At 35.5% G+C, this 288,358-nt stretch overlaps 15 protein-coding genes, 9 long non-coding RNA genes and 3 pseudogenes across 41 annotated transcripts in view; 7 read left to right on the top strand and 20 right to left on the bottom strand.

Moving 5' to 3' along the window:
* LOC147484251 (pentatricopeptide repeat-containing protein At4g20740-like) overlaps window positions 1-930 on the bottom strand; it is a 2,495-nt gene extending 1,565 nt beyond the window's left edge. Inside the window, exons 1-2 of the mRNA XM_086580460.1 lie at window positions 433-930; window positions 1-333 (exon numbers count right to left, since the gene is read on the bottom strand). The exon at window positions 1-333 is cut by the window's left edge and continues 1,565 nt beyond it. Coding sequence (XP_086436586.1) covers window positions 1-333; window positions 433-859 — 760 coding nt within the window. The 5' untranslated portion in view covers window positions 860-930. The remainder of the gene's footprint in view (window positions 334-432) is intronic.
* Window positions 931-3,776: 2,846 nt separating this feature from the next.
* LOC147484250 (glutathione transferase GST 23-like) lies at window positions 3,777-4,937 on the top strand. The gene is made up of 2 exons (XM_086575671.1): window positions 3,777-4,290; window positions 4,433-4,937. The coding sequence occupies exons 1-2, from the start codon at window positions 4,105-4,107 to the stop codon at window positions 4,784-4,786; spliced, it is 540 nt and encodes a 179-aa protein (XP_086431797.1). The 5' UTR covers window positions 3,777-4,104; the 3' UTR covers window positions 4,787-4,937.
* Window positions 4,938-7,384: 2,447 nt separating this feature from the next.
* On the bottom strand, window positions 7,385-15,700 carry LOC147484248 (pentatricopeptide repeat-containing protein At4g18975, chloroplastic-like). Of its 3 annotated transcripts, XM_086575669.1 has the most exons (8): window positions 15,444-15,638; window positions 14,914-14,995; window positions 12,630-12,721; window positions 12,388-12,501; window positions 10,152-10,295; window positions 9,570-9,782; window positions 8,742-8,943; window positions 7,385-7,803 (listed from the first exon to the last, which is right to left on the bottom strand). In XM_086575669.1, the coding sequence occupies exons 3-8, from the start codon at window positions 12,705-12,707 to the stop codon at window positions 7,670-7,672; spliced, it is 885 nt and encodes a 294-aa protein (XP_086431795.1). In that variant the 5' UTR covers window positions 12,708-12,721; window positions 14,914-14,995; window positions 15,444-15,638; the 3' UTR covers window positions 7,385-7,669. The 3 variants fall into 3 exon arrangements, with proteins under 3 accessions (XP_086431795.1, XP_086431794.1, XP_086431796.1); XM_086575668.1 differs by lacking the exon at window positions 14,914-14,995 and having other exon boundaries at window positions 15,444-15,686; XM_086575670.1 differs by lacking the exons at window positions 12,630-12,721; window positions 14,914-14,995 and having other exon boundaries at window positions 15,444-15,700.
* On the top strand, window positions 13,873-14,715 carry LOC147484249 (ABC transporter B family member 18 pseudogene; annotated as a pseudogene). Its single transcript, XR_015203649.1, has 2 exons — window positions 13,873-14,005; window positions 14,176-14,715. The product of XR_015203649.1 is annotated as an ABC transporter B family member 18 pseudogene (transcript).
* Window positions 15,701-16,277: 577 nt separating the features above from the next.
* Window positions 16,278-22,461, bottom strand: LOC147484247 (autophagy-related protein 16 pseudogene; annotated as a pseudogene).
* Window positions 22,462-26,467: 4,006 nt separating this feature from the next.
* Window positions 26,468-27,472, top strand: LOC147484246 (uncharacterized). The gene is made up of 3 exons (XR_015206335.1): window positions 26,468-26,563; window positions 26,922-27,038; window positions 27,131-27,472. It is a non-coding gene; the product is annotated as an uncharacterized LOC147484246 (long non-coding RNA).
* A 2,404-nt stretch (window positions 27,473-29,876) lies between these two features.
* Window positions 29,877-48,621, bottom strand: LOC147484245 (uncharacterized). Its single transcript, XM_086579727.1, has 7 exons — window positions 48,506-48,621; window positions 47,186-47,356; window positions 47,006-47,128; window positions 33,993-34,096; window positions 31,138-31,430; window positions 30,488-31,043; window positions 29,877-30,330 (listed from the first exon to the last, which is right to left on the bottom strand). Exons 1-6 carry the CDS (start codon window positions 48,619-48,621, stop codon window positions 30,495-30,497), a joined length of 1,356 nt encoding a protein of 451 aa, XP_086435853.1. The 3' UTR covers window positions 29,877-30,330; window positions 30,488-30,494.
* Window positions 48,622-51,368: 2,747 nt separating this feature from the next.
* LOC147484244 (peptide chain release factor PrfB3, chloroplastic-like) lies at window positions 51,369-55,474 on the bottom strand. Of its 2 annotated transcripts, XM_086580713.1 has the most exons (6): window positions 55,416-55,474; window positions 55,152-55,339; window positions 53,617-54,352; window positions 52,617-52,829; window positions 52,289-52,469; window positions 51,369-51,796 (listed from the first exon to the last, which is right to left on the bottom strand). In XM_086580713.1, exons 4-6 carry the CDS (start codon window positions 52,803-52,805, stop codon window positions 51,507-51,509), a joined length of 660 nt encoding a protein of 219 aa, XP_086436839.1. In that variant the 5' UTR covers window positions 52,806-52,829; window positions 53,617-54,352; window positions 55,152-55,339; window positions 55,416-55,474; the 3' UTR covers window positions 51,369-51,506. The 2 variants fall into 2 exon arrangements, with proteins under 2 accessions (XP_086436839.1, XP_086436838.1); XM_086580712.1 differs by lacking the exons at window positions 53,617-54,352; window positions 55,152-55,339; window positions 55,416-55,474 and adding an exon at window positions 53,538-53,577.
* Window positions 55,475-81,751: 26,277 nt separating this feature from the next.
* Window positions 81,752-83,853, bottom strand: LOC147484243 (uncharacterized). Its single transcript, XR_015206996.1, has 3 exons — window positions 83,707-83,853; window positions 83,518-83,620; window positions 81,752-82,038 (listed from the first exon to the last, which is right to left on the bottom strand). It is a non-coding gene; the product is annotated as an uncharacterized LOC147484243 (long non-coding RNA).
* A 2,242-nt stretch (window positions 83,854-86,095) lies between these two features.
* On the top strand, window positions 86,096-87,658 carry LOC147484242 (nudix hydrolase 18, mitochondrial-like). Its single transcript, XM_086576539.1, has 5 exons — window positions 86,096-86,473; window positions 86,563-86,665; window positions 86,751-86,834; window positions 86,938-87,066; window positions 87,184-87,658. The coding sequence occupies exons 1-5, from the start codon at window positions 86,403-86,405 to the stop codon at window positions 87,310-87,312; spliced, it is 516 nt and encodes a 171-aa protein (XP_086432665.1). The 5' UTR covers window positions 86,096-86,402; the 3' UTR covers window positions 87,313-87,658.
* Window positions 87,659-89,128: 1,470 nt separating this feature from the next.
* Window positions 89,129-91,448, bottom strand: LOC147484241 (uncharacterized). The gene is made up of 2 exons (XR_015204452.1): window positions 90,015-91,448; window positions 89,129-89,709 (listed from the first exon to the last, which is right to left on the bottom strand). It is a non-coding gene; the product is annotated as an uncharacterized LOC147484241 (long non-coding RNA).
* Window positions 91,449-94,040: 2,592 nt separating this feature from the next.
* On the bottom strand, window positions 94,041-96,270 carry LOC147484240 (FK506-binding-like protein). Its single transcript, XM_086577184.1, has 2 exons — window positions 95,939-96,270; window positions 94,041-95,481 (listed from the first exon to the last, which is right to left on the bottom strand). The coding sequence occupies exons 1-2, from the start codon at window positions 96,048-96,050 to the stop codon at window positions 94,445-94,447; spliced, it is 1,149 nt and encodes a 382-aa protein (XP_086433310.1). The 5' UTR covers window positions 96,051-96,270; the 3' UTR covers window positions 94,041-94,444.
* A 3,594-nt stretch (window positions 96,271-99,864) lies between these two features.
* Window positions 99,865-104,523, bottom strand: LOC147484239 (uncharacterized). 2 transcript variants are annotated; one of them, XR_015206769.1, is made up of 6 exons: window positions 104,386-104,523; window positions 103,959-104,034; window positions 101,910-102,141; window positions 101,743-101,785; window positions 101,224-101,614; window positions 99,865-101,147 (listed from the first exon to the last, which is right to left on the bottom strand). It is a non-coding gene; the product is annotated as an uncharacterized LOC147484239 (long non-coding RNA). The 2 variants fall into 2 exon arrangements; XR_015206770.1 differs by having other exon boundaries at window positions 101,910-102,029.
* A 5,505-nt stretch (window positions 104,524-110,028) lies between these two features.
* Window positions 110,029-112,728, bottom strand: PAP16 (purple acid phosphatase 16). Of its 2 annotated transcripts, none has more exons than XM_086581303.1 (6): window positions 112,443-112,728; window positions 111,616-111,843; window positions 111,230-111,506; window positions 110,978-111,146; window positions 110,452-110,703; window positions 110,029-110,388 (listed from the first exon to the last, which is right to left on the bottom strand). In XM_086581303.1, exons 1-5 carry the CDS (start codon window positions 112,726-112,728, stop codon window positions 110,491-110,493), a joined length of 1,173 nt encoding a protein of 390 aa, XP_086437429.1. In that variant the 3' UTR covers window positions 110,029-110,388; window positions 110,452-110,490. The 2 variants fall into 2 exon arrangements, with proteins under 2 accessions (XP_086437429.1, XP_086437428.1); XM_086581302.1 differs by having other exon boundaries at window positions 110,029-110,371.
* LOC147484237 (uncharacterized) lies at window positions 112,666-114,677 on the top strand. The gene is made up of 2 exons (XR_015206824.1): window positions 112,666-112,804; window positions 113,054-114,677. It is a non-coding gene; the product is annotated as an uncharacterized LOC147484237 (long non-coding RNA).
* LOC147484236 (lichenase-like) lies at window positions 113,215-114,724 on the bottom strand. The gene is made up of 2 exons (XM_086581304.1): window positions 114,590-114,724; window positions 113,215-114,350 (listed from the first exon to the last, which is right to left on the bottom strand). The coding sequence occupies exons 1-2, from the start codon at window positions 114,642-114,644 to the stop codon at window positions 113,371-113,373; spliced, it is 1,035 nt and encodes a 344-aa protein (XP_086437430.1). The 5' UTR covers window positions 114,645-114,724; the 3' UTR covers window positions 113,215-113,370.
* A 1,346-nt stretch (window positions 114,725-116,070) lies between these two features.
* Window positions 116,071-117,879, bottom strand: LOC147484235 (lichenase-like). Its single transcript, XM_086579931.1, has 2 exons — window positions 117,722-117,879; window positions 116,071-117,181 (listed from the first exon to the last, which is right to left on the bottom strand). Exons 1-2 carry the CDS (start codon window positions 117,810-117,812, stop codon window positions 116,226-116,228), a joined length of 1,047 nt encoding a protein of 348 aa, XP_086436057.1. The 5' UTR covers window positions 117,813-117,879; the 3' UTR covers window positions 116,071-116,225.
* Window positions 117,880-124,878: 6,999 nt separating this feature from the next.
* On the bottom strand, window positions 124,879-267,785 carry LEW1 (Undecaprenyl pyrophosphate synthetase family protein). 2 transcript variants are annotated; one of them, XM_086581301.1, is made up of 8 exons: window positions 267,597-267,785; window positions 221,810-221,967; window positions 221,296-221,569; window positions 221,069-221,133; window positions 126,819-126,999; window positions 126,630-126,726; window positions 125,426-125,508; window positions 124,879-125,274 (listed from the first exon to the last, which is right to left on the bottom strand). In XM_086581301.1, exons 2-8 carry the CDS (start codon window positions 221,855-221,857, stop codon window positions 125,267-125,269), a joined length of 756 nt encoding a protein of 251 aa, XP_086437427.1. In that variant the 5' UTR covers window positions 221,858-221,967; window positions 267,597-267,785; the 3' UTR covers window positions 124,879-125,266. The 2 variants fall into 2 exon arrangements, with proteins under 2 accessions (XP_086437427.1, XP_086437426.1); XM_086581300.1 differs by lacking the exons at window positions 221,296-221,569; window positions 221,810-221,967 and adding exons at window positions 266,334-266,607; window positions 266,848-267,004 and having other exon boundaries at window positions 267,597-267,774.
* Window positions 130,711-138,222, bottom strand: LOC147484234 (uncharacterized). 6 transcript variants are annotated; one of them, XR_015206821.1, is made up of 17 exons: window positions 137,945-138,222; window positions 137,567-137,830; window positions 137,404-137,490; window positions 137,259-137,324; window positions 136,514-136,756; window positions 136,363-136,420; window positions 136,181-136,269; window positions 135,983-136,062; window positions 135,531-135,604; window positions 135,195-135,228; window positions 134,859-135,022; window positions 134,703-134,780; window positions 134,443-134,584; window positions 133,719-133,812; window positions 133,486-133,590; window positions 133,256-133,360; window positions 132,585-132,824 (listed from the first exon to the last, which is right to left on the bottom strand). It is a non-coding gene; the product is annotated as an uncharacterized LOC147484234 (long non-coding RNA). The 6 variants fall into 6 exon arrangements; XR_015206819.1 differs by lacking the exon at window positions 135,983-136,062 and having other exon boundaries at window positions 132,656-132,670; window positions 132,752-132,824; XR_015206817.1 differs by lacking the exons at window positions 132,585-132,824; window positions 135,983-136,062 and adding an exon at window positions 130,711-131,270 and having other exon boundaries at window positions 137,255-137,324.
* Window positions 154,038-155,967, bottom strand: LOC147484233 (lichenase-like). 2 transcript variants are annotated; one of them, XR_015206815.1, is made up of 3 exons: window positions 155,808-155,967; window positions 154,386-155,568; window positions 154,038-154,297 (listed from the first exon to the last, which is right to left on the bottom strand). XR_015206815.1 is itself a non-coding variant. In XM_086581299.1 (2 exons), the coding sequence occupies exons 1-2, from the start codon at window positions 155,860-155,862 to the stop codon at window positions 154,589-154,591; spliced, it is 1,035 nt and encodes a 344-aa protein (XP_086437425.1). In that variant the 5' UTR covers window positions 155,863-155,967; the 3' UTR covers window positions 154,350-154,588. The 2 variants fall into 2 exon arrangements, 1 of the variants encoding a protein (XP_086437425.1); XM_086581299.1 differs by lacking the exon at window positions 154,038-154,297 and having other exon boundaries at window positions 154,350-155,568.
* Window positions 166,773-174,305, bottom strand: LOC147484232 (lichenase-like; annotated as a pseudogene). Its single transcript, XR_015203933.1, has 4 exons — window positions 174,081-174,305; window positions 173,121-173,468; window positions 167,059-167,421; window positions 166,773-166,977 (listed from the first exon to the last, which is right to left on the bottom strand). The product of XR_015203933.1 is annotated as a lichenase-like (transcript).
* LOC147484231 (uncharacterized) lies at window positions 188,649-189,420 on the bottom strand. Its single transcript, XR_015206823.1, has 2 exons — window positions 189,186-189,420; window positions 188,649-189,034 (listed from the first exon to the last, which is right to left on the bottom strand). It is a non-coding gene; the product is annotated as an uncharacterized LOC147484231 (long non-coding RNA).
* Window positions 204,313-209,791, top strand: LOC147484230 (uncharacterized). Its single transcript, XR_015206822.1, has 3 exons — window positions 204,313-205,160; window positions 209,311-209,412; window positions 209,561-209,791. It is a non-coding gene; the product is annotated as an uncharacterized LOC147484230 (long non-coding RNA).
* Window positions 222,249-224,414, bottom strand: LOC147484229 (lichenase-like). Its single transcript, XM_086581298.1, has 3 exons — window positions 224,255-224,414; window positions 223,460-224,015; window positions 222,249-222,783 (listed from the first exon to the last, which is right to left on the bottom strand). Exons 1-3 carry the CDS (start codon window positions 224,307-224,309, stop codon window positions 222,357-222,359), a joined length of 1,038 nt encoding a protein of 345 aa, XP_086437424.1. The 5' UTR covers window positions 224,310-224,414; the 3' UTR covers window positions 222,249-222,356.
* On the top strand, window positions 230,123-232,072 carry LOC147484228 (uncharacterized). Its single transcript, XR_015204126.1, has 3 exons — window positions 230,123-230,233; window positions 230,368-230,656; window positions 231,984-232,072. It is a non-coding gene; the product is annotated as an uncharacterized LOC147484228 (long non-coding RNA).
* LOC147484227 (glucan endo-1,3-beta-glucosidase, acidic-like) lies at window positions 239,143-241,024 on the bottom strand. Its single transcript, XM_086580337.1, has 2 exons — window positions 240,848-241,024; window positions 239,143-240,236 (listed from the first exon to the last, which is right to left on the bottom strand). Exons 1-2 carry the CDS (start codon window positions 240,936-240,938, stop codon window positions 239,281-239,283), a joined length of 1,047 nt encoding a protein of 348 aa, XP_086436463.1. The 5' UTR covers window positions 240,939-241,024; the 3' UTR covers window positions 239,143-239,280.
* Window positions 267,786-270,528: 2,743 nt separating the features above from the next.
* Window positions 270,529-278,341, bottom strand: ACA11 (autoinhibited Ca2+-ATPase 11). 4 transcript variants are annotated; one of them, XM_086581294.1, is made up of 7 exons: window positions 277,938-278,341; window positions 275,907-275,961; window positions 273,878-275,817; window positions 273,631-273,789; window positions 273,093-273,264; window positions 272,692-272,990; window positions 270,529-271,453 (listed from the first exon to the last, which is right to left on the bottom strand). In XM_086581294.1, exons 1-7 carry the CDS (start codon window positions 278,109-278,111, stop codon window positions 271,139-271,141), a joined length of 3,114 nt encoding a protein of 1,037 aa, XP_086437420.1. In that variant the 5' UTR covers window positions 278,112-278,341; the 3' UTR covers window positions 270,529-271,138. The 4 variants fall into 4 exon arrangements, with proteins under 4 accessions (XP_086437420.1, XP_086437423.1, XP_086437421.1 ...); XM_086581297.1 differs by lacking the exon at window positions 277,938-278,341 and adding an exon at window positions 277,615-277,714; XM_086581295.1 differs by lacking the exon at window positions 277,938-278,341 and adding an exon at window positions 277,034-277,093.
* Between the last annotated feature and the right edge of the window lie 10,017 nt (window positions 278,342-288,358).

Here is a 288,358-nt window from a genome sequence, read left to right as displayed (position 1 = left end):
CCAACCCATCCTCTTTAAAATCTTCATAAACCGCCATTGCCAAATCCAAATGATCCGTTTTCACAAGTGCATCCATAACTCTATTGTACAAAAATACTCTAGGCTTAATCCCAAACTTCTGCATCTTCTCATAGACATAGTAAACTCTAAGCCCCCTACCAGCATCTGAATGCATTCTAATCAAAATCTCAAATTGTTTCTCAGTAGGTGGTTTTCCTTGCATGTTCATAAGTTCAGGCACTTGATCCGCAGCTCTAAAATAATTCGTCCGATTCAAACAATACGCAAACGCATTATACGAAGCAAAATCATGTCGGAAACCCTTCTGCTTACCTGCCCAATACAGTATAAGTAAATACATTACAGAAAACAGATAATGTACTAGTCCAATTCAATGCATTATACGAAACGAAATAATTTATAAACAGTTACCAGCCCAATGGAAAAACTTGGAAGAGAGTCTAGGATCAGTTTGAACTTTAAGAACTTCAGTAACAAGTTTAGGAGTGACACGTCTAAGCTTATCTAAATCAGTTATAATAGCAGGACACCAGTGTTTATGCTTTCGAAACGAATCACAAATGTATCTTGCGAGTGGGGAGAGAGATTGGGCAATGGAGAAGTATTTCTCTGATTGGGTTTTTGTTGGAATTGAGGATTGAACTGAATTTGGGTCCCATTTGGTGAATTCAAAAGGTTTAGGAAATTTTTGTTTATGGGTAGATGATGGGTTAGGGTTTAGGGTTTTGCGGTTTGAGAATAAACCGCCTTGAACCGTGGGACGGTTTTGTGAGGGTTTACGATGACCGTAGTAGAAGTAGAGCTTGTTAGTGGTGGAGGTTTCAGGCTTAGGTGGCATTTAGTGATTGGTTTGTTTGTTTGTCTGTGTTTCTCAACTTTCATAATCAGTTGTTCACTTGTTCTTCCGCAACACCTGGTATCTGCTTCGTCCGTTACAAATGGGCCCAAGCCCAAAGTTGATCTTAACATTCTGTACTAAGAGCATTTTAGGAGTGATATCAACCTAGCATCAAATACCAAATTTCCAATAATTTGATCCCTTAGTTTCTAAGTACTTATACATCATAATCTCGGCTCATTAATGTATTTCAGTTTATTTTCAATAAAAATATATTATGATTCGAAAATTTGCCGCTTATATCACCATAAATCTAATAAAGTTATTATACAAACTAGATCGAGTTTAAGATAATTTCATTTGAAAATTACGGATTAATATCCTAAACCACAAAGTGAAGAGGCTATCTCAATTTGATCCCTTAGTTTCCAAGTATTTATGCACCATAATCGCTGCTCATTAACGTATTTCGGTTAATTTTCAATAATAATATATTCTGATTCGAAAATTTGTGTGAGATATTTTGTAAAGTCTTTTTAGCACACAAAATATTAAATAGATTCCGGGCATATGCCCGGGTCCAAAATCTAGTTTGAGTCTAAATTGAACATGCAAAAAGCGAGAGGGATTCTAATTCCTTGCATAAATGACTTGGTTTCGAGTCTCCCGAGTTCTTGCCTGCTAAATCATTTATGGTGGATCCTACTTGTTATCTTTGTGCCACACAAGATGAAAATCAAGTTCATTTATTTGTTGATTGTCCTTTTGTTAAGGCTGTGTGGTTTGAACTCAATTTATCACAAGCGACTCATGCTGCGAGGGCCGCGTGAGTCAGATAATTTTATGAATTGGTTGGCTGATATTTTTGGTTTTTTGGGTAGAACAAATGATGTTGATCGACTCCGAACTCTTTTCCCTGTTACTCTATGGTTACTTTGGTTAGAAAGAAATAAGTTCGGCTTCCAGCAAACTTCATCACTGCCACGTCCTTTGGCGCAAATTCAATAAGCATTGAAATTGTCAAATGATTTGTTGACTACACATTCAACGGCTAAACTCATTGCGCTTGTCCATTGGTATATGTTGGTTGCCACCGCCTGGACGGTTTTTCGAACGGCAATCCAGGTACCCCGTGGTGGTGTACGTGATGCTTTTGGAAAATTTATATTAGGATTTAGTTCTCCTATTCGGAGGGCTTATTCTCTTTATGCCGAGACATTGGCATTGCGAAGGAGCTTGCAAATGGCTATCAAATTATAACTGGATTATGTCATCTTTGAAACTGATTTGCAGCATTTCTATAGTTGCATCAAGAACAATTTGCAACTTTTGCCTTGGGGAATCTTGTCAATTATAGTGGATATCAAGCACATGTTATTAAACTTCATTGGACGTACAGGGAAGGTAACTTTGTTACTGATCATTTTGCTAAGCTTGGGTCTAACCAGTCTAGTGATCCTACTCGGTGGTCACATCCGATAGTCGAGAGACAAAATCTACCTTCTAGCTTAGTGGATTTGGCCAGTGTAGTACTACTTCTCTATGGTGTATTAGACCTCCATTGTGTTAATAGTTTACTTTTTAATGACTTAGCTGTTGTTGGTACATTTCGTAATATCACCGTAAATAAAATTGCAGTTACCAAAAAAAAAAGGGATTAAGGATGAAAGTCACCCCTGAACTTGTTTTTGATTGTCATTTACGCCCCTAAACTTTTTTCTAAGTGAAAAAAACCCTGAAGTTGCAAGTACCAAACACAATAGTTAGTTTCATAGATGGTGTTAGATATATATGATGTCATTTGATTTCTTACGTACATGACGTCATCGATCATTTTATTTACCTTGTAATTTATTTCTTAATGGGGCAAGAAATAAATGGATGGTGTGGAAATCAATCACTGAGTCAACTCCAACAGTCACCTGTAATTGTATAAATTGACCATCTAGCTTCTTCAGCAATTCCAATGGTCATAGCCATAAGAAAAAAACTCTAGGGCTATCAAATTGTTTGATTTCTATTCAATTCTACAAATAATTCAGGTATATATAATAGGTATTGTTATTAATTTTTCCTTCATTGTTCGCAAATTCTAATCAATTTTTTTTTGGAATCCATCTCTTTTTTGGCAGAAATGTCACTTGCATCATATCAGTGAATTACATGGTAAATAAAATGATTGATGATGTCATGTAAAAAAGAAAATGACATCATATATATATAATGTTATCTATGAAACTAACTGTTGTGTTTGGTATTTGCAATAATTTCATGATTTTTTTCGCTTTGGAAAAAAGTTTAGGGGTGTAAGTGACAATCGGGGTCAAGATCAAGGGTGACTTTTGTCCTTAATTAAAAAAAAAAAAATCCTGAGAGATCATTATGCACTTCCTTGTCTATAAGGGTGGAATTTGAGCCGAGGGCTCGGAGCTTGGCTTGGGCTTGGCTCGTTTAAGTTCAACTCGAGCTCGCTCGTTTAACTATATGAGCCAAGCTTGAGCTCAAATTAAAGCTCGTGTAACAAATGAGCTTAATGAAGCTCAGCTCGTTTAGCTCAAATAGCATATTTTATAGTGTAAAATAACCAAGCGGCTCATGCTCGGCTTGGGCTTGGCTCGTTTAAGCTCGGCTCGAGCTCGCTCGTTTAACTATATAAGCTGAGCTCGAGCTCAATTTAAAGCTCGTGTAATTAGCGAGCCGAGTTTGAGCATGGTAAAACTTTGTTTAGCTCGAATTCCACCCTTACTTGTCTAACAAGTCAAAACTGTGATATCACTTTAATGTAATTAATCTTGGATTGACTGCAATTAGTTGACGCAGAAAGTTCTGAATAATAATCAGCTTGAAGCGCGTGACCCAAGTTCCATGTGTCATCAGCTAATTGCTTCAACTACACTCATTTGGAAAAGATAATTTTGCGTATTATTCATTTGCTAGGATAATATGTTGTCATTCAGCAACATTTATGTTCATGGAACTTTACATTTTTTTTGTTTTTTTATAGAAAAAAGTCAGCCAAATGACGCTTGCGACCACATCAATCTTTTGAGAGGCTGGGTATAAATATAGGAGACGAATGCTTCACTAAAAATAACAAGAGAGATAGGTTAATAGCTACAGATGAAGTGAAATTAATTGGGTTCCGAGGGGGACATTTTTCTCTTATAGTTGAATGGGCTCTGAAACTGAAGGGGGTAGAATACGAGTACTTAGATGAAGACCTCGACAACAACAACAAGAGCCCCATGCTACTGCAATACAATCCAGTTCATAAGAAGGTACCTGTACTGGTTCACAATGGCAAACCAGTGGCTGAATCGCTTGTGATTGTCGAATATATTGACGAGACATGGAAGCAGTACCCACTCCTCCCAGAGGATCCTTATGATAGAGCTGTGGCTCGTTTCTGGGCTAAGCATATGGAAGATACGGTAAAGTTTCTAACAGATGTATAATATAGCTACGGAGCTATACAACTTCACCAAACATTTGAAGAAAAATGTGATGTTGTTTTTTGCTAGAGTGGATGTTGTGATCTTTCATCTTTGATGGTCTTTCTTTTAATCTTTGCAGTGTAAGACAGCAGCATTCAGTGTATTCTCTACGGTAGGCGAGGCCCAAGAGAATGCTACCAAAGAAGCTAGAGAGATTCTAAAAACTTTTGAAAAGGGTCTCAAGGGTAAATTCTTTGGTGGTGAGACAATCGGGTTTGTCGATGTTGTTACTGGTTGGATTGCTTACTGGATAGGAATGATTGAAGAAATTACTGGGATAAACATCGTGGACAAAGAAACCATGCCTTTGCTCAGTGAATGGTTCCAAAACTTTCTTGATGTTGAAATTGTGAAAGAGAGGTTGCCACCACGAGAAAAATTACTGGAGAAAGGCAAGATCTTCCGAGAGCAACTCGTAGCTGCATCAACTTAAAAGTATTCGTCATTGTTACTCATACAATATAATGTCTCTTTCTCCATCCAAAACCAACACTATCAGTCTGTATTAATCTAGTATATATTTGACAAGAATGTGTAATTTGATCTGTAATCTGTTAGTGATGAATAAGAGTAAGCTTTATATATGGGATTCTTCAGTAACCAATATCTTACAGTTACTTAAAAAAACTCATCTCTTGCCCCAGGTAGAGTATATGTTACATACAACCTAGTGGCCTAACTGCTAGCTGGTTGTTCCGAAAATCAACTCAATTAGACTGTCCAACCTAAGAAGATGATATTTACTTTTGGGGCCTTTGATTGAGGGATTAGCGCAACTATCATACTGTGGAAAGTTATTTTCAACATCTTTTTCAACATCTAATCAATTGCAGTAATCTACAAAGAAATTAAGGTTGAGAGCAGCAGCAGCAACTTACTACTCTGAGTCCTGGTGTCCACCTCGATCAGCTTGTTCTTGATATCCAGAGGTTCATTTGAAGATGAACTCATGCTCTGACTCACAGTTCTATGAATATGTTCTTCCTCCCCGCACGCTGTTGAGTTCCATAAAGGCCTCACTTTTTACCTAAGCAATTTATTCTCAAGTCTTAACTGACGTTTACTACTCTCAGTCTGCTCAGTTTCAGTCTCATAAAGGAGCGAGCAGTCGTTAATGGCTTACAAAATGTTAAACTTCTATCCGTCTTCAAAACTACAATAAACTCCTATCAGTTTTCAACAGCATTTATCTGATTCAAACTCTTCACAAGTACACAAACCTCCTCATCTATCTCAATATTATCTTTCTCCATCATCTTAAGGATGTCAGGAGCTGGTTTCTGCACTTGAACAAACACTCTGAGCAAGGACTTATACAGAGGTAAACTAGCAATGCCCAAACGTCGGAGAACCATAACATACTTATGTGCCTCCTCAGTCCTCATATCGCCCACACTACTCAAAGTACTCTGCAATCGCCATAACAGTTGTAGATGATGGATGCCAATCACAATGATTCAACATAGAAAACCCTTTCTTCATTGCGGAGATAGCTTTATCCATCTCCTTATTTTTCACCCATCCTTCCATAAGAATCTCCCATGTCTTATTTGGCAACTTTATACGATAATGCCTATCCAACTTTAGTCAGAAAAATTCATATAAAGTTGGGTGACTAGCATAGTCAGAAAAACTTGTGCTACTATATATAATGCCTATGCTAGTTGTTGATAATGCCTATCCAACTTTATCGTATAATGCCTATGCTAGTTGTTGATAATGCCTATCCAACTATATCGTATAATGCCTGTGCTACTATAATGCCTATGCTAGTCACCCATCTCGTATGAATTTAGTCAGATTTCGTCAATAAATACAAAGAAACTGTACACAATTTTATCAACAACTAGCATAGGCATTATAGTAGCACAAGTTTTTCCTCTCTAGTAGCTCGTAAATAACTTTTTCATGCGGTGACTAAGTTTGGCAAATTATACATCATACCTTGCCAAGAGGATTTTAAAGCAAGTGTACTTTCGCACTAAAGTCAATCAAACGGAAACATCCCATTATAGCACCAAAAATAGGTACTATAATTCATGAGAGATGAGCTTGGCAGTGGTATCCATAATTCGAGATACCAGTAAAAGGAGGTCAAGGGAGTTGGGTATCACCAAGAAACATGGGTAGCTGCACCTCAGCCATGAGTGGATGTTTGTCCAATTTATCTCACCAAATGAAGGATACATCTGATTAACATTAGCAAATTTTCCGAGTCATCCAATCATTCCAATAAGTATAAAATTTCAAAAGTACAGCTCTTTTAGCTTCTTAAAAGTACTGTGAGTCTTCAGCAAATATGACCACCTTGAAGTAGTGTAAAGAAAGAAGAATCGTGAACACTACCTAAAGCACTGAACCACTGCACACTAAAAGTCAAAAATATTTGTCCTTAAAACTAGAAGTTCAATATGAAATCCTAACACTCAATCACCTTTAACAATTAACATAATGAGAGGCTAATGAGAACATGTGTTGAAGACTTGAACAGTTGGACCTAGCCTAAAAGGGTTGTTTGAGATCTGAATCTATCCTTCTACGTTCCCCTGAAGATACTTAAAGTGATCTCTCTGAATTTCAAGCTTCACATTAAATAATGTAAGAACCTGCTAACCAGCATAGTAGCATTATATGGCATGGAAACATGGATGCGGACTCGCTGTTCTGTGATACGTTCTCACACTAAATAAAACTTAGAGTTTGGATAACCATACGTTACACATGAAGCAAGGATTTGAAAACTTTTGTATGGTTTGACTCTGGGGATTCATAGAAAAAGTCCTTGACCTATAGGGTAAAGCAAACCGCATGCTTGCATTTTAAAGAGAAGTGAAGACCCTTTGCTGAGAAGCAATCACTTTTTCTTAAAAGCAATAAGCATAATCACTTATAAGGCAGTTATCGTGGCCACTGTATGTCAAGCATTAAAAGCTTACCTGTAATACAAATCTGAGGACTTGACCCAACCAAGTTGTTCATCAAACGTTTTGACAAGTTGACAGCAAGGTTTCAAGACTTGGCAAAGCCCATAAACATGCAAACCATATACGAGCAGTCCTTTTTATACCCGCTTCAGCAGTCAACTACTCGTCATGCTTGAAGAAGAATCAAAATGAAACCAGACAGATACCATTTATATAGAACTATCATTTGAGACTACACATATACACGGGCTTCATACTCATGCAAATGACAGCAAAATTTGGTAAATGAAAACTTTCTGAAAACAAAGGGCCACTTTTGATGGTAGACTAGCAATGAAGTTCCTTGGATAACATCCTCACCTGTCATGCTGCCAGCATTATCCTCTTGCTTGTCACACAACTGATTGTATTTGTTGTGGTTTATCAATTAGAGCCTTTCTATTGCTTTCTTGATTGTACGAAAAGAATTCTGCATCATCCTTGGTACTTTGTTGATTGTCGGAATTTCCTGTCTGAATTCTTTCAACTGTAGATGCCACAAATTATTCAAGTTAAAAGCAGCTTCATATAGCTCTCCTCTGCCAGCTCAAACAATTAAGCAAAATGTATACAACAATAACAATAACAACATAATTTCAAAATATCAATCGCGAACTCAAGTTAAAAAATTTCTCTTCAAATAACTTTTCAGATGACAAATTGATTACTCTTTTGCCTTTTTTAATTCTCTTCGAAAATATATTGATACACTGCTTGCAGACTGCACCTCAACTTTCAATCTTTCATGATGCCGTGCCATAATGAGTAGCAATACTAATAAGAGCAATAGTGGCAGTAGCAGTTGACAGAAGTTGTGATGTGGTGGTGAATGGCGATGGCAACAATAACATGCGAGTGGTGGTCTGAAGAGAGAAAAACATACTGAAGGAAGAGGAAGAAGATTTGGGAAAGAACAACAAGTGGAAAGACGATAGCAGTCTAAGCTGGTGCCAAGAGCGTGCTTGTTATCACCTTTTTAAGCATTGCTTCCTATAAATATAACAAAGACAAGGAAACATGCCTCGGTGTCAAACATCGTCTTAACTCTGAAGTGTCTGACAGATTGACCTAAACAAGCCTAGAACATGAACTATGCTAGTGTCCAAAACATGAAGCCACAATCTCTATTATAGGAACGGAGTGCCCTTAATACATAGTTTGAAGTTTCCTAGCATCTCTTTAGAAATTTTGAGTTTATGAATAGGAATTACTACTAAGTTATCGTCCAGTTGGCCAAAAAAAAAATTGGCGATTTGTGATTCAGAATTGATTCGTTACTAAAATCTTCTTGTTTCCATCTTCTTTCATGTAATATGATTCTTTAGAATTATTTCATTTCTATGATTCACAAAATTAGTCACCTTTATCCACCATAGATTTTGAGTAAGTTTATTGGGGGTTAAAACATGAAGATAGAGAAGTCACCTGGTTTCTCCAGCTTCTTCCCTGAGGTTTTCTTAGATTTCTTTGGATGCCCCCTCCATGTATCAGTGAATAAATCGTTGAACTTATCCAGCACCCTATTCTTTTCTTCGAGCAAACCCAACATCTCATATGCATTTGCCACTTTTTGCACTATTGATTTTTCTGGAGGCTTCCGGTCAAAAGCTTCAAGCCCCTTAAAATGCTTCAAAAATCGATCAAAAAGACAAGATGCCTAATGATCAGTATTTTAAACAATGGAACAGTGGAAAAAGATATAACAACAAAATCAAGAGTCAGAGACCAAATTTAATGCTTTCCAACTCTCACAAATCAAGACTTGAACACCTAAGAGTAGAAAACAGCTATCTGTCTAATTCTAATAGACGCCGAGGTTTATCGTCATAACTATATATCCTAGTCGAGAAGTTCTTGAGGTACAATAATTAATTTACTTCATGTGCAATGCCTATGACAGTTCCCGTGATGACCTGACACTAACCCATTCACACAATCACTCTTATGTGTATTCAATACTGGATTCAACGTGCCTTTCCAGCCGCTAGATGTGCAGGCAAATTTAGTGCTATATGATAATCACTTGCAGCAAAACAAATTCCTAGTCCATATTATAAAAAATAGCCATGAATGATAGCCCATTTTCAATGAATTTTTTGGTGCATGAAAACTTTTAAAGTTAAACAAATATGCATTATAGGACTCAGTGGACTGCATGTTTCAACTCCACATCAAGAATAGACATACATGGCTATGTCTCGATGATATGTGATTTACATGAACATACCTAACCCAAAAGGTATAAGGGCATACCTTTACAAGCCTCTCCATCATGTTGTTTCGATAATAAATAGATATCATAAGAGTGCATAGCGTCCAAGGCACTGAATGTAGATCGTTACCAATTTTTTTAATCCAAAAATTGTGTGCTTCTTCTGTTCTGTGATCCATGTCTAATGCATTTATCAGCTGCCTATACATTCCCATCGTATTCCCTTGCCCCTTGCTCAGTATCCACTTTATCACCTGCAATTACTTCAGATGTAAGCATCAAGAAAAGACATTAGCAATTGACCACTAGACCTTTTTCTGAAGAAACTGAAACTCATTTGGATAGCATTATAGTTCACTCCCATCCCCCAAACCCACCCGGGAACCGACAAGATAGGGGAGGGGGAAGATTGTCATTTGACTCATTTCCAACTCCAGCTAAGTTACCTCAAAAGTTGGTCAAAAATTCCCCACAGGTAAGACTTTTATTTTTGGGTTTTGGACAGGAAACCAAGAACGCATACGTCAAACAAAGCTCAAATGTGTTTTGCTTGTACAGAATTTGTGTGGCTTTGTGCATGTCTATAAGAAATAAAAATAGAGAGGATCAGACAGAATTCATGCCTGAATAACTCTATGCCACTCTTGCTCCTTCTCAAGAGTTCCCATGGCTATCCTCAGAGACGCTAGAGGAAATGTCTTCTCCCATGCAACCCAGGCATCAAGTGCACCATAAACAGCTTCTTTAGATTCTTTGAGGCCCAAGAGCTGCAATTTTCTATCGACAAAGCTTTATAAACTCATCCTGACAACTCAACTTTAAAAAATGAACCAAAAACAAAAAACTGAATAAATTTTTACTTAATTTTCATCAGAGAAACTAAAACAATGATATCAGTAACAATTTGCAGTCTTATTATTATCATAAAACTTATTCCGTATCAACCGCTAACTTTACAATTTAGACAACTTAACTAAAACTAGCACTGCCCCACATTCAGTATCTGTTTGTGGCATAAAAACAAATGTCCCCATGTTATTACATAGTTCCAAAATTTTCTACAATATTTTTATAGGGAGTGACTCTCAAGGACAAAACGCTATGTTGCATGGGTACGGGTACGAGTGTCGGGTTTTGACATGGGTACGGTAATTTGGACATGGCGAGGTCTGAAAATCAAGACACGGGGACACGGCTAATATTCTAATTTAATATTATATTTTATTAAAACATAAATTATTTTAAATATATATATATATATATATATCCAGTCCTTTAAAAAATAGCTTCTTAAGTTAACTTTAAAATAAGTACGTAAATAAAACTTCACCTACAAAATGATTTCAAACTTATTTTTTTGTGGACATGATATACTCAATATTAAGATCATCTCTACAAAATTTCAGCTCATTTGGAAACCTCTAACATTGGCAAAAAACGATTACAAAAACTCAACAATTCTGGACTGTTAGATTTCTTTTTAAAGATGACAACAATTTTTATCTATGTTAGAGGTTTCTAAATGAGCTAAAATTTTAGGAAGATAATTATTATGGTGAGTGCTTCATAACCACCAAATATTAGATTTTAATTCATTTTGTAGGTGAAGTTTTACGTACGTACTTATTTTAAGTTAACTTAAGTAACTACTTTTTAGAGAATTATTATATATCAGTCATTCTCTAAAAAGTAGCTACTTAAGTTAACTTTAAAATAAATACTCAAGTAAAACTTCACCTACAAAATGAATTCAAACTTATTTTTTTGTTGATATGATATACTCAATATTAATATCATCTCTACAAAATTTCAGCTCATTTGGAAACCTCTAACATGGCAAAAAACGATTACAAAAACTCAACAATTCTGGACCGTTAGATTTCTTTTTAAAAATGACAACAATTTTTATCTATGTTAGAAGTTTCCAAATGAGCTGAAATTTTAGGAAAATAATTATTATGGTGAGTATTTCATAACCACAAAATATTAGGTTTGAATTCATTTTGTAGGTGAAGTTTTACGTACATATTTATTTAAAGTTAACTTAAGTAGCTACTTTTTAGAAAATTACTATATATATATATATAGATTTTGATAAAGCTCATTAGCCATTTAAAACAATTTTTGCTAAGTTTAGACCTTGAATATAACCATTCCAAAAAAGCCCAAGTCCACGTTGCTTATTAAAAGCCCCATTTAATCCTATATTCCTATCTATGGACGAAAGAAACAAAAGAGCCCAAGCCCACATCACTTATTAAAAGCCCACTTCTTAATTGTCTTAAACAAACCCTAGATCTAGGTTGTAACCGTCGCCAAGGAAGAAGATGGTGCATAGCTGATAACATCAATCCACCACCACTCGACGAATTCTCGGGTCAGTCTACTCCATTTCTCACTTTCTTCCTTCTTTCTTAAACTTTTTTTTTTTTTAAAACTGAGAATAGATTCGAATGGAAAATCTATGTCGCGTCGGTGTTGACACGACACTAGACACACCGGAATAATAGGCGTACCCATGCACCACATACAAAACGGCCGAAAAAATAACTCTCAACACCACTTTTTTTTTAATCACTCACAAAGACCGAATAGATGAAAGGTCAAGTATACTCTTGAAGCGATAAAAACAGCTCGGGTAGATGAAAGGTCAAGTATACTCCTAACGCGAAATAATAAATAATAAATGGCCTTAAGTGGTAGTATTGCCTTTTTCTTGATATTTTTACTAACCAATATATTCCACAAAAACTATTCATTTCAAACCCGACCAAATACCCTCTCAAATACTAAAAACTTCGATTTATTCCAACCTCTAAAAACAAAAAAAAAAAAATAGTATTAAACATTTAAACTTACAGTATCTACTAGAAATTTAATCTTATCCTTCTTCGACACATTCCTCCCCGGAGGCTCCTTTAAAGAATCACTAGTATCTCTCCTTGATTCCATCAAATCATCTACATATTGACCCTGTCAAAAAAAATTGTTAGGCTCAGTACTAACCATGCTGCTACTTTAGTTATGAAGTTACAAAAACAGTTATTTCCAGGTCGAACTTCCGAGTATCTGGTGGAGTAGTTGTTACATAACTGTTTTACCTTAATGGAATGGTGGGGTGTAGGAAATAGTTTTTCTGCTATCACGTGGTTTAAAGGAGAAACCAACCGCCTCGCCATTTTAGAGATTTATTCTGAAAACGAACATAGAAACAACATAACAAAGAATTTAGACATTATATTGGATACCCGATTATGATCAATAACGTCACCGATAACAACGATGCGTCCATAATCCTTCCCGTAACTCGCAAGATTAGAGAGGTGGGAGAGAGTACTAGTGAGAAAGAGAGAGAGAGAGAGAGAGATGGGAGAGAGTATTGGCCAGAGAAAAAGAGAAAAAGAATGAAAAGGTATAAACGTAACAAACCATTTGCTTTTTGTGGGGGCCACGTCCTCAGTTGGAATAAAACTTCTCTTATATTTTCAACAGGTTACTCTGTCCTAATTTTAAATTCAACGTCCCCAAAATATCAAATTAGGTGAATATTTACGTTTACCGATGAAAAAAATATATATCAAAGACTCAAAGAGGTTGGGGTGCCTTCAAGAATATTTGGTCAAAATCAACAACCAAATGTCCAAATGGAATGAACCCTGACCACGCCTGTCTCCTAAAGCGAGCACAAGTGACTACTAAGAGTCTGAGACCTCGTTCAAAGTGTGAAGTGTAGGCCCAAAATATCAAATTCGGTGAATATTTCGATGTATCAAAAAACCGATATATATCGGATATATCATAAATATCTATTTTTTTGTTAACCAGTCAAAATTTTGTTTTGTATATCGATATATCGGAAATATTGTCAATTATATCGGAAATATCGTCAATATATCGGTCAAAGTCAATAATATTTGGTCAAAATCAACAATATAGATCAAAGTCAATAATTTATATCGGATATATCATATATATCGGTATATGTATGGTATATTTCATTTATATCAATACATTAATTTTTTAATATATATACAACCTTCTTACATTTCAAAAAAGATCAATATTCGGAATGAAATATAAATCAAAATATATCTATATCGTTATAGCGTACCAAAAATGATATATATCGATACAATATATCATGGTTTTGGGCTCCAAGAAACTCTTCAAATGAAGATTTTGAGCCTTGATTGAAACCCCAAAACCATCAAAGCCATAAAGGTCATGGGTTCCTTAAAAAAACTTCTTAGCTTGTTCCTTTCCTCACAAAATATAGGATACTTTGGTATGAAATAGATGGAATCAACATCAAGTCCTACAATTTAAGATCACTTAGGTCCCATATTGCACTGGTAAGTCAGGAACCCGCTCTATTTGCAGGTACAATTCGTGAAAACATTGTCTATGGGAGAGAAAGTGCAACTGAAGCAGAGCTAATTAAATCTGCAACTCTTGCAAATTCCCATGAATTCATAAGGTATGCACTAAAAAGCACCATTAAGTGGTATGTTCCATTCTACCAGCAGTTTCACTAGCAACAGCTGATGTCACTCAATCTCTTTTTGTGAAAGAAATCCCAAATATCCAAAAGATTACTGATGTGTTTTCCCTGTTTGTCACTTTGGTCTACTGGTTTAATGGAAACAGTTCTATGAAGGATGGATATGAAACTCTCTGCGGTGAAAGAGGAGTTCAATTGTCAGGAGGACAAAAGCAAAGGATAGCTCTAGCCCGAGCAATCCTAAAGAGTTCAGCAATACTGCTACTGGACGAGGCAACTAGTGCACTGGACAGTAGATCTGAGAACCTTGTTCAAGATGCACTAGAGAAGATGGTTGGTAGAACATGTATAGTTGTGGCTCATAGGCTGTCATCAATTCAGAAATCAGATACAGTTGCTGTGATTGACAATAAGAGGATTGTAGAAGAGGGGACTCATGCTGACCTACTAGCTATAGGAGAAAAGGGTGCATACTACTCCCTCATCAGACTACAACAGTTTGATAATATGGCCAAGGAATGGGGGCTGAGTGAATGAAAGATAGTAACCTCTGTAACTCTTGTACTTATTGTCTCCAAATCCTACACAGATCAGGAATGACATCTACAAGTAGCCATTTGTATATGATGAAGTTTACAATCATATGATTCAACTCAGCACAAAGACCCTAGGGATTGTAACCAAATAAAATCACCAACTTCGAGTGATCCATATGATGATTTCTCAATTGCTAAGACCATATACATGGGAAACAAAAAGTTGAATCAATGTACTGAGAGAAATATAGCAAATATTTGACTCCGGATTTCTGAAATTCAACGTAACTACAGATGATAAATGACTAGAGAACCAAACTGGATCAGAAGGGTGAAAACCAACCATACCTCTAGAAGGGACGGATGCAATATCACCAAGTTATAAACAGAAACCAACCATATCACTAACGGCACAACATTTTCTTTTTTCCTATTGATCAGTGAATAAATATTTTACTGATATAATAATATAGAAACATAGAAAAAGTAGGATGAGAAACAACAAAAAGCAGGTACAAGTAGACAAGTAAATTATGAACCACTAATGTCTGAAAATGAGAAAAAGTTAGAAAAGGAAAATGCTGTGAGCTATTAAACATGGCAATTTCTATTCACAATAATTTCTCTCTATTGTTAAACGTATACCGAGAAGGAAATTATATATCAGATTTCAATTACTACATTTATCAAAATCTTCTTTTGCTGCAACAGATGTGATCTTTCAGATAAAAAAAAATCTCATTTTAACACATTTCTATTAACAGGTTACATGGACACGGCAATATCTAAAATAAATATGTGTCGACACCGTGGAAATTCGGCAGAGCACGAGTAAAGAACACACAAACGACTATAAAAAGTAGTAAATGATGAATAACCTGTTTTCAACGATCTGGTTTTCTTTGATGACGATCTGTTTTCGATGATGAAGAAGAACCTGGTTTTCTTCTTTCTTTGGTAGGTGTTTGTATGTTGGGTGAGAAGTTTACTGGGCTTGGGCCTTGTTTAATTGAGGTTTCACTTTTCTGTTTTTCAGGTAACGAAACATCTACACGTAGAAGGAGTTTTGTGAAGACAGAAGAAGGACCCGTGATATCTAATTTATCTTGATTTTGTACAACAAAATAAAATAAATAAAGAAATGGCAACTTATTGATGTCATATTGCATTTTTCAGTTACTTACTTCCATCTCAATTACAATTAAGTGGCATTTATAGTAATTTTGGTTTAATACCGTACTAAATTTTAGTAATTTATAAATTTTATATCTATTAAAAAATTAATTAATTATTCCTAGCCGTGTTCCCATGTCGAACTCCCACAGCTCGCCGTATCCGACACTCCGTATCCGTGTCGGACACCGACACATGTGCCCGTGTCAATGTAACCTAGCATATTAAGTATTAACCATATCAATGAGCAGTAAATTAACCTCAAACAAAAAGACTAGGACGGTTAGTTGCATTGACACCATCACGACTGCAAGTGTTCACCTAATTAAAAGCATTTAGAGTGTGTCCTTTAAAATCAGACAACAATTTTTAGGTTATTATATATGAGCATGAATTATATGGACAGATCTATAACAAATGATGATACTGAACTAACTGAAGAATGAAACTAACATATGCTGATCATGCACAAAATGGCAACTTAATTTAAGAGATCATAAAGCACTTTATCATATGTAGTGATAACTTACGACATAAAGTAACTGTTAATTTACCTGGCGAAAAGTACATTTATAAGCCCATCACTTCATTTTCACTAACACCAGAAATCCACAAGTGTGTAACTACAAGCAAACTGGCACAAATTCTACACCGACGGAGCATAAATGTCGGGTAAAGAAACATGATGCTCCTCATTACTGGTTCAATATTCTTAACTGACGCTTGTAAGTAAAAAGAAATCGTCAGATAACCAGTTGTTTATATACACATCCAATAATAACCCAGGTACCAAATAGAGAAGCCTGAATGGAATTCATCATGTCCATACACAGAGTTCCATTCTTACTAGCAGAAGCCAGGCGCTTTCCCAGACAGCTCCATGAGCAAGAAAGAATTGGATCACTGTCTTCCCTTAGAGTGCTTACTATTTCCTGTCTTGATCTTGACCAAATGTGAAGAGAACCATCAGAAGATCCTGCAGCGACATAGTTTTCATCTGCACTGATACATGAACGGCTCCAAGCAGATGCCACTCTGTTTCCATTTGCCCTCAATGAACCACAAACTTCCAAAAAACGCATGTCAAATAGATTATGCAAATTGTCCTTCCCACTTGTTAGTAAAACATTGCCACTTTTAGATAGAGAAGTTGATGTGATGGCATGTGAATGTGCTGCAACTTCACTAAGTAGCCTCCCAGATTGAATATCCCATAAACGAAGGTTTCCATCGACATGACCTGAGCAAATGGTTTCCCCATCCATGGAAAAGCAAAGAGCATTGCAGTTGATGTGTGATATTATTGTGTTAATGCAATAGCCTTTCTGCAGATCCCAGACTTTTTTATTGTTCGATCATATAACAACCCCAATTTTTAAACAACATAAATTAAATTATTTGATTGAAAATAACTATTATATTATGAAGTCTAGCTTATTCTATAATTTGCTTAGCTATTGTTGATTTTTTTTTAAAAAAAAAAGTTCATGTTTTTACTTGAATTGTTTGTTAGAACTTATGTGGGTATTTTATAATCATTTTGGGCTTGAAAACATTGTTAAAATGTACCCATTCATATAGGTATGGACCTTGGGTATTTTTAGACCCATTGGAGGCACATAGGTTAACTTAAACAGACTTAAAACATGGAATAAATAAGAGCTGCGAATTTTCTCTGTAAAAATATGATTATTCAAAATCAAAACCCTAGCCTCCAATAAAAAGAAGGGGAAGAGGAAGAAAAGAGAAAAAGGGGATGCAAAATATTGGGCTCACCGCACTATTGATATTCATAGTTGTTTACATCTTGTAGACTTAATAAGGTGAGTTATATTTATTTCTTTTATTGTTTCCATAGAAATAGGATATGTTGTTTGTTATGTGTGATCATATGGATTGTATATTGGGAGGATAAAGCCATTAATAAATTGTATAGAGTTTTGTGAAGAAGATGAACAGTTAACAGTAAACACCATTCTAGAAAAGTTGTCTGCGCAGTCTTTTAATTCTGCTCAGATGGAGATCTTTCCGCACACGGATGTCCCTCAAATTTAATCCATAGTTTCCTGACACATTGTAGTCTGACATATTAAAATTTTAGACAGATCCAACGGTTGGATTTCTGTCGAGGCGCGCATAAGCGTGACACGTCGTAGTGTTTCTACACCAGAAAAACTGCAGTGTGCAGTCTTTTGTTTCTTCTTAGATGGTGACCTTTCCATACTCGGATTTGTATGAAATTTAATCCATAGTTTCCTGACACATTGTAGTCTGACATATTAAAATTTTAGACAGATCCAACGGTTGGATTTCTGTCGAGGTGCGCATAAGCGTGACAGGTCCTAGTGTTTCTACACCAGAAAAACTGCAGTGTGCAGTCTTTTGTTTCTTCTTAGATGGTGACCTTTCCGTACTCGGATTTGTATGAAATTTAATCTATAGTTTCCTGACACATTTTAGTCTTCCATATTAGATTTTTAGATTTATCCAATGGCTTGATATCTGTCGAGGCTTCCATTAGTGGGACTAGTCGTAGTAGAAACTACACCAGAAAACTGATGGGTGCAGTCTTTTGTTTCTGTTTAGATGGAGGTCAACCTATTATCGGATTGACCTCAAATTTAATCCATAGATTCTTGATATCCAGTTAAATGACATATACAAATTTTAGGCAGATCCAATGGTGGGTTGTCTGTCAAGGCACGGATTAACAAGGTTGTTAGAATTAGCTCAAGTTTAAAATAGATATAGTTGGGTGGTTACATGATGGCATTAGATGGTCAATGGTTATTATACTTTCGATATATTCTTACTATCGTGAAAATATTGGTGTGGAATGAAAATATATCTATATGTTTTATTTTATCGCGGATTATTAAAATATTTGGAGAATTGGTTAAGAGCTACGTAAGGCTTGATTCTAATCTTAAAAGATTGGATAATAAAGAAGTGACCTTTATGTACAGTCTGCGATCACTATATCTATAATATATATATTAGTTTGTGTGATAACTATGTGATTGTGTTAGAAAGTACTGTTGTTTTGATACTACATAAATATATATGTGTGAGATAGAAGTTGTATATGAATATAGACTTTAGTATATGTAGATCTGTTTTGGACATTAGTGTGTGTGGACTTGAATTTGGGTTAATGAACTATTTGTTTACAATATTGTATATATGAGTGTGGTTATGTAAATTGTATTTGTTTGATTATAAGTCTGTTTATATTCAATGATGCTTAAGTGCTTGATTTGCCTTGACACGCGAAAATGACTCTCTACATGTGTGGTCTGTTTTGACATGAGTAATGCTAGTATAATTATAAGTGATAATAATGTTTTAATGTGTCGCCCACATCTTTAGAACTCTCCATGCCTCAGGATTTGGTAATGAGATATTATGACTTGTGATGTCATGTGATAGATGGGTATTCATTGAATGTGTCATGAATGACCCGGGTATTCATTGAATGTGTCATGAATGACCCAATAGTTTGGACTGCCCTAGAGAGGAACTAAGGTATTAACTATTGGTTGGTCGTATTCCTTGAATGTACGAGAATGTAGGTTTGGGTATTCCTTGAATGTGGCGGGGAATGACTTCGGGGCATTCATTGAATGTGTCATGAATGGCCCGTTAGTGTTATGATGGGTATTCCTTGAATGTGGCAGGAATGACCCAAGGTATTCATTGAATGTGCCATGAATGACCTGATATTTTGTTATGCCCAAAGGAGGCTTTGTGATTATGTGTATGGAAAGCCCGAGATGATGGTGTGACTCACAAAAAGTTACGAGTTTACAAGATGAAAATATGTTTCCTGGAGGCGATATCCCGCTTGGGACATATGTCTTGTAGTGGTACTCGGTGTGAGTGAGGCACATGGATATGTGTGATTTGGCAAATGTGTGTAGTGCAAATCGTGGAGTAGGATCTAAAGGTTGGGCCGTGTCTTTGAAAAAAATGAGTCAACAAGATAATTAATAAGCAAAGTAAAAATATTGATTTTTAGGTGTGATGGAGTTATTGCATATGATGTATATGTTTTCTTATGAGAAATATATCGTGGTTTGTATGAGTTGATACCCACCACGGATGAATGTACTCCTTGGGTGTGATATTTTCCCGTTCTCATAAGTAGACGAGTGGTTTTAAGTAAAAAATATATGAAGTGTGTGATATTATGGATGTGAAGTGGTGACTTGTGAATAATATTAGTAAATGATTGTGATTTCTATGTGACTGCAAAATGACTATAACGATGATATATTATTCGAAAATATTAATGAATTGTGATAGTCCGAGATCTATGGTTATGCATTAGAAACTTTATGATGTAATGATGTCATATGAATGACTACCCTTGATATAGGTATTATGATAAGTGGTATTCCTCGAATATCTTGGGACGAACTAGGTTATATCAATTAGACTTAAATGTCTTAAATGAGATTTGGTTATGAATGGAAATTTGGTTGGTTGAGATAAAACATTTTATTGTGATGTCTAACTCTGTTTTGTAGGAGGGTAGGATCGATTAATCTTTTACGTAGGGACGAAATATCCTACCCTAAGACAGCGTGTTGGCTTAAAGGTAAGGTATACCAAACTCATATTTAATTAGGTTATCATATGTGCATTTAATAAGTGGAATGTAAATGGTATTTATGTTGTGAGTTATTTTGGAAAGTGGGAATGATGAGTACTGTTATATGAGATTCTTGGAATTTGTATATTGGGGTGAAATCTTACTTGGGAAGAAACTACACGCCGTTTTGGAAAACGGAACTATATTGTCTTCCAAGTTGAAATGGTTGGTAATGTTATATTTATTAATTTAAAAGACTTTTATATATATTTTGTTGTTAGTTACTCATACCAAAAATTCAAATTTGTTGACCCATGTTTGCTTTGTTTTGCAACGTGGGTGTGTTCTTGGGAACATAGATGGTGGAGTGCAGTGGATAAGGACACGTGGTTTGGAGTTGCTCTTGGAATCTTCTAGTTTAAGATTTTCTGAAGGGTACGGTTTTGTTTTGAGACAGATGTAATAGAGTTGGTTAGTTTCTTTGTAGGTTAATAATGTGATTTAAAGATTGTTCCTTTTAGGTTTCTTTTGATTTCAGTTTTGTATATATATATGGTTTGATATAATCGGTTTTTGGGTTTTGTTTCACCCCGGGTTTCCAGATAATTGAATATAATTGTTTTAAATATTGTCTGGAAATTTGGGGTGTGACAGATCATGAGCTGCACTCACCACAAGGAAGCATGAAATTTGGCTCGCGTCGATAGCACAAACTTTATCTGTATGGCCTGTGAGAGTATGGCGAATACAGCCAGTACTCACATCCCACACATATAAATTGTTTGAGCTGCTTGCTGCAATAATAAATTTGTTGTCGTGAGAAACAGCGAGATCAAGAACAGAGCCTACACAACCATAGTAAGCATGGTTCAATGTTCCAGTGTTTGTGTCCCATATTTTGATTGTATGATCCTGTCCACCACTGATCAACTTATCAGAGTTGTACTGGAACTGTATTGAACCACAGCCACCCTCATGAGCATGAATCTTGTGCTTGCAAGAAGCAGGAATGGTTGATTCTGCAAAGTTCTCAGCACCTGCTTCAGATTGACGAACTACACCATCAACTTGTTTCCGTGCAAGCTGCTAGCTTTGAGTCGATCCATCATGTCTTCATATATTGTGTTGTCCTAAGAAACAAAAACAAACAAAAGTTTTAGCTAAGAAAAGTCCAAACCAGTAACATTTTGATAGGCTGATATCAGAAAACATCTCAGAAGAACAAACAACATTAGTTTCTACAGGAGCTCAACAAAGAAAAAAGATATTAAAGAAACAAGAAACACAAAATCAATTGGAGAAATATAAGAAAAAATAAAATGCCCATTTGCCAATAATAATAGAGAACAATATCAAGCACCGCAGTGAATGACAATCTTCGTATGTCCTGCTCTATGTTGCATGGACACTGACGCTGACCTTGACCCGCATCTGGCGACTTCAACTATATCTCAAAAATAGGGCCGGCGGACATTTAATTAATATGATAATTAAATAATATATATAATACTATTTTTTTAAAATAATAGAACATCTCTACACTATATGATAGCCGGGTCTTTAGGTAGCGTTCTTATCAACCGAACAATGTATTTTTAAGGGTTATTTAGCTTTTGGCCCCACTTTATATATAGATACTAGCGTTTGACTCTCCTAAGTTGCTAAATTCGTTTTTGGCCCCAGTTCTGTTAGTTGAATCAGTCAACTTTAACTCCACCGTGTGTTTTCCTACTCACATTTTTGTAATGCCATAAATACCCCTCACACTTAACACATGTACTGATTTTATTGAAAACAAATAAAATTTACACGTGTCGAAATCTTGTGGTTTCCATCCAACGGTCACCTGATCGGCAACTACCATCACTATCTCCGTTTCTTGGTAATTCCAAACTCCACCATTTGCATTTGGATCAAACTCCGCCCTTAAAGTTTGACACCCTAAGCATTGGCATCCGAATGGCTGCCACAGCACCCAATTCATCAGCACCACCACTGCTTGCAGCTCCAAGAGCGGAATCCGTACTTAGTGTTTTCACTCCCTCACTTTTTTTTATTTTCAATACATCTGGGTCATCATATGGGATTGAAACACGACTCCTGCCTTTCAATTCATGGATAAGATTCATCTCTCTCCTATCCTCATTTGGCATCCAAATTGCACAATTCTGAAGATCCAAAGTATTGGTACAATAGAGAATGTTGGGTGTAATGATGAGTCAGAGAAGCCTCTTCCAGTGCTGCCCCCACATATGCGTTCATTTAGTGTTTGTGGCTCTTGTAATGGGTTGCTTTGTTTACGGGATTCCGGTTTGCGTCATCCTTTAATGGATCCAATAAAGATGGGTGAACTCTATGTTTGGAATCCATTTACTGGAGAAATCTTACAACTACCAACTTCTAATACGATTGGAGTCAATACTTTTTCTTTTGGTCAGAATCCTATTCTTAATGAGTACGTGGTTTTGGCAATCACAAAGGTATTCTTGGACGATTTTGGAGATTTCTATGATAATAGCGAAGATTACGAGTGTGAACTAAAAATTGAGATGTGCACACTCGGATCGACTTCGTGGATAAGAATAAGAAATGTCCCATTCATCCCGATAACTTCACACTTATCGACTTTTTCTTAGATCAAAGACTTCACCGGCCGGGTGCGAGAAAAGAAATCAATCGATATAGTGTTGGGATCAGTTCTTTGGATTTGGGGAATCAGACGTTTACAGTTTACTCCATTACCTCCAGAGATCGCAGATAAAATAAGAACATATGGATAATATCAGTAACCGTTGGATGGAAATCACAAGATTTCGACATGTGTAAATTTTATTTGTTTTCAATAAAATCAGCACATGTGTTAAGTGTGAGGGGTATTTATGCCATTACAAAAATGTGAGTATGAAAACACACGGTGGAGTTAAAGTTGACTGATTCAACTAACAGAACTGGGGCCAAAAACGAATTTAGCAATTTAGGACAGCCAAACGCTAATATCCATATATAAAGTGGGGCCAAAAACTAAATAACCCTATTTTTAATCTCTCTATTTTAAGATTTTAGAACTACCTCATTTAATTATTCTAATCAACTCCCTCTTTTTTAAACAATTTACAAAAAGCTCTCTCACCTTAGTGAAATTAGAATTAGCTTCACATTATTTAAAATAATTTACAAAACCTCCTTCAACTCCTCCTAATGTTTTTATATTATTTTTTATATTAGAACTAAAATTCAAAAAATCATATTATCCGAGAGATGTTAAAGTGACAGGTTTAAAGACTTGAAAAAACATCGATGCCTAGCACGGTTTGCATACTTGTTATAAACTAATTCATGGGTATTTTCAGTGAAAAAAAGGCTTCAACACAATTTATGATTGGTCAATTTTATAAATAGAATGGGCCAAGATATAACAACCCAACTAACTAAAATAATGGGCCCAAATTACAATATACAACAAGACCAAGCCCATATTGGTAACGTTAAAGAACAGCTTGGTATTCCTCAGAATCAATAAGAACATTATTAGGAGGAACCTCATTAGAAGAAGGAAGGGGTGATGGCTGAGCTGGAACAGGAACAGAAACAGGTAAAAGTTGGTTTTTTATTTACAAGAAATAAGCCAAAACGCCCTAATTCCAGTTTTTATCACTGATAAAACCAGCCGGATTTACAAATCATTGGTTAGGACAAATTAGACGTCATAATCACTAATAAAACTGGTTTTTGGTTTTTAATCATTCAAAAGGACAAGTCCATGTTGACTTGACTTTTTTTTTTTTTTTAAATATCCAATTATACCCTTCTATGTTTCGTAGTATATAAGTCATCATTCATTTGAACTAGAAACAAAAAAATTGGAAAACCCATCGAGCGAAGCAAAAAGGAAACACAAGATCAATCGTTTTCGATTGAAGATTAAAGCTGAATCTAGAGATTCTACATTTCATTTGATTCGATTTGAAGGTTTGTCTCAACTTTATTATTCAAATTGAAATTGATTCGATTCGATGTTTGTTTTGATTTATTTTATTTGTTTGTTGAATTAGAAGGGTTTTTTACTGTTTGTTTTTGTTAACTATTTTATTAATATATGTTTATTTTGATTTGATTCGATGTTTTTTTTGTTCGATTCATTATGGATCTAACTTTTGAGTATGCACTAACAAGCGTGCATACCACATTTTAATGATGATGGGTTGGTTGATTTTTTGCGATGCTATGGATTTTAGTGTGCTACCACCAAATGTCAAGAGGGGTCCCGGTAGACCATGTTTTAAGAGAATTGAGAATCTGGGGTGCAATGCGCAACAAACGTCATAAGTGCGAAAATGTCATTCGACGGACCACCACAATCGCAAGACTTGCCTTGGGAAAAAGAATCACGGACCAAAAGAATGAGGGGCAAATGGAATGAGGGAGAAAGGAGTGAGGCATTCGATGTTGCAATTATTTTTTTCCAATGTCAGTAAACATAGAGGAAGTTGCACATACATTCAAGTAAACATACATGATTCTCTATTGGATATTCTGTCAGAATTCAATAAAAGTTTATTTTAGTTTGTTGGTTCCATTTTTTTGTTTACGTATCTATCCTGGAATTTCATCTCCTGTCAGTCCACATTATTTTTGTATGTGAGAGGGTATGCGTAGTTTTCAGTGCACACTTGAAGGGGTATGCACGGACTTTGGTGCATACCCTCTTTTGGTGTCTGCGGCAGTTTTGCCTTTTGGTGGTGGTAGTTCATCAACAAAAACTAATTGTCAACTACCACAATACATACACACAACCATCTCAAGCTACATTGAAGCAAATCCATAAGGAGAGACAAGTAGTGTGGTTGAAACATTACCAGTTAATTCAGAAACAATGTATCCTACACTGACATGGTATGCACCAGAGATTTTTGTTTGTTTGTTTTGTACAAAACCACAGCATGTAAACTTGGTTAATGCACAATTAATACTTATACTATATTCAATTGCATGAATTAAATTCATTAAAAGAAAAATATATAATGTAAACCAAAGATTGTAACATTCATTAAAAAAGTACTTGTTTTCAACTTAAATTCATTATCCAACAAAAACATACATCAGTGGCACTTGAAAGTTGCAACTAACAATTTCATCCATTTGGCCAACATACATTTCCACAATCAAATTCCTGTGCGAGATTTGGTTTGCACTGATGTTTGTGCATATCTCACATACCAAGAAGTAGTATGCACTGACACTTGTGCATACCATTTTCTTTGTGATGTTTGGTATGCACTGATGTCTGTGCATATCTCGCATACCAAGAAGTAGTATGCACTGACACTTGTGCATACCATTTTCTTTGTGATGTTTGGTATTCACTGACGTTTGTGCATACCTCGCATTCCAAGAGGTAGTATGCAATCACACTTGCATAACATTTTCTTTGTGATGTTTGGTATGCATTGATGTTTATGCATACTAAGATAGCATACTAAGGTGGTATGCACCGACACCTGTGCATATCAGGGTACTATTGTCTTTTTCGGACAAAAGTCAACTATTGTCCTTAAGAGTGTTTTTGAAATGCGGGTGGGTTTTTTGGTTCATTATTTCGGAATTTTGTCCTTTTTAGTTTTGTCCCCTTTTATTTATTTATCAACAATGGGAATCCATTATTTGAGTTTGACGGTTCAGGTAAGGGTCAACTTCTTGTAAGAATCTTTGAAAAGCCCATTTAGATGAACTTCTATTCATTTTCAGATCTTCTTCTCCGCCTTCTTCAATTGGTTTCCAAAGGGAATTGCTATATATAGACCCCATATCTCTCAAGGCAGACCCCATTTTAAAAAAAATTAATACCAGATATGTCCCCAAATAATCTCTTAGGGCGGACTCCACTTAAAAAGTGAAAACACATAAATTTCAATTTTTGTCTTTTTACTCAAGTTTTGTCTTTTTACTCTCTCTCAAGAAACCTTCCTTAAACCCACACTTTTTTTTCCACTCCTCTCATTTTCCAATCCAAATAAACTTAACCCACACATCTCTTCTTTCTCTACACATATTCATCTTCTTTTTCAAATTCTTTTGTTTTATTTCTATTTACAACCCATCTTTTTGTTTTTCATTTTTTTTTTGATGACATTGAGTGAAATGGAATGGGCATATGATGTTTTTAATGTGGAAAATGAACTATTTAATGAAGAGAAATTTCAATCAAGTGACCAAGACGGCGACCAAGACGAGGTAACTCCATATACAACTATTGTTCATAATGATTCCAATATCAATTTATTATGAAATTATTATGAGGACGACTTGTACAAAATGTGATTACAAAGTATTTATGCAAACTCAATCTATAAGGACAATCTCTTCCGTTTAATGGTTGATTTAAATAGTGAGTGTTGGAAAATGGGAATAGTCTTACGTTCGAGATGTCCCAGGCCAACTAACTTTCTAAAACTCTGGCGCCCCAACTGGAACGACTTATGAAGCATTAGACAGTCTAATTTGGCCGTCTCTTAGTTACTTTGATAGATATCCCATATTTTTCTTGTGACAAATTTTTAGCTAACATTATAATTAAATGTAAATGTTATAGGATCCTCTATACAGTCACAATGAGGTACCAATTGATGCACTTCGGACTTCACAAAATTCAAATGCATCTTCGGAGGAGCACTATATAGATCAAACCGAACATTTTAACACCAACATGGTATGCATGGATGAATATATGTTTTGAAACTTAGTTTTTTTATTTAATACCTTCTGACCCATGGATTAATGAATACTTAAATTCATTTATAGGTATTTGATAGTCGTCAAGATTTGATTGATTGGACATGACATAAAGGAAGTGAAGTGGGAGCTATTATTGTCACTGGGAAATCTCAAAATGCAATTGGTGGGAAGGCTCCTAGACTTATTTTGATATGTGAGCGTGGTGGTAAATTTCGATCTCATAAAAAGGTAGAAGCAAACGAGAAGACAGTGAGAAAGACTGGAACAAAAAAGATGAATTGTCCTTTTAAATTAAAAGCGTGTTTTGAACGTGGTAGTTTAGATAGATGGACACTAAGAGTTGATTGTGGTCGTCATAATCATGGGATGACAAAAACTATGGAAGGTCACTCTTATATGGGAATGTTTAATAAGATGGAAATGATTCTTGTATCTGAGATGAGTATTAAGAACGGTTCATTGGAACCAACTTTAAAATAAAAGACGTTCATATTAGGCTAACTCCGTTTGCATTGGATGGTTGGACTGGACCGTCTTAGAAAGATAGGAGATTGTGTTGGACCTATCTTAAGAACGGTTTATTGGAACCAACTTTAAAATAAAAGACGTTTCGATTGGGCTAACTCCGTTTGCATTGGATGATTGGACTGGACCGTCTTAGAAAGATAGGAGATTGTGTTGGACCTGTCTTAAGAACGGTTTATTGGAACCAACTTTAAAATAAAAGACGCGTTCGATTAGGGCTAACTCCGTTTGGATTGGATGGTTGGACTGACCATCTTAGAAAGATAGGATTGATTGTGTTGGACTTATTGTCTTAAGAATAAAAGGTTCATTGGAACCATCTTTAAAATAAAAGACGCGTTCTTAAGATTAGGCTAACTCCGTCTGCATTGGATGGTTGGACTGGACCATCTTAGAAAGATAGGAGATTGTGTTGGACCTATCTTAAGAACGGTTCATTGGAACCATCTTTAAAATAAAAGACGTTCATATTAGGCTAACTCCGTCTGCATTGGATGGTTGGACTGGACTAATCTATCTTGTTTTGGATAGCTGATCTAAACTATTTAATTGGTCAATTTTTAGTAATTCACTCAAATTTGGTTCACAGTGGCTGACAAATTTTTTATTTTAAGACAATAATTAAAAAAACATTACTAATCATTGTTTATACACCTAAATGTTACATATTCATTTTATGGTCTTCCCCACTACACTATATGAGCTAAGTTCAAGGTTTAAGGTTTATGGGTAATGTTTTGTACTTTACAGAGATGTGAATAAAATTAAATTTGAACAATATTTTTTTTTCTTTAATTCAAAATTTATTATTGAATTTTGGCTCACAAAATTATTTTTGAAATTTAAATACACGACTCAGTTTTGGGTTTTGGGTTTATAAACCGTTTAGTTGGTCAAAATTGGTCAATTTTTAATAATTCACTCAAATTTGGTTCCACGATTGGGTGACAAATTTTTTTATTTTAAGACAATAATTAAAAAAACATTACTAACCATTGTTTTTACACCTAAATGTTACATATTCATTTTATGGTCTTCCCCACTACACTATATGAGCTGAGTTCAGGGTTTAAGGTTTATGGGCAAGGTTTTGTACTTTACAGAGATATGAATGAAATTAAATTTGAACAATATATTTTTTTTCTTTAATTCAAAATTTATTATTGAATTTTGTCTCACAAAATTATTTTTGGAATTTAAATACACGACTCAATTTAGGATTTTGGGTTTTGGGTTCAGAGCATATATATAGTGAAGGAAAACTTTGATTCAAAATTTTTGGTCAATTGATTTGTAGTTTGTTTGTTTTTTTTTTTTTTTTTTTATGAAGTCTTGAAGATGAAATTTAAATTGAAATTTCCTTAAAATTTTAAAATTTGAATTTGAATTTGAATTTTAAATTTTAGTAAAATTTCGAACACAATATTTTGGTAATTTGGTTTGTATTCTTTCTTTCATGTTCAATACAATATGAAAACATGAATTGAATTGAAATTGGAGTTAGTGATAACACAAAACCAACTTGAAATTTAAAACACAAAATTTAAATTTAAATTTTTTGCCCAAAATTTCAAATTGGATTTTAAATTTCGGTGAAATCTCGAAACCCGCCCAAAATTTGAATTTGAAATTTGAAATCCGACCTTACAGTAAGTTGTACCAAAATATTTTGTCAAAATTTCAAATTTCAAATGAAGAGAGATGTGTTGGTCAGAATGGTTCAATTTAACTAACTTAAAAAGAGTAGATGTTCACATTGGGCTACTCTATGCCCCCTTTTGTTAGTTGGAATGGACCGTCTTATACATACACGAAAATGTGTGTAGGTCCCCATTAGGAATGGTTTAATTGAACTAACTTATATAAACAAAGATGTTGAAGTTAGACTATCCCTTTATGCCTCTGTTGGTTGACCGGTTGTCTTACACTTAGATTAGATTTTCTTTGGCTAGCTTTGTTTGATTTAGTTGGTTGGACCGACTGGGTCTTTATACTTAGATTAGATTTTGCTAGTCCTACATTAAGATCGGTTTAAATAAACTACCTTAAAGCGAAAAGACGTTCGCACCAGGCTAGCTTTTCTGCTTTAGTTGGTTGGAATGGACTCTCTTACACTTAGATTAGATTTTGTTCCCACAATAATTTGACTTTACACGTACATATGCCAAGAATTCTTCGTGACAAGGTCGTGGCTCATATGTTCCATACTGCAAACTTCACAAGACTACAAAACTCGTGAAGTTACAGATTCCCAAGGACAGGTTAAAATGCCGAGACAACAGTCTTACCATCAACTTAATTTTATTGAGTGAGCTAAAATCTAAATGTCTGCCTTAATATACAATTTGCACTTAATTAGTTACTGCTAAGATCAGTATTATTTATTATTTTCCCACATGCACTATATGTCTATATAACAGTATCGGAAATGATATTCCGTTCATTCTATTCTACAACCAACATGACCTTAATGGAATCACTTAGTAACAACTTCACCACTTTGCCCACTGCTATAGCTGCATTGATTGTTCTGATAACAGTCACATTTGTAGTAAGAAAACTATCCAATAAGAAGAGGTACTTGCCCGATTCTTTGGTACCGTCTTCCACCTAATTTTCAACTTCCATAGAGCGCATGATTACATGACTGATCTCGCTCGCAAAAACAAGACTTTCAGGATTCTCTACCCTTTCCGCAGTGAAGTATTCACTTAAGATCCTGCAACTGTGTTGAATACATCCTGAAAACAAATTTCTCAAACTTAATCACAACCGTGTTGTCTCTAAAAACTACAAAATGTGGATTTAAACTAGCCTCTAACCACGATTTTGAAATGTAACAGGACTATGCCCAATATTTCACATATGACATAACCATTCCAAATCTTCTCTACAAACCTTTGCTTTATTCCAGCAACACCTGCAAGTAGGCAACGTGTACACCAACTCCCGACTTGTCATTGAAGATTGTACACCCCAAAAGAAACAACAAATAAGCTCGAACATGACATTCAACAATTTCAGCCGTAGCATCTTCGGGCATGTTAGAGAATGTCTTCCTTAACCACTCTAGAGTCACATGCCCTTTTTTCACTTTGGGTACATTTTCGGCCGTCAAACCAAGCTCTTGTATAAGCAATTCTTCTGCTTTTCCTTTATCTAACAAATAGATTCCCTCCACTGGAAGACCTTTGATTGGAATCCCCAAAATTTGGCTGACATCATCGAGAGTAATGGTCATCTCGCCAAATGGGAGATGGAAAGTAGTTGTTTCTTGATGCCATCTCTCACAAAATGTTGAAATCACTACTGCATTGAAGTTCTTCCATGAATACAAGGCTAAGTTTAACAACCCGGTAGCTTCTAGCTTCTTTTGGAAAAGAGGTGGTTCTTCACTTATGTCCCATTGCTCTAGTTTGACGGTATGGTGGTGCAGTTTTAGAATACCCTTTTCCTACAAAATTAAACAAGATTTTAATTTAATAAATAAATAAATAAAAAACACGACTATAAAATGAATTAAACATAGATGTAAAAAAAAAAAAAACCTTTCCAGCCCAAATCTTGCGAGCAATATGGTCCTCATAATCGACCAAAACTTTGTTATCTATAGGACCTCCGGAATATATTCCCAATTTAGACTCTCCATCGCTCTCGTTCTCATCAACTTGATGCAAATTTTCTTCTTGCCCATTAGAAACCGCTATCTCCTCATCATGTTCTCCTTCCAACTCAACATTATCTACTTGCTGCAAATTTTCTTCTTGCCCATTAGAAACCTCTATCTCCTCATCATGTTCTTCTTCCAACTCAACATTCTCATCTTTTTCAATATGGTCTTCTACAACTATTGCTTTTTTGGTTTTTCATATTCGATGAGATGCCGTTTGGGGCACCCTAACTGAAGGCTGGCGACTAGAGATGGACAACTTTCCCTTTCTTTTTCGTATGCATGACTATCCCTGTAATACGTCAATAGCTAACAATAGTCAAATTTCAATTACAACCCAAACTTTATGATGCAAGACAGAAAATGCAAGCTTTTAACTATGCTATGAAAAACCGATGATTTTTTTGTAAACTATATATTAATTATAAGCACTCGAAGTCTCTCAATCAAAGACTGTTTTTAAATGACAAGTGATACAACAATCCCAACATCCTCATAATCTTATCCAAAATAATATTCTATTTGTCAAACGGATGTCAGAAAACATCTCACACAAAATTTTCATGAACTAGCTGTGCTATAAATCTCTCTGGCTCAGATGATATTATCACCAATCGGGTTTTCTCTCAGGTTTTACCAAGATAAGTGATCAAACAAAGCCGTTTGGAATTTATGAATAAGTAGTGACCAAACACAAAACGCAGCAATCCAACACCATTTTCAAACGAATCAAGCTCATAAAGAGACTAAAAAGATACCCACACAACGATAAGGTCCATAAGACTATGACCCTTTGAAGATATTAAATATAAAATCTTAGAGTATGTGAAAATCCCTGCGCTATATACTTGCAACTTCCACAAGACGTGCGATAAAAATCAACTACAACTAAAGAATCAATTTCGTTGGCCTTCTCAAGGATTTTGGAAAATTCTGCATCTGTATTAAATTCTATGACACATTCACCTAAACACAATTAACGTTGATAAAACCCTAATCCATAGGAATAACAGGGAAAAACCCTCACACCCTCAATCTCAATTCACCTAACCCTCCCTTAATTATGAGGCACAAAGCCTTATTCCTCTTAACCTTATGGCTCCCAAATCCAATTAAGAAGAACATCAATCCTAAGCCAAAATGGATTACTAAATAAAAAGGACATAATAAAATATCGTTTGCAAAAATAAATTGGAAACTAACTAACTTACTATAACCCTAAATAAAAAAAATCTAAAACCAGAATTTCACTACAAATAGTACAAACAGAAGTTTACTACAAACAGAAAAATGGAATTGGCCATAACATCAGATTCAGTTGTAGGTTTTAGGGAAATTAGCAACATTGGCCTTTCAATATGATATATCATAAGAGAAGGCAATCTCCCATTTATTAGAAGCGCTATAATAGCAAAATTATGGGACGATAAATGTAAATATCCTGATCCAAATGACACAGATGACCAGCTATGTCAGCATCAACCATCTCCCCCCCCCCATCTCTTTCGCGTATCACCCAAAGAAGATTTGTGCAATAGTCTGAGGATATGAGGAAAATAGGGAGGACATTGTACGTTTTGTGCTTCATTCCTTGAGGGAGGACATTGTAAGTTTTGTGCTTCATTCCTTGTATATGGACTATGGAGATACATTTTCTACTGTCCTTTTCTTTCATTCCCATCAGAGTATGCCATGTCATCTGTGCATCCTCTTCTGAGATTGTCATAATAGGTTCCATCCTCTATTAAGCCCTAACTGTTCACTCATAATGCCAAAATCACCTGGTTTTTGAAAATTACACTAGGTAGATTTCCAGTAGTCAGAATCTGGGCTTTGATCGCAACGAGGTCAGGTCCCAAACCAGAAAAAACTAAGCAGTCTGAAACTCTTTCTTTTGCTTTCGTAATGTAATAATATCAGTAGATAAGGGCCGATAGTCTGATACACACGGAGTTCCTTCAACAACTCTTTCAGCAAGCTGCACTACTCACTCACTGATTTATCCCCTCTAGTGGAGAACAAGTTCTCAAGTAAAACATAACATGGGAGACATTTGGCTCTTTCCCTTACAACTCCTTCACAACCAAGTCAGACGACTCAATACTATTCCACAACAAAGACAGACTGGTTGTTTGAGAGCTACATCCGAGTAGAACTTAGACAAACATATACAAAAAAGAAGATCATATAAATATATAATAGGGAAGAAGACAAAGAGAGCAGTAACCGTTCTGGATTATGGTGGCTGCAGGGTGGTGGTGCTCAAACCAAACCCGAGGCCTGATCTAACACCAAGTCCAGAGATTGGTTCTTTCTTTTTCATTAGAAACCAACTATCTTTGTTTAATAATAATACAAGGAGTACATATGCCTCTAGGCTCTAGCATATAAATATACAAAAGGAGGACTACGCCAACAAATAGATGAAAAAAAGGGTAGGAAATTCAGGTCGAGAAATGGACAGGTTGAGTTTTTGCTGTATGATTGTTCCTGCATGAATTACTCGCAACTAGACTGGCAGAGGTCGCTAAAGAATCTGCACGTGCATTTCTTTTTCTATAGCACCATGATTCTTTATTAACCTTCTAATCTCTGAAGATGCATGATAACCTTTCGTGCAATCTTTTCAAGAATCAGTGAGATCCCATAGAGCAGTTAGTGATTGTTTGAAACAGAAGCTGAGAATCTGTTTTATTTCCACCTTCCTCGCATCCAACTGTAAGACCAACATACCTGGAAATTCAGCTATAATATTTGCATCTTGAAAGATCAGTATGGCAGCCGCCATAAGAAATTCCCCATTCTCATTCCTAAGCTTACATCCAGCTCCAGCATAACTAAAATTTCCAATTGAGGCTCCATTTGTATTCAGTTTAGTCCATTCTGCACATGGTGGATACCAGTTCGCACATAAGGCGATTCTATCATTGATGCTTCGTGTTTCTAGAATTTCCTTCAGAACTTGCATCAACTTGAAAGTCTTCTGAACATAATGATAGGATTTCAAGTTGTCCTATTGTAAATCTTGAACCATTACTGGAAACCAAATGCTCCACAACCCAGCTCCAAACGAAAACAAAATCAGTTTTTGAAAACCTAACTTTTCCAAAACCAAGAAAGAGTGAGTGATTACAAGAGAACAATTCTTTGTGAGTTGAGTGTTCATTCTTTGTGAGTGAATTGAGATTGAACTTTTCTATTAAAGCTTGGAACTCGCGCGGTGTGGATGTAGGCAAATTGCGAACCACGATATATCTCGCCTTGTGGTTTGTTCTTCTTTTACATTGATTGTTTTATTTCATATGCTTGTTATTTGATATTGAGAAGTGTTGGGATATTGCTTGGAATGTTGAAGTCTTGTCTATTGAAAAGATCAATCTTTGTGTAGGATTGATCCGTTTGGTTGGGTAACGTTGTTTCCGCGATTATTTATTCACAACAAATGGTATCGAAAGAGGTATACGACCTAGGATTTTGAGTTTAGTACTAAAAATTTGTGTAGACAAGGTGTTCGATTAAATTCGAGGTTTTGTTTCTTTTGGGTTATTGTGTGTAACTTGAAAGATGGCTCCCAAGATGTCAAACTTTGAAGTAGAAGTTTAATGGGAAGAATAACTTTGGGATTTGGCAAGTCATAAAACATCCTTATCCAAAAGGTTTGCCCTTGAAGGGGATTAAAAAAATGAGCAATGATGATTGGGAAGAGTTCGATCTTGAGGGCTTGTTCATCAATCCGGTTATGTCTTGCTAATGAGGTCATGTATAGTGTGATGGGAAAAATACCGCCCGGTTTTGGCTCAAACTAGAGTCTATGTATATGACAAAGAGCATGATTTAACAAGATGTACCTTAAAAGCGTCTTTATCGGTACATGATGGTCGATGGTTCAACGATGCAAAAGGCACGTTAGTGAGTTCCGTCGGCGTCTAGCCGGATTATTTGAATGTTGGTATGAAGATGGATGATGAGGATCAAAGCGGCATGTTTGATATTCTCCTTGCGATTATGAGCATCTAATGACTACATTCATGAAGTTAGTCGTCCGATCTTGATGAAGTTGAGTGCACTTCTTTCTTATGAGTTGATGAAGAAGACACGTGTAGAGAATAGCATTGATGCAAGTCGCTAGTGGCAAAGGAAATTCGTCCTTATTCAAGTAATGATAATTCTAGGTCCAATCAAAGAAGCCTTTAAAACTTCATCCAATTGCAAAGAAAAGGACATTACGCAAGTAATTGTCCTCACCGAAAAAGAGAACAAGAGATGATGGTCGGAAGAAAAAGGCAAAATTTGAGGCAAATTATGCTTGAGGCTCTGAAGAGGATGAGTTCAATGTGTCCACCAAGACTATATGACCCAGAGGTGGATTCTTGATTCGGATGTTCCTATCATATGTGCCCGAATAGAAAGTGGTTTACTTCTTATGAGAGCATTGATGGCGTTACAAATGGGTAATGGCGTTGCTTGTAAGGCGGTAGGAATTGGAACTATCACGGGTCAAGATGTATGATGGTGTAGTGAGGACTCTAACCGATGTGAGACATGTTCCAAATTAAAGAAAAGTCTTATTTCTCTTGGTACCTTGGATTCCAAAGGCCACAAGTTTGTGGGCGAAGGTGGAGTCCTAAATATTGTTCATGGCTCTTGGTTGTTATGAAGGGTCAAAAATATGGAACCTTGTATACTCATTGGTAGTACGGTGATAAGCGATGTAGCGATGGAATGTAGGATTTACTAAGATGTGGCATATCGCGTTTAGGGCATATGAGTGAAAAGGGTTTGTCCAGTTATGCAAGCGAGGGTTCTTGAAGAACTTGAAGAAGCCAAGTATGGGGTTCCGCGGAGCATTGCGTCTATGGGAAGCGATCTGAGTCAAGTTCAAGTCAAGCAAGCACCACGACAACAGGCATCCTTGATTATGTGCATCTGAGATGTTTGGGGACCCTCGAGGTAACGCTATTATGTCTCATTCATTGATGATCATACTTTCGCTATGTGTGGGTGTATATGATGAAATCGAAAGATGAAGTGTTTGAGACATTTAAAAGTGGAAGGCAAGGGTTGAGAATCGCGCCGAGATAGGAAGGTAAAGACATTACGGTCGACAACAATGGTGCTTGAGTATACCTATGGACCTTTCCAAGAGTTAAATGCTTGCCAACGGGAATTGCCGGAAGACAATCGGGGCACGCCCTTGAAATGGAATGGCGAGAGAGGATGAATAGAACTTTGCTTGAAAAGAGCAAGATGTTTATTGTCTAATGCGGTCTAGGCAAAAGAGTATTGGGCGGAATCAAAGTGTCCATGGCATGTTACATACAATAGGTCACCGATACCGACTATAGATTGCGGGACACCTTATGAGGTGTGGTCGGTAAACCAAACTGATTATAGTATCTTGCGAGTGTTTGGATCGACAGACTTACTACCATGTGAGGGACAACAAGCTAGATCCTAGAGCTAAGAAGGCCATATTCTTAGAACCGCAAATGGGGTAAAGGGATCTGATTGTGGTGTCTAGAAGCCCACAAGTTCCCCGTCGTGAGAGATGTTACTTTTGATGAGACTTCGTGTTATCTTCGATGGCGGAAGTAGGTAGGAAGAGAATGGTGAAGTCCCATAGAAGTTCAAACTCTTGAGCTTGAGTTATGCGATCAAACCAGGATGGTTGGTTAGATCATGATGAGGTACCAAATCATGGAACCACACAAAGAACAGGAAGAAGAGCAAGAGCATCCGCTGACTTGTAGTGGCTGACCACCACCACTAAGTGCACAAGTATGGGCACGAAGCCCGTGGAACTCTTATGGTCGGTGGATTTAGTGGCATATGCAATGAATATCTCGAAGATGATGAGCGGATAGCTTCAAGGGAAGGCTGTTAGAGATGCTCATTCTGAGAGATTGGTTGGTAGCTATGCAAGCGAGAGATGGAATCTCTTGATAAAAATCACATGGGACCTAGTTTTATTATTAAAGGGCAAAAGGACTATCGGCGATAAATGGGTGTTGAAAAGAAAGAGGTCCTTCCCGAGTCCGGCGATCTTGGGTACAAGGCAAGAGTGGTAGCAAAGGGTTTTCCAAAGGAAGGAGTTGACTACAATGAGGTATTTTCCCGGTGGTCAAACATCACGTCCATTATGTGTTTATTAAGTTTAGTTGCTCACTTCAACCGGGAGTTAGAGCAACTTGATGTAGAAAACTTGCTTTCTTGCATGGGGACTTGGAAGAAAGATCTATATGAGACAACTGAAGGGGTTTGTCGTTCTTTGAAAAAAGATTATGTATGCAAATTGAATCGGTCAATGCGGGTTAAAAGCAATCGCCCGGTGGCAATGGTACAAAGCTTTGACACATTCATGATGCAACATGAGTACACCCGAAGTAAGTATGACTCTGGCTGTCTACTTTAGAAGGCTTAAGTGGTAATGACTTCATCTATCTCTGCTTTATGTGGATGACATGCTTATTGCTTCCAAAAGCATGGTGGAGATAGACAAGTTGAAATCTCAACTTAGCTCACGAGTTTGAGATGAAAGACTTAGGTGGAGCCAAGAAGATCTTGGGCATGGAGATTGGCGAGAGATAGGAAGAAGCGGCGGATAGTTGTATCTCTACATTAAAAGTAATTTCTCGATTTGGTATGGAGAATGCAAAGTCGGTTTCTACTCCTTTTAGTTGGGCATTTTAGGCTTTCAAAAGTTCTCTCCTAGTTGATTGGAGGAACAAAAGCATATGGCTAATGTTCCTTATGCAAGTGCCGGGGTAGTTTGATGTATGCTATGGTGTAGCGCCCGGACATTTCCCGGTTAGTGTTGTTGTGGCGGTATATGGCAAATCACAGGGAAGCGGCATTGGGAGGCAATGAAATAGGTACTTAAACTTGAAGGGTACTTTGGATGTGGGATTAGCTTATGGTGGAGGCACTTGTTATGTCGGTGGGTTTGTGGATTCTGATTATGCGGTGATCTAGATAGGCGACGATCGACTACTTGGTTATGTGTTTATGATGCATGGTGCACGGTTAGTTGGAGGTCTATCTTCTGAGACTCTGATTGCTCTATCTACTCTTGAAGAGTATAGTATATGGCGATGGCGAGGCGATGAAAAGAGGCACTATGGCCGAGGTCTTCTAGATGATTTGGGTATTGAAAGCGGAAACGGTGTTCTTTGTGTATTGTGATAGTCGAGTGCTATTCATTTGGCGAAGAACCAAGTTCATCATGGTGGACCAAGCATATTGATGTCCCATATCACTTTATCACCATGTCGTTGAGGATGGTGATGTAGCACTTGAGAAAGTAGACACCCATGACAACCCCTGCTGATATCTTGGCGAAAGTTGTCACGGAGTTAAGTTCCAACACCGTTTGGACTTGCTCCAAATCCTACATGTTTGAAAAAGCCCTGTGTGGGCATAGCCGCCGCGCGGATTCTGAAGTCTTCCTTGGCGGAGGTGTTCCCTCTTTGGATGTGATCTTCTTTGGATGTGTTGGCTTGGTTTTATGTGTTAAAACCTCACCGAGGTGGAGAATGTAGAAAATTCTGTTTCTCACGGTCGAGGCCCCAGCGGCTTTCGAGTGAAAGCGCTTTCACCGCTCACTACTCCAGATGTTTTAAGCGCCCACCAAAAAGAAGCGCCAGCTCATGGCTTTAACACAGAGCTAGCCTACCGGAGTAATCGAATCTTTTTATGGGCCTCGCTCCAAGAACCAGCGATTTTTGGTTTTTGGTATATAAAACAAAATCAGTTTTTGGAAAACCTAACTTTTCCAAAACCAAGAAAGAGTGATTACAAAGAGAACAATTCTTTGTGAGTTGAGTGTTCATTCTTTGTGAGTGAATTGAGAGAGACTTGTAATCTGTTACTCGGACATCTATTAAAGCTTGGAACTTCGCGGTGTGGATGTAGGCAAATTGCGAACCACGATATATCTCGTCTTGTGGTTTTGTTCTTCTTTTACATTGATTGTTTTATTTCATATGCTTGTTATTTGATATTGAGAAGTGTTGGGATATTGCTTGGACTATTGAGAAAGATCAATCTTTGTGTAGGATTGATCCGTTTGGTGTGGGTAACGTTGTTTCCGCAGTTATTTATTCACAACAATTAAATCTTGAACCATTACTGGAAACCAAATGCTCCACAACCCAGCTCCAAACGAAATGATTTTCATCATCGTGCATGTTCCTAATTTCTTGCATCACGAACTTTTCCTTAAAAGTGGATGCTTCTAACAGTTCTCCTCTTCCAACAATGGAGAAGAGATTAATCCCATACCTTACAGTTTTTTTTGAAAAACACAGTCAAAAGAAGATATGAGATTGAGTCTCAGCAGAACTTTCAGACAAGGTTCATTTCTTATAACTTTCAGAATGATGAGATATCAACAAAAACATTGCCACATTAAAAAAAAAAAGATTCGAAAAGGTATAATTAACTTCCGAATTTCCTTGTTCAGAGACTCAAGATTATAAGCTGTGTTCAGGTCACTAATTAGGCGCACACATTCTGATATTCATAAGCAGATTTTCCTTGGAGTTGTGTCATTTCCCAATTGATCATCTTCATGGTTAGCAACAAGAGGATTTGAAGTTATTCTTTCCACAGCCAGCAATCAAAAAGTCCTTGAAAGAAAATAATATCCCTTCATCCACAAAGCAAAAATCGCTATATATAGAGAGGAAAAAAAAATAAAAAAATGAAAGAAAATAAAGAACCCGCAAATCTAACTATCCGAAATTGCTCCCTCGGATCTTCCAACGACTTACGAGTTGAATTTCAATATCAATCTGCAAACAGTCGGTTCACACTGCTTAAAGGTTTACTAATCTGCAGACCATGAGTTGAGATTGATTTGAAAAGAACTTTTGGTTTCTCCATAGGAAAGAGAAGAAAGAACAAGGGAGGACGAAAGAGATGAGAATATAAACTGCTAGAAGGAATCAACTGTTAGAATAGTTGTATGAACACAGCAGCTAAAGTAGAACAGAAGGAACAGTAGACAGCAGTAGCAATGAAGAGACAATGACAGCAGTAACTGAGAATAACCAAGGCGCGGATTAGGCTGTCTTTAAGGAAAGATTTTGCCCCTTCCAATGGTGCAGAAAGCCAACTGTGGGGTCTTCTTCACAGGATTCAATGGTTAACAATGACCACTTTGCACTAGAACGGACTACCCTCTAGAACAACAATATAACTCTCTACGGTGAATGGTAAGAAGAGAAAAAGAAAAGAACTGGTTTGAGTTTTACGTTTCTGGGTTGAGTTTATGATCCATGCTTCTCTATGGACTCACAAATCCTATTTATAGAGGTTAGGAGGAAGAGAGATCAACTCCTAATAAAACACCTGAAACTTGTTTGCCAAGAAAAAGGCAAAACAAGTTTAGGCTATTAGTCAAACCACTACCCACCACAACAAGTAAGCCCAAGCCCCAACCCTCCCACGATGTGGTGGATAACCAATGTGGGACTATCTACTATGCACTAAAGTGGAGAGAACACCATTTGTTCATCTCCTCCACTTTGCACACACACACACACTAGTATTTAGAAATAGACAAAGAGATTCCAACAATCCCCACTATTTCAAAATGCTAATAGTCCCCACTATTTTGGAATAGGATATTACAAAAGAAATGGGTTAACGAAAATGCTAGAGAGAATCGAAAAAACAATGCATAAGATCTTCGGGTGCTTTTACGGGCTTGAACCGGGTCATAGGGTAACATATCTTATAATACGCGAAAGTGGTGGATTAAAAATCTTTGAACCAACATTCCCTTGTAGTAAAATAGAGGACATGCACCCACATTGCTCTTTCATTATATGCCTGTTCTGCGGTGTTGCGCTTTTTGGCCCTTGCGCTACCTATGTTCCATGAATGCTCTAGAGTACTTGCCTAAATACTCATAAGAACCGACCCAGTTCTACATTCACGTAGGTGGATATCCATCAAGTGTACATTGCAGTTAAAATACACTATCTCATTATAAAAAAAATGAACTATGGATTCCAATAAGAGTAAAATAACTCATCCTTTCTCATTGCAATTCAAGTTATACAAAGTATACAAAAAATGCTATCTAGTCATAGGGTGGGACGTCTCAAAGAAAGACAATAGCATACCAGAGCGATGAGGTGACTTGTTTTTTCCTTTGAACCTAATTCATGGGATCTCCAATCACATAGGTGGGGTTGCCGTCAGTGTCACCCTCTATCTAAGGCAAAAGTCCCATCCCCCTCGACGTATAACCACTTGCCTCCAAAGAAGTGGTGCGGTTAGACATGTGGCCAAACTAAGTCCAACCTAACATAATCTCTAGCAGGTGCTTGATTAAGTTATATCTCAACTTACATGTATTCTTTTCCCATTGCACATAAGATAACATGTCTTAGCTATTCTTAACAGACGGTTACAAAGTATATACACATCGAGGTTTTTTTAGAGCCAATGGGAAGATTTGCCAAGAGGTTGCTAACCCACTCGGCATCATCACATGCCTTTTCTAAAGGCGATTAGCTTGGATGATATTCAAGACACTCAATTTCCACCAAAGGTAAACACATAAACATTCTTGGATCCAGTTTATAACATATTACCCTTCTAACAATTATGGAAATCTACTAAATATCGATCCATAATCAATGGCTCTGCTATAGTACTTGGATAATCTGACAATATACATCAAAGTTCCTTATAAGGACACAATGGGTTATCAGCTCAGTATGCCATTAATGTAGGCAATGTCATGTCTCACATACATTATCCATCAAGTACAATTGGCTACCAATGATATTGACATATTTAGTATGAGAAAACACAAGGAGATTATTTTTCATAAGATGGATATTTGCCACAAAAGGTGTTAACACATGCTTACTATCATAATATCCATACTTTTCAATGAAAAATATTTCTACTAAGTGCTATAACAATATAATGAGACCAACATGAGTTTTAATTCCTATATTCACCAGTCATTCAATTCTGTAGTGCCCGAAATTCCCCTATACCATCCGGCCGGTCTGGTTTAAGGTACGTTGTGGGCTTCAACCATATTCAAACGTCAACATCTTGACAACTGAATATAGCAGTTATAGATATGAGTTTAACAACATAATGAACTATCGTTTTCAATGACGGTCTATTATGTGTTTCAAATAGGAATTTTTCTGTCTCATACACATTCTCAATGGTAGCACTCATGATATTAAATCATCTAAACAAAGAGAGATTAACACATATGTCTTGCTTTACTCTAAAGAAAGTACACATTTTTTTATCAACAACGGTACTTTGACATCCATAAGACACTAATATGTTGTTGAATTGCTCATGCCATTTATAGGCGCTTGAATCAACTCATACAAAGATTTAACTAAATTGTATATCTTAAGCTCATCACCTGGTACTACTTGGTATTGTAGTTCCGCACAACTACTCAACTAGAGTCTTTAAAATTCTGTAGAAGAAATTCTAGTTATATGAGCAAGGTTTCAAAATAGTATAAATCTTGTCTCTGATTGAAACCCCTTGGCTATTATTATTAGCATTGTATTTTGCAATACAACTATCACGTTTTAGTTTTCTCTTGAAGATCCAATTCAACCTATAGATCCCCCAATAAATCAAGAGTCCAGTTTAGAGGAGTTGTATCCTTCAAAAAGGACATTTCTCATGAGCGCACAACTTCCTTATAGGTTAATGAATCTTCCTCAAGAAACATATAAACATCATCACCGTTAATGGTGGAAATACTCATTGATAGTCTTCCAAATTTCTTGTGCAGAAATAATGGGATTATTTTATGTAGTTCATTATGAACATTCAACCACTCTATGCCAATTTCTCAGAAAGCACAACCTCAAATAAAATTAGCATATAAGACATTCAATAATAGTGTGGTATCTACAAAATTGTTATCACTCATGACAACTTAAAACAAACATCACTATTATGAGTTTCACCAATGAACATCTACTAGATAATTCTAGGTCTCAAAAAAATATTTATTTTAGATTCATTCACAATAGCCTTGGCAAGACACCCCCTACATTTTGAAACATTTTTGGATAGGCCCAAGACCTTTCCATACTTTGTAGTTCAGTGTCTTTCCAATTATCTTGTGAGATGAACTATGGTAAAAAACAATTAATCATGCATATGGGTCACCACCCCCCACAGTTCAATGGTTACTCAACCTAATCAAACTTACATGCAAAACACATTATACCGCTACAAACACTAAAAGAAACAACAACAATAAAATGCACTCTTATGACAAGAATATACTTTACTAAAGTCTATGATTCTGGATCATATTAAACATAGTCATATTATGTTCATGCTATCTATATGAAAGGAAATCCACAAGTGATTCAAATGAATTTTAAAGAATAGAAGAATTAGATGAAAAAGGTTTGACCCGAGATAATATCATTATCATCATTCTTTTCATCATTCAACATTCTAACTGTCATAGGGAGACAATCCACGCACTTGTACATCACCTTGGCTATTTATCCATAGTCATAGGAGGATAATGCCTAATAAGACAATCTACAAGCGTTACATCTCCTTGTCTAAAATAGTCACTGGAGGATATTGTCTAAGAAGACAATCCACAAGCGTTACATCTCTTTGTCTAAAATAGTCACTGGAGGATATTGTCTAAGAAGACAATCCATAACCTTACATCTCCTTGACTAAATTAGGTTTAGGAGGATATGATTGTTTCTCATATTGTTTCCTCTCATAGACAACGATGCTCATTACTTAATAATATATGACATGGTTAAACTTCATGCCTATGTTAAATAATGCATTCATGCCAAACATGGTTAATATCATATTATAGGTTCAGAAAAAGTAAACTTTAACTGTACCCCTCACAACAAAAAGTATACGATATTTAAGCAAATCTAGCCACTGAATATGCAAAACAACTGAGGACTCTACCTCCTCTTTTTACATGAGCTCAAGTAAGATAGAATACCCTATCAACAAGACCTCAAGTACTACCACAACATCTAATGGCTCAATCCATTAATGTCTTCAACTAGAAAAATTTATCAATAAACTATTATCAAGTTTAAAGTAAATCCACGATGATTAATATCCAAAACTAGCATGCTACACAACTTTAACATATGCTATATTGGATATAAGCTACAAGTTACTTCATCTAACATGTATTTTCACAACAGTACAATTATAACCATCGTCTAACAACACGTTCACTCAATAAAGGTAAGCAATTATGTATTGAATACATTATAATTACTATCTAAGATTTGAGTGTGGTTGATATTAACTATCTTAAGGTCTCTCTTAGACCATCTACATACATCTACATATGTACAAAGAAAATTAATATCAAACTACTTCTAGTCAAACCAATTAATATCTTAGTGAGAAACACGTATAATTTGTTGACTAAGTTATTAAAGAAGTTTAGGCTTAGGGATTTTCCTCCTAAGAGAAAACTAGCATGGAACTCAAGACAAGAATATCACTATATAATCAAACCAAAAGAATTGCAAATAGTGAAAGAATACGATACCTAATCGATTGAAAAACCGGATTACCATATTTTCTTCCTTCCAGAAAAACAGTTCAAAAGAACTGTAACTCTGAACCAGCTCAGGACGAATTGGGTATCAAGCCTTATACCACTGGAAAGCTCTTTGAATCAGCTTTTCAACCCAAAAAGCGGATTGCAAAACCGAGTTCTGAGCTGAAAGTTATAGCAGTTTCCGTAACGAGTGACGCAGCAGTCAAAAAGACGAACTTTGACGTTTTTCTTGATAGAAATCTCATATTTTACTCCCACAAACGTAGGAGAAAGGTCTACAACCATATAGGATTTGATAAACCACAAAAGATCAATAAATATTGAATCTTTAATTGGTTTCCCTAACAAAAACGAAATTATTAGAAAATTTCTAAAGTCATAACACAATAACACAAAAATAACTCAAAGTAAAAGACTTATCTTTTGATTGCTGTATTAAAGCACTCTCCTTTGTTCTACTACGAAAAAATCTTTCCTTAAGATTGTTAGAATAGTTGTATGAATACAACAACTAAAGTAGAACAGAAGGAATAGTAGACAGCAGTAGCAATGAAGAGACAATGACAAAGATGGCGGGAATAACCAAGGCGGATTAGGTCATCCTTAAGGAAATATTTAAGCCCCTTCCAATGGTGCGAAAGGCAACGATGGCGCCTAGCTTCCTCACGGGATTCAATGGTTAACAATGACTGACTTTGCACTAGAAACGTACTACCCTCTGAAATGACAATATAATTCTCTCTCGGCCGACAGAAGAAGAAGAAGAAAAAAGGACTGGTTTTAGTTTTACGTTTCTCTCGAGTTGAGTTTCGATCAAGTCTCTCTCTCTATGGACTCACAAATCCCTATTTATAGAGGTTAGGAGGAAGAGAGACCAACTCCTAATAAAACACTGAAACTTGCTGCTCAAGAAAAAGGCAAAACAAGTTTAGGCTATTGGTCAAACCACTACCCACAACAGTAAGCCCAAGCCCAAGCTCGAACCCTACTCGATGTGGTGGATAACCAATGTGGGACTATCTACTATGCACTAAAGTGGAGAGAACACATATGGTTCATCTCCTCCACTTTGCACACACTCACAAGTATTTCGAAATACACTTAGAGATTCCAACACTTTCCGCAACTACTAACTGAATGAAATTGTACAGTGTGATGAATTGATCGAGTGCGACTGGTTTTGTCACTGGAACTACGTACTAAAACTGCATTCAAGTGGTCTCTTAGAGCGAGTCCAAGAAAAACATAATGCGAAGTCATGAACACTTACACTGTGGATGGCCATCTTCAGTTGAGCAATTTTTTGGTGGGTCAAGATTTACTAGTTTTGTTCCAGAACTATTCTGACATGGGCTATCACAGAGTTTCTGCACCTGTTTCTTACCCAAACCTGTTCTATATCCCAAGTGCATTTGTTCGCATTATCTAAAACTAGTTTTATGGCTCACATTTTGAGTTATACATGCTACAAGCATGCATTTTCAGCTGTGATTGGCTTAGTACTCATGACTCATCGGACAACTGATGCGATTGACCTTTATAGCCGGTGAGGAATGGAATCAATAGTTGTAATGTGAACTTACTTGGAAAAGGTAACTTAGGTAAGTTTAGCATTGTGCATAACTAACTAGATTTGGATAATTTACAACATACATTTTACTTGGAATATACGTACATATCCCGAAAAACTGAGCACTTCAGAAATTAAACTGCCAACACCCTGCTATCCTAAACATATCATTTCTTTTCGAGAGTAGCCTGCCTCCATGAAAAGATGTTAATAAAGTCTCGACATTACAAGGATTGATTGTCACGAACAAGCTTAATCAAGTTCTCTCCAATCGAACTCCGTGTTTTTAAGTTTTTTAGTCTCGATCTCTTGCTATCTGTAGGTTCAGCAATCACTACTGAAGGACTCAAATATTGATTATGTCCACTATTAAAAGGGCATTTTCATTCAATCCAACTCTACAATTCATCCTGTATTGACCTAAAGGATCTACATCGAATATATAGAGAACGATATCTATATATTTTACCAGAAACAAAATAAATCTATTCCTTACATTTGACGCAATCAGTTTACAAAAATCAATAAAAACAAACGAAATCCTAACAAGCATTATGGACTCATACTGAGCACCACAAGGGACGAGGAGACACATACCTGGCGTCGATTGGACAGATTTCGTCAAAAGTGCATGTATCTAAGCTGAAAATACCTTTATCCTGACCCGTGAAGAAGCGATACGGATCCAAATTGTCATCGGAAAAGTAAATGCAGTTCCTTCTACATCCAGGAAAATCAGATGCAACAACAGAGACAGAATTAAACGGGTGAAAATACCTTAGTACTTTCAGTAAGTCATTGGAAGGCTCCACCAAATAATACTTCACAGAAAAGAGGTTACAAACGTCAGTTGTTGATATAACTAAAGAGGCAGTAGGCGCAGGAAGACCATCAGCATCAGAATCATCATCAAGTCCCTTGACTACATCAACCCCTTCTTCACATTTCCTTACACGAATAAGACTCCGATCAACACAATATCAAAAGTTCTTTCTAATTCAACGTTTCTTGATTCAATTCAAGAAAGAATACGCCCAATGAAGACTATCAAAGACTTCCAGCTCAATCCTGAAACGTTTGACCAAACCAACGCAGGTAACTTCTTTCTCTCTCATTCTTGCTTTTTTTTTTATAATCTGCATTCGTATATGCTTTTTAGAATGGTGACCTAAATTAGGCTTTTTATCTTCTTAGGTTTTAGGAATTTTTGGTTATGGGTTTATGGTGATCAAATGTGTCACAGAGGAGAGTTATTCAAATTTGAGTTACTGGGTGGGATTAGATACTGATTAGATAGGTTCACATGTGGTTTATGGTATATGATTAGTTGTCTTTACTAAATTCATGTAGTATTACTGGCATGATCAAACGGGTGATGTTGGCACTGATCATCACTATTTCCATTCGGATACGGATTGCTGTTACTTTAATTAAAAAATGTAGAATTTTTTTTTATAATTGTCTTGTGCTCGTAATGCTCTGGCTCTGACTGCTCGACCTGACACTAGGCTCGTTGACTCGTTGCCCCAAATAAGTAAACCTGCTCCCACTCTGTTGCTATCGCTGCGGCCAAGCTTTAGCTGCGGCCAAGCTTTAACGAAGTCATAGTAAAGAACTCGTCTCCCCAAGATCTAAGTGCATCCATGGTGGAATCAGGATAACACAAATCTGGTCTGAAAGCCAGGGGACCAAGTTGGTTGCTTAGAGGAACACACTAAGCTATTGTCCAATGAGCTGCAATTCCAGATAGTTCTTTTATCATTGCCAATTAGGGCTGGGTTGAAAATTCACTTTAATGTTGTCTGTTTTTTCTCAATTTACTTTCCATTTCTTGTTGTTTACTGCTTGCTTTTTCTTACAGGATGATGCTGTGCATCCACTATTACGAGGACCAAATGACATTCTCATATCTATTGTTGTCTGCCTCTAAAGGACTTTCTAAGATTTGGGTCTGTTTCCAAACCAGTTAATTCTCTCTTTATTGATCCCGTGTTTCCATACGTGTCCTTGCAAAGTCTTCCGTGGGTTTTATTCCCACTTTCTCAAAGCTACTCAAGGATAGTAAACTTTCAAAGTTTTTCAAACAGCAAGATGTACCATCTGAACTTGCCTACACTTACGGATGGCTTTTGTGGTGGTTCGCCATATGGAATTGCGATTTTGTTCCACGACAAATCATGCGAGTTGGTGGATCTTTCAGGAGAATCTGTCATTTTCTCCACCGCTGGAAACACTTGTGGAAGTTACAGAAGTGGACATTTTGATTACGATAAGCTGAGGAAGGTTATCTTACTCAGTATTGAAGATGTGGATCGTGTGTAGGGAAGGAGTCAGGATTCTAAGCAAGAGGGTGCGAGATTATGTGGACACCCCACCCCACCCAAAATATATATATATATATATATATATATATATATATACCGGCTCTTAAAATGACCTTAAATAAGGACCAAATCTAAACAACCACAATTTCACTTACAAAATAATTTAAAACCTAGTCTTTTATGCACATAATCTACTAACCATAAAGAACTTTAAATCTTTTCTTTTATATACAGTCATTTAAAACCATTTAAAACCTTAAATCTTTTGTGCATATGATCTACTAACCATTTAAAACCTAATATTTTGTTTTATATATAGCCCGGCTCCTAAAAGGACCTTAAATAAGAACCAAATCTAAAACAACCACAACTTGACCTACAAAATGATTTAAAATCTAATCTTTTGTACATATGATCTACTAACCATAAAGAACATCTTTACAAAAATTTAACATTCAATACTTTTTTGTTAAAATGTTTAAACAATAAAGATCAACAAAATTATGTATTTATTTCAATTCACAAAACTATAATGCGTTGACTACTAAGAATTGAATATGGACTAACGAAGTTAACTACTTTTACTTAAACTATTAATTGATACTACTATGTCTATATATATTTACATAATTTAGTCCACAAATCTACAACAATTCAACAAATTGTTAACTTTCTATAATCCTATAACTCTATATAACTCTATACTACTATCATGTGGAGAAAAATATAAAAGATTAACATTGAAAGTAAAAAAATTACCTCGTTTTTGTTTTTTTTTTTTTTTTTTTTTTTATGTGGAAATTTTATTGATAATGATAATGAGTTTTACAAATAATTAGGACAAGCGTACAACAAGATACACCTCAAGTCCTTTCTAAATTTGTTTTTTGTTTTTTGTTTTTTATTTTTGGTTTTTTGTTTTTGGATTGAGGTCTGACGCTTGTTTAAGAATTGAGAGTGAAAAAAATGAGAGGTGATTAGAATTATACAAACTGACTTATTGGGCTTTGGGACTTTGGCTATTTGTTTTAGTCTCATTAGCCTATCAAACATTCAAAGACACATTTGTCCATCTTTAATGGTTTTGGACTCAAAATAAATGATAAATGATAATTTTGTAAGAACAAAAAAAGAAGTAAAAAAAACGTTAGTTTATTGGAATGTTTTTTATTAGTTTTGTTTTAATACTATTTTTTGTGTTAATTATATTCTTACTATAGTTGTGAAAAAAAAAATTTTATAGTTTGAAAAAAAAAATTAGGCAATTAATTATGGGATGCTAATTGCTTTAAGTAATATCCGATGATAAGATGGTTTGCTAAAAAAAAAAAGCCCGCACACTAAGTGGGACGATGTGATCTTGTGAACGATTAACAAACTATCTATGAAGCCTCCAGAAGAAGATGAAATTACCACCAAAATGTGAAAACAAATAGAATACAACTATTAATAATTACTTGCCTTCCTAAAGCAGATAGAAAAAAGTATAATACTAGTAAAAGGTACCACGGGGGTCCGTGAGAAAAATTAACAAAGCTATGACAAACATGTAACTATTAATAATTACTTACCTTCCTAAACGGATAGAAAAGCAACGTGGGATCCAAAAGCGGTGTACGAACAAATCAAATCCCCCTGTCATATGAATAGTATTAATACAATCCAAATGAAACACACTCAAAAAACAAAAAATAAAAAGTACTTTGGAAGGAGTGGATAGTGTACTAGTTATAAAGTTCCAAAGACATATAGTATACAACTAAAGCCGCACTTGGAACCATAAGAGCTTTCATTCACAACTCCTGAATGTATACTCACATTTTAACAACAACCACCTCGCCCCCTCCCCCCCACACAACATGTAAAAGAAAACAATGACATTACATAGTGATAGAGCGCATGGATTTATATCAACTTTGATGGCACATCTAGGAGAGACATTAGCTCTAGAGTAACTTCATAACAACTCATGAGTAAGTTGTCTTGATTATCTCTGCCCGCTTATTCATGGTATCTTTAGCAATGAATAAAGAATAATAAACTTCAATAGATTTATTTAACAAAAAATTGCGAATATAGAGAGAGAGAATGCAGAATAATTCTACACCAAATAAAACAAATATTGAGAGAGAGAGAGAGAGAGAGAGAGAGAGAGAGGTGGCATTAGTTAGCACTTGGCACTGACTTGTGTATATGAATGGTTGGATACATTTGATGAGCTTTCAAATTTCCCGAAGATGGTTTCTATACAACCTTTACGGATTGCTTATTTCGTATAAGCAGCGTTTGTTTGTTTTTTAAAATTTTTTTTTACCCGCTTAATTAATTTAATTTTCTTATTCAAAATTTGACAAGACAATTATTAATCACTTCCTAGATTTCCCCATGTTAGGCAGGTTCTTCAATAAAAGTTTATAATCTGAGTGATGGACAACTGCAACATAATTTCATTAAAAAGTTATAGTACACAAATTAATGTTAGCAGACTCACTCTACTTTTTCTAATATGGAGTAGCTTAACTCTCCTTTTGATAACTATGTTCACATTCTCTTCGATAAGTTTTGTGTATCGTTCATGTGCAGAGCACATGCATTTTGCTAGTGATTATAATGTAACTTACAAAATAAACCTGGGAGGATCACTAATAATATGAGTTTCAAATAGCTAATGGAGTACTGTCCCATGGGTGGTGATCTGACATTTTAAACACATTCACAACGAGAGCCGAAATCAATGTTTATAAATCTGGAATTAAAAAGTACCAGCTGGCTTCTCAGACTCTGCCAGTTGCCAGTCTAGAACTGATATGAGCTCCAATAAGAGGCTCAATGTTACCATCCATAACAGAATTCAAGTCAGGTAGCTGGATGCCAGTTTTTACATCTTGAACTAACTTGTGAGGGTGAAAAATGTACTTCCGGGACTCCTGCCGTGAAACATCAACAATAGCATTTATCTTGATGTTCTTTACATGAGACACACCTTGCTCCTTTGCAATCACAAGCAGTTTGGCTTTCAAACGGTTAAGGGCTTTGGTCTTATTTGCAAAGCGGCTCCTTTCACCTGCACACAAAGTATGTTACATGTATTCTTATTTTTTTCATGGTGAGGAAAAAAGATTACTGAAATGAGGAAAAAGTTGTCAGCAGGCCAGAGATGCCTCTTGAAACAATCAAGAAAGGGCACTCCCCATAGTCATATGTGCAGTACTTAAGATAAAGTATTTGAACATGTCATTGCAGAAAAAATAATTTTCAGTCAAATAACCACACTGATGGATGTACAGTAGTTGAAGTGGTCCAAGAAGCAAAGATTGAGAAGATTTCAAGGTTCAGATTGTAACATAGTTGAGAAAACACAGTGGGAGTATTTTCTCCACATTACCACTGATTTTCATAATTTTATGCTCAATGCCTCAATCTTCTCTTACTTGTATTGGTCTCCCCAATCTTCTTAGTAGAGTCCACAAGTTTTAACTTGCATTACGCCTTAAAAAGTTTAAATGTGAAATCAACAGTCATTCTAGATTATAAGTTCAACAAGGCTGTCTAATACCTGAGGATTCGACACTGATGCCAGTAGGAATATGTCGAATGCTGATTGCAGGTTCACTTTGGCAAACAGATTGATCATCATCTTGCAAAGAGGATGAAATCACCAAATCCTCCTCATCTATTTGCAGATCAGAATCTTTTTGAAGGAACAGAGGAATAACGTCCACAAATGCCACTCTATCCTGCAAGGTTCTATCACTCTCAGCAAGAATTATCTTGATCTTAAAAACAAAATATTAACTATTTCAGGTGCAAATTCAACATTACAAGTTCAATATTATCAATTGTGATCACTTTGTTGTGAGAATGACAAGAACTGCCATACGCACCTCAAGGAGAATGGATTCATCACTTGATCTTTTGATCTTGCGGTGTGCACCCCTTTCTCCAGAGAGATAACCATAAGCATATTCCAATTCAAAATCAAGAGTTGCTGACTTGACACCACCATTTTCAGAAGGATATGTCTCAACAAGCCTTCCTTTGTAACCTTGCTTTTCAGCCCATTTAAGGTACATGCTTAAAATTCTTTCAGCCCATACCTGGAATCGGCAGCATATCAGAATAGTACGTATAAGGGAGTGTACGACACTGTCGACTTAACAAATGAAAATTTTGTGAATGGAACAATATCAAACTCCAACTAGGTTAATGATACAGTTCATACAATATGGGCTGGCTTCAGATGATAAAAATTCAAGTGGATTTTTCTGCAGTAAAGAGTAGTATTTGTTTGTTCTCAAGAAACCATGAACTAAATTACGGAGCAAAGACAAGCTTGAAATATTTCCTCCAAATGAAATGAACAGTTCTTGAACCAGACTTAGTTAACCAAATAAATTGAATTTCCCGAGTCTTAGTGTTTCCAAAATCGGTATTTATGAGGATTCCTACAAGCATGAACACACATTAAGGAGCAATTTTAAAGTTCAAAAGCATAAACTTGAAGGTCGGAAAATGCTGGTCATAACAGATTATGCATGTAAAGGTTATGCATTTAAAGGAGAGGGATGCAGCTGCGTATTACTTTGATCTCTACTGGCATGTGACATTCAATAGGCGGTAAGAATTTCAAAGAATTTAGTGTGTGTTTCACCAAAGAAGTACTAACTAACTAACTAACAGGACTGAGGAGGCAAAATAGATGAATCAAATATAGAATATAGGAACAGTATAGGAGGGTATCCATATAAATCAAATCTCGGATCAGGTTCAGCAAAGCTTTTCATCTGGAATCAAAGTCTACGAACCTTGAAGTACATTCTTAGCAATAAGAAACCAAATCTTCCTAAAAAATATGAGTGATAGAGTAAGACATAGTTCTCTAACCTCTGAGCAGATGCCTTCAGATCCAGCCCTAATAGTAATGCAAGCACCATCTGCATCATATGGCCCACTAAGAAGCTTGGACAGCTCATAATGGTCGAGTAACTTGCTTACATCTACAGATGCAGTATACGCTTGCTGACATGTACTCGTATAGTGCTAGAAATCATGAAACGCTGGGGATCACATAGAGAACACAAACAGGTTTATTATAACGTTGTGTATAATCACACAAAGTTATCGAAAATAATAATAATCGGACAAATATGTTTATAACGTTTGTTAACTGCACATTGTGACGCCACGTAAGTTGCTTCTGTTCAGTGAACTTCTGTTCCATTTTCTTCATCATTTACAAAAGTATATTAGCTTTCATAATCCATACAAATTTACAATGATAACATCCAAAGGAAAGCATCGGTTACAAGGCTTGAAAACAAACTACTGCCTAACCATGAGATTCAACTGGCAAAAAGATGATAAATAGAAGCCTTGTAATAGTGGCTAGCCAAAAGAATAGTTCTTCACTTATTAAATAAAGATGAATGGCCTAGAGGGACTCTGTGAACTGAGGAGCCTGCATATCAAGCTCTTGTCTCATGATACAGCTCATAAACCAATCACTACTAAAAGTCCATATCCCTTTTTTTGCTGCTAACATTGCCTCCTCCATGTCCTCTTCACATGCAACAAAGATTGTTCTCAATGGTTCACGCATTTTGCCTAGTGTTCGGATAACCTACAAACAAGCAGCAGTTAAGCTACATTAATCGCTGCTCTGTGCAGAGAAATATAAACAGTAACCATTCTTTCAGTGATTATGTTTCACTAGAGCTAATCAAATTGATAATTTTGACAAGAGTGAAATTGAGGAGTGACAGTGAATATTTTGGTAATAACATTTTCTATTATATTTTGGCACCTTGGAACTTCCCATTTTCCCAAACAGGGGAGACTCAGTACTTGAGTGGCATACATGCATATGAAGTCAATAAACACTCCTCACTTCCTTTCGTATTAAAAAAAAAATAAAAACAAAAATGAAAAAAACAAAAAATGATGGATATCTGACATCATATCATGGGAAGATGGTCTGTCCTAGCAAGGTAATTTAAAATGTCTACAACACCAAAATTTAAGGATATAATGTCATAAACAATCACTGATGTATAAACTCCAAAAAGAATCAGGCGTTAAAGATTAGAAACCAAGAATGGCACCACAATAACACGTTATGACAAATTGACAATTCGAAAGGCGAGATATAAGGTCATATATATCCTTAAATCTAGCACTTCCTTGCACTGGGCATGCATGCACATACTATATGGGGCATCCATACATACGGGCAAATGTAAATTACTCACTAATTCTTTCTTAAATGGTGTGAAAAAAAGGTAATCACATGCAAACATTTGACTTTCTGATTTTATATATAAAAGTTTTCGATGGGGAAAATATGCTTGACAAAACCCAAATGCCCTATACCCGAAGGACTCAACAAACTTTCAGAACATAAAGGAAATCTTTTAACTTACATTTCCACCAGCAGCCTTGACAATATCAGAAAGGGTGTTGACTGACGGTTGGACATGCTTAGCAAGGCGAATGTCATAACCTTTTAGCAAAGCTCGGGGACAGGCTTTTGCTCTAAGAACAGCATCTTTCAGTTCTAATCTGTATTTCGATACATAATCTTCATCTTGCAAAATAAAAGGTAATTCATCTGCAACCAGAGGAAAGATCAGAAATATTCACAAGAAACTTGTTAAACATTGTGTAATATAGTTGCCTTCACTCACCAAGAAATATTCTTTCCCTGGAACTCTCTTTTAACCAGTTAGTTGAGACTACCCAAGCTCTGGGTGAAAAATTCAAATGAAAGTGTGTTAGTCCCTGCCACTGGTGAAAACAGCCATATTCCGCATATTAAGGACGCGTTCTGTACATTCTCATAATGCGTTCTTCATTACATGATTGCATTCTAATTATAGTGACTAGAAATGCAGAATATTATTCTATAGCACACCTCCCATACAAGATGTCCTACTTTTAACACAGATAGAAGATATTTTGTCCGATTGTGGTGAATCATGTTTAACGGTGATAAACTTTCAACAATGTCTTTTTTCTTAAAAAAAAAAAGGATTAGCAAGGACGTCAGGAAGACCAAGCACCTTCTCACAAACCAAAAGTACAGATGTATGTAGTTGAAAATAAGTTATAATTGGGTTAAGACGTGATTATATTAAGCCTCAATTTCTGTGTTTGGGCTTGGGGCTTGGGCCTAAAACTTTGTTTGGTTGGGCCAAAACTCTATTTTTATGTTGGACCGGTTCTGATTTCCATTTTTGGGCCTAAACACTAATTAGTGGTTAGGCCGGATTAATCTTGAGTTTTGGCCCAGTTTAGTTTAAGTTTAGGACCGGAACTAACTAGTGTTTTCTTTGGGCCAGTTTCTATTTTGTTTAGGATATGTCTGACCATATAATTAAAATAGATCTAATTGGGTCTTTAAATGCTTAGACTTTTGGGGCCGGGTTCTAAGGTTTGGGTTTGGGCTCGGCTAGTTGGATTCGAACCATTTTCTTAGTCATGAGCCCATGAGCCACGACCTTGCCCTTAAATTTTATTAACCGCGGCTATGACCCTGAACTCATTGAATGGAAAACGACAGTTTGACTTTGACATTGACCGTTGACTGTGGAATGTTGACTTTTTCCAGATTTTCACATATTTAAGAATATGGACAAATGTAGTAATAAAATGTTATCGAAATTTGGGGTGTGACAGTTTGGTATCAGAGCATTTGGTTAGCTTAGACTTGGGTGAGTCTAAATGATTCTCGGATCGTGGTTTATGGGTAGTGTTTAGGAAATATTATTTTCAAAACTATTTCCGCTAGTCGTTGTATTTATTTACAAAGAAAATAAAAAGAGATACAAAAATAAAGAGAGTCAATATTTTTCTGGATTTGTTTATATGTGTAATGTGTATATTTATATTAGTTACTCTTGTGGAGTGCATATATAATGCGTAATATGTTAATTATTAACGGAATTGATCAAAATGATGTGTACTGCTATAATATTGTTTTATTGTTGGTGTTTATTATCACATGGATTATGGATTAAGTGCGATAACATGTCTGTGAACTTTGTACTTGAGTGTTATGTTATTATTCAAAAAACAATGAGATATTTTAATCTATATTGAATGAGCTGTATTAACTGATGACTTTGTGACGTACTAAGTAAGGAACTAATTGCCTCTGTGTTTGAGGAACTATCTCGCCTCACTCGTACACTTTAATAGATGAATAATGTTTTAAAGTATAAGAGATTAATTTGTTAGATGTGATTAGTTAGAAATAGAAAGAAAAATAAATAAAATATACGTGTATTCCTTTGAGATGTGTATACTTGCATATACACGCTTTCTTATATTATTGTATATAGATGAACTATTACCGTGTGTATATGATGACAATATTGTTCTGCCAACATGACATGTGTACAATTGTTTTTCTAAGGTCACGTTACTAATGATTAATTAAAATAGTTTCGGTGGTCATAAACCATATTGGAAGTTCTGTGGAGGATGTCTTAATATAATGTGGATCTTATTTCAACAACAAACAGATTTTTATTTTGTCTTATAAGTGTGTTTCGTGCCTATAAATTATGACATAATTAATTAATATGGTTTCACATTTATTTGGCATATTCGAGTATTTATTTTTAATTGTTTTGTTTCAGTCTATATGATTTTGATAGATGAATATGAAAAATTATTTTTTTGAATACGTGTTATATTTGATCAAGTTGCATTCCTGAATTAGGATTCGATGGTTGTTTACATGTTCATGATTTATATAGTTTCAAATGATTCATTTTTGCTTGCTTAAATGAGAGTATTATATGTTTGATTGTTTATCTTCCTTTCATATGGATGAATTATAGTTGTATGAAGTTGAGTTAGAGTTCCTTAATATTTTGTTTGATAATGCAAAGAAATAACATTTGTAGATACAATAAAATAATAGAATAAAAGGGTTTATGATAGAATAACTAAAGTAAATATAAAGTTTTATTGTTTGAGGTGGTTATTATCCTGTGGCATGTGGCATTTCAATAGATTTCACATGCATAATAATTAGTGCAATTCATCCGTTCTCTATAACTTTTGCCGACTAATTAATTTTATTCTGGTGTGATTAAAATGTGTTAGTGTGTTGAAGTTTTCTTACACTTTTAGATCCATGGTTCATCATAGTGAGAAATCATAAAATAAACTACAAATTATATGCATTTTGTTGTTCCAATTTTTTTCTTATGAAATACGTAGTAGGTCAATTGCTTAGAGGGTCATCCATAATAATAAGAGAACTTGATCTGTTTGTTTAGTAAGAAAAAAAAAATAGTCTACTAGTAAAATAAAATAAATTTTGATATATGCATGAGAAGAAATTGATGTAAAATTTGATAAGAGTGTTTTAATGCGTTATTGATGATGATACATGGGTGTTTAGAGTAGTGAACATTATTGATTCATATTATTGTTTGTATTTTTAATTAGAGGGTTCCCTTTCGAATTGACTCATATGAAACGGGAGTACACTTAATTAAAATATTTGAGATTTTTATTGTAGTTTCAATGACATGAGTGATTTTTGTTTTAAGTGTATTAGGACACTAATATTCTTTTGTGCATGATAATGAAAAAAAAAAAAAAAAAAAAAAAAAAAAAAAAAAAAAAAAAAAAAAAAAAAAAAAAAAAAAAAAAAAAAAAAAAAAAAAAACAAAAAAAAAACAAAAAAACTCCATAATATTTTATGCAGGGATGAACTTATCTCATATTATTGATTAATTTAATTAGAATATTATTTTTCGTAGAGGTTGCTATATGTCCAGAAACTACATGCTAATGAGAAATAATATATTTATCTGGTATTTAGGTGTCAGTAATAATTTGTTTTAATATAGACAGTTAAATTGTAATAGATTTTGTAATGGCATGAGGACATATATTATGGAATTATTTAAAAATAATTAATATCAACATTATCTTGCTTAAGTTTAGTCTCTGTACATTCTTGTGTAGGTTCTAAGTTAATAACCAACGTTGTTTGTTCGTATAGATTTACTTCGAATCTCGGGACGAGATTCTTTTGAGATGTGTATAGCTGTAACGCCCGTATTTAAAATACGTATTTATTTATTTATTTAAAATTTGTTGGACTGGATTTAGGATACGTGGGCCTGATTTTTGGGCTCGAGTCTGTGTTGGGCTTAGGTTTCAAACCCAGGTATATATACATATTTTTCTAGAGAATAAGGTTTGGAGATAAAAATAAAATAAAAATGGAGGCGGCTCGTTTGCTAGAGGGTTGGAGCGCGACGATTCGGACTATGATGAATTCGTTGAGCTTTTGATTAAGTGAGTAGATTAGTTTTATATTTCATGATCTAATTTTATTGTCCAAAGTTTCCGTTCATGATTTCTGTGCATTTTTTGTCGTTATTATTATTGTTAATGTCGTGGTTAAAACTTGTTAAATGGCAGCATTATTAAACTCTGGAAGTTGAGTTGTTAAACTGTTGGAACTGAGGTCGGTAATGGTAATGGTGGTGCAAGCCAAAGAAGAAATCGCCCAATATTTTTATTTGAACTTTGATTATTATGTTTACTGTGCTGTTGTGTTGGTTTATGATTGTGGAGTTGGGTAAAACTGTTGGGGGTATGGGAAGATTGTGAGTTGATGTTTGGGGGATGTAGGGTGCTATCGGAAGACTCGAAGAAGTCGTTAATGGAGGCGCGAACCTCCTCCTCTGTCCTGTAAATGTTTGAATTGAAATACTACGATACTGTGGGGGTGTCCATACATTTTGTTGAAGCTGTTATTGTGTATTGTGGGTTGGTTGTTGTATGATTGGGTTGTGTAGTGTATTGTATATGGTTTTCTTACAGGTCACACCTAGTGCCCTTTTCCAGAATGACCTCGGACTTGACAGCCTCGACACTGTAGAGATTGGGTTTGAAATCCCCGATAATGAAGAAGACAAGATAACTCCATCAGTCTTGCTGTTGATGTGATTGCTTCACACCCTCAGGCAAAGTAGAGCAAATGGAGCTCCATTTGGTTTCTCGTTATTAAGTTTCTCCTATATTCCTGTCAGAACTCAGCCGGCAACTCAAGTTTTTTGGTGTCACCATCCTTTGGATGTGCAAGATGTTTCTTCTTGAATTTTTAAATTTAGGTCTACTTAGGAATGTAGATTTGGAATTTGTTTCACTAGAAGAAACTGCATGTTAGTTATCTGCTACAAAGATTTCTTTTTCTGTCTGATCGTGGTATATGTATGATTAACCGTCAAATTGATGAAATTAGTATGAATGTATGTAATTGCCTAATTAGTCGGGTTGTGTAGGATGGTCAATCTGTAATACACAGTTCCCAATTTCTCCTCCCTTACAATATACATTTAATCTATGCACAACAATATATAGGATGCCGATCTTTCTACAATTCTACATGTGGATAGTTAGGTGCTGGAACTCATTACAAATGCTGTCACATAATGTTCTAAGCCAAAGAATGATTAGAAAATAGTTTTTTGGACATGAAGAATCCGTAAAAACACATATATACCCCACACAAGCTAGGAAACTAGATCAAGTGATCAACATAATTAAGCAGAGACGGACAGGAAAAAATAATGTCTGCCAAACCCCCACCCTCCTCTTGGGTGATTTCTTAAAAAAACAAAGAAACGAGAAGGACGTCTTCATACTTATGTCGCATGAAAGTCAAAAATATTCTACGACAAATGAGCACTAAGCCGCTATTGTATAGTTTTCTCCACAAGACAGGAAGCAGGACAATTGTTGAATTAGTGTTGCGTTTTCTTGTTTTCATTCTTGTGTTACTTCTGCGTGCTTGTTTTCATTTATTTTGTACAAAGACTCGAGTTGAACTTTCTGTCTTATGGCCTGGAGAGGTTAAACAGTCCTCGGTGGTGTTGGAGAGGTAAAACTGGTCTTTTCGAAAGCTTATGAAATTCCAAGACCTGTTTTTATATAATACGGGTGTTAGTAAAGTTGCATCCTCGAGTTCAAAATGTTACCCTTTGAAAAAACTAATTGAGTTTCTCAGCCAGGTTGAGTTTACAGTTTACGAATAGTCATTAGTGCACGATATTACTCAAAAGTTGATGAATTAGCTTATGTTGGGAATTGTACGTCCAACCACTCGTAAGAGATGTATCTCTTTATCTTGTTCATTCAGTGTCCATTGTCCAATCCAGTTCTGATAGCTATCTCTTTCTCGCTAGCCATTCATTGAATCGAGTTAGGCATAGCTGAACTTTCTGTTAGAATAGTTGTATGAACACAGCAACTAAAGTAGAACAGAAGGAACAGTAGACAGCAGTAGCAATGAAGAGACAATGACAGCAGTAATTGGGAATAACCAAGGCGCGGATTAGGCTGTCCTTAAAGAAAGATTTCGCCCCTTCCAATGGTGCATAAAGGCAACAGTGGCGTCTTCCTCACAGGATTCAATGGTTAACAAAGACTGACTTTGCACTAGAACAGACTACCCTCTAGAACAGCAATATAACTCTCTCTGGCGGCTGACAGGAAGAAGAGAAGAAGACAAGGACTGGTTTTAGTTTTCTGTTTCTCTGAGTTGAGTTTCTGATCAAGTCTGCTCTCTCTATGGACTCACAGTCCTATTTATAGAGGTTAGGAGGAAGAGAGACCAACTCCTAATAAAACACTGAAACTTGTTGCTCAAGAAAAAGGCAAAACAAGTTTAGGCTATTGGTCAAACTACTACCCACAACAGTAAGCCCAAGCCCAAGCTCGAACCCTATTCGATGTGGTGGATAACCAATGTGGGACTATCTACTATGCACTAAAGTGGAGAGAACACATATGGTTCATCTCCTCCACTTTGCACACACTCACAAGTATTTCGAAATACACTTAGAGATTCCAACAATCCCCCACTATTTCAAAATACTAATAGTCCCCCACTATTTTGGAATAGGATATTACAAAAGAAAAGGGTTAACGAAATGCCAGAGAGAATCAAAAAAACAATGCATAAGATACTGGTACTTTTCGGGCTTGAACCAGTCATAGGATAACATGTCTTATAATACGTGAAAGTGGTGGATTAAAAAATCTTTGAACCAACATTCCCTTGTAGTAAAATAGAGGACATGCACCCACATTGCTCTTTCATTATATGCCCGTTTCAAGGTTGTTGGCTTTTTTTTGCCCTTCATACGCCTGTTTCCATGAATGCTCTAGAGTACTTGCCGAATACTCATAAGAACCGACCCAGTTCTACATTCATGTAGGTGGATATCCATCAAGTGTACATTGCAGTTAAAATACACTATCTCGTTATAAAAAAATGGACTATGGATTCCAATAAGAGTAAAATAACTCATCATTTCTCATTGCAATTCAAGTTATACTAAGTATACAAAAAATGCTATCTAGTCATAGGGTGGGGCGTCTCAAAAAAAGACAATAGCATACCGGGCGATGAGGTGACTTGTTTTCCCTTTGAACCTAATTCATGGGATCTCCAATCACATAGGTGGGGTTGCCGTCGATTAATAAGCCCTCTATCTAAGGCAAAAGTCTCATCCCCTCGACGATATAACCACTTGCCTCCAAAGAAGTGGTGCGGTTAGACATGTGGCCAAACTAAGTCCAACCTAACATAATCTCTAGCAAATTGCTTGATTAAGTTATATCTCAACTTACATGTATTCTTTTCCCATTGCACATAAGATAACATGTCTTAGCTATTGCAATGAGACAGTTACAAAGCATATACACATCGAGGTTTTTTAGAGCCAATGGGAAGATTTGCCAAGAGGTTGCTAACCCACTCAAAGATCATCACATGCCTTTTCTAAAGGCGATTAGCTTGGATGATATCCAAGACACTCAATTTCCACCAAAGGTAAACACATAAACATTCTTTGGATCCAGTTTATAACATATTACCCTTCTAACAATTATGGAAATCTACTAAATATCACCATAATCAATGGCTCTGCTATAGTACTTGGATAATCGACAATATACATCAAAGTTCCTTATAAGGACACAATGGGTTATCATTTCAAGATGCCATTAATGTAGGCAATGTCATGTCTCACATACATTATCCATCAAGTACAATTGGCTACCAATGATATTGACATATTTAGTATGAGAAAACACAAGGAGATTATTTTTCATAAGATGGATATTTGCCACAAAAGGTGTTAACACATGCTTACTATCATAATATCCATACTTTTCAATGAAAAATATTTCTACTAAGTGCTATAACAATATAATGAGACCAACATGAGTTTTAATTCCTATATTCACAAGTCATTCAATTCTGTAGTGCTCGAAATTCCCCTATACCATCCGGCCGGTCTGGTTTAAGGTACGTTGTGGGCTTCAACCATATTCAAACGTCAACATCTTGACAACTGAATATAGCAGTTATAGATATGAGTTTAACAACATAATGAACTATCGTTTTCAATGACGGTCTATTATGTGTTTCAAATAGGAATTTCTCTGTCTCATACACATTCTCAATGCTAGCACTCATGATATTAAATCATCTAAACAAAGAGAGATTAACACATATGTCTTGCTTTACTCTAAAGAAAGTACACATTTTTTATCAACAACGGTACTTTGACATCCATAAGACATCAATATGTTGTTGAATTGCTCATGCCATTTATAGGCGCTTGAATCAACTCATACAAAGATTTAACTAAATTGTATACCTTCAGCTCATCACCTGGTATTATAGTTTCGCACAACTACTCAACTAAAGTCTTTAGAATTCTGTAGAAGAAATTCTAGTTACATGAGCAAGGTTTCAAAGTAGTATAAATCTTGTCTCTGATTGAAACCCCTTGGCTATTATTATTAGCCTTGTATTTTGCAATACAACTATCACATTTTAGTTTTCTCTTGAAGATCCAATCCAACCTATAGATCCCCCAATAAATCAAGAGTCCAGTTTAGAGGAGTTGTATCCTTCAAAAAAGACATTTCTCATACAACTTCCTTATAGGTTAATGAATCTTCCTCAAGAAACATATAAACATCATCACCGTGAATGGTGGATATACTCACTGATAGTCTTCCAAATTTCTTATTCAAAAATTATGGGATCCTCTTATGTAGGTCATTATGAATATCCAACTACTCTATGCCAATTTCACATAGAAAGCACATCCTCAAATAAAATTAGCATATAAGACATTCAATAATAGTGTGGTATCTACAAGATTGTTATCACTCATGACAACTGAAAACAAACATCACTATTATGAGTTTCACCAATAAACATCTACTAGATAATTATTCTAGATCTCAAAAAGATTTCTTTTAGATTCATTCACAATAGCCTTGGCAAGACACCCCCCACATTTTGAAGCATTTTTGGATAGGCCCAAGACCTTTCCATACTTTGTAGTTCAATGTCTTTCCAATTATCTTGTGAGATGAACTATGGTAAAACAGTGTTATGCATATGGGTCACCACCTCCCACAGTTCAATAGTTACTCAACCTAATCAAACTTACATGCAAAACACATTATACCGCTACAAACACTAAAAGAAACAACAACAATAAAATGCACTCTTATGACAAGAATATACTTTACTCAAGTCTATGATTCTGGATCATATTAAACATAGTCATATTATGTTCATGTTATCTATATGAAAGGAAATCCACAAAAGATTCTAATGAATCTTAAAGAATAGAAGAATTAGATGAAAAGGGTTTTACCTGAGATAATATCATTATCATCATTCTTTTCATCATTCAACATTCCAACTGTCATAGGGAGACAATCCACGCACTTGTACATCACCTTGGCTATTTATCCATAGTCATAGGAGGATAATGCCTAATAAGACAATCTACAAGCGTTACATCTCCTTGTCTAAAATAGTCACTAGAGGATATTGTCTAAGAAGACAAACCATTACCTTATATCTCCTTGACTAAATTAGGTTTAAGAGGATATTGATTGTTTCCCATATTGTTTCCTCTCGTAGACAACGATGCTCATTACTTAATAATATATGACATGGTTAAACTTCATGTCAATGTTAAATAATGCATTCATGCCAAACATGGTAAATATCATATCATAGGTTCAGGAAAAGTAAGCTTTAACTGTATCCCCTCACAACAAAAAGTATACGATATTTAAGCAAATCTAGCCACTAAATATGCAAAACAACTGAGGACTCCACCTCCTCTTTTTACATGAGCTCAAGTAAGATAGAATGCCCTATCAACAAGACCTCAAGTACTACCACAACATCTAATGGCTCAACCCATTAATGTCTTCAACTAGAAAAATTTACTAATAAACTATTATCAAGTGTAAAGTAAATCCACAATGATTAATATCCAAAACTAGCATGCTATACAACTTTAACATATGCTATATTGGATATAAGCTACAAGTTACTTCATCTAACATGTATTTTCACAATAGTACAATTATAATCATCGTTTAACAACGCATACACTCAATAGAGGTAAGCAATTATGCATTGAATACATTATAATTACTATCCATAATTTGAGTGTGATTGATATTAAATATCTTAAGGTCTCTCTTAGACCATCTACATACATCTACATATGTACAAAGAAAATAATATCAAACTACTTCTAGTCAAACCAATTAATATCTTAGTGATAAACACGAATAATTTGTTGACTAGGTTATTAAAGAAGTTTAAGCTTAGGGATTTCCCTCCTAAAAAAAACTAGCATGCAACTCAAGGCAAGAATATCACCATATAATCAAACCAAAAGAATTGCAAAGAGTGAAAGAATATGATACCTAACCAATTGAAAAATCGGATTACCATATTTTCCTCCTTCTAGAAAAAACAGTTCAAAATAACTGTAATTCTGAACCAGCTCAGGACGAATTGGGTATCAAGTCTTATACCACTGGAAAGCTCTTTGAATCAGCTATCCAACACAAGAAGCGGATTGCAAAACCGAGCTCTGAGCTGAAAGTTATAGCAGTTTCCGTAACGAGTGACGCAGCTGTCAAAAAGACGAACTTTGACATTTTTCTTGATAGAAATCTCATATTTGACTCCGACAAACGTAGGAGAAAGGTCTACAACCATATAGGGTTTGATAAACCACCAAAGATCAATAAATATTCAATCTTTAATTGGTTTCCCTACCAAAAAACGAAATTACTAGAAAATTTCTAAAATCATAACCCAATAACACAAACAATAACTCAAAGTAAAAGACTTATATTTTGATTGTCGTATTAAAGCACTCTCCTTTGTTCTACTACAAAAATCTTTCCTTAAGATTGTTAGAATAGTTGTATGAACACAGCAACTAAAGTAAACGAACGTATGAACAAGAGACATGAAAGAGAGCAATGAAGAGACAATGATGCCAAAGAATCGAGAATAACCAAGGCTGGATTAAATGTCGTCCTTAAGGAAAAGATTTCGCCCCTTCCAATGGTGCGAAAAGGCAACGTGGCGTTTTCCTCACAGGATTCAATGGTTAACAAAGCATGACTTTTGCACTAGAAACGCACTACCCTCTAGAACAGCAATATAACTCTCTCTGGCGGCTGACAGTAAGAAGAGAAGAAGAAAAGAACTGGTTTGAGTTTCTGTTTCTCTGGGTTGAGTTTATGATCCAGTCTGCTCTATCTATGGACTCACAGTCCTATTTATAGAGGTTAGGAGGAAGAGAGACCAACTCCTAATAGAACACTGAAACTTGCTGCTCAAGAAAAAGGCAAAACAAGTTTATGCTATTGGTCAAACCACTACCCACAACAGTAAACCCAAGCCCAAGCCCGAACCCTCCTGATGTGGTGGATAACCAATGTGGGACTATCTACTATGCACTAAAGTGGAGAGAACACCATTTGTTCATCTCCTCCACTTTGCACATACGCACACACTAGTATTTAGAAATACACAAGAGATTCCAACATCAACTTCTATGGAAAGAATAAACAGACGATTTTTCTGTTTCTCCCCCTCCTATAACAAGAGCACTCGTTTGGATCAACAGAAAAGCGAGTATCAATCCCCAATTCCAATTTTATGGATTAAATAGGATCTCTGAGTGGAACATAACAATTTTTGTTCCCTAATTTTTAAACAACTTAAAAAGACTAAAACATGCTTAGCCTTTTGGACAAAAACAAAAAACGAGGGAAATCAGTTACAGTCCCGTTCCTATAGAAATCAATATTAGAAGCCATAAATCCTTCCGACCACCATCAATCTCATTAAAAGCCACCAGAAAAACTACCATTTAGTTCTTATTGAAGATAGTTTAAGTATATAAACTCAAATGGCGGAAGGTAGAAAAACAAGATGTAGACCAATGACGGAGAATCAACAACATGCAACAAGTTATGTAACTGAATCATGCCAAAACAAAATTTTGAGATGCAAACAACTAACTGGAAAGAAGAAGATCAAGTGTAGTATGAAGATTATGAAAAATTGGAATTTCAGCGAAAATGATAAAGAAGAACAAAACTAACTGGATTCGGCACCAACTAAGATCTCCATATAAAATTAAGTTGTCAAAATATAACTAGTTGGCGAAGGTTAAGAAAGCACTGCCCATGTTTCAAAACTACTGTCGGAGAAATAGTATATTATAATATGGGTTTTAGTCCCACATTGAGTAGGTAGCCACTAGTAGTATGTCTACTCTCCTTACATTACGAGAATATACATACTATTGCTATTATCAATATATTCTAGACTTCTACGTGGTATCAGAGCCAAAGGGTTCAAACCTAGGCTCATGATAAGAGCCCAAAACTGTAGTTTTAACCCCTTAATAATCATACTGTTAGACCAATTATGTGAATAATAAGTAAGAGTTAATACCGACACGTGTTTTATGCATTTCGGGCTTCAAAGTCCATTAATGCGAGAAATGTGCCACTTTAGCGAGATAAAGGAGCAAAAGTTAGCGAGAACTTCCGAATGCCATATCTTTGGACTCGGACCTCGAATGAGGAGGCCTACCTTATGTCAAAACGACCGGCTCGGAAAGAGCTTTGCAATGGTCCAAGCCTTGACTCAATCAGAGTAGCAGAAGTGGACGAAAAGTCTGTTGAAGCAAACTGCAGTGAAGAGGCCTTTTTGATCGAAGACTGGGTTTTGGGCACGATTCTCCGCCCAAAAACGTGGCTCCAAGCCCATGCACGAATTTTGGATCTGATGTATAAAACAAAAGCTTAGCTCTTTGTTAATGGTAGATAGTTAGGTTAGAAAATAAATTAGATTAGTTAGCCTCCATTAAACCTTAGTTCTAGATCTAGTTTTCATTAGATTAATTAAGTTTAATTTCATTTCAATTCGGTTTTAGATTAAACTCTCAAATTATTGTTCTTGATTGATTAGATAATAAAAATAGTATTTTGTCAATTTCGATTTATAGATCTAAATTCCATTATTGTTTGTTATCATTTCATAGTTATTAATTAGATTTCGATTATTGTTTAGTGAAATCGCATAAAGTTAGAATCTTTTCATTATGTTTAGTATAGATTCAATGGGAAATGTTAGTTTGATGAATCAAGGCTAAAACCTCCTGTTAGAGGGTTGATGAAGCCTTGATGAAAACTTAGTTGTTAGTGTAGAATTGTTTGTAGATTCTATTCCACTCTAGAAAGTCGTGTTTAAGCCATGAGAATGGGTGGGCGACTTCACATGCTAGTTAGTACTTTCGGTAGAAATGCCATGAACACTAGGGATTAGAACTTCGAATTTCTTGCCGTAAGAACGTGAGAATCGAGATACAAGAATCTATACTAGGTTATTAAGTTGGATTCGAGGTGGATTCAATTCCCCTAATCCTTTTATCTAGGTTCAAAACAATCATATTTCCATAGTATTCGTAGTTAAATTCAACGTAGACTCATTTTAGTTTCATCGTGAGTATAACACCCTTCAAAAAGCTCTCATTGACTTAAAAAATCGACTAGTTAGACTTAGAAAACAATCCATGCTAAGGAACTAGGAGTGGAACGAACTTCATTACTCCACTTAGTGCAATTCGCACAGAGAGTAGAAGCTTTGATAATTGAGAGTAAAAGATCAGTTTTAGTTTACTTACGTTTTGAATTCATCGTTCCTTTCGTAGGTAAACTATTCATTTTACATTTATCAAATGGCGCCGCTGCCATCTTAGGTTCACTTTAGCATTGTTTTCTTTGTAGAAATAGTCATTTTTAAGTCCCATTAAACCCACCCACCCTTGTTTGATTCATACTGTGGTTGCCGTTTCAGTTTTGGAAAAATTCCGCGAGAAAATACAATCGAAGCGCCACAAAGAAAGAGAGCGACCCGCTATCTTATCGAATTTTCGTTTATAACCGAAGCGCCAATTCGGGAGAGAGCGACCACCACCAAGTTATCGAACAATCGAAGCCTACCTTCAAGGAGAGCGCCGACCAGCTAAGTTATCGAACACCGAAACGCCAGCGACCTTAAAGCAGCGCCACCGCCTAGCCGCAATTTTGGATTTCCACGGGTTTGATTCGAACTTCGAAGTTGTCAAGTTTTTCGTGTTCTAATCTCTTATATACACCGAACACGCCAGCATACAAGACGCTATTCATAAGCGTAGCAAGGAGGCATTCGCAGTACTCCTTCTTCCACTCCTCGCATCTTACGTCGTGAGGAGTTTTAATTCTAGTATTATCGCTTGTTTTTCGAGAAATAAATACAACACGCCTATCTAGAATTTCACACACTACACCGATATTATGGTGAAGAAAGAGAGACTCCTCTCTGACTTTTATAAAAGCCTTGAAATATATAGCCCTAAATCTTGCATCGCTTCTAGCAATCCAACGGGGATTTTCGAATTCCCCAAACATATTTAATTGTTACCCGCTTTCCATGGTCTAGACCATGAAAACCTTACCAACACACGCGTAGGATTGAACAAGTCCTTACAACATTCCATCATCCTACCGCTGGTAACGCGAAATGCATTAAACCGGGGTATTTCCTTTCACCTTAGCCGATAAGGCGTCTTTGGTTAATCGCCCAAAGCTAATTAATTGGACTCGTGGGCCAAACTTGTTCAAATTGTTTATATGAACATTTTTACCCACCCCTAAAGACGGATGAAATGCTTTCCAAGATTCATTTTTTCCGACAAAATACTCATGAATCATTTTCGAGGCTTGGAATCGTTTCACCGATCCAACCTTATAGAGTGTCCACACCATAACCTAGCAAAAGACACGTTAGTTCGTGCCTTTTTCAAAGGACTTCAACATCACCATAAAGAAGTCCTTGACATAATGAATGGGGTAGTTTCCTAAGTAAAGGAGCCTCGAGAGGCTTACAAATTTTTAGAAGATCAAACTAAACGTAATAACAATTGGGGGTAGTGATGATATCCCCGGCCTGTTAGTTCTTCTTCAACAGCTTAAGGTCACGGTATATGTTTGAGATAAAACCCGATCTAGAACTTAAAAATTTGATCGAATCTTTAACTAAAAAGGTTGAGGCCATTTCGCACAACAAAAGCCTATCCCCGCCATGAATGTAAATTCAAATCCATGTAGTTTCGGTTGAGTCCCGAGCATCCCGACTTAATCGTCCTATAGCCTATGAACATTCTTGTTCAATTAATAGTGAACCTAACCCTTGGAGACAAAATCCCAACTTCGGTTGGAGAAATAACCAACAAGTCACACCTCCGTGGTACAATAATCAATATGTTAGGCCACCACACGCTACAAACCAAGCTACACCAGACAAGGATTGGTCGGGGTAATTATAATAATTATAACAACCAAGCACAACCTCGACAAGGTCAAGCACAAGGTCAATATAGTTATAATAATTATAATGCTAATAGAGGTATCGTTCCTAAGAATAATAACTATCACAATCCGCCTATAAATAATCAACGCGAGATAGTTCCAAATTCACACCACCCGCGACTATTACACCCACACAACCGGATCGCCTTGACACCTTCATACAAGCCCAACAACTTTTCCAAACCATGGCTCAATCTAACCAACACATTCTACAACTGCTAATAATTTAAACCAACAGTTAGCCCAAGAGAAAGCTCCAACCAAAAGGCGTGTTTCCGTGCCAAGCGATCCCCAACCCTAGAACAACAAACACACCTTTTGAGGTAAACGGTAATACTAGTACGAAACTACAACCGTAGGTGAAGCTAAATGCCATCACCACTCTCTTACTCGAAGAGTGGTTGATAACAAAGTAACTATGCCTATAGTTACCCCATCAAGATTCCCTACACCGGATATTGAACTAGATACCGAAAATAGAAACCCGAAGAACCTACCACCGTAGAGGTACCGGTTAAACCACAACCTAAGAAACGAAAAAGCCAAGGTTACACATCAAGTCGAGCCATACGCTAAGTATAGAGCTTAAACCACCATTCCTCTAAATTAGCCATGCTAACCGGGGATACTAACTTTAAGGAGATTAGGAACGTTTTAAAAATCTAACGATAAACCTTCCTTTTCTCGAAGCTATAAAAAGCTACCTAACCATGCTAAGTTTCTTAAGGAGTTGTGCACTACTAGGCGTAAGACCAACATACCTAAAGACGCCTTTCTAACCGAACGAAACCCAACTTTTATCCGAAAATAATGGAATTGTTAAGTACAAGGACCCCGGTCGCCCTATCAGATAATGCACCTTAGAGATTCTCACACGACGACCAATCGCTTACTAGACACGGGGGCTAGTGTTAACTTACTCCGCTTTATTTGTATAAACAAATAGGTCTAGAGGAGATGCAACCTACTAAAATGACATTGCAATTAGCTCGATCGGTCTATTAAGTATCCTAAGGGTGTGGTTGAAAACGTGCTAGTTAAAGTCCAAAATTTTTACTACCCAAACTTCGTTGTCCTAGACAAAAAGTCACTAACGACTCTGTACCTATCATTTTAGTATGCCCCTTCTTGGCATGGCCAACGCCACCATAAACCGCCAGCGATGGTTCGATGTCCTTGTCCTTTTGGCCATCTTTCTCGTTGAGGTAAATGTTTTCAAAACTAGGACACGATTATCGATTCATCTACAAATGGAGAGGTTAGCATGATCGAGAGCTTAGCTCAAGATTACTTCAAAAACATGTTTCCAGAGAAACAGATTAACAAATTCCTTTCCTTCGAAATTCGACTTTAACAATGACTCCCCGGTAGTAGGCGAAATAGAAGAAGAAGAATTCCTCGCAACTCTTTTGTATCGCTTCTTTACCACTTCACGAGTCCCTCTTTTGCCAACAACCATACATCCTTTGATGCTATGACGGAAGATGAATTTTTCAATCTCTATCCCAAAGTGATCCTTTTGACCCAACTATTGAGGAATGTCTTGCACATATCAAGATTTCTCGATGATATGGACTTGAGAGCTCTAGCCGAGAATCATTCACCTTCCCTCACCAATATTCCCCACCTCCACCTTTTCAAAGGAACCTCGAGTTTGCACTCGATCCTTTAGTTTCTCCCTGTGGCTTCATGATTTTTAAATCCACCTAGTAAACAAATACTTCCCAAGGATAAACCACTTGACACCTTCATTTTTTAGACTTGAGACAAATTCCCTAACTACACCATGAATGAGTTTTTGTGCTAAACCCACATCCTCATTTTTTCCATGCTTTCCCTTTAAAACTTATCCCAATCCACCATATCTTCCACAACCATTCACTTTTCCACACTTATTCACTAGGACACCCTCTCATTCAAAGATGAAACATAAGGTGCCTACTCGGTTATGTTATAGGTCTATCCGACTTCGCTTTCATTCCACTAGGTGCACGCGTCGTAGGAAATCTTGGTGCTTGATTGTGTTTGGATATGTTTTCTTTGATATTTATTTATGGAACGATCCACAACTATTTCGGTTGTTGATATATGATAAACTACATATTCATACATATGTTTAGATAAAGTCTCGAGTATCCACTATATAAACGACTCAATTCTTGTGTTTTGGTGCATTTTCTTTCATTTCCATATATTGGTGAATGCACCATTCAGTAACCGGACCTCCCTATGGAGTGTGTGGTCTGTAAGTACCGGATCCTAAGTCCACTTTTCACATAATTCACGTTTTCCACTCTTGCATGTTTTCTCGGTTTTGAGTCATGTTTCTCTATGGTGTGAATTATGTCTTTATCGCTTATTGTTTTCCCTGTATATTAAACCTAATTCATAAAAAGTAAAAAGTTTAAAAATATAAAAATTGTAATCTAGCAAGTCTAGGGAATCGACTTTAAAAGACCCAAGTTTTCGTGACAATACCAACTTTCTAGAGTTTAGGCCAAACAAAATTTTCAAACTTAAAAAGAGTTTTCCAATTTTGTTTGGGGGTGGCATGATTTTGGGTATTCATTTCAAATCATGTTGCCACCCTAAGCCTGTCATGTTTACTCCAAGAGAGTTTGTGTTATTTAGCACGCATATAGAACGGGTTGTGCTTCATATTATCATATCATCGTTACAATATTTCTTACATTCAATCGCCAATTTTTGCCACGCTTCTATGGTAAATTCTTTCCTTATCTCTTTACACTTTGAGGACAAAGCGCCTCGATTGTTTGGGGGTGGGATAGAAACATTTGCAAAAATTAGACACTTTTAGGATGTAAATTACGACTTTTTATAAAATGTTAAAAATTATAAAAATTAGTTAGTTACATAATTTAATTGTGCTATTGAATTGTTTCATGAACCCCTTCTCAAATTGTTTGGGGGGGTATAGAAACACGATGTAAATGTTAAGCACATATTAGGTTGTACATTACGATTATTTGTCTTAAAAATAAAAATAAAAAGTTTATGCTATACACTTAGGAATATTGGTATTGTTTTCTTTCTATGCTCTTAATAATCTAGAAGTCTCACGTGAGCTTTGTTGATCGTAATAATTGTTAGAAACTTAGGTTAATAATGTAGGTAATAATCTTTGCATCTATCTATAAATATATTACATGAGTATCTATGATTGTTAGCAAGAAGTTTCAAATCTAGGCTAGAGTACTTATTCTACAAATCCCGTGAGAATATAGCCTAAAGCCTTATATGAGCTAAACATTTGAGAAATGACACAAGGGAGAAGTAAAATCCGGATAGAGAAATCACACGCCCACTTGCTTGATCACTAAACCATATCCTAAAGTGAGAATTTAGGCATTTCTTTGGATCGATATAGCCGAAATTCAAACCTATGAATTATTTTTCGCTAGTCACCACTCGAGCCTTTTCTTTAGCCTTCCATACACCACAATTCCTTTACCCCTTACAAAAACAAAAACAAAATAAAAAAAAAAAAAAAGAATAAATCAACCTACCCAATTTAGAATAAGTCCGAGAATAGAATGAATGAAGAAAGAAGAAGAGAAAACCTATGTAAACAAAAATTAGTTAGTTGCTTCCAAAATAAAGAAAAAGAAGTTTCCATCCAAAGAAAAGAAAAATAAAAATAGAAATAAAATAAAAAACTCCAAAAAATAGAATAAAAGGAGTCAAAAGCCAAAGAAAAAAAAAAAAAAAATGGCTAAGGATGGAAACAAAGTGTAGAAGCAAAAAGAAAATAACAAGGTTTTCTAAGTTACATAATATGAAGACTCTATTATCTCGACTTGTCCTTTTGAATATCCATTTCCTTCCTTCTTAAACCATCTCCTAATCTCCGTAACACCTAATAAAGACCTCTAGCTCAATTAGGAATAGGTTAGTGTGATAGTAAGTGGCAGATGTGTTTGATCGACCCCGACTTCCTTGTTGTCATTGAGATTGTAAGGTAAAGTGTGCCCACGCATTAATCGGAGTAGCTAAACTTGAGTGGAAAAATCGAGTGTTGTTTCTTGACTATTATTGTGAGAACCTACTTAAGGACGCTTATTCCAAGTTCTCGAAACAAACCCGCTAAACATTTGATAAGACTACTATCAGATATATGTTTATTGTAGATGATTGATTATTATACATATATTAGCTTAGGGTTTGACTGGTTATTCTTATGTATTTGCTAGTGAGATGTATAGATAGTTGAGCATGAATAAGGAAACAATAGTTTTATTTTCTTAGTCGTTGTAGTATAGATGAAGTTTGTGAGTACCTTCACCGAAAACTCTCACGAGGTTATAACTCGTCCACTAGGGAATTCCTAGTGGTTTAAGGCCTTGTTGCATATGGTCAATGCAATCGCGACTCAAATAAACGAGTAGTTAGAACTCCATTTTTGGTCACTTATTCTAATTTTCATCTTTGCTTGAGGACAAGCAAAATAAATCGTTTGGGGTGGGTTTGATAAGAGCCCAAAACTGTAGTTTTAACCCTTAATAATCATACTGTTAGACCAATTATGTGAATAATAAGTAAGAGTTAATACCGATTACGTGTTTTATGCATTTCGTGCTTCAAAGTCCATTATGTGCGAAAATGTGCCACTTTAGCGAGATAAAGGAGCAAAAAGTCGCCAGAAACTTCCGAATGCCATATCTTTGGACTCAGACCTCGGAATGAGGCCTACCTTATGTCAAAACGACCGGCTCGGAAAGAGCTTTGCAATGGTCTAAGCCTTGACCCAATCAGAGTAGCAGAAGTGGACGAAAAGTCTGTTGAAGCGAACTGCAGCTGAAGAGGCCTTTTTGAATGAAAGAATTGGGTTTTGGGCCTGATTCTCTGGCCCAAAACGTGGCTCCAAGCCCATGCACGAATTTTGGATCTGGATGTATAAAAACAAAAGCTTAGCTCTTTGTTAATGGTAGATAGTTAGGTTAGAAAATAAATTAGATTAGTTAGCCTCCATTAAACCTTAGTTCTAGATCTAGTTTTCATTAGATTAATTAAGTTTAATTTCATTTCAATTCTGGTTTTAGATTAAACTCTCAAATTATTGTTCTTGATTGATTAGATAATAAAAATAGTATTTTGTCAATTTCGATTTATAGATCTAAATTCCATTATTGTTTGTTATCATTTCATAGTTATTAATTAGATTTCGATTATTGTTTAGTGAAATCGCATAAAGTTAGAATCTTTTCATTATGTTTAGTATAGATTCAATGGGAAATGTTAGTTTGATGAATCAAGGCTAAAACCTCTGTTAGAGGGGTTGATGAAGCCTTGATGAAAACTTAGTTGTTAGTGTAGAATTGTTTGTAGATTCTATTCCACTCTAGAAAGTCGTGTTTCGCCATGAGAATGGGTGGACGACTTCACATGCTAGTTAGTACTCGGTAGAAATGCCATGAACACTAGGGATTAGAACTCGAATTTCTTGCCGTAAGAACGTGAGAATCGAGATACAAGAATCTATACTAGGTTATTAAGTTGGATTCGAGGTGGATTCAATTCCCCTCTAATCCTTTATCTAGGTTCAAAAACAATCATATTTCCATAGTATTCGTAGTTAAATTCAACGTAGACTCATTTTAGTTTCATCGTAGTATAACACCCTTCGTAAAGCTCTCATTGACTTAAAAACGACTAGTTAGACTTAGAAAACAATCCATGCTAAGGAACTAGGAGTGGAACGAACTTCATTACTCCACTTAGTGCAATTCGCACAGAGAGTAGAAGCTTTGATAATTGAGAGTAAAAGATCAGTTTTAGTTTACTTACGTTTTGAATTCATCGTTCCTTTCGTAGGTAAACTATTCATTTTACATTTATCAGCTCACGTTTTCCAGTCACCAGTAACCAGAAGACCGACCTACAACAATAAATTTTCTAGTAAGTTTACTAGTCTTTTTTTCTCCCCTGGTGGTATTGTTTATGTGAGCTGGAGATTTTTCTTGGAGAGCAAATATGGCGGCATACTCATCTATTCTGTTCTTCAAGCTCTTGGTTTAATGGTGATCTCTCAATCTTGGCTGATATGGTTGTTCATATCTGCGATATTTATGAACTTTTTTTTATCTTCTAGTTATGGGTTATGGTATGTTGTTCATTCATCAATGGTTATAGATTTTTGAGGACTTGGTGTTGTGGGTTCTCTCGGTTTGGTGTCATTGTTTGATTAGTCAATGTTGGGTTGTCTCAAACCACTCACTCGAGTTATGAGCACATATGACTTGTGGTGTGCATTGAGAATTTATTTATTTTTGTTGTCAATGATGGTTCAACTTTGAAGGTTTAATTCCTTTTTATGCCGGAGTGGTACCAAGTATTTAGGTGTTTCAGTGACTTTTACTACATTTTTTTTATTGGCAAGCCTGTTTTAAATGAGATCAGTAACTCTTTGATGCTGGCGGGCTTCGAGCCCCGGACCTCTGGTATCATCACCCAAAGGTTTTACCGACTTTGCTAGTCGGCACCTGCAACTTTTACTACCTATTGTTAAGGTAACCATTGTTTTTTATGATATCATTATCTGTTTGCGAAAAGATGTTGCTTATCAAGGAATTAATTTTAGTATATGGATTTGGATTTGACAGGGAGTGTTGGAAGTATTTTCTAATGCATTATTAATCCAGTGATATTATAAGCTATTTTGGTATAAGGCACTCATGGATGCAAGTTGTTATGTGAGTTGGACCCAACTCAGTCTGTGTTCTTGTTGATCAAGCTCTTCCATTTTCGTTGCGTCCAGTTCTCAAACTACATCTAGATGAGGAGCATTTGTTCTTGGAGTTGCCATGGCATATGTGCCTGGAGGCTGGAGCTACCGACACCTATAAGTATGGAGCCTTTCTTTTTGTTTGTTAATGTTGTTGCGGGCGCTTGTTTGAGGATGATGCTTGCGGCTGGAGGTTCGAATTAATATTATCTTACCATATGTTATTCGGCGTAAAGGAGACGATGTGTATGCATTTTGTTGGTTTACTCATTGTAGTTTCAAGCCTGAAATATACATAATATGTATATTTCGGATTGAGGGGGAATATTGGAGAAATTATTAGAATATGGGTTTTATCCCCACATCGAGTAGGTAGCACTAGTAGATGTCTACTCTCCTTAAATTAGGAGAGCCAACCATCCCTATGTAAAAAATAATTTTGCTATTATCATTTTTCAATATATTCTAGACTTCTACATACTATTTTCTTATATCTAGAGTGGTTAAAAAGTTGCATGTTTGTAGGTCTTTAGATTTTGGGATGCAACATGCACAAGTCATCAATATACTTAAAATGGATAAAAAATCGATGTTGCGTCCTTTTTCTAAAGAGAAACATTTTTTTTTATCAGCAAAATAATATCAACCTGCCCACAAACAAAATCAACTATACAAGCTGTGGTGAAAAGAAGATTTAACAGCACTGAAGAAATCCAATCCGACGCAACCAGTGATAATCATAAGAAGAGTCATTAAGCCATGCGGTGAGCTTTTGAATATTATTTCAGAGTCGCATACTTTCCCTTGTTTTCAGTGTTTTTGTATATACCGTTTCTTTCTTTGTACAAGAATGTGTTGCTTGGAGATTACACAGGCGTAAGGAAATTGGAGTCCGAAACAATGAACTGGCAAAAAGGTTATGGAACAGTACGATCCATTCCTGAAGTGTGACAAAACTACGGAAAAGCTTGGGAATTATGACAAACAGTGTCAAGGAATTTCAATAATATGAAACATGTATGTTAACAATGAATTTAATAGTTATTTTAAAATTTTGGTTAAGTCTGAAAGACTCTGACGAAAAATTTTATTGCTGTTTTTGCCGCAGGTAGAAACGACTGCATTATACGGGGGAAAAATATTGACGAAAAAGTCTACAAAGAAAAGCTTCAAGCGGAAAGATCTCAATGCCTTATAAAAAAGAAAGAAGTTGGAGACCAAAGCAATATTCTCCTTGTCAACCACTACGGCTTCCTCATATAAGCCCGATCTCACAAAGATGCAGTAGTGACTCTTGCTCCATCTAGAAGCAGCTGCTACAGCTTCTGAAATTGAATGAAATACACTAGTACCGTTGAGTGCAACCACAGCATCGGGTTTGCACTCAAACATACTTATGTGGTGTTTGTCGTGTTTCACCCTAAATTGTGTAAAAAAAATGATTACACCAATGAGCAAAAGACCAATACAATTATCTTCAAAAATCCTATCCAGTTTGGGGGTAATTGGTCTGGAGGTTGGGGGGCATTTGGTTTTGTTCTTGTGGAGGTTCTGGGGGTATTTGGTTTCCATGTTAAGGGTGTGGAGGTTGATGGAATTATTCGTTAAGTTGAATCCCATCCATCTTTAAGCAATTGCAAGAAGAGCAAGTACCTGAAAAAAAAGAGAATAGTTTAACGGGGGCATAGAAACTTGTTTGTTAAACTAGCTCATATTGCACTCTCGAATATTTTGTTGCTTTTTAGTTAGTAAAGATATATGGTAGCTAAAAATATTAGTTATTTAATTAAGTTGTCCCCAAATATTCATAAAAGAGAACATTAACTATCAAAAGTGAAAGTAACGAACAAAACGCTCCCGTGTCCTCATAGTCCAACGATCGACTTAAGTTAACACCAAAGTTAACCTCGACTAGCACATATAAATATTTAATAAAACACCCAGGCGCATTAGACTTCTAAATCCATTGGGAATCTCAAACTTTGATGTCAATCATAACTAAACAAAATTGCCCATGAACACATATAAAAAAACATTAAACTTTTCCCTTCAGTAGTTTAGGGTTGCAACTAGAAAGTGGTACGACTTAGGTAATGGTTTCTTTTAGTTGTTGTTTTTTTTTTTTTTTTTTTTTTTTTTTTTTTACTTCTTCTCTACTTAATTTTATATGGTTTTATATTTTATTTTATTTTTGGTTATGAGAGAAATAATTGTCAAGTGTATATATCAATATAGGTGCATTCAGTCAATAAAAGAATGAAGTACATATGTATGCGAGAATTATGGACCTGATTTTTATTTCTTATATGATCATCATTAACTTCTACAAAATAGTACATGTGCTATTTAAACATGGGAAAATTTGTAATATAGCCACTTATAAGTGCTTGAAAAAACTAACACACGTACCACTTATAAGTAGCAAAAAACAAATTAAACATGTTTTAAGACCTACTTAATTATAAGTGCCACTTATGAGTACCAAAAATTTATATATATGAAAAACAATCATCCCTGTGGGAGAAAGGGGCAAAATGGGGAGAGAAATGTCAAAAATATGTAGTAGACGCCACTTGCGACTGGCAACCAACAATTTTGGCTAATTTTTGTTTGTGGATTTTGCAAACAGGCCAGACCCAATGGCGGGCAGTTAAAAACCAATGGGTCGACAAATGCCAACCCTATTGTGATTTAATGTTTGGAGCACCAAACCATTGAACTCAGCCTAAGTAGGGCTTTATGAAGCTATTGAACTGCCTTAATAAGTGTAGAGCACTAGAGCATGAGTGCATGACCTTTGTTCGGTCTTTCGTGTGTATACGATGTTTAACTCATATACTTGCTCAAGCACGACTCATTCAAATATACCTTACTCACATGCATGTTGGAATACACTTCGAGCAAGGGTTTCGTTACACTCCTAAAGACTAGAATATTTGTTCGCAATTCACTGGAAGTTACCACACTAGGGAACCCGTGAGAAGGATTGATTGGTGGTTATTTTAACTACTATTCTATGTTGTTTGGAATTCAAGTTACTACAACTACAAAAACCGATTTCTTACACTACACCATAACAGCTTTTTTGTGACAGAGGCTTTTCCCAATTTGTAACGCCAAATAGGCGTCATAGTCAGTATTGTTGTTTGGCATCACAATAAATCAACAATGTGTTGTTGTTGTTTTTTTTTTTTTTTTTAGTCTCACCACTAAAGATGATTTTACCAAAATTTCAAGAATTTAGTGTTTGGTATTCAAGAGGTCTCACCATTAAAAGGTGTAGGTCCTCTCTGGCCATAGTGAAAACTGCTATCAAATTAGTTCATAGAAATGACTAAATGAGATTGTATTTTCAAGGGTCTTGTATTTACATTGAGTGATTTTTTTGCTCCCAATGATATTTCCTCTAAGGGCTCCAAGCCCAATCAAAAACCAACATATCCTACCTACATTAATATCCATTCTCCCAGGATGCTCATAGTGAGCCACATCAACAAAGTTTTTAAAATAGTCCCTATTTGAAAAATAATTACTTGCCTTCTTACCAAACTAACCTTGAATTTGGTCTGCTCTCTAATTTAATATAAGTCAAAATTGTCTTTTTATGTGTTATGTTAAAACAAAAAACAAAGCTACGCCATTATTTCATTATTTCAAATGTACGCATGGGATGAAAAAAAAAACAAATTCTATTGGATATGGATTAGTTAATAGATATGGATATGGATTAGTTAATACTTAATAGATATGGATATGGAATTAATGGATCATGATATGTATTAGTTATTGGATATGGTTTAGTTAATAGATATGGATATGGAGTTAATGGATCATGATATGTACATTAATGTCTATTCTCCCAGGATGCTCATAGTGAGCCACATCAGCAAAATTTTTAAAATAGTCCCTATTTGAAAAATAATTACTTGCCTTCTTACCAAACTAACCCTGAATTTGGCCTGCTCTCTAATTTAATATAAGTCAAAATTGTCTTTTCATGTGTTATGTTAAAGCAAAAAACAAAGCTACGCCGTTATTTCATTATTTCAAATGTACGCATGGGATGAAAAAAAAAACAAATTCTATTGGATATGGATATGGATTAGGTAATAGATATGGATATGGAGTTAATGGATCATGATATGTATTAGTTATTGGATATGGATTACTTAATAGATATGGATATGGAGTTAATGGATCATGATATGTATTAGTTATTGGATATGGATTACTTAATAGATATGGATATGGAGTTAATGGATCAACAACAGAATTCTTATGCTACACAACCGCCTCATCATATTAAAAATCTAAACCCTTTCCTTCTCTATTTCTCACACTCCAATCAAAATCTCCTCTAACAATCGAAATGGTAAGCCAAATTTCATAATCGAGATTCCACCGCTTCACTTATAACCTTATGTAGTTCTATGGCAGATTTTGGGGCATTCTTGGGGGACAAGCTACCTCATCTTTAACGATCACACCACCCAAAGACACATAGATTATTCAATGTTGTTCACTCATAACCTTCTGTAGTTATGTGGCAGATTTTGGAGCATTGCGGGCACAAGCTACCTCATCTTTAACGATCACACCACCCAGCAGACAGATTATTTAATGCTGTTTCACAAATGTAATCATACGCTACCTCATCTTTAATGATCACACCACCCAATAGACATAGATTATTCAATGTTGTTCACTCATAACCTTCTGTAGTTCTATGGCAGATTCTCCAAACAGTTGTGAATAGCCTATAAGAGATAAGTTGAAACAGGTGAAAAGGCCAAGCTATGGAAAATATGGACACATGTATCTCACTAAATTTGCAATTCTGCAACAATGTGAATATCAGTGGTCGCGCTCGGATGCTACAGGAAAAACATCACTCCAAACACATGTGAATTACCTATTGAAAAGGTCCAATCTAAGGTAAATATACATCCATGGATATTACTAAACCTCGGGCAAGAGCAAGAGTCGATTCTTCCCATGCATGGTTATGTTATCAAGAAAAAGGAAGCTTTAGTTCTTCTTTAGGCTCAAATGGCTGAAAATGGGGCTGCTATAAGTAAGGATGAAGAAACTGAACTGGAATTAAGAGAGTACCTTGCTTCTTTGAATTCCAAACTTGAGAAGGAAAATTTAAGAAAATAGTCGGAGAAGGTTTTATTTACGATTGAAAATTTGGATAAAACAAGCATTTTAACACAAAAAAACTGGCACTTTGATTGTAAAGCTACTGAATTGCTCAAAGCTGAAGAGGAGAGAACCAGTCAGATTCGGAGATGAAGCAAAGACAAAGAAAAGCTTAGTTTCATGTTAAAGGAAATCGAAAATCGTAAGAGGAAATCAAAGAAGTTTGAGGATGATGTTGAAGCAAATTGAAGGTGTTATATTGATCGGGTACACACCGCGTGGAGATGGAACTCACATATCAGACTGTTATTTGTTATCGAAGAGAGAGAAGTTATGAAAGAAATTCCAGAGAGTGGGATAGATGAAGTGCAAAAGCTAATTGTTGAATATCATAAGTGTGTCTTCGAATCAGATTTGAAGGACCGTGAAATACAGATACTGGAACGTACAGGAAGTGCAGAGTGAGAGTAACAACCTTGAGGAACTTAAGCCAAACACGGTTACTGCAAACCAAAATAAGGCTAAAGTATTGGATAACACAAGGAGCTTTTTTAAGGTTGCTAATGACGAAAACGAGTCGTGGTCTATATCTGAGAAACTTGAAGAAGTTCTTCAAGAGGCTCGGATGTCCGTTTTGGAAGCGGAGTCAACTAACCCCTATATTAGGATTATTAAGAATGGGGTTTACAGGATGAAAAATGAAGAGTCAACTCCCTAATTTTGTCTCTTTTAGTTTTCTTAACAAACTAAATTATTTTGCATGACAACAAAAGTGTATATTGAAGCATAATAATTAGAAGGTATCCTACATAAGAACTTGGCACAACTGCACAATGGCACAATACTACCGTTTAAATGAAATTTTCACAGATTGTGCTGAATAATAATATGTTTCTGACTTTTTAATGACACATTTAAATAGTACTTCCAACTAAAATATAACTCTAATTTGTAAAGATAGTGGGGGTTATTTGGTGCTTTAAGCATTAAAAATAAAACAGAAAAAAAAGAGGTTGTTGTCTTGTTGATGACTATCTTATGCTTAGTGACACTATTTGTATATAAACAAAAACAGCGTCACACAAACACCTTACCTTGGGATTTGAAATTGAAGAGTGGAGGAAGAGGTCGACAATTAGGGAGGCGGGTATTTGGGCCTCTCAACTCATCAAAGAAAGGGTGGATGCAAGCTTCCAACTGCCACCATAAATTACAAAAATGATAGATAGTCAACTTTGTGAATCAACAACATCATGGCACGTGTCTCATAGAAATAAACTTACAGCAGTGCAACGGAGATTAGGAGAGTACTGGAGGAATCTAGAGACCAAGTCTACAGCTTCTGGAGGTAGACGCTTTTGGAAAACCTGGTCAAACAAGAAAGAATTTGCAGTTAATCTTTAATTCAAGAGGTGAACCCTTTTCTTCCAGTATATTCTAGCCATAGAATAAAATGTTGTGTTTTGACGACCTAACACTGACCAAAATATTGGATGTGTCCAAAACCGGGATAGATTGAAGATGCAGTAAATAAAAAGATAAAAAATGGGTGATAAGATAGCCGAAGGTTTTTTACTCAAAACATTGTCAATCACATTTCAATGTGTACACGTGCTATCTTCTCTTACATATGTAAAAACAAGTGGTGATAAAAAACGACCAGCCCGTTAAAATTAAATATAAATTGAATAACATAAAAAGCCCAATTAAAAGTAACATAACCCCATAATAGTTTAAAAAATAGTAGCAGGCCCGACCACTGGTCGGGCTGCATGGCTAGTGTCTATAATATTTTGAAATCCAACTACCAATAACTGCTTTTTTCTTAGACTTACCAATTTCCCCTAATCAAAATTTAAAGAGAAAATCTCAGGAAATGATATTTCAAATGTGTTTTTTTCATTTTTTGTGTCGACTCATAAATAGGACCATTAAAAATAAAGAGAGTGATTCTCTACAAATCTCTTTCTTATTAGGGCTCAAATAATAATTATTAAATTTTTTAATTAAATAAAAGAACTAAAAACAGAATTGTTGACCAATTTTATAAGAGTAAAATCGGAAGTGCAAATCTAAAATGGTATATTGCCCTACTCTGGATTTCCAATATAGTTTATTGGTGTTGCTTTTTGATTTGGCATAGAGTCCTTGGAGGGAATATCGCCCCTGGAACCAAAAAATCACTCTACGTACATGGTAACTCTAAAGATGCCAATGAGATGATAACTGATAAGGACACACCGTCGGTCACTGTCCCAGTCGAAACAGCATTTACTTATAACTCTAGAAAGTCGACCATGATTAGCGGAAAAAGAAGAAAAAAACAAAGGTGGGCAGTATGAAGTATGAAGTATGAAATTATGAGTAGAGCGAATTCCTTGTCGATCTCCCATGCTGCACTGCGGCCATGCTTTTTCACACAATTTGTTTCAACAATCTCACTATCTCACTGCCGGATTTCCTACGGTGGGAGGATAATTTAATAAGACGTGTATATATAATGTATTGATGTATGATTTCTCCAAAAACGGTTTTATATATAAAAACGCTTTTGTATGTTAATTTTACTGATTAATTGGCACTTCGGTCATGTAAAAAAAACACATAACCATTGGAGCTTCATGTAGATTATAGACCGAGCACTTTAGAATCATTCAATCCAATTTTTTTAACAACCACCAAACCATGAGGCACCTCAATTTGAATTTTAAGGAGGTCATTCCACTTTAACAACGAACTGACATAATCCAATCTCTCATCATATTTGAGGTGTTTTACAACGAAGTAGCAAACACATAGGAATTATGTCACCTCGTCAAGGCTCTTCTCTGTGTAGTTTATCATATGAAAAGCAAGTTCGATTTTGTTGCACAAGTTGCTTGTTCTTGACCAAGCACCAATAATAAATAACAAATCCATCTAGAAATTTTTTATTTTCCAGTTTGAATTAAAAATTAGCACGTCTAATATAGATATTAGCACATGTACATATAGATCCTTTGACCAATTCAAAAGGTACTAGAACTTTTCTATTAATTACACAAAAAATACTAACGGCAAGCAGCTGCCGGATCGCACAATTCACCTGCATGGGGTTGCTGAGAGATCCCATATCCCACGGAAGGTGGTTTTCGTGAGTTTTTTTTTTTTTTTTTAATAGCCACCGTAAAAAAGTTAGTTGCCGCGAGATGATTTTGTTTACTAAAATGGAGTCTTTGTTTGTGTTAATTATCAAAACTCTTCATTAATTTGATTACAAAATTTTTTATATAGCATATAAAAATATTTGCCGAAAATATCAAAATTATGGCTCGATTGTACATTTTTTTTGTCATGGTTTTGGTGTTGTTCTTGGAGTGTATAAATAAATTTTAAAGAAGAAAATAAGGTATCCATATACACACAAAAAATATGTCGCGCCAACTGTTTACAATGGGATATGAGATCTTGTAGCAATCCGATGCCGTGGATTGTACAATATCGCAACAACTGCCTAGTGTAGAACTATAAACATATGAGGTGTAAAATGTCATATAAAAAATAACCATTATTGTTTTACTTTTTTTGTCAAAAATTACTAGTCCCATTATTGGGTGCCAATACTGCGCCACTGTTGATATAGATAGGTGTGTGTATATATATTTCTTAGTAGACTTGCATCTTTCAATAATTGTCTGTCAACAGCGATTTACCCAGTGGGAATCCATTTTTGAGTGCTGCTTGAGAGATGGACGTGACGCGTCGAAAACACGTACACGCACACTACACACAGACCACAGAGGCACAGACACGCTTTTTGTCTATTCTAACAGAACAAAAGTCCACTCCCTCCATCTCCCCAATCCACAATCTCTTTTCTCTATCTCTTATATAAACCACAACCTTGTACTTACTCTTATCAAACCAACACATAATCATTACCTTATCCAACATATCTAAGTTAAGCTTCATCTTATAATAATAACTTAGCAATACCAACATGGTTTCTATGATTTCTCGTACTGGAAGGCAGTTGCAAAGGTACAACCAAGGATGTCGCCAAGTTGTAGGGTGGGTACCTTATTCATAACAACTGAATTCGATGCTCATGCACATAAGATTTTGTGAGCTAATAATATATATGGTTTTTGATGACACAGGTGCATACCCTATAGATATAAAAGTGGTACTAGTAACGACAAAGAATTGGAGGTTCTTTTGATCAGTTCACAAAAAGGCCAATCGAAAATGATGTTCCCAAAGGTACTACTAGTTATCTCATGCAATAGTACATATTTGTTGGTCGCAAATCTACAATTATATGAAACTAATTATAATGTTTCTTTAGGGAGGATGGGAGATTGATGAATCCATAGAAGAAGCTGCGGCAAGGGAAACATTTGAAGAAGCTGGAGTTCAAGGAGATGTTGAGGTGAGTCATGAGTGCAAGTTGATCACATTATTCACAACAGTTCATTGTTGGTGTTTATGGTTATGTTGGATTTTGATTTTTTATATTGATGTGTGTAATGCAGTTTGAATTGGGAAATTGGATGTTTAAAAGCAAAAGATATGGAACATTCTATGAGGGATTCATGTTCTCATTGCTTGTAACAGAGCAGTTAGCCTGTTGGCCTGAAAGAGACGTCCGAACTAGAAGATGGGTGAGTAGAAATACTGCATTACTTTTGTGCTATTGTTAGTTTAATTTGCAGAAATGAATTACGTTTGCTTAGCGTAGCGTGTTGTTCTAATTATATATATCGCCTGAAATGGTTCAGATGACAGTTGGGGAAGCTAGAGATGTTTGCCAACATGTGTGGATGAAGGAAGCCTTGGATGAACTGGTTTGCCGTCTCACATCCTCGAAACAACCTGAGGAAGATGTATCACATTGTTCGCTAAGTTAAGAGATTGAGTCGACCTGTACATATGTGGGCTGTTTATGGATGTACTGATGCACAAACCCTTTTAGCTAAATTCACCACTCGGAGCTGATGCTGATCACCTAGAATGCGGAAACTGTTTGTTGGATTGGAAGAGAAAGAAGAGCAACTGTACATTTTGTATCTGTAATGTGGTTCATTTGTACGCATTTAGGAACTCTAACAGCTAACCGATACAGTTTTGGTGGCAAACTAAATATTAGTTCAGAGTTGGAAATCCGAACATCGTCATGTACATTTTCATATGATTATATACATGTAATAATTTTGAGGCAAAATCAACTCTCTCGCTACCATTTTGTAGTCCCAATATTTTTCTTCAGTTCTTCACTGAGCAAAACTCTTTTAAGTTTAGTAAGGCAATGGGCAAGTGCACTCTTTATTTGACCTTCATCCAAAGGTTTTATCCATATAATGTTTCTAGAAATTGGGCTCTAGACACTTTCTTTAGTGTGTTTTTTGTCTAGAGAAAGACCAATATTATCTTTTGATTCTACTCCAATTTAAAAAACACGTCACTTTTTGGGTGTATTAACTATTTTTAAAACTTCTTATCTCTCATTTTTATCCTTTTATTTGTAACTGCCAATTTCTTCCACAAATAAATAATACAAAAATTTTATGTGCGCAAACTGTAGATGTGTGTGTCAATCGAGGCCACTCATCAGACAAGGGTGTGTGTGTATTGCTCTAAGATGTACTGCAATCAAATAATACAATTGTCTTATAAAAAAAAACCATTTGTCCTTTCACAATTTTACAATTTGAATTACATCAAGCTTAAACATGCTATTCAAAATTATCAAAGATGCATTTTAAATTGTTAAAGTTGTATTGAATTTAGTTGTAATCAACATTTTTTCCGTTTTTGAAGTTGTTTTCCACATTGTTTTGGTCTCTCCATAAATTCATATCATTTTAAATTGGAATTTTGTAGATTTCGGATGAATTTTAATTATTTTGATTAACCCACTATTCTTTTGGTAACTAATTTAGTTTGTAGTTTTTTTTTTTGTTGATAGTTGGCTTATTTAGTTGGGACTAATAAAAGAGATCAAAATTGTAAAAGTCCGTCTAAAATTTGAGACAGATATCAAATTTCAGTTTTTATAGAGGAAAAACAAAAAAAAAAAATTTGCTATTTCTTCTAAACTTAAAAATTTTGCCTGTGTACCTATACCCAATTTCCTGTATAATGTTTTAGTTTAGATGATCTGTACAATTTCAAGGTTGGTGAGAAGGACGGCCAGAGTTCTTCAGCATAGTTAGATTCCACAGAAATAGTCAAGAAGAGCGCCTGACTTTCACACGGAGCCTTTCGAGGTATAAAGTGGACTTTTTCTGCGGCTTCACTTCGATTGATACGTTGTTTTATACAGAGAGAGATATCAAACCGAAAACGTGATAAGAAGGGAGTTTAACTGGAATTCCCAATGTTAAGACCACATCCTTCATTTGAACTAGTTAAACAACAATGTCAGGCTAGTGGAAGGTTCTTGGGTTATACTCGGCCCAAGCCTGATGACTAAACCATTTTTTTTTTTTTTTTTTTTGTAGTTAATGACTAAACCAACAATCTGCCTAAAACATATATTGTTCTTCTGGGAAAACTTGGCAAAAGGTGCAGTTGGTGGTGAAAAGAAATGTCCTGGAAACACATTTTTCTTGGATGGCAGGAATTGACCAAACTTTGTCTTGGATTATTCTGCACTGCCAATAGGTTCTGCTGGTAGGTTATCTGCATCCGTACAATAAATCTATAATTTTGCAGGCGTTGATATTTCATACAAACAATCATTCAAGTGTCTGATATGGGTATCTTAGTATAAATGATTGACAGAAGTAGTACCAACAAGGCAACAATACATTTGGGTAAGTCAAAAAAAACCTTCCATTTTCACAAACCCTTAGTTCTTCTATTGGGGAATGTACAGTTTGTATAGTCTCTTCCATAATAAACAAGATTTTCGATGGCAAACTTCCGCTGCTATGACAACTTGTCCATCTTGAGCCTATTGTGAATTCGGACCACAAGAGAAACCGGTAACCACATTTTGAACTTTATTCATGGTAATGCTTCATAAAGCGTTATCCCGTTTCGTTTGAATAAAATGTCATATGCATCTGACTGCAGCTTCAAAGATAAATTATTGTGGAATAGGACAATCTTATTGCATTCTATTTATATTCTGAAATACTATCTGCGATTCTGAGTACTCCTCTCCCATTCCCAATCAGTAACTTGATACTCGGCCTCTCATAATCATGATGCCCTCCTCCTCCTCCTCCAATTAGCCTCAAACGAGCTAGACTTTGAGCTGTACCCCAGTTAATGATTGCATACAACATTTGACATCATTTCTGCATGCAAGAAAACCATAAGAATCAATAGGCCCACCAAAAGTAAGCTTCACAACCCAGAATGAAATTCAAGACAAGGATAACCATCAATAAATCATATATCCATTAGTGAATTCAAATAAATTCATGACAAGGACAAAGATCAATGGGTCCTGTATGGGTCCATGCTAAGTCGGTTTCCCCTTCACCCAGCAGTCCAGGTTTCTAGAATACAACTCACTATGGTACATAGTACACTAGTACAGCCACCATATTGCTAAAAAGAATTACAAAGAAATAATAGTTTGAGACTTTTTAGCTTTTACCTGCTTGGATCCTTCTCTACTTTGTGCCTTCCCAGGTAATCAGGTCCACCTCCAAGCACATGGAATCACCTTTATCCGGCTCGCTGTTACGCTAAACACTAATTAATGAAGTTCTGACTGGCGGAAGCTTCAGTTTAATAGAATCTACACTTTAATTGAAACACAATTTAAATAAGACCTAAAATTACTCTTTTATTGAATCTCTCAATCACATAAATTTCAACACTGAGGAACCCTAATTACAAGCCCTTATTTAAACTAAACCTAAAAAGCATAAACCAATAGTAACACGACATGTGTCACAACTAACTAATGGACTCGAACCATGGGCTTGGACTCAACTAAGGGGCGCACGCCCATAAAATGTAGAGGGAACATAGGCGCATGCCTATGACACTGACAGACTCGACTAATGTTCTACATCACTAATATCGTGCTAATTCATTAAATCCGTGTACTTTAAATTTAACAACTCCTATCATGCTTGGACTAATAGGACTGCATGCTGAATCATATCTAATAATAGAAAACAAACAGAGCAAGAGTTTTCTGCTTGCTTTTCAAAGTGAAGATACAGAACATCTGAACTGTTATCAAGTTATACCATTTCATAAGCATGTAAGAGCACATACTGTCACATTAAAATCAAATGGCATGCTGTTTATAAGAAATTAAGAATATAGGAAGATGACCACTTTTAACAATTCCCGAATCCCTCTAGAAGATGCAACCCAACTGGTAAAAAGACACTAGTTTTGAAAGAGATCCATGTGGAAAGGTCTTTAAAAGAAAGAATCCACTCAGCTCTTCCTCAAAGTAGGTGAACAGGATTCAACCAACCCCCGCCCACAAGTTTTAGAAGAGTATGCAAAATTTCCACTTGGGATTGGACTTTAATTTAAAAATTGCATACCAAGAATAGCCATCGTCCAATTCTGAGAAGAGCCCAAATGCCTCTTGCTATTTTCTCCAAAGACCATAATAATTGATAGACCTACTACAAAAGTAGGATTTACATTTCCCACCAAGATTACCAAGACATGGACAGCATTGATGAGATCAACAACAGAAAAGCTAAAGTGGACCCATGAAGCACCCATAAAAAAACAGAAACATTAGTTCAGTGCATCGAATAGGTACATGAACTCCCAGACAAAAATTATGTCCAACCCGACAGCTGCTCCCTCAACCAGCAGTCCTAATATACATGGACAGAATAGGTCTCCAGAGTACAACTAACAACGATACTTGGTACGACCATCACATTACTAAAAGAAGAAAGAATGAAAAATGAATATTGTACCTAAATTAATAACAAGTAACTAAAAACTGACAGGACTAAGTGCAAGAAATGAAAGATAACAAATACAATCCCACATGCTTTTAGAAGTAAAATAAGAATAGGCAAGACTAAAAAGACAAGTAAAAGGATCACTCTTACCAATTTGGTCCTTCTCTGAGTGTGTATGCCATTAGCTTTCTCAGAACGCAATAGGGGTCCTAATTCAAGCATGTGGCATTGACTATATTTGATTTTCTCGCACATGCATTTTCCTGCATACTCGAGAGGAAAAAAAAGGAGCCACCCAGAGAATATCATAATGGTTGGACTAACATAACTTCATAGTGAATCAGTTCTCAAATAGAAAACCGAAGTGCCACAGTTATATATTTGCTTGCAGTACAGAACATATGAATCATTACAATGCAGTCTGTCCTAAAATATAGGTGAATGCATGCTATAATTGTAGCTCAAATAGAATGTTGCAAAACAAAAGACCAACTTGGTGGAAATGCACATGAGACGCCATGAAGTCATGAACACATTCCTAAGAAGTAAATGCGCTTGATCAAAAACCATTATTGGGAAATTGAAGAGCTACTAAAAGTCTTAGGACTGAAAGAACCATACATCATAAGAGTTGCTGAGATGGCAACAAGAAATCTTTACCGTGGTATCTATTGTAAAACTAAGAGCAACCCAGACAGAAGTACACTTTTACCCACCTAACTTAACTAAAAACTGAAGGCAATTAAAATGTCAGACAAACAAATTCAGAAAGGGATGATAATAATCTACATTTAAGTCGGTATAAAATGATCCAGATACGTTGACACTCAAGGAGCAGGGCATTACAAAAACATGCAAATATATCATATGATTGCAAGTATTAATGTATTAGTAAGTAGCCTACTATAGGTTTCAGGTGTACTGCATTAATTTTAACTGAAACTAATCAGGAAAGTATTAAAAGGGTTGAAAAAGCATGTTAAAAACCACATCTGGTTCCGTCAACATAGGTCATGGCATAGCAAGAGTTCATGACTTTTCAGGATGTTCTATGCGTAAATAAACTAATAAGGAGAAAATGATAATACAAAAGACACATAGAACAAACAATAAAGTTGTAACTACGAATGAATAAAGTTGTTAATATCAAACCATATAAAAAATCAGAGGTATAAAAAACACGTACAAAGGCTAACTTTGCTCCAGTAAAAAAAACCAAGGATTTTCTGCAGCCAAGTTTTAATTATTATCAGAAACGAATCAAGACAGTATAAAAAGCTTAATCCAGAGAAAAATCAAATGAACAGGATTACAGAAAAGCATGAAGGGCAATATGGTTGGCTCCAAGAGAGTTGGTAGACCAAATTGGAACATCTGTGCACTTTAAGATTTTTCTACACACAAGTCAAAGATACTACTACAATACCATCCAAACCTAATAATAGCATTGTTCGGACAGATGTCAGTTTATCATGGATCAGACTTTGAGCATATAACAGATACGACAATACAATTGGCTCCAATTATCTATCCATATAACATCCGTATGAATACAGTTTCACAGTTATGAGTAGGTATATTCAATTATATCCAATCAAGACAGCATTTGAAAACCATCAGCCAAATACAACATCAGACAGAGTAAAAGATGACAAAGGTTATGTCTAATTGTAAAACATGTAACATACTAATATGTTCAGTAATTACATTGAATAAGAAGAAAAAAAGAATGAAAGCAAGATACATTTGGCTCCAGTAAATAACCAACAACATTTTCAAGATTTAGACAGATTCAGGCTATTCCACATATTTGATTAAAATGTCAACCATCAAGACAGTCTAAAATATGAAAACCAACTTCTTTATAGGATAGTAGTATAGTACAGTCCGATTGTAAAACATCCCCAAGTTCTTTCCATCATTCAAAGCTGAAATTCCAATCAAAGGAAACTCAAACAAAACTTGACCTTCACTACAATCGTCCTGCATATATAAAAGCTTAAAACTTAAGATATTAGTTGATAGGATAAAAATCTGCTTATTCCAAGTACAACAATTTCCAGTTTTACCAGGCCTAACATGACTAATATGTCCTCAAGTATACTGGACTTCCATTTTCATGAAGCTAAATGTTTATGTACTAATGAACATAGCTGCCCTCTTTTTATTCCTCCATCCATGATCACTTGGATATTAAACAACATGATGACCTGTGTTCTCATACTGACTAGGTCTATTCCCCCACCTCTAATGACCAAAACAGCAAAAGCAATATGGTAAATCAACATGCATTATACAAAGCTAGGTTACATGGACACGCCATATTTTGAAAAAAATCCGTGTCGGATACGTATCCATGTGTCCATGTCGGACACATATTGCATGTAATTTACCTCAAATTTTGATATTTTGCGTGTCCGACAATTCGTATCCGTGTCCGATACGGCATGTCAATGTAACCTAGATACAAAGAAACAAGGAACTTTAGGAAAGAACGACAAATATAAAATCCCGAGTTCATTAATTTCTTTTGCAGAATCACAATTGCTCATAAAAACAATCAAAGAGTAAAATCATGCTTTGTGGCACATAGCGCCTGATGGAAACATACCTTTTCCAAACTGCACATACAATGCCTCAGTTCAGATATTACAAAACTCACAAGGCTCACAGCTAATTTTCAGCCTGGGAATATAAACTTAAAATTTAACATTAGATCATAGTATATTAAGAAAGAATACTGAAACACAATTATTTTATTGCTAAATGAGAACCTACACATTTGATTCATTCTTTTGTTGATTCAAAGCTGCTCACTGAAATTAAACAACCATAGAACTGGTACATTTATGATTCCTTGGAGGTAACTTACAAACCCAGCAGAAAATATTACCACCAAAACCAATTCTCTAGAAGGAATCCACTTATACACCAAAAAATAAAAAAATAGATTGATCTATATATTACTTGATATCCAACTAAGAAACCAACAAAACTGAGCCTTCACTCAATGGTTCCACTTACAACACACAAATGTAATGAGATCATCTTAGAGGATATAACAAGAAACCTTGTTCTTCCAACCTTCCAACTCCATGCAGTTCCTGCTTCACAAGGCCAGTGACAACCAATAAGGCCCTCAAGTATGTATTGAGTTCCACTGTTGTGGAGCCCAAGGCTCCATTGGAGACTGCTCATGCGTAAAAGTCACCCTCTTTTTCCCTCTGTTACTCCTCCACCCATTACTTGTTTGATAGTAATCACCCTGGAACCTTGTCGTCTTATACCTTGACATGTGCTGACCATCGCTTTCTCTCTTCCTCCAATTGTCATTCTCTCTTCTCTGGTTTCCACTGCCCCAAGAATTAGTTAGGTTCTCAAACTGATTACAAGCTTTATTCGTAAGGGTGTTCGAACCCCATGGTACGGCTTTCCAGCCTCCACAGCTGCTCTCCCAAGGATTATCTTTATTAATGCCCTTCTTATTACCACCTTGCAGATTTGGCTCATCCCCACCCCATCCTGAGGGTACAATAGGTTGATCTAGAGGAGGAGATAACTTGTTAGAAGTCCTACTTGGATAATCATCGCCATCACCCCCTTCAGAGGTGATGATAGGCTTCATCAGACTGTTCAAACCCCATGGTACATCATCCCAAGTATTTGTATTTGTTTTCCCATATTGGACTGTCCAAGGATTATTCTTATTACTGGCATTTTTATCACCATCTGGCACATCAGCGTCATCATCACCCCATCCAGTGGGGACAATAGGTTGATCCTGATAATTATTAGTATTAACAACCTTATCAGCATTTACATCCTTGGTCTCCACGCCAGAAAATTCTGGCACTTTCTCCAAATCCAAGTAAAGCTGATGATCAACTTCAGCATTCCAATCGATCTCATCAATGTACATGTATGGATTAGGGATAGAGATTTCACAAGGAAGGCGATTAATCATCGCCCAGTAACGGGCTTTTGCATTGTGAAATGCCTCCTCACCAGCTGAGTCGTCCCACTGTAATACATCCTTATAAAGGTACAAATCCTTGTGTGCATGCACAAGCCGACCCCATGGGATTCTACCAACAGTAGTGACAAACCTCCTCTCCCATGAAGGCACATTAGGCTGCGCGGGCTCCCATGAAGGTCCACTAGGTTGCTGCCAACTTCCTGCCAAACATAAAAAGTTTCCAAATCAATATTTTACTCTTAACAAATCAACTTTATTTAATCCAAATATAGAAAATAAAAATCACAACAACCAAATATCATAAATATGAACATCTTCCATAAACAACAAATAAACCTAAACAACAACACTCAAAAGTTAAAATTACAAAACTTCTAAACTAGACTAAGGGCCTTTTTAAACTAAACCATATATGACAAAAATTCCAAAACCCCACAACATAATGAAAAACTCAACCTCATTATCCATAATAACAAATAAAATAAAATAAAAAAACCCTAGAACATCCAAATAAACACTGTAATCCTCACATCTAAAACAAGCCCACCAAATTTTAACAAAAACCCATAAAAAATAACTTAACTTTATTCAATTCTACCTACTTAACTAACTAAATAACTTTTAAAAAAAATGATCAGTAGCAGAAAAATAACATACCAGCTTGCTGTGGGGGTTGTTTTCTGTAATCTGATCCTTTGAAATTCCTTGAAACAGGTTGATAATTATAATTATTATAATTCTCACTTCTGTTTCTTCTCCAATCATCCATCTCTCACTTCACCAACAACACCACTTTGCTAAAAAAAAAACGAAGCCCAAGCTAGTTTTTTTTTTTTTTTCAAAAAACTTTCTTCCTTCAAATTTATAATCAGAAAAAGATTTGGTCTCAAAACTTAAATCAAAATAGAAACTTTTTGTTGAAAAAAAACAGAAGAGAATTTCGAGAGGAAGTCTCAAAAGTAGAAAAAAAACAATTCTTTGTTTGACAAAAAAACAAGTCGCAGGTTTGAGTTTATATATAAATTTTTTAATGTTATTGTAAACCCAAGGTTACTGTCGTCTCTAACTCCCTAACGGTTAGATTATTATTAGTTTTGAGTAACACGAATCTCGATGTAAGATTTGATGGTGTTGATGTAGGGAGAAGATTTGACTACTTGTTCGAAAAGGTAAGTGATTTTGCCAGTTAAGTAAAGTTCTTAATGTCAAGGAGATAGATATGGTAATTACACGTGTGATTGGTACCTTGGCAGGAAAACGAGTCATTATTAAATTCGGTATTTTTACAATTATCCAAACTGTTTTTTCTAAAGCTGAGCGCCTGAGCACATTGTTTTACTTTTTGTGGAATTGTTGTTTTGATTCATGACTTGGAACTTATCCGTAGTTCCGTACCCTTTGAGGCTGCTACACTCACACATAAAATTGACACATTTATCCAACAGAGTGACATAGTAAATGATATATGTCTTATATCATCGTGTTACACGTCATGTATCATCGTGCTACATGTCATGTATTATTGTGTAAGAAAGTGATACGTGACATATATCATCCGCCACGTCACTGTGTGGGATGAATGTGTCAATTTTATGTATCACTGTAGAATTATTGGTACCCTTTTACCTAGTTAGGAGTTTTCTTGATTTTGTTAATTAATACTTCTTTTGCTCGGTTTTAAAACAAGATAAGTAGTGTTCATTCCACCTTGATCTTTTCTGATTGCTTTAACTTGGAAAAGAAAGAAGAATAGAAATTAAAAAAAGAAAAACAATATTTACTAGTGCGATCTAGGCTTTGCAAATGTATGTAATGTGTGAAAGTTTTCTAGCCATGTAATACTAGGATTCTAGGAACCTTTGAGTAACATGGGATGTGGAAGTTGGTTTTTCGACTAAAAGGAAGTTTTAAGTCCGCGGTCGTGTTTTAAAGCAAATATCTTTATTCATACTCCTTTAATTAGGTAGATAGGTTGCAAAATCTGGTTTATTTGGACAATTTTAGGTTGTTCCTTAATTATTCATATTATATATACTAGTAAACGGGTACGTGCGTTGCACGTTTTAGGAAAGGAAATTGGGGTGGAGAAAATCAAAGGAATAAATGCATGTAAATTAGAATAATAACATATTACATTTGTTTGAATGGATATATTATGTAATATGTTTTAGATTAATACAAATGAGGTCCGACAAAAAAAAACTTCAATAAAAAATAACACTTCAATACGCTTTGTGTTCTTTGTCCAATTCAATTTTTGTTTATTTCTGCACAAAGTCGTAATAAATATATTCGAAGATGTATTTAACCACCTGTAATTTAGTCAATATATTAGTGCATATGCCACAAACTACTTTACCAAAAAAATAGGTATTATGTTGATAAAGTTAACATTTATGCTGCTGGTTGTGTAATTATCTTGTCGAGCATTTATATGTGATTAAGGAACATTGTTGGATTCATATGAGTATACTATATGTAAGCAGATATAAGAATATTATATCATGGTGTGCAACATAATTGTTATTCTACACTGGAGAATAAAATATCTCAAAAAAAATGCAAGAAGAATAATTTTTTTTTTATCATTGTTTTCAGGATGATCTAGCGAATCCATCAGCTCTTTTTTTTTTGTCGTTTTAAATATTTTGGTCGGTTTAAATAAGTAGGTAGCTTGGACAAAGAAAGAAATTATAGCTAGCTAACAAAAGCAATTATTTATTTATTTATTTAGAAACGATCACATTGAGAAACAATTAGGAAAAATACATTGGACACTCTAAATATTTGTTCTATATATAGATCTATTAAAAGCGGATATAATATGTGGAGGGAATTGAATGTGTAAATAAAAAAATTCGGAAGATGGCTATGTGGCAAGATTACCATTAAAAAAGCTTTAACTATAATATATTTTGGTCGGTTTAAATAAGCATGTAGCTTGGACAGAGAAAGAAGTTCTAGCTAGCTAACAAATGTCATTTTTATTTATTTATTTTTATATTTAGAAATGATCACATTAAGTAACAATTAAAAAAAATACATTGGACACTGTTGATAGTTGTTCTATAGAGCTATTAAGTCGGATATAATATGTGGAGTGAATTGAATGTGTAAGTAAAATCTTTCTGGAAGATTTCTATGTGGCAAGATTACCATTTAAAACTTTCAATATATTGTTGATCTCATTTCATGTTTATGGAGATTGAATGATTCAAATGACCAAAGTAGTAATATTTTCAAATCATCTGTATGGAGGCTAAAAAAAAGAAGAAATTATGGATTCTAGTCGTGTTGAATTATATCTGTTTCACCACGTAGTTAGTTGCACAATCCTTTTGATCAATTCTTGCATTAGCTATTGGTCCTCATTCTGAAAATGCTATTATCACCCAACTCCACATATGGTACTTTGACAGAATGCATAATGAAAGAGTTGAGAGACGTTAAAAGCATGATCTATTGTGCATCTTACGTGTTGACTCACAAAGTAATAATAAAAACATCAAAGACGAGAGAAAAAGCCGTGAGATACAATGAAGAATCTCCACTTGACCAAGAAAATGGAGAAGACAAAAAGCCAGAAAAATAAACAAAAAAGGAAGAGTTATTATGACAATAATAGGGTCACCAGAATTGTGTCAAACCTTAGAAAAAGATGTTCATATAACGGTAACCACTATTCAAAATTGATTGGTGCCAAAAGTAATGATTGTATCCGATAATGACAACATGATTTAGGAAGAAATCCATGAGTAAACCATCAACACCCCAAATCATTGAACACCTTCTGTAAAAAAAAATCGATATCTAGAGAATACCCAAACTCTGGAAAAAAAAAATAAATAAAAAGTGCAGTATACGCTCAGTCATAATTCCACGTAACGGAAAATTAGGAAGAGAGTGAAATAATACCATCAAAATGCACTGAAAAATGAGTAAACCATCAACACCCCAAATCATTGAATACCTTCTGTAAAAAAAAATTCAATATCCAGACAACACCCAAACTCTGGAAAACAATAAAAGTGCAGTATACGCTCATTTTTTCCCTTTTTTATTTGGAAAATAAGCTGAAACAGTGTGTCTGTTTGGCGAGGCAGTCTTCATTTTAGAAAGTAAAACCCAATAGAATAGCCAATTCATTCCATCTGTGAATTTATTGTGATCAAAGGTATATAATTAGAGATCAGAGACCAATATGTAGTCCACTTCGTATACTAATTGACAATATTGGGTTTTACCCTTCTATTCTAACAATTTGCTTTTTGAAGGGGCAGCTGGGGAAACAAATGTATACACTTTGGGTTTCTCAGGCACTGCTTAAGATGCTCTGACAGAGAAAGATATTATATCTGGATTACCAAACAAATACCACAATGTTCTCTTTAACCCTTTCAGGAATTGTAAACAAACATATATTTATGTCCACTGACAATTATCTCCAACTACAAACTAAGTGGGATTTGTCAGCAAAACAGAAATATAGATAGGAAATCATCAACAGTTTATTTGAACTCACAGTTTTCCTGACAGCATAAGCATGAAGTAATTTTAAATATAAAGATACACATTACTAAATATAAAAGCAAATTCGACAGACTCTTGATTCTAGACGAAAAATAATAGTAAGGGCATACCATCTCCATAAAAGAAACCCAATACACAGATGTACCAAGTCATTCAGCTGCCGTCAGCATTCCTTTGCGGTTTTTAACGATTGCAACTACATCCATATTCCAAACAAAATATATGAAATTACTCTAGTCACCCTTCTGCAACCTACAGCATGTTGTACGGTGGTTGCTTGATGTTAATTTTGCTCAGTAAGAACCCAGTACCAATTCAAAATTCCGTATCTGATACTGATTTATAGAGACTGATTGGCTTCAATTACCAATGTACTGATTTCAACGTATTCTGATTCGCTCTTTACCTTTTTCTCTTAGTAAAATGCTACTTAATCCGAGTCTCTCCATCAGTATATTATCAATTGTATCATGTATGAGAAACTGATGAATACCACAGATTGGCATCGCTTTCAATAGAGCTTCTCCATTAACCTGTAGCGGGACAAATTTACAGAATACCATTGTTGTAGATCATGAAAGAAGCTTTATGATGACTCGCGTAAAAGTATATAAATCCATATACAGAAGAAGTGATGTTTCATGTAATTTTTCGAAATCACGTTTACTGATTCAAAGCAGGTTAAGGGCTGAATCCAAACATGTAACCCCTCACAAAACCATAAGGATCTATTGGATGATCCAAACAGATACTTCATAATCCAAATGTAGATATACACTGAGGAAAGTGAACATATCGTGCAAAAAAGGAGCCTACGACTGCATCATCAAGCAAGAAGGAAAAGCAACTTCCAGATACTATCTTGTGGACACTGATCTCAAGTAATGATACATGTCAACCCAACCTTGCACAACTGAGTATTACTTACCAATATCTAATAATATCCTTGAAGGAATTTACCGTTGGCCATGCTGAAAGCATAACCCAATACCTTTAACTTTCTAAAGCAATTTAAAAACCATATTTTACCACACTAACCTATTTTACCACACTAACCTAAATTTGAAAAAGAGATCCTCCTTCCTCGTATTTCGGTGTCAACTTCCACTCTATTTATGACTCCAGGATCTCTTCTCTTACCTTAACTAACTTTTGACGGAAATCAAGTACCCCTCCACCATACCCAACGGTAATAGTGATCGGCTGCCAGTCATTTGCATGAACTACATTCCACTTCTTTAAAGTAACTACAATATTGAAAATCTGAAGTACGTCACCCAAAGCTACATCTTTCAAGCTCAAGCAAGAATTCTTCAATGTAATAGCAGCTTCATACCTAATATAAAATGACAGACCTTTCAATTCAGAAACACAATCTTAGGGAACAAATCAAAATGTAATACTTATAATACCTGCAACGAGATGCACCCAAATCATTCCGTCCAATAAGAGTATTTAGAAAAGTGTAGATTTAATCCCATACTGGTTCTGTGTATAGCGTGGTATCACTACCTAATGGGTTTACACACTTCCATATTGATTCATTCCTGCCAGTATAATGGGTTTACACACTTCCATAGTGACTCATTCCTGCCAGTATGACTCAAGATTGTTTTCTCACAAAAATTGTTGTACATTCGCAGAGGCTTAGCTAGTAACAGGAGAGGATATGAAGCGAGTATTAGTTGTTTGAAGAGACAAATCAAAGGACTCCCCTTCAATACCATCTGGCGAACTCCTATCATTCAGGAGCTCAAGAGATTCCACAATATCGGACATTATTGGCCTGAACTCTGGCTCAGTCTGTTGGCATTGCAGAGACAAAATATCATATGCTGTTGATATGCTAATTTTTGAAATTACAAAGTAATGCAACTGAATGCATATCTGAAATACATATAAAAGGTGTTTGAATGTTTGATTGACCTCACCTGAATACAGAGAGAGACAATGTCAGCAAACCGAGAGAGGGACCTGGAGGAGAACATTGGTCACGTATCTCCATTTCATTAAGATAATAAAGTCATTTGATTGATTTGGTGTTTTAATATTGAAAAATAGAAATAAGTCAAATCACACTGATTCAGTGAAACCTTACATTCAAACAATCTTTAGGAATAAAAAATCGCACGCAAATACCCCCTTAAGACAAATGCAACAGGAAAATTCATCACTTGCATCAAAGCCATGCGGAATAAACTGCTCAAACGATGCAACCCTGCTCACATGACATTACAATGGTTGGCTTAATCAAGTAATGGTCACATTTGTTTACCCTCTGGGACATAATTTCAGATCTACATAGCAGCAGTGTTGGTGTAATGTAGCCTCTGTAAAATGTGTAACACAAAAAAAAAGTAAATCAATAGATAATATGTCCATGTATTCCCTAAAGAACTGATTATAACATCCACTCGCAATACCCTTTCCATTATACAAAAGCGTTGTGCAAATCTATAGAGTAAACCAAAACCAAATCCACATAGCAAGAATACACTAAGTAATCATGAGTTAACAATTTAGTGTGGACAATATATAAACTTAAAAGTGAAGGGCCATAAACGAAGAAAAAGTTAAATAGGCTACGTACTAAAAGGTAAAGAAAGGGAGAAGTTTTTGGCAACGCTGCATTTAACAATGGTAAACTGAGATAATGTCAAAAGCAATGCATCCAAAGTGCAAGAATCTTTTTTTTAAGATGAATGTAATGTCATATTACATTGTGAGGCAACACGTAAGATGAATAAAGAACCACAAAAGATTGGTAGCAAACACCCAACTAAAGATTAATATTATTGTAAACAAATAATCCAGAGAACAAAATTTTATAGAGCACTATGAAATCATTCGAAAAAAAAAAGAAAAACTAAAGATGTACTTATTATAATATCTTGAACTGTGTCACTTTGTGCAACTTTACAATGACTGCTATCACTCTAGTACAACGACTAATACCATAAAACTAATGCACATGAGCGTGCCTTGATACTACATAAAATTTTGAATGGGAAATGCTATGAGGACTTTTATTAAACTGCAAACTCAGAAATGGATTTCGGAGATGAGCATTTGCAAATTTTGAACAACACCATTGTAATTAAACGCGTGCCTTGTACCAGTTTTTCATTTCTTTATCTTATAAGACATTCTATGTAACAGAAACTTATGACATTTGTCAAGATAAATAACAACTAAGAAGAAGAAAAAACGAAAGACCGAGTAAATTGTAAAGACTTAAAAACCCAAAATTCAATTCACAGTAGTTTCCCTCAAAGCACGAAAGCAACAACTTGGTCAAGGCAAATAAAAGAACAACAAAATTGACGTTTACCATAATTTTGAAAAACAGGAACCTTATCCTAACAAAACAAATTCTGCATAGACAACATAACCAAAGAAAAAGAAATCACTTACAAATCCCTAAAAGTACAGGATCTTGATATTATTTTTTTCTTCACTTTAAGAAATACTCACTTGACTTTAACAGAAGAAATAAAGTTTGTTTCCCCGAATTCAAATAATGCACTTCCTTTTATTACTAAGAGAAAAGTTTGTAATTTTTTTAAAGCAATTTATTAAAAGGACTCTTAATAATGGAAGGTATAACTTCAAACCTGACAATTAAATGAGTAACAACTAAACAAAGCTAAAAGATGAAGAATATGAAGAGCATACAATAAACATACCCAATCTTCCGTGTGGAGATGAAGAGCAGATAAAGAAAGTTAATGTCTCAAAGAAAGCATCGTTACTCTTTTAAAATGGTGCCAGCGCAAAAAAATTGGAAACCAAACTTGTTCCCTAAACAAAATTTAAAAGTAAATTAAAAAAATAATAATCTAACCTCTTCCATGTGGAGAGAAATTTTCAAGATGAAGAAGAGAGATTGTTGAATACTGAACTTTTTCTTTGGGAAAGTATCAAACGGTTGGTTGGGGAAAAAATAACTGAAAACTTGGTTTAAGAAAATGGGGCAAATGATTAGAAGACCATATCTTTAAGTTTAAGTTTGAGGCGGAAGTTGGGTAAAAAAGTCCCGAATGATAAAGGCACCATTCTGTGGAACAAAAAAAAAAATAGAAAAGGAAAAAGTAGGAAATAGAACAATACGAAAATAGAGATTAGGCAACAGAGATTAGGACCAAACCTGAACTCGTTACTTAGAAAGCAAAGATCGTTCTCCAATACTGGTTGAACAAAATACTCCTTGTCCTCTTCATCATCTGCAAAAAAGTCCTAAGTAATATGACCAAAAGCTGCCAGACGCAGATATACAATATATTTCATCATCAAGTAAGTTTCATCATAATAGTGGGCGATAAACAAAAAAACGAAGAATTATCAATTAAGGAGCACATAGTGAACTGATGCGCGCTCTACACAACAACAAACAAAAAAATAAAATTTAAAACACTGAAGCAAAGCGTCACTGAAATTTTTGCATTTAAGAGTTCAGTTTTGCAATCAAAATAAGAAACTGAAATTAAAATTAAGAGTTCCCATAGAATTCAGTTTGAAGCGAAAAGAAGAATTAAGAGAGGAAAAAGTAAACAATGAGAAAAATGCATACTAACCTTTAAAATGATTGGCTATTGGTTCAATAGAAATTGTTATGATGGAGAGCAAGTTAGGAATTATCAAATTTGTAGTTTCGATTTGAAAGTTAATATGGGTATTGGCCAGGAACGAAGAAGACGAGCGGTTTTTTTTTTGTGAACCCGCCCAAACGGTGTATCTGTCTCTGTTTGTCGAAGAAGTTGACATTTATAGTTATGGGAATACTTTAAATGACAAATTTACCCTTTAATGAAGAACAAAAAAATAAGTGGTTGTCTAACTTTCCGGTACCCTTCCCATTAAAAACTTTGGTGTAAAACCGGGAATACGGGAACTAATTGGGAAATCTGGTATCCGCTTTATATATAAGATGACAAATTTACCCTTTTAATGAAGAACAAAAAATAAGTGGTTGTCTAACTTTCCGGTACCCTTCCCATTAAAAACTTTGGTGTAAAACCGGGAATACGGGAACTAATTGGGAAATCTGGTATCCGCTTTATATATAAGATTAGTTCCTTTCTCGTTGTTTATAAAAGCGAACATTTTTAGATTTATTTAGCAAGACGAGAAATGATTTTTCTATGTTGTATTTTTTTTTTCTATTAACCAGAAATGTAGTTTATATTATTTTTATATTTAACAGTAGTCAAGTGGTAAAAATTACAAGGACTCATATTATGCATGCTCTATGAGCGTGTACTTATACGCCGTGAACGTGTCAACCAAATTCTATCAAAAATCGAAATATGATGTATCACAGAAATTTATATATTAGATAAAATTTAATATATTTATACAACAAAAAACTTTGTACATAATAGAAAAAAATATTACATTATTATTATTACTTTATTTTGGCTCCCGAAAAAAGGTATTATATTATTTTTTAAACATGAAATAAAAATATAGTTAAAAATAAATAAATAAATAAATAGAGATGAAAAAAAAAAAAAAAAAAAAAAAAAAAAAAGAAAAAGTAAAAGTAGAGTTTTAGGATTTGTAAAACTTATGGAAATAGAAATAGTAAAATAATTGTTTTTGTTAAAATCAAAGATGATATTAGCACATGCAAAAGAAACGTGATGTGGGGAAATGTTGGAGCCCACCTACGTTTTGAACTCAACGTGGCAACAAATAGAACAATAATCTTAATTACATGTTTGACCCTACAATAAAACAATTATTATAATCATATATTCATAGTATTTTAGAAATTCATGATATAAAGTAAGGATAAAACCGTCCAAAAAAAGTGACCAAGAGTCACACATTTTTTATTATTTTTCAGTATTCCAATATTATAGAGGTGGGATTTTTAAAATAGTAAAGATTTGTGCCACTGATCCGTACTCCAACTGAGGTACTTACATATGACCTAATACATTGTCTGATCTTGTAGTATGAAAGAACAAACCAGGATTTGGGATAAATCTCTCTCCACTCAAATTGTTAAGTGAAACACCCCCGTGAGCAAGCAAGTACATTAAACCTCCTTTTTTAAAAACATAAAAACAAAATGAAATCATAGGAAAATACCCCTTGTAAAATACCTCCTGGGGTCTCTTCCTTCTTCCCTTCCTCTCCCTTCTTCAAAAAATAAGAACCATACTACAGGAAAAAATAATTAAATAAAAATCAACGTGTTATAACAATGAAAAAAGCAATGATGACATTAAAAGCTAAAATATAATATAAAATATAATAATTGTTTTTATTCAAAAAACCAAACTTAGTAGTCAAAACCCCCAAAAAAGTCTTTGCTTTTCATATTGTGATTGTTTTAGAAACAAAAAAAAAACAATTTTAAAATGAAAATAATATGCAGATTTTAGACTTATATATGAAAAACTTGTTTGGTGATTCAACAATTCAAAGTAAATATTGTTATGCAAAAACTTATTTTTGTACTACAATTTCTATGCAAAACAAAATTTGCATAGTATAGTACATATGCAAAAATAACTTTTCATATGCAAAAATAAATTTGCATATAAATTTTAAAACTGATTTTTGTACTACAATTTCTATGCAAAACAAAATTTGCACAGTATAGTACATATGCAAAAATAAATTTCACAATGAAAAAATAATTTTATATATAAATTTTAAGACTGATTTCCGTACTACAATTTATATGCAAAACAAAATTTGCATAGTTTAGTTCATATGCAAAAGTAAATTTTCATATACAAAAATAAATTTACATATAAATTTCACTATGAAAAAATAAATTTGCATATAAATTTTATTGTGCAAAAAGAAAATCATATGACAAAATAAAATTGCATATCAAAATAACCAGTTTTAGCACAAAAAAAGAAAAAAAAATAGAAAAGTTGAAGAAATAGAATAATCAATGAAGGTTTAAAGCTACTTGTTATAAAAGATGAACTTAAAAATAAAAAAATGCAACTTTCAAAGGATCAATGATTTTTTCAATGTTGAGTTTTATTTCTTCAAATGAAAAATGACGATAAGCTAAATTTGCACTAATCTTCAATTGCGAAACTAGGAAATCACTATTTCAATATTGTTATTAGGGTATATCGAAAAAAAAATTTTGGTTGGAAAGTTAAAATTAGACCTATATTTTATTCATTTTGTGAAAATAGAAAGGTTATTTAGTAAAGCCATGAAAAGAAGGGGGTTATACCATATGGGTGGAAGGGGAAGGGTTTATTTACATGTACTTGGAACCGAACGAGGGGCTGAGGCCCATTTCTTGCAGAACAAACTATATCTAAAATGACTAACTAAGTAACCAGTAACCAAACTAAGAACATACTTTTTACTAATAGCATCTTTATGTGAGATACTATCCTAGTATCAAACACCAAATTTCCAATAATTTGATGTTTTTTTATTTTCAGGACACATATTGATGAAAACACAAAAAAAACACTAAATTGGCCAAAATTTGGTTTCAGCTTTGGTGTTGTATCAAATCTCTCTCACAGTTTTTTAAACACCGCGTGGGCTTCAATCACGCGGTTTTCGCAAAACCGCGCTAGAGATTTGGACAGAGAAAAAAGAAGAAAGTTTATGTGCGACACATTGTGCGGTTTATGGAAAACCACGTGGGATTGGGCTTTTAAGATGGGCTTCAGTAGCGCGGTTTTGAGAAAGCTGCATGGGCTATATAGCACGATTTATCTAAAACCGCGTCATTTGATGTCGAATATTTAATGTTTCTCCTTAGATTGGTTGGTGTTTTTTTAGTTTGGTAAAAAATTTAGTGTTTTATTAGTTTCTCTCTTAAAGATTCTCAAAAAGTAACCAATAGCATTCCAACTCTATATTACAATACTTAACCATTAACCACATTAAAAACAATCCCCTTGAAATATAACATCTAGCTTCCGTTAAACTAAAAAAACACCCAATTCATTTCAAAGCCTTTCAGCTTTCACTTCTTCAGCTGAATTTGCAGTCACTTCTTTAGTAGCAGCACGCCAGCACCTAGGATATTATATTGCCATTCATGTCTTTATCAACCAACCCCAGCTGCCCAGCATAGCACACTTTTTTTTTGGCTGATGATTTGATCTGCGTCACTATTGATTCCAATTCACCGCCTGATGGTGCTATAATCCAACTACTTGTTTGTGTAGCACAGACGTCAGAAGCAGCAGGTACTTGGAAAACAGCATCCCTTGTGCCAAACTTGAACACTAGTATTCCCGCATGCATATATAGTCCGAGCTCTATAAGCCTCTCTATAAAATTATATTGTTCATGAGTTGCACTAGCTTGATATATACAAAACACTGTTTTTTAATCCTGATTTATTACAGAGTTTATAACTATTTAATACTACGAATTTTCATTTTTTTTTTACTAAATAGTATCCAATTTTTTTTCTTGTCTATCAGTACTACGAACTTCCAATTTAGAATTTTCATTTTTTTTTACTAAATAGTGGGCTAGAGAGTCTCATTTAAAAAAAAATACAACTCAAAAGCCCTATCTATAATTTTTTTGGGTTTTAATAGCCCTTTTTATTGTTTTACCAAAATGTCCCTAAGTGTTTTTTATAAAAATCTTTATCTATCTAAGCTTTTGACTCGAGACCAATGGGCACCTTGTTATTTTTTTTAATATAAATTATTATCTTTTTTCACCCCCATTCCAAAATAACTACTTGTTGATAAGATAACTACTTTTAGATAAGATAACTACTAGAACAAAAAAGAGTAGATTTTGGATTTGAATAGAATTTTAAAAGTACAGCCGTCTGTTTTTATCCTAATGTGGACGCTATAAACTTATATATTTTAAAATACAGATTCACCAAACGCTATAAAATGATATATATTTTAAAATGCATGAGATGCATATTTATATTTCAAACTTATACATTTTAAAATGCATACACACCACTTTCAATCGATTTTAAAATTTTCAGATACAAAATGCATTTGATTATTTATTTTGTGGGTTTTATTAACTACTATTAAATGAAAATGGGTTGGTTTAGGGTTTAATGTTTATAAATTTAAGATATAGGGATTAGGGTTTAGTGTCTTAAGGTTTAGGCTTTTAGGCTTAGGGTCTAGTTTATAGGGTTTAGGGTTTTTATGTCTTAAGGTTTAGGGTTTAGGCTTAGGGTCTAGTTTATAAATGATTTTGGGTTTAGTGTCTAGTGGTTTGGAGTTTAGACTTAACGACTAGTGTCAAATGCCTCCTCAAAATATTGGAGGCATAATATTTTTAGTTTTTTTTCATTACCGAGAAAAGCTAGTGTCTTGTGTGTGTACTCGGCAGATAAAGATCCGCCACTCATATAGGCATGCGATTTTTGTAGCGGTTAAACTCAGGGGCCTTTAGGCTCAAGAATTCCTAGGGCAAGACTCATACACTCATGCACCCTAGATGTCATCTTTTCATTATATTTTTATTTTAAATGTGAAGGCGGGGTGATAGTTATAAGAAAATTTTTTGTTTTGTATTCTACTATGTTAGATGACCATAAAGATAGTCGGTTATGTTTGTTTAAAGACATAAGATATTTTCGTCATATTCCCGCTGAGTAAAATCGTTGGAAATTGGAAGTTTGTGGTTCTATATTCGGGTCAAATTGGAAAAATTATTAAATTCTAAACAAATTTAAGAGGAGTCTTAGGACTACTAAATATTTATAACTAACTCCTCTAGACTAATTTTCTGTTTTTTTTTTACCTATCAGTACTACAAACTTCCAATTTCTTGAGATTGGGTACTCAATGTCCAATTTTTATTTCTAATGACCAAAATGCCCCTACCTATTTTTATAAGTGTATCTTCCTCATCTACCCCTGCCACCCCTGCCACTACTAACTAACTTTTTATTTTTATCTAAAAGAAGGTGGGGTGATAGATAAAGAAAATATATAATCACCATCGGATTCACTCTACTGGGATGGGTTAGATGACCATAGTAACTTAAATGACAGAGTGACAATTAAGAAATTAAAGACATAAGGATATTTTGGTCATTAGAAAAAAAAAATTAGATGTTGAGTACCAAATCGTAAGAAATTGAAAGTTTGTGGTATTAATAGGCGAGAAAAAAATTCAGGTAAGAACAAAAAAAATAAAAGTTCGTGGTATTAAATAGTTATTAACTCATTTATTATACTTATACTTATGAGAGGTCGTAAATCAGATTCAGATTCAGATTCGAAGGGAAATCTTTTCTAGCTTATGAGATAAATATTATTAAATGTCAAAGTTAAACGGGATTAGGGCCAACAAGCATCTGTAGAAACTCGAGATATCCCACTAAACGATGATAAACAATCATAGCGACATTGGCACGTACGTACTGGAATGACTTTTCACTATACAAATCACAGCTGGTATTAAATTTCCCATGAAATACTTATATAGCTTAATTACTCTCGACGCTCTTTGCGGATTGGAACAAGAGCTTTTGAATTCTTCCAGCACGAGCTGAGTTTTCTTCGTACCTTTAGAGTCCAGCTTATTGGATGTTCAAGAAGTTTTATACTTTTATACTATCTGCAAAATGCATTATACTAGACATTAATAGATGGATGCTAAAGAAAAATAAACCAAGAAAACATGTAAAAACTTCCTACCTCTGACTCAGAGTAGTTGAAAGATTTCAAAAGAAGAAATCAGGAGCTTAATATGACTTCACTATGTTCACCACCATTCTCCATTCTAATCCATGTTTTGATAGAGAAAGGCTCTTCAGTGACTTCGATAACTCTTGCTCCTCTTGACCAGTTCCCGTAACCACCATAACCAGAATGTCGAGCGAAGCACAACCAAAGCTTTTTGTGGGGGCAACACCAGTCCAAACCGTGATTATGTCCAGCAAACACGGCCTGCCAATATGATGCAATCTCAAAAATGTAGTTTACTACATGCATGGCCTAAAATTTATGGTCGTCCCCATTCCCCAGTAGTTGAGGTGTCATAGAGATTCTTCATATATTGCAGTATTTCGGGGCAATTATTAGTTCTATGACTGCTTTGTATGAGTACTTAGAAAGATGTTTTAGGAATAAATGGTAAGAATCATAACTAGAAACGAACTTAAGACTAATTTTATTAACTACTTAAAAACTGACAAATAGCAATAGGCTGCTTGATACTAACCTTTACAGATGATCTATTTATAAGAATTTCCATCATCCCATTTTCAGCTTGCTGATTAGCAACTTTCTCCTTGTTGATAGAACCTACACAAGGCTTGTGTATTCTAAACTTCGGGGCAACTTTCTTATATGCTTTACTTGGTATGTGCCAAAAGATTATTTCAGGCACCCTAATAATTTCATCAAGTCATTAAAGAGTAAATAGCATACACAGTGTACACAGGAGGGAAAGAATGTGCATTGGTTTCATTACCTTAAATCTGGGTTGATTTCCTCTGATTTACTCTTGAACCAATTCGCTTGGGCAGTTGACATAACTTCCGGGTATGAACCTCCACCAGTATCAAGAAAGTATAAATATGCAATCGCCCTTTTTGGATTCTTCAGTGATGAAACTTGAAGTACATAATTGGATACACTAGGCCAAAGATACTCAGGGCCTTTACTAGAATAAGATAGCATGTTCTGCTCTATCTCATTTTCAACTAGTTCAAGTCTTTGTGTGCCTCTGAAGATGCAATGTTCTTCTCCTGAAGTCATATGAAACATTCAGGCCTAAGTGTATACATGCTTTCAATGGAGACAAATTGATGTAACAAAATAATTAACTAACTAATACATCGACTTTAAAATGTTCACCTGAGTATGATAAATTTGTCGAGGATGGGCATCTGAGTTCAGGAATTCCAGCGGCAGAGAACCATTCGAGTGGCCATTCAAAGTGTGCGTCGTCATGGTTCCCAAATATGGTTGCCCATGGTATTCCTCTAGCTCTAGTTGGGGAAATTGCTTGGTCCCAGTACAAACTCGCGTTTGCAATAGGCAAATTGTTAGCCGTGATGACATCTCCAAGATAAATTACAAAGTCTGCAACAGCTTGCAATATTAGAGGCTCTCACTTGGAAGCAAATGAAGCATATAAGGTCTAGCAGTAATTATAACGAAAAACGATTAAAAAAGTATTGAACTTTACAAGTTTTGACAATATGGGGACTAATTTTTTTTTTTTTGGTCAATTTGGGACCAAACTTTTTAATTTTTGCAATGTGGGGACATGTGTAACATGACATCTAAAATTTTCACACGGTGTTTCACAATTTGAATTAATTTCTATGGTCATGAGGTTGTAGATGTTCATGAGTACGGTGTATAACAACAATGTATGTAACTTGTGAATTATGAAACACCGTGTGAGAAATTTAAACTACATGTGTAACTAGTCCCCACATTGCCAAAAATTAAAAAGTTTGGTCTCCAAATTGACTGAAAAAAAAAGTTTAGTCCCCATATTGTCAAAATTTGTAAAGGTTGATACCTTTTTAGTCGTTTTTCGTAATTATAATGTATTTTGTGCTATTAAATTGTGATAGTATCTAATTTTCCTATAGGGCAGGGCATGTCAAATGTAATGCATAAATTAAAGTAGTAAATGAAGGTGTAAAGACACTGTAAAATTTGTGACTCACCTGGTGTTTCCTTATCGAGTATAGTCGACATGACCCTATCAGAATTAACATCTTGGATAGGACCCCAATTAGTCCAAGCATCCTCACCATAGTGCAGATCAGCAAATAGTACAATTTTGAATGTACCATCTGAAGAGCATTGAAGGGATTTTGCTGGTGTCCTTTGAAGAATAAAGGTCTCTTGGTCATAACTTTCTTTTTGATGAGCATAGACTATAGTTGTTAAAATTAGTTGGATGGTGAAAGAGAGGAAGATGCTGAAGCCATGTTCAGCCCTTTCCCTCATCCTTAAAAAGTTATAACTGTCTTAGAATGTTGGTAAAGTTGGTGTTTTGCACATTCTCTTCCATCAGTGGTATTTGGTAAGTTCTGGCTGTGAGTAAAACGTGGTAATTATGATTAGATGCTTATCTAGTTATCTGGGTATATTCCCATGGATATTATTGAATGCTAACCTTAATTTTGTGGTAAGGATTGCTAAGAAGGAATCTTATTTTTTCGCCAAAATGATTGCTAAAAAGGCAAAAAGCAATCTATTTTAAGGCTTGCAAGTTGCAACAACAGAATGAAATATTTGTTATGGTTTTCGTAATATGGTGTTTATCTCACAGAGACTCTGCCGGCAGTTAAGGGGTGAGAGGCACTATTTACCTTGGAGAATTGCTTTGAAGCTACTCGATGTGAAGCCTGTGGAGTAGTTTACATTACAGATAGTGAAAAATATGTCACTCAATACTTTTCATGTAAACATTGAGTATTGGCATCAAAAGTATTAAACGTACTAACTTGATCTTTATTTGTTCTTCATATACATTGTACATGTTGATCAAGAACGATCTTTATTTGTACTTCATATACATTGTACATGTTGATCAAGAACTGCCATAGGTATGGCACTCATGCTATACTTTTCACATGAAGCCTAGCCTTACATTTCACTGAGTTGGTTAAAGAAATTGATTGGGTATACAGGTTGTTGGTTTGGAAAGAAGAGGCCAAAGTTTCTCTCAAATTCTGGATTTTTCAAGTTTTCGTTGAACATTGCAAAAAGATAAATTTCAATAGGCCTCCCAGGCCTCTTTGGAGAACCTCTACTCGCGTGTTGGATCAGATTTTGATTGTATGTACGTGCGTTATCTATCGTTGTAGCAGTACCACCAGCAGAAGGCCACCCGCTCTCTGATACTACAATTTCCAAAGTAGATCCACTCGCCCTTTCTAGAGCAGAGTAGAAACTGTCCAATTGGGCATCAAACAGGTTCTGATATGGAAGATTATTACCACTATCTGTGAATTCTGTTGATGGATTTGTGAACAGAGCATATGAAAGGCTTATGGTGGGGGTACTAATATGACTGAAGTAAGGATAAATGTTCACAAGAATTGGCGCGCGGGTGTCTGTCAAGAAGCCAATGATTGGGTTTAAGAACCACATGATGTCGCCTCTGAAGGCGCCTGCTGATGGTGGAAAAGATGTCCCAATCACACCAGTGTCAATCGCTGTAGACACTTTGATTTGGCCTTGTAGGCCAGCAGCCAGAACTGCGTTATAAACATTTGTCATGGCAGGGACTAGAAATGGAACGTACTGGGAGTTTCCATTTACAGGACTGACTTCATTTCCGACGGCAATGTACCTGATTCTTACATCAGGCCAAAAGTTTCTAACATTTGTTTGGACCCAGCTAGCAGCAGCAGCTGTGTCTGCTGCCAGACGTTGTAGGTCTGTGTTCGGCACACCCAGTATGAGTTCAATATTTGATCCCCTAAGGGCTTGTAGAACTTCTTGGTTTGGATCATAAATTCTCATTCTTCCTATGCTTCTTGCTCTATATAGAGCCACAACTTGCTGTGGTGAAGGCAAATTGTTCGCATCCCTTCCATAACAGACTCCAATAGTTTGTGCCCCTGCATTTAATGTTGATTATTAGCGAACGTCAATATAAGTTTACAAATAGTGAAGCACTGCGTATAATTAACAACCATAAAATGGTAGACCACTATCATCATATATATATTTTACACTATAGATCATCTCATTTCCTTCACCATACTCGGCTGAGAAAAAGAACCGTTTGTCCATCAAACAAAATTGCACCAGTTGTGTGAAGTTATTACGACATGAAAGAATACAAGGAGAAAGAAACCTGTTAATGTTAGACTTGCAAATAGCAACCCAAGAAAAAGCATTGTAGGAGCCATGAAAGAGTTAGAGTCGAGAAACTTGAACTGTTTAAGTATGACTAATATGAATTCACTTTATATAGATCTAAAATCAACAACTTAATGCCCCCACCCCATTATTGTCAATATAAGTAGAATCGATAACGATCACCATGTGACTTAATTGTACATTCATTGAAGGCAGACTAGTCTTCAAATTCTGTTAAGAAAAACTTTGGTCTGTCTCTGTTTTAAAAGTCTTGGCTCTTAAATTTGCATCGTCACAAATATGAACTTACTATTCGTTCCAAGAAGATTTAACTCTTTTACTTAAAATGACCTTTGTCAATTGTCATCCTGTTGTGAAGAACTAAAACCCATCATGTAACTCTTCTGATAATCAATAAAGATTTAAATGAACACACACACACACAGTTACAATCTAGCTAAATGAATCAATGGTGCATTTGGAATATCTGCTATGGCCCCATTACTCATATACAAAGAAGTTATGCTTTACGACCTAATATGGCCAGACTCTAGATGGATAAGATATAATTCTACATAGTATATTGACCATTTGACAAGTGAACTTTAGGCTGCATTCTTAGCAATTAGACGCCCTCGTGTTGTTTTTAATTTAATAAACTATGTATGTAGCCCACTTTCTATATAAAAGTAAGCCTTCCCTACGTTGGCTACTCTCTACACAGTACGCATACAGCTGCTTATGAGTTATGACATTATTATAAGTTCTCAAAAACGTTAAAAAAGTAAGGGTTCTAGAAATGATAATGAATATAATGCCAATATTCATAAGAATATCCAAAACCTGCAAAAGGGTATATGTATCGGTGTAGCCTGAAATGTGTTTTAAAATAAAATTAGGCATCTAAACAAAAAAAAAATCATTTCCATTGTTTCGAGCATTCATATTATAGATTTTTTTATTTTTTGGAAAAAAAAATATTATCGAGTTTTTTGTTTCTATAGAGGGTTATTTGACAAATATAAATCTGCTTTACAGCATTTGAAGAGGGCTAGGATCATGATTGAATGTTTTGCTGGGGTCTGTACCAAATGACAAGGTGAAATGATGGAGAGGCCAAAATTAGGATAGCCTTCAGGGACATGATTTGGCTCGGACTGCACCATGTTAGAGCACCAGCACGACTCCTTTGAGAGAGCATTTGGTCTTACTGTCTTAGGATTGGTACTGACCAAGTGATCAGAAGGAGAAAGGGTGCTAGGTACTAGACCTAAGACTTCAACACGAGTTATTTTGTTTCCTTATCTTTTGAGAAAACTTTGACTACCAATTCAAATTGTACTTAAAAGAAATATAGAGCATTGAAAAAAATTCGGAATCAATAAAGTGAGTTTTCTTAGTATTCCAAATGTCTTAGAAGGTGAAAAGCTGGAATGTAAATTCAACATTAGTAGTACTACTGATGACACCAAAATGTAAATTCAATTGCCCTTTATTCATAATAGATGTTCATTGAGCAAACTTTTTTTTTTTTTTTTTTTTACATATGGCGGGGATACATTATTCTTCATGACTTCATATGAGGAAAAGTCTTACACAGTCACACTACATTTTGTGAGCTCATTCGTTACTCAGAAATTTATTGGGTATACAGGTTGTTTGTTAGGAAAGAAAAGCCCAAAATTTCTCTCGAACTCTGGATTTTTCCGGTTCTCATTGAACATTGCAAACAGGTATGTCTCAATGGGCCTGCCAGGCTTCTTTGGGGAGCCTCTTCTCACATGCTGGATCAGATTCTGATTGTATGTACGCGCATTATCAATTGTTGTAGCAGCGCCCCCAGCTGATGGCCAACCGCTTTCCGATACAACAATTTCCAAAGAGGATCCACCCGCCTTCTCTAGAGCAGCATAGAAACCGTCCAGAATGGCATCAAAGAGATTTTGGTAAGGAAGATTGTTGCCCCTATCTGTGAATTCTGCTGATGGATTAGTGAACAAAGCATATGATAGCTTCAAGTTTGGGGTACCAGTGTAAGAGAAATATGGATACACATTGACGAAAAGTGGCTGGCGGGTGTCCCTTAAAAAGCCAATGATAGGGTCAAAGAAAGAACGAGTGTCCCCTCTGAATACACCATCTGATGGTGGAAAAGATGTTCCTATCACACCAGTGTCAGTCGCTGTAGACACTTTGATTTGTCCTTGTAGGCCAGCTGCTACAATCGCATTATAAACGTTTGTCATGGCACGTACAAGGAACGGAACATACTGGGAGTTCCTAAGAGGATTGACTTCATTGCCTACAGCAATGTACTTGATTCTTACAGCAGGCAAGAAGTTTCTTACATTTGTTTGAACCCATCGACTTGCAGCAGAGGCATCAGATGCTAGCAATTGAAGGTCTGGGTTGGGTACACCTAGCATGAGTTCGATATTTGAGCCCCTGAGAGCTTCTAAAACTTGTTGGTTTGGATCATAAATTCTCATTCTTCCTATGTTTCGCTGCCTATATAGCGCTACGACTTCTGCTGGTGGTGGTAAATTGGTACCATCCCTCCCATAACAAACGCCAGTAGGTTGTGCACCTGCATCAAGAATTAATTAACACCAAAACAAGCTTAACAAAAAGGAAAACTAGGAAAATAATTGGCTAAGAAAATGACTCTTGAACTAATTTAGCAGCGAGGAGTTTCAATAGCAAAAACTAGCATTCCAGTTGACTTTAAACGCCAATCTTGTCACTTGGATATATATATACTCGTGGTTCACTCATGACGGTGACTTTGTCATAGCGTAACTAATTTAGCTAAACACATCCCCATTTTGGACTTTGCATTTCGCATTTTCGCCATTTCGCTTAGCTATTTACTGATGCTTAAAAATAATATCCAAACTATGCTCTCACCGCGAAAGAATGCGAGATTGATATGTTTAGGCCAAGATTAATTGCAGTAAAAGATGGTTTGGCGTGACAATATCCATGTACACCTCCCATTCTCACGTTTGCCTTGTGACTTTTACCAGAGAATACTATCAACAATTGTGTAATGTGAATAGAATACTTCACATCATACAATCTCAAGACCTGTTATTGTACGTGATACAATTTGTTTATGGGGGAATACCTGTTATTGTTAGACTTGCCGTTACCAACACAACAAAGAGCATTATAAGAGCCATGGAGTGAGTGCCGTATATTTTAGAGAATGTAGCCATGAAAAAGAATTAAGAGGAAGAAACTTGAAATGCGGTACTTAATCAGTAGCAAATGAAGTCCTTTATATAGAGAGAGTTTGAGGTCCAATCCGCAAAGACTAGAAGCCTGACTATTAATACCCTGCCAAACGGCCAAAATACGTCGATAAATTAGAATTGAGTTGAAGACTTCATTGAAGGCCTACTATGTAGGTACCTTGCATTTATGACTTCTTTCACTTTGAATAGTCTCGAGTCTTTGCATTTTACTCTATCACGATATCATTTTGTGGCATTTTCCATAGAAAAGACACAGATTAAATGGTTTTTTCCATATAGCAGACAACTTAAACAAATTGGATTCTGTTTCTTTTTTAGACTCATTTGTTGAAAAATCCTTCCCTTTGCCTATATTTCTTTCTATCCCTCTCTTTGTTAATTCAATTTGATTAATGTCAATATTTGTAAGAATATCCAAGACGTGCAAAAGGTTATGTATATATATGTATCAGCGTAGCCTGAAATGTGTTCTAAAATAAATGAAAAATTACCGAAAAGGTACATGACCCGGAAATTAAATTGAGGTAACCATTTTTTTTTCGTCAATTAGTTAACATACTTAGCGAACAAATATGCAAACCGTGCTACGCATTGGTTATTTTAAGTCTTGAAACCCATTCCTCAAGATCGATAGTTAGCATGGTTTCTTTAGATTCTAAATTGTAAATGGTAATTGTAATTATATAGAAGAGACTCATCTATTTATTTATTTATTAAATAAAATGGGAGATAATTATGTTATTTAAGTGATATTAGAGAGGTTTTTTTAAATTATCAATAATAAAATAGGGCTTGTTTTAATTTCAATGTGGAAAATGGGGGTAATTATCTAATTTAAATGACATTAAAGAGATGTTTCTAAATTATTAATAAAAAAGAGACTTTGTTAATAAAAGTGGGGCTTATTCTAAATTTAAATTTAGTGAGGGAGGTATTTCTATTTCTAAATTATTAATAAAAAAGAGACCTTGTTCATAAAACTGGGGCTTATTCTAAATTTAGAGAGGGAAGTGTTTCTAAATTAAGTAAATAAGGAGATCTTAAATTGCCTACTCGATATTGGGAAGGGTATTCCGGAAGACCTAGCTATTATATAGTGTAGATATTGGCCAATAAGATGTATCAGTTAACACAGTGCATAGATGACAATTATATTTCACCTTTTGTGTTTTAGATAATTAGTGAAACACACCCACAAACTTAACTAATTCGGAATAACTCCACTCTCTCATTTTAATTTTTTTAAAGCTAAATTGATAGGTGGCAGCATCTTAACTACCCATAACTCAAATTAAAGAAAACTGAGCAAGTGACCAGAGGGATAAGAGTAATACTACATTGACACATAAAAAATGACACAGTCAAGACACAGTGACGTGGCATGTTGCAACATCGATGTTGCAATGGTAAAAATAAAAACCAAAAGTCTTTTTTCTCTCACTCAAAACACTTGTTTTTTTTTCCATTATCAAATAAAATAAAATTGATCGGTGCAACATTGATGTTACAGTGGTATTTCTCAGTGCAACATTAATGTTGCTGTGGTGGTTTTTTATGGTACAACATTAATGTTGCAGCGCCACGTCACTGTGTTGGTCAACTGTGTCAAATTTTATGTGTCATTGCAAAATTTTGCACTGACACATAAAATTTGACACAGTTGACCGACACAGTGATGTGATTTTGCAATGACACATAAAATTTGACACAGTTGACCGACACAGTGATGTGGCGCTGCAACATTAATGTTGTACCATGAAAAACCACCACAGCAACATTAATATTGCACTGAGAAATACCACTGTAACATCAATGTTGCACCGATAAATATCACGGCAACATCAATGTTTTACTATGAAAACCACTGCAACACCAATGTTGCACAAAGAAATACCATTTCAACATCAATGTTGCACCATGAAAAATCAATGGAATTGAGGTTTGCTATGACGAAATTATGATAATGGAAAAATGAGAATGGAAAATTGATAATGGAAAAAAAACAAGTGTTTTGAGTGAGAGAAAATAGACTTTTGGTTTTTATTTTTACCATTGCAACATCGATGTTGCAACATGCCACATCACTGTGTCTTGACTGTGTCATTTTTCATGTGTCAGTATAGTATTACTCGAGTTTTATATCATAATCAATAAAGTGAGTTTTCTTAGTATTTTAAGGTGCAAAGCTGAAATGTAATTCAGCATTAGAATTTACTACTAATGACACCAATTTTAGTGGGTGTTTATTGGTGTACAAACAAAACCAATTAATTAAACTTCAATTGCCCTTTCAGAGAGAAACTCTCCAGGACAAATCCGGAGAGAAAGTAACTCGTAAGAACACTTTTTTTTAATCACTCCTAAGGACCGGGTAGATGAAAGGTCAAGTATACTCTTAACACAAAATTAAAAACGGCTTGGGTAGATGAAAATTTTCAAGTATACCCCTAATGTGAAATAGTAAGCGGCCCAGCCCAACCAAAACGACCCAGTGTATATACTTCATCATGAGTTATAAACAATCATTGTTCATATGAACAATCTTATTTGGGGTTTGAACAATTACTGTTCGTATGAGCATTCATTGTTTATATCTATTTGGAGTATGAACAATCATTGTTCATACTTCAAGATAATATATGATCAGTAAGAATACCTATTAGAGTATGATATTGATTGTTCATATACATTTGGGTTATGAACAATCACTGTTCATACTTCAAGATAATATATAATCAGTAAGAACACCTATTAGAGTATGATTGATTGTTCATACATATTGTTCATACTTTAACATGAGCTATGAACAATCAATGTTCATACATCAATATAATGTATGATCAGTAAAAACACATATTGGAGTACGTATGAACAATCGTGTTCTTACTATTCATACATTATGCCGAGGTCATTGTTCATACTGTTCATACATCAACATATTGTATGATCAGTAATAACACTTATTGGAGTATGAATAATCATTGTTCATACCTATTTAGAGTATGAACAATCACTGTTCATACCTCAATATGAGCTATGAACACTCATTGTTCATATCTATTTGGGGTATGAACAATTAATGTTCATACCTCAACATAATAACATCTATTGGAGTATGAACAATCATTGTTCCAATCTATTTGGGATATGAACAATTATTGTTCATACATCAACATGAGTTATGAACACTTATTGTTCATACCTCATAATAGATATGAACAACGAGTGTTGCCCTTTATCAACTAGGTATGAACAATGAATGTTGCCCTCTATTCATAATAGATGTTCATTAAGCAAACTTACATATGGTGGGGATACATTATTCTTTGTGACTTCATATGAGGAAAAGTCTTACACAGTTACACTACTACATTTGTGATTTAGTTAGTCAGAAATATAAGGTTAACTAGTATTACCCTCCAATGTACTTGATTCTTACAGCAGGCCAGAAGCTTCTTATATTTGTTTGAACCCATCGACTTGCAGCAGAGGCGTCAGATGCTAGCGTTCGAAGTTCTTCGTTGGGTACACCTAGCATGAGTTCGATATTTGAGTTCCTAAGAGCTTGTAAAACTTGTTGGTTTGGAATTTTGGATATGTTTCGTTGCCTATATATAGCGCTACAACTTCTGCTGCTGGTGGTAAATCGGTACCAAGCCTTCCATAACAAACACCAGTAGTTGTGCACCTGCATAAAGAATTAGTTAACACCAAAACAAGTTTAACGAAAAGAAAAGTTAAGAAAATAATTTGTTATATGGAAAATGACTCTTGGACTAATTTAGCAACTAATTTAATAACACATTAAAGGTAGACAATGACTCTTGGACTTTACGCGGCAACCTGGCAATTCTGTCACTTGGATAATGGATAGTCGTGGTTCACTGACAATGACTTTGCCATAACGTAACTAATTTAGCTAAACACATCACCATTTCGCTTAACTATTTACTAATGCTTAAAAGTAATATCCAAAGTCCAAACTATGCTCTCCTCACGAAAGAATGCCAGATTGACATGTTTAGGCCACTATTAATTGCAGTGTATCATTTGCACCTCCGATTCTCATGTTGGTCTTGTGACTTTTACTAGAGAATACTATCAAGAATTCCGTAATGTGATTGGAATACAGTAAAGGACATTCCACCAGTCACGTAATGTGCACATGCAACGACTCTCCAAATATAATGTGACCTCCAGATATACAGACACCCATCACATTTGCATATTCAGCAGTCCAGTGACTCGTCACTCGACTTCATCTCGTGACGTCATTACTTACTACTGTCATCATTACTAATTTTATCTTTAAGCCCTTTTTCCGCCGTAATTCATGCACCATTACAGTCATCCACTATCATTATACTATCTTTCAACTCAGATAGACCTAAACACCTACAGTTGATATCCGTGTGCCTATCACAAACACATGTCATTCATCACGACCGCACATCTGTACTCATCAGTATATATGTCGCACCTGATGCCCACTCTCAATTACTATAAAAATCACCATCTAAGAGCTACACGTGACTTGATTCCAGTCTCACTAACATAGTACTGAATACGTAGGTATTTTCTTACTCATGAAGAGCAGCCACTAAATACCAAACAAAATCATCCCCACTTTATTATTCCAACTTAAGAGCTAAAAATTAAATCTTAATCTTTAATGTAAATTTAGACATTTACATATTATAAATAAACTAATATTGTATATTAGTTTAGACATTTACATATGTTATAAATAAACTAATATTTAGACATTTACATATGTTATAAATAAACTAATATTGTATATCATATTATCATTATATCATAAACATAAAATTAACCCAGTGACACATGCTCAAACTTGTACGCGATACCATTCGTATATTGGGGACTACCTGTTTATTGTTAGACTTGCCGTTACCAACACAACGAACATTATAAAAGCCATGCAGTGAGTGCGGTAGATTTTAAAGAATGTAGCCATGAAAAATAATTAAGAGGAAGAAACTTGAAATTCGGTACTTGACCAGTAACATATGAAGCCAAACTATGAATACCTTGTCAAGTACGTCCGACTTTATTGAAGGGCTATTATGGACGTCATGACTTCTTTCACTTTGAATAGTCTCGGTCTTTGCATTCTACTCAATCACGATATTAATTTTGTGGTATTTTCCATATAGAAAACGGATTTGCCTTTTTCCAAATAACAGAAAACTTTAAACAAATTAGGTTATGTTTAATCAGAGGCAACAAATTGTGCTCATTGGGTCTACTCAATAGAAACACTTTCTTTTTTAGACTCATTTGTTGAAAAACCCTGCCCTTGGCCATATTTCTTTAGTACTTGTTCTTTTTTTCGTTTTGGCTCTCTCTTCAGTTAAATTAATTTGATTAATTTTGGAGATAGTAGTTTGGCACGTATAGGTTTAGTGGCAGCAAACATTAGTGCAATACAACGTGGTACTTGATCATGTTTGTAGTATCCAGTTACTATTGTTGATGTCTTACAGATGGTCAATATAGAAAGTGTTTGGTTATCTCTTAGCCTCCCTCAAAAATTATCCCACCACAATTTAATGAGAAAATAAAAACATACAAAAATAATAATTTAAAAGGCTTCAAATTAATATCCCAACTTTCAACTCAACCAAAATCAGATTGTTGGATAAGTTTTACAACTTATATTCACAACTAACAACTCCATACATATTTCCATATTCTTCAAAAGAAACTTACAAAGAAAAATAACATGAACTTCTTTTCGAGTAACAATCACTAAATTAAATAGGGTATAATTTTGTATCTACAAATTTAGAAGAATTCCATCTTTAAATCTTTTGAGAAATCAAGAAATGTAGTTGATTTTGCTTATGCACTTACTAAAATTAAATGGTATTTTTTAATTAGGTAATTCCATCTTTAAATCTTTTGAGAAATCAAGAGATCTAGTTGATTTTGCTTATGCACTGACTAAAATTAAATAGTATTTTTCAATTAGTGGTAGAGAGGATTTGGGATTATAGCTTGGAAAAAGTTCTCTGTTTCGAATGAGATGCTAATACCATGGAAGCTAGTCTGGTAGATGGAGGAGATGAAGAAAGTTTTCTTTTCTTTTTTGTTTTTGAGTTTCTATCGTCAAATTTATTATTTTATTTTTTTTCTCTCTCATCCTTCTTACTATAGACAGTAGTGAATCGCACCTATTTGTTATGATAACCATCCACCCGGTTTTGGGCCGTTTCTATTTTTGCAAATTATAAATTATGGCCCATATACTGAAAATGGACTGGACCAAGCAACTAAACATCTTATCCTGGGTCTTATTCCTTGTACAGGCTGGGGAATCTATGCTGCCAAACATAACCTTAGGTTAAGGATTTGAGTTTACTATCTGTTCAAGTTGTAAAAAAAATGGCACCAGCATTCTGGTATAGTGGTATGTGCCTATGTCCAGTACTCCAGTGTCCAGTAGTGTGCCAAAACTTACGAATAGTTCAATAAGTAGAGCTTGATCACGGTTTATAGAAATGAAGTCGAAGGTGATGTTGGTGCTTATAATGATGACCGTTTAAACCCATTTTCCCAAATCCTAATTATTAACACCAAAGTTTCAATTGCAGTAATCAGGCACCGGTCCTTAGTTGTCCCAGGGATGATAGCAAGGGAATTTCCAGTTTCCAATTGCTAACCACATTCAGTTTCAAGTGCCTGCTCGTCTTCTCTTATAGTAGCTTTGAGCTTCATATACATGAATATTTAGCACTTTCTGCTCCTCTACTTGAAAAGGACTTGCAAGAACACAGGAAATATGCAAATAAAAAGTTCAAAAGTTCATGTTAAAATGCAGTTTCAATGTAGAATTAGCACTTTGTCAAGGCTTGGAAGGGTTGAAAATAGACTTATCTAATAGCTCATATGGCGTCCTCCCTGAGAAGATGGGTTTCCTTTTCATAGTTCAAACTTGGTGATTGATTTTATAGGTTTTCTTCAGGTTAAACAGAACTCTATACGAAGTTAATGGATGCGAGTATGAGACAACAATAAATAAGAAATCAGTAACGAGTGTAAGGTTTAAGATGTCTCATTTTCACCTTAGAGTCTTGTACATTTCTAAGTTGCCACAGTTTTCCCTGAATTTCATGCATTATTATCAACTAGGAGCAAAAACATTCAAAAGGGGGCCATAGCTGAATCGCTTGTGCATTCAAACTTGGTTACTATAATTTCCATTAATAAGCTGCCGACAACAGGGAGAGAATAATTTGCGTATAAAGATGGCGAACTCCCCGATCACAAATCACCCATTTCAGATCCAATATACGAATTTAAATAACATAATTAATCAACATTTTGGGGTAAGACGCATAGTGGGGGGATCACCAAAAAATCGCCTAAGGTTCAAGCAGCAGTGCTACACATCACTTGCCTGTGACAAACACAAGACAATACGAAAGCAATCAGTTTCTTTTTTCCCCAGTCAGACAGAGCTCAAAGTAAGCAATATATCTTTTGTCATCTGATGAATAGCAAAACTGATTAGTGAACAGGAAATAAGAGATTTTAAGGGAATCACTAACCGTAGTTTTGCTGCACCTTTGCAAACTTGTGAACGGTTTTCACTAAAGTACCATGTTTCACTGATTTCAATGGTCCCATGTGTCTGCAACAATAGGTGACCCATTACAAACAGCAAGTGAAGAAACATATATAACAAAAAAAGGAATAAAGGTCAAGAAATCAGTAATTGAACAATTATATTTGAAGTTTTTGGAACAAAACAACTTGAATCATCCGAACCCAAATGAGCATTGGTGTGTGTAACCATGCTATGCATGCCTTGAGAAAAACCAATTTCCAAGCAAAAGCTAACAACATAAATAATATTATTTTGATAGCGCGCCTTAGTAAAGACCGATTCCTATGTCAGAGCTAACTGTATATTTTACTAATAATCTTTATAGCTATAGTCATGTCTAAGACCCTATCGTTGGAGGCTTTTCAGCATGTAAGTTGTAACTATAACCACGAACCAATCTCCTGCGTTGGAATGTCAAGCTGCAACACGAATTTCATGTATTCTCCACACTACTCTTTTGTTGACTTAATCCAGCTGTTTAGTCATATCTGCTGTAAGCATTGAAGACAGAGTTGTGAAGCAAGTTACACACCGAAATTCTGGTGTGGGTTATCTGGCTTTCACTCGCTTAACATAGTCGTCAGTAAGCACAACAACCCCCATCAAGCAGAAAAAGTTGAGGACTTAAGATCAAGTTTAGGGAGTTGAATACTGTGCCGAGTGTATGTGTAAAATGTTTTAAGGGTAACACTAACCCAGACTCGTAGATTATTCATTCAAGGTGCCAGAATTATCTCAATTCCACAGGTACAGAAGAAACACTCCACAAGTATATTCAATCACAGATAGTTCCAGTACACTCCTAATTACGTATTGTCTTTGTAAGAGTCAGCAATCTTGCTGGCGCTTCAATGACCATAAGATGGTGACGTGAGATCAATAACGTACTGGATGTTTAAGTTGTTTTCAACAAATTTCTTTAACTCTCTCAACTATGGAAATGATTAAGACTAGCTAGTTATCCATAGCAAGGTTAAAATACAGTTTTATTAGGCAAGTGGCTCCGTGGTTCCTAGTACTGTCGAACGTGGGTCTCGTCTCCATCTCGTGATGTCTGGGACATAGGGTAAAGAGCCAAAGGCTAGAAAGTCACGAAATGGTGAAGCATTCAACGAAATAAGAATTCATCGAGCAAAGATACTCACACAATCACCGTATACCGCATTCTCCATGCAGGAAAGCCTAAGTGACACCTCACTGGTCCATAAACTAGAAGCAGATTGGGTTGTGGCCCTCCACAACCTAGAATACAATAAGAAAAATAAATAAGTAAATAGAATGGGAAGCAACAAAAGCTACAAATGCACTGAGCAGTAAGGAAAGGGAAGACAAACCTACAGCTCTCAGTGCCTCGCCCATGCTTTCTTCTGTAAATGTTGGCTCATCAGAAACTTCTAAATACTTCGTACAAAGATGGCTAGCAGCTTTAGCAGTCCCTTCTTTCCCATCTGAGATTGAAAGGAATTCCAAAGTCCTTTGTGTTTCATCAAGACAGGAACTCTTTTCGCCGTCTTCCTGAAAAACAGATGGCAAGAATGATAATAATAGTGAGCAACTATCTCACACAAATAATTCCACGTTCAGCTCTAGGCACATTAGCAAGGAGCATCTGACAAATAATTCCACGAATCTCGATGTAAGATTTGATGGTGTTGATGTAGGGAGAAGATTTGACTACTTGTTCGAAAAGGTAAGTGATTTTGCCAGTTAAGTAAAGTTCTTAATGTCAAGGAGTAGATATGGTAATTACACGTGTGATTGGTACCTTGGCAGGAAAACGAGTCATTATTAAATTCGGTATATTTACAATTATCCAAACTGTTTTTTCTAAAGCTGAGCGCCTGAGCACATTGTTTTACTTTTTGTGGAATTGTTGTTTTGATTCGTGACTTGGAACTTATCCGTACCCTTTGAGTGCTGCTACACTCACACAGAAAATTGACACATTTATCCAACACATAGATATGGTAAATGATATATGTCTTATATCATCGTGCTACACGTCATGTATTATCGCGCTACACGTCATGTATCATTGTGTAAAAAAGTGATACATGACATATATCATCCGCCACATCACTATATGGGATGAATGTATCAATTTTATGTATCAGTGTAGAATTATTGGTACCCTTTTACCTAGTTAGGAGTTTTATTGATTTTGTTAATTAATACTTCTTTTGCTCAGTTTTTAAACAAGATAAGTAGTGTTCATTCCATCTTGATCTTTTCTGATTGCTTTAACTTGGAAAAGAAAGAAGAATAAAAATTAAAAAAAGAAAAACAATATTTACTAGTGTGAAAGTTTCTAACCATGTAATACTAGGATTCTGGGAACCTTTGAGTAACATGGGATGTGGAAGTTGGTTTTTCGACTAAAAGGAAGTTTTAAGTCCGGGGTCATGTTTTAAAGCAAATATCTTCATTCATACTCCTTTAATTAGGTAGATAGGTTGCAAAATCTGGTTTATTTGGACAATTTTAGGTTTTTCCTTAATTATTCATATTATATATACTAGTAAACGGGCACGTGCGTTGCACGTGCTAGGAAAGAAAATTGGAATGGAGAAAATCAAAGGAATGAACACATGTAAATTAGAATAATAAATAAAAAACTTCAATAAGGAAAAAAAACACTTCAATACGCTAGTTGTATTCTTTGTTTGATTCCATTTTTGCCGCTCTGCCATGTTGCGAATAAATATATTTGAAAATGTATTTAACCGCCTGTAATTTAGTCAATATATCATTGTTAGTGCATATGTCAGAAACTAATTTACCAAAAAAATAAGTATTAATTATGCTAATGAAGTTAAAAGTTAACATTTATGCTGCTAGTTGTGTAATTATCTTGTCGAGCATTTAAATGTGATTGAGGAATATTGTTGGATTCATATGAGTGTATTACCTGTAAGATATAAGAATATTATATCATGGTGTGCAATATAATTGTTATTCTACAATGGAGAATAAAATATCTAAAACAACTGTAAGAAGAATAATATTTTTTTTATCATTGTCTTTAAAATGATCCAGCGAATCCATCAATTCTTTTTTTGGTCGGTTTAAATAAGTAGGTAGCTTGGACAGATAAAGAATTTGTAGCTAGCTAACAAAATCAATTTTTTTTTTTAAAAAAATTTAGAAACGATCACATTGGGAAACAATTAGAAAAATTGCATTGGACACTGTTAATATTTGTTCTATAGATCTATTAAGTCGGATATAATATGTGGAGTGTATTGAATGTATAAATAATAGCTTTTCGGAAGATGGCTATGTGGCAAGATTATAATTTAAAAGCTTTCAATATAATGTGGATCTTATTTTATGTGTATGGAGATTGAATGATTCAAATGATGGAGTGTTGATTTTTTCAAACCATCTGTATGAAGGCGACAAAAGGAAGAAATTATGGATGCCAAAATAGAATTTAAAAAAACCAATATAGAATTTAAAAGGGTTGACACTTTGACATTCCCAATTGACTCCAGTTAAGGCTTTAGTGACACATTGAATGTCTCCAAATAGGTGTACTTGTTGCAGTCCTAGCCATTGTGTAGTGTTTTTGTATAGCTAGATTTATATATAGTTTTTGGGCACACTCGTTGAGCATGAACTGGTGAGGTGGTTTTGAATAATTGCTTCTATATGACGGAGGATGTTGGCTCTGGCATTTCACAACATCGATCTGTTGACATGATGACATGTGCTGGAGAACGTAAACATAACCAAAAATTTGAATTTTAAAACAAAATCTTCCTTGTGTATCTCAAATACATGGCAGCAAATTAAAAAATGACAAAGATATGTTGGCAAATACTCCCAGCAAGTAATATGGCACTTGGAATAGCGTTTGGCAGTAGAAGCACAACTTTATATATCTGATCACCACGATCCAATATGTTAACTATTTTACTTGTCAAAGCAATGACACCAATCCCAAATATAAGAAGCACTAAAAGTCTTACAACTGATATACAAATTGTTGTTTTTATTCCAAGTTTACAATCATTTAGCCATTCAGCAAGCATGCCTGCAAGAATTAGGATAACTAAAGGTACGATGCACCACTCAAAATTTCTAGACTACATGTGAAGAAGGATAGAGGAGCATCATATCCAAAAATAGATCCTTTAGTGGTAATAGAGATGCTATGTTGGGGATTGAAGGATATGTTGTATAGTCCAGTGTTTGTGATTCCGAACGGAATCTCGGAATTCCGCCTAATATTTTGGTTTTTCAAAAAACCAAAATTTCGAATATAGAGTCTAAATATTGATTATTTTGAAACCAATCGAAATTCTAAATATGATAAGGGTCGAAATTTGATGAATTTTGGTTTTTGGATTCGTAGGAATTCTGAGAATTCTGAAATCCCGAACTATAGTATAGTCCAAACACGTTTTACCCTTTATTCAAACCTTCTGAAAGAGCCCACCAATGTTTAACACTATATCTTCTGTAATGTTTTACGTTTTAAGCTTTTCCCAATGCCCCGATTAACTCAGAATGGGTCAAAATTAGGGCCAAAATCCAGTCTTGGTCTGTTCAGTCCCGAGGCACCCACGCGCCACGTCCAAGTTTGGAGACATGAAAGGGTGGCGAACCTTGACCCAAAATTACAATGGAATTTTTTGAGCTGGTCCATTGCACTACCTTCAGTCTTCACAGGTCACTCTCTCCCTCTCCCTCAAAACATTAAAGTATACAACGAAACTGGAGATAAGTTAAATTAGTTAATGTATTGCTTCTTGAAGTAGAAGCCTGCTAAATGGATTTGATTTTTCGGACTTGCAAGAATAATGATGAAATAATGTATAGAACAAAACATAAACATCTCGAAAGAAGAAATAAAAAATTCATTAATCTTCGGTTGACTTGAGGGTTTATCTCTAGCTAGCAATCTCTTTTGTGCAAAAGGCAGATTCCGTTGTTTTAATCCTAGTCCAGAACCTCACACCCTTCGGATCTGGCTGGGTGTCATCGAGAGGTCGATGCGACCACCACAGAGAAGAAGAGCATTATTTGGAATAGGATATTCATCTCTCCATGATTCAACAGGGCCAATGAGGCTTCGAAGATAAAATCACGACCCAAGTCTTGACGAGCCCAGTCTTGACCCTTATGTTCCACATACCAACATTATCCAAACCCACGTAAACTGCACTCCATGACTTGGATACACCTCCGCATTTAAGAAGTAATAACAAAATGAATAAAAATGTTGGGTTATAGGCCATGACTAAAAAGGTTTACATAATCTCCTTAAAATAGCTTTGTTGGAGTCCAAACAGAACGCCATCCTCCAATGGGAATGTATATACATAACCTATCCTTCCATATGAACATTTTAAAAACTAATGGATATCATGTTCTGCAACTCATGGGCCATGCTCAGGAATGTGGGCAATCAATGTGTACTGAGAACCATTCAATATTTTTATCGCATTGTGATTTGCAAAAAAACAGTGAATAAGCTTCCCTCCTTGTTTAAGCGGATACATGGGTTTGCCTTGGTATAGAGAAGGTAAGAAGATGAAGATAAGAAACAATGACTCACTGGTAACCTGCCCCAAGCATCCATAGCTGTCAAGAGGCTAACAATATCCATATCCCATATTCTCATATACGTTCATTCCTTCATGCAAATAACTATTTCCAGTGTATCAAATTGCACAACTCTGCGGAATATTTGTGAAATATTTGGTCTGTTCTCCTCACAGACCCTTCACTTTTATTACATTCAACAATGTAAGACTCCCTTAAACCAAAGCGCCTGAAACCTAATAAAGAAAACTCAAATTATAAATCACCTTAAAAAATAGTAGAATGAACCTCGAAAATGACAGGTCGTGTCAATAAACCTCGAGCCTCCAACACTGCAAGCTCTTGTTGTGCACCACTTACAGGAGAATTCCTGACGTAATTAGTGGATTTCTGAATTTTTTATGTATTCTCCATTTGCACAAAAAACTACATCAAATCGAGTAAAGAGATTTGATCTGTCCAGAATTTAAGTTTGGTGATAAATTTCTATAACCAGCAATTCCTTACAACTTATTTTTTGTTGTGAAATAGCTCTCCAGCAAGTTACTGATGGAACGGAAAAGATCAAAGTTAAAGAGCAAATAATTGCTTTAAATCTATAAAAATGAACAAAGAAAACACAGAAGATAAATTGAAAATCACTCCGTAAAATGTGCCAATACCTATTACTGAGTGAAAGTTGAGAATGACTGGCCAAAATTCCATTATTTGTCCACATGATTAAACTTTATACTTTAGCCATTGGTTCAGACTCGCCATAAGAAAAAGTTAATCCCAAATCACATAACAACCGTCAAAAAGTCTCCATACTCTCGGACCCATTTTATTTCAGCCTAGACTTTTCATATAAATATTTTTCCAAAACAAACCAATGAATTTATAGCAACTGGAATCTCAAATAGCAAACAGGTGAGTAACACATGCAACTAACGTTGCAAACTTCCAATGTGATAGTGATATTTCTAAACTACAATGGTATCAACAGAAACCGCCATTATAGACATATAATAGGCAATCAAGGCAAAATATGTGAAACTTCGACTATATGCAGCACCAAAATCAATCTTGTCTTCCGATCCATACTTCAGAATTTAGGCACTAAAATCAATCATACGGGACCTAATTAGAAATTCATTTAGAATTACTTAAATGAATTACTTCATAAATGATTCAGACTCGCCATAAGAAAAAGTTAATCCCAAATCACATAACAACCGTAAAAAGTCTCCATACTTTCATGACCCATTTTATTTCAAAATAAACTTTTCATATAAATTAAGACTTCGCACATTGTTCGAAAGTAGTGACAGACACCATTCTTTTCTTTTTGACTTGCTTTCTTATAATAGTTAAAAAGCAATAAAAGATACAACAACTTGTCTAAAACTCTTAAAAAAAACGACATAGACCGCTAAGGATATGCACAAAATGCTTAGCACGCATGAGGTCATCTGCAATGGTATGACATTGGCTCAAAACAAATAAATAGACTACTCAATTTAGCCAATTCAAAGCAGAGCTGAGCTAGTAACAACAATGACAAAGAACAACAACATCAAACAATGCAGGTTTAACCAAAGATCCTACCCATCCTTTCATAGCATTTCCATTTAGAAATGTTACTCTTAGCTACATCCTTCATACCCAACAAAAAATCCGAGTTAAGAAATCATTAACTGTGATGTTAGCATAATACATGCACTGATGGGAGACGTACCTGCCTTAAGAGAATGTTATACAGTTTGTCCTTTGCTAGTTACTTCTTTTGGGTTGGTCTCTCTTGGAAATGCCTATGTTTAACGATAGGGACAGAATGGATAATTAGAACCCCCAACACTAAATGAGAAAAACGAAATTATTAATTACTAATCCACTACCCACAACCTTTCAAGGCCAAATGTTTGAAACCCTCAACCAATCAACCATATAACAAACAAATAATTAAATAAATTAAAAAAAATGAAAGGATAACATCAAATTTGTTAAGGAGGTCTAATATATAAATGACTTTTATTAGTAAAACTATTATTAATTAGTTTTTAGCTACTTAATACCAAATTTTCAATTACAAAAACACTATAAGTAACAATTCTCATTTGATCAAAATATACATTGTTTACATGTCCAATCGCACATGAAAGTATGAAACACCTCATAAAGAAAACTGGTAAACAGTATATGGCATTCACATAAAAAAATCAAGGGCAATAGTAGTGCATACCTTGTCAATAGTCTGTGTTGTAAGGGCATACAGTGGGGGAGCCACCAATTTCTTCTTGACAGGACAATCCTCATTTCCAGCAGCTTCAGCTTTCTGCATGGCAGCCTGGAAAATGGAGAAGAATGGACGTATTCAGGGCTATAGCAACTAAAATTTGGGCAAATAAGCTAACCAAATCATATTAGCAAAAGAAACGAAACAAATTAAAGACAACAGTATGAGATCATGACCTTGATGTGAAGAACCCCATCCATCTGAAAGCAAGAGACTTCTCCACGTCCTTGATAACTCTTCTAAGAATGTGAGGCCTCAATTCCGTGTGAAGATTTAGCAAGCTAGAAAGCATTATAGATTTCAATATGGTGTAGAATCAGATGTTATAACATAGAATGAAGCAATCTCACTCAGTAAAAATGGCACTGAAAGAGTTAGGTGTGACATTAGACATGGAAACTGACAATACCTCAAGTTCATTGAATGAGCTCAAGTTCTTGTATCTCTCAACAAAGTCCTCCTTATTCTTAAACTTCTCAGACTCTAGGAAATGAAGCAGAGCCCTGTAGGAGAATGGTATAAGCAAATTACACAAACATCCAGTGTCATGAATCACAATTACATCTTGAAGGGGTAGAATGCACTATGGTAAATTTAGGAGCAACTAATATATTCTACCAAATAAGGAAACCAATCAAAGAATACATTTTACAAAACATTTCTCACAAAATGTCAAGTAAATAGAGGTAAGATGACATGTATATAAAGGTAAGATGTGAAGTATATAAAGGTGTGTTTCAAGTTTTAAAAAATTAAGAAAATGGCATCATTTCAGGTTTAGGTGAATATGAAGGATTTGCTTCAATAGGCGCCAATAGTACAATGCTCATAAGCATTACTCCAATGTAAATTTAAATTTGCATATTATTTAATATGCAAATTTAAATTTACATGTGAAAATAAAACTATGTAAATTTACATGGGACTTATGACGAAATTAAAATTGAAAATGTGTTCTTGAGCCGAAATAAATTATTATTGGGCTTTGTCCTTAGGCCGTAATCTTTGTAACAAAATCGACGTGGAACGGTAGTGTCATAATATTTATAACTAAAACAAAAAAGCAGTAACATCATTGATACAAAGTCGAATATATATATATATATATATTTGAAGGGAAACAATGACTTTACCTGAAAAAAATTGGCTTTGACCTTGGACCGAATCCCGACATTATTGGGGGCTTTGTAAATGTTCTTCAAGGCTGGCTCTGTAACTTAAAAGTAGTTACCAATGTAAGCCTGATTGAATGCTTCACTGTCGACTGCAACACACCTGTACATTTCATTTTTTCCAATAAGCTTTTCTCTTTTTCCAAGTGAGTGAGGCTTTTCCATATGACAACGATATTTAACTCTGAAATGCATCAAATAGAACTACAAATAAAACATACCACCGATACAATTGCATTCTTTCAACGGTTCAAATAAGGTTTGTCCATAAGTAATCCTATCATACGTGAATTACGGTTCTACAATGGAAACACAAATCAGTCTCAAAAGAATTGAAGAGAGTGTAGATATGCTAAGAAACCTATTGGGCTAATTACCTTGGCAGCTGTTAAATAAATTGAAGGATCAGGCTTCAAGTATTCTTAAGAGGCACTTCCGTGTTAGCAATTTCATGAACTTGGTAATTTATTCAATAGATATTTTGGTTGTGGACCCTCATACCAAGCCCTCAAATTACCGCCTCTTCTAGTTCAAATCTCTCCTGGAAAAAAAAAATCAAATTTGCAAGCAAGCAAGCACAACTAATAGTGTAAAAGTTTTCTGCAACATATATCTACAGGTCATAAATAAAATTCAATTATATCCTTCTACCAGGGAGCATCCTGAGCACATTACAGAACACCATATAAAATTCAGCAAAGGAAAAAACCTACCTGCAAGAAAGCAATCAAGACCTTGAAACCACTCCTACAAAACACACCAAATAGCTGTGCATCAATAACTGAAGAAATAACCACGCAGTATACAGGATAGTTGTGTCATGGTTTTAAACAAAAAATGGATGCAAAGAAATATAGCGGAAAATGATCATATGATAGAATACAATCATGAATGCATGTAATATATAAAAAATACGTACACCACCACAATCCATAAAACCAATAACACTTTTAGTAGTATTGAACATTGTAATATATACATAAATTTCTTTGCTCACTGCACAAAGTTGATTGTAGTTTCAATGACAATGTCGAACTATACAAACTCACCTTGTGCAAATGGTTGCCATCTTCTTTGATAGAAATTTCATATTGATGTCGCCGGTCTACTGTTGCACTACTCCCTATAGTAGGAAAAAAAAATTGGACTTTGGAAAAATTACAAAGACATGATTGGAACAGAAGAGGAAAAATTACTTTTGAGCTAGCCTGCCAATAAGATTGAAATTCAATGAAAAATTACTTAACAATGTTAGAAATGGGGTTTAAACACTCTGAAAATGCGGTTTAGTAAGACGAACTACCAAGCATCAACAAAAACAGGGTAACATTTCTTTTGAGTATAATTCAATGATGTACTTAGGTAAAAGATGTGCCATTCGATAGGGAATTAGTGTTGTGCAATAACTACGACGGTAAAATACTTGCGAAGCCTTAAGCTACATAGGAGAAAATCATCTTAAGCCTTAAAGTGACTTACCCGTGCATATCTATTGACTTACCCATACATTTCAATACCATAATGGGTGCTGCTTGCTCCTTTTGAAAGGAATGCATCTAGGTATGTGCTTTAGTCAAGCACCTATGAGGTAGATTACTAAGGATGATTGAGTATTACACAAATTCAAGTTGGAGACATTTATTGTACAATAAAATGGAAATGAATGAAAAAATGTATATTTAGATTGGCTTGAGAATACCTTCAACAGAAAAGCTCATCGGAATGATTATGATTGAACGCTATCCAAAGTTTATATTCATTTCCATCTTTGTATCACGTTAACAAACACTAAATTTTAAAAGGAGGATTAATTAAAAATGGTAATACTAAAGAAAATGGTAATAGATAAAGAACTTAAAAAATTAAAAAGGACTAACTTACCACTTGATGTCGTCTCTTTCGTGAAGAACTGGTGTGCAATTCATAAATTCGAAACATTCTGAGTATTAAATTCAATTCCAATAGAAATTAAAAATTAATATGTGTTGCCTAAATATGAAACATACGAAGAAGAAGAAGAGAAAAGACAAACCTGGCGGATGATCGAGTTCTGGAGAATTATAAGAATGGAAGTCAAAATTTCAGTAGTATATCAATACCATTTCCTGATCCTGTGAATATAAAGACTAAAGGACAGATTCTAGATGGCAGTCCTAGCGTGGCTATCTCGATCTTGAAACAGCAATCACTGCAGCTTCCGTGGAAGCCAGAGAAGGATACATATAAGATGTTCCCAGTGAGAGGAAAGGTGTTGAATAACCAAGACTTAGATAACCTGAAATTTAATAGTAGAAAAGATTCACGCTCTTATCATTCTAACATACAAAAGTTACACAACACAACAATCTGTAAACATTAAGAAAACAGGGCTATTGAATGACTACCAATAGATTGTCGAGTGGACTATACTTTTAATAGTAATGTATATCGGTACGTTCCGCCACACATCAATAGAAGAGTTTTTATTAATATTAGAAGTATACATGGATTCATGAACCTTGAAAATTGTTCTTTGAGAATGCTTAATTCATTGGTCCATTCGACTATACAAACAACAAAGCCGGTAAGGAATCCCCTATGTGGCTTCAAATGAATCTGGTGAGACTGATCAATTACTTAACAACATTAACCCGAGCCTGAGTATTTAAAGTAGAAAAATGAAGATTTTAAAGAATGCAATATTAGGTGACGCACACGGATAGAAAAAGTATGGTGAGTGATATAATACAGCAGTAAAGAAAATGAGAAGGTTTGGGGCAATAAGAGATGGTACCTACGTTTTCGTAATCCATGTCTCCAACAATAAGCTCATAGCCATACAAAGACACCTTTTCATCTAGTATCTGCAGTTTACAGAATTTCATAAAAAAAAAATGAATGTAAGCATCTGTACTACTGGATAGGGCCTGAATAAGGAGGTACCTTATCTAGCAAAGGCATGCTTTATTTCTGCGCCTTGTGGGTGTGAGAGAAGAAAGTGTAAGACCTCTCGGGAAGAATCATCTCTAACTGAAGCCAGAAAGAAAAAATTACGTAGTGATCTGTTGATGAGTAAGTAGAAGGGCAAATGAATTGAAGTATGCACCTTTGGGTGTTTGATGCCTAAAATAAGACCGCATTCTGATAGATCATGTTATAAATGACAGCCAACATCCTCATAAAGAGCGTCATGATGGATGCGCTTAGTGGATGGCTGCACGATTATGCGTGTGACACCAGTTTTACCCCTTCTTCCGTGTAGAAGGCAAGCACAGTGTGAAGGGGTGAGAGGAGCTCTTCTTTCCCACTTGTTTCTCGACTCACAAAGGATTCCCCAATAACTCCATTTCCAAACATTGTATCCTCAAAACTATCAAATTTAATTAAAAACATAAATAAGGAAAGCTAATTAGATGAATGGAATGAATCACATATATAGATAGATATAGATAATAAGAAGAGAAGAAGAATGTAAGAATCTCACCGGATGATATGGGTTTTAATTGGGAATGGAGAAGACGAATGAACGGTTAACTTTTTTTAATTCTGAACCCGCCGAAACGGTGTCTCTGTCTCTGTTTACCAAAGAAGTTGACCTTTATAGTGTTATGGGAATACTTTAAATGACAAATTTACCCTTTCAATGAAGAACAAAATGAAAGTGGCTGTCTAACTTTCCGGTACCCTTCCCATTAAAAACTTTGGTGTAAAACCGGAAATACGGGAACTAATTGGGAAATCTGGTATCCGCTTTATATATAAGATTAGTTTCTTTCTCGTTGTTTATAAAAGCGAACATTTTTAGATTTATTTAGCAAGACGAGAAATGATTTTTCTATGTTGTATTTTTTTTTTCTATTAACCAGGAAATGTAGTTTATATTATTTTTATATTTAACAGTAGTCAAGTGGTAAAAATCACAAGGACTCGTATTATGCATGCTCTATGAGCGTGTACTTATACGCCGTGAACGTGTCAACCAAATTCTATCAAAAACCGAAATATGATGTATCACAGAAATTTATATATTAGATTAAATTTAATATATTTATACAACAAAAAACTTTGTACATAATAGAAAAAAAATATTACATTATTATTATTACTTCATTTTGGCTCCCAAAAAAAGGTATTATATTATTTTTTAAACATGAAATAAAAATATAGTTAAAAATAAATAAATAAATACAGATGGAGAAAAAAAAAATGAAGAAGAAGTAAAAGTAGAGTTTTAGGATTTGTAAAACTTATGGAAATAGAAATGGTAAAATAATTGATTTTGTTAAAATCAAATATGGTATTAGCACATGTGAAAGAAACGTGATGTGGGAAAATGTGATATGGAGCCCACCTACTTTTTGCACGCAACGTGGCAACAAATATAACAATAATCTTAATTACATGTTTGACCCTACAATAAAGCAATTATTATAATTATATATTCATAGTACTTTAGAAATTCATGATATAAAATAAGGATAAAACCGTCCAAAAAATGACCAAGAGTCCCACATTTTTTATTATTTTTCAGTATTCCAATATTATAGAGGTGGGATTTTTAAAATAGTAAAGATTTGTGCCCCTAATCCGTACTCCAACTGAGGTACTTACATATGGCCTAATACATTGTCTGATCTTGTAGTATGAAAGAACAAACCAGGATTTGGGATAAATCTCCCTCCACTCAAATTGTTAAGTGAAACACCCCCGTGAGCAAGCAAGTACATTAAACCTCCTTCTTTTTTAAAAACATAAAAACAAAATAAAATCATACGAAAATACCCCTTGTAAAACACCTCCTGGGGTCCTCTTCCTTCTTCTTCCCTTCCCCTCCCTTTTTCAAAAAATAAGAACCATACTACAGGAAAAAATAATTAAATAAAAATCAACGTGTTATAACAATGAAAAAAGCAATGATGACATTAAAAGCTAAAAAATAATACAATATATAATAATTGTTTTTATTCAAAAAACCAAACTTAGTAGTCAAAACCCCCAAAAAAGTATTTGCTTTTCATATTGTGATTGTTTTAGAAACAAAAAAAAAAAATCAATTTTAAAATGAAAATAATATGCAGGTTTTAGACTTATAGATGAAAAACTTGTTTGGTGATTCAACAATTCAAAGTAAATATTGTTATGCAAAAACTGATTTTTGTACTACAATTTCTATGCAAAACAAAATTTGCATAGTATAGTATAGGGGTGGGCAATGGGCCAGGTCGAGCTAGCCCGGCCCTAAACATTTAAAGTCTTTCAGTTATTAGGGACGGGCCAACCCGGCCCTAAAGTCCCCATAGGGCCGGGTCATAAGTCTAAATTTCAAGCCACGACCTCTACCCTAAGCTCTCTTTAACAGGTTTTAGGGCCTGGTCTGGTGGGCCTATATATTTTCTTCTTTTTTTGCATCGGTTTAAAACTTATTTATATTACAAAAAATTTCAAAGATTTGCAAACTCAAAGTCCCACCACTTTGAAATTTGAATAACAACCAATCTAGTAATAATTCTTGATAAGTCCAACAATTTAAAATGCATATCCACAATCTAATAAACTCAAGTACATAGTGACTCATATTTATATTTCAAAATTACAAATGAAAATGCACAAGACACATTTTGAATGAGCTTTCACCGACATAAATCTGTCATTTCTTGTACTCAAATCTCACCAAAATTACATTTAACATTGAAGAACACAAAGACAAATAAGAGTATGGAATGAGTTTTTACCGACGTCAACCTATTTTTTTTCATTAAAGGCTAGTGCCCAAAGGCTCATTATTATTCTTGGCGACTAGGTTAGATGGGGAGTTGTGAGGTGTAATGCGTGAGTTGTGAGATAAAACAATTAGGTTTACAAGTTTTTATGATATAAGACAAGTTATTAGAAGTACATACCGGTAAGTGATAAATTACAAAGACAATGTTATTTTAATTGAAAATATGTAACAAGGAGTTGAATAGTTTTAGTTGTGTATTTTATAGTGAAATTATAACTAGGGCTTGGTTAGGGTCGGGCCTATGTTTGAAACCTTAGCCGACCGCCTTTAGAAGGCATTAGGGCCGGGTCGGTCTTGCCCTAAACTCTGTGAGGGCTTTAGTTGTGAGGGCTTTATAGGGCTTATAGTCGGGTCGGTCAGGGCCGGGTTAGGGTCGTTAGGGTCAAATTCTCACCCCTAGTATAGTACATATGCAAAAATAATTTTTTATATGCAAAAATAAATTTGCATATAAATTTTAAAACTGATTTTTGTACTACAATTTCTATGCAAAACAAAATTTGCACAGTATAGTACATATGCAAAAATAAATTTCACAATGAAAAAATAATTTTATATATAAATTTTAAGACTGATTTTCATACTACAATTTGTATGCAAAACAAAATTTGCATAGTTTAGTTCATATGCAAAAGCAAATTTTCATATGCAAAAATAAATTTACGTATAAATTTCACTATGAAAAAATAAATTTGCATATAAATTTTATTGTGCAAAAAGAAAATCATATGACAAAATAAATTTACATATAAATTTTACTATGCAAAAACAAATTTTCATATGAAAAAATAAAATTGCATATCGAAATAGCCAGTTTTAGCACAAAAAACGAAAAAAAAAAACTTATTACTGTAGGAAAAAAATAGGAAAGTTGAAGAAATAGAATAATCGATGAAGGTTAAGTTTAAAGCTACTTGTTACAAAAGATGAACTTAAAATTTTTAAAAACACAGCTTTCGAAGGATCAATGATTTTTTCAATGTTGAGTTTTATTTCTTCAAATGAAAAATGACGATAAGCTAAATTTGCACTAATCTTCAATTGCGAAACTAGGAAATCACTATTTCAATATTGTTATTAGGGTATATCATAAAAGAATTTTGGTGGGAAAGTTAAAATTAGACCTATATTTTATTTATTTTGTGAAAATAGAAAGATTATTTAGCAAAGCCATAAAAAGAAGGGGTTTATACCATATGGGCGGAAGGGGAGGGGTTTATTTACATGTACCTGGAACCGAACGAGGGGGCTAAGGCCCATTTATTGCAGAACAAACTATATCTAAACTGATTAACCAAGTAACCAGTAACCAAACTAAGAACATACTTTTTACTAAGAGCATCTTTATGTGAGATACTATCCTAGCATCAAACACTAAATTTCCAATAATTTGGTGTTTTTTTATTTTCAGGACACATATTGATGAAAACACCAAAAAAACACCAAATCAGCCAAAATTTGGTTTAAGTTTTGGTGTTGTATCAAATCTCTATCGCGGTTTTTTAAACACCGCGTGGGCTTCAATCACGCGGTTTTCGCAAAACCGCGCTAGAGATTTGGACAGAGAAAAAAGAAGAAAGTTTATGTGCGACACATTGTGCGGTTTATGGAAAACCACGTGGGCTTGGGTATTTAAGATGGGCTTCAGTAGCGCGGTTTTGAGAAAGCCGCATGGGCTATATAGCACAATTTATTTAAAACCGTGTCATTTGATGTCGAATATTTGATGTTTCTCCTGAGATTGGTTGGTGTTTTTTTGGTTTGGTGTTTGGTTTTGTTAAAAAATTTAGTGCTTTATTGGTTTCTCTCCTAAAGATTCTCAAAGAGTGACCAAGAGCATTCCAACTCTATATTACAATACTTAACCACATTAAAAGACAATCCCCTTCAAATATAACATCTAGCTTCTGTTAAACTCAAAAAACACCCAATTCAGTTCAAAGCCTTTCAGCTTTCACTTTTTCAGCGGAATTTGCAGTCACTTCTTTAGTAGCAGCACGCCAGCACCTAGGATATTATATTGCCATTCATGTCTCTATCAACCAACCCCAACATAGCACACTTTTTTTTTGGCTGATGATTTGATCTGCGTCACTATTGATTCCAATTCACCGCCTGATGGTGCTATAATCCAACTACTTGGTGGTGTAGCACAGACGTCAGAAGCAGCAGGTACTTGGAAAACAGCATCCCTTGTGCCAAACTTGAACACTAGTATTCCCGCATACATATATAGTCCGAGCTCTATAAGCCTCTCTATAAAATTATATTGTTCATGAGTTGCACTAGCTTGATATATACAAAACACTGTTTTTTAATCCTGATTTATTATAGAGTTTATAACTATTTAATACTACAAATTTTCATTTTTTTTTTACTAAATAGTACCCAATTTTTTTTCTTGTCTATCAGTACTACGAACTTCCAATTTTGAACTTTCATTTTTTTTACTAAATAGTACCCAATTTTTTTTCTTGCCTATCAGTACTACAAACTTCCAATTTCTCGAGATTGGGTACTCAATGTCCAATTTTTATTTCTGATGACCAAAATGTCCCTACCTATTTTTATAAGTGTATCTTCCTCATCTACCCCTGCCACCACCTCCACCCCTGCCACTACCAACTAACTTTTTATTTTTATCTAAAAGAAGATGGGGTGATAGATAAAGAAAATATATAATCACCATCGGATTCACTCTACTGGGATGGGTTGGATGACCATAGTAACTTAAATGACGGAGTGACAATTTAGAAATTAAAGACATAAGGATATTTTGGTCATCAGAAAAAAAAAATTGGACGTTGAGTACCAAATCGTAAGAAATTGGAAGTTTGTGGTATTAATAGGCGAGAAAAAAAATTCGGATAAGAACAAAAAAAATAAAAGTTCGTGGTATTAAATAGTTATTAACTCATTTATTATACTTATGAGAGGTCGTAAATCAGATTCAGATTCGAAGGGAAATCTTTTCTAGCTTATGAGATAAATATTATTAAATGTCAAAGTTAAAGGGTCCTGTTACTGCCAAACTCCAGTTTGTGTTGGATGCACCAGAAGTTAGGCGGTCTGCGCCCATTGTGTTGGGCACAACTTGAACTTGTACACCCCCCAACCAAATATCCAAGAAACCGGACAACCGGATCCTTCAAACCCACGATCTCGATCATCTCAATCAAGTTGATCTCTTCAAACCCACAATCAAGTTTCTCTCAAGCTTGATCTCTTACACAATCAAGCTCGATCAAGCTCGATCTCTTACACAATCAAACCGGACAACCGAATCTTTCAAACCCATGATCAAGTTTCTCTCAAGCTCGATCAAGTTTCTCTCCACGATCTCACCAAAATCAAGTTTCTCTCACCAAAATCAAACCCACGATCTCGATCTTTTTTTGATATTATCAATACTCATTTCATTTGCTTTTTCAATTACTAATTTCATTTGCTTCTAACATTAGTTTTTTTTATTTTTTATTTCTTCTAATAAGGTTTTCGGATTACGGTAGACCACGAATCGGTAAGCCACTCAATTACCACTTTCATTAGAGAAATTAAAATGTTTTGCATAGCCATGTTCATTATTTGATTATTTAAGAGACCATAAGAATGGTGTGTGTATGTTGACATTATAATGTTACGATTCAAGTATTTGACATGGTCTGCTTTCTAGTTTATACATGTAACAAGTAGTATATTTACCTAGGCGATATATTTTTGGTGACATTATTATCATAGTATATGAGAATATCGGTGCAATATGAAGAATCATTTTCATGCATTCACTACTTTTTGGCTTTCATACTCACCTATGTTTTAGACTTTTAGGTGTTGATCACAAAATAAAAGGTTTCTAACAACTTTTTTTTATTTGGAAAAGTTAATTGAAGGTGTTCCTACCGTGTATTTCCGTTGGGTTTCTTTGAGATTTCCAAAAAAGAGATCGAGTGGGTGATCTTAGTTAACGTGTCGGTCTGTTCATGCTTTTGATGTATGTTGCTAAAAGGTCGGTGAACTCATGCACCATGTTTTTATCTTTGTGCATTGTTCGAGTGCTTGTTTTCTCAAGTGTGAATAGTTTCACCTATTCGAGAGAATTTTTGTGGTGGATTATTCAATTCTAAGTCATTTACCACCAATCCGTCACAAATTCACAACCCTTAAGGAACTAGTGTCTTTGGAGGATCTCATAGTTCCCACATGGGGAATCTTATTCCTCTTCTATGTAAAGTATGAAAATGTGATCCATGGTTCATTTGTCATGTAATCGCCCCGGACTCTGGACTTTATGAGTGGTAAAATGAGTGTACGCTTAAGTCACCGTGGAGACATTTAGTCGAGGCACTTTATATCGTATTTTTGTCGTACATGTTTATGTAGGATCCGATAAAGAAATATGTCATGCCCAAGAGCCAACTAGCGTGAATGGATGGTACCAACTTAGGATATTAATTAACCTTCCAGTTCAATATTCTTTCTTCTTGTTCTTCCCGTGATTGTTTTTCGTTTACTCTCAAGTCTCAACTATAATCAATTGGTTTAGGTTTTGTGACTTTTGTCGATAAATATTTGGTGAGCCCAAATAGATCTTACGCACCATACTTGTGCACGAGTAGAAATGGTGTTTGGTCATCTTGTATTGGTTTTACCAGCTAATCCGCACTTACACTCATTTTGCTTGAATTGTTCTCAAAAGCTAGGCTTTATGCGTATGGACAGTTATTTTCTAAAACAAAATCTCCTTATTCTAGAATAGTGCTCTTTATCATTGCAAATCATCCCTAGAAAACCCTCGAATGAGTAAGGTAAGGCACCGAGTCTAAAACCCGTGAGCACCTCAAGAATGGTCACTATTTTCAAAGGCTCAAACTGTATCCAATGCCTACCTCCTACTCTCCTAGCGGTGGTTTCGGTGACTCTGCTTTCCGGGCTTCAAATTTTTAAGCCCCTTTGAGAGAACTTGTCTAATCACCTTCTACGATTGAAAATTTGAAACAACGTTGGAGTCTTCTTGATTTGCTTTATGTTGGATGGGTATTACATATTCATGATGGTCAACAATCATGAACACTTCTTTAAACGACAAATTTGAGGATGTTATGGTATAGATAAAGTTAACTATAAAAATTAAAAAAATTCATCAACGGATATGAGTTCTACTTTTAGGTTTTTAGCCGTTAACTTGTGAATAATTAGTTTCCTTTCTTGTTTTTAATTGTATAGTTCTTGGCTTCTTGCATTGATACTTGTATAGTTGTATGTCATTGACTTAACTTCAATACAATTATGCCACATGAGCTACCCTAACGACTCGCCATAACTTCTCGTTTGTTTGTGTTTTCCTCTACTGGTAGGACTTATAAGATATTAAGATAGTAGACTATGCTAAGAAGAGCTATGCTTCTTGGAGGAACTTTAGTTGTAAGTTATAACTTAATATCGGTGAGGTTCTTAGAGTGTTTTACTACCTTGCTTGATTGAACCACCGATCATGATGATTGTTGAAAGTACGCTTATATGCTTCTAAGCATGGACCATTTGGCTCGAAACCGGACAAAAAAAGTAGCGATTTAGATTTTAGAGCATATTATCTCAGTAGTTGAAAATGTAGACTATGGGGTTGGTCTCTCACCTTCCTACTATTAGAAAACCGAGATTTGATTCTATTGTAACTTAATGGGAAGTTGTTGCATAATAACTTCCGGGCTTGTGGTAGGTTTGTTACACTATCGTCGACTTCCTAAATGGAGAAGAAGTTGTGCATTTGCTTGTTAGTATTAGAAGTTGTGAATTTGCTTGTTAATAAACAATTTGAATTAGTTGAATGTCTTATTTTAACTCCTATTTATTTTGTAGCAATGCCTCGAACAAAGAATGTGAATGTGAAGAATGTAGCAAAAAGTGTTTTCACGGGTGCTAAGAAGTTGTTAGGTGGGGAGTAGTAGTTCGGTCATGAGGAGCCCGAGAAAAGAGAGAAAGGGCAACAACTACCTCGCTCGGATCATCGTAGGGGATCGAAAAGCGGATGATCCCAAGAATGTAGTAAGTGGTGTAGAGTTAGGAAATCAAAAGAGAAGAAAGTAAAAGTTCGAAAGTGATGTAGATGTAGATGTAGATGTAGATGTAGATATAGATTTAGTTTTAGATTTAGATTTAGATGAAGATGTAGATGTAGATGTAGATGATGTAAATATGGATCGTGGGAAGAGTGTAGTAAATGTGAGGTGATGATGAAGAAGATGATAGTGAAGAAGATGATCTAAGAGGATGAGGAGGACGCGGAGGATGAGGAGGATCTGGAGGATGATGAGGAGGGAGGATGATGATGACGCAGGGAAGTCCCCCCCTCCACTGCACACTGCATTCTCCAGTGAATATTGTGAGAAAGTCCAACAATGACTTGGAGTTCCGCAGAGGTGTTTATGGAGGTGGCCCTCGTGGTGTCACATCCGTTATATGACTATCACGCGGCACGGGCTCGCGATATTTGGGAGGGCAGGTAATATTATTATATATTGTCTATTAGTATTTAAATTTTGTATTATAAACCTTGTGCATATATTAATACTAAGTTTTTGTTGTTTTAGGAGAGTTTAGGGTGTTGAAGTGTCATGGGCACCAACAAGTTGGTACAATGGGATATCGCCGGGAGAGTGTTCAAACCGTTCTAATTTTCATGTGGAGCTTCAAAGGACCGGCTTATGTGCTATGGTCTTAGGTGTATATAGGCATCGATCCCGTGGTGGTCTTTCGCGTTTGTGGAGAGGGTGGCATCCGGAGACCAACACGCTTCATATGCCGCGGGGTGAGATGACAATCACGTTGGACGATGTTTCCCAACTCTTAGGAGTTCCGATCGAGGCAAAGCGTTGATCGGGACACCGATTTGACCCCGAACAGCATAAAAAGACTCCTCCACCAAGGTCTTGGCATACCCATGGATAAGATAGATGTGGAGATGAAATCCAATAAGTTCACTTCCAAAGTTAGGATGGATTTCTTGATGAAGCAGCTTTCTTTGGGAAGGTGACGGATGAAGATTTACGGATGAAAATGGGGTTGTTGTGAAGAAGGCGCCAACCCAAAAAAGAGTCAAGCGGTTTGTTTGTGAGAGAGCTTATTTGTTGTTTTTCTTTGGATGTACCGCCTTCAATCGACATGTCCGAACCGCAGCTTCCGCTTGTTATCCGAGACCTTATGAAATTTGCCGAGATCGAGAGACTACGCTAAAGGGTGCAACCTTACCGGCTTACTTGGCGAGGTGTCTTGGGGACTGCCACAAGTGCCAAAGTGAAGGGGTGTTTCGTGCTATTTCACTCTCCTACCTGTATTAGTTTTTTGTTTTTTCTTTTTAATGTCAATTTTATCTATCTATTACAATATTAACCGGGTGTCTATATTAATCTAGGCATGGATTTATGAGTACTTCCTGTTCGTGCCATTCCCAAACGATGACTATCACTTGAAGCATGTCGCCGTGCATTCATAAATACTCAGCCATTTCGATCTTTTTATGCTAGCACAACAAATGCATGATTGAAGCATACCCGAAATGCGATGATTGATAATATGACTTGTACCGATGTAAGCATTTTTGTATATAAATTGATAGGTTGATAATAACAAATTGATATTATTAGTATGTGGTTAATGATTAATTTCCTCGATCATATGCTATTTGATAGGTTGAATGGTATCCCTATCTTTGAAGTCCGAGCTATAATGGGCCGGTGGATGAAATAGCATTTTTTGGGGATTTATATGCTTTCTTGATAATGTCGAAAGCAAGATAAATTTTGAGGGTTGTCGCGTCCAATTGAGTCATATATGCAGTTTGTACCTTCAGATCCCCAAGACCAAAGACCTCGACGAACTACTTCCTGACGCTGAAAGTACGATGTGAAATTTAATGTTGTGGTCTTCCTATCGAGTAAATGGCGTAATCACTTGATACAACTTGAACATCGAGGACCCATTCCGTCTTATCCATAGGAGTGTGTTAGTAGATACATGAGTTGGTACCGAAAACAATAGCCATATTCAATGATAAACCCCGATCATCTTAATCTCTACTCCCTACGAGTCTTCCATATCATAATCAAAGTGAGTTAATACTTTACAACGTTAGTTTTTTTGTTTTTTTATTTTGTTTTGTTTTGTTTTGGTATTTTATAAATGTAAATGTATATACTAATGTAGTTTTTCGTTTTAATTTTGACAAAGACACCCGTCATTGATGAAATTTCTTGTTTGCTCAATAAAGGCCCGCAATTGGGGTGGATCACATTCCGCATTACGATGCGCGGAACGAGTTCATGGAGGCATACAATTTGACCCGTGCAAGTTCATTGGCGGACAATATCGTTAAGGAGCATTGGATTTAGCAATGTTGAATTTGGTTAGTTTAGGGTTTACTGTGTTGAGCATTGCCAGCAGTCTTGTTGGAAGTCTTGTTGGAGTCTGGGGTGGAGATGTGTTATAGAGCTTGAGAGATTGAGTGTCTTTCTTGAGTCTGGAAATATGTTATAGAGCTTGAGCTTGAGTCTAGGGTTTACTGTGTTGTTATCACAATTGACTAACCATTTTCTGAAGTTTTAATTCTGTTATTGTTATGTTTATTTATGCTTTTGTAACAAAGATGCTTATAGAGAAAAATCAAGTGATAACATTGTATTGTTGTTGAAACTCAGACATTTTTGTGGGATATGTGGAATACTTGTTGAATCTAAGTTTTGTAACTTAGAACTGCAGTACTATTTTTAATAAGATTTTGTTCATTAAATGCTTCTTGTACTCACATTCTAAGGATTTTTTTCATATTCGACTTCGTAGGTTTTGTTCCGTTTACAGAGATTACCAGATATGATATTTCTTGTGTTGAGTCCTCCGTCTTTGTTATTGTCAAATTTTTGGAATATCTTCTTCACTTTCTCCACTCTCATTTCTCTTATGCCATGTATAAAACATTGATCAATTGCCAAAACACGAAACATCTATTTTTTTGCCAAAACACGAAACAACACGCAACATCTAAACTTGGAAAAAAAAATGACTTGCTATTTTTTTGCCTCTTGGACGGTGTGGCCACACCGTCCAAGAGGCAAAAAAACAGCAAGTCATTTTTTTTTCCAAGTTTTAGTTTCAAACGACATGGCCACACCATCCAAATGCCAAAAAAACAGCAAGTCTTATTCTTTCCAAGTTTTAGTTTCAAACGACATGGCCACATCGTTTGAGACTAAGTCCAAACGGTGTGGCCACACCGTCCAAATGCCAAAAAAATAGAGAAATCTTTTTGCCAAGTTCAAATCTCAAACGACATGGCCACACCGTTTGGACTTAGTCCCAACGGTGTGGCCATGTCGCTTCGCACTAATTACAAAACCATGGCCACACCGGGTCCAAATGCCAAAAAACAGCAAGTCATATTTTTCCAAGTTTTAGTCTCAAGCGACATGGCCACACCGCTTGAGACTAAGTCCAAAACGTGTGTGGCCACACCGTTCAAGTGCCAAAAAAGAGAGAGATTTTTTTTGCCAAAAGTCATTTTTCCAAAATCAAACAAACATACATACATACATCCATACAATTAATTCGACAAAAAAATACCATCAAATTTAAGAAAATTGTATCAAAACCAAATTACAATTCCAACCACATGAACATTAATTACATAGACTTATTCCTAGTCAACATCTATTATTGGTATTTATTTACCCATCATTAGTGTGCTGCGTCTTCCAATACTAAATTGGGAATGTTCAATGCCGTAAATTGCACTTGTCTTGCTTGTAATGCGCAAGATCCCAACTATCTGCAATTAAGTGTCGAGCTCTACGCCATCTTCGTGATCGATTTTGGAACCGGGACAATCATCAACAAGTTCAACATGGACAAAATGACATCCCCATCGCGTAAGCGGTACCCAACACTTTCTTTACTCTCTCAGGATTTGCTTGGGTTCTCAAAGCAAAATAAGATGGCAAGTACATACTTCCTAAATGTCACGAGGGGCGACATTAAATCTCGAAGCAAATAGATATCCAAAGCAAAGGGCATGCTCATCCACTTAACGAGGGGTGCCCAACCGCATTCAATTCATGGGAAATTGTAGGTTTCACGCACCTAATCTCACGTGGAGTGTACAATGTACGATATAGGGGAGGTTGTCATTAAGTTCTTGTAACAACTCATTTCATCCACGACCACTCTTCCCCGACTTCTTCCTAATGCAATGCACATTGCTCTATACCAAGAATTGCCATCACCCACGTGGTCATCCACTTTAACAATATATTTGTGCAGTTCTTTTGAAATGTCCAAACCATAATGTCTCGGCTCCCTCAGGATGCCAATGTCTAACTTTTGAGGTGATTTTTGAGAAGAGTTATTCCGTGGTGTGGTTGTTTTAGGTGGTAAAGGTGATTTTTGAGAAGAGTTATTCCGTGGTGTGGTTGTTTTAGGTGGTAAAGGTGACTTTTGAGAAGAGTTATTCCGTGGTGTGGTTTTTTTTGGTGGCAAAGGTGGTTTCGGAGAAGACTTCTATGCAGGTGGGTTTGGAGTAGCTTGGAATTTATGAGAAGGCTTGGAATTTGGCGCACATTCTGATTGTTCTTTTGAGACCCACTCTTCATGCTCATCGTTGGGAATGTTCAAAACCGATGAATCTCGTTTTGAAGAGTTCTCATCCTCGGTTAAGCTTTCTCTTGCACCTACCCTGCCCGACCTTTGGTTTTCGCCTCCTTATAAGGTGGTTCTAGCCATGTAGTTTCGCACAACAATCTCCATAAGTTTTCTAACCATAACCCTTTGCTCTTCTCGGGAAGCCATTTCATACCTTTTCATAAACATATCCATCGGGGTCTACAATCGGACCCAACACCCACCGACACACTTTGGAAAAATGCATGAGTTTTCCAAAAGGGATCGATAGCACTCAAAGATATGAAACGTTCTTGCTTTTGAAGTTCAATGATTTCGTGGAGCACATGATGCCCATGATCATGGCATGCGCAAATAACACCAACAAATGAACTCGAGTCTTTAGCGGCCACAAATTACACGGGTATCTAGTTCTTCATAAAGCAAGTCCAAACATTTTCTTGAGACCGTGGTTTTGAAGTTCACGAAATAAAGGAATCCGGTGGTGGTGCCGGGTTACAATCGGACTCTTCTCGAACGTACCTTTAATCTCGGGCATGGATCTCTAAAATCGGGTGGATCAAGTAAAACATACTTAGAAAATCATGTCCGCTTTGTGTTTCCTAGAACACGTTTCACATTCGAAAGCATGAGACCGCCGACTCTATTGGTCGTTGTACTCCCAAAGTGAATGTGTTGATCCGTCCAACAACATACTGAATCGATCCTTGTAAGGCAACCAAGTCTCGCAGATAACTAACAAAATTGGAGTACTCAACCCAGTGTTTTTCCAAAGCAAAGAATTTACGGTTGAAGATATCCTCGGTCCTCGATTTCACTATAGTGTTCCAAGAGAACCGCCTTTATCTACTAGTTCTCGTGGTGGGAAAAATCATTGCATTTCGGGCGGACGCATAGAGATATGCCATCTACGAGATGCTTGTGCGCATCGAAACACAATATCGCAGCACCATCAAGGCCAAGTCCCCGTCGACACGATCACGATGGCCTTTCTTCACCCAAAGAAACCGTTAAACCGACGCGAAAGCCCACCATAGTCTATCGCTGTTTGGATCGGAGCAACACTTGACAGACCGTGAAAGACTTCCGTGTTGAAGTCACCCCCACAAACCGCATAAAAGGCCACCGATACTTATTGGTTTTGTAGGTCGCGTCTATGATGAAAACTTTTTGGAAAAGTCCGAGCCATTTTAACACCGTCCGGATGGGCCCATAACAATCCCGCTATCTCATCCGTATTCATATCCTCTCACCTCCTCGAAATAATGGTTTTCGCTAACAACTCACGCATCTCCGCGTGATTTGCGGCGACCGTTCATATCCAATGTCCTCACCTTGTGCCCGGCATTGTAGACTTGATATATGCTAGATAGGTTATCGAAACCTATGTCCGATGGACTTCAAAACTTCTTTAGGCTTAACTCCATTTTGAGTCATCTTTGACAAGAACTCGGGTTGTGGAACGCTTAGTCGAGTAGCAAATGCATGTCCTTCAAGGGTGTTAAGCTATTAATGGATGGTTGTGAACACCATTAAGAATCGACAATTTTCCAACTATCGGCTTGCGCCGCGTTGGAAAATACATCTTAACTTAAATGGACATCCACGCTTCATGGTTCCCGTATTTTCTTATTAACTTTCTCGCTTTTTGTCCGAACGATACACTAACTCTCGCAATCTAAATCCAAATTATTGGTACTTTTCGGTTCCGTTGGCATTCTCGCGACTTCCCAATTACCACAACCACATTACATTGTTTTCCCCGGCGCAGCCAAGCCCAACCAATTACGCCACTACGTGTATGAAATACCTAAAGATATGAAAGAAAACAACAATCAATAAACTAATATAATTTCATTTAGAAAATAAAACAAGTGAAAACAATGCCTACTATGTACCTCTTCCGTAGTAAATACTTCGTTGTATCCATTGAAAAGCGGTTGAACATCATCCACGTCATTCGAGTTTCCAGAGTTCTCGAAACGCACCGAAGGATCCTAAATAAAGAACATTTGTTAATTGATGTTTGGCTTAAGTACCAAATGCCACAAACGACATGGCCACACCGTTTGGACTGGGTCCAGTCCCCAAAACAATAATATGTCGTTAGATTTAACTTGAAAAAAGACTTGCTGCTTTTTTGAACTTGAACGGTGGCACACACGCTCAAGATTAAGTCCAAACGGTGTGGTACACCGCTTCGCAAAAAAAGTGCATGTCTTTTTTCCAGTTCAAATTCAACGACATGGCCACACCGCTTTGGGACCTAGTCCAAACGGGTGACATGTCGTTTTGTGACTAACTTCAAACGGTGTGGCCATACCGCTCAAGTCGCAAAAAAAGACAAATCATTTTTCCAAATTCAAATCCCAAAACATACGGCCACATCGTTTTGGACATAGTCCGACGCGGTGTGACGAGACCGTTTAGTGTGAAATACAAACGACCCTAGTCGCGTCGTTTAATTACTACATGCATAATTATTACATGCATAATTATTACATGTATAATCACCGCATACACATCAATAATTCCTACATGCATAATTATTACATGATAATCAATCGTATTAATATCAATAATTCCTACATGCAAAATTATTACATGCATAATTACTACATGCATAATTATTACATGTATAATCATCGTACACATCAATAATTCCTACATGCATAATTATTACATGCATAATTACTACATTCATAATTACGTTTAATTTAGATTTACCTTATTATTCTTATTAAATGCATCATCATCCATTCCTCTATTTTCTTCACTTTGAACTTATTTTATATTTTTTCTTGAATGGGGTTACTTGGAACTTGTTCTATTTTTTCTTGAATGGGGTCATGATGCATTACATTTTCTTCGGCCATCTTCATGTTCTAAAATGGGGTTGGCTCTTTTCATTAGTGTTTAGTGTTAGGGTTTAAGGGTTTAAGGGTTTATGGTTTTTATAGTGGAAGAGAAATAGAATAGAGGAAATTAAAAAAAGTTGCAACAAGTCAAATTCACTTTGGTTTGGGGTTTGCCCAACACAAAACAACTTTTGGGACCAATGACACATTTGTAATAAGTGTTTTAGTTTTTGGGGTCTGCCCAACACAATATGGGATTAGGGCCAACAAGCATCTGTAGAAACTCGAGATATCCCACTAAACGGTGATAAACAATCATAGCGACATTGGCACGTACGTACTGGAATGACTTTTCACTATACAAATCACAGCTGGTATTAAATTTCCCATGAAATACTTATATAGCTTAATTACTCTCGACGCTCTTTGCGGATTGGAACAAGAGCTTTTGAATTCTTCCAGCACGAGCTGAGTTTTCTTCGTACCTTTAGAGTCTAGCTTTATAAGTTTCAAGAAGTTTTATACTTTTATATATCTGCAAAATGCATTATAAATAGATGGATGCTAAAGAAAAATAAACCACGAAAACATGTAAAAACTTCCAACTCTGTTTGATTTCTTACCTCTTACTCAGAGTAGTTGAAAGATTTCAAAAGAAGAAATCAGGAGTTTAATATGACTTCACTATGTTCACCACCATTCTCCATTCTAATCCATGTTTTGATAGAGAAGGGCTCTTCAGTGACTTCGATATACATTGTACATGTTGATCAAGAACTGCCATAGGTATGGCACTCATGCTATACTTTTCATATGAAGCCTAGCCTTACATTTCACTGAGTTGGTTAAAGAAATTGATTGGGTATACAGGTTGTTGGTTTGGAAAGAAGAGGCCAAAGTTTCTCTCAAATTCTGGATTTTTCAAGTTTTCGTTGAACATTGCAAAAAGATAAATTTCAATAGGCCTCCCAGGCCTCTTCGGAGAACCTCTACTCGCGTGTTGGATCAGATTTTGATTGTATGTACGTGCGTTATCTATCGTTGTAGCAGTACCACCAGCAGAAGGCCACCCGCTCTCTGATACTACAATTTCCAAAGTAGATCCACTCGCCCTTTCTAGAGCAGAGTAGAAACTGTCCAATTGGGCATCAAACAGGTTCTGATATGGAAGATTATTACCACTATCTGTGAATTCTGTTGATGGATTTGTGAACAAAGCATATGAAAGGCTTATGGTGGGGGTACTAATATGACTGAAGTAAGGATAAATGTTCACAAGAATTGGCGCGCGGGTGTCTGTCAAGAAGCCAATGATTGGGTTTAAGAACCACATGATGTCACCTCTGAAGGCGCCTGCTGATGGTGGAAAAGATGTCCCAATCACACCAGTGTCAAATGCCGTAGACACTCTAATTTGGCCTACAAGCCCAGCAGCCAGAACTGCATTATAAACATTTGTCATGGCAGGGACTAGAAATGGAACGTACTGGGAGTTTCCATTTACAGGACTGACTTCATTTCCGACGGCAATGTACCTGATTCTTACATCAGGCCAAAAGTTTCTAACATTTGTTTGGACCCAGCTAGCAGCAGCAGCTGTGTCTGCTGCCAGACGTTGTAGGTCTGTGTTCGGCACACCCAGTATGAGTTCAATATTTGATCCCCTAAGGGCTTGTAGAACTTCTTGGTTTGGATCATAAATTCTCATTCTTCCTATGCTTCTTGCTCTATATAGAGCCACAACTTGCTGTGGTGAAGGCAAATTGTTCGCATCCCTTCCATAACAGACTCCAATAGTTTGTGCCCCTGCATTTAATGTTGATTATTAGCGAACGTCAATATAAGTTTACAAATAGTGAAGCAGTGCGTATAATTAACAACCATAAAATGGTAGACCACTATCATCATATATATATTTTACACTATAAATCATCTCATTTCCCTCACCATACTCGGCTGAGAAAAAGAACCGTTTGTCTATCCTACAAAATTGCACTCGTTGTGTGAAGTTATTACGACATGAAAGAATACAAGGAGAAAGAAACCTGTTAATGTTAGACTTGCAAATAGCAACCCAAGAAGAAGCATTGTAGGAGCCATGAAAGAGTTAAGAGTCTAGAAACTTGAACTGTATTTAAGTATGACTAATATGAATTCACTTTATATAGATCTAAAATCAAGAACTTAATGCCCCTACCCCATTATTGTCAATATAAGTATAATCGATAACGATCACCATGTGACTTAATTGTACATTCATTGAAGGCAGACTAGTCTTCAAATGCTGTTAAGAAAAATTTTGGTCTTGGTTCTTAAATATGTCTGGTACAGTATTTTGGTGTCTGTTTTGCATCGTCACAAATATGAACTTACTATTCGTTCCAAGAAGATTTAACTCTTTTACTTAATGACATTTGTCAATTGTCATCCTGTTGTGAAGAACTAAAATCCATCATGTAACTCTTCTGATAATCAATAAAGATTTAAATGAACACACACACACACAGAGTTACAATCTAACTAAATGAATCAATGGTGCATTTGGAATATCTGCTATGGCCCATTAGTCATATTCAAAGAAGTTATGCTTTACGACCTAATATGGCCAGACTCTAGATGGATAAGATATAATTCTACATAGTATATTGACCACTTGACAAGTGAACTTTAGGCTGCATTCTTAGCAATTAGACGCCCTCGTGTTGTTTTTAATTTAATAAACTATGGGTGTGTTTGTTTAGTGGCAAACTTCTAGTGGGAAAATATTAGATTTGCCAGCATTTTTCCACTAGAGTTTTGCCCGGCTAATTTGTAGTGAGAAAATTTCAATTTGTCATTGTTTGTTTGCAAAAATTTCTAGTGAAAAAAATTAATGAGAGATAGAGAGATGAAGAGACAAGTGAGAGAGGAGAGCAGGATGAAGAGAGAGAGATGAGAGGAGAGGGAGAGAGAGAGAGATGAGAGCAGATATTACCTCTTGACCTAGGGCTTGAGAAATCGAAGGCGGGCAAGGAAAGAGAGAGAGAGATGGTGGCAAATTATTGTTGCCCTAAATGTGGGAAAATAAGGGGTGGCAAAAGAGTTTAGGGGAGCTGGATTCTATTTTCCCACTTCTAGTGGGAAAATTTCATTTTGCCTAAGAAATAGTAAATAGTGTTTGCCACTACCCTTAAATGCAGCCAAACACTGGCAAATGGTGCATCTAGTGGGAAAATTTTATTTGCCACTCCCATTTGCCACTAAACAAACACAGCCTATGTATGTAGCCTACTTTCTATATAAAAGTAAGCCTCCCCTACGTTGGCAATGGCTACTCTCTACACAGTACACATACAGCTGCTTATGAGTTATGACATTATTATAAGTTCTCAAAAACGTTAAAAAAGTAAGGGGTCTAGAAATGATAATGAATATAATGTCAATATTCATAAGAATATCCAAAACCTGCAAAAGGGTATATGTATCGGTGTACCCAGAAATGTGTTTTAAAATAAAATTAGGCATCTAAACAAAAAAAAAAAAAAAAAAAACTTCTGTTGTCTTCATTTCCATTGTTTCGAACATTCATATTATAGAATTTTTTTTTTTTAGTTTTTTAGGTGAACTAGTGTTATCCCCCACTAGATGAGCCAATTAGGATTTCCCCCCACTAGATGGGAAATTAGGGTCTCCCCCTTAAACACACGGTCAACTTGGTTTGACTGTTAATTTTCAAGTCAAACAATTAAAAATGACATAAATGCCCCCACCTAATTAAAATTAAATATTTTCTTTTTGAAAACAATGAGAGCATTTATGTAATTTTCAATTGTTTGACTTGAAAATTAACGGTCAAACTAAGTTGACCTTGTATTTAGGGGGGAGACCCTAATTTTCCATCTAGTGGGGAGGAAATACTAATTGGCTCATCTAGTGGGGGGTAATACTAGTTAACCCTTGTTTTTTTTCATGGAAAAAAAATATTATCGAGTTTTTTCATTCTATAGATGGTTATTTGACAAATATAAATCTGCTTTACAGCATCTGAAGAGGGCTAGGATCATGATTGAATGTTTTGCAGGGGTCTCTACCAAATGACAAGGTGAAATGATGGAGAGCCAAAATTAGGATAGCCTTCAGGGACATGATTTGGCTCGGCCTGCACCATGTTAGAGCACCATCACGACTCCTTTGAGAGAGCATTTGGTCTTCTTGTCTTAGGATTGGTACTGACCAAGTGATCAGAAGGAGAAAGGGTGCAATGTACTAGACCTAAGACTTCAACACGAGTTATTTTGTTTCCTAATCTTTTGAGAAAACTTTGACAACCAATTCAAACTAGCTTTCGAACCCGTCCTACGAACATGTGTCGTTATATTAAATTATTTTAAAAAATATTAGCAACTATTCATAGCTATGAGATATGGAAATTATATTAATCACTTGTTCAAATTTCTTGCATTACTCTCTATCAAAAGAAAACACAAAACTTTGGTAAAACCCATCGATTTATTTTTGTTGTTATGTTTAATAATAGAAGTTTGATTGAAATTTTGTGAGAATGCCCAATGTGGCGAAGATGATATTGAAGTTATTTAAATAGCAAGACATTCTCAATCATAATAAAATAATTATAATAAACACTACTTAAAATGCAAAACTATATTTGTCGAGATATTATATTCTCCCTATATATAATACAACTATGTTTCGAGGTTAGTTTAATGCATTTGCATCAAGTTTCCGATTTTACGTTAATTATTCTTTGAGGCTAGTTCAACGTAGTTGGATCTAGTTTCCGATTTACCATTAATTATCCTTTGAGGTTAATTCGATGTAGTTGTATCAAGTTTTTGATTTTCCGTTAATTATTCTTTGAGGTTAATTCAATGTAATTGTATCAAGTTTTTTATTTTCCGTTAATTATTCTTTGAGGTTATTTCAGTGCAGTTGCACCAAGTTTACAATTTTCCATTAGTCATTAAGGTTAATTCAGTACAGTTCCATCTAGTTTTCAATGTTTCGTTAATTACTCTTTGAGATTAGTTAATTGCATTTGCATCAAGGTTCCAATTTTCTGATAATTACTCTTCGAGGTTAGTTTAATACATCTACATCCAGTTTATAATTTACCGTTAATTATTTTTCGAAGTTAGTTCGTATCTAGCTTCCAATTTCCAGTTATTTATGCTTTGAGGGTAGTTCGATATAGTTACATCCGGTTTCCGATTTCTAGTTAACTATTCTTTGAGGTTATTTCAATACATTTGTGTCACACCCCGAATTTCGACAGAATTCGGAAAAACATTATTTGTTCCCGACTCTTCGATCTCCGAGGTGGGACGACTCTCAACTCCCAAAACCCATAAACAGCTTTTAAATATGATAATAAAACCAATAAAAATTTTAACTTAAACGAAGTCTTCTTCATGACGAGATTCACAAATAAGATTAGGTTACAACTCTCCTTTCAATAACTCTTTAATAAAATTTACAAATGAAAATACAAATACATTGTCTAGACTGAAAATCTATATCACCTTAAGGAAAACAAAATACATCCCGAAATGCAATGCTAACGAAACCACCAAAGAACCAATCTTCTTCATCATTAAACCCGCTAAGACCTATCAACTATGTTCATTGAATGAACACACCCGATAAGCAAACATGCAAATCGGTCAAAGATTATAAAAATGCCTGGTGTGAGTAGCTCTAAAACAACATATACTTATACAAATATATACATACTCCATACGGCAGTTAGTTCCTCCACCGAGGCTTTTAACTTTTAACGACTAATACAACATCCTTACGCATAATAATCTAGGCGGTAGTTCCTCCATCGAGGCCTTTAACTTCCCACTAACCCCACCACAAACTATAATGCATCATAAATAAGGCATGTAGTTCCTCCATCGAGGCCTTAGGTTCTAACTAAACAAATAACCAACCAAGCATATTGCCATCATCTATCTAAAGATACATCATTACCCAACACATTACCATAATTAGATTATTTCGGACTTTCTTTGCGGTCCCTAAAATTCACGCCAGATCTATGTCTTTACCTAGTTTCCCTGGCTACCACAATCGCAAAACCCAACGCCGAACATGTACATCCACATGCCTCCCCTTACATAATGAGCCACTCCGCGCGTAACCACCTCGAAATGGGATGCCGCGACACCGTAAATCCTCACACCGAAGCCAAATCTATGTAAAGACCGCCACTATTCGCATAAAATATTATGCGATCATCGCTCTATTTTTGCATAACGGAATAATCAAGCCACTATTCGCTACGATTGCCCAAACACATGGGTCAATCAACATCTTATATATACACCCAACACATGGGTCAATCATATCACATAAGCCCACACAAGGCAAATCACATGAGTTGTGGTAGTCGTTCCCTAGGATTTTCGTTCGTAATTTATTCAGGTGTCATCGTTTATGACTCATAATCATATCTACTATATCACGTCGCGTGTCAATTGCCTTATTGCACTAAGCCATAATACATAAAATATCTCGCCACCTCATAACCATTTTCATTCTTTTCACGTGCCAATATATTATTGCACTACACCACACTCCCGTGGGCAAATATTCACCAATACTATATTAGCATCTCACATATAAAATAATGGAGTGTATATACATTTCTCCAAGATATTACATTAATATAACTATCCCAGCATATTATATCATGTCACAATGCTTCAACGTATCACATACATTATAACGTATTAGGAATATAATATCTCCTAACATCTCAATATCGTCAAGTCAAAAATACACAACATCAAGGTCAAATCTTTCTTAGATAATGACCACCAAATATATACTAGCTTCCACAGCATTTTATTATTATATGTGTCCATATAATATACACATAAAACGTATCACAAATAAACAGTCTACAGTCCACAATCAAAGCCCAATATATATATGCTTTTATTACTACTACTTCGCGCCAAATCTAAATTAGATAATGACAAACCAAGTTATATAATATCGACAACATTTTATTTCTATATTTATCCATATAGTCCAATATGTGAAAAACTAGAAAAGTCAACATTCACAGTCAAAGGTCAAATGTCAAAGTCAACGGTCGACGGTCAAAGCCAAAGTCAACACATCATGGTCAAAGTCAAAGTCAACACATCATGGTCAAAGTCAACACATCATGGTAAAAATCAAAGTCAACCCATCATGGTCAAAATCAAAGTCAACACATCATGGTCAAAATCAAAGTCAACCCATCATGGTCAAAATCAAAGTCAACCCATCATGGTCAAAGTCAACACATCATGGTCAACGCCAAAATCAACACGCCATGATCAAGTCAAACCGTCATTGTCAAAGTCAAACCGTCGTTTCCGTGTTCGACAGATTCAGGGTCATAGCCATGGTTCATGGCTAAGGTCAAAGGTGCATAGCTCATGGGCTCATGACCAAGGTAATGGTTCGGACCCAACTGGCCAAGCCCAAACCTTAGAACCCGAAAGTTTAACCATTTAGAGATCCACTTAGATCTATTTTAAGTCCAATGGACTGGTCCCAAACAATATTAGAAACGGGCCCAAAAACTTTAAGTGGTTCGGTCCAAAAATACAAATGAAACGGGCCCATAGACTAATATTAGAACTGGTCCCAAAACTTAAGTTAAACTGGTCCACAAACTTTAATTTAAACTGGCCCAAACTAAACATATAGAAAAAATGGCCCAACCACTTAAAACAAAACCGGCCCAACAAAATAATAGAATCCGGCCCAAACCAAACAACTAAGGCTTTGGCCCAGGCAAACAAAACAAGGTCGGCCCAAGGAACTTAACCCACACCCGGGCCCAACCTAAACACCTAAGGCCCAAGCCCAAACCGTCATCTTCCTCCTCCAGCAGCCTCCACCTCCACCAAAAATCCGGCCACCACAAGTTCCCACACGACCACCCACTTCAAACACACGGTTTTGATCCTCATCGAAACCCCTACATCTTTAACAAAACCAAAAACTCTAATACATTCAATCCAAACATCACCAAAACCGGATCTAGAAATTTTACTGCCGCCATTAATGGCCGGCCTCAAGCTTCCAACAGCCCTCAAACCAACCTCACACACACCCCCTCACACCCAAACATCAACCCAATCAAAAACGAAAAAAACAACCATCATAGTCACATAAACCATTACTGGCGATTTCTTGGCTGCCATTAATGGTGCCTCCAAATCACACTCGACAAAGACCACACTCGCGATCCCTCATCTCCTCCATCAATCCTCCAAATCTCATTACTAATAACCCAACATCCAAACAAAAAACCCAAAACAACAAAGTTTTCTCTAAACTAGGCGATTTAAATTCGCCATTATCACAGCTTGTTCAAGCTTCCACCACACTCCCCGATGAAAACCAACAATCTCAATTCAGATCCCAACCACCGTGATAAACCTTGTAAAGGTTCAAAAAAAGAGATAGTATACGTGGATTTATTTGTCCGACGCCATTAAGCTCACGAAGCTTTACGCTTTTAAGGCACACCGCTTCAACAAGATGATTATTCTGAAACGAAATTTAACAAAGTTGACTAATACAAAGACACTTAACTCCAACTCAACAAAGATAACGCAATGTATTAATAGGCCGAAACCTTAGTCGGTATAATTCCGATCTGAGGAAAACCATAAATCCGGTGAAATAGCAAAATAGCTACTCACCGCGTATGAACAAATCCCTACGAATCCTCCTAGCCCGATTCGTCATAGCCCACCCTCCAAAACCGAAACCAAATCTCTCCCTCCATTTTCCATTATTTTATTCTCCAGGAACCCTATTTTCTAGAAAAATGTGTTTATATACTTGGGTCCGAAACCCAAGCCCAACACAGACTCGGGCCCAAAACCAGGCCCACGTATCCCGAGTCCAATCCGACGAATTTTGAAAATAAATAAATAAATAAATAATTAATAAATAGAAAAAATAACTATTTAAAATACGGGCGTTACAATTTGCATCCAGTTTCTGATTTTCCGTTAAATATTCATTAAGGATATTGCATCCAATTTCTAATTTTCCTGTCTGTTAGTTAATATATGATTTTAGTTTAATCTAGTTGCATCCAGTTTTCGATTTCCTTTTAATTATTCTTTGAGGTTAGTTTAATGCAGTTGCATCCAATTTCTGATTTCCCGTTAATTATTTTTTTAGGTTAGTTTGATGCATTTGCAGCAAATTTTCAATTTTTTGTTAATTATTTTTTAAGGTTTGTTCAATGCAATTGCATCTAATTTATGATTTCCCGTTAATTATTCATTGAGGTTAGTTAAGTGCATTTGCATCCATTTTTTTATGTTTTTATATTCGTTAATTAGTCTTTAGATTAGTTCATTTCATTTGCATTCAATTTCTGATTTCTCTTAAATAATTCTTTGATGTTAGTTCAATATATCTGCATCTAGTTTATGATTTTTGATTATTTATGTTTTGAGGTTAGTTCGATGCAATTTCATCCACTTTTTGATTTCTCGTTAACTATTCTTTGAGGTTATTTCAATGCATTTGCATATAGTTTCTGATTTCCCTTCAATTATTTTATGAAGTTAGTTTAATGCAGTTGCATTTGGTTTTTGATTTCCTGTTAATTATATTTTAAGGTTAGTTCAATGCATTTGCATCCAGTTTCTGATTCACCATTAATTATTATTTGAGGTTTGTTTGATGCATTTTTGCATATCGTTTCCGATTTCCCGTTAAATATTTTTCAAAAATTTGCATCCAATTTCTAATTTCCCATTATTATTCTCTGACGTTAGTTTAATACAGTTGCATCTAGTTTCCGATTTATAGTTAATTACTTTTTAAGTTTAGTGTATTGCATTTGCATAAAGTTTTCGATTTCCCATTAATTACTCTTTGAGCTCAGTTCAATGTATTTGAATCCAGTTTTCGATTTCCTTTTAATTATCCAATGTGGTGTGTAATACCAACTTTCTACTTATGCATCTGTAATGTCCTTGCAAACACGACATAAAAATAAATTATGCTTGATTTATTATATGAGATCATCAAAGATTATCCAGTTCCCGATTTCCCGTTAATTATTCTTTAAATTATATACCTAACTCACTATGTGGGATCTTCAAAGATTATCTACGAACTGCTCCTGTCATATTAATTTTCTGAAAAATATATCCAACTATATATGCATAACTATTATATACAAATATTATATTGATCACTCATCCAAATTTCTTATAACATGAAAACCCCAAGTACTCTCTATTAAAAAAAATAATAACTCACCATTGATAAAAGTCTTCAACTTCATTTGTTGTTTAATAATAGAAATTTGATTGAAGTTTTGTGAAATTATCTAATAAGACAAAATTCATATTAAAGTTACTTGAATAGCAAGGTGTTCCGAATTATACGAAAAAAGATAAGATAAACACTGTTTTAAATACAAAACTATAATTATCGAGACATTCCCACAACATATAACACAACTATATTTTGAGGTTAGTTCAATGCATTTGCATCCAGTTTACGATTTTCTATTATTTATTTTTTTGAGGTTAGTTCAATGCAATTGCATCCATCCAAATTTCTTGTTAATTATTCTTTTGCAGCTTAATTTATCGTGCATTTGCATCCAATTTCTAATTTTCTACTAATTATTCTAGCTTCGAGCTCGGTTCAATGCATTTGCATCTAGTTTCGATATCCCCGTTAATTATTTTTTAGATTAGTTTAATACATTTGCATCCAGCCTCGATTTCTCATTTATTATTCGATGAGGTTGCATTTGCATCTAATTTCTGATTTCCCGTTAATTATTGTTTGAGGTTAGTTCAATGAATTTGCATCCAATTTTCGATTTTCCGTTAATTATTTCTTGAGGTTAGTTCAATGCATTTCCATCCAATTTATTTTTTGAAATTAGTTCAGTGTAGTTGCATCCGGTTTCCGATTTTCCGTTAATTATTTTTAAAGATTAGTTTCACACATTTGCATCATGTTTCAAATTTATATGGTTTTTTTTTAGGTTAGTTCAATACAGTTGCATCCAGTTTTCGATTTCCCGTTAATTTAATCTCTAAGGGTTAGTTTAATGCATTTGCATTCAGTTTCCGATTTTCCGACAATTATTTTTTGGTGTTAGTTCGATGTATTTGCATCCAAGTTTTGATTTTTCATTAATTATTCTTTGAGGTTAGTTTAATGCAGTTGTATCAATATTCTGATTGTCCATTAATTAATTTTTAAGATTAGTTTAATGCTTGCATATGTATCCAATTTTCGATTTTCCATTAAATATTATTTGAGGTTAAATGCATCTAGTTTTCTGTTTCTCGTTAATTGTTCTTTGATGTTAGTTTCATGCATTATTATATATATTTTAAAATATTTGTCATTATTGGTTTTTTTTTTGTTTTTCATTTGTTATTATATATTTTGTGATGTTATTTTCTGTATAATTTAATTTTCCACATGTAATTTGTTTTGGTTTGGTTTGGTATATAATTTATTTAAGCCCAACGTCCACTTTAACTAAATCAATAGTTATATAATTTATTTAAGCCAACGTCTGTTTTAACTGAATCTCATTATTCTGCTAAAATTAGAAATTATAAAATTCATATATTTAATTAGAATATGTCGTAATTATTGTGGCCTATGATTTATGACATATTTAACTATGACTAAATGTCTAAATCCCACAGTAGATGACACCTCAAATTTATCCAACTTTATTTGTTAGGCCCATATATATAGTACATACAATACATTTTTATTTGTTTTGGGTGTATACTATTATTTATTTTATGATTAGTTTAATTTTTTTTTCCTTTTTTCCCAGTCACATGTGTGGTTAACAAATGCATAAAGTAAATGTTCGAGCAACTCAATTCATTTTTTTTTGTTCTTTCATAGTTTCATTATCATTTTCTAGAAAGAAACTTTGTTATGTTAAACTTCACCTGAGTTTAGTGTGGAAACTATTCTTTGTGGCGTAAGGGTTTTAGGAAAATCATTTTTGGTTGAAAATATTGTTTTTTGCATTTTTTTTTCCGTAATTAGCTATATTGTTTAGGAAAAGTTGAAGACTTTGAAACTCTAGATGCGATTGTTTCTTTATTTATATCATACTTTTTCATATTTAATAATAGAGTTTAGAAAAAACTGGAGTCTCTGTGAGTGATCCAAAAAATAGATTGGTGAGACTATAACTATAATATATATATAAAGATTTGGATTTTTTTTTTTTTTTTTTTTTTTTTAATTAGTATTAGAGTTTACAAAAAGTTTGAGGCTCTGTGGAGCCTTGAAAAATAGAGCCAAGAGGGTATAACTATAATATATATCTAAAGATTGTACTTAAAAGAAATATAGAGCATTGAAAAAATTTCGGAATCAATAAAGTGAGTTTTCTTAGTATTCCAAATGTCTTTGAAGGTGAAAAGCTGGAATGTAAATTCAACATTAGTATTACCATAGTACAAAATATCCCGATATATCTCGATATTTGGGGATATCTATCCATATTCCAGAAAAAAGATATATAAATATCACGATATGTTCAGAGATATATACGACTGCAAATATCGGTTATATTTCAACGATATTTGTGATATTTGCAATATTTGGGGATATTTTGCGATATTTGGGGATATTTTGTGTATATAATAATTTTATTTAATATTTACCATTATATTTCAAATAAATATAAATAATGTATCATGATATATCAAGAAATATCCACAATATCTACGATATTTTTTTGATATTTTGGATATATCCACGATATTTGCATGTGAAACAATATCAAATATCCCCAAAGAGGGAGATATATCCATGATACATATCCAGAAATTGAATATCGATAAATACTCATATCCTGATATTTTATACTATGAGTATTACTACTGATGACACCAAAATGTAAATTCAATTGCCCTGTATTCATAATAGATGTTCATCCAGCAAACTTACATATGGCGGGGATGCGGTATTCTTCATGACTTCATATGAGGAAAAGTCTTACAGTCCCCACTACATTTTGTGAGCTCATTCGTTAGTCCGAAATTTATTGGGTATCTGACGTTGTTTGTTAGGAAAGAAAAGCCCAAAATTTCTCTCCAACTCGGATTTTTCCGGTTCTCATTGAACATTGCAAAATGTATGTCTCCAACGGGCTGCCCAGCTTTTTTGGGAGCTCTCCTCACTTTGGATCGATCAGATTCGATTGTATGTACGCCAAGATTATCAATTGTTGTGTAAGCAGCCCCGGTGACGGCCAACCGCTTTCCGATACAACAATTTCCAAAGAGGATCCACCCGCTTCTCTAGAAGCGGATAGAAACCGGCCCGTAATGGCATCAAAGAGATTTTGGTAAGGAAGATTGTTGCCACTATCCGTGAATTCTGGCGATGGATTAGTGAACAAAGCATATGATAGCTTCAAGTTTGGGGTACCGGTGTAAGAGAAATATGGATACACATTGACGAAAAGTGGGCGGGTCAGTGTCCGGATTAAAAAGCCAATGATAGGGTCAAAGAAAGAACGAGTGCCATCTCCGAATACACCCGGTGATGGTGGAAAAGATGTTCCTATCACACCTGTCGGTCGCCGTAGACACTTTGATTTGTCCTTGTAGGCCACCGCTACAATCGCATTATAAACGCTTTGTCATGGCAGGTACAAGGTGTTAGAATAGTTGTATGAACACAAAGAAACTAAAGTAGAAAATGAAGAACGATGGCAATAAAGAAACAAGGAGGACAGCCATGAATCGGGAAAAACCAAAGGCGCGGATTAGGTCAGTCCCTTAAGGAAAGATTTAAGCCCGCTTCCAATGGTGCGAGAAAGGCAACAGTGGCGTCTTCCTCACAGGATTCAATGGTTAATGGCGGCTGACTTTGCACTAGAAACGGACTACCCTCTAGAACAAAGAATATAACTCTCTCGGGCGGGCCGACAGAAGAAGAAAAGAGAAGAAAAAATGACCGGTTTTAGTTTTCTGTTTCTCGAAGTGAGTTCGATCAAGTCTTCTCTCTCTATGGACTCACAAATCCTATTTATAGAGGTTAGGAGGAAGAGAGACCAACTCCTAATAGAACAACTGAAACTTGTCGCTCAAGAAAAAGGCAAAACAAGTTTAGGCTATTGGTCAAACCACTACCCACAACAGATAAGCCCAAGCCCGGGCCCTAACCCTACCCGATGTGGTGGATAACCAATGTGGGACTATCTACTATGCACTAAAGTGGAGAGAACACATATGGTTCATCTCCTCCACTTTGCACACACTCACAAGTATTTGAAATACACTTAGAGATTCCAACAATCCCCACTATTTCAAAATACTAATAGTCCCCACTATTTTGGAATAGGATATTACAAAAGAAATGGGTTAACGAAATGCCGAGAGAATCGAAAAACAATGCATAAGATCGGGTGCTTTTCGGGCTTGAACCGACCATAGGGTAACATGTCTTATAATACGTGAAAGTGGTGGATTAAAAAATCTTTGAACCAACATTCCCTTGTAGTAAAATAGAGGACATGCACCCACATTGCTCTTTCATTATATGCCCGTTACTCGGTGTTGCTTTTTGGCCCTACCGTTGCACGTGTTATGTGAATGCTCTAGAGTACTTGCACGAATACTCATAAGAACCGACCCGGTTCTACATTCACGTGGGTGGATATCCATCAAGTGTACATAGCGGTTAAAATACACTATCTCATAAAAATAATGGACTATGGATTCCATTAAGAGTAAAATAACTCATCCTTTTCTCATTGCTATTCAAGTTATACAAAGTATACAATAATGCTATCTAGTCATAGGGTGGGACGCCTCAAAGAAAGACAATAGCATACCGGGCGGCGAGGTGACTTGTTTTTCCCTTTGAACCTACTTCATGGGATCTCCAATCACATAGGTGGGGTTGCCCGTCGATGTGTAAACCCTCTATCTAAGGCAAAAGTCCCATCCCCTCGACGATAACCACTTGCCTCCAAAGAAGTGGTGCGGTTAGACATGTGGCCAAACTAAGTCCAACCTAACATAATCTCTAGCAGTTGCTTGATTAAGTTATATCTCGACTTACATGTATTCTTTTCCCATTGCACATAAGATAACATGTCTTTAGCTATTGCAATGAGGCGGTTACAAAAGCATATACACATCGTCGAGTTTTTAGAGCCAATGGGAAGATTTGCCAAGAGGTTGCTAACCCACTCGGATCATCACATGCCTTTTCTAAAGGCGATTAGCTTGGATGATATCCAAGACACTCAATTTCCACCAAAGGTAAACACATAAACATTATTGGATCCAGTTTATAACATATTACCCTTCTAACAATGATGGAAATCTACTAAATATCGATCCATAATCAATGGCTCGCTATAGTACTTGGATAATCGACAATATACATCAAAGTTCCTTATAAGGACCTGAATGGGTTATCATTTCGGTATGCCATTAATGTAGGCAATGTCATGTCTCACATACATTATCCATCAAGTACAATTGGCTACCAATGATATTGACTTATTTAGTATGAGAAAAACACAATGAGATTATTTTTCATAAGATGGATATTTGCCACAAAGGTGTTAACACATGCTTACTATCATAATATCCATACTTTTCAATGAAAAATATTTCTACTAAGTGCTATAACAATATAATGAGACCAACATGAGTTTTAATTCCTATATTCACCGGTCGTTCAATTCTCAGTAGTGCCCGAAATTCCCTATACCATCCGGCCGGGTCGGTTTAAAGGTGCGTTGTGGCCTTGAACCATATTCAAACGTCAACATCTTGACAACCTAATATAGCGATTCTGAAAATGAGTTTAACAACATAATAAACTATCATTTTCAATGACGGTTTATGATGTGTTTTCAAATAGAATTTCTCTGTCTCATACACATTCTCAATGCTAGCACTCATGATATTAAATCATCTAAACAAAGAGAGATTAACACATATGTCTTACTTTTGCTCTAAAGAAAGTACACATTTTTATCAACAACGGTACTTTGACATCCATATGACACTAATATGTTGTTGAATAGCTCATGCCATTTATAGGCTTGAATCAACTCATACAAAGATTTAACTAAATTGTATACCTTCATTTCATCACCGGTACTACTTGGTATTGTAGTTCCGACAACTACTAACTAGAGTCTTTAGAATTCTGTAGAAAGAAATTCTAGTTATATGAGCAAGGTTTCAAAATAGTATAAATCTTGTCTCCGATTGAAACCCCTTGGCTATTATTATTAGCATTGTATTTTGCAATACAACTATCACGTTTTAGTTTTCTCTTAAAGATCCAATTCAACCTATAGATCCCCCAATAAATCAAGAGTCCAGGTTTAGAGGAGTTGTATCCTTCAAAAAGGACACTTCTCATGGACGCATTAAACTTCCTTATAGGTTAATGAATCTTCCTCAAGAAACATATAAACATCATCACCGTGAATGGTGGAAATACTCATTGATAGTCTTCCAAATTTCTTGTGCGAGAAATAATGGGATTATCTTATGTAGTTCATTATGAACATTCAACCACTCTATGCCAATTTCTCGAAAGCACAACCTCAAATAAAATTAGCATATAAGACATTCAATAATAATAGTGTGGTATCTCTACAAAATTGTTATCACTCATGACAACTGAAAACAAACATCACTATTATGAGTTTCACCAATGAATATCTACTAGATAATTCTAGGTCTCAAAAAGACTTCTTTTAGATTCATTCACAATAGCGGCTTGGCAAGACACCCCCACATTTTGAAGTATTTTTGGATAGGCCCAAGACCTTTCCATACTTTGTAGTTCAAATGTCTTTCCAATTATCTTGTGAGATGAACTATGGTAAAACAATTGTCATGCATATGGGTCACCACCCCCACAGGTTCAATGGTTACTCAACCTAATCAAACTTACATGCAAAACACATTATACCGCTACAAACACTAAAAAAACAACAACAATAAAAATGCACTCTTATGACAAGAATATACTTTACTCAAATCTATGATCCCGGATCATATTAAACATAGTCATATTATGTTCATGTTATCTATATGAAAGGAAATCCACAAAAGATTCTAATGAATCTTAAAAAAATAGAAGAATTAGATGAAAAGGGTTTTACTCGAGATTATCATCCTTCTTTTCATCATTCAACATTCTAACTGTCATAGGGAGACAATCCACGCACTTGTACATCACCTTGGCTATTTATTCATAGTCATAGGAGGATAATGCCTAATAAGACAATCTACAAGCGTTACATCTCCTTGTCTAAAATAGTCACTGGAGGATATTGTCTAAGAAGACAATCCATAACCTTACATCTCCTTGGCTAAATTAGGTTTAGGAGGATATGATTGTTTCCCATATTGTTTCCTCTCGTAGACAACGATATTCATTACTTAATAATATATGACATGGTTAAACTTCATGTCAATGTTTAATAATGCATTCATGCCAAACATGGTAAATATCATATCATAGGTTTAGAAAATGTAAACTTTAACTGTACCCCTCACAACAAAAAGTATACGATATTTAAGCAAATCTAGCCACTGAAAATGCAAAACAACTGAGGACTTCACCTCCTCTTTTTACATGAGCTCAAGCAAGATAGGATACCCTATTAACAAGACCTCAAGTACTACCACAACATCTAATGGCTCAACCCATTAATGTCTTCAACTAGAAAAATTTACCAATAAACTATTATCAAGTTTAAAGTAAATCCACGATGATTAATATCCAAAACTAGCATGCTACACAACTTTAACATATGCTATATTGGATATATGCTACAAGTTACTTCATCTAACATGTATTTTCACAACAGTACAATTATAACCATCGTCTAACAACACGTTCACTCAATAAAGGTAAGCAATTATACATTGAATACATTATAATTACTATCCAAGATTTGAGTGTGGTTGATATTAACTATCTTAAGGTCACTCTTAGACCATCTACATATGTACAAAGAAAATAATATCAAACTACTTCTAGTCAAACCAATTAATATCTTAGTGATAAACACGTATAATTTGTTGACTAGGTTATTAAAGAAGTTTAAGCTTAGGGATTTTCCTCCTAAGAAAAACTAGCATGCAACTCAAGGCAAGAATATCACCATATAATCAAACCAAAAGAATTGCAATGAGTGAAAGAATACGATACCTAACCGATTGAAAAATCGGATTACCATATTTTCCTCCTTCTAGAAAAAACAGTTCAAAAGAACTGTAATTCTGAACCAGCTCAGGACGAATTGGGTATCAAGCCTTATACCACTGGAAAGCTCTTTGAATCAGCTATCCAACACAAGAAGCGGATTGCAAAACCGAGCTCTGAGCTGAAAGTTATAGCAGTTTCCGTAACGAGTGACGCAGCAGTCAAAAAGACGAACTTTGACGTTTTTCTTGATAGAAATCTCATATTTGACTCCCACAAACGTAGGAGAAAAGTCTACAACCATATAGGGTTTGATAAACCACAAAAGATCAATAAATATTCAATCTTTAATTGGTTTCCTATCAAAACGAAATTATTAGAAAATTTCTAAAGTCATAACCCAATAACACAAACAATAACTCAAAGTAAAAGACTTATCTTTTTTGATTGTCATTATTAAAAGCACTCTCCTTTTGTTCTACTACAAAACTCTTTCCTTAAGATTGTTAGAATAGTTGTATGAACACAAAGAACTAAAGTAGAAACGTAAGGAACAAGAAGCAATAAAGAAACAAGGACAAAGAATGAATCGAAAAACCAAGGCGGGATTAGGCAGTCCTTAAGGAAAGATTTCGCCCCTTCCAATGGTGCGAAAAGGCAACAAAGGGCGCCTTCCTCCTCACAGATTCAATGGTTAACAAAATGACTGACTTTGCACTAGAAACGCACTACCCTAGAAAACGGCAATATAACTCTCTCCTCGGGCGGCCCAGAAGAAAAGAAGAGAAGAAGAAAATGACCGGTTTTAGTTTTCAAGCTCACGAGTTGAGTTTCGATCAAGTCTTCTCTCTATGGACTCACAAATCCTATTTATAGAGGTTAGGAGGAAGAGAGACCAACTCCTAATAGAACACCTGAAACTTGCCGCTCAAGAAAAAGGCAAAACAAGTTTAGGCTATTGGTCAAACCACTACCCACAACAAGAAGCCCAAGCCCGGGGCCCGAACCCTACCCGATGTGGTGGATAACCAATGTGGGACTATCTACTATGCACTAAAGTGGAGAGAACACATATGGTTCATCTCCTCCACTTTGCACACACTCACAAGTATTTCGAAATACACTTAGAGATTCCAACACAAGGAACGGAACATACTGGGAGTTCCTAAGAGGATTGACTTCATTGCCTACAGCAATGTACTTGATTCTTACAGCAGGCAAGAAGTTTCTTACATTTGTTTGAACCCATCGACTTGCAGCACAGGCATCAGATGCTAGCAATTGAAGGTCTGGGTTGGGTACACCTAGCATGAGTTCGATATTTGAGCACCTAAGAGCTTCTAAAACTTGTTGGTTTGGATCATAAATTCTCATTCTTCCTATGTTTCGCTGCCTATATAGCGCTACAACTTCTGCTGGTGGTGGTAAATTGGTACCATCCCTTCCATAACAAACGCCAGTAGGTTGTGCACCTGCATCAAGAATTAATTAGCACCAAAACAAGCTTAACAAAAAGGAAAACTAAAAAAATAATTGGCTAAGAAAATGACTCTTGAACTAATTTAGCAGCGAGGAGTTTCATTAGCAAAAACGTGCATTCCAGTTGACTTTAAACGCCAATCTTGTCACTTGGATATATATATACTCGTGGTTCACTCATGACAGTGACTTTGTCATAACGTAACTAATTTAGCTAAACACATCCCCATTTTGAACTTTGCATTTCGCCATTTCGCTTAGCTATTTACTGATGCTTAAAAATAATATCCAAACTATGCTCTCATCGCGAAAGAATGCGAGATTGATATGTTTAGGCTAAGATTAATTGCAGTAAAAGATGGTTTGGCGTGACAATATCCATGTACACCTCCCATTCTCACGTTTGCCTTGTGACTTTTACCTGAGAATACTATCAACAATTGTGTAATGTGAATAGAATACTTCACATCATACAATCTCAAGACCAATAGTATGTGATAAAGAGAATTAGCTGATACTATTATATATCAGAAACATCAAATCAACCTACTGAAACAGGCTCAATATAATCTTGTACGTGATACAATTTGTTTATGGGGGAATACCTGTTATTGTTAGACTTGCCGTTACCAACACAACAAAGAGCATTATAAGAGCCATGGAGTGAGTGCCGTATATTTTAGAGAATGTAGCCATGAAAAAGAATTAAGAGGAAGAAACTTGAAATGCGGTACTTAATCAGTAGCAAATGAAGTCCTTTATATAGAGAGAGTTTGAGGTCCAATCCGCAGAGACTAGAAGCCTGACTATTAATACCCTGCCAAACGGCCAAAATACGTCTATAAATTAGAATTGAGTTGAAGACTTCATTGAAGGCCTACTATGTACGTACCTTGCATTTATGACTTCTTTCACTTTGAATGGTCTCGAGTCTTTGCATTTTACTCTATCACGATATCATTTTGTAAGACTCAGATTAAATGGTTTTTTCCATATAGCAGACAACTTAAACAAATTGGATTCTGTTTCTTTTTTAGACTCATTTGTTGAAAAATCCTTCCCTTTGCCTATATTTCTTTCTATCCCTCTCTTTGTTAATTCAATTTGATTAATGTCAATATTTGTAAGAATATCCAAGACGTGCAAAGGGGTATGTATATATATGTATCAGCGTAGCCTGAAATGTGTTCTAAGATAAATGAAAAATTACCGAAAAGGTACATGACCCGGAAATTAAATTGAGGTAACCATTTTTTTTTCGTCAATTAGTTAACATACTTAGCGAACGAGTATACAAACCGTGCTACGCATTGGTTATTTTAAGTCTTGAAACCCATTCCTCGAGATCGATAGTTAGCATGGTTTCTTTGGATTCTAAATTGTAAATGGTAATTGTAATTATATAGAAGAGACTCATCTATTTATTTATTTATTAAATAAAATGGGAGATAATTATGTTATTTAAGTAATATTAGAGAGGTTTTTTTAAATTATCAATAATAAAAGTGGGGCTTATTCTAAATTTAAATTTAGTGAGGGAGGTATTTCTATTTCTAAATTATTAATAAAAAAGAGACCTTGTTCATAAAACTGGGGCTTATTCTAAATTTAGAGAGGGAAGTGTTTCTAAATTAAGTAAATAAGGAGATCTTAAATTGCCTACTCGATATTGGGAAGGGACTAAGTGTATTCCGGAAGACCCAGCTTTCATATAGTGTAGATATTGGCCAATAAGATGTATCGGTTAACACAGTGCATAGATGACAATTATATTTCACCTTCTGTGTTTTAGATAATTAGTGAAACACACCCACAAACTTAACTAATTTGGAATAACTCCACTCTCTCATTTTAATTTTTTTTAAGTTAAATTGATAAGTGGCAGCATCTTAACTACCCATAACTCAAATTAAAGAAAACTGAGCAAGTGACCAGAGGGATAAGAGTAATACTACATTGACACATAAAAAATGACACAGTCAAGACACAGTGATGTGGCATGTTGCAACATCGATGTTGCAATGGTAAAAGTAAAAACCAAAAGTCTTTTTTCTCTCACTCAAAACACTTGTTTTTTTTTTTTCCATTATCAATTTTCCATTATCAAATAAAATAAAATTGATCGGTGCAACATTGATGTTATTTTGGTATTTTTTCATTAACATTAATGTTCTTTGTGGTGATTTTTATGGTACAACATTAATGTTGCAAATTCATCTCAATTGTGTTAATCGGTCAACCGTGTCCAAATTTTATGTGTCGTCGCAAAATTTTGCACTCCATTAATATAAAAAATTCAACCGACACATAAAATTTGACACAGTTGACCGACCAATAAATGGACGGCATGGCGCGCAACATTAATGTTGTACCATGAAAAACCACCACAGCAACATTAATGTTGCACTGAGAAATACCACTGTAACATCAATGTTGCACCGATAAATATCACGGCAACATCAATGTTTCACTATGAAAACCACTGCAACACCAATGTTGCACAAAGAAATACCACTTCAACATCAATGTTGCACCATGAAAAATCAATGGAATTGAGGTTTGCTATGACGAAATTATGATAATGGAAAAATGAGAATGGAAAATTGATAATGGAAAAAAAAACAAGTGTTTTGAGTAAGAGAAAAGTGATTTTTGGTTTTTATTTTTACCATTGCAACATCGATGTTGCAACATGTCACGTCACTGTGTCTTGACTGTGTCATTTTTCATGTGTCAGTATAGTATTACTCGAGTTTTATATCATAATCAATAAAGTGAGTTTTCTTAGTATTTTAAGGTGCAAAGCTGGAATGTAATTCAGCATTAGAATTTACTACTAATGACACCAATTTTAGTGGGTGTTTATTGGTATACAAACGAAACCAATTAATTAAACTTCAATTGCCCTTTCAGAGAGAAACTCTCCAGGACAAATCCGGAGAGAAAGTAACTCGTAAGAATACTTTTTTTTTTAATCACTCCTAAGGACCGGGTAGATGAAAGGTCAAGTATACTCTTGACACAAAATTAAAAACGGCTTGGGTAGATGAAAAATTTCAAGTATACCCCTAATGTGAAATAGTAAGTGGCCCGACCCAACCAAAACGACCCAGTGTATATACTTCATCATGAGTTATAAACAATCATTGTTCATATGAACAATCTTATTTGGGGTTTGAACAATTACTGTTCGTATGAGCATTCATTGTTCATATCTATTTGGAGTATGAACAATCATTGTTCATACTTCAAGATAATATATGATCAGTAAGAACACCTATTAGAGTATGATATTGATTGTTCATATACATTTGGGTTATGAACAATCACTATTCATACTTCAAGATAATATATAATTAGTAAGAACACCTATTAGAGTATGATTGATTGTTCATACTTTAACATGAGCTATGAACACTCATTATTCATACCTATTTGGGGTATGAACAATCAATATTCATACATCAATATAATGTATGATCAGTAAAAACACCTATTAGAGTACGTATGAACAATCGTGTTCTTACTATTCATACATTATGCCGAGGTCATTGTTCATACTGTTCATACATCAACATATTGTATGATCAGTAATAACACTTATTGGAGTATGAATAATCATTGTTCATACATATTTGGAGTATGAACAATCACTGTTCATACCTCAATATGAGCTATGAACACTCATTGTTCATATATATTTGGGGTATGAACAATCAATGTTCATACCTCAACATAATAACATCTATTAGAGTATGAACAATCATTGTTCCAATCTATTTTGGATATGAACAATTATTGTTCATACATCAACATGAGTTATGAACACTTATTGTTCATACCTCATAATAGATATGAACAACGAGTGTTACCCTTTATCAACTAGGTATGAACAATGAATGTTGCCTTCTATTCATAATAGATGTTCATTAAGCAAACTTACATATGGTGGGGATACATTATTCTTTGTGACTTCATATGAGGAAAAGTCTTACACAGTTACACTGTATTTGTGATTTAGTCAGAAATATAAGGTTAACTAGTATTACCCTCCAATGTACTTGATTCTTACAGCAGGCCAGAAGCTTCTTATATTTGTTTGAACCCATCGACTTGCAGCAGAGGCGTCAGATGCTAGCGTTCGAAGTTCTTCGTTGGGTACACCTAGCATGAGTTCGATATTGAGTTCCTAAGAGCTTGTAAAACTTGTTGGTTTGGAATTTTGGATATGTTTCGTTGCCTATATATAGCGCTACAACTTCTGCTAGTGGTGGTAAATCGGTACCAAGCCTTCCATAACAAACACCAGTAGTTGTGCACCTGCATAAAGAATTAGATAACACCAAAACAAGTTTAACGAAAAGAAAAGTTAAGAAAATAATTTGTTATATGGAAAATGACTCTTGGACTAATTTAGCAACTAATTTAATAACACATTAAAGGTAGACAATGACTCTTGGACTTTACGCGGCAACCTGGCAATTCTGTCACTTGGATAATGGATAGTCGTGGTTCACTGACAATGACTTTGCCATAACGTAACTAATTTAGCTAAACACATCACCATTTCGCTTAACTATTTACTAATGCTTAAAAGTAATATCCAAAGTCCAAACTATGCTCTCCTCACGAAAGAATGCCAGATTGACATGTTTAGGCCACTATTAATTGCAGTGTATGATTTGCACCTCCGATTCTCACGTTGGTCTTGTGACTTTTACTAGAGAATACTATCAAGAATTCCGTAATGTGATTGGAATACAGTAAAGGACATTCCACCAGTCACGTAATGTTCACATGCAACGACTCTCCAAATATAATGTGACCTCCAGACATACAGACACCCATCACATTTGCATATTCAGCAGTCCAGTGACTCGTCACTCGACTTCATCTCGTGACGTCATTACTTACTACTGTCATCATTACCAACTTTATCTTTAAGCTCTTTTTCCGCCGTAATTCATGCACCATGCATTACAGTAATCCACTATCATTGTACTATCTTTCAACTCAGATAGACCTAAACACCTACAGTTGATATCCGTGTGCCTATCACAAACACATGTCATTCATCACGACCGCACATCTGTACTCATCAGTATACATGTCGCACCTGATGCCTACTCTCAATTACTATAAAAATCACCATCTAAGAGCTACACGTGGCTTGATTCCAGTCTCACTAACATAGTACTGAATACGTAGGTATTTTCTTACTCATGAAGAGCAGCCACTAAATACCAAACAAAATCATCCCCGCTTTATTATTCCAACTTAAGAGCTAAAAACTAAATCTTAATCTTTAATGTAAATTTAGACATTTACATATTATAAATAAACTAATATTGTATATTAGTTTAGACATTTACATATGTTATAAATAAACTAATATTTAGACATTTACATATGTTATAAATAAACTAATATTGTATATCATATTATCATTATATCATAAACATAAAATCAACCCAGTGACACATGCTCAACCTTGTACGCGATACCATTCGTATATTGGGGACTACCTGTTTATTGTTAGACTTGCCGTTACCAACACAACGAACATTATAAAAGCCATGCAGTGAGTGCGGTAGATTTTAAAGAATGTAGCCATGAAAAATAATTAAGAGGAAGAAACTTGAAATTCGGTACTTGACCAGTAACATATGAAGCCAAACCACAAAGTCTAGAAGCCTAACTATGAATACCTTGTCAAGTACGTCCGACTTTATTGAAGGGCTATTATGGATGTCATGACTTCTTTCACTTTGAATAGTCTCGGTCTTTGCATTCTACTCAATCACGATATTAATTTTGTGACATTTTCCATATAGAAAACGGATTTGCCTTTTTCCAAATAACAGAAAACTTTAAACAAATTAGGTTATGTTTAATCAGAGGCAACAAATTGTGCTCATTGTGTCTACTCAATAGAAACACTTTCTTTTTTAGACTCATTTGTTGAAAAACCCTGCCCTTGGCCATATTTCTCTAGTACTTGTTCTTTTTTTCGTTTTGGCTCTCTCTTCAGTTAAATTAATTTGATTAATTTTGGAGATAGTAGTTTGGCACGTACAGGTTTAGTACAACGTGGTACTTGATCATGTTTGTAGTATCTAGTTCCTATTGTTGATGTCTTACAGATGGTCAATATAGAAGTGTTTGGTTATCTCTTAGCCTCCCTAAGAAATTATCCCACCACAATTTAATGAGAAAATAAAAACATACAAAAATAATAATTTAAAAGGCTTCAAATTAATATCCCAACTTTCAACTCAACCAAAATCAGATTGTTGGATCAAGTTTTACAACTTATATTCACAACTAACAACTCCATACATATTTCCATATTCTTCAAAAGAAACTTACAAAGAAAAATAACATGAACTTCTTTTCGAGTAACAATCACTAAATTAAATAGGGTATAATTTTGTATCTACAAATTTAGAAGAATTCCATCTTTAAATCTTTTGAGAAATCAAGAAATGTAGTTGATTTTGCTTATGCACTTACTAAAATTAAATGATATTTTTTAATTAGGTAATTCCATCTTTAAATCTTTTGAGAAATCAAGAGATCTAGTTGATTTTGTTTATGCACTGACTAAAATTAAATAGTATTTTTCAATTAGTGGTAGAGAGGATTTGGGATTTTAGCCTGAAAAAAGTTCTTTGTTTCGAATGAGATGCTAATACCATGGAAGCTAGTCTGGTAGTGTAGTTTAGATGGAGGAGATGAAGAAGGTTTTCTTTTCTTTTTTGTTTTTGAGTTTCTATCGTCAAATTTATTATTTTATTTTTTTTCTCTCTCATCTCTACACTATATGATAGCCGGGTTTGTAGGACCCACCCTTCTAAACCGAACAGTGTATTTCTAATTTCTCTATTTTAAGATTTTAGAGCCACCTCCCTATATTTATTTAAATTACATCTCTCTTATTTATTAATTACAATTGGCTCCCTGATCTCTATTAAAATTGAACCACCTCTTTCTTCAATAATTTTAGGATAGTCTTCTTAATTTAAAAGCTAAAATTTATGTATAGGAATTGTATATCTTTCCCATTTTTAGAAAATTGTTTTTCTTTTCTTAGTGAGAAAAACAACTTGGAGAACTGATGCGTAGCACAGGACACATGCTAGTCCTTCTTACTATAGACAGTAGTGAATCGCACCTATTTGTTATGATAACCATCCACCCGGTTTTGGGCCGTTTCTATTTTTGCAAATTATAAATTATGGCCCATATACTGAAAATGGACTGGACCAAACAACTAAACATCTTATCCTGTGTCTTATTCCTTGTACAGGCTGGGAATCTATGCTGCCAAACATAACCTTAGGTTAAGGATTTGAGGTTACTATCTGTTCAAGTTGGATTTGGTCCATGAATAGCAACTGCAATTGATGTTTGAGGACTCTGCATGTATTGATTTTGGCTTTGGATCCACCATATTAAATTCTGTGACCTTGACCTTTTGACTCGTGTTTTTAATTCTTAACACAAATTAAGAGGTTAGACACTTTCAAAAAGGTTCAAAAATCTGGAGTCATTTTGACTTTAGCAAAGTGTTGAGTATGTAAGTAAAAAAAATGGCACCAACATTCTGGTATAGTGGTATGTGCCTATGTCCAGTACTCCAGTGTCCAGTAGTGTGCCAAAACTAACGAATAGTTCAATAAGTAGAGCTTGATCATGGTTTATAGAAATGAAGTCGAAGGTGATGTTGGTGCTTATAATGATGACCGTTTAAACCCATTTTCCCAAATCCTAATTATTAACACCAAAGTTTCAATTGCAGTAATCAGGCACCGGTCCTTAGTTGTCCCAGGGATGATAGCAAGGGAATTTCCAGTTTCCAATTGCTAACCACATTCAGTTTCAAGTGCCTGCTCGTCTTCTCTTATAGTAGCTTTGAGCTTCATATACATGAATATTTAGCACTTTCTGCTCCTCTACTTGAAAAGGACTTGCAAGAACACAGGAAATATGCAAATAAAAAGTTCAAAAGTTCATGTTAAAATGCAGTTTCAATGTAGAATTAGCACTTTGTCAAGGCTTGGAAGGGTTGAAAATAGACTTATCTAATAGCTCATATGGCGTCCTCCCTGAGAAGAGGGTTTCCTTTTCATAGTTCAAACTTGGTGATTGATTTTAGGGTTATATTGACATACCCCCCCACCAGTAGTTGCAATTAGGATTACCCCCCCATAATAATTGAAATTAGGATTTCCCCCCAACTTGACAGTGAATAGGAGTCAACCAACAGTTTCCATCAGTTGACTGGTCAAAGATCATGAATTGTCCTAAATACTCTTTTTTTGTGGAAATTACGAAATTAGCCATTGATACTGTTCAAAGCCCACAACTCAAGCCCACAACCATTTTCTTAGACCCACTCCTCTTGTTCGTCCTGTTCTTGTTTTACCTTCATCCGCTACATTGTCAATGGAGCAGACCTTGTTCTGTTAGAGCAGTCGCATGGACAAGTTAGATCCTATTTGAGAGTCAAATATTTGCAAGCATGAAAGACAATTAACTTAAGGTGGTTCAAATTGTTAGACAAAGTATTTACCAAGCTACCAAAAGGCATCTATGTAAATACGAAGGTGTACTTCTAGACAGACTTCGCTTACGTCCAATTTGCATTACCGGCACACCGCACCGGTGAAGCCGAAAACACGAAGAGAACTACAAGACCGTTGCAAATTCAGAGGATGACTAGATTCGAGCATCACTAACCATGAACAAGGTGCAAAGGAGGGCCAACAAGTAAAAATAAAACAAAAAGATCAAAATCCAACGAGTCATTTTTTTTAAATCGGTCCAATGGAGTCCGCTACATTGTCTCCGGAACCAAGAATGAAGAGCAGACTCAATATGGAGAAACTTGTCTTGTTGCCATTGAGGAAGACTGAATATTCCACGAGGTAACACAAATAATTCATCATAAAAACTTTATTAACTATACTTAAAAATTATAAAATGAAGAAGAATCTTCACACTCCATAATCTCACCGTGGAAAGAAATAGAGTTGAAAGAGTTTTTTAATGGAAATCACAAATGATCCCAACAAACAAGAAAAAGGGAATTACAAAGAACATGTGAGCTAGAATCGGCCACTTACCTCAAAACAAGACTGGATTTGATTCTTCAACTTCAAGTTTGGTTTAAAGAGATATAACAAGAAGATGAGAAGTGAGCTCTTTCTTCATCACATTTCTTCGTAAAAAAAAAACATTCACGGTCAATCCAATCCACCAAAGTCAAACGGTCAAATATCAAAGTCAATCTTCGCCGACGGCAAAAGCCAAAGTCAACACATCATGGTCAAAGTCAAAGTCAACACATCATGGTCAAAATCAAAGTCAACCCATCATGGTCAAAGTCAACACATCATGGTCAAAGCCAAAGTCAACCCATCATGGTCAAAGTCAAAGTCCAATGTCAACGGTCAAAGTCAACCCATCATGGTCAAAATCAAAGTCAACCCATCATGGTCAAAGTCAACACATCATGGTCAAAGCCAAACTGTCGTTTTCGTGTTCGACAGGTTCATGGTCATAGCCATGGTTCATGGCTAAGGTCAAAGGTGTAGGGCTCATGGGCTCATGGCCAAGGTCATGGTTCGGACCCAACTGGCCAAGCCCAAACCTTAGAATCCGAAAGTTTAAACAGTGAAAGACTCATGTAGATCTATTTTAAGTCTAATGGACTGGCCCCAAGCAATATTAGAAACGGCCCAAAAACTTATAATCGAATCGCCCAAAAAGCAAGTTAAGTGGATTCGCCCAAAAACGTTAATATAAACCGTCCACAAAACAAAGGCTAAAAGAATCGGTCCAACACAAAACCGATGTGGTCCGAAAATTAAACCGAAATTTCGCCCAACTACCATCGAAATTTCGCCCAAACAAACAAATCGGGCTTTGGCCCAAATAACTTAACTTGGTTCGCCCAACCAAAAAAACATATAACCTCGGGCCCAAATAAACCAACCCAGGCCCAAGCCCAAATCGAAATCCACTGTTCATCATCCCCTCCACCACAGCAGCCCAAATCCGGCCACCACCAGTTCCCACACGACCACCCACTTCAAACACACGGTTTTGATCCTCATCGAAACCCCTACATCTTTAACGAAACCAAAAACTCTAATACATTCAATCCAAACATCACCAAAACCGGATCTAGAAATTTTACTGCCGCCATTAATGGCCGGCCTCAAGCTTCCAACAGCCCTCAAACCAACCTCACACACACCCCCCTCACACCCAAACATCAACCCAATCAAAAACGAAAAAAAACAACCATCATAGTCACATAAACCATTATCGGCGATTTCTTGGTCGCCATTAATGGTGCCTCCAAAACCCACCCACCTCGACAAAGACCACACTCGCATCCCTCATCTCCTCCATCAATCCTCCAAATCTCATTACTAATAACCCAACATCCAAATCCCCAACCAAACCCAAACAATAAATTTTAATATAAATCGGCGATTTTTCGTTATTATTATTAATGCGCTTTTGAGAGCTTTCATCAAGACACCACACCTAACCCAACACACGACCCAAATCACAATTTAACAAAACAAACCACACAACAATCAACGAATACAAAAAACGATATCAAGTCTTGTTGCCATTAACGAACCGTGCAAGCTTTACAGAGCTTCGACAGTTTTTAAGGCACAGTTCCAAAGTTCGACAGTTTATATCAAATCCGAATTCACTCGAGTTTTAACAACTCGACAACAGACGTCGAATCAAAACAAATATAATGAACAGTAAAACAGAAATATTAAACAGTATACCGATATGCGAAAACTATAAATCCGGTGAAATAGCCAAATAGCTACTCACTTGGAAAACCGGCTTGACGAATCCCTCGTCGTCCGGACCGTCGCGCTCCACCTCTCCAGCAAACCAGCTTCTCTCTCTGCCTCCATTTTTAATATTCTATTATACTATGAACCCTATTTTCTAGAAAAAATGTGTTTTTATACTTGGGTCCGAAACCCAAGCCCAACACCGACTCGGGCCCAAAAACCAGGCCCACGTATCCCGAGTCCGATCCGACGAATTTTGAAAATAAATAATTTAATTAATTAATATATAAATAGAAAATAATTATTTAAAAATACGGCTGCATGACCTATACATTTCAAAAAGAATCTCGTCCCGAGATTCATTAAAAGTTATACGAACAACTAACGTTGGTTATTAACTTAGAACCTATACAAGAATGCAGGTTGATTAAACTTAAACAAGATAACATTGGTATTAATTATTTTTAAATAATTCCATAATATATGTCCTCATGCCATTACAAAACCTATTTCAGTTTAGCTGTCTATATTAAAACAATTATTACTGTCACTTAAACGTAAGATAAATATATCATATCTTTTTAGCATGCAGTTTCTTGACACGTAGCAATCTCTACGAAAAATAATATTCTACTTAACTAATCAATAATATAGGGTAAGTTCATCCTTGCATAAAACATTATGAAGTTTTCATTATCATGCATAAAAGAAAATTAGTGTCCTGATACACTTAAAACAAAATGTCACTCATGTCATTGATACTACAATAAAACTTTATATTTACTTTAGTCATGCTCTCAGAAATATTAAATTTTAAAACCACCATTGAATCCTAATTCATGCTTGCAGCTGGATCAAATATAACACGTATCCAAAAAATAATTTTTCATATTCATCTATCAAAATCATATAGACCGAAACAAAACAATTAGGAATAAATACTCGAATATGCCAAAATCATGTGAAACTAATTTAACGATATTAATCAATCATATACGCATACGGTAATAGTTCACCTATATACAATAATATAAAAAAACCAGTATAATGCAAAGTATACACATCTCAAAAAGAATACACGTGTATACGGAAGTATACACATCTCAAAAAGATTACACGTATATTTTATTATTATATTCCATCTATTTCTAACTAATCACCTCTAACAGATTAATCTCTTATACTTTAAAATACTATTCCTCCATTAACGTGTACGAGTGAGGCGAGATAGTTCCTCCAACACTGAGGCAATTAGTTCCTTACTCAGTACGTCACAAAACCATCAGTTAATACAACTCATTCAATATAGATCAAAAATATATTATTATTTCTTGAATAATAACATAACACTCAAATACAAAGTTCACAAACATGTTATCATACATAATCTATACTCTATGTGAGAATGAACACCAACAGCAAAACAACATTATAGCAGTACACATCATGTTGATCAAATCCGTTAATAATTAACATATTACAAATATAACCACTCCTCATATGATAAGGAAAAATAAAAGCATCTCATATGCACTCCACAAAAGTAACTAATATCAATATACACATCACACGTACAAACAAATCAAGAAAAATATTGACTCTCTTTATTTCTATATCTCTTTCATTTTCTTTGTAAAAACAAAACAACTAGCGGAAATAGTTTTGAAAATAAAACTTCTTAAACACTACCTATAAACCACGATCCGAGAATCACCTAGACTCACCCTACTCTAAGCTAACCAAATGCCCCGATATGCAAATCAAACACCCCCCGGATTTCGGCTGCATCTTAAAAAAAACATTCACAAATAACGGTCAAAGTCAAACGGCCAAATATCAAAGTCAACGGCCGATTAAATCAAAGCCAAAGTCAACACATCATGGTCAAAGTCAAAGTCAACACATCATGGTCAAAGTCAACACATCATGGTCAAAATCAAAGTCAACCCATCATGGTCAAAGTCAACACATCATGGTCAAAGCCAAAGTCAACCCATCATGGTCAAAGTCAAAGTCCAATGTCAACGGTCAAAGTCAACCCATCATGGTCAAAATCAAAGTCAACCCATCATGGTCAAAGTCAACACATCATGGTCAAAGCCAAACCGCTGCTTTTAGGTTTCGACAAAGTCATGGTCATAGCCATGGTTCATGGCTAAGGTCAAAGGTGTAGGGCTCATGGGCTCATGGCCAAGGTCATGGTTCGGACCCAACCGGCCAAGCCCAAACCTTAAATCAAAGTTTAAACAAAGTGAAAGACTCATACGTAGATCTATTTTAAGTCCAATGGATCGCCCCAAAGCAATATTAGAAACGCCCAAAAACTTATAATCACCGAATCGCCCAAAACAAGTTAAGTGGATTCGCCCAAAAACGTTAATATAAACCGGTCCACAAAACAAAGGCTAAAAAGAATTGGTCCAACACAAAACCGATGTGGTCCTAAAAATTAAACTGAAATTTCGCCCAACTACCATCGGAATTTTCGCCCAAACAAACAAATCGGTTTGGCCCAAATAACTTAACTTGGTTCTACCCAACCAAAAACATAACCTCGGCCCAAATAAACCAACCCAGTGCCCAAGCCCAAATCGAAATCCACTGCTCATCATCCCTCCACCACGCTGAAATTTCAAATCCGCCACCACCGCGGTTCCACACGACCACCCACTTCAAACACACACGGTTTTGATCCTCATCAAACCCCCTACATCTTTAATCTAAACCAAAACTCTAATACATTCAATCCAAACATCACCAAAACCGGATCTAGAAATTTTATCGCGCCATTAATGGCCGCCTCAAGCTTCCAAAACAGCCCCTCAAACCAACCTCACACACACCCCCTCACACCCAAACATCAACCCAATCAAAACGAAAAAACAACCATCATAGTCACATAAACCATTATCGGCGATTTCTTGTCGCCATTAATGGTGCCTCCAACTCCACTCGACAAAGACCACACTCGTGATCCCTCATCTCCTCCATCAATCCTCCAAATCTCATTACTAATAACCCAACATCCAAATCCCCAACCAAACCCAAACAATAAATTTTAATATAAATCCGGCGATTTTTCTTTGGCCGCCATTAATGCGCTTTTGAGAGCTTCATCAAAGACCACACACACCCACCCAACACACGACCCAAATCACAATTTAACAAAACAAACCACACAACAATCAACGAATACAAAAAGATATCAACCGCGCGCCATTAACGAACCGTGCAAGCTTTTACAGCTTCGACAGCTTTTAAGGCACAGCCCAAAGTTCGACAAATTTATATCAAATCCGAATTCACTCGAGTTTTAACAACTCGACAACAGACGTCGAATCAAAACAAATATAATGAACAGTAAAACAGAAATATTAAACAGTATACCGATATGCGAAAACTATAAATCCGGTGAAATAGCCAAATAGCTACTCACTTGGAAAACCGGCTTGACGAATCCCTCGTCGTCCGGACCGTCGCGCTCCACCTCTCCAGCAAACCAGCTTCTCTCTCTGCCTCCATTTTTAATATTCTATTATACTATGAACCCTATTTTCTGAAAAATGTGTTTTATACTTGGGTCCTAAAACCCAAGCCAAATGACCGAATTCGGCCCAAAAGCCCACGTATCCCGAGTCCGATCCGATTTTTTTGAAAATAAATAATTTAATTAATTAATATATAAATGAAAAATACGTATTTAAAAATACGGGCGTTACATCTTCTCCCTTCTATCTCGTAGAACAGAAGAGCTTGAGGCAACACTGAAGTGTCAAGTGTTTATATAACTCCAGAAAGTAGTCAAATGAATCATGTCTTAAATAGCAAATGGCCCCTACTTAGACCTTTTAATATCGTGTAATTTATTTGTTTCAACAGGTTGATCAGATATCTTAGCTTGATGATTACAATTAGAGTAATTTTTATATTGAAAATGATGGCATAGCAATGTTAAACAGGCACGGTGGGGAGAAAATGACACCGTGCAGTTTGGTTTGAGGAATAGGAAATAATTAAGTCAAAGAAACAGTGTCTAATTTCGAGTTTGGGCTTTGAGTTGTGGGCTTTGAACAGTGTCAATGGCTAATTTCGTAATTTCCACAGAAAAAAGGTATTTAGGACAATTCATGATCTTTGACCAGTCAACTGACGGAAACTGTTGGTTGACTACCATTGACTGTCAAGTTGGGGGGAAATCCTAATTTCAATTATTATGGGGGGTAATCCTAATTGCAACTACTGTGGGGGGTATGTCAATATAACCCTTGATTTTATAGGTTTTCTTCAGGTTAAACAGAACTCTATGCGAAGTTAATGGATGCGAGTATGAGACAACAATAAATAAGAAATCAGTAACGAGTGTAAGGTTTAAGATGTCTCATTTTCACCTTAGAGTCTTGTACATTTCTAAGTTGCCACAGTTTTCCCTGAATTTCATGCATTATTATCAACTAGGAGCAAAAACATTCAAAAGGGGGCCATAGCTGAATCGCTTGTGCATTCAAACTTGGTTACTATAATTTCCATTAATAAGCTGCCGACAACAGGGAGAGAATAATTTGCGTATAAAGATGGCGAACTCCCCGATCACAAATCACCCATTTCAGATCCAATATACGAATTTAAATAACATAATTAATCAACATTTTGGGGTAAGACGCATAGTGGGGGGATCACCAAAAAATCGCCTAAGGTTCAAAGCAGCAGTGCTACACGTCACTTGCCTGTGACAAACACAAGACAATACGAAAGCAATCAGTTTCTTTTTTCCCCAGTCAGACAGAGCTCAAAGTAAGCAATATATCTTTTGTCATCTGATGAATAGCAAAACTGATTAGTGAACAGGAAATAAGAGATTTTAAGGGAATCACTAACCGTAGTTTTGCTGCACCTTTGCAAACTTGTGAACGGTTTTCACTAAAGTACCATGTTTCACTGATTTCAATGGTCCCATGTGTCTGCAACAATAGGTGACCCATTACAAACAGCAAGTGAAGAAACATATGTAACAAAAAAAGGAATAAAGGTCAAGAAATCAGTAATTGAACAATTATATTGGAAGTTTTTGGAACACAAAACAACTTGAATCATCTGAAACCAAATGAGCATTGGTGTGTAACCAGGCTATGCATGCCTTGAGAAAAACCAATTTCCAAGCAAAAGCTAACAACATATATAATATTATTTTGATAGCGCCTTAGTAAAGACCGATTCCTGTGTCAGAGCTAACTGTATATTTTACTAATAATCTTTATAGCTATAGTCATGTCTAAGACCCTATCGTTGGAGGCTTTTCAGCATGTAAGTTGTAACTATAACTGTTTCGACCCCCACCTACGTGGCAAACGTGTTGTATGCAGATAAAAGAAAACAATAGAAGACAAGGACAGAATAACAGGTAATAACCAAGGCGCGGATTAGGCATCCTTAAGGAAAGATTTCGCCCCTTCCAATGGTGCGTAAAGGCAACAGCGGCGCCTTCCTCACAGATTCAATGGTTAACAAAGCATCGACTTTGCACTAGAACGCACTACCCTCTAGAACGAAGAATATAACTCTCTCAAGGCGGCCGACAAGAAGAAGAGAAGAGAAGAAGATTGAATCAATTAAAGACTTATCCGTTTTAGGTGTAGGGTGGAGAGAAGGGAGAGAAGCGGAGAACGAGTTACTTTTATTTGGTGTGTGTATGGAGGCAAAGAAAGCGCCAGCAGGGACTTCGACTTCTCTCTTACTCTCGGAATCGGTTCGGTGCGGGCTTGGCGGTGTGTGGCTTTTGGGTGAGTCCTCCCTCCTAACACAAAAGCCTTTTTGTACCCTAAGGGCACGCCTTATGTTAGAGGTTCACCTCATATACCTCACTTCCTAGTGGTGGTTCACCAATGTGGGACTAAACAACACACAAGTGTTTTGAAATACACTTGAGATTCCAACAATCCCCACTATTTCAAAATACTAATAGTCCCCCACTATTTTGGAATAGGATATTACAAAAGAAATGGGTTAACGAAATGCCGGAGAGAATCGAAAAAACAATGCATAAGATAATCGGTGCTTTTCGGCTTGAACCAGTCATAGGGTAACATGTCTTATAATACGTGAAAGTGGTGGATTAAAAAATCTTTGAACCAACATTCCCTTGTAGTAAAATAGAGGACATGCACCCACATTGCTCCTTCATTATATGCCCGTTACTCATGTTTTTTTTTTTTTTGGCCCTTGCGCTTCTTGTGTTATGTGAATGCTCTAGAGTACTTGCCTGAATACTCATAAGAACCGACCCAATTCTACATTCACGTAGGTGGATATCCATCAAGTGTACATAGCAGTAAAATACACTATCTCATAAAAATAATGGACTATGGATTCCATTAAGAGTAAAATAACTCATCCTTTTTCTCATTGCTATTCAAGTTATACAAAGTATACAAAAATGCTATCTAGTCATAGGGTGGGACGTCTCAAAGAAAGACAATAGCATACCAGGCGGCGGGTGACTTGTTTTTCCTTTTGAACCTACTTCATGGGATCTCCAATCACATAGGTGGGGTTGCCGTCAGTGTCACCCTCTATCTAAGGCAAAAGTCCCATCCCCCTCGACGTATCAACCACTTGTCTCCTGTTAAGTGGTTTTGTCGAGGATCGCCAAATTTAACTCGACCCTCACATAATCTAGAGCCACAACTCCTCAGTTCCAAAGAAATTTGCTTTCTAGATCGTAGTCTCGGACAAAATATGCCCTTTTCCCATTATACAATTTGCTCTTTTGCCTTTGCTATTGCACCGACAAATCAATGCATAGGTACAACCGAGGCGGTTTTGTACCAATATGAAGATCTGCCAAGAGGTTTCTAAGCCACTCGGCTTCCTCGGACTTTGCTTTATCTAAAAGCAATAAGCTCGGACTCCATGGTTGAGCGAGCTATCAAGGTCCGCTTAGAAGATTTCCAAGCGACCGCACCACCACCTGTGGTGAAAATATAACCACTAGTGGACTTGATATCATGAGAATCGGATATCCAAATTTGCATCACAATAACCCTCTATCACAGTGGAGTTTGTCTAAACCTTATGCCATAATTCATTGTTCCTCTCAAGTACTTGGCTAGTCTCTAAGGCACTCCAATGTTCTGGCTAGACAATGAGTGTATCTCTTAGCCCGCTAAACCTGCATAAGCAATGTCGGTCTAGTGCAATTCATCAAGTACATGAGACTACCAATAATTTGGGCATATCTAGATCGAAGTACACCATGTTGAGCATTTTTCCGAAGTTCACTATTTTGCCTCATAAGGTGTCGATACGGTGCTTACTATCATAAAAGTTAAACTTCTTCAAAAACTTCTCAACATAATGCTCTTGTGAAAGCGTATAGCCATCACAGTTTCTGATGATTTTGATTCCAAGAATCACATCAACTTCTCCCAAATCCTTCATTTCAAATTGGGAGGATAAAAACATCTTGGTGTTTCTCACAACATCAAGGCTAGGACTCATGATTAACATGTCATCCACATATGAGACGGATAATCACATATGAATTCACATCAAAAGATTTGAAGTAAATACATTTATCGGTATCATTTATGTGATATCCATTAGACATCATGACAACATCAAACTTTTCATGCCATTGTTTTGGCTTGTTTCAACCCATATAAAGACTTAACTAACTTGCATACCTTATGCTCATTCCCCGGTACTATCAGATACTGCTCGCTGCATCATATATATTTCTTCATCAAGATCACCATTCAAAAATGCAGTTTTACATCCATTTGATGAATAAATAAATTATGAATAGCGGCTAGAGCCATTATAACTCTTATAGAAGAAATCCTAGTTACAGGAGCATAAGTATCAAAATAGTCAATGCCTTTTTTCCTCGAGAATCCCTTGACTACAAGTCTAGCCTTGTATTTCTCAATGGAACCATCTAGTTTCAATTTCTTTTTGAAGATCCACTTGTAACGATAGGTTTTAAGCCCTAGGAGGTAGTAGACCAACTATCTCCCATGTGTGATTAGCTATAATCGAATCTAGTTCTCGAGTGTATAGCATCCTTCCGAAAAGAGCATCTCTCGAACCGATTGCCTCATTATACGTCACAGATCATCATCAAAGAAGAACTGTAAAAGTCATCACCAAAATTGGTGGATTTTCGTCTCTTTTACTCTTCCTAATTTCTTGTTCAAAAATTCAAGATCCGTTGATTGTTGTTCACTAGAGCTACCAACCTCTCAATGCCAATTTTCAAAGGAAATAAATTCTCAAAGAAATCAGCATTTTTACTCTCTATAATAGTATTAGCATCGACAAGGTTATTATCAGATTTTACTACTAAAAATCTATATGCAAAGACTATTATGAGCATAACCAATGAACATACAATCAACGTTCTAGGTCCCAATTTTCTCTTTTTTAGGTTCGCTTCACAAGAACCTTAGCAAGACACCCCCACATTTTCAAGTATGTCGTGGGTAGGTACATGACCTTTCCATAACTCATATGGTGTCTTATTCCCTGTTTTCTTGTTGGGTATCCTATTCGTATATGGCAAGCATAGGATTGCTTCCCCCACAAGTTCAGGGAAGCTCCGAACTTACAAGCATAGCATTCATCATCTCTTTTAGTGTTCTGTTTTTCCGTTCGGCTACTCCATTAGACTTCGGGAGAGTATGGTGGAGTAGTCTCATGAATAATACCACTCTTGTCACAAAGTCCCGGAAGGGTTAGACTCATATTCGCCACCCTATCGGACCGAAGTCTTTTAATCTTACAGTTAAAATTTGGTTTTCAACTTCACTTTGTACTTGAGAAATATCTCACCCGCCTCATGCTTGTGTCTAAGTAAATATACCATGGTGTACCTAGAGAAGTCATCTATGAATGTAATATAATAAAACTTCCCCTCTAGACATGGTACTTCCGGATTCACCCAAATCCATTATGAATAAGAGTTAGTAATCCAGTTTATCTCTAGACACAGGTTCTATAGGGGTTTCTTCGTGGCTTTAGTCTCAAAGACATATCTCACATTTATCATTAGAAAAATCAGAAATATTAGACAATAAACCACATGCTTTCATCCTTTTCATATCTTGAACATTCACATGTACTAGTCTACCATGCCATATATTAAAAAGAGTCAAGCAAGTAAGCGTAAGCATTCATTCTTATTAATAATAATGTTGTCAAGTACATCCAACATGAAAAGACCACTGTTATTACAATAACCTTTACCAACAAAACCCTCATTCTTTGTCGTAACAAACTTGTCACTCTCAAAAAGTCACCTTGACGCCCGACTTCCCAAGTAGGGACAAAAATCAGATTCCAGCCGAATCTCGGAACATGAAGAACATTACTAAGTGGAAGGGTTTTCCCGGTTAACTTCGGAAGAACCTTGCCTGTTCCCTCAACAACAGAACAGACCTAGAGTCACCCATATAGACCTTTTCATCTTTCACTAGTATGTAGTCCGAGAAGGCTTCAACATCACCACCGGATGTATGGTGGCACCTGAGAATCTAGTACCCAATTCCTCTTCCCAATTGGCTATGAACACTTGTGACACAACAAAGAAAGAACAATATCATCTCCCTCAACTAGATTAGCATTAGGAGGATCATCATCTGTTCTTTCTTGTTCCAGACCGAAAGGCCCTATGTCCAGTTTACCATAAACATAACAATTTCCATTGCCAGTACCACTCCTTTTAAAAGAAGTGCCTTTGACCTTGAAATTCTTATTTTTGTTGGACTTCTGCTTCTTAGAGGTTTTGTTAGATTTGCTGGGATTACCTTCAATGATATTGGCTTTAGAATGGAATTCCTTAGACAACACCTCATCCCGAGTCTTGTTCTTTTCCTCTATGTGAATGTGAATGATCACATCCTCAAGAGTCATCTGCTTACGCTTATGCTTCATACTATTTTTATAGTGTTTCCAAGACTCGGGGAGTTTCTCAATCAAACATCCAGCAACAAAGGATTTGGGTAAATTAATACCCTCAGTTTTCAAATCATTAATCAGCACATGAAAATCATGGATTTGAGACGTTACATCTCTATCCTCTCTCATATGGAACTTTAGAAAATTCCCAATAGCATATTTCTGAGTACCAGCATCCTCTATTATGTATTTCTTGTTCAAACTCTCCCATATATCATGTGCATTCTTATTTGAACAATAAATATCAAAAATCTCATTGGACAAGGTACTCAAAATAGCATGACGACATACCTTATTCCCATTGAGCCAAAAATTGATTTCGCCGAAATCATTAGAACCCTCCACTCTTTGATCGATGAGATACTTTATGTAGTTGAGTACATCTAGGGCTGTGAACACCCTTTCTCTCCATCTCTTGAAGTGTGAACCATTTGAAGGATTCAATCTTTGACACATTAGGTAAATTGCGAAAGCATTCAATAGAGGTGCGGATCTCTCATAGGCGAAGTTACTTCCATGACTCGAATTAGTTTCTTTGATCGGCGGGTGTCAACAGTGTAGACATCTTGATCTTTCCTTAAGATTGTTGTATGCGGATAAAAAGAAAACAATAGAAGACAAGGACGTAATAATGTGTAATAACCAAAGCGCGGATTTAGGGTCGTCCTTAAGGAAATATTTAAGCCCTTCCAATGGTGCGAAAGGCAACAGTGGCGTCTTCCTCACAGGATTCAATGGTTAATAGCAGTCTGACTTTGCACTAGAACAGACTACCCTCTAGAACAGCAATATAACTCTCTCTGGTGGCTGACAGGAAGAAGAGAAGAGAAGAAGATTGAATCAATTAAAGACTTATCTGTTTCGTGTAGGGTGGAGAGAAGGGAGAATGAGTTCTGTTTCGCTGGTGTGTATGGAGGCAGCAGGCAGCAGCAGCAGGACTTCGACTTCTGTCTCTTACTCTCTGTAATCGGTTCGGTGCGGGGCGGGCGGCGTGTGTGGCTTTGGGTGAGTCCTCCCTCCTAACACAAAAGCCTTTGTACCCTAAGGGCACGCCCTTATGTTAGAGGTTCACCTCATATACCTCACTTCCTAGTGGTGGTTCACCAATGTGGGACTAAACAACACACAAGTGTTTTGAAATACACTTGGAGATTCCAACAAAACGTCCATTACACTACAACATAGGGGCCCTTTTGCAACGCACCCTTTTGCCACGCCAAAAAATTGTTGCTAAAACACATCTATTGCAACGCCATCTAGCGTTGCTACATCTTTCTCGTTCCATGAGAGCCCACTTTACTTGTATTCACATATTACGACGCCTAGACTGCGGCAACTGCTTGTTTTTATGATATTTTAGAAACAATAATAAATATTTTTTTGAGGGATTTTAACATTGGCAACGCAGATGGTGCTACTATTGTACGTGAAATTATTTGCAACGCCATATTAATCACAATAAGTTTTTATCGATTTAATATTTAACTTTCTCAATTTTTGGTATACATTTGTTCTGCGGTGAGGGTAGAAGTCAATTGGGCTTTTCACAGCCTACATTTTTTCGGGGCTTCTTTTTTGTTTTGGCTCCACAAAATAACAAAATAGAAACGATATATTTAGCAAAATAAAAATAAAAATAAAAACCCTAAAAACACTTCTTCTCTCTCCCTCCCCCCTTACTCTCTTCAATATAAAAATTGTTATAGCTACCGGCTTCAATCTTCCACCCTCGAATTAAGGTTAGTCTTCTTCCACCGAAAAAGATAATTTAGATAAGTATTCCGGATTTCTCACAATCTCTTTTTTCCTCATATTGCATATTAAAGTTCCAAGCTTTGAATTAGGTTTTAGGCTCATGGATTGGGGTTTTGATTGTAAGGTAATCGCCACCACTAGAATAGTGTCGATTTTGAGTTTGGGTTTGTTGAAATTTGTGTTTTTTTTTTTTTAAAAATTCTGTGATTTATTGTAGTGAATGGTTTCTCTTGTGTTTGAATGATTTATGGACATGGGTTTCAATTTTACTAATTAATCTTTTGTTTGACATCGCTTTAGACTTGGAACTTTGTCTCTGCTTATGTTTTAGGGTCATGAGTGCTCTACTTCCGAGAACTAATCTTCTTTCGTATATTATTCGCATGCAGGTCTGGTAGGTGAATACAGTGTTTCAACCCGTTAATTTTCAAAAGCTTTCAAGGTGGTTCATTATCTCTTTTGGATGAATTTCTCATGATAGATCTTTGCAAGTTCTTGTTTGTATGGGATTGTTAAACTGTTAAGGTAGAATGAACATTGGGTTGTTTGACAAGTAATGGTATTGTTTAATTAGAATGAATATTTTTCTTTCGTCTGGGTATATTTTGTTTTGAATTGGTAATAATGATGAAGTTGTGCAATCAATAGATTTTTGTTATTAGCTAATATGGCATGGTTTTCACCTTTCTATAATTGGGATTGGGATGCTGACCGGCCTTTGGATCAAAGATGGAAACTTGAAATTTATTTGGAATTAATTGAATGATGAATGTCAAATGTTATATATTCATAATCTGAGTGCTACTGTGATGATGTTGGTTGTCTTGATTGGTAATGCAATAATTTGATGGTATATGTTAAGTGACCTAATTGCTAGTATTGCAGAAAATGTGATTTTGAAACGATGGATATCACTCATATTGTTCTTTGAACGATGCAGTTTGTTTCTTTTTCATAAGATGTATACCTAGATCCATCAAATGTTATAAGACCTCTTTAGCTTAAGTTATTTATTGTGGTTCTATATTTTGTTTTTAAGGTGCTGATTATCTAAGTCGTCTCTCGAGCATCTGATCGAGGTAGGCCAAGTTTATTTATTTATTTTCTACACTTTTATTCATTTTGCTTGTTTATTTGGTTGGGATTTTTTTTTTGTTAGTGAGGCGAAGAAAAAAAATCAAGTTGGGTACATTGTGTTAAAGCTTGGGTAGTTGGGTGTCGGGTTTTGAACTGTTTTGATTGCTTGAATAAACCCGTGGGAATGAACAAAGGGTGCCTGTTTACAACCTAGTGTTTACTATAACACATTTAATAATTAACTTGTCTTTTTCTTTCGGCATGAATTTCATTTGTGTATTAAACATTAGGAAAAAATCAATGTGTACTACTTGTCTCCACATTTGCATTTGGCAAGTGCCTCATTTTTCCGTCATCTTCTTAGCTATAGATCACAAAATTTGTGTGCTTGAGGACGATAGGTGTAGAGTGTATCTTGCTTTTGCAGATGTAGGAATTCAGTGTGGGTGGTTGGGGCATCTGGATCTGGGTCTAGAAGCAGTTGGACACCGCGTGGGGATGAAGGGGGAAGGAACAGTATGGGGTGTGGTGTATTGGATATGAGGACAACAAGTGGGTGGGTTTGACATTTAGAAATCCTTTTCCTTCTATTGGTGATAACTTTATGACTTGAGATTTCTTAATGGCACTACAAAAAAAGGGCTTTTTATGACGGCTATTTTTTTTCCTATCTTGACGGCTTTCCTATAAGCCGTCATTATTTCTATCTCACCATTAATTTAATGACGCTTGATGTCAAATGTTGACAGTTATAGGCTAACTGTCATAAATATCTTTAATGTTTTTTATCAATGTGTCAAGTTTGTGACTAACAATTATATACTTACCGTTCAATATAGGCTAGCCGTCATAATATCGTTTTTTATCAATGTGTCAAGTTTGGTGTCTTATTTATGACGTCATTAAGAGAGGTGTCAAGAAAATTTATGACACATCTTAGGTTAACCGTGGGCTTTGAGTTTTATTGCTTTTGGAAGTCAAGCCACCGAAGCCTCAACAGAGGACTCAAAAAAAATAAAAGTTAAGCACACACCGTGCCTTTCTTCTCGAAACTAAAATTTGCCCCTCCTCTGTCATTCTCTCGAAGCCCTAGCTAATAAGCCTCTGTCTATCTTGTTCGCGTGCCGCCATCTCAAATGAATCGTTCTTTCTTTTTTTTTTAACGTTTCTCTCTTCGAATCCTGCATAAGTTTCTTTGAAATCTCCGAACAAAGGATCCTTATTCACCCCAAACCCTCTTTCTCTTGATACGAACAAAATTAAACAAGAAACAACTAGTTGGGATTCAAGACTTGATCTGATCGAAAATCTAGCTTTGGATTCGAATAAGATTCACATTGAGATATTGTCATGTCAAACATTCCTTCTCCTTATCTCTTTTCTACTCCGATTTTTTTTTTTGACTAAGTTGTTTTTCATCGCGGGTCTTTTATTAGTGGTGAGAATTTTTCATTATCAATGATTGATTCGTAATTGTACGATCTCTTCATCAATTGTTACTAGTGTTTAAGATGATCAATTAAGATTTCTTCCTGTTGTTCTTTGATTTATCCTTATGATGAAACTTAAGGTAATTCACTTTCTTTTATCTATCTTTAATTTCTCTTTGTTTCAGATCTGTTTTTTCTGTTAGAATTTGTGTTTTTCTATTTTTGTGAACGTATAAACTATGACTCAATCAAGTTTGTTGTAGCTGTGTTAGATATGCTTTATCATTCTAAACCAATTTCTATAGTGGATTATGTAAAAGTTCATGTAGTGTTTTTTGCTTTGTTCATTTGTTTGAGTTTGAACCATAACATCTCTTCATTGCCCAGTTTTGTCACTAGCACGTGGTTATTGCCTAAAAGCTCAATCTAAAACTAAGATATATCCAAGAATGCATTAAACAATATATTTCGTGCATGTGACAAATTAGTAGGATAACTTATACTTCTCCACCTTTTTGTTTAATCACCAAAACCAAGCCATTGATTTTGCCTTGGTTTTGCAAAACTACTCATCCATTATCACCCTCCATCCCCGAGATCATAGATGGGAGACTTGGAACTCTTGTAATTGAATCATTTGTAGTGGATGTGCATGAGGGAAACACCAAGGATGAGATCGTGTTATTTTGTTGAGGATTTGATCAAGTGCAAGGGTGAATACTCTGACTAAAAGATTTGTGTGGTTTTTACCCGAGGTATAGTCTTTGCATCTAGTATGTGGTCACTCTAGGTCATCCTATAAGAGGTACTAGTTGATTAGAAATATGTATTATATACATAGACTAAAATGGTAATAAGCATATGCTAGTTATCCTAAACGGAGTTGCACATGCAAGTCACCTTGATAATTTACTCAACAGTGCTTGCAATTTCTGATGATCTTGTGTGCTGGCAGTTTGGTGTGTTTAGCTTAGGCGTAATATTATATAAGGTGACAAACTCTAAAGAAAATGATTCTAGTATATTGTCAAAGGTTTAATTTTGAAATTTCGAACACCCAACCTCTCCCTTATCCTCCTTAAAGTTCAAACCAAATTCACCTCGTTCTTGGTATGCCGCCCTAACAGTTTCATCTCCCATCCATTTTCATATATTATTCTTCATCTGATTAGTGCTAGCAACTCCCCATCCGCCATTCTCCAAATCCTAAGTAATAATATCCCTTTCTCTCTAACCACGTACTGAAAATTCGACGATGATATACGGTTGTTCCTACTTATTTCGAGAAAACGGATTCAGTTTTTTTAATGGACTTATTGCCTGTTTACAACCTAGTGTTTACTATAACACATTTAATAATTAACTTGTCTTTTTCTTTCGGCATGAATTTCATTTGTGTATTAAACATTAGGAAAAAATCAATGTGTACTACTTGTCTCCACATTTGCATTTGGCAAGTGCCTCATTTTTCCGTCATCTTCTTAGCTATAGATCACAAAATTTGTGTGCTTGAGGACGATAGGTGTAGAGTGTATCTTGCTTTTGCAGATGTAGGAATTCAGTGTGGGTGGTTGGGGCATCTGGATCTGGGTCTAGAAGCAGTTGGACACCGCGTGGGGATGAAGGGGGAAGGAACAGTATGGGGTGTGGTGTATTGGATATGAGGACAACAAGTGGGTGGGTTTGACATTTAGAAATCCTTTTCCTTCTATTGGTGATAACTTTATGACTTGAGATTTCTTAATGGCACTACAAAAAAGGGCTTTTATGACGGCTATTTTTTTCTATCTTGACGGCTTTCCTATAAGCCGTCATTATTTCTATCTCACCATTAATTTAATGACGCTTGATGTCAAATGTTGACAGTTATAGGCTAACTGTCATAAATATCTTTAATGTTTTTTATCAATGTGTCAAGTTTGTGACTAACAATTATATACTTACCGTTCAATATAGGCTAGCCGTCATAATATCGTTTTTTATCAATGTGTCAAGTTTGGTGTCTTATTTATGACGTCATTAAGAGAGGTGTCAAGAAAATTTATGACACATCTTAGGTTAACCGTGGGCTTTGAGTTTTATTGCTTTTGGAAGTCAAGCCACCGAAGCCTCAACAGAGGACTCAAAAGAAAATAAAAGTTCGCACACACTGTGCCTTTCTTCTCGAAACTAAAATTTGCCCCTCCTCTGTCATTCTCTCGAAGCCCTAGCTAATAAGCCTCTGTCTATCTTGTTCGCGTGCCGCCATCTCAAATGAATCGTTCTTTCTTTTTTTTTTAACGTTTCTCTCTTCGAATCCTGCATAAGTTTCTTTGAAATCTCCGAACAAAGGATCCTTATTCACCCCAAACCCTCTTTCTCTTGATACGAACAAAATTAAACAAGAAACAACTAGTTGGGATTCAAGACTTGATCTGATCGAAAATCTAGCTTTGGATTCGAATAAGATTCACATTGAGATATTGTCATGTCAAACATTCCTTCTCCTTATCTCTTTTTCTACTCCGATTTTTTTTTTTTTTTTTTTGACTAAGTTGTTTTTCATCGGTCTCTTTTATTAGTGGTGAGAATTTTTCATTATCAATGATTGATTAAGTAATTATGCGATCTCTTCATCAATTGTTACTAGTGTTTAAGATGATCAATTAAGATTTCTTCCTGTTGTTGCTGATTTATCCTTATGATGAAACTTAAGGTAATTCACTTTCTTTTATCTATCTTTAATTTCTCTTTGTTTCAGATCTGTTTTTTTTCTGTTAGAATTTGTGTTTTCTATTTTTGTGAACGTATAAACTATGACTCAATCAAGTTTGTTGTAGCTGTGTTAGATATGCTTTATCATTCTAAACCAATTTCTATAGTGGATTATGTAAAAGTTCATGTAGTGTTTTGCTTTGTTCATTTGTTTGAGTTTGAACCATAACATCTCTTCATTGCCCAGTTTGTCACTAGCACGTGGTTTATTGCCTAAAAGCTCAATCTAAAACTAAGATATATCCAGTAATGCATTAAACAATATATTTCGGTGCATGTGACGATTAGGATAACTTATACTTCTCCACCTTTTGTTTAATCAGCCAAAACCAAGCCATTGATTTTGCCTTGGTTTTGCAAAACTACTCATCCATTATCACCCTCCATCCTGAGATCATAGATGGGAGACTTGGAACTCTTGTAATTGAATCATTTGTAGTGGATGTGCATGAGGGAAACACCAAGGATGAGATCGTGTTATTTTGTTGAGGATTTGATCAAGTGCAAGGGTGAATACTCTGACTAAAAGATTTGTGTGGTTTTTACCCGAGGTATAGTCTTTGCATCTAGTATGTGGTCACTCTAGGTCATCCTATAAGAGGTACTAGTTGATTAGAAATATGTATTATATACATAGACTAAAATGGTAATAAGCATATGCTAGTTATCCTAAACGGAGTTGCACATGCAAGTCACCTTGATAATTTACTCAACAGTGCTTGCAATTTCTGATGATCTTGTGTGCTGGCAGTTTGGTGTGTTTAGCTTAGGCGTAATATTATATAAGGTGACAAACTCTAAAGAAAATGATTCTAGTATATTGTCAAAGGTTTAATTTTGAAATTTCGAACACCCAACCTCTCCCTTATCCTCCTTAAAGTTCAAACCAAATTCACCTCGTTCTTGGTATGCCGCCCTAACAGTTTCATCTCCCATCCATTTTCATATATTATTCTTCATCTGATTAGTGCTAGCAACTCCCCATCCGCCATTCTCCAAATCCTAAGTAATAATATCCCTTTCTCTCTAACCACGTACTGAAAATTCGACGATGATATACGGTTGTTCCTACTTATTTCGAGAAAACGGATTCAGTTTTTTAATGGACTTATTGCAAACAAGTGAGTGTTTTTTTTCAATTTTAATCTTTTTGTTCAACATATTGGTCTAAAGTAGTTTTTCTTTTGAATTTGGTTTGTCTTGCACTTTCAAGACCTAACCAGTCCTCTTGAATTTGTATTGGGTTCTGTTCCCACTCAACCATCTCGAGGAGAACATTCATTTTGCAGACAAGTAAGATTTTTTTTCTCGTCTGTTCTTTATTTTGTATTCTGAATTATCCAACCGAGTTTTACAATTGATGGACATGATTGTTTTAGGATTTTAGACGGTAATTTCAAATGAAAAAGAACTTTAAGTTTTTTGAGACGTAGAGAATTAGGTGTTTTGCATTATTGTTATTTTTTGATGGTGGGCCGATGAGCTAGCTCAAAGGAACGCTAAAGGGGAACTTCCTCATGTGAAGGTATTTCGAAGAAGGCCTGCTGGTTTTTGTTGATTTGGAGCTGCAAAGTAGAGTACGTTCTCGTTTTATGTTTGTATACTTTGCGTTTGCATCCTCTTTTACTTGGTAATAGTCATCATTCTAGGTTCTAAAACACTTAACCCGACACAACCGGTTGAAGTTTTTGCTACTTTGGTTCAATTAGTGCTACTTAGAGAAGTAATGAATTTAATAATTTTTATTTGGGTTCATGTACATTAGTCAACAAGCTAGAGTTTGACAAATGCAAGTTATTTTAACGCCATTCTTTGGTATATCATAGTCCCTACTTATGAACATTTAGTTGGAAGTATGTAATTCCTCAATTTATTTATTCGGTAGTTTATCATAACTGAAATCATAGTCGAAGTAGTACATGTTGCCTCATTGGTAAAATCATCTTGTGTACATGTATAACTTGTATAAGTGTATTTTTTTATAAGAAAAAAAAAATCATTACGAAAATCTAAGTTTCTTTTAGTTTGACACAATAAAGAGTTGAATCAAGGATCGATTAAAGAAATTGAACGTGCAAGAACCAAAAATACACTTTCTGGTATGATGCCTATTACCAGATGCTACCTTCACAGAATTAAAATTTTGCTCCATGCATCCTTGGATGCCCACCTCTATTGCTTTAAGCTCCTGAGTGAGGGCTGACTTAGTGTAAAACCCCAAATTTTTGGGCTTTGGGCTTCAGGGCTTTATTTTGTGGGTTGAAAAATAGAAAGTCTTCTCTCTCTCACTCACACTTGAGGTTGAGTTTGACCACCTCTCTCTGAGGGTTTGACATCCCTCACTCCATCTCAAGTGAGACATTCAGCTCTCTCTCTCTTGAATCTCTTATAATCTATGGTTTCGCTGCTTCTCTCTCTCTCTCTCGGAGAGGAAAACCAGTACTTCTATTTCTCTTAATTCTAAATATAATTAGTTTATTTGTTGTTGCCTGTTTACAAAGGGTGCCTGTTTACAACCTAGTGTTTACTATAGCACATTTAATAATTAACTTGTCTTTTTCTTTCGGCATGAATTTCATTTGTGTATTAAACATTAGGAAAAAATCAATGTGTATTACTTGTCTCCACATTTGCATTTGGCAAGTGCCTCATTTTTCCGTCATCTTCTTAGCTATAGATCACAAAATTTGTGTGCTTGAGGACGATAGGTGTAGAGTGTATCTTGCTTTTGCAGATGTAGGAATTCAGTGTGGGTGGTTGGGGCATCTGGATCTGGGTCTAGAAGCAGTTGGACACCGCGTGGGGATGAAGGGGGAAGGAACAGTATGGGGTGTGGTGTATTGGATATGAGGACAACAAGTGGGTGGGTTTGACATTTAGAAATCCTTTTCCTTCTATTGGTGATAACTTTATGACTTGAGATTTCTTAATGGCACTACAAAAAAAGGCTTTTATGACGGCTATTTTTTTTTTCCTATCTTGACGGCTTTCCTATAAGCCATCATTATTTCTATCTCACCATTAATTTAATGACGCTTGATGTCAAATGTTGACAGTTATAGGCTAACTGTCATAAATATCTTTAATGTTTTTTATCAATGTGTCAAGTTTGTGACTAACAATTATATACTTACCGTTCAATATAGGCTAGCCGTCATAATATCGTTTTTTATCAATGTGTCAAGTTTGGTGTCTTATTTATGACGTCATTAAGAGAGGTGTCAAGAAAATTTATGACACATCTTAGGTTAACCGTGGGCTTTGAGTTTTATTGCTTTTGGAAGTCAAGCCACCGAAGCCTCAACAGAGGACTCAAAAGAAAATAAAAGTTCGCACACACTGTGCCTTTCTTCTCGAAACTAAAATTTGCCCCTCCTCTGTCATTCTCTCGAAGCCCTAGCTAATAAGCCTCTGTCTATCTTGTTCGCGTGCCGCCATCTCAAATGAATCGTCCTTTCTTTTTTTTAACGTTTCTCTCTTCGAATCCTGCATAAGTTTCTTTGAAATCTCCGAACAAAGGATCCTTATTCACCCCAACCCTCTTTCTCTTGATACGAACAAAATTAAACAAGAAACAACTAGTTGGGATTCAAGACTTGATCTGATCGAAAATCTAGCTTTGGATTCGAATAAGATTCACATTGAGATATTGTCATGTCAAACATTCCTTCTCCTTATCTCTTTTCTACTCCGATTTTTTTTTTTTTTTTTTTTTGACTAAGTTGTTTTTCATCGCGGGTCTTTTATTAGTGGTGAGAATTTTTCATTATCAATGATTGATTCGTAATTGTACGATCTCTTCATCAATTGTTACTAGTGTTTAAGATGATCAATTAAGATTTCTTCCTGTTGTTGCTGATTTATCCTTATGATGAAACTTAAGGTAATTCACTTTCTTTTATCTATCTTTAATTTCTCTTTGTTTCAGATCTGTTTTTTCTGTTAGAATTTGTGTTTTTCTATTTTTGTGAACGTATAAACTATGACTCAATCAAGTTTGTTGTAGCTGTGTTAGATATGCTTTATCATTCTAAACCAATTTCTATAGTGGATTATGTAAAAGTTCATGTAGTGTTTTGCTTTGTTCATTTGTTTGAGTTTGAACCATAACATCTCTTCATTGCCCAGTTTGTCACTAGCACGTGGTTATTGCCTAAAGCTCAATCTAAAACTAAGATATATCCAGTAATGCATTAAACAATATATTTCGGTGCATGTGACAGTGTAGGATAACTTATACTTCTCCACCTTTTTGTTTAATCAGCCAAAACCAAGCCATTGATTTTGCCTTGGTTTTGCAAAACTACTCATCCATTATCACCCTCCATCCTGAGATCATAGATGGGAGACTTGGAACTCTTGTAATTGAATCATTTGTAGTGGATGTGCATGAGGGAAACACCAAGGATGAGATCGTGTTATTTTGTTGAGGATTTGATCAAGTGCAAGGGTGAATACTCTGACTAAAAGATTTGTGTGGTTTTTACCCGAGGTATAGTCTTTGCATCTAGTATGTGGTCACTCTAGGTCATCCTATAAGAGGTACTAGTTGATTAGAAATATGTATTATATACATAGACTAAAATGGTAATAAGCATATGCTAGTTATCCTAAACGGAGTTGCACATGCAAGTCACCTTGATAATTTACTCAACAGTGCTTGCAATTTCTGATGATCTTGTGTGCTGGCAGTTTGGTGTGTTTAGCTTAGGCGTAATATTATATAAGGTGACAAACTCTAAAGAAAATGATTCTAGTATATTGTCAAAGGTTTAATTTTGAAATTTCGAACACCCAACCTCTCCCTTATCCTCCTTAAAGTTCAAACCAAATTCACCTCGTTCTTGGTATGCATACTAACAGTTTCATCTCCCATCCATTTTCATATATTATTCTTCATCTGATTAGTGCTAGCAACTCCCCATCCGCCATTCTCCAAATCCTAAGTAATAATATCCCTTTCTCTCTAACCACGCATTGAAAAATTCGGCGATGATATCACGGTTGTTCCTACTTATTTAGAAAACGGATTCAGATTTTTTATGGACTTATTGCAAACAAGTGAGTGTTTTTTTCAATTTTAATCTTTTGTTCAACATATTGGTCTAAAGTAGTTTTTCTTTTTGAATTTGGTTTGTCTTGCACTTTCAAGACCTAACCAGTCCTCTTGAATTTGTATTGGGTTCTGTTCCCACTCAACCATCTCGAGGAGAACATTCATTTTGCAGACAAGTAAGATTTTTTTTCTCGTCTGTTCTTTATTTTGTATTCTGAATTATCCAACCGAGTTTTACAATTGATGGACATGATTGTTTTAGGATTTTAGACGGTAATTTCAAATGAAAAAGAACTTTAAGTTTTTTGAGACGTAGAGAATTAGGTGTTTTGCATTATTGTTATTTTGAATGGTGGACGATGAGCTAGCTCAAAGGAATGCTAAAGGGGAACTTTCTCATGTGAAGGTATTTCAAAGAAGGCCTGCTGGTTTTTGTTGATTTGGAGCTGCAAAGTAGAGTACGTTCTCGTTTTATGTTTGTATACTTTGCGTTTGCATCCTCTGTTTACTTGGTAATAGTCATCATTCTAGGTTCTAAAACACTTAACTGGCACAACCGGTTGAAGTTTTTGCTACTTTGGTTCAATTAGTGCTACTTAGAGAAGTAATGAATTTAATAATTTTTATTTGGGTTCATGTACATTAGTCAACAAGCTAGAGTTTGACAAATGCAAGTTATTTTAACGCCATTCTTTGGTATATCATAGTCCCTACTTATGAACATTTAGTTGGAAGTATGTAATTCCTCAATTTATTTATTCGGTAGTTTATCATAACTGAAATCATAGTCGAAGTAGTACATGTTGCCTCATTGGTAAAATCATCTTGTGTACATGTATAACTTGTATAAGTGTATTTTTTATAAAAAAAAAAAAATCATTACGAAAAATCTAAGTTTCTTTTAGTTTGACACAATAAAGAGTTGAATCAAGGATCGATTAAAGAAATTGAACGTGCAAGAACCAAAAATACACTTTACGGTATGATGCCTATTACCGTGATGCTACCTTCCACAATTAAAATTTTGCTCCATGCATCCTTGGATGCCCACCTCTATTGCTTTAAGCTCCCCGAGTGAGGGGCGACTTAGTGTAAAACCCCAAATTTTTGGGCTTTGGGCTTCGGGCTTTATTTTGTGGGTTGAAAAATAGAAAGTCTTCTCTCTCTCACTCACACTTGAGGTTGAGTTTGACCACCTCTCTCTGAGGGTTTGACATCCCTCACTCCATCTCAAGTGAGACATTCAGCTCTCTCTCTCTTGAATCTCTTATAATATATGGTTTCGCCGCTTCTCTCTCTCTTTCTCAGAGAGGAAAACCAGTACTTCTATTTCTCTTAATTCTAAATATAATTAGTTTATTTGTTGTTGCAAGGTTAGTTCAATTCCCAATTTTATTAGTATATGAATATTGGATTCTCGATGTTCTATTGCTTATTGTTTGTGAGTTTGATTTTCATTTTATCGATGTTCAGTTGTATTATTCCTTTATCGTTTGATATAATAATGATTAATGGGTAATACTTACAAGTTAAATTAAGTGAATTAGGGACTGTATTTAGAATGATTATATCCCTTTCTTGTTGATTTGTTCTTGTTAGTTTGTTCTTAAGTGAGCTGCACCCTCTTATATTGAAGTTACGATTCTTTTCCATGAGTTTTCTATCCCTTGTGAATCATGTGTACAAGTAGTATTCTAATGTTGAAATGTTGAGTTTTAACGTTGGACTGTGGAGGTTGAACTATTGAGTTCTAAGATTGAACTGTTGAGTTCTAAGGAAGAACTACGTATGGCTTGATCCCTGAAAGGGTACGTAGGCAGCCACTTGGCACATAGGTAGATACGTACCCACCCCGTAGAGTTCTTTGTTTATGATGTTTGATCATTGTTTTATTTCGTGTGTATATATATATATATATAATTAAGTGATTTAGGTTTAATGTTTTACGTATGTCATTTGGTTACAAATAGGCAGATGCAGGAATGGCAATGACAGTAAGTTTTATTATAATTTAAATATTTATTGCTATGTATATCATTATTTCTAGTCGTGTTTGTATCCACCCGATTGCCATATTAGAGATATCTTTATTTGTTTAGTTTGTTTAGTCGATATTAGTTTGGTACTCAAGTGATCTAGCATTTGACGATACTTTGTTTATGGGTGTATTTGGAATATGTAGGGTTAGATTGTTTTGGTGAGGTTGTTATGGTAACGTGGAGATGTATGTATGTTAGTTTCATTGTATAAGTCGTGTATTAGGGTTTCTGGGATGTTGTTTGCAATTATATATTAATAGTTTTCTTCTTATTCGAGGATTGGTTACTTGACTTAACTGGCATTGGTCGAGATGGTTAAGTAGCTGGTTCTACGGATCAGTATATCTTTTAGTAGTTGGTTTTATATTTGGTTTCAATGTATTCTTATTAAATTTTTAGGTTATGACAGATTTTATATTTATGAAATGTCGAAAATACAGAGAAAATTCTGCCGAAAATTTTCCAGATAAGCCACGTGTCATAGGTTTGAGTTTTGGGGTGTTACACTTAGAATCTATATGACCTCTATAAAGTGCTCTATAAAACTGCTCCATTGTGATCTCTAATATGGCCATTAAATCCAGTTGAGTCTGCTGTAACGGAAGCATCAGTATTGGGTGCAACATCATCTTGAGGTCTTTAGACCAATATGCAAGGGATAGGGATAATCTGCTGATAGAAAGCTTGAATTCCAAGCCTTTCTAGTGTTGCTCTTAATAAGATGCACTTTCTATATGCATCTTTTAGTAGTGAAAAATATGTTGGAGAGAAGATTTTCTAGTTTTTTCTTGCTCTGACAAATTCTTTCGTTTATCTTTCCAACTTCTTTATTTCAAGGTCAAGTTACCATAAACCCCAATCATTTGTTATATTGTAGGTATTTCAAACCATTCTAATGACTTCTAAATTTTGTATTTGTTTTCTGTATGCATCAATAGGTATTCAACTTGGTTGTATTCTGGACTACGCAGTAAGGGCATGTAATGTAGGATTCAACTCTGGTTCTGAGTCGACTAGCAGTCTCACAAGATTTCATATATGTATGCACGGTTTTTCCTTCCGTTGTGAGAACTAGGTCCCATCGCATTGTTCCTCTCATGCCATATATAAAATAGTCTGCTTTTGGTCAGTGGCTCGAGCTTTTTGTAGCAAATTTACTAATAGTGTTTTTTTTACTTTGTTTCTTAGGTTTGACAACATTCGATCAATCGATGGATAATATTTAATTTGTTGATGATGGAGTTGATTAGAATGATTTTTAGTTTGGTTGAATGTGCTACCAAATAAATGTATCCAGCATTTTTCAATGATGTTGGATAAATGATAATAACTTGCTATTTTTTCTTATTGAATAAATTGATGTAAGGAATAAGTATTTTCGAATGGTTTGAAAATAGATGGGGTTGAAGTTCTTGTGGATGTTCTAGTTTTATTTTTGAGAATTTTATAGTTGTTTTATTGCTTAAATAAGTTTACATGTTAGGAATTTAATTACAGGTTATTATGCAGTATTTTGGGCAGGAAAAATATAATAATATAAATAATATAATTTAAAAAAAAAATACTTAGACGGCGGTTTTAGAAGAATTGTCATAGTGTAAACTATTTGTTGACATATTTTTCTTCTATAAAATGACGGTTCCACAATAGTCAATGAGCGTGAAGTGTTAGAAAATATTGTAAATTTCTCGACGGTTCTAACTATAATATATGACAGTTACATATGAAGTGTCATAATAAAATTTACCTACTATGACATTTTCAAGACAAATATATGTCATAATGGGAAGCACTTTTAAGACGCTTTTCTATAAACCGTCATAATTTTAATGACGGTTTTGATTGACTTTTTATGACACCCCCAGTAATGACGGCTAGTTTTTCAATCAGAAAGTGTCGTGATATGTATTTCAATTCATGACAGCTAAAAGCTGTCATAAAAAACCCTTTTTTTAGTAGTGTGGTTTGGCATTTACATGTACAATTTAGTTCAAAATCTATTAAAAAAACTAAAACTAAAACTAAAACTAAAACTAAAAAACTATTAAAAAAAAACACTATGAAACACACACGCGCGCTATAAGATGTTATGAACTAATATACCTGGACTATAATAACTCAAATATAATATCTGTAAATGTCCTTTATAAGCTATGCATATTATGCTATAGCCTGTGTGAATGGGCCACTCACTATTAAAAAGTACACTCTGTGAAAAACATTTAAACATTTGATGGTCCTATGGAGATTACAAAACTGAATCATTTGTACACAACTTTGCTTTCTCCCGCCAAGCCTTTGTTATGTTCCTAATCCAATGGAAAATGCAAACGTTTTTTCAAGTTTCTTTTTTGGGCCCTTTCCTAAATTAATTTATACTTTTGATTTTCTAGGACATTCTGCTATCGTTCTTCTTGGTTTTACTCCTACTTTGTTTCTTGTTAGGGACTTCACTTATTTACTTGAATTGATTGTAAGTAAACCTTTTGAAACCCTTCTTTGTCCCCAAAATTGAAGAAGAATTCACTGTGCGTCTATGCAAAATATAATTTTTGGGCCACCAATGATCTCTGCCTATAATAGTCTAGTCATGTAGATGGCTTTTAATACTTGATGCATTTGTAGACTGTGAACACATATTTTATGTAATAATACAAAAAAACCTGGTGGAGATGGGTCACCCTCTTTGTACATGTAGTTCACTATTAGTGGAATTTTCGCAATCATGAATCATATAATATGCAATACCTTTCTGCAGTTGGGCATGTCCCGACATGTTGTTGTGTTGTTAAACATGTAACTATCCTTGTTTAAACTGCCCTTTTGAGGTAGATTGTTATGCCTCCTTCCTTATTACAAGTCTAGGAATCGTGAGCAAGTGGATGTTGACGCACTGGAAACTCCAAGGCTGCAATTCAGCAACTACTGTATATTGCATTACGTGACAAATCATGTGGACTAACTCTTATATTCCTCAGTGTTTGAAAGGGTGAAATAAAAATTTCAGGTGTCTTGCCAGAAAGACACACACACACACACATATATATGTCTCGTCAAAAATATACTTTACTCCCCCCTCCCCCTCCTCTCTTATATTCCTGATGCATGCACTCTGTAGTTTAGCAACTTAAATTTTTTCATGTAGAGTCATTCCTAGGTAGGGTAGGTGTGTAAGAAATGTGGCAATTGGGAATAGTCATTTGATCTTTCCCCCCTCTTACATTTGGGGAGGGGAACAGGGGGGTCATGAATAATGCTTTCCTTTGTCTACGCCTTCAAAGTATGACATTGTGGTGTGCATGGTTTTCCAATCTTCAAAAACACCTACATGCGTTCAGATCTTTTATAATATCTGAATCAGTTGTACAAATTTGATAGTGAATTAGGTTCACCAAGGTGAACTATGGTGCTTTTTTGACCTTGCATCTGATGTATGAATGGATTTGCTCTCTAGACGGGAAGTGGGAAGACATATACAATGCTCGGTGAGATTGACGAGTTGGAAGTAAAGCCCAGTCTAGACTGTGGGGGATGACACCACGATATTTGAATTCTTGTTTGCGAAATCGAGTCGTAAGTTGCATTCTATCCGACCATTCTCGGTTTATCATCTTTTGAACATGTCAAACCGACTGATCTTATGTGTTTGATCTTTCTTATCATAGGAAGAGGAAAGTCGAAGGGACGAAAAAAATTAAAATATAATTGCAAATGTTCTTTCTTAGAGATATACAATGAACAAATTACGGATCTTCTAGATCCATCATCAACAAATTTACTTGTAAGTTGAGAATCTCTTGTTGGATTGTTATGTATAAAGTTTGTATTGGCCATTAAATATGCTTATCTTAATGTAAATTTGTAGTTGCGCGAGGATAATAAGAAGGGTGTTTACGTTGAAAATCTAACAGAGTATGAAGTTCAGACTGTGAATGATATTCTTAAGCTTCTGACTAAGGTAACCGGACCTGTTTCTTTCTCATTTGGGTTGAAGCTGCTTTCTTATTTAATTACCGCCAATGCCTTGTCCATCCATATGCTCCTCTTTTTTGAGCACTAAACCATCTCCTCGGTCAAGTAGGGTCTTTGTGAACGAAGTGGCGATAACAAACATGAATAGAAGAGCGGCGGGTCACATAGTGTCTTTACGTGTGATTGAGAGTAGGTGGGAAAAAGAATTAACTACTAATTTACGGTTTGCAAGACTAAACCTTGTAGACCTTGCTAGTTCCGAAAGGTAAGCTTCATCTAGTGCTTCTTGAAGTCTGAAAGCTTACGAACGCGTTTTTTTCCATTCCATTACTAAGAACCACTACTCAAAGCGGGGCAAAAACCTCACAGTGTGAGGGGAGCTACTAAAGGAAGCCGCCAACATCAATAAATCATTGTCAACACTTGGGTACTATATTCATACCAAATTCCTTTCAACTATCTTTCTCTCGGATTCTGAGATTGTTCCTATATGTTGAGTGTCTTGTTTATTAGTCTTTGTCTATATTCATTTGCGGTCATGTAATAATGATGCTAGTGGATGTGGCTGGGAAGCTTAGGCACATACCTTCTGAGATTCAAAGACCGGCCTTTCTTCTTCAAGTTAGATTCTAGATTTAATGTTTCAAGACTTGTTGATTTTGTTATATAAGGCATGATATTAAAACTTGTAGTTGAACATGTTACGAGGAATCGCTTGGCGGAACTACCACGACCTGCATGAGATTTATCCCATGTATTGTTAATAACATATGTTTTATAAAACAGGAGGAGCTTTCTCTTCTCGGACACCAGAATGTGTCCGTCTCTCTCTTTTAGCTCGCATCCTTAAGAGATCTGGGATGAGGAAGGGCATGATGTATCTTCGGAAGAGATAACTGAAATAAGCGCCGCGATCTTGTGATGGTTGTCATCAGTCTCCATCTTTTGGCATTGTGAGAATGTCCACTAAGCAGGTATCTTTCTCTTAATTACTTGGCACTTTTATGTGCACACAGAACTTTAAAGGACATAACTTGAGACTCTCTCTCTATTTGTTGTCACTCTGCCCACCCTATGGTGTTCATATGTTTTGTGATCTATACCTTCATGAATGTGACCGAGTTATAACTTTGATAAGTTCTTTCTAAGCTTTTGGCCATGGGCACCAATTTACGCATATAGGAGGTGCATAGTTTCACATGCATTGCCAACTTGAGTGTATATTAGGTTTATTAATGTTTCTAATAAATTTACTTACGTGACTTTTTTTTTAAAATTTGTTGTGCCAGATTGGTCGATTGGTCGCCAGAAGTAGTAGAATCAAGAAGAAGCTCCGAGTGGATGCTGCTCAAATTAGCATGTTATAGACATTATTTGTGAAATTTTAGTTTTGAATAATTCGTCTAAATTTAGTTGAACGTTGTTAAGATTATGTGAGATGATGTTTTTTCGCAAAAAATATTTATGTGAATTCTTTAAGATCTTTTGTATTGAATGGTTTAGTAATGAAATTCATTTTGTTATGATATGTGGTGAATTGTTATAGGATTTCTGTGTTTTATAAAAATTGTTTTGGGCAGGATTATGTAAATGGAAATGTACAGGTATATGTATGAATTGCACCATTTGCAATGCTAAATACGTCCCAAATAAAACACAGGAGTTCATATCATTCGCAACAATTTTGGTGTAGCTAAAAGCTTTGATTCTACAGTAACGTAGACATTTTTTGCCACGCTTGGTGTGGCTAAATTTTTGGATGTCTTTTGCCACGCTAAATATTTAAATTTCCCGCACTATGTAGCCAAATATTTAAACTTTTCGCAACGGAAATAGTGTAGCAAAAGGTTGCTTTTTGCGACGCCTAGTTGTGCAGCTAAAAGTATCACTTTTGCAACGCCATCCTAGTTGTTACAAGCTCTCTTTTGTGACGCCAAACGCTGCAAATAGGTTGAAAAAAATTTGCAATTAATTTAATTTTCATAAATGAAGTAGCAACGGAATTAGTGTATTAGCAGCACCCTTAGGCGTCGCAACAAACTAGGAACATTTGCCACGGCATCTTTGGCGTTGCATTTGAGTATTTGAGACGCACTTTTTAGCAACGCCTTTGCAACGCCATCTGGTGCGTTGCGACAGATTTTTTGCCACGCTCAAAGGCACCTTTAGCGATGGGGTATGGCGCTGCTAAAAACATGTTCTGTTATAGTGTTAGTAGGGATCTCTATTTTATTCATTTAATCAACAGGGCTAAAGCCCAATTCGCAATATCATGGATCAATGTACAAGCCCATTAACTCATGTGTCTGCAAGAAGTCAACCTTAGCCACATGGCTTGCCACTAATATACGTTAATTTATGTCCAAATTCATTTCTTATCAAAGAGATAGTTATCAGTTGACAGTTATATTCTATCACAATTACTCAAGATACAAGATTACTTGAGCTACCAGGACTCTCTACTCTACCTCTATAAATATCAAACTATTTTTCATAAGGAACTACGTGGAAACTTGATCCCTAGAGAACGGATCTTGGGTAATGCGTAGGCAGCCATTATTTGGTTCGGTTTCATCTCCCCAACATCAAATTCCTCTGTTTCTTAGTGTGTTCTTTACCATTGCTCTCGTTGTGTTGAAGCAGTTTATTGCTGAAACATAATTGGCGCCGTCTGTGGGGATTTTGAATCCATTATCACGTGAAACAATCAAGATGGTAAGCACAAGAAGCAGACCGAACAGTTAACATATTCCTCCTTCCAATAGGAATCGCAACCCTCAAAATTCAAATCGGCCAATGCAAGAACCGTTGAACAATCAAGTTGCTCCTAGTGGTAAGATCAATTCTCAACATCCAACCGTAGCAGCGCCACCGCCACCACCACCACCACCACCTCTACGCCCGCCACCCTAATACGGTTGGCGTGAGTTACGACAAGTCAAAAATTTAAAATAGGAACTTGAGAAGGAAGGCGGGAAAAAGCAAAGGTTGGTGGGCGAGGCGCAAAATTCAACAACATCAGGCGACCACGAAAGGGCCGCCCATTCCAAAGTATGGGACCGTCTTGAAGATCCACTTCATCGTCCCAACAACGTGCTATTTCTCAAACACAATCAACCAGTGCACACTTTAAGAGTAATTACCCTATTACCCGTACTTATGGGGAGAATCGGATTGGCAGGGATAACTACTACCCTAGACATGTCCAATCTCAAATGGAAGATTTACCTCTAAGAATCAATTTCAGGGAAGACCGCCATCATCCGAGATATGTCCGGCCATGACCGGGAAGCGGGCATCCCGGACAAGAGCAACAAAACATGGAGAAGTGGTATAATTATATCGACCACCCGGCCAAGGGTGACTATCGACCTAGACAGGTACGTTACTGGTTACAGGGATAGACAAAGACAATCACCGGTCGGAGTCGATCGCATATACCGCGAAAAGATCTCTAACTCTAATAAGAGATAATGGAAGGTATCCTTTTCCACATGGAGCACGATCGGGGCATCCAAATTGTTCGAGCCAATACTTTAACTCTAACGAGAACAACAAATGTTGAAAGAGTTGATTGCAAAAGAACTTAACGATAGAGAGTCAAGGGATGTAAGAACGAAAAACTTGGCGATCAATGATGGCGTGCCTTGATAAGTTTTAAACCGACATTCGAGAAGCTTACCACTATCCCGACTTCAAACAACCCGATTTTGAACTTTATGATGAGTTGGAAGGAGATACTGGCTTGCATGTTCTATCGTTCAAAAATAAGTTGGTGTTATGGGGTGGAGATGATCCGCTCATATGTAAGCTTTTTCCATCAACTCTAAAGGGAGAAGCATTACACTGGTTTAGTGAGTTGCCTTCAAGATCAATTCACCAATACAATGAACTAGAAAATCAGTTTGTTAATTGTTTCCGCCACAATTGCAAGACGCCAAAGGATGTCGACTCACTTTTGAACATCAAGCAACAACGTGACGAAAAGTTATGTACTTTTGTTACTAGGTTACTGAAAAGAAGAAGATCGCCACCGCTACCGCAGAACGGCATACAAAACGCCCGAAGAAGGCGTCCGCTGAAGAAAGTATAAGGAAAAACTTCATCCCGGATTAGACCGACCTAACAGGGAAGGCCGACCTCGCAGATTTACGGAAAATCGCCATCCTATACAGGTCCGTCCAGATAGGGAAGAAATGCGTCACGGGAGAAAGTATAAGGAAAAACTTCATCCCGTGATTAGACCGACCTAACGGGGAAGGCCGACCTCAGCAGATTTACTGGAAAATCGCCATCCTATCTGAGTCCGGCCCGGATAGGGAAGAAATGCGTCCGCGGGGGAGAAAGTATAAGGAAAAACTTCATCCCAGTTGGACCGACTGACAGGAAGGCCGACCTCGCAGATTTATGGAAAATCGCCATCCTAGACAGTCCGTCCGGCATGGGAAAAAGGCGCCACGGAAGAAAGTATAAGGAAAAACTTCATCCCGTACTAGACCGACTGCGACGGGGAAGGCCGACCTCCAGAATTCTACGAAAATCGCCATCCTAGATGTGTCCGGCCGAGAGGGAAAAAGCGCCACGGAAGAAAGTATAAGGAAAAACTTCATCCCAGATTAGGCCCGACCCTATGGGGAAGGCCGACCTCATGATTTATTCTGAAAATCGCCATCCTATCTGGTCCGTCCGGATAGGGAAAAAGGCGTCACGGAAGAAAGTATAAGGAAAAAACTTCATCCCAGATTGACCGACTGACAGGAAGGCCGACCTCCTCGCAGATTTGCGAAAAATCGCCATCCTAGACGGTCCGGCCCGCATTGTGGAAAAAGGCGCCACGGAAGAAAGTATAAGAAAAAACTTCATCCCAGACTAGACCGACCTGACAGGGAAGGCCGACCTCGCAGATTTATAGAAAATTGCCATCCTAGATAGGTCCGTCCAGACAGGGAAAAAAAGCGTCACGGAAGAAAGTATAAGGAAAAACTTCATCCCAGACTAGACCGACCTGACAGGGAAGGCCGACCTCACAGATTTGCGGAAAATCGCCATCCTAGACAGGTTCATCCAGACAGGGAAAAAAGACATCACGGAAGAAAGTATAATGAAAACCTTCATCCTAGACTGGACCGACCTGACAGGGAAGGCCGACCTCACAAATTTGAGAAAAACTGCCATCCCAGATAGGTCCGACCAGGCAGGGATGAAGGTGTCACAGAAGCAACTAGAGGGAAGACCACAATCCCAGACAAACTACCGACCTAGATAGGTGTCATCTTCCACATAGGCTCGACCGGGGGCATCTGTCTGTTTAAATCTTCTGGGTGAAATGGATTTCACTCTTCAATACAATTTTTTCCGATCTGCTGGGAAAAATAATGGAGGCTTATATCGATGATATAGTCGTTAAATTGAAGGATACTGAGACTTTAAAGAGGGCGGCAACTTGGAACATTGATTGTAAGATGGCATTGCAACAACTGAAGAAATACTTGGCCAGTCCTCCTATATTGACAAGTCCTTCAACGGGTCAACCTAGTGGCATATACCTGGCAGCTACAACTCAACCTGTTAGTGATGTTCTTTTCATTGATGATGGTAGACCTGTTTTTTTTATCAGAATCAAGTAGATTAGCCGAGTGGGAAAGTTATCTTAATACATATAGCATTGTCTTTGAAAGTCGTACTACTGAAAAAGGACATGCTCTGGCTTCTTTGGTAGCTGATTTTCCGATTGATGATTCTCCTATTGACAATTTTTTGCGCCAGGAAGAATCAATGGAAGACATTATGCCACCAATAACTGGGGACGATGAAGACCAACTTGAAAACGCAATTCCTAAACCCATTGACCTATGTATTGTTTACTCAGATGGCTCCCATAGTAAATCTGGTCGGAATCGATGTGTTTTGTTAAACCCGCGGAAAAAAGATTGGGAAATCTGTGGCGACTTGGCCGCCCGCTTCAAATAACGAAGCCAAGTATGAGGATGCCATTTGTGCCTTGAGAACAGCTTAACTTTGATACTGGGGGCGCGAAAGCTCCAGTTATACACAGATTCTCGCCTTGTTGCAAATCAGTTTGGTGGGTCTTTTGGAGCAAGAGATGAGCGTATGGCGGCTTATCTTAATTTGATACATAGTCTTGTTCGAAAATTTGATAGCATCTCTATCACTCAAAGACCCCAAAATGACTTACGTCATGCAGATTTATTGGCTTATCTCTCCGCCGCCGTTAGAAGCGAAGGGCTTGACACATCACTTTTGCAGTCATTTTTTCGTCAGTCTAAGTTTGAACGCTTTTACGTTCGCTTAGTTCATTACTATCATTACGAAAAAAATCTGACGAAGTTACCACATTTAGCTTTGTCAGTCTAAGTTTGAACGCTTTTACGTTCGCTTAGTTCATTACTATCATTACGAAAAAAAATCTGACGAAGTTACCACATTTAGCTTTGTTAGTCTAAGTTTGAACGCTTTTTACCCTCGCTTACTCATTACTATCATTACGAAAAAAATCTGACGAAGTTACCACATTTAGCTTTGTCAGTCTAAGTTTGAACGCTTTTACGCCGCCAAACTCATTCCTATCGCTCGACAAAATCGGACGGTTTACTCGTTTAACCGTTAGTCTAAGTTTGAACGTTTTTACTCGTTTAGTTCGTTAATATCGCTACGACAAAATCTGACGAAGTTATCGCATTTAACTTTGTCAGTCTAAGTTTAAACGCTTTTACGCTCGCTTAGTCCATTACTATCGTTCCGACAAAATCTGACAAGGTTACCACGTTTAGCTTCGTCAGCCTAAGTTTGAACGCTTTTATGCTCGCTTAGCCTAATTTTGCAAAGTTAAGTACACATTGGGGGCGTTTTTCTCTACATGGGGGTGTCTCGTTCTATTTCATTTCAATTACATAAATCTACAACATTGTCAGTATTCCGCAGGTATGTTATCTGACACAAGAACAATATTCAATAGCAAACCCATATTTATTTATTTTTCATCAAAATAAGTTTTAGCTCTATGGTGTTACATTCACACAATTACCTAATCAATTGTCTCTGTCAATTATCTTACGGTCGCTCGAGTAAATCTTCGTTTTCTTCTTCGAAATCTGCATTCGCTTCGCTTAGACTTTCGGTTAACTATCTTCCGCATTCATTATTTTTTATAATGCATTGCGCTCTCTTTCTCAACTAAACTTTTCTTTTCAAACTTCATTATTTTTCTAAGGCATTGGGCCGATATTTCGAGAGACACTTTTTCACCGATTTTTCCGAGCAAAAATTTTCTCGACTTCTTTATTTATTCTACGTCATTCTTGCGTGATCACCTTGAGCAAAACCTTTCTTCAAATTCTTTATTTTTTCTAAGGTATTAAGATCTTTCCACTCGAAATTTTTCGTCAATATCTTTTACTCGTAATTCCTCCGTTTCAACCTGCGACAAAAATACAAATCTTTTCATCAATTTTTCAGACTTAACCAAAATTTTACGATAACTGATAATAAAAAATAAAAAATAAATAAATAAATAAAAATACTAACATATCTGTTTCCGACACCGCTTTGTCATATTCTCCGCACTTTTCTCCGTTTTCTTCGTCTTCTTCGACAGGCCAAATTTAAGTTTTATCGAAACTCAATAATTTAAGCTTAATATCCTAGCCGATCCAATTTGAAGATGCTCGATCCTGAGCTAGATTATGTCGTGGCCTCGTGTATTCATTATATCTGTCATCTTCTTTCCACCTCACCAAGTCTACGATCGTCAACGCATCTTCTTCTTCTCGATTATATTTCGCCCGTATAGTATGGTCGTTTCTACCACTTTTAAAAAAAAAAAAAAAAAAAAAAAAAATCGGGTCAGATAGCTCAAAATCGGGTTTACTATCTCCACAAGGGTGAACCGGGTCAGATCAAGGCAACACCGGTACGGTGCCCCTTCCTTCCTTGCACTGCACCGTATCTTGTTTGGTTGTAACATGTTTTTGTATATACTGGCACGCATTGTCGAATTCAAATTTCGTATTATTACGAGACGCGTTCGGTACAGTTTTCGCCAATCGAGTTTTTTTTGCAATTTTATTTTATCTGTGCATTTTCGGCTATCTTTTATTTAACTACGCCATTGCGTTCGTGATATCGTTACTTTGACATTTTTCGCTTCCTCGATAATTCACTTAATTTTTCCGATTGTCCATTTTTCTTATCGCTTACGCTCACACGACACTTTGTTATACACTCCGCTTTACTCTTTTTTATTATTTCCGCGCTTTAGATTTATCTTCTCTTCTTTGCCATGTGAACTTTGTTCACCGACAAAGAGGGGATGTTTTCGACCCCCAACTACGCGGGTAAACGCCCATTAGTAGGGGTATCTATTTTATTCATTTAATCAACAGGGCTAAAGCCCAATTCGCAATATCATGGATCAATGTACATGCCCATTAACTCATGTGTCTAAGGCTGAACCTTAGCCACATGGCTTGCCACTAATATACGTTAATTTATGTCCAGATTCATTTCTTATCAAGGAGATAGTTATCAGTTCAGCTCTAGGCACGTTAACAAGGAGCATCTGACTTATCAGGCCCATTGTTCTCTAAGAGAATTGATTATGAGAATAGTAGATTGTAGGAATTCATCAAATATAACAAACAATTCTGAACACGAATGGAGGTAAGTTCAGTAGTGATAAACAGCAGCAATTAATCAACTACATACCAAGTGCCATAATCTTGATTCACCCAATTTCTCCAAAATAATTTTCCTGGTCTTTTTCAGCACTCCTAAAGCAATGATAATAACGAATATCAAGTTCAAGTAGGGTCAGAGATCAGTAGGAAATATTCAACATGCGTAACAGGTTAACAATAATAGTAATACATTACCACTGATGGAAGTAAAACATTGTCAACAGCATATGTAGGAATCAATAGTTACATAATTACCATCCATATCATAAAGGCAGACGTGCTTTACACCAATATTTGACAACCAGTGCAAAAGCTTCACAACTCTGGCCGTATCGTATGCTTCTTGACTCTCTACCACAATAGCTAGGTATTGGAGATTAGTTAGATCACTAGCTTTGTACTTGTTGACGATCCCACTTGAGATAAGATAGCTTTGTAATGTTTGAGCTGTACCCGTTACAAAACGCCATATCGTGGCTATGAGATGGAGAAAAAGCCAAACTAGACGAAGCATGGCAATGGAAGCGTTCTGAAATAGACAAGAAGGAGACTTTATTAGTATTCAGGTCTGAACTCAACTGCATACAGTAGTCCATCGTAATGGCCATTGTGCTGTTTCGCTAGGGCTAGTAAAACTCCAATGTTTCAAACTTAGTATACCTTATAAAAAACACGCTAACAAGATATTTGTGTGAAAGAGGGACAAGTTGCACCATAACAGTGTAAGGAACTGCTCTTTGGACAAAAAAGAGTCCCTAATAGCACTGACCTTGAATAAGCAAGATATCTCCTCGACATTGCACTTTGAGTTCCTCATCCAGATTGATGCTAAATGTATATGTTCTTTTTTCTTTTTTTCAAAGATCCCAACATAGATGGAGAACACGAGTTGTAGATTTCCTTTCAGAGTAAACTTTGTCAGATAACCTACACAAAGAACCAGGCAGCAGATCCATAAAGCTAGATTCTTGTACCAATTCGAAACAAAATCAGGAAAAGCCATTACATTGAAGTCATTAACATGCCGAGTTTTTTTTTATAGCTTGGTCGTATAGAGATGTGTGCATGGAGTGAGAGGCACTATTTACCTTGTAGAATTGCTTTGAAGCTACTCGATGTGAAGCTTGTGGAGTAGTTTACATTACAGATAGTGAAAAATATGTCACTCAATACTTTTCATCAAAAGCTTTGAGTATTGGCATCAAAAGTATTAAACGTACTAGATCTTTATTTGTACTTCATATACATTGTACATGTTGATCATGAACTGCCATAGGTATGGCACTCATGCTATACTTTTCACATGAAGCCTAGCCTTACATTTCACTGAGTTGGTTAAAGAAATTGATTGGGTATACAGGTTGTTGGTTTGGAAAGAAGAGGCCAAAGTTTCTCTCAAATTCTGGATTTTTCAAGTTTTCGTTGAACATTGCAAAAAGATAAATTTCAATAGGCCTCCCAGGCCTCTTCGGAGAACCTCTACTCGCGTGTTGGATCAGATTTTGATTGTATGTACGTGCGTTATCTATCGTTGTAGCAGTACCACCAGCAGAAGGCCACCCGCTCTCTGATACTACAATTTCCAAAGTAGATCCACTCGCCCTTTCTAGAGCAGAGTAGAAACTGTCCAATTGGGCATCAAACAGGTTCTGATATGGAAGATTATTACCACTATCTGTGAATTCTGTTGATGGATTTGTGAACAAAGCATATGAAAGGCTTATGGTGGGGGTACTAATATGACTGAAGTTAGGGGTGTCAAAATGGCCCTCAAACCCTTAGCCCGCCCGCCCCGACCCGGTCCATAGGTCGAAAAAGCCCTCAAAATGAGGCCCTCGCACATTCGTGGGCTGGGCCGACCCGGCCCTCAAGCCTTTGAGGGGAGGGTAAGGGCCTAGACTTCGAAACTTAAGCCTTCCTTCAAGCCCGGCCCTCATTAAGCCCTCAACATTTATTATATATATTTTAATAAAAATTTTTACAATATATTTCATTTTAACATTAATATGCTAAAAATCACTTAAAAAAACGTTTATCTATTAAGTTTGCCAACCTTATAATTTCATTATAATATTTTATGAAATGAATTTAATTGATCTTAATTACTAATACAACTTTAATAAGTTTTTTAGTAGTTTGAAGGTTTAATTGTGAAGTCGATTCGATTTTATCATTTTTTAACTAATGTTTCTAAATTTATTTTGTAAAATCAAATGTATAACATAAGATCCCCCCTTTGGCCTCCCCCTCGCCCTTCAAGCCCTCTCGGTATTGGGTCGGCAAACTTCGAGATTTAAGCATTGGTCCGATCGAATCTCGCCCTTGAAGTAAATGAGAGTAGGGTTAGCCCGGCCCTCAAAGCATGAGGGCTTCATTGTTTGAGGGTCGGGCCAGCCCGGCCCAGCCCATTTGACACCACTAACTGAAGTAAGGATAAATGTTCACAAGAATTGGCGCACGGGTGTCTGTCAAGAAGCCAATGATTGGGTTTAAGAACGACATGATGTCACCTCTGAAGGCGCCTGCTGATGGTGGAAAAGATGTCCCAATCACACCAGTGTCAAATGCCGTAGACACTCTAATTTGGCCTACAAGCCCAGCAGCCAGAACTGCATTATAAACATTTGTCATGGCAGGGACTAGAAATGGAACGTACTGGGAGTTTCCATTTACAGGACTGACTTCATTTCCGACGGCAATGTACCTGATTCTTACATCAGGCCAAAAGTTTCTAACATTTGTTTGGACCCAGCTAGCAGCAGCAGCTGTGTCTGCTGCCAGACGTTGTAGGTCTGTGTTCGGCACACCCAGTATGAGTTCAATATTTGATCCCCTAAGGGCTTGTAGAACTTCTTGGTTTGGATCATAAATTCTCATTCTTCCTATGCTTCTTGCTCTATATAGAGCCACAACTTGCTGTGGTGAAGGCAAATTGTTCGCATCCCTTCCATAACAGACTCCAATAGTTTGTGCCCCTGCATTTAATGTTGATTATTAGCAAACGTCAATATAAGTTTACAAATAGTGAAGCAGTGCGTATAATTAACAACCATAAAATGGTAGACCACTATCATCATATATATATTTTACACTATAGATCATCTCATTTCCTTCACCATACTCGGCTGAGAAAAAGAACCGTTAGTCTATCAAACAAAATTGCACCAGTTGTGTGAAGTTATTACGACATGAAAGAATACAAGGAGAAAGAAACCTGTTAATGTTAGACTTGCAAATAGCAACCCAAGAAGAAGCATTGTAGGAGCCATGAAAGAGTTAAGAGTCTAGAAACTTGAACTGTATTTAAGTATGACTAATATGAATTCACTTTATATAGATCTAAAATCAAGAACTTAATGCCCCTACCCCATTATTGTCAATATAAGTAGAATCGATAACGATCACCATGTGACTTAATTGTACATTCATTGAAGGCAGACTAGTCTTCAAATGCTGTTAAGAAAAACTTTGGTCTTGGTTCTTAAATTTGTCTGGTACAGTATTTTGGTGTCTGTTTTGCATTGTCACAAATATGAACTTACTATTCGTTCCAAGAAGATTTAACTCTTTTACTTAATGACATTTGTCAATTGTCATCCTGTTGTGAAGAACTAAAATCCATCATGTAACTCTTCTGATAATCAATAAAGATTTAAATGAACACACACACACACAGTTACAATCTAGCTAAATGAATCAATGGTGCATTTGGAATATCTGCTATGGCCCATTAGTCATATACAAAGAAGTTATGCTTTACGACCTAATATGGCCAGACTCTAGATGGATAAGATATAATTCTACATAGTTTCATAAAAATATATATATATTGACCACTTGACAAGTTAGAGCATCTTTAGCAGAGCAACAAAAAAACACCAAAATTTTGAACCAAAAAAACACCAAACTAAAAAAACACCAAACAACTTCAGGAGTAACATCAAAAAAACACCAAGCAACTACGCGGTTTAAGCCAAACCCAGCCCATATAACTTCCAGCGGTTTTGCCAAAACCGCCAGCCATGGAAGTACATCCGACAAAAGTCAAGCCCACACGCTGGTTTAGCAAAACCGCAGCGTTTTCCGTCGCGTGCTATAACCATTTAACTCCCTTGGTTTTGCGATGTTCTCTTCATTTTTCATGTTCCCTCTCATCTAAACTCATCTCCTTGAGCCAAAAAAAAAAAAAAAAAAAACACTACCAAAACTCTTGAAGATTTTTTCAATGGATCATTCATCTTCTTCTGATTCATCTTCTTCTGATTCTTCATCGAGCTCGAGCTCTTCAAATGATAACACTGCAGTTAAAACTTGTAAATTAGTGGCTATTGCTCTACTTTTGGTTCGACATCGTCTGAGTTTATTGCGTCAGCAAGAAACGGAGTCTTCTTATAGACCACATGGTGGTTCGAAGAAAGGAAGAAAATGTAAGAATCGTCAGTACGAGGCAACACTGGCTCGTGTAAATGCTAACTACTTCGGCGCAAATCCTATATTTCGTGACCACGATTTTTGACGCCGATTTCGTATGGGTCAGTCATTATTTACTTGTATTTTCAATCATCTTAATCATAATGTACCATATTTTCAACAAACAGTTAATTGTGCGGGTAAGTTTGGGATTAACCCAAAAATAAAAGTAATTGCTACTATCACGAATGCTTGCTTATGGATTTGCCGGCGATCTAGTAGATGATATGTTACATGTTCTTGAGCCAATTTGTTCATGAATGCATCGCTATTTCGTGATGGAATTATTAGAATTTTTGGAGGTGAATACTTGCGCCAAACCAAATGCTGCGGATATTCAACGTTTGCTTAAAGAGTCCGAGGAACGCAGCGGATGGCCCTGGAATGCTAGGAAGCATTGATTGCATGCACCGGCAATGGAAGAATTGCCCATCCGCCGTGGCAAGGGTCTCACAATCGGACATAAGCATAAACCAACAAATTTTTGGAGGCGGTTGCCGATCGTGGCCGATGGATTTGACATGTTTTTTGGAATGGCGGGTTCTCACAATGATCTTAATGTGCTTGACCGCTCACCAATATTTGATGATATAGTCAATGATGAAGCTATTCCTTGTAACTACACTGTGAATGACCATCATTATGATATGTGCTATTACTTGGCTGACGGTATTTATCCTAATTATGCCACATTGATTCAAACGATTGCTAAACCGACTATTGCACAAGACAAACATTTTGCAAAGAAGCAAGAAGATGCTAGAAAAGACATAGAGCGGGCGTTTGGTATATTACAATCGCGTTGGACTATTTTAGCGAATCCGTGCAGGTTATGGTATTTGAAGAACATGGCTACTGTTATGAGGGCTTGCATTATTTTACACAATATGATTGTGGAAGATGAACGCGAAACGGATATCCTGCAGTATATTCGTGATTTGGAAATACCAAGTAGAGAAGGTGCTCCTGAAGATCAACGCCACTTTGTTCTATCTCGTTGGGTATCTGGCGTCGAGAGGGTTCGTTCAAAAGTTGTTCATGATAGATTGAAGAATGACTTGGTCGAGCATTTGTGGAGTAGGCGTGGGCGGACTTGATTTCTATTTTTATTTGCACTTCATTTAGACTTTGTGTTTATTTATCGTTTCAATTTCTATGTATTTGTGTTCCAAGTTTATTTTTATGTATTTGTGGTTTTTTTAGAATGATAAAAAATATCAACTTTAAATTAAAAGAAAATATTCAATTAAAGTACATTCTAATTAAAATTAAAATACAAACTTAAATTAAAGTACGTCATTAATTAAAAGACATAAATTAAAAGACAAATTAAAATACTCAAATTAAAAAACATACATAAACTCAAATTTAGACCATGCACTACTTTGACTACTACCAGTGATATTGCCAAGTCGATTCTTCATTTTTTGTAAAATTTCTGCCCTTTTGAGTTGCCAAATTTCGCGCTCATCTTCGGATAATCCTTCTAATTTCATTCCTAATATTTTCGCATCATTTTCATCTTCTCGAACTCGGAGCGCATCTTTCTTCAATTGAAGTTTTTCTTTTTGGATTTGAAGCTTCCAATCCATCGAACTTTTTTTCAATTGAAGTTTTTCAAATTCCATCTCATCTTTCTTCAACTGTCTTTGAGCTTCCAATTCATAGCCTTCTTTGGTGGTTTTAGAAAGTTCCATCAGAAAAGCATCAAGTTTCTTAGCGAATTCCTCCACTTTAGAATCACCTTCTTCTTTCTCTTTTTGCCTTCTTTTTTTGTCTTCTTTCTTTCCAAGAGGTCTATCCTCAAGCCCATGAACTTGGTGTGGATCATAATCCATTGGTTGAGTTGTCGTAGTTGATATTGGAATTGATGATCCTCCTTCCCCACTGTTTGACTTCGTCTTTTTGGTGGGATGCAAATCATTTCTCAACTGTAGCATCTTCCATTTGGGTGAGTCTTTCACCATATTATAGCATTGCATCCACTTCCAAACCCCATTATGCATCGCATATGCACTTATTGCTTCCTCAACCTACCAATTAAGCAAAAACTAAATTAGAATTGAAAAATGTATTTGTTAATCAAAATAACAAATAAAAAATAAATACTTACCATCATATTGTCATTATAGCCACTTGGAGGAGATGCTTGAATTTTAGAAAGAATAGCATGAAACTTGTTGATATTAGCTTGAATAATAGACCAACGGTGTTTCATACCCGCCAAGTTGCGTTCGGTCATTCTTCCTAAATTTGCATGAAATGCATTTAGAATTCTAGCCCAAAAATCGTTCGACTTTTGCTCATTTCCTATTACACCATCTTGACTAACTTGTAGCCAACTATTGGTGAAAGCAATATCTTCTTCTTGTATCCATGAAGCCCCTCTTGATTTTGATTTTGGTTCTTGACTCATTGTTGTTTTAAGAATAGAGAGTAAAGAGTAGAGAGTAGAGAGTAGAGAGTAGAGAAAAGAAGTGAGTGTAAAAATATGGGGTGAGTGTTTCAATTTATAGGGTTAAAAAGATATAGCCGTTTTTTGGCTGTTTTTTGCCCGTTGTTGTATCTGAGAGCACGCGGTTTTAGGAAAACCGTGCGGTTTTGCCAAAACTGCGCCATGGAAGCCCATTTAGCAGCCCAGGCCCACGCGGTTTTGCCAAAATCGCGCGGTGTTTCTCAAACCGCGTAAGTGATTTGATACAGCATCAAACCTAGAACCAAATATTGGTCGATTTGGTGTTTGGTTTGGTGTTTTCATCAACATGTAGTTCTGCTGAAATTGAAAAAAACACCAAATTCTTGATATCACTGCTAAAGATGCTCTTTGGCTGCATTCTTAACAAATAGACGCCCTCGTGTTGTTTTTAATTTAATAAACTATGTATGTAGCCTACTTTCTATATAAAAGTAAGCCTCCCCTACGTTGGCTACTCGTACACAGTACGCATATAGCTGCTTATGAGTTATGACAATAATGACCTTATTATAAGTTCTCAAAAACGTTAAAAAAGTAAGGGTTCTAGAAATGATAATCTTATCTTATATATAATGGGAAAACTAGCCGCCTTTTATTAGTTTCCGTATCCTTGGTTTTAACCCAATCTTTTGGTCTAAAAGGGTACCCAAAAGTTTCACCCACTAAAATTTTCTACACTTCATGTTCTAAGAGTAAATTGGTAATTTAAAATATTTCCAGAACTATAAAACTCAACGTATTTAGAAAACAAGACACCGTTTTGCGGTTTCCCAACCGTTCGTTCGTCTTCTCTGTTCATGATATTCCCAATTAAGTTCGTTTTCTCTTGCACAGGAGATTTCCAACCGGTAAGAGTTTCTGTTGGACTAAGTCGCACACCTTCATTTTCTAATTTGAGGTCAATCTGTTCACAAGTTTATATACATTTGGGAATGGGAACGTATGTATATTAGCACTTGAACTTTCTATTTTCTGCAACTCTGATGTATTTGTTATTGCCTATTTTGTATGCGGTTTTTTTTTCCTTGATTACAAGCGGCGACTTTGAGGATTTTAATGCATTTCCAAGACTATAAAACTCAATGTCTTCAGAAAACAGAAACACCATTCCCGATTTCCATGACTATTTTCTCAATGCCGTTCGTTCTTCTTCTCCGTTTCTGATATTCCCAAAACCGTAAACTCCCAAACGGAGCTTTGCCTTTGACGCCCAGAGAGTATGGATTTCAATTTTATTTGTTTTGTTCTTCTTCGTCCTTTTTTTAGATCATTATATGTTTTTTGAGCAGAGAGACAGGGATTGTGTTGCAAACCCCAAGCTTCTTTTCTCTAGCGTAAGGGTTATGTTGTTGTTAGTCTCTAGCGTAAGGGTTCTGTTGTTGTTCTTTTCTCTAGCATAAGGGTTCTGTTGTTGTTGGGATGACAAGCAGGTTATCTAGACTCAATCATTGTGCCAACTCGATTTCATGCGTTTGTGTGTGCAAGTAGTTGTCGTCTAACATTGTCGATTAAGTTGTAACATAACATGCATCAATATTGATCTTCGGATTTATAGTTTGGAATTTTGATTGAGATTTTTTTTTATTTGTGGTTTAAGCAACTTCCGGCTGCCAAATTGTTGGGCCCTATCATCACTACATGTCACCATGAAGAAGTCCTTAAGGTTGGGCTCAGTCCATCATCGGTAGGAAGTGAAAGTTTTCAATAAGTTTCTCTATGTCATCTATCTTTTTCTGCTCCATCGCTGAACCGCACACTTCCGGTGATGTCGCATCTGCTGAGAATGTATTCCCTAAAGTTTTTATGTAAAAATTTCTGAAATTAATTTGTTCATCTTAAACGTTACAAGAAGTCACCTTGGTTCTAGCAACACACTTTGATTTGTAACTTACACCGTTGAGATGCTAAGACTATTGAACGTTGTAATTTCTTATGATTCAATAAAAATGTTATATTAAAAGTCAAATTGTTATAATTGAATAAGCACCCCATCGACGATTTCAATGTAATGTTTTTTCGGGTGTCACTTTTTTCTGTATTCATGGGCTCGAAGGACTTGCACTCAAGCCTCGTAGGGCTTTTCTATTCTTAAGTAGCATGTAATTTTGTTAAATTACTTAATGATGTCGATTTTGTAGGTATGCCGGACTTTGCGACGTATATAACTTCATTGGGAGTGTCTTTCATCCAGACACAGAAGGTCATTTCCAGAAACTCGAGGAGATGGATCCCATCAACTTAAGAACGGTGAGTGTATCTGTAATTTTCTTTCCAATAAAACTTACGATAAGTCATTGAAGATTGAAAGATTCGATTGCTCTGGTTATCCGGATCAAGGGTGGTTGGTATTTTAACTAATTTTTTTCCTCTTCTCTTTATAGATTTTAGTTGCGCTGCTCTCTAAACTCTTTGTTGCCGTGGTTGGTATTCTTTACTGATGGGGAGAAAAAGGCAAAGAAAATATGTTTGGATGTGTTTGGACAGGTCACAAACTTATTTTACGTTTTAATCTATTCTTTTACTGCAAATTCTGAGTAAATTAATAATCTAACTTGATTAATTTCTTTGTAATTATATTATGTTTGTCTTCGATCCTCAATCATTTTGCAAGGAGGTACTATTGGGGATGCAGATAATGAGTGATCAAGCTCCAAGTTGGTCAACTACTAGGTTAGTTGCTACCTTATTCCATTCTTTGGTTCTTCATTTTTTTTTTTCTTACGTTTACTGCCATGTAGAATATACTATCAGTTGTTGTCAGAACTGTGTTAGCAAAGGAGAAGAAAGTTCCACTTTACATTCTTCTATGCTCACTAAGCCAATAATTTTATATATTTCATTTTAGTGTGCAGCGTAGATGGTCTTCTCCGTCATAGTTTAGGGGTTAGTTTATTGATATGGGATAAGCTTTTCAGCACATATGGTCAACCAAAAGAAGGAAAATATTATTTGAGCGATTGTACCATTCTTTGTAGTAAATTATCTGTCTCTTTGTTCTTGGGACAACAACACAGATAGCGAGTTAAACTGCCAATTGTTCTTTGTTCTTGGACGCACCCATCACATCGATAATTGAATAGAATATTTTTCACCTTCTTGAAGGTGAAAACTTTCCTGATCATCTTTTCACCCATGGCTATACGTGCCATTGTCGAGGTGCGTCTCAAGCATTAACATAAAACTTTTAGTAAAAAACATAACCTTAACTAAACATAGTGAAACTTACACTAGAAGTATAGTATATCGGGACGTGTTGCTCTCAGACGATGATGATGCTATGGATAATTTACATTGAACTTTTTTTCATTTCATTAATTATGCTATCATTCAATGAATCGTTGTTTGTTTGTTTGTTTGTCCCCCCTCTTCTTGATTTTCGCCTATGCAATAAAATGTTGTGTATAACTGCATTACCTTTATAATATGATTATTTTTTATGATTAGTTGTCTATCGCCATTCAAATAAACAATATGGTTAGTTCAGGATACCCACCCACAATTAATCGTTGCAGTTTGGGATACCTCTTCCACAGCCATCCCCACTACCTTAAAAAAAAAAAAAAAAAAAAATAAAATAAAAATAAAATAAAATAAAATAAAATAAAAAATAAAAAATAAAAATAAAAAAAAATGGAATACCCGCAAAGTTGACCATTTTTTTTTTAAGCTTGCCTTTTGTTTGTACAATACACGAGTGCCTTTTGTTTTTAGACTCTTACTGTAAACAAAGCAACTGTTAAAGGGGAGGGTATCCACGACTGGCCAAAAAAAAATTTAACTCTGCCAATGCATTCTACGCTCGTGCATTGCTAGTCCCAAGCCCAGATAAAGGAGGAGGAAAAATAAAAATATTTTGATGTTCTATGCTCATAGTTATGCTTAGTCCTAATAACTACAGTTGGGACTTTTAACATAGCATGTGCACTTGAACTTTTCTTAGGAAGTCTTGACTATCCAAATTATTACTTACTTTCGTTTCAAACTTTTTCCATTTCAGGAATTGCATTTGATGCTTGAGCAATTTAATTATAACTGAATTTGTTTTCAGTTCTTGCGCCCCACAAATTTCCGTTTTAAACGCAGAGGTATGGTATACTTCACATTCTTCATTTCCAAATTCTTTTATTGCTATGTGTACTGACTACTCATGCTTTTTTTTTCCCTTTTGGGATTAATGTGCACTACTTATAATTTATGCTTTAATCTGAAACGAGAAAATAGTTAACAACGAGAATTGAACACATTTTATGCTTTTATTACTGAACTGAGTTTCTTTAGCGGCTCTAAGATGTGGAGAGCTATTTAACCATTATATTATTTGTTTTGTTCAGCAATTGCTTGATTCTCCCGGGCAAAGCGGGGACTATGGTTTGGTTGCATTTTCTTCTCATTCTTTGCTAAAGCATGGTGTTCTTAACCTCCTACATATACTCTATACATGATTATCCCTCATGTTGTTGTTGTCTAGCATAAAAACAGAGAGTCAGGCCTCTTTACATGCTATCCATGTAGGTTTGAATTTATTACTCTTATAACATTTTTGGTATAATTTATTACTTTTCTTTTAATTCTGAAAAGGAATATGCAGGTGAAGATGGCACTAATAAAGAATTCCAAGTCTTATGGAGCATGGTATCATAGGAAATGGATTTTGAATAAAGGGTTGCTGTCTTCATATGATCGAACCCGATGGGCTTGAACTTCCATGCTTAGAACTATAGGAGGTGGTTATCTGGCTTTGGTTGGGGCAAGGTTCCCTAATGTGCTGTAACTCTTTCATTTTTGCTATCCTTTTCCAGATTTGTTGCTGCACCGAAGAATGTGCGAAAAGAAGAGGAGATAAAGTTCACAAATGAGATGATATGTCACAATTTCGGTTATTATTCTCGCATGGCATAATCGTAGGTAATATTTTGTCTTGCACTCGGTTTATGTGCTTCATTGTGTTCTAATATTTTTAACTTCTAGATCTTATTCATATTATTATAAATAACCCCTCAAAGATATAACACCATAGTCGATTCTATATTTCTCCCTTACACAGGGGCATCAATGTAGAATAAATAATGTATACTATGTGTCGTTCTCCAACCGCAGTTCTGCAAACTAACACTCTTGCGGTGTTAAAATTTAAAACCAACAACAAACAACTCAGAAGTTAAAGTCAATAGCGGACCAATGCCAAATATCATTATAACAATATATGGACAATTGATTTCCACATTTTCGTCAAGTCCGTGCCGGGTGAAGGGTGCTTGTTAGGATTTTGGTGTTTGCCCGTTTTAGACCCTCGCCCCTTGAAGTAATATCACAATCAGCTTTGGTGCTTTTGGAGCAAGATGATTAACATACTATCGATTAGTTGATTCTAAGAGGTATAGGCTTAGCTTTTTAATCCAAAGGTGTGCACCGAGGTCGTTGAATCTGTACCTACATGGTCTATCAGAGGTTCTTACAAACTTTGGGTTTTCTTTTGTATAATGTTGCATTTAAAAGGTCGAATTTTATGTATCAACTCAAGCAATAACAAATGGATTTGGTGCATGTGAGCCTTCCTAATGTATCCACTGAATAGGTTATTTTTTATCTTTGTTGACAATGCATTCCAATAGCCGTCAAATTCTCATGACACGCATATCATTGTGCGCTTTTAAGCCGTTACTTTTGCTGATAATGAATATTAGAGTTGATTGTATTCAACATGAATGAATGTGACAATCATTCACCGTGGTATGAGAAAATTTATGAAACCCTCCTCGATCGAATTTGATTTTTCATAAGTGCCATTTGATTATTTTTTATGTGCACCCAAGATTTGGTCTATAAGATTAGTAATTACTTAATTTAACTCTGTACAAAAGACTGTTTTTTTTAGAGTTGATCTATGCAGGTTTCCCTACGATATGTGGATGACCTCTTTTGGAATCCAACAGAAATATAGTTCTATTGGCCCATCATCCCACCGGCTTTCTGTTATTCTCCACTTGCTTACCTCTTTCTTCTTAACTTTATGCGGTTTGTTCAAAATAAAATGTGTCGGACGCGACTTTTTTTATAATTAACAATGGATTGTGACTCGAATAGGCCAATAGAGTCAATGGTGTCGCAGAGTATGGGATATGGATTGTGCTTTCGGTGAACAAAATGCAAGGAAACAAATCTCGGAGGATCGGTTCCCTCCTCCACCCCCCATCGCGACTTTCATACATATCTCTGTGTACCCATGGCAGTTGCAATAGTCTAACACTATCTCAACTATCCGAGTAGCAGGAACTACAAGGTCACGGTATGATGTGATTAAAAATAACTACAACTTCACCCTAAATGGCAGTTCTAGATTTAAGTGATAAAGAGCCAAGATACTTGACGAACGAGTGTTCCAATTTCTGACATGCTGGAAGGGACACAAATGCTTCCACTATGTAATGGCTCATGTACAGAATGTGCACACTTCCCCACTTGCAAGAAAAGGTAGTACGAGATATTAACGAGGCAACCCAGCTTAAGTAAACTATAACCATTACCGAGTTCTTAGAAAAGACAAACTGCAATATCTTCATGCTGCTCTATCTGAGCCTCGTAGACTCCACCCTCCAAGTACCCGAAGCGTTTTGTTCATGTATGGTCAGATGGTGGCGCCTATTGGTTTGTCGCAGGACAACCCGATTATGGCGATATTTGGAGCTTACTCATTGTTGTCGTTCACTGATTTCAGCAGATGTTTAGAATGGTTCTGATTCGTTTCAGTTTAGATAGGATCTTATGTTAACTCCTATTAATTCTTGCAAGGATCCGAATCCGGGCCTCAAAATAGAAGAGCAAAGATTTTTTATTGTGCTAATAGGCTATATTGAAGTTTATTGATTGATTTCTCGACATACCTTGCATCTCTTTAGGAAACAACAAATGGAATAGAAGGGACTCCAACAATAATTGAACAAATAGAAGAAGAGAAGTTCCTCGGTGGTACAAATAAAGGATTGCAAGCGCATAAGACCCTCCGAATGAAACGAGAATAAACTGGAAGCAACACATGTACTTTCTCAAAGAGCACACACTCCATCATAAAGAAGCCGCCGAAAATACGAAGAATTGGATGATCGTTTACCATAAACCCCATGTTATCACAAGGTTTAATTCTCCAAGCTGGGGTAACAACGTATTTAAGGACATCACATTTCTCATATGCAAAGGGAAGATCAAGAAACAACCACTTTCGGGAATACAAATTTGAAAAAAAATGCTTGCCCACGGGAAAGACCAAGAATTTGAGCACGCTGGCGTCTCGAAATATGTAACTCACTGAAATTAATCTCCACGCACCCGCATTGTTTTGATCCAGATTGGTCGGATAGTGGTGCCACTTGGTTCGTCACCGATTTCCGCAGATGTTTATCATGGTCCTTATTCGCGCCATACAATTTCGATTGGATCCGAGGTTGCCAAAATTTTTGATGAGGTTTTAGTTGCATGCGGCAGGAGCTTTTCGGAGACAAAGATCGGAAGGGCGTTACTGAGAGATGTTACCGGGTATATAGGAGGTCGCCCTACTTTCCTCAATCTATTCGGATGGTTCAACAGAGAATTCCTGATCGGGTCTTCACATGTGCCGATACATGAACATCCCGCAGATCCAAGAATGAAAAGTCTTGAGAATTGGTGCGCCCCGCTATGTATGTTTGCTTGATTTTCCATCGAAGTTTTAAACAGCGTATTATAATGGAGTTTCCCTTTGGTACTGAACTCTTGCAGAAATGGGAGTGCCTCTTATTCTCTTTGAACAAACAGTCCACAGAGATGATTGGGAAGGACTAGGCCATGTGACTCATGTTGCAAAAGGAAAGCATGGGATATTAAGTTCTTCGCAGATCGAAGCTGCCGGGTCTTGGTTGATGTTCACCAAATAATAGCCGAAAAGCTTTCTGCCGCCAATATCTAACTTGCCAAATTTGCGTTTCTAGGAGCGCTTGGATAACCGACGTTGCTAGCATTCCCGTGATTCGCCTATTATACTGGTCTAACTAACATCTAATAGATTAGGTTCGGATGAGGTCTTAGTTGCACGCAGCAGAACGCGTTTGGAGCAGAGATCGGAAAGGTCGTTCTGAGAGATGTTACCGGGCATATAGGAGGCCACCCTACTTTCCTCAATCCATTCCGGATGGTGCAGCGAGAGAATTCCTCGGTCGGGTCTTGACATGTGCCAATACATGAACATGCCGCAGTCCCAAGATTGAAAAGTCCCGAGTATTGGAGCGTCCTCCTATGTATCTTTGCTTGATTTGCTATGGAGTGTTTAACGATCAATGTGATTATAATGGAATTTCCCTTTGTTAATGCGATCTTGCAGAAATGGGAGTGCCTCCTTTTCTCTTTGAGCAAATAGTACACATAGATGATTGGGAAGTCTAGGCCATGTCACTCATGTTGCGAAGGAAAATATGGGATATTCGTTGTTGCTGGCTGATGAGAGCCGAAGCTTGGTTAATGTCCAAATTTAAAGTTTGACAGACCCTGGCTGATGTCGTCAATATCTAACTTGCCAAAGTTGGGTTTCTAGGAGCACTTGAAATATGAAATAGGACTTAAACTCTATAACGAGACTATATTGTTGTCGCCGGTGTTAATGTAATGATCATCGGGAATTCATTCTGACAAATATAACACACTGGGCTTTGTTCCTTCATATGAATTCATACAGCGATGCCTTTAATCAGATCGTTTTCACCAGTTTGTAATTTAGCAGTGCAACCCTTTGTCTATGTCTTCAACATTCTTTTAACATTATTTGTGTTCATGAGTCAATTTCCAAAAACTATCATCGCTAACATTGCTTTTAAAGTTCAATATAGGCTTGCCTAACCAAAAACTATATAATAATTCTTTTTGAAAAAAATTATTACTATGTAACATTGTTTGTTTTGATTTGAATTAGCATTTTTAAACACGTTTTAAAGTCACACACAAGCATTTTATCAGGAATTAATCTACATTTTACAGATATATTTCTACTGATTTTTTTCTTTTCGGACTAAAATGGTGGATACTTATTTCATTTTTTTTTTTGCAAGAATTGGCCTAGCTTGGATATAGGCCCATTCAGACATCTTAACCGCCATAGTTTCTCAGTTTATAAGCAGTTACTCAACTACTTCCCTTGAAGCCAAGAATCTCGGTCGGCTGTTTTGTTCATTTGAAAAGAGATACGTGGACTCATTCAATCTCCATACACATAAAATAAGATCCACATTATATTGAAAACTTTTAAATTGTAATCTTGCCACATAGCCATCTTCTGAGAAGCTATTATTTACACATTCAATTCACTCCACATATTATATCCGACTTAATAGATTTATAGAACAAATATTAAAAGTGTCCAATGCATTTTTTTCTTTTTGTTTCCCAATGTGATCGTTTCTAAATAAATAAATTGATTTTGTTATCTAGCTACAAATTCTTTCTCTTTCCAAACTACCTACTTATTTAAACCGACAAAAAGAAAGAGTTGATGGATTCACTAGATCATTTTGAAGACAATGATAAAAAAAAAAAGTTATTCTTCTTGTATTTTTTTTTAGATATTTTATTTTCCAGTGTAGAATAACAATTATGTTGCACGTCATGATATAATATTCTTATATCTTACAGGTAGTACACTCATATGAATCCAACAATGTTTCTCAATCACATATAAATGCTCGACAAGATAATTACACAACTAGCAGCACAAAAGTTAACTTCATTAACATAATACCTATTTTTTAGGTAAATTATTTTGTGGCATATGCAGTAATAATTATATGTTGACTAAATTACAGGCAGTTAACTACCTCTTCGAATGTATTTATTGGCAACATGGCAGAGCAGCAAAAATCGAAACGAACAAAAAATACAATTAGCATATTGAAGTGTTTTTTTCTTATTGAAGTTTTTTGTAAGATCTCAGCCTGTATTATTCTAAAACATTTTACATAATCCATTCAAACAAATGTAATATGTCACTATTCTAATTTAATTACATGCATTCATTCCTTTGATTTTCTCCGCCCCAATTTTGTAGATGAGGTTTTTATTCAACATGACACCTCTGACATACAGAAGTTCCGTCTAATGCAAGCAATATTAGAGTTTTTAATATCAGTCCAACAATTTTTTTTTATGAAGAACACTAGCATTTTTCCCAGTACCTATTTTTATGTTAAATTAGTTTGTGACATATGCACTAATAATTATATATTGACTAAATTACAGACGGTTAAATACCTCTTCGAATATATTTATTCGCAACATGACAGAGCATCAAAAATCGAATCGAACAAATAATACACCTAGCGTATTGAAGTGTTTTTTTTTTTCTTATTGAAGTTTCTAATTTCCTATTCTAATTTACATGCGTTCATTCCTTTGATTTTCTCCACCCTAATTTTCTTTCCTAACACGTGCAACACACGTGCCCGTTTACTAGTGAATATAATGTCAATATTCATAAGAATATCCAAAACCTGCAAAAGGGTACGGTATATGTATCGGTGTAGCCTGAAATGTGTTTTAAAATAAAATTAGGCATCTAAAAAAAAAAAAAAACTGTTGTCTTCATTTTCATTGTTTCGAACATTCATATTATAGAGTTTTTTTTTTTTTTCATCGAAAAAAAATATTATCGAGTTTTTTCATTCTATAGATGGTTATTTGACAAATATAAATCTGTTTTACAGGATTTGAAGAGGGCCAGGATCATGATTGAATGTTTTGCTGGGGTCTCTACCAAATGACGAGGTGAAATGACGGAGAGGCCAAAATTAGGATAGCCTTCAGGAACATGATTTGGCTCGGACTGCACCATGTTAGAGCACCAGCACGACTCCTTTGAGAGAGCATTTGGTCTTACTGTCTTAGGATTGGTACTGACCAAGTGATCAGAAGGAGAAAGGGTGCAAGGTACTAGACCTAAGACTTCAACACGAGTTATTTTGTTTCCTAATCTTTTGAGAAAACTTTGACTATCAATTCAAATTGTACTTAAAAGAAATATAGGGCATTGAAAAATTTTCGGAATCAATAAAGTGAGTTTTCTTAGTATTCCAAATGTCTTAGAAGGTGAAAAGCTGGAATGTAAATTCAACATTAGTATTACTACTGATGACACCAAAATGTAAATTCAATTTGCCCTTTATTCATAATAGATGTTCATTAAGCAAACTTACATATGGCGGGGATACATTATTCTTCATGACTTCATATGAGGAAAAGTCTTACACAGTCACACTACATTTTGTGAGCTCATTCGTTAGTCAGAAATCTATTGGGTATACAGGTTGTTTGTTAGGAAAGAAAAGCCCAAAATTTCTCTCGAACTCTGGATTTTTCTGGTTCTCATTGAACATTGCAAACAGGTATGTCTCAATGGGCCTGCCAGGCTTCTTTGGGGAGCCTCCTCTCACATGCTGGATCAGATTCTGATTGTATGTACGCGCATTATCAATTGTTGTAGCATCGCCCCCAGCTGATGGCCAACCGCTTTCCGATACAACAATTTCCAAAGAGGATCCACCCGCCTTCTCTAGAGCAGCATAGAAACCGTCCAGAATGGCATCAAAGAGATTTTGGTAAGGAAGATTGTTGCCACTATCTGTGAATTCTGCTGATGGATTAGTGAACAAAGCATATGATAGCTTCAAGTTTGGGGTACCAGTGTAAGAGAAATATGGATACACATTGACGAAAAGTGGCTGGCGGGTGTCCGTTAAAAAGCCAATGATAGGGTCAAAGAAAGAACGAGTGTCATCTCTGAATACACCCGCTGATGGTGGAAAAGATGTTCCTATCACACCAGTGTCAGTCGCCGTAGACACTTTGATTTGTCCTTGTAGGCCAGCTGCTACAATCGCATTATAAACGTTTGTCATGGCAGGTACAAGGAACGGAACATACTGGGAGTTCCTAAGAGGATTGACTTCATTGCCTACAGCAATGTACTTGATTCTTACAGCAGGCAAGAAGTTTCTTACATTTGTTTGAACCCATCCACTTGCAGCAGAGGCATCAGATGCTAGCGTTTGAAGGTCTGTGTTGGGTACACCTAGCATGAGTTCGATATTTGAGTCCCTAAGAGCTTCTAAAACTTGTTGGTTTGGATCATAAATTCTCATTCTTCCTATGTTTCGCTGCCTATATAGCGCTACAACTTCTGCTGGTGGTGGTAAATCGGTACCATCCCTTCCATAACAAACGCCAGTAGGTTGTGCACCTGCATCAAGAATTAATTAACACCAAAACAAGCTTAACAAAAAGGAAAACTAGGAAAATAATTGGCTAAGAAAATGACTCTTGGACTAATTTAGCAGCGAGGAGTTTCAATAGCAAAAACTAGCATTCCAGTTGACTTTAAACGCCAATCTTGTCACTTGGATATATATATACTCGTGGTTCACTCATGACAGTGACTTTGTCATAACGTAACTAATTTAGCTAAACACATCCCCATTTTGAACTTTGCATTTCGCCATTTCGCTTAGCTATTTACTGATGCTTAAAAATAATATCCAAACTATGCTCTCATCGCGAAAGAATGCGAGATTGATATGTTTAGGCCAAGATTAATTGCAGTAAAAGATGGTTTGGCTTGACAATATCCATGCACACCTCCCATTCTCACGTTTGCCTTGTGACTTTTACCAGAGAATACTATCAACAATTGTGTAATGTGAATAGAATACTTCACATCATACAATCTCAAGACCAATAGTATGTGATAAAGAGAATTAACTGATACTATATATATCAGAAACATCAAATCAACCTACTGAAACAGGCTCAATATATTCTTGTACGTGATACAATTTGTTTATGGGTGAATACCTGTTATTGTTAGACTTGCCGTTACCAACACAACAAAGAGCATTATAAGAGCCATGGAGTGGGTGCCGTATATTTTAGAGAATGTAGCCATGAAAAAGAATTAAGAGGAAGAAACTTGAAATGCGGTACTTAATCAGTAGCAAATGAAGTCCTTTATATAGAGAGAGTTTGAGGTCCAATCCGCAGAGAATAGAAGCCTGGCTATTAATACCCTGCCAAACGGGCAAAATACGTGGATAAATTAGAATTGAGTTGAAGACTTCATTGAAGGCCTACTATGTACGTACCTTGCATTTATGACTTCTTTCACTTTGAATAGTCTCGAGTCTTTGCATTTTACTCTATCACGATATCATTTTGTGGCATTTTCCATAGAAAAGACACAGATTAAATGGTTTTTTCCATATAGCAGACAACTTTAACAAATTGGATTCTGTTTCTTTTTTAGACTCATTTGTTGAAAAATCCTTTCCTTTGCCTATATTTCTTTCTATCCCTCTCTTTGTTAATTCAATTTGATTAATGTCAATATTTGTAAGAATATCCGAGAAGTGCAAAAGGGTATGTATATATATGTATCAGTATAGCCTGAAATGTGTACTAAAATAAATGAAAAATTACCGAAAAGGTACATGACCCGGAAATTAAATTGAGGTAACCATTTTTTTTTCCGCCAATTACCTAACATACTCAGCGAACAAGTATGCAAACCGTGCTACGCATTGGTTTTTTTAAGTCTTGAAACCCGTCCCTCGAGATCGATAGTTAGCATGGTTTCTTTGGATTCTAAATTGTAAATGGTAATTATAATTATATAAGAGAGACTCGTCTATTTATTTATTTTAAATAAAATGAGAGATAATTATGTTATTTAAGTGATATTAGGGAGGTTCTTTTAAATTATCAATAATATAATAGGATTTGTTTTAATTTCAATGTGGGAAATGGAAGTAATTATTTAATTTAAGTGATATTAAAAAGGTGTTTCTAAATTATTAATAAAAAAGAGACTTTGTTAATAAAAGTGGGGATTATTCTAAATTTAGTGAGGAGGTGTTTCTATTTCTAAATTATTAATAAAAAAATGGACCTTGTTAATAAAACTGGGGCTTATTCTAAATGGTGATTCCATCGGGCACTCATCAAATTGGATTGGGCAACCCCTCAAAAAAAAAGAAATTTTACAAATTTGCCATTTTACAAGTTTGCCATCAAAGCCCAAGCCCAGCAACCAATTCAACCGGTATCGCCAAAACGAACCCTCCGGGTCGTTTCTGTTTACACTCAAACGACTTGGCCATATCGTTTGTGTGTACTGAGTGTAAACTCAAACGACATGACCATGTCGTTTGAGTGTTAGTTTGAGTTACACTCAAACTACATGGCCAAGTCGTTTGAGTATACACTCAAACGATATGGACAAGTCGTTTGAGTGTTACTCACACTAACATTCAAACTACGCGGCCATGTCGTTTGAGTGTATACTCAAACTACATGACCACGTCGTTTGAGTGTACACTCAAACGATATGGCCAGGTAGTTTGAGTGTTAGTGTGAGTAACACTCAAACGACTTGTCCATGTAGTTTGAGTATACACTCAAACGACTTGATCATGTAGTTTGAATGTACACTCAAACGACGTGGTCATGTAGTTTGAGTATACACTCAAACGACATGGCCGCGTAGTTTGAGTGTTAGTGCTCTCAACACTCAAACGACTTGTCCATGTAGTTTGAGTATACACTCAAACGACTTGGTCACGTGTTTGAGAGTGTACACTTAAATGACGTGGACATGCACTCAAACGATTCCAAACGCACTCAAACGATTTCAATTGAATTAGAAAAATTGAAATCCGATTTAAAAAATTGGGTTAGAAACAACACAATTACATCAATAAAACTACATGCACTCTTTATCTGTTATGACATAGTATCTTTATAACCAAGTTAAAACATGTAATCAAACATGCTAAAATCTAAAATAATAATTTGTTTCATATCTAAACTTATTATTATTATTATTTTTTCAATTGTGAATTATAAACTAGTTTGGGGTTTGGAGTTCAGAGTTCAGGGTTTAAAATTTTCGTGACATAGTATCTTTATAACCAAGTTAAAAAATGTAATCAAACATGCTACATGTAATCAAACATGCTAAAATCTAAAATAATAATTTGTTTTATATCTAAACTTGTTATTATTATTATTTTTTCAATTGTGAATCATAAACTAGTTTGGGGTTTGGAGTTCAGAGTTCAGGGTTTAGAAATTTCGTACCAACATATTTCACTTAATCATTTGAAATAATAATTTGTTTTATATCTAAACTTGTTATTTTTAATTTTATTTTTAAAATTGTGAATTACTAGGTTGGGGTTTAGGGTTTAGGGTTTAGAGTTGTTTACAAATTTCGTACTAACATATTTTACTTAATTATTCAAAATAATAATTTGTTTTATTTATAAACTTCTTATTTTTTATTTTCTTTTTCAAATTTTGAATCATAAACTAGTTTAGGGGTTTGGGGTTTAGGGTTTAGGGTTTACAAATTTCGTACCGACATAAAAAAAATTTTAATTTCAAACATATTTCACTCAATTATCCAAATCTAAAATAATAATTTGTTTTATATCTAAACTTGTTATTTTCCATTTTTTTTTATTCAATTGTAAATAATAAACTGGTTTGGGGGGTTTACAAATATATTTCACTCAATTATTCAAATATATCAAAATTTCAAATATATATAGAATACTCATTCACTTTCTTTAGAGTTTAGGGTTTACATAGAATACTCAAGTTTCTCTACATACTCAAGTTTCTCTAAATGGAACATGAAGATGAAGAAGAAGTTTTGAGGTAATGTTTGAGGTACAACAACAAATTAGAGAAGAACAACAAATTAGAGAAGGAGAAAATAGAAGATATGTTGAAAGTGAAGAAGTGGAACAAAATGTTGAAGGTCAAGGTGAAGAATTTGAAGATCGACAAGTCGAAAGCAAATGAAATGCCGAAAATCGTCGACGACAAAGTGCAAACCTAAATAATGAGGTAACACTTGATTAAAATGAATACAAAACACTTGATTGATTGAATGAATGAATGAATGGATGCAAAATGAATGAATGCAAAACCCGAGCCCAAACGACATGGTTGGTCGTTTGGGAACACTATCAAACGACATGGTCGTGTAGTTTGAGAACACTACAGAACGACATGTCCGGGTCGTTTGATTACACTATAGGACTACATGGCTGGGTCGTTTGGTAAAACTATAGAACGACTTCTCCAGTGTTTGTTTGGGGACACTATAGAACTACATGGCCGGGTCGTTTGGACCCTCTATGAAACTACATGGCTTGGGTCATTTGGACTAAATTTAATTAAAAGTTTTTTTTTGTGACTTTGAAACTAAATGCAAATTGTTTGAGACTCTTGTTTTATTCTTCTATATGTAGAATTCTTTTGCCGCTATCCGAACCCGATCCTCTGAAACTTCGAATGATGTGGATTGTCAACCCGATTTTAAGTGATACAACAGAAATTTTTACTACTGGAAGAGGTATGATTGAGTAGGCATTGATTTCATTTTAAAAAAAATCTAAATATAATTTTATTAGTGTATTAATAATAGTTGTTGTTTTTATGTGTTTAGGTCTTTCATACACGTGGCGAGGCAATCGGTTGGGCAACCGCTAGAGGAAGACAAGTTAATGTTGTTGTGGTCATTGAAAAGTCGGAGTGTGCCAGGAAACCCGAGTAGCAAGATTGAATTTGGCTTCATGAGAGTGCTTTCCCGGTGTGTCGGTCACACAAAAAAGAAAGGCGAAGAGGGGCTAATAAGAGAAGGTCGAGAACCAAGAAATCGGGATGTCCATTTAAGTTAAAAGGTGTTTTCCAACGCCGACAACCGTCGATAGTTGGAAAATTGTCGATTCTTAATAGTGTTCACAACCATCCATTGGCGAAAACCCTTGGAGGACATGCATTTGCTACTACCGACTAACCGTTCGAGTTCGAGTATTTGTCGAGATGAGTAAGTGTGGAATAAAACCTAAACAAATATTGGATTCCATCAAGAATAGGTATCATGATAAACATCTCTAGTATATCCCAAGTCTACACCGCAAGGCGAAGGTGAGGAAATTGGATATGAACGGTCTCACACAATTCGCGAGATTAAGTGAGTTGTTAGCAAAAAGAACATTATTTTGAGGAGTTGAGGCAGGGATGAGAATACCGAGGAGATAACGAGATTGTTATGGGCCCATCCAGAAGGTGTTAAGTTGGCTCGGACTTTTCCAATAGTTTTCATGTTAGACGCTACCTACAAAACTAACAGGTATCGGTGGCCTTTCGTATAGTTTGTTGGGGTGACTTCAACGTGGAAATCTTTCACCGTATGTCAGTCTTTGCCTTCGATCAAAACAACAGTCGACTATGAGTGGGCCCTGCATCATTTTAGTGGCTTGCTTGGTGACATAAGCCCATCTGTGATCGTGTCTGACAGGGACTTAGCCTTGATGAGTGTCGCTGACAGAGTTTTCCCTAACGCACACAAGCATCTATGTAGATGGCATATCGCTACGTGCATCCTTTCAAAATGTTACGATAGTTTTCCAACTACGAACTTGTAGAAAGGCCCAGTCTCGTGGAACAATCAGTAGTCAAATCGAAGACGAGAGGTTATTTTCAAATAGTAGATGGGATGCTTTGGAAAAATATTACGGGGTTGAATACTCAATTTTGTTTGTTATTTCGCGAGAGACTGGTTTCCTCCGCGGGGATCGATTTGTATGTTGTTGGACTGACCAACACATTCATTTTGGGGAGTACAACGACCAATAGAGTTGAAGGGTCTCATGCTTTCGGTGAAGCGTGTACTAGGAAATGCAAACCTGTCATGATTTTTGAGTATGTTTAGCTTAATCCACCCGATTCTAGAGATTCGGATGTCCGAGATTAGAGCTATCTTCGAGAGAAGTATGATTGTAACTTCAAAGCACCACCACCGGATTCCTTTGTTTTAAGTGAACTTCGGAGGCCTTGTCTCACACGTAAGTGTTTGGACTTGTTATTTGAAGAAATAGATACCCGCGTAAAAGCGTGTTAAAGATGGAGAGATAAGGTGTTGGTGTTATTTACGCCGCGAGCCATGGACTGCCATGTGCTCATGAATTAATTGACTTTGAAGAGCAAGAGCGGTCCATCCCTTTGGACTTCTATCGACCCCTTTTGGAAAACATTGTCCGCTTCTCCCAATGTGTCAGTGGGTGTTGGTCCCGATGTTGCACCTTCGATGGACTTGTTCATGAATAGGTTTGCAATGGTTTTTGAAGAAGAGCAGAGGGTTATGATTAGGAAGCTTATAGAGATTGCCGTACCAGAAAGTACATGGCTAGTACCGCCTCTTGAGGAAGCAAAAACCAAAGGTCGGTCGAAAGGTAGCAGCAGCAGAAAGCTTCCAACTGGAGATGATAACTCTTCAAAGCGAGATCCATCTCATTTTGAACATTCTCAACGTGACCATGAAGAGTGGGTCTCGTCACAACCAAACACTACGCCCACCCAAAACACCCACACCACACCAAGAAAGAAGTTTTCTCCAAAACTACCAACCCAAAACATCCACACCACACCAACAAATAAGCCTTCTCCAAAACACCAAAAAACAACCACACACAAGAAATAAACCTTCTCCCCAAACACCAAAACAACCACACCAAGAAATAAGCCTTCTCCAAAACAAATCCACACCACGAAATGTGAGATGGCTTAGACTTTGGAAAGATGAGGGTCCTAAGGATTACGGGTTGGATATTCCCGAAGAAATGCATAAATACATTGTTAGAGTCCATGACCCTGTTGGCGATGGCAACTACGGTTATAGAGCTTCTGCATTGCATTAGGAAGAAGTAAAGAAGAATGGCCACGGATGAGAAGGGAGTTGTCACGAAGAGCTTCTCGACAACAACCCCTTTATTGTTGTTTTGTACAATCAAAGTGAGGTTTTTATTCGATGAAGGAAATCCTACATGAAGAAGGTTCGCACCCTTAAATAAGTGGATGAGCATGCCTTTTCTTTGGATACTTATTTGCTTCAAGATTTAATGTTGTCCTTATGCATTTAGGAGATCGTCGGTGCTTCCTTCTCATGCGCGAGAACCCAAGCAAATCCTGAGAGAGTGACCCAAGTGTTGGGTAAGCGACATGTTGGTGGAAATCATTTTGTCAATGTTGAACTTGTTGAAGATTGTCCTGTTCCTCCAATAATCGCCAATGGCTTAGAGCTCGATATGATATTCTTTGAAAGTTGAATTTGGCCTTGACAGCAAAGGCAATTGCAATTTATGGCATTGAACATTCCCAATTTAATATGGGAAAAGGAGCTCGTTGAAGACCCAACAGTACATGTTATCGACTAAGTTGTTTGTATGTTGTCGATATGATATTTTGATGTAATTTGTATTTTGATGTAATTTGGAACAAGTGTAATTTGATTTGATTTTTATGTTATCAATGTTAGGGCTTTTATTTGATTTGATTTGGAAATCGAGTAATTGGCTAAGTTGATTCGGACGGTAATCGAGTGATTTAGAAATCGAGCGATCGACTAAGTGATATATTAATGTAATTTGATATTTTGATATAATTTGGAACAAGTGTAATTTGATTTTATTTTTATGTTATTTGGAAATAATGTTAGGGCTTTTATTTGATTTGATTTGGAAATCGAGTGATCGACTAAGTTGATTCGGACGGCAATCGAGTGATTTGGAAATAGAGCGATCGGCTAAGTTGATTCGGACAGCAATCGAGTGATTTGGAAATCGAATGATCGACTAAGTTGATTCGGATGACAATCGAGTGATCAACTAGTTGATTCAGATGGCAATTGAGTGATTTGAAATAATGTTTGTATGTTGTCAATAATGACCGAAACTACACGGTCAAGTCGTTTGGCTTTAATCCCAAATGACCCAGCCACATCGTTTGGGATTAAAGACAAATGACATGAACAAGTCGTTTGTATTTTATACCAAACGATGTGGCCATGTCATTTGGTCTAAAGGCCAAACGATCTGGAGAGGTTGTTTGGCCTTTAGACCAAACGATGTGGCCATGTCGTTTGGTATAAAGGCCAAACGATGTGAATGGGTCGTTTGGGATTAAAAGAGAACGATCTGCCGAAGTCGTTTGGTATAAAGGGAAAACGATCTGCTGAGGTCGTTTGGCCTTTATGCCAAATGATGCGGCTGGGCCATTTGGAAAAAAAAAATTCAAAATTCATTTTGTTTTTACAACACTTTCATATTCATCAAATTCCACTTTTCCATTCAAACATCAAATATCAAACACTCATTCATCAAATATCAAATACTCATTCATCAAATTCATCTATTCATATTCATCAAATTCCATTCAAACATTAAACATCATTCATCCATTCAAACATCCAACATTCATTCAAACATCATATCCATCCATTCATTCGAAGTTAACAAAATTACAAACCCTAAACTGAAACAAATTACATCCATCAAACTAAAACTGAAACAAAGTTAACAAAGTTTCAAATAATCCATCCATCAAACAAATTACAAAGTTACAAACCCTAAACTGAAACAAATCAACTATAAGCTTCACCAATGTACTTGCACCTAGTCAAGTTGTACGCCTGTTCGAAGGAGGACCTTGCTTCCTCTGGCATATCATTCCCAGCCAATTGCAGACCTCTCTCTAGCAAACAACTGGTTTCATCGATGACGTTGTTCTGTCGAAAAAAGGAAAATCAAAATAAGTTACCAATCGAATGCAAAAATCACGCTTAGAAAAAACTCAATTAAAAATCACAATACTTACAATCGGTGAAACGGTTAGGCAATGTCTCCGGGAGGGATGAATAGGAAGAAGCTTCGAGGATTCACCAAAACTACATGAGAATTCCTCGCGATACCAAGTCATGTAGTTTTGATGACACTCCCATGGATAAGACAAAAATAGGTCCTCGGTTGCGGGGTTGGATCACGGATTACTGCCCGCGACTCGATAAAAGTGGCCCAATATTGGTCCAAATTCACCTCATACCCGCGTCCGCCACGGTTCTTGTTCTCCAATTTGGTATTGGAGGATCTTTAGGTACAAGCTGCACGTGACCCAACCGACGCCACCCTTTTGCGGCAGTAAAAACTTGACAATGTTGAAAAACATAGCAATCCCTCAAAAATGCAATGTCATCGATCGGGTTTGTATCTCGATATTTTTGTAGGGATGCCAAACAACCTGAAACAAAATCAAATGTGTCATTAACAACTCGATGATCAATTACTAAAAAATAATATAAACAAACTTAAATACCAAATTGTCATTGAATTTAATACTTACATTGAACTCATTCAAATCATCAATTATCGCCGATAAAACTGCAATGCATACGTTGTATCATAATAGTGTGGAGCGGCAATCGATGTGTCTATGAGCGCGGGCTGAGACGAGATATAGTTGAAGTTTGGGACCGTCATGAATACCGGAAAATACTCATAGATCCATGCCTAAATATACACAAATAGTTAACATATTGATAGAGTAATAAAATTAACATTAAAAAAAAAAAACTCTAAAATACTCAAGTTTTACGTAGAAGAGTCATATAGCCTGTAACCCTTTCACCTTCGCACATGTGGCAGCCCCCCGACCTCTATATAAAAACACCAAAATTGCTGCACCCCATGCATACTCTTCTATCTCATCAATTTCAACAACGGCCTCGAGATAACATATAGGCACTCCAAATTCCCCGGACTTGTCGATAAAAGCGGCACATCAAAAGAAAAACAGGACAAAAGCTCTAACGGTCAGTTGAACATCCCGAAACTTCGAGGCCTTCTCCACCACATTCCCAGCGTCACATATAGGGCTATCATGAACCTTGTTAGCAAAATGCTTCCTGATGAATTCTAGCCTTACTTTTGAAGTGAATCGCTAGTTTCCATCTCCGCCCTAATCAAATCAATAGGGGAGCCCCGGACCAAGATGTAGGAGATTTATCGATTGTTGTAAGTTCACTCATCGTCCCCTTGCACCCGCTCTTCCTCTAATCTTGTGACTCCACGATTTGGACAACATCGTCCAAAGTCACAAATATCTCCCCAACCGGCATATGGAAGGTGTTGGTCTCCGGATGCCATCTCTCCACAAACGCAGAGATCAATGGTGGATCCATATGCTCGTGATAACCTTCCACGAGATCAAACAACCCGCCCTTCTCAACCGCATCGGCAAATCTCTCGAGACCTTTCACATTCATTTTGAAATTCCATTAGGATAACTTCGCTAAGTGTGAAACACACTTCAACGCCTCGCGATCCTCCTGAAACAACCGAAAGCATTAGATATATATGAACGAAAAATAAAAGATTTTGTAAAAGAAAATCAAAGTACGCATACAAAGAAAAACAAAATATTACCCTTCTCTCCCAAACATCGCGAGCGACATGCACCGCATAGTCATACAACAACTCTGACTCATACGGGCCTCCCCCATACACACCTTTTTGAAACTCCAAATCATCATTGGATTTTCTTACGAAATCCAATACCGGAGGTGCTTCTTCCACCGGTGGTATGTCTTCTACCACATATTCTTCAACATCATCATCCCTCGCCATCCTCTTCCCTCTCCTCCTCCTCACTCTCCTCACTCTCCTCTTCTACTATACTCTTCCCTTTGTCCATATTTACATCTAAACCTACATTAGTATCACTATCTACACTATCAACACTATCTTCACTAAACGAATCAACCTCGGGGAACCTCTTTTTTTCCCAAATGGTCCCCTACTGCGCCGATGCCGTTAAGCCGTCGCCTATGTCTTTTTCTTCCAACTGTCACCGCTAGAGGAACCGCCACCAAACAATTTCTTAACACCCTTGAATGTAGTTTTCACTACATTCTTCACATTCTTTGATCGAGGACCCATCGCTACAAAGAAAAATAAAACAAGTATTAGTAAACCATATTTAAATAAACAATGTACAAAGAAAACCACTAGAAAAAGATATCATCCCAAATATAAAACTAATATACTTATAAGCTTGCTATGATAACTCCAAGTATATATGAAGAAATAGAATGAGTATGTTACACTATCCAAATTCTATCGAATTTTGGGCGAGTTTCCCTTGTTTAGTCAACATTTCAGATACTTAAACCTGTCATAACACGGAAATCAATAATGACATCCTTCCAACAACCATATGTACATAACACCCTATAAAATATTCAACCCACAATACAATTTCTTAGTACCTAGTACTAGTAGAACTAAAAGTTTTTGAATCTATCCAGCGTTCTTTTCATGATCCTAAACTTTACATAAACTGGTACCTGGTACTAGTAGATATAAAAGTTTTTGAATCTAGATTCTAAATCTTAAGCTAGATGTAGACCACATCATTTAGATATGGTCCGTAGACATGGAGAGAAGTGAGAACTCACCCCTTCTTATAGTAAGATATTCACTATAAACTAAAAGGAACATTGCATATTTTTCTCCAGATACTAAGTATAGATAGTAGTCGTGGTATCGAAAAGCACATAATCTAATATCTAAAGTACCTTTGTGAAAGTCTTTGAGAAAGTCCAACACACTCAGTTGAGCTGGTGTGTGCCACCAGAGAATTTATAAACCCGCAGGGGGGTAATAATAAAAAGAATAGTTTCAATAACAATATCGAATAAAAGTTAGAGTCTTGAGAACAACAAAAGTATCGTGACAAAAAAGACTAACAACTAAAGTTAATCAAGCTTTTTCTACTCTAAATGCGAGATCCAAGTACAAAGGGAAGTTTAAAGGGAAAAGGTTGATATCTTCAAACTTCGAAATTTTGGCCAATTTCCGACGTATAAACAAGGAATCAATGAAACAGAAGCAATTAACAAGGAATCAATGAAACAAAAAGCAATGAAAACTTGTGAGAACACAAAAATCATAAAAATAACAAACAAAAAAAGCGAATAAATAAATAAGTGTAGTAGAAAGCAAATCATCCCCACCGTGTAGAAAGCAAATCATCCCCACCTTATTCTACATGTCCTTATTGCAACATGACATGACATTTATCAAAAAACAAAAACAAAAAATTACATGTACCAAAATAAACAAATCATAACTATAAATAATTATATATATATATATAATGGCTTATATATAAAAATATATATATATTCTATTTATATATATATATATATATATATATATATATAGCATCATATTCTATTCTAAAGAGTCCTATTATCAAACGAGTTGAGAATACCCTCGGATTGATAAACCCTGCTACCTCAACTTCTCCCATCTCCCATCTTTTACGATTCACAACCATGGTTCTTTTTTTATATTGAGTAGTTAGAATTTTAGACAAGTCGGAGATTTACATTATCTGTTGAAAAGTAAATAATAACTTGATAGTTGACTATTTTCGTTATTATTACGTACAACAATCATGCAGCAATTATAAATACTATAAATGAAGTGGGACAAGAAAGTGATATAAAGAAAGTATAGCGAAGAATGTAAAACCTCAAAAGAGAAAGCACCTACACAAATCATGCAAGTTAAAAACTACTCAGCAAAATGAAAGTGAATAGGCAGAACTGAGTGAAACACAACAACACAAACATAGCAACGAGTGAAATAGTCAATGACGAATAGAAAGAGAGATAAAACTAAGGGTGCTACACTACTACCTAATGTTTTCTATAGCTAGCATCAAGGACCACACCAAAACTCAAACTGTACATAACACTCAAACATTAAGGTGATGTGAACGACCTGAGGTCATCACCTTTTGAATTGTTGCTACAATAACCTTCAACGACTCGACCTATATTGAATATTTCAAAACATGAAAGCGACCTTAAATCTAACCAATGATGAAATGGATCAATACACTTGGGTGAACCGTGACTGATCTAACCAAGAGAGGGTTCTCTACTTTATATTCCTAAGTCCATTACAGATTATAAGAGAACAATTAGTCAATAGGCTCTTGCTCTGTATCATAAAATATGCTTTACTAACTCATCCGAGTAACATACGAGCAAACCAATTATACTGTGATTCTTCGACCTACCATACTGTCATTCTCTATCTCAGGGGATAGAACCGAAAATGAGATGATCCCCCCGTTAACTTCAAGTAGGAGGTGTATTTCTAACTCTCTTCTTGAGACACCTAGCTAGTAGCTTGATCTTCTATCCTGATCAAAACTATAAGCCGCCTTATGTAAACACCAAGTAGGAGGTATATTGGCCACTTTACCAAGTGACACTTGAATTAAGCCAAACCATAAAACAAATTCAATCTTTCAAAATCAAGAAAGAAACAGAGTATCTGAACTCAATCTTTCAGGCATCGCAATACCATTAAAAACTCTCACCGAATCCCAAACACACCCACAACTTGCATACATACTCGCAACTCGCAATACACTCAAACGATATGTATTGCACTTCATAATACATACTAAACTTCATGAACTTGCATACACACCCACAACTTCATAATACATACTCACAAGTGCATTTTCAACTAAGAACATGAACATGAACAACTCAAGATATATACCAAGAACTTAACGGACTAAGAACTCAAGATTTTTGATAGTTCAAAACATACTAATCTAAAAAGAAACACACAAAACATAAAACAAACATGATTTCGAAGTCATTTGTAGATGGTCGAAAATTCAAAACCACTAAAATATTGTGTGATCAAAATTCAAAAGGCTACCTCGGAGGGCTAACAATGGCAGCCGGAGAGTTAGGGAACCAAGTCAAAACAAGCCCGACAATCGCCAGTGTTGTTGATGCTCGGGAAATTCAATACTCCATTGATGACCAATTCGTCTACCCAATTTTCCAATATGTTCGTCTACCCAATTTTTGATTAGATTCGATTAGATTGAAAACCGATCTAATTTGGTTAGATTGAAAACCGATCATGTATGTGTCTACCCAACGAACGAATCAAATCTAGTTTTCAATGGCAACTTTCAACTTTCAATTTGGGGTTTTTTAATGGTGAGAAACTCGAATTGTTGGAGATTTGTGGTAATTCAATCGGGCACTCGAAGGTTTGCACACGAATTGAAGTTCGAATTTGGAGTTTTTTTGTTAGGGTTTCGAAGGGTTTGGGCGAAAGAGATAACCGGTAAAGATAGGTTTTTCCGGTTTCAATTTGGTGGGGGGGTGTATTGGGCTTTGTTGTTTGGACTTGGGCTGGAGGCTGCCCGATGTAATTTGAGTGGCGCCCAATACAACACCCTTCTAAATTTAGTGAGGGAAGTGTTTCTAAATTAAGTAAATAAAGAGATCTAAAATTACCTACTCGATATTGGGAAGGGTATTTCACCTTTTGTGTTTTAGATAATTAGTGAAACACACCCACAAACTTAACTAATTCGGAATAACTCTACTCTCTCATTTTAATTTTTTTTAAGTTAAATTGATAGGTGGCAGCATCTTAACGACCCATAACTCAAATTAAAGAAAATTGACCAATTGACCTGTGACCAGAGGGATAAAGGGTGCGACGTACTTACGTGCTAGACCTAACACTTCAACAGGAGTTATCTTGTTTTATAATCTTTTGGGAAAACTTTTACTGTTAATCCAAATTATACTTGGTTATCAAAAAAAAAAAAAAAAATCTAAATTGTACTTAAATAACATATAGCATCGAAAAAATTGTCAAAATCAATAACGTGAGTTTTATATCAGAATCATTAAAGTGAGTTTTCTTAGTATTTTAAGGTGCAAAGCTGGAATGTAATTCAGCATTAGTATTTACTAGATTTTGGACCCGGGCATACGCCCGAGATTTATTAAATATTTTGTGTACTGAAAAGACTTTACAAAATGTCTCACACAAATTTTTGAATCATAATATATTTTTATTAAAAATAAACTGAAATATGTTAATGAGCAGCGATTATGGTGCATAAGTACTTAGAAACTAAGGGATCAAATTGAGATAGCTTCTTCACTTTATGGTTTAGGATATTAATCCATAATTTTCAAATAGAATTATCTTAAACTCGATCTAGTTTGTATAATAGTTTTCTTAGATTTATGGTGATTTAGCGGCAAATTTTCGAATCAAAATATATTTTTATTGAAAATAAACCGAAATATATTAATGAGCACCAATTATGGTGCATAAATACTTGAAAACTAAGGGATCAAATTGAGACAGCCTCTTCACTTTGTAGTTTAGGATATTAATCCATAATTTTCAAATAGAATTATCTTAAACTCGATCTAGCTTGTATAATAGTTTTCTTAGATTTATGGTGATTTAGCGGAAAATTTTCGAATCAAAATATATTTATATTGAAAATAAATCGAAATACGTTAATGAGCAGCGATTATGATACATAAATACTTGAAAACTAAGGGATCAAATTGAGATAGCCTTTTCACTTTGTGGTTTAGGATATTAATCCGTAATTTTCAAATGAAATTATCTTAAACTCGATCTAGCTTGTATAATAGTTTTATTAGATTTATGGTGATTTAGCAATAAATTATCACCGCTCGGCTTACCTACTAATGTGTACAAATCACTAAAACAGATTGATTGTTTCCATATCCGGCCTCAAAGAATACACTACTCCCACTTAAAACGATTTATCACATGAACGTGTCCTATGAATGGGTGCCGTTATATTAAATTATTCTAAAAAATATTAGCAACTATGCATAGTTATGAGATATGAAAATTATATTAATTACTCATTTAAATTTCTTGCACCACTCTTTATAAAAAAGAAGCATCAAACCTTGATAAAACTCATCGACTTCTTTTTATTATTAGATTTAACAATAGAAGTTTGATTGAAGTTTTGTGAGAATGCCCAATATGACGAAGATAATATTGAAGCTACTTGATAGCAAGACATTCCCAATCACAATAAAAGAATTATAATAAATACTACTTAAAATGCAAAACTATATTTATCGATACACTTATTCCCCCTACATATAATACAAATATGTTTTAGGGTTATTAGTTCAATGCATTTGCATCAAGTTTCTGATTTTCCATTAATTACTCTTTGAGGTTAGTTTAATGTAGTACGTTGCATCGAGTTTCCAAATTCTCATTAATTATTCTTTGAGGTTAGTTCAATGCAGTTGCATCAAGTTTCCGATTTCCCGTTACTTATTATTTGAGGTTAGTTTAATGCAATTGCATCCACTTTATGATTTCCCGTTAGTTATTCGTTAAGGTTAATTCAGTACAGTTGCATCCAGTTTTCGATGTTTCATTAATTAGTATTTGATATTAGTTCTATTACATTTGCATCCAGATTCCAATCTCCCGTTAATTACTCTTTAAGGTTAGTTCAATACATCTGCATCCAGTTTCTGATTTCCCGTTAATTGTTTTTCTAGGTTAGTTCGATAGTTTACAATTTCTATACAGTTTGCATACATGTAAGAGTCTGTTTTTATAAACTCACTTTCGTTTTGGGTTCCTAATTACTCGTAATTACTCATGTGAGAAGGCTAAAAAAACGGACATTTATGCTTTGAGGTCAGTACGATGCAATAACATCCGACTTCCAATTTCCAGTTAACTATTTTTTTGAGGCTATTTTAATGCATTTGCATCCAATTTCTGATTTCCAGTTAATTAATCTCTAATTTTAGTTTAATGCAGCTGCATCCAGTTTTTGGTTTTCCGTTAATTATTCTTTGAGGTTAGTTCAATGCAGTTGCATCCAATTTCCGATTTTATATTAATTGTTCTTTGAGGTTAGTTTAATTCATTTGCATCAAGTTTCCGATTTCCCGTTAATTATTTTTTGAGATTAGTTCAATGCAGTTACATCAAATTTATAATATTCTGTTAATTATTCATTTATGTTAGTTCAGTGCAGTTTCATTCATTTTTCAATATTTCGTTAATTAGTCTTTGAGATTAGTTTATTGCATTTAGATCTAGTTTCCGATTTCCCGTTAATAACTCTTTAAGGTTAGTTCAATACATCTGCATCTAGTTTCTGATTATTTATGCTTTGAGATTAGTTCGATGCAATTATATCCGGTTTCTGATGATTTCCCGTTAATTATTCTTTGAGATTATTTCAATGCATTTGCATTTAGTTTCCGATTTCTCACCAATTATTCTATGATGTTAGTTCAATGCAGTTGCATTCGGTTTTTGATTTTCTGTTAATTATTTTTTTGAGTTTAGTTCAATGCATTTGCATCCAGTTTCCGGTTTCCGGTTTCCTATTAATTATTATCTGAGGTTTGTTTGATGTATTTGCATACCATTTCCAATTTCCTGTTAAATATTTTTCAAGCATTTGCATCCAATTTCTAATTTCCCGATAGTTATTATTTGACGTTAGTTTAATGCAATTGCACCCATCCGATTTCTAGTTAATTACTTTTTGAGTTTAGGTTATTGCATTTTCATGAAGTTTCTAATTTTCCGTTAATTACTCTTTGAGCTCAGTTATGCATTTGAATCTAGTTTTCGATTTTCTTTTAATTATCCAATGTGGTGTGTAATACCAACTTCTACTGATCCATCTGTAGTGTCCTTGCAAACATGACATAAAAAGTAAATTATGTTTGATTTACTATGTGGGATCATCGAAGATTATCTAGTTTCCGATTTTCCATTAATATATATTGAAGCTACTTGAAATTATCATACGGAAAAAGATAAAATAAACATTATTTTAAATGCAAAACTATAATCTTCCCAAACATATAACTCAACTATGTTTTGAGGTTAGTTCAATGCATTTTTTGCATCTATTTATGATTTTCCGATGACGTTATTTATATTTTGAGGTTAGTTCAATGCATTTATCCATTTCCAATTCCGTTATTTATTTTTGAGATCAATTCAAAATTGCATCCATTATTTCTATTAATTATTATTTTGTTAGTTCAATACATTTGCATCCAATTTCCAATTTCCTGTAATTGTTCTTTAAACGATTCAATGCATTTGCATCCATTTAAAAAAACTCAATTATTTTGATAAAATGCATTTGCATCCAGTTCATTTTCCTTTTTATTTGATAAAGTTGCATTTGCATCTAGTTTTCGATTTCCGAATTATTGTTTGAGGTTAGTTCAATGAATATCCAATTTCCGATTTCTCGTTAATCATTTCTTGAGGTTAGTCCAATGCATTTACATCTAGTTTATTTTTTTAGATTAGTTCCCAATGCATCATGGTTCCGAAAAAGATTAATTATTTTTTAAGATTAGTTCCAAATATTTGCATCGTGTTTCCAATTTATAATTAATTTTTCTTTGAAGTTAGTTCAATATTGCATCTAGTTTCATTTCCCGTTAATTTAATTTTTGAGGGTTAGCTCAATGCATTTGCATCATTTCCACAATTATTTTTTATATTAGTTTGATGTATTTGCATCCAAGTTTTGATTTTCTGTTAATTATTATTTGAGGTTAGTTTAATGCAGTTGTATCCATATTCCAATTTTCTATTAAGTACTTTTTAAGATTAGTTTAATGCTTGCATATGCATCCAGTTTTTTATTTCCCGTTAAATATTATTTGAGGTTAGTTCGATGTATTTGCATCCAGTTTTCGGTTCACCATTAATTATTTTTTTATGTTAGTTCATTCAGTATTATATATTTTTTAAAATATTTGTCATTATTGTTTTGCCGTTATTTTTTTTTCATTTTCTATTATATATTTTGTGATGTTATTTTTTGTATAATTGTTTTTAACTATGTTTTGAGGCCGTGTTAAGGATATATTTGAAATAAGTCGGTGTTTTATCATAGACACTAAAATTATGTGATTTGTAATAGGGAATTAGTTTCTATAAATCATCTATTTTTTAGCAATTTTTTTTATTTGATCAAATATATAAGAATTGGAATACTAAAAGTGTTTGATTCGTAATAGAAAATTACCTTTTACAAATCACCTATTTTTTAGCAATTTTTTTTATTTGCTCAAATATATAATAATTGGAAATACACTCAAACTCTCCAAATATAAGAATTGGAACTCTCCAAATATAAAAATTAAAAATACACTCAAACTCTCCAAAGAGGTTCCATGTACGTGAGATTGTAGGTTATTATAAAGACTATTTTTTCATCTAGTTTATTTTTCTCATATTATAGTGCAACATAAGAGAGAGAAAATCCTTCATTAGAAGTCTCTGTTTTAGTAAATAGATAGTAGACTACTAATGACACCAATTTTAGTGGGTGTTTATTGGTGTACAAACTAAACCAATTAATTAAACTTCAATTGCTCTTTCAGGGAGAAACTCTCCGAGACAAATCCGGAGAGAAAGTAACTCGTAAGGACAATTTTTTTTTTAATCACTCTTAAGGACCGGGTAGATAAAAGGTCAAGTATATTCTTGACACAAAATTAAAAACGGCTCGGGTAGATGAAATGTTAAGTATATCCCTAATGTAAAATAATAAGCGGCCCGGCCCAACCAAAACGACCTAGTGTATTCATACTTCATCATGAGTTATGAACAATCACTGCGCATATGAACAATCATTGTTCATACTTATTTGGGGTTTGAACAATCACTGTTCGTATGAACATTCATTGTTCATTCCTATTCTATGAACAATCACCTCATACTTCAAATAATATATGATCCACCTATTAGAGTTGATTGATTGTTCATACCTATTTGGGTTATGAACTATCACGCATCGCTCATACTTCAAGATAATATATAATCGGTTAGAACACCTATTAAGTATGATTGATTGTTCATACTTATTGTTCATTTTAACATGAGCTATGAACACTCATTATTCATACTTATTTGGGGTATGAACAATCATGTTCAACACTATCGCTACCTATTATAATCGTGTTATAAGGTCAATTCATACCGCTCATACATCATATTATTGTATGATTAACATTTATAAATAATCAATTCACCCATTTGGGGTACATGCTCATACCTCAACTAATAATATCTATCGGATAAATTCATACCTATTGGGGATAACAATCATTGTTTATATCAACATGTTATGAACACTTCATTCTTTCATACCGCTCATACATCAACACAATGAACAATGAGTGTTGCCTTTTATTCATAATAGATGTTCATTAAGCAAACTTACATATGGTGGGGATACATTTTTCTTTGTGACTTCATATATGAGGAAAAGTCTTACACAGTTACACTACATTTGTGAATTAGTTAGTCAGAAACATAGGGTTAACTAGTATTACCCTGCATTGCCTACAGCAATGTACTTGACACTTACAGCAGGCCAGAAGCTTCTTACATTTGTTTGAACCCATCGACTTGCAGCAGAGGCGTCAGATGCTAGCGTTCGAAGTTCTTCGTTGGGTACATCTAGCATTGAGTTCGATATTTGAGTTCCTAAGAGCTTGTAAAACTTGTTGGTTTGGATCATAAATTCTCATTCTTCCTATGTTTTGTTGCCTATATATAGCGCTACAACTTCTTATGGTGGTGGTGGTAAATCGGTACCAAGCCTTCCATAACAAACGCTAGTAGTTGTGCACCTGCATAAAGAATTAGTTAACACCAAAACAAGTTTAACGAAAAGAAAAGTTAAGAAAATAATTTGTTATATGGAAAATGACTCTTGAACTAATTTAGCAACGACGAGGAAGTTTCAATAACAAATTAAAGGTAGACAATGACTCTTGGACTTTACGCGGCAACCTGGCAATTCTGTCACTTGGATAATGGATATTCGTGGTTCACTGACAATGACTTTGCCATAACGTAACTAATTTAGCTAAACACATCACCATTTTGCTTAACTATTTACTAAAGCTTAAAAGTAATATCCAAAGTCCAAACTATGCTCTCCTCACGAAAGAATGCCAGATTGACATGTTTAGGCCACCATTAATTGCAGTATATGATTTGCACTTCCGATTCTCACGTTGGTCTTGTGACTTTTACTAGAGAATACTATCAAGAATTGCGTAATGTGATTGGAATACTATAAGGGGCATCCCACCAGTCATGTGATGTGCACATGCAACAACTCTCCCAATATAATGTGAACTCCAGACAAACAGACCCATCACACTCGCATATTTAGCAATTCAGTGACTCGTCACTCGACCTTATCTCGTGATGTCATTATTTACTACTGTCATCATTACCAACTTTATCTTTAAGCCATTTTCTCGCCGTAATTCATGCACCATTACAGCCATCCACTATCATTACACCCTATGCCAACTCAGATAGACCTAAACACCTAGGAATTCGAAACAAACACATATCATTCATCTCAACTATATGTAGAAGTCTAAAACACTATAAAAAGTCTAAAAATACACGGTGGTTTGATTCCCCACTAACACATCTCTAGAAGCATTTTCTTACTCATGAGAATGTACCCACTCACACCAAACAAAATCATCCTCGCTTTATTATTCCAACTTAAGAGCTAAGAACTAAGTCTTAATCTTTGATGTAAATTTAGACATTTACAATTACTTCACATTGTTCACATCATACAATCTCAACACTAATATGTTATAAATAAACTAATACTGTATATCATATTATCATTATATCATAAACATAAAATCAACCCAGTGACACATGCTCAACCTTGTACGTGATACCATTCATATATTGGGGAATACATGTTTATTGTTAGACTTGCAGTTACCAACACAACAACAACGAGCATTATAAAAGTCATGCAGTGAGTGCGGTAGATTTTAAAGAAGGGTTAACCAATATTACCCCCTAGATGAGCCAATTATAATCCCCCCCTTGAAATTAGGGTCTCCTTCTTAAATACATTCAAAAAAAAAAAGTCAACACAACATCAACGATATTATAAAAGCCATTTTAGATTTTAAAGAAGGGTTAACAATTTACCCTCTAAATAGAAATTAGATTTCCCTTTTTACCTTTCTAATAACACAAAATAAATTTCAACCCAAATTTTTTTTTTTTTTTTAAGAGGGGAAACCCTTTGGCTATGATCTGTTTAATAGTTCAAAAGAATGTAGCCATGAAAAGGAATTAAGAGGAAGAAACTTGAAATGCAGTACTTGACCAGTAACATATGAAGCCAAACCGGCAAACCACAAAGTCTAGAAGCCTAACTATTAGAACTTTTGGCTCATTTGTTGAAAAACCCTGCCCTTCGCCATATTTTTTCGTTTTGGTTTTCTCTTCAGTTAAATTAATTTGATTAATTTTGGAGATAGTAGTTTGGCACATATAGGTTTAGGGGTTGGCAGCAAACATTAGTGCAATACAACATGGTACTTGATCATGTTTGTAGTATCCAGTTCTTGTTGCTGATGTCTTACAAATGATCAGTGTAGAAACTGTTTGGTTATCTCTTAGCCTCCCTCAGAAATTATCCCACCACAATTTAATGAGAAAATAAAAACATACAAAAATAATAATTTAAAAGGCTTCAAATTAATATCCCAACTTTCAACTCAACCAAAATCAGATTGTTGGATCAAGTTTTACAACTTATATTCACAACTAACAACTCCATACATATTTCCATATACTTCAAAAGAAACTTACAAAGAGAAATAACATCAACTTCTTTTAGAGCAACAATCACCAAATTAAATTGGGTATAATTTTGTATCTATGAATTTGGAAGAATTCCATCTTTAAATCTTTTGAGAAATCAAGAGATGTAGTTGATTTTGCTTATGCACCGACTAAAATTAAATGGTATTTTTCAATTAGTTGTAGAGAGAACTTGAGATTATAGCATGGAAGAAGTTCTCTGTTTCGAATGAGATGTTAATACCATGGAAACTAGTCTGGTAGTGTAGTTTAGATAGAATAGATGAAGAAGGTTTTTCTTTTCTTTTTTGTTTTTGAGTTTCTATCATCAAATTTATTATTTTGTTTTTTCTCTCTCTAATTCTTCCTACTATACACGCTTACACGGCAGTGAATCCCACCTATTTGCTATGATAACGGTCCACCTGGTTTTAGCTGTTTCTGTTTTCGCAAATTGTAATTGTGGCCCATATACTATACTGAAAATGGACTGGACCAAACAACTAAATATCTTATCCAGGGTCTTATTCCTTGTACAGGCTGGCGAATCCATGCTGTTACTATCTGTTCAAGTTGGATTTGGTCCATGAATAGCAAGTGCAATTGATGTTTGAGGACTTTTCATGTATTGATTTTGACTTTGGATCCACCATCTGGAGTCATTTTGACTTGAGCAAAGTGTTGAGTATGTAAGTAAAAAAATTGGCACCAGCATTCTGGTATAGTGGTATGTGCCTATGTCCAGTACTCCAGTGTCCAGTTCGATGTGTGCCAAAACTTACGAATAGTTCAATAAGTAGAGCTTGATCACGGTTTATCTCACATGCCCCCTTATTACCATATTTTGCGGAGTGGAAAATTTTCCAAATCCTAATTATTAACACCAAAATTTCAATTGCAGTAATCAGGCACCGGTCCTTAGTTGTCCCAGGGATGATAGCAAGGGAATTTCCAGTTTCCAATTGCTAACCACATTCAGTTTCAAGTGCCTGCTTGTCTTCTCTTATAGTAGCTTTGAGCTTCATATACATGAATATTTAGCACTTTCTACTTCTCTACTTGAAAAGGACTTGCAAGAACACAGGAAATATGCAAATAAAAAGTTCAAAAGTTCATGTTAAAATGCAGTTTCAATGTCGAATTAGCACTTTGTCAAGGCTTGGAAGGGTTGAAAATAGACTTATCTAATAGCTCATATGGCGTCCTCCCTGAGAAGATAGGTTTCCTTTTCATAGTTCAAACTTGGTGATTGATTTTATAGGTTTTCTTCAGGTTAAACAGAACTCTATGCGAAGTTAATGGATGCGAGTATGAGACAAAAATAAATAAACGAGTGTAAGGTTTAAGATGTCTCATTTTCACCTTAGAGTCTTGTACATTTCTAAGTTGCCACAGTTTTCCCTGAATTTCATGCATTATTATCAACTAGGAGCAAAAACATTCAAAAGGGGGCCATAGCTGAATCGCTTGTGCATTCAAACTTGGTTACTATAATTTCCATTAATAAGCTGCCGACAACAGGGAGAGAATAATTTGCGTATAAAGATGGCGAACTCCCCGATCACAAATCACCCATTTCAGATCCAATATACGAATTTAAATAACATAATTAATCAACATTTTGGGGTAAGACGCATAGTGGGGGGATCACCAAAAAATCGCCTAGGTTCAAGCAGCAGTGCTACACGTCACTTGCCTGTGACAAACACAAGACAATACGAAAGCAATCAGTTTCTTTTTTCCCCAGTCAGACAGAGCTCAAAGTAAGCAATATATCTTTTGTCATCTGATGAATAGCAAAACTGATTAGTGAACAGGAAATAAGAGATTTTAAGGGAATCACTAACCGTAGTTTTGCTGCACCTTTGCAAACTTGTGAACGGTTTTCACTAAAGTACCATGTTTCATTGATTTCAATGGTCCCATGTGTCTGCAACAATAGGTGACCCATTACAAACAGGAAGTGAAGAAACATATGTAACAAAAAAAGGAATAAAGGTCAAGAAATCAGTAATTGAACAATTATATTTGAAGTTTTTGGAACAAAACAACTTGAATCATCCGAACCCAAATGAGCATTGGTGTGTGTAACCATGCTATGCATGCCTTGAGAAAAACCAATTTCCCAGCAAAAGCTAACAACATAAATAATATTATTTTGATAACGCGCCTTAGTAAAGACCGATTCCTATGTCAGAGCTAACTATATATTTTACTAATAATCTTTATAGCTATAGTCATGTCTAAGGCCCTATCGTTGGAGGCTTTTCAGCATGTAAGTTGTAACTATAACCACGAACCAATCTCCTGCGTTGGAATGTCAAGCTGCAACACGAATTTCATGTATTCTCCACACCACTCTTTTGTTGACTAAATCCAGCTGTTTAGTCATATCTGCTGTAAGCATTGACGACAGAGTTGTGAAGCAAGTTACACACCGAAATTCTGGTGTGGGTTATCTGGCTTTCACTCGCTTAACATAGTCGTCAGTAAGCACAACAACCCCCATCAAGCAGAAAAAGTTGAGGACTTAAGATCAAGTTTAGGGAGTTGAATACTGTGCCGAGTGTATGTGTAAAATGTTTTAAGGGTAACACTAACCCAGACTCGTAGATTATTCATTCAAGGTGCCAGAATTATCTCAATTCCACAGGTACAGAAGAAACACTCCACAAGTATATTCAATCACAGATAGTTCCAGTACACTCCTAATTACGTATTGTCTTTGTAAGAGTCAGCAATCTTGCTGCTGCTTCAATGACCATAAGATGGTGACGTGAGATCAATAACGTACTGGATGTTTAAGTTGTTTTCAACAAATTTCTTTAACTCTCTCAACTATGGAAATGATTAAGACTAGCTAGTTATCCATAGCAAGGTTAAAATACAGTTTTATTAGGCAAGTGGCTCCGTGGTTCCTAGTACTGCCGAACGTGGGTCTTGTCTCCATCTCGTGATGTCTGGGACATAGGGTAAAGAGCCAAAGGCTAGAAAGTCACAAAATGGTGAAGCATTCAATGAAATAAGAATTCATCAAGCAAAGATACTCACACAATCTCCGTATACCGCATTCTCCATGCAGGAAAGCCTAAGTGACACCTCACTGGTCCATAAACTAGAAGCAGGTTGGGTTGTGGCCCTCCACAACCTAGAATACAATAAGAAAAATAAATAAGTAAATAGAATGGGAAGCAACAAAAGCTACAAATGCACTGAGCAGTAAGGAAAGGGAAGACAAACCTACAGCTCTCAGTGCCTGCATACCATTTCTTCTGTAAATGTTGGCTCATCAGAAACTTCTAAATACTTCGTACAAAGATGGCTAGCAGCTTTAGCAGTCCCTTCTTTCCCATCTGAGATTGAAAGGAATTCCAGAGTCCTTTGTGTTTCATCAAGACAGGAACTCTTTTCACCGTCTTCCTGAAAAACAGATGGCAAGAATGATAATAATAGTGAGCAACTATCTCACACAAATAATTGCACGTTCAGCTCTAGGCACGTTAGCAAGGAGCATCTGACTTATCAGGCCCATTGTTCTCTAAGAGAATTGATTATGAGAATAGTAGATTGTAGGAATTCATCAAATATAACAAACAATTCTGAACACGAATGGAGGTAAGTTCAGTAGTGATAAACAGCAGCAATTAATCAACTACATACCAAATGCCATAATCTTGATTCACCCAATTTCTCCAAAATAAATTTCCTGGTCTTTTTCAGCACTCCTAAAGCAATGATAATAACGAATATCAAGTTCAAGTAGGGTCAGAGATCAGTAGGAAATATTCAACATGCATAACGGATTAACAATAATAGTAATACATTACCACTGATGGAAGTAAAACATTGTCAACAGCATATGTAGGAATCAATAGTTACATAATTACCATCCATATCATAAAGGCAGATGTGCTTTACACCAATTTTTGACAACCAGTGCAAAAGCTTCACAACTCTGGCCATATCGTATGCTTCTTGACTCTCTACCACAATAGCTAGGTATTGGAGATTAGTTAGATCAATAGCTTTGTATTTGTTGACGATCCCACTTGAGATAAGATAGCTTTGTAATGTTTGAGCTGTACCCATTACAAAATGCCATATCGTGGCTACGAGATGGAGAAAAAGCCAAACTAGACGAAGCATGGCAATGGAAGCTTTCTGAAATAGACAAGAAGGAGACTTTATTAGTATTCAGGTCTGAACTCAACTGCATACAGTAGTCCATCGTAATGGCCATTGTGCTGTTCCGTTAGGGCTAGTAAAACTCCAATGTTTCAAATTTAGCATACCTTATAAGAAACACACTAACAAGATATTTGATTGAAAGAGGGACAAGTTGCACCATAATAGTGTAAGGAACTGCTCTTTGGACAAAAAAGAGTCCCTAATAGCACTGACCTTGAATAAGTAAGATATCTCTCCGACATTGCACTTTGAGTTCCTCATCCAGATTGATGCTAAATGTATATGTTCTTTTTTCTTTTTTCAAAGAACCCAACATAGATGGAGAACACGAATTGTAGATTTACTTTCAGAGTAAACTTTGTCAGATAACCTACAGAAAGAACCAGGAAGCAGATCCATAAAGCTAGATTTTTGTACCAATTCAAAACAAAATCAGGAAAAGCCATTACATTGAAGTCCTTAACATGCCGAGTTTTTTTTATAGCTTGGTCATATATAGATGCGTGCATGGAGATAGATTAACAGAGTTGAGAGTAGCACGCAGAATTTTTCTGTTGTTAAAATACCGAACGTAACAAGCCAATTACTTGTTTATTATTTTGTAAGAGTGAATATGACTTGGGAAGTCAAGTTTTGCTTGTTGTGATCTCCTCCATCACAAAACAATACAAGTGTCGACTAGAAACACTTTAGTACTAAAGCTGTTACTCTATGTTCACTTGGTGTTTCAATAAAACTTACCATGGCAAGAAGAAAAGGACCACCATGAATTGATTCATTGAAAAAAAAAAAAAAAAACAATTCCAAAGAATCAGGAACTTCGATATGAAATGAACCAAATTTAGTTAACTACGCATACATTCATATGTTATCATGTAAAGATAAGTTCTTTGCATTACAACAAATATATGTAAACAAAGAAAAAATGAAAATTTGGAGATGGGGTGGGTTATTGAGTTTACCTGAAGTTTGAGTAGCCCACTCTCTTTGCTTGTTTCTCTAACACCAAAGAGAGAAAAAGAGTTGTTAAGGAACAAGAAAGCAACTGGTTCGGCAGCATTCGTGTGGTACATGTGTTTGGTGCTGTCTTTTTTTTTTATTTGCTCCGGTTTTCTTTAGTTAACCACGTGTCCACCACCGTCTCTCAAGTCTTCTTTTCCCTTTTTTTTTTTTTTTTTAAACAAAACACTTGATATAGACGGGTTTCCAGGAATCGAGAGCTAACCAAACCACGAAAGCAAGCCCACCAAAAGCCCAGTCCATATAGCAATATTGATTTAAAAAAAATTGCAACCGATTCTAGGTCAAAATAAACCTAACCAAAAAAATTGTAACCGATGCGCCTGTTTTTTTCGTACTTATTTATACTAGTATACTACGTGGCAGTGGGGAGTGAGCGGAGCTGCAAGGAGAGAGAGAGAGAGAGAGTTGGGTGATGCAGGGGAGAAGGAGAGATGGGTGAAGGAGAAAGAGAAAAAATGAGAGAAAAGTTGAGGACAGACAGACAGACATAAACCAACCAAGTTGGTTTTTGTCCGCATAGTCTCTCTTTCTGCCAAAATCGTTCGCTCCGCTCACTCGATTACCTATCCGAAACTGAAATCAATCGAGTTAATAAAAAAAACCCTGATTCCAAAATTCAAATTTGAATCGATCATAAAAAAATTTAATTCCCGACCCGATTTGTTGCTCTAGATGTAAAGAGGTCCCACTAACTCACTAACTTAGACTAAATGTGTTAAATTTGTTGGGATAAAAAAAAATAAAATAATTTCCGAATTTTAAAAGAGCGTGAAATTGAGAGTTGTCCAATTAACCAAGCCACGAAAGCAAGTCCAACAAAATCCCAGTCCATGTGGCAAGATTGATTTTAAAAAATTACAATCGAAGCCTACTCAAAATAAGCCCAACCAAATTACAACCGAAGTCTACTCAAAATAAGCCCAACCAAATTGCAACCGAACCCAGTAGTAAAAAGCCCATTGAATTCCAGCCCAGCCACAATTGTTGACCAATCTAGTTAGAGTTGAATATTATATTTACACATTTACCCTTATCAAATATAATAAATTACAAATAAAATCAGATTATAACATTATAAATAGAAATTATGAGCGAGGGCAAAATTGGAAAGCAAAAAATCCTATTAATGGAAATAACATTGTTGCTTGGGAGTTTTCTGAATTCCAGCCCAGCCGCAATTGTTGACCAATCTAGATAGAATTGAATATTATATTTATACATAAACTCTTATCAAATATAATAAATTACAAATAAAATCAAATTATAACATTATAAATAGAAATTATAAGCGAGGGCAAAATTGAAAAGCAAAAAATCCTGTTGATGGAAATAACATTATTGCTCGGGGAGTTTTCTTTATAGGTAAAAGATAGAGAATTTTTGTAACTTGTTCCAGTGACAAACAATTTGTCTTCCCACTTATTTTTATATTCTGTCACAGATAACATATATGGTCATATCCTCATACCAGAACCATTCTTCTAAAAGAAGCATCTCAAACTGTCAGAGCGACGGTATAAGTATCAGGTTGTATTAATTGTTGTCGAAGTTGGCCCAAGACATTACTGCTCGACCAGAGGCTCTAATCCAAGATATCCATTTCAAACAAGGCATCACAGGAATGGTACCAAGATACATGACACTTGTATCGGAAGAACCCATCGCTACAGTTCTCAAAACTTTATAACTTGGGCTTGCTTTGCGAAAATCATAAATATTGCATAGTAAGGATCTGCAAATCTTTGTTATTTACAATGTTGAGATCCTAGTTAGTAAGTAAGTTCGGGAACGGGACTTATTCAGGACGTGAATCAATAAAATTCAGTCAAACATTTACGAGAAAGATTCGTCTATACACAAGTTCGTATTCTCTGATAAAATTTCGGGTAAAAGATTCGTATGGATAAACCACTTTTATCTCACAAATATCAGTCAAAACGATATAAAATCACTTAAGAGCATATTTAGGAAAACAACTAAAAAAAATACCAATATTTTGAACCAAACCAAACACCAAACCAAAAAAACACCAACCATCTTTAGGATCAACATCAAATTTTCCACGTGACCGCAGTTTTAGATAAATCGCGCCATATAGCCCACGTGGTTTTCCTGTGCCAGTAAAGCCCATCTTAAAAGCCCAAGCCCACAAGGTTTTTCAAAAACTGGCAATCAACTTTTTTATTTTTTTTTCTTTTCCAATCTCTCGCGCGGTTTTGGCAAAACCGCGTAATTTAAGCCCACAATCTAACCCAAACCCACACGGTGTTGGCAAAACTGCGCGGTTTTAACCGCGTGAATGATTTGATACAGTCCCAAAACTACCAAAACTAGAACCAAATATTGGCCAATTTGGTATTTGGTTTGGTGTTTTTTTAGTGTTTTCATTAACATTTGACTCTCCAGAAATTGAAAAAACCGTTTGGTGTTTGATGCTAGGTTGATATCACTCCTAAATATGCTCTTAAGTGTTTTTCCTAAAATAAAACATCTTAACCATGAAAAAAGTCAAAATTTCTTTTGAACCACACATTTCCTCCTTATAAATAGTAAATTTTATTAAAAAGAAATTATTTATTTATTTTTTAAAAAATCCGCATTTTTTGGGCCAAATCATTCCCGAATCCGAACTTTACCCGTTTTCATATCCGAGCCATTGCCGTTTTATTCGATTTAAATCAGTGTTTAAAACGCAAATTATTCGCAAATTTACTTACAAGGACTGAGATTCCATCACTTCGTGGAACCTTCTACAATAACTAATAGTAAGTAGTAACACCTTAAATTCAATATCTGCTTGGAAATAATATACTAAGCAGAAGATTTAAACATACTGGAGATAAACACACATCAGCTACTGAAGCCTGGGGAGATGCAACAAATATGATTTATTCCGAAGCCAAATGATCCCCATTGTCATTGTCTAAATCGTAAACTGCTAATAAATTTAGGTACATCAAGATAGTTTAGCAGAACTGCACTGAGCAACTGCAGAAGTAAAAGAAGAAAAATGGAAAATAACTACCAAGACGATGCAAAAGAATTCAAGTTGGGAATAAGGTTGAGCAACGATGTCATAGTCTGTCATCCGTATGGATATACTAAATAGTAAATACTATGAAGACAGATATAGGAATAAGAGTAACAAGCTTGTCTGATTAAACCTGGAACGTTCTAGAGATTCTATGTTATATCACTTCACAGTCCATATCAACCAGATCTCAATACTGTCCTATGACATAATCAGACAAGCTCACACCTTAAGCCTGTACCTATACCTATACCTATACCTATACTATAACGGCAAAACTAGTAAAACATACCAATGACTTGAAGTCAATGACATGATGAAGGACATCATAGTGTTTTCCACGATGCAATCAATCCCACAGCCAATGGCTTGTGTTCACTGGCTAAAAATTCTATTGTAGCCGCATGGACCATTCCCAGCATAGACCATTATGATATCCACCCTTCTGTTTTACGCAAGCTCTGGACCAGTAGGGAGGGGCTCATAACCATCATGGTGCATGTTAGTGAATGTTTGTTTGCCTTCTTTGACAGGGATGAATTTGACGATAACAGCAACAACCATGCTTGCAAATCCAACGAGAACGCAGAACAACCATAATTGCCAATTTAAAGGCACAGTACTAGCAAAAGTGCCCAGGAACTGTACTATTATTATTTGAAACACCACTGTAGCAACCATGACGCCAACAAAGACCCAACTTTGGAACATGCCACGGAATACATTTATCTTCTCCATATCACGACTGTTAATTTCATTGAAAACCTGAAAGAATCCCGTAAGGAGAAAAGTATACAGAGTCAGCGCATGATAAAACGAGAGTTTGTTTCTAGTTTTCTACACAACTCACTCATCCCATGAATCTCAAAAGGTAAAAACATACCAGAGTATTTAATCAATTTACCAAGGGACCGAAAAAAGAAAAGGGGGGAGGAGGGATGGAAGAAACATATTCGATATGAAGTATAATAAAGATAAATCACGGATTACCCTATTATGGATATTTCTGTAACCATACCGAATCCATGCAGCCGAACTCAATAATTAGGACGACCAAGGATAAGCTGACTCAGGGACTGTAAAATTTTAAGATGATGCTTCTGAGCACACTTATACTCATTTGGGGGAATATCACCATATCAGCTGCACTTGGGGAAGAGCGAGGGGACAAATTTTTATGAGGATGCTCTCCTCATTATGAAGATCATCATCACAAAATGTCAGCCCTTTCTGAAATGTTTTGCATTGGCAAAAGAATTTTGCAACAATGAGAAATGATGAACCTTTAAATAATTCCTAAACTTGAACACGATTTTTTACGTGGTTAGATACATTCAAATGGGATTTTTTTTTTTGAGAGAGAGGGTGATCTCCATGATGTGCTTATCATATTCACAAAGCAACAGCCCTCAACTCGTACTATGCGCCTCCTTTAAAAGCGCATGTCATTTAAAATGTCATTTTAGTGTGTAATAATATCCTTCCCCTAAAAGTAAATATAGTGGCTTAGTAGGACACAAGGACAAATACTAGTTGAAAAATCAGAGGAGAAAGAATCCAAAAACACAATTGAGATCATTACAGTTTCCGATGAAATTGACAATGTGTAGAAGTGATCATAAAGTTTCAAGTAAAGCTTGAAGTCAGAAAAGATATCAAAATATTGTGTTATTAATTAATTATTTTTGTACTTCCTAACCCACTATATAAACAAAGAAAATGTTGATTAACTGATTAAGTTATTGAAGACATCATAAGCTCATAACAACTCATAATTCCTTAAGGCATGGATTGTTGGAAGCAAATAGTAGCTATAAATGAAACTGGGCCTATATAAAGCGTGAAATGTTCGAAGATATTCATAGCTATAAATGAAACTAAGCCTCTTAAGAGACTGCCCAAATATCACCAATGACAATGCAAACAACTATAGTAGCCAGCCAAAAGTTCAAAACAATATGGGTGGAATGTAAATGAAAAATATACCACTACCAAAGATTTACCTGGCAAAACACAAAGGTGTTGAAAATGACGGTATTGAGGACATAATCAGCATCTGAACCACTCAGTCTCAGGAGATGTTTCCCATCAAATTTGAGCACTCCAAGGACAACCAATTGATATATACTCTGACCAATTATATTTCTCCACATGATCCTGGTGATAAAACTCACACCCCTGCCAACTGGTGGTCTTTGCATCAGTTTGTCATTCGGGGGTTCTGTGGCCAACGCCAATGCACCAAGAGTGTCCATTATCATGTTGACCCACAACAACTGAACAGCCGTAAGAGGAGCAGTTCCTAAAACCAATTACGAAAATAAGGACAGTTAGCTGAAACCTAAGGCAAAGAACATGAGTAACATGAAACAACTTCAGAAAATGATCATAAACTACTACTTACCAGATAGGCATGCTGATAAAAAGTTGAGCATAAGAGCAACAACATTAACTGTGAGTTGGAACTGCACAAACTTTTGAATGTTTATATAAACCGAACGACCCCATCTGGCGACATTCACAATAGTTGAAAAGTTATCATCCAATATGATAACATCTGCATTCTCTTTGGCCACCTATAGGAAATTACAATAGATGCGAAATCAATAACAATTGGATTGGATCTGCATAGCAAGAAGGACTTAACTTCCAGTTTGCAGTTCATGCAACTTGTTTGCTTACATAAGATTTTGGCAGCATATACAAAGGAATTTATTATATCCCAAGCATATCATTAAAAAAGAAAAGAACAAAAACAACAAGCGTAGTAAAAATAAGATGAAATTATCCGTGAAGAAGCAAGGAAAAGAAGAGAGTCATCTTATAAGATAGAAAAACAAAAAGCAGAAAGAAGCACTGATGTACGAAGAAAGTTGTGTGTACCCCTAGTGGGTATCATTCCTGATTCCTATAACAAATTTATGAAAGGATGTGCGACAAACCTCTGTCCCTGCTATACCCATAGCAAGTCCAATGTCTGATTCATGTAGAGCTGGGGCATCATTGGTCCCATCACCAGTCACTGCAACAACTTCTCCGAACACATTCCTCAATTGAGTCACCAAGGTGTGTTTATCCAGAGGCAAGGATCGAGCCATTACCTGTAGCGATGATCTTAACAATTTAGTAACAATACCATGCCAAGTGTGGATGAGCGTTACAGAACTTGTGGTGAAGATAAATTGAGACCTGAATTTTAGGTAACAACTCCTTCATCTCCTGGGGACTCTTGTTACGAAAATCTGGTCCTTCTATGGCAATACCATCATCTGTCAAAATACCACACTCTTTAGCTATAGCTTTGGCAGTATTAATATTATCTCCAGTGACCATTCTCACAGTAATCCCAGCAGCCAAACACGTCTGAACTGCCTCCTTGACTCCAGGGCGTACTGGATCCTTGATTCCCACAACTGCAATAAGTGTATATCCTTCAGCGGGAAGACTTTCTTCACTGGAAGTTTCATTCATGTCCTTGTAAGCCAAGCAGAGAGTTCTTAGAGCTTCATTAGCAAAGCCATTTATAATACTTGTGACATTCTTTATCTGAGTTTCTGAGAGTGAAATAGCCTGACCATTTTTATCAACAATCTTGTCACATATTCCTAAAATAATTTCTGATGCCCCCTTGCAGAACACTCGGTATCCACCAGCTGAAAGTGACACAAGGACAGACATTTTTTTCCTCACTGAATTGAAAGGCTCAACCTTCACTATCTTAGACACACGGCGTTGGGTGTCAAAATCACCTCCCAAAAGCAAGCCAAATTCTAACAAAGCTGATTCTGTAGGTGAACCTAAAATGGAATGCTTACCATCTTTGCCTCTAACCACTTCAGAAGAAGTATTCTGAAATATGGACTGCAAGAAGACGCTCATAACTCTCTCCGAAATCGTAGATCTTAAATTGTTTCCATCTTCACTACCTATAATACCCTTACTTTCTTCACTTATCCATATCTTATCAACAACCATATGGTTTGTTGTTAATGTACCTGTTTTGTCTGTACAAATGCAGCTAGCAGAACCCATGGTTTCACATGCTGAGAGATGCCTAACAAGTGCCCTGTCATTCATTAATTTCTTCATTGCAAAAGCAAGACTTAATGTCACAGCAAGTGGTAGCCCTTCGGGTACTGCAACCACAATTATAGTAACAGAAATTGCAAAGTAATTTACAAGTGTCAATGCATCTCCAGATGACCACTGAGAGAAGTTGTGGTGAACTGCCTTCTGTACTAGAAACCTCACTGTCAGAACCAAAAAGGTCAACACAGCAAAACCCAAACCGATCTTCCCAATAATGGTAGCGACACCATTAAGCTTCACTTGTAGTGGAGTCTCATCTTCTCCCCCTTCACTTAGAGTTTCCATCAACCTTCCCCACTCAGTCCTCATTCCAACTGATGTAACCAGCATCTTACCAGACCCATCTTGCACTTTGGTCCCTGATAGAAGAAAAGGATTTCTCTGGTCTACGTGCACAGGCTCACTCTCACCTGACAAACTTGACTCATCAATCAGCAAACTATAACCTGATATAAAAAATCCATCAGCTGGAACTTGGTCGCCAATGGAAAGATGAACAACATCACCAACGACCAAATCATAGATTGAGAGCTTCTGTCTATACCCATTTCTCGTGACCTGAACCATTATTTTCTTTTTCTCCTTGTCCAAGTCCCTGAATTGCAAAGACTGCTTGTAATCACTTATTGCAGTAACGATCACTACCAAGAAAATACTGAGTAAGATCCCAAGCCCATCATACAGGCCCTTAGGCCACCCTTCAGTGGCAAGTCCAACACCAATTGAAACAGCAGCACAGACTATAAGGATCATTAGAGTTAAATCCTGCAGTGCATCCCATACAAACATGAAGAAACCTCTAGAAGGTTTCTCAACGTATCGGTTCAACCCATAGATTTTCTGCCTCTGAGATATATCCTTTTCACTTACACCATCATCAAGGGAAACCGAAATTTTTCTTGCAATTCCATCGACTCCACCATGTTGCTTCCAGAGGTTGGTGTCATGGCCACGAACAATAGATGCAAGCTCATCGGGGTCAATGCTGAAGCCAGCTTGCCTTGTCTCGTCTGAGAGTTTGTACTCATACCGATTACCAGCTGTAAACAATAATTGAAACAGAGACTTAACAAGAATACATAATTAATTAGGAATCTCAAAATGGTTTTACAGGGGAGAGGGATAATACCGTCAATAAAATTTATGGCTGCTTTTTTAACGTAAAAAGCAATTCGTATTTTTTCCTGGAACAAAAGAAGAAATGAAACAACTATCAGTATGTTTTCTTTCACTGGGAAATAGATAAAAGAACGAAGTATACAGCACCATTCGTGAGCACAGATTTGAGTGCAGTGTCTTTGATACAAGCGTAACAATAAAATTGTGGTCAATATCAGGTATATAACCTATGTTGGCAATGTAATGCAGGAAGTTGGAGTAACAATATCAGGTACATAACCTATGTTGGCAATGTAATGCATGAAGTTGCAGTAAAACATACTGCGTTGATTAAATAACTACTCAAAAAAATATGTTATAGATTAATTAATGGAAGACTATCCAAAGCTTCTACTGGAGCTTCCATTTAAATTGAACAGCTTTAACAAGTGTCTACTATTAGTACAACTGAAAACAGATTAGATCATTCTTCATTTTAGCTTCACATACAACAGAAAACTTTCCATATGTTGGAAACAGGATTTTATTTTCCTATTGTGACTCTACCAATGTCATCCCTTTCTAGTCATTAAAAAATCATTTGACTCAGTGAGAGCATGGCTGCAATAATATATTGTAGTTGGTATTTGGATTCTTTACCTAGAAAGCGAAGGCGCACCCAAGTTCTCAAGGTAATAGTTATAAGAGGCGCATGCTTCTAGTTCTATAGAGTATAGCGTTAAGAGGTATTCTTCATTCTAAGATAACAAGTCCCTTCAGAAATAGTATGGTTTATACAAGTAGCTTAATTCTTTTCGCCAATGACATCTATTATCTAGTTATAAAGAGATTTGAAATATATGAATCTTATATTCCTATCATCTTTCTTTGCTTAGTTATCAAAACTTATATACTTGGATTAGAGATATTAAGTCATTCCAAACTGATATTAAGTATGTTTGTTGGCATTAATATATTTACTTGGGATATATTAATAAAAGAAAATTGGCTTTTTTACTGTATCTAGGAGAGAGCTTGTAAATTTGCTCCAGTTGTAATGAGCCTCCCAGTAGCGAACTATACTAACTGATTTAACTGTCACCCTAACAGTCTTCATAATAACAGTAAAAGACATGTTATTACCATACTGTGACTCACACAAATTGCTAGTAGGTGGATCGTAACATCAGTGACATAGAACATCACTGTTAATGCTTAAAAATATAATTGTAATGTGCCCACATGGACCTGCTTTGAAGAGCATTATTGAACCCTACCTACACTAAAAAGTAGCAAAATATAAAGTGTAAAAGACAGAATATAGCATCTCTTCTTTGAAAAATATTTGTTCTTTGATTGTAACTATCATGGGAAGTTTCAAGGAAGTTTCAAGGAAGTTTCCCATTGTCCTGCTTTAGGAAAGACTTGTATGTCAATAGAAACAGAAATATATATAATTATAAACCAATGGATGTAAGATGCCCAACCAATGCAAAAGAAAACTTTCTTCTAAAAGAAAATTGGGGCAGAAGACTAGTTGCTGAACTTTAACCTATATGGCTATATGGATATAGACAGTTAGCACTCTCTATCATTTGTTAAAAGCTTTTTAATTACCAACAACCAAGCTTCTTTTTTTAATATGAAATTTCAACAGAAACACATATTGCATATGTGAAACTAAATAACCAAATGCCATAAAGTCCTTGAAGATAAACTCAAATAAAAGAGAACATCACCACTTAAGGTAGATAAGATTCGTAGTCCCTGGACCACCACGTCATCCTAATAAAACCAATCCGCGTAAAAAAAGTCAAACTAATTCACCCGAACTCCGGAACTCCCCAACTAAAAATCCGTTCCGTACTACCGTATACGGTTCGTCCTTTTTACAAATCTGTCCACGTCATCCTTCTCCGACCACCTAAAAAACTTAACACAGAAATAACTACAATGATAATTGTAAATTCACTGATTAAAGATTTCAATAATGATAATTGTAAATTCACTGATTAAAGATTTCAAAGATAACTACAAGTTACAACATTGTGAAAGGAATGACCTGGATTTTGTGACGTTTCTTTTCAGCTGCGGAACGTTTAGCTAGATCTGCAACCATACGAAACCTACGACGAGGGTTTTTCACAACGGAAACAGCGGATCTCCATCTTCTTATTGCTTCTTCTGATGGGTTTTTGGATTCTACTTCAAAGTTTTTCTTCAAATATTTCTCCATCTTCAAAACTTTTCAAAACTCAAAGAATGTGGGTTTTGGGTGGAATTATTGATATTTGTTTTAGTGGATTATTTTATTATTTAACTTTCAAGTTCGGCGGGTAAAAATAAGAAGCCCCGGTTAATGTTTGAGGTTTGAAAGACGACAGGTTTGAGCAAATAAAATGAAAAAAAGAAAGACGACAAGGAACAAAACTGGATTCTGATTTTGATTCCTTTTTATATATCAAAAGATTGCGTTCCCAATTTCGAAGTTGATACTTTGTACCCTTTGGAACACGACCTTGACGTTGACTTTTATGTACCTGATTGGTCAGGTCAAATAAGTTTGATTATTGTTAAATCTGTTATAATCTATGGGTCGGCTAATGTGCCTGCCCACCATGAGATATATCTTTTTTCTTTTTTCCGATAATATCACATATATTATATATACTAAATATGAAATACATCTGTGTTCTGAAAGACTAGTGGAGAAGACATATGTCTGACATTCGCAGATACCCATTTTGCCAAAATATGGGCCTCCCCATTAGATAGAAAGAAAACTATAAAGCAAAATTGGGTGGCAGTTCCAATCTGTGGGAGATGAGCCTTTTGTGATAGCAGCAACTAGGGATTGATTATCACATTGAATTTGGACTTCTGACAACCCCAACCTATTGGCCAATTTTAGTGCCACTTCTGCAGCAGAGAACTCTGTGTGTTCAACACTAGTAGCATGAAACCAGCTGCAGCAGGTAAGCAACAAACTATCATGATGTCCTTATCTTCATATCTCAACAAGCACCAAATGTAACATGGGTTTCAGTTTTATATCTTCAACAAACTATTGAACTTATTCTTTTATATTGAACTTCATTCATTTGCATCATTATTGAGTTGCAACACGTTATTAGCTACGCCCTACAAGTTTATTTTACATCTCTAATTTAAGATCAAAATGTATGAAAACCGACCTTAAATTAATTTTCACATGTTGATAAGACAAAAGTATATGCTTGATCTCCAAATTAATTTTGGAGTTAAAGCAATTATTAATGTTTTATGTGATGTTTTATGATTTGTTAAAATAATCATTATTTTAGTGTTATATTTATGTCATACTATAGAGATGATTAAAAAAAATGATGAAAATGTATTATTAATCACTAAAATCGTCTTTATCCCACAACTACTATGAGGCAAAAGAAGTATTATTTTTGGATTATATATATGCATCAATTTTTCAGTTTCGATAGTCGGTCATAGAAATATTATAGTAAATTCAATACATATCTGCTTTTTATGTATTATACCTTGTTTTAAAGAGGATTTGTAGGTCTATAACTTTTTTGTTTTACAGAAAATTAAAATAAAGCCAAACAGGTCCGAAAATATGCATGAAGTCAGACCAACATACCAGATTTGTCTTGACAATTTTGACATGCACGTACTTAAATCATTGTAGATTTTTCGTTACTCAATATTTTTTGATGATTCAAAAGCCTAGTTAAACTAGACTCATAAATCTAAATATTCATGTTTATGGGACAAAAAGTATCAACTTGATTCACAACTTAATTTTCGAGCTAAAACAATCATTATTTCGATGTTTTATGTGATGTTATTTCTCTCACTGTTTGTGATACTTACGTTATGATATCAAAGATTAATTTTTTTTTTTTTAATACATGTATTTAACTTTAAGAATATGTTGAATATGATCAATACCCCTACCCCTAGACTCATAAATCTAAATATTCATGTTTATGGGACAAAAAGTATCAACTTGATTCACAACTTAATTTTCGAGATAAAACAATCATTATTTTAACGTTTTATGTAATGTTATTTCTCTCACTTTTTGTGATATTTAAGTTATGATATCAAAGATTAATTTTTTTTTTCTAATACATGTATTTAACTTTAAGAATATGTTGAATAGGAAAAGTTTTTTGTTGTATGTTGAAGCTAAAATGAAGAATATTTACCAACATATTCTCAAAAAAGTATGTTATAGATTAATTATATTAATGGAAGACTATCCAAAGTTTGTCGTTTACCGGAGTTTCCATTTAAATTGAATAGCTTTAACAAGTGTCTACTATTAGTACAACTGAAAATTGATTAGGTCATTATTCATTTTAGCTTCACATACAACATAAAACTTTATGTATGTATGTACGTAGGTAGCACGTACGATTTTATTTTTCTGTTGTTGCTCTACCAATGCCATCCCTTTTTGGGGGGGACAACAACATTTGACTCTCACATGGCCGCAGTAATATACTATAGTTGGTATTTGGAATCTTTATCTAAAAAGCGAGGGCGCACCCAAGTGTGCTTCAGCTTTCAAGGTGTGGCACATAATATATCCATGAGGGATACACCTCGATGGTTATAAGAGACTCATGCTTCTAGTTCTATAGAGTATAGCGTGTTAAGAGGTACTCTTCATTCTAAGATAACGAGTCCCTTTAGAAATAGTACAGTTTATACAAGTAGCTTAATTCTTTTTACCAATGACATCTATTATCTAGTTATAAAGAGATTTGAAATATATGGATCTTATATTCCTATCGTCTTTCTTTGCTTAGAATGGGCTTCATGGACATGCTCGTATTCGTCATGCATAATTGCTTTAAAACTGCCGGTTTTGCATGATTTTTGTTGTCAACCGCCGTAACTCTGTAAAAACACAAAAAATGTATTAATTTACACATATTAAATACAGTTGACCTAAATATAATGTCTCTATGTATTAAGTTACACATATTAAACACATAGTTGACCTAAATATAATGTCTCTAAAAGGCATGTCATTACCATACTGTGAGACTCACACAATTAGTTGCGAGTAGGTGGATCATAACATCAGTGACATAGAACATTGTGTTAATGCCTAAAAATCTCTACTACTTATAAGGGGCGTGGGTGAGTGAGCCGATGGAGCTGTCCATCGATTCTAACAAGTGTTGCTTTTATTGACATGTCTTATGTTAGCCAAGTACAAGCCATTTGAGCCACAAAAAAATCATAACAAAAGTCAATACAAAAGTCCATATTTTTTATGTTTTGTTGTAGAGAGACAGAGAGACCCTACCACTAAAACATGGTACACGTAAAGTATTGGTTGTTTTGTTTTTGGATGAAAACATGGTGGGCCTTGGGCCAAAATCATAAACACAAATGATTACCACCACGTGCAAAACACATGTATATTTGCTAGTATAATTGTAGTGTACCCACATGGGACCAGTTGAAAGTTTATGGGTTCTCTTGCTTTGAACAGCATTATTGAACCCTACGTACACACAAAAAAGGAAATTATATAGTGGAGAAGATAGAATATAACATCTCTTATTTGAAAAAAAATTTGTTCTTTGTTTGTAACTATCAGGGGAAAGTTTCAAGGAAATTTCTTATTGCCCATATATATATAAAGACTTGTATGTCAATATATATATATATATATATGAAATTTCCTTGAAACTTCCCCTGATAGTTACAAACAAAGAACAAATTTTTTTCAAATAAGAGATGCTATATTCTATCTTCTTTACTATATATATATATATATATATAAACCAATGGATGTAAGATGCCCATCTTTTCAGTGACTTCGATGGTGGTATACCCCGCTTTGCAAAAGAGTAGACTAGATCTTTGTTGGGACTACATCAAAGACATTGTAGGTATTTCTCGGGTTTCAAATAATCGATACGATCATATCGTAGATATTTTATGTTATGCATTTTGGAGGTACAAGTACAAGTGAAGAAGCTCATATGAATTTTTCTCACCGATCCAAATGAGGGAAGATTGACATTTCGACATACGCGATGTATTGGTCTATAGTTGGTCCGAGGGAGGCATGTGTGTTGATGTAACTAGAGCTTCTCCGTTGGTAGGGCTTGAGAATGGATTCTTTGAGGTGGGAGAAGCAGCTAATAGAAGCGTGATAGGAAAAATCGGTAACACAGGGAGGCTTGTAGAGCTAACCATCATTGTTTCATTCCTTTCGGTTTTGACACTTTTGGTTTTTGGCAAACAAATTGTTGAGCTCCTAAGATATTGCAGAAAGTTATGAACCGCAATGAATAATGAAATTGGTTCCAACGAGTTTGTATTTAGGAGAATATGATTTGACATTCGAAAAGGACTTGCGGCCTTGCAAAATTGTCTTAATTATTTGTAAAACTCGTTATCTTTATCAATAAAATTTTTACTTAATATATATATATATAACAAAAAAAATCTTCTAAAAGACAATTTGTAGAAGACTAGTTGTTGAACTTTAACCTATATGGATATACACAGTTGGCAATCTCTATCATTTGTTAAAAGCTTTTTAATTACTATCAACCTGCAAGCTTCTTTTTTTAATATGAAATTTCAACATAAACACATATTGCATATGTCAAACTAAATAACCAAATGCCAATATCTACCAAACCTTCGATTGCTCGAATATATTTAATACTTACTGTAAGGGACATCCCACTAGACACGTGATGTGCAGATGTGCAAATGTGCACAAGGCCCACATACAATGACTCCTTCAACATAGCTTGACCTCAAACATACGGATACCCGTTACACTTGAAGGCAACTCTAGGCATTCACCATACTCAAAGACTCGCATACACATCAACACTAGCGACTTGTCACTCGGCTCCACCTCGTGACATCATCACATGCCACTGTCATCATTATTACCATTATCTTTAAGCCTTCTTCCCGTCGTAATACATGAATAGTTACAGTCATTCACCATCATTATGGAATACTCACCATCATTATACCCTATGCCAGCTTAGACAAGTCTGAACAAGTACCTACGACTAATACCCACATTCCTCTTGTGGAAGCATGTCACTCATCGATCTCGACTACACATATGTACTCATCAGTACACGTGTCGCATCCGATGCACACTTTCAATGCCTATAAAAGTCACCCCGAAAAACTATGTGTGACTTGATTCCAGTATGGTTATTGATCCCAACATGAGTTATTAACTCAAACTCCATTACCACTTCCAATACACATATTAGATATATACGTAGGCATCTTCATCCTCATGAAGAGCAGCCATTAACAACAACCAAAACCATCCCATTTTCTCATCCTAACTTAAGAGCTAAGAGCTACACAACCATAGTGGAACCAGGGGGCTCAGGCCCATTTGTTGGTTACAAATGAGCGTGGAAAATTGAAATTTGGTAATTTTGTGTTGCTCAATGGAAAAATAAGAGGGCATCTAGTGTGCACAGGGCTAAGAGGGCATAGATCCAGTACATTGTCATGCAATACACACTTAACTTGTGTGTATGAGTGGCCCAGATTCACTAGTTTTTTCTCTCTCTCCCTGACGCACACTATCAATAATACCAATCTACACTAGGCATACTGAATGTTATAGCTTGACCTTTTTATAGGTTCTTATTTATTGATGGAATGTGACTATGTGAGGGTGTATCATTGGCCAATACCTTTGCATTGAAATATATGACGAGCATGTCTAGATTAGATCTTATAATGAGAACTGAAAATTGGACTCTCACATTTTTAGGTTTTATGAGAGCATAATACAAAATATCGCGATAAAAGCAATATATTATCTATCAAGATTTCAGCAAGGGATATATAAATATCGCAATATGTTTAGAGATATATAAAACTATAAATATCGATGATATTTATGATATATCACCGATATTTGGAAATATTTGATGATATTTTGTTTAGATAACAATTTTATTTAATATTTACTATTATATTTCAAATAAATATAAATGATATATCATAATATATCAAAAAATATCTATGATATCCACAATATTTATCGATATTTTAGATATATCCACAATATTTACATATGAAACAATGTAAAATATCCCTAAAAAGAGGATATATCCATGATATATATCAAAAGTATCAATAAATATCCATATCCCAATATTTTATATTATGTGTGAGAGTACTCTCTTTAAATCCCGATTGTTGGAAATTATCGTAATGTGATGTGAGACATGTGTCGTGTGGTTATGGTTGGAAAAGAAAAATAGTTATCTATTCCTAATAGCTTTGCTAGATGAATAGGTATAGATGATCATCTTTTTTTCTTTTGGGTAATCAACGATGGGTATATATATATATAATTAATTTTTGAACCTGTCCTACGAACGGATGCCGTTTATATTAAGTTATTTGCAATGCTGAAAACCTACTCTCTATAAAATGAAATAACCTAATAAAATTTTCTGACTTTTTGTTGTTGTCTAATAATAAAAGTTTGATTGAAGTTTTGTGAGAATGCGCAATGAGGCAAAAATCATATTGAAGATACTTGAATAGCAAGACATTCTCGTTCATACGAAAAGAGATGTGATAAACGCGCACCATTTTAAATGCAAAATTATACTTGTCGAGACATTCCCACTACATAGAATACAACTATGTTTTGAATTTAGTTCAATGCATTTGCATCCAATTTCCGATTTTTTGTTAACTATTTTTTGAGATTAAGTCAATGCATTTGCATCTTGAAGTTAGTTTTGTGCAGTTGCATATAGTTTCCAATTTCTCATTAATTATTCTTTGAGGTTAGTTCCGTGTAGTTGTATTCAGTTTCTAATTTCCCATTAATTATTCTTTGAGATTAGTTCAATGCCTTTGCATCCAGTTTTCAATTTCCCATTAATAATTTTTTGAAGTTAGTTCAATCATTTGCCTCAAATTTTTGATTTATTGTAAAGTATTCTTTGAGGTTAGTTCGATGCATTTGCACACAATTTTTTATTTTCCCTTAATTCTTCTTTGAGGCTAGTTCCAAACAGTTGCATCCAGTTTCTAATTTTCCATTAATTATTATATGAGATTAGATCAATGCATTTGTATCTAGTTTCCGATTTTTCTTTAATTATAGTTTGAGGTTAGTTCAATGGATTTGCATCTAGTTTCTGATTTCCCGTTAATTATTATTTAAGGATTAGTTCAATGCATTTGCATACAATATAATTTTCGATTTCCCGTTAATTATTATTTGAGGGTAGTTCAATGCATTTACATCTAATTTTTCAATTTCACACTAATTATATTCTTTGAGGTTTGAGGTTAGTTCAATGCATTTGTATCCAGTTTTTTTATATATATATATATATATTATATATATATATATATATATATTTGCATCTAGTTTATGATTTCTTTTTAATTATTTTTAAAGGCATTTATTTCCAGTTTTTTATTTTCCATTAATTATTTTTTTGAGTTAGTTTTATTTTTCATTAATTATTCATTTGCATTCGATTTTTGCATCTAGTTTCTCATATCCGTTAATTATCCTTTGAGGTTATAGTTCTTGATTACCCATTAATTATTTTTTGGTGTTAGTTTGATGTATTTGCATCCAATTTTTGATGTCTCGTTAATTATTCTTTGAGATTAGTTCAATGTATTTGGGTCCAGTTTTCGATTGACATTAATTGTTTTTTAAGGTTAGTTCATTTTTTGATTTCTTGTTAATTATTCTTTAAGGTTAGTTCAATCTAGAGTTTTTGATTTCCCGTTAATTATTCTTTGAGGTCATACCTTTCAATTACAAACAACAATTAAAACACAATCAAAACATATAGGATTACCTAAACAAAATTAAACATTTTTTTTTCCCAAATGAAACTACGGTAAAAACAAAAACTGGTCAGCAACTACTGAAAATGTTTTCTCTCGTAGACTAAACTATATATCCATGTCGATGTTGCATCATAAAAAAAGTTATCCTCATGCCAAATGTGATAAGCTTTCATCTCTAGCTCATTCAAGCATATTATTTCTCCCATATCGCTTTAATATCTCCATCACATTCTCCTCATGTTTTAGTAGTGACAATTTCCATGGCTAATGTCAATGCATTGCTTTTAGCATAATAATTTTCGTAATAAAGTATCGATTGACTCATGAGATTAAGTTCGACATACCTAACTTTCAGAGGTAGCAACGAAGCTAAAGAGTTACAATCATGGCCCTCTTCACACGGGGAAGAATGCCAATCCCAAGTGCATAATATCTATTGGCATATAATTTAAACATTTTCGAGAGGATTCGTTCAACATTAAATAATTGGTATGATATTGGAATTGTTGATCAAGCCGATCAGTTGATGTTATGTACAATTGGAAGAGGTGGGATATTATTGATGTTCTCAACTAATGTTGAAGACATTAAAATTCTCTAGCCCAGTCGACCAATATACATTAACCTTTTTTCATACTGTTCAAAAGCTATTTGTTCCAATGGTTTATAATAATCTACTTAACTTCTAATATTTGGATCAAGTAGGTATTATTCGTTAATCTAATGCTCACCACGGATTTTCAAGTGACATGATTAAAATGAAAAATACACCAGTGCTCACTATGGCTAGCTTGAACTAACCTTCCACCTATATATCTTATACATACTAAAATATAAATAATTGCATTTTTTTTATCCATTTTGTAAGCAATTATGAGGCTTAAACCATAACTTACAACTCATAGTATAGGGTTTAAAAGAAACTCATGCAATAGCTTGTGAGAAGAAAGCAATAAGTAGCATTAAAAGATGGGACCTTGGTGGATTTGAACCACCATCTCTTGAGATGTACTTACACACTCAAGTGCTCATCCATTGAGATAAAGATCTAGTTCGAGATACATATAAGCATAACATGCAGGATAGACCAAGTTAAAATTGGAAACAACTCAAGTACGTGTCTTCCATTGAGCTAAAGATCTAGTTCGAGATATATATATATAAACATAACGTGCAAGATAGACCAAATTAAAACTGGTAACAGCAAGTTACACGTACTACAGGCTTAATAATTTTATTTTATATACGCAATTCTATTTTTAATAGGATTTTAATCGAATTGCATGCGTAGATTATACTTCTAAAAAAGTACTAAAAAATCCAACAAAAAGCCTCCTCTACAAATAAAAATTATTAATAAAATACACTAAAAGTACGTGATTTGATTTATGCTAAACATGCTACTCAAACCCATTGTTGTGTAGATTTAATAAAAAATTGACATCCCTAATATACTCAAGTGTAGTCACCAAACCAAAGTTGCTTTTATTTTATGATAGGCACCTGATAAATCTTGAAAGGATAATCAAGCGTAGTCACCAGCGGTTATCAGTTGAGATAGGCACTTGATAAATCTTGAAAGGATAATCAATTTAGCTTTTCCTAGGTATAGTGCAATTTAGGCAAAGTCAATACCGGTTTTCCATTGTAAAAAGCTGAGTAGATTGGAGACTTACCACTTTGTGAGGAACGTTAAATATGGATCTCATTCAAGGACAGTGAGAACTATACTTATTTTCCTAACCGGTTTGGTAGAATTGTGACTCTTGAGAGAATAGATCCATAATATATTGATGGACAGACTACATATCAAAACAACGATGATTTTTCAGAAGTTAGTTGTAATATATTTCATAAATTATATGTAATATATTTTCAGCTCATCAAGAAAGACTTAATTTAGTGAAAATGCATAGGATACTCCATACTTGTATAAAAAGTTGGACTACTTCATAGTGCTAAATCAATCTAGAAATATAACAATCAAATCAAGACTGAAAGAATGATACAAATTATCTTGGTAAAGAGTAAGGACAAAGGAATGACAATTATATGGCTTTAATGATTTGCATATATGAATGATAGATTGCTAATAATAGAATTGGTATAGTGTTCTAATCATCAAGTGAAATTGAAAGATGACAAAATATCAAAACCACAGCCTACGTAAATCAACCAAATCATTCACAGAAATATAGAGTAAAGAGCTTCAACTACACAAAAGTGGGATAGTATTTGAGCGTCAAATCACAGTACTATGTATTTAATAATGTGAAGCAACACTTTAACTAACATGCCAAATATCTAATTGTTTGGACCAAAGTTTTACTTGGAGCTCCTAAACTAACGGGATAAAATGCAATGAATCATTTCACACTCATGCTAACTAATGGAGTAGAGCTATTGTAGAGAGAAGATCAGTTGTCTTGGAGTCGTGCCAAAATTTTATTACTTAATAATAAATAAGAATGTAAACTTAAGAACTCACCTTGTGATTTGGGATCCACTTTGGCTAAGAAATTTTTTAGTGGTTTTTTTATTAAGAAATTTGATAATCAAATAAACAGATTCCAAAAACGGTTTCATAAAAGTGCCATCAAAGTAAAGAAGAGCTCACTTCTCAAACTG

The sequence above is a fragment of the Coptis chinensis genome, chromosome 8 (assembly GCF_015680905.1).
Source record: "Coptis chinensis isolate HL-2020 chromosome 8, ASM1568090v1, whole genome shotgun sequence".
Classification (NCBI taxonomy): Eukaryota; Viridiplantae; Streptophyta; class Magnoliopsida; order Ranunculales; family Ranunculaceae; genus Coptis; species Coptis chinensis.
Note: the sequence above shows the minus strand (reverse complement) of the source record. Positions and strands in the feature narration are given on the sequence as shown.

What these genes read in the sequence shown, in the direction of transcription:
- LOC147484250 (XM_086575671.1), top strand. Translation starts at nt 4,105, where the DNA reads ATGCTACTGCAATACAATCCAGTTCATAAGAAGGTACCTGTACTGGTT. An exon ending in CTAAGCATATGGAAGATACG is followed by an intron (nt 4,291 to 4,432) that starts GTAAAGTTTCTA and finishes TAATCTTTGCAG; the next exon opens with TGTAAGACAGCAGCATTCAG.
- LOC147484248 (XM_086575668.1), bottom strand. Translation starts at nt 12,707, where the DNA reads ATGGCGAGGCGGTTGGTTTCTCCTTTAAACCACGTGATAGCAGAAAAA. An exon ending in AGTGGCATAGAGTTATTCAG is followed by an intron (nt 9,783 to 10,151) that starts GCATGAATTCTG and finishes AAGTAATTGCAG; the next exon opens with GTGATAAAGTGGATACTGAG. An exon ending in GAAGAAGCTGGAGAAACCAG is followed by an intron (nt 7,804 to 8,741) that starts GTGACTTCTCTA and finishes TGGCATCTACAG; the next exon opens with TTGAAAGAATTCAGACAGGA.
- LOC147484245 (XM_086579727.1), bottom strand. Translation starts at nt 48,621, where the DNA reads ATGACAGATTCTCCTGAAAGATCCACCAACTCGCATGATTTGTCGTGG. An exon ending in AGTGTAGGCAAGTTCAGATG is followed by an intron (nt 47,357 to 48,505) that starts GTACATCTTGCT and finishes TATTCGTGTAAG; the next exon opens with GAAATGTGAAGAAGGGGTTG. An exon ending in ATCTGTCCAATCGACGCCAG is followed by an intron (nt 34,097 to 47,005) that starts GTATGTGTCTCC and finishes TGGAAATTTTAG; the next exon opens with TTATGCTGGAGCTGGATGTA.
- LOC147484244 (XM_086580712.1), bottom strand. An exon ending in ATGAATCCATTCTCCTTGAG is followed by an intron (nt 52,470 to 52,616) that starts GTGCGTATGGCA and finishes AGAACCTTGCAG; the next exon opens with GATAGAGTGGCATTTGTGGA. An exon ending in CATCAGTGTCGAATCCTCAG is followed by an intron (nt 51,797 to 52,288) that starts GTATTAGACAGC and finishes CTTTGTGTGCAG; the next exon opens with GTGAAAGGAGCCGCTTTGCA.
- LOC147484242 (XM_086576539.1), top strand. Translation starts at nt 86,403, where the DNA reads ATGGTTTCTATGATTTCTCGTACTGGAAGGCAGTTGCAAAGGTACAAC. An exon ending in GAGTTCAAGGAGATGTTGAG is followed by an intron (nt 86,835 to 86,937) that starts GTGAGTCATGAG and finishes TGTGTAATGCAG; the next exon opens with TTTGAATTGGGAAATTGGAT. An exon ending in ACGTCCGAACTAGAAGATGG is followed by an intron (nt 87,067 to 87,183) that starts GTGAGTAGAAAT and finishes GAAATGGTTCAG; the next exon opens with ATGACAGTTGGGGAAGCTAG.
- LOC147484240 (XM_086577184.1), bottom strand. Translation starts at nt 96,050, where the DNA reads ATGGATGATTGGAGAAGAAACAGAAGTGAGAATTATAATAATTATAAT. An exon ending in ACAACCCCCACAGCAAGCTG is followed by an intron (nt 95,482 to 95,938) that starts GTATGTTATTTT and finishes TATGTTTGGCAG; the next exon opens with GAAGTTGGCAGCAACCTAGT.
- PAP16 (XM_086581303.1), bottom strand. Translation starts at nt 112,728, where the DNA reads ATGAGGGAAAGGGCTGAACATGGCTTCAGCATCTTCCTCTCTTTCACC. An exon ending in GACAAATTTATCATACTCAG is followed by an intron (nt 111,507 to 111,615) that starts GTGAACATTTTA and finishes ATATGACTTCAG; the next exon opens with GAGAAGAACATTGCATCTTC. An exon ending in GAAATCAACCCAGATTTAAG is followed by an intron (nt 111,147 to 111,229) that starts GTAATGAAACCA and finishes TGAAATTATTAG; the next exon opens with GGTGCCTGAAATAATCTTTT.
- LOC147484236 (XM_086581304.1), bottom strand. Translation starts at nt 114,644, where the DNA reads ATGGCTCCTACAATGCTTTTTCTTGGGTTGCTATTTGCAAGTCTAACA. An exon ending in TGCAAGTCTAACATTAACAG is followed by an intron (nt 114,351 to 114,589) that starts GTTTCTTTCTCC and finishes CATTAAATGCAG; the next exon opens with GGGCACAAACTATTGGAGTC.
- LOC147484235 (XM_086579931.1), bottom strand. Translation starts at nt 117,812, where the DNA reads ATGGCTACATTCTCTAAAATATACGGCACTCACTCCATGGCTCTTATA. An exon ending in GGCAAGTCTAACAATAACAG is followed by an intron (nt 117,182 to 117,721) that starts GTATTCCCCCAT and finishes TTCTTGATGCAG; the next exon opens with GTGCACAACCTACTGGCGTT.
- LOC147484233 (XM_086581299.1), bottom strand. Translation starts at nt 155,862, where the DNA reads ATGGCTCCTACAATGCTTCTTCTTGGGTTGCTATTTGCAAGTCTAACA. An exon ending in TGCAAGTCTAACATTAACAG is followed by an intron (nt 155,569 to 155,807) that starts GTTTCTTTCTCC and finishes CATTAAATGCAG; the next exon opens with GGGCACAAACTATTGGAGTC.
- LEW1 (XM_086581301.1), bottom strand. Translation starts at nt 221,857, where the DNA reads ATGAGGAACTCAAAGTGCAATGTCGAGGAGATATCTTGCTTATTCAAG. An exon ending in AGATATCTTGCTTATTCAAG is followed by an intron (nt 221,570 to 221,809) that starts GTCAGTGCTATT and finishes TGTCTATTTCAG; the next exon opens with AACGCTTCCATTGCCATGCT. An exon ending in CGAGGCACTGAGAGCTGTAG is followed by an intron (nt 126,727 to 126,818) that starts GTTTGTCTTCCC and finishes ATTGTATTCTAG; the next exon opens with GTTGTGGAGGGCCACAACCC.
- LOC147484229 (XM_086581298.1), bottom strand. Translation starts at nt 224,309, where the DNA reads ATGGCTCCTACAATGCTTCTTCTTGGGTTGCTATTTGCAAGTCTAACA. An exon ending in TGCAAGTCTAACATTAACAG is followed by an intron (nt 224,016 to 224,254) that starts GTTTCTTTCTCC and finishes CATTAAATGCAG; the next exon opens with GGGCACAAACTATTGGAGTC. An exon ending in ATTTATCCTTACTTCAGTTA is followed by an intron (nt 222,784 to 223,459) that starts GTGGTGTCAAAT and finishes CCCTAACTTCAG; the next exon opens with TCATATTAGTACCCCCACCA.
- LOC147484227 (XM_086580337.1), bottom strand. Translation starts at nt 240,938, where the DNA reads ATGGCTACATTCTCTAAAATATACGGCACCCACTCCATGGCTCTTATA. An exon ending in GGCAAGTCTAACAATAACAG is followed by an intron (nt 240,237 to 240,847) that starts GTATTCACCCAT and finishes TTCTTGATGCAG; the next exon opens with GTGCACAACCTACTGGCGTT.
- ACA11 (XM_086581294.1), bottom strand. Translation starts at nt 278,111, where the DNA reads ATGGAGAAATATTTGAAGAAAAACTTTGAAGTAGAATCCAAAAACCCA. An exon ending in AGTTGTTACCTAAAATTCAG is followed by an intron (nt 273,790 to 273,877) that starts GTCTCAATTTAT and finishes TCATCGCTACAG; the next exon opens with GTAATGGCTCGATCCTTGCC. An exon ending in TTTATCAGCATGCCTATCTG is followed by an intron (nt 272,991 to 273,092) that starts GTAAGTAGTAGT and finishes AATTGGTTTTAG; the next exon opens with GAACTGCTCCTCTTACGGCT.